The 236,518-nt window shown below is 43.1% G+C and overlaps 2 protein-coding genes across 11 annotated transcripts; both read right to left on the reverse strand.

The window, feature by feature from the left end:
- Positions 1-64,520: 64,520 nt before the first annotated feature.
- Positions 64,521-75,758, reverse strand: YWHAH (tyrosine 3-monooxygenase/tryptophan 5-monooxygenase activation protein eta). Of its 2 annotated transcripts, XM_047828198.1 has the most exons (3): positions 75,433-75,758; positions 72,724-72,745; positions 64,521-65,982 (listed from the first exon to the last, which is right to left on the reverse strand). In XM_047828198.1, the coding sequence occupies exons 2-3, from the start codon at positions 72,730-72,732 to the stop codon at positions 65,329-65,331; spliced, it is 663 nt and encodes a 220-aa protein (XP_047684154.1). In that variant the 5' UTR covers positions 72,733-72,745; positions 75,433-75,758; the 3' UTR covers positions 64,521-65,328. The 2 variants fall into 2 exon arrangements, with proteins under 2 accessions (XP_047684154.1, XP_047684153.1); XM_047828197.1 differs by lacking the exon at positions 72,724-72,745 and having other exon boundaries at positions 75,433-75,753.
- A 30,144-nt stretch (positions 75,759-105,902) lies between these two features.
- On the reverse strand, positions 105,903-232,960 carry DEPDC5 (DEP domain containing 5, GATOR1 subcomplex subunit). 9 transcript variants are annotated; one of them, XM_047827806.1, is made up of 43 exons: positions 232,924-232,960; positions 231,913-232,036; positions 229,290-229,377; positions 228,854-228,900; positions 227,092-227,177; positions 226,112-226,195; positions 225,061-225,110; positions 218,373-218,442; positions 213,385-213,463; positions 212,171-212,232; positions 207,421-207,490; positions 206,784-206,856; positions 197,097-197,200; positions 196,735-196,809; positions 193,935-194,069; positions 193,043-193,104; positions 192,826-192,899; positions 186,609-186,678; positions 184,575-184,611; positions 183,931-184,051; positions 181,360-181,580; positions 176,165-176,368; positions 174,123-174,258; positions 173,030-173,127; positions 163,030-163,095; positions 158,971-159,154; positions 157,965-158,125; positions 153,892-154,009; positions 153,260-153,427; positions 152,362-152,581; positions 150,648-150,781; positions 144,195-144,303; positions 141,260-141,325; positions 130,722-130,876; positions 126,707-126,784; positions 126,064-126,196; positions 123,852-123,960; positions 122,315-122,539; positions 117,414-117,583; positions 112,649-112,820; positions 109,818-109,878; positions 106,822-106,904; positions 105,903-106,660 (listed from the first exon to the last, which is right to left on the reverse strand). In XM_047827806.1, the coding sequence occupies exons 2-43, from the start codon at positions 231,968-231,970 to the stop codon at positions 106,368-106,370; spliced, it is 4,809 nt and encodes a 1,602-aa protein (XP_047683762.1). In that variant the 5' UTR covers positions 231,971-232,036; positions 232,924-232,960; the 3' UTR covers positions 105,903-106,367. The 9 variants fall into 9 exon arrangements, with proteins under 9 accessions (XP_047683762.1, XP_047683763.1, XP_047683761.1 ...); XM_047827807.1 differs by lacking the exon at positions 232,924-232,960 and adding an exon at positions 232,755-232,889 and having other exon boundaries at positions 158,971-159,127; XM_047827805.1 differs by lacking the exon at positions 232,924-232,960 and adding an exon at positions 232,755-232,889.
- Positions 232,961-236,518: the final 3,558 nt, after the last annotated feature.

Raw genomic sequence — 236,518 nt, forward strand, 5'->3', positions numbered from 1 at the left:
GGTAGTTGCAAGAGGCAGGAGTGAGGGGGGTGGTCAAAAGATATAAAATTCCAGTTATAAAATTAATAAGTCCTGGGGATGTAATAAACAACATTGGGACTATAGTTAATAATACTGTATTATATAGTTGAAAGTTGCTAAGAGAGTATTTCTTAAAAGTTCTCATCACAAGGAAAAAAATTCTAAGTATATATGGTGATATATGTTAACTAGACTTATTGTGATGATCATTTTGTAATATATACATATATAAAATTATTACATTATACACCTGAAACTAGCATAATGTTATATGCCACTTATACCTCAGTAAAAAAGGAAGAAAGAAAGAAACTTATCTAATGTAAAAATACCTATTTAATGTATAAATCTTGTCCAGCATTACAGGGAACTGCATGGGCAAAAGCTAGGGAACAGGAATAGTCAGTTTGGAGGGAAACTTTCTGTATCTGTTCATATAAATTAATAAATTTGTTATTGAATACTTTCTATGTGCCACACACACTGCTCTGGGCATTGGAGGTACGACTATCCTTATTCACATTCTAGTTGTGGAAGATAAATTTAAAAAAAACAAGCAAATAGTGCATATATCAGGCACTGATAAGTGCTGCAAAGGAAAATAAAGCAGAATATGGAGATAAAGATGGTCAGAAAAAGGCAGGGTGATCAAGTAGGACCCCTTGCGAACCATATAGAAGGAATGAGGGACTAAGCCACGTGATGCCTGGGAGAAGACCCTCCCAGGTAAAGAGAAAATGCAAGGCCCCTGAAAGGTGAGCATGAAGAGAATAAGAATGAAAGTTTGAGAGACAGACTCAGGACTATGTTATTAAAGGCCTTGGATGCCACTTAATCCAGTAGCAGGAATTCTTCCAGAAATTTAACATAAGGCAAGAGCACTGGACTAAGAATCAAGATTCCTAGATTCAAGTACTGAGTCTGCTTCTAATTTGCTTTTTGACCTTGAGCTAGTGACTTCAACTCTCTGGGATTCAGTTTCCACAGGCATTACATCCCATCTTCAGGGGAGGCTCAAAGGAAGGCAGAAGTAGGACCCCTTAAATTTAATTAATTTAATACCTTTTTAAAAGGTATTAAATGAGGAAGTCCATTGCCCTAAAAGTTGGAAGGAAAAGGTAACATGGATATCCCCAAAATCACTTTGGAGGCCCTCCTCAAGGCCAGAGTTTAGGACTCAGAGAGTATGAGAGAGACCATCTTTGGAAACTACCTACAAAAAATGCTTACATGACCTGAGGTGGCCTGAAGCCCTCAAGATTTCTGACATCATATGTGTGCGTGTTAGGGGATCATCACAGCCAGGACAAGTCCTAATCTGTAGGAGAAAGGAGATAAAGTGTTCAGGCCAGGGAACATGACCGGAAAAAAGGGTGAAGTTCAAAGCCTTGCACCAAACCGCCACTCTTGTAGACCCAGGTAATGATTCTCTGGAGACCATTGTTAGAATAATAACAAAAGAAGTGTCATTTAGCAATGGCTTGCTATCATTTATTGACTACTATAACAAGTGCTTTACAAACATTATCTTCCTCTTTAATCCTTACAACACTCCTATATGATAGGTGCTATCATCCTCAATTTGTAGATAAGAACACCGAAAATTAGATTAAGTAACTCATGAAGGACAGAACTAGAATTTAAATCCATTACTCTTAACCACACATTAAAAATGTGCTCACAAAGTATACATATATCAAATCATTGCAATGTACCCTTTAATATATGCCATTGTAAAAAATAAATTAAAATATATATACATATAATTGTATTTGTCAATTATACCTATATAATATACCTATATAAAAGGAAAATTAAAAGGTGCCCAGAGAGGGTGTCCTGGGAAGAAGGAAAAAAAAAAAAAAAAACCTCAGCAGGAACTCAGAATGTCAGCTTCCAGTCCCTGCTCCACTCCTCATTCACCACGTCATCCCAACAAATCTCTTCTCCTCTCTGACCTACAGGTCCTCTGTGAAACCATGAGATTCTCAGCAACCCAGTTCCACCAGTATCTCCCTGCCTCCTGGGCCCTTTGGCCTCCTTCATCTTCTCAGAGATCCCAACATCATGCTAGCATGCCTTTTCCCACATTTCCAGCTGTGCCAGACTCAGGTTCTGACAGAGGCCCAAAGTCTTGATGGCCTATGGGTTGAGCATTGGAGAGGAGACTCCAGGGAGTTCTGCTCAGCTCAGGACCCTTGGCTCTTTCCCTGCAACCTTTAGCAAGGCTCATAACTTGAGCCTTATCGCATAATGAGGCTAGTACTTTCGGAGGCCAATAAACCACACACTCCCCCTCAGAAGGTACACAATTTACATGATAACCTAAGTCATGCCAACATACCTCTACTGCAAAAATGTTTAACAGGAGCAGAGTCTCAAATACTGTTATCACAGTATTTATATGTGTTATATCACATATAACAAAGCCATCATGGCTCCTCAGCTACCTCACTAAGGAGCCCAGAGCTAAAGACTTGGCGAAGCCAGCTCACTGCACCCAGAAAGCCAACTGGTCTGCATTTCTAAATCTGCTCTCCTCAGCTGCAACTTGCTAAGCTCCTTTGGAAGACCTGGAAATTAGATAGCTTGAATGTGGGCCCTGAAAAGTTCACTAGAGATGGCATAATCCATTCTCCACCATTCACAGATGGAACACTGAGGCCCAGTGAGGCCTCCTGGCTCAGCTGGAACCAGAACTCAAGCCTTCTGCCCCCATCCTGCCACCTTGATACTTGCCTTCATTTTATCCTTCAGCCAGTTTGATAAGTCATAAGTGCTATGACAAAAACACCCACATGGTGCTCTAGAGATTTCAGATAAGGCATTGAATGAAGGCTGTGTCCTCAGAGGCAGGGGGTCAGAGAAAACTCCCCAAGATGTGAGCAATGTCACAAAAGATCAGTGATAATGATCCAGGGGAAAGGAGCTAACTGGGCTAGACAGAAAGAAGACACAGAATGAGACTAGGAGCATAGAGGCAAGTTGGAGCACCACTGCATCCTGCACACAGCTGGTGCTCAATAAGTACCAAATAAGAGGCAGCCTGGGATCAAGGGCAGAGCCCTGGGATTCTCTGCCCTTGTCATGGCATATGAACTTGGGTAAGTCTCGCTTCTGCCCTGAGCTCACTGTTGTCACATGACCCATAAGGCAGCCCCAGTTCCAAGATGCTGAGATTTGGAAAGAAACACTATGTTTTGGGATGGTACTCCTTCATTCCTCCAGCTGAGTCAGGCAGGGGCATGTTTTCATCCTGCTCAATTCAGGAAGAGTTTGACCTAAGAGGCTGGCACCACCCTCTTCAGGTCACACCTGTCTCTGAAACAACAAACACTAATCACCTTATGAGCACTGTCACACCCTCTTTCTGGGAAATTTTCCTTTTCACAGCTGGGGGTGGGGGGAAGCCCAGATATTTTAGGGAGCTACTTGGCCTCAGAGTCTATCCACAGAACACCAGAAGTGGAACAGGGTCAATCATTGAATTCAAGGCAAAAAATAAGCAACTTCAGTGAGTGTAAATTTGAATAAGTTAGTGAGAAGTAAATAAATTATATTTTAATACAATAATTTTGAAGGAAAAGTATTAATTTATATAAAACTAGTCAACTTTATCAATTCAGTATTTTTTCCAGTTTTATTGAGATATAATTGACATATAACATTGCATAAGTTTAAGATATACAACATGATGGTTTGATACATGTATATATTGCAAAATGATAGCCATAATAAGGTTGGTTAACACCTCCATCACTCATAATTACCGTTTGTACTGTGCAGAGAACAAAAGTAGATTTAAGATCTACTCTCTTAGCAACTCTCAAGTATATAATACAGTATTGTTAACTATAGTTCTATTCAGTATTAAATTAGCTACTTAGAAAAAAAGACCTTTGTGTTTGGTGAAAAACTCCATCTGAATTATTTGCATCATATAACCCAAAAAATCTGGTTTATTCTTTCCATTTATTAACCGGCTCAGTATTACATGTAGTCCTAGAGAAGGAGTGATAGATCAGATCTCAACCACAGCTCACCTTATGCTTGACAAATGCAAGAGTAGCATCTTGATTATCCAACTGCCCCAAGAAGGAAGAGGGGTGAAAGTAGGGGTGGGCACCTGTATAGTTTCCTATAGTTGCTGTAACAAATTACCACAAACTTGGTAAACTAAAACAACACGCAAATTTGATTCAAGTGATAAAACCCAGGTTAAACCTAAACAAGGCAGGGGCACCTGGGTGGCTCAGTCAGTTAAATGTCCACCTCCAGATTTCAACTCAGGTCATGATCTCATGGCTCAAGCCCCACATCAAGCTCTGCACTGGCAGTACAGAGCCTGCTTGGGATTCTCTCTCTCCCTCTCTGTCTGCCCTCCCCTGCTCAGGCTCTGTCTCTCTGTCTCTCTCTCTCAAAATAAATAGATAAACATGAAAAAACTGTTTTAATAAATAAATAAATAATTTTTAAAATCCTACATAAGGCAAAACAAAACAAGCAGAAAACAACATGAGAGTAACATATTTGTATATTCAACATAATCACAGGAAGGGCCAAATGGGGAGCTAGATTTATATATGACTGGATACAGAAACCCAAATGATATCAAGATTCCTTTCTTCTTAAAAAAAAAAATTCCTTGTTCTAACTGTGTATCTTATCTCTTTTTGTTCTATGTTGACTATCAAACTGTAACTGAGCATTTCCATATGGTATGGAACATGATTGCTATTGAAAAGTATTTTTAAGTCATCCAGCATCCAGAGATAAACTCTCTAACCATTTTCCTTACAGGTTTTATTTATGTTATTGTATGCACATATAACACCCCTTGCAACATACATGCACACACACACACACACACAGGCATACATAATCATAATTATTTGGGGATCAAACTGTGTACATATAATTTCGTAGCCTGCTTTTGTTACTCAGAATTTTTTAATGAAATTTTTCTGGGGTACCTGTATGGCTGAGTAGGTTAAGTGGCCAACTTCAGCTCAGGTCATGAGCTCTCATAGTTCATGGGTTCGAGTTCCCCATTGGGCTCTGGGCTGACAGCTCAGAGCCGGGAGCCTACTTCAGATTCTGTGTCTCCCCTCTCTCTGCCCCTCCCCCACTCATGCTTTTTGTCTCTCTCTCTCTCAAAAATAAACATTAAAATTTTTTTAAAAGAAAAGTTTTCTTGTTATTAAATTATATCTGTAAATGAAGCACATACACACTCTCTTACAGTGAGTCTAAAATCATTTTCACTGGGGTGAAATCAAGCTATCAACAGGACTGCACTTCCTCTAGTGGCTCTAGAAGAGAATCTGTTTGCCTGCCTTTTCTGGCTTCTAGAACTGCATTCCTTGAAGCTCATGGCCCCTTTTCCCAACTTCAAAGCCAACAATTTTGAAGTATCTTGCTTCAGTGATCACATTGCCTTCTTCTGGGTCAAATATCCCTCTGTCTCTTTCTTACACTGGGCCCATTTGGATAATCCAGGATAATCTCCCCATCTCAAAATCCTTAATCACATCTTCAAAGTCCCATATAAGGTAATATTCACATATTTTGGGGATTCAAATGTTAATATATTTGGGGGCCATTGTTCAGCCTCCTATGGCAGAGAAGCTACCAGCAGATGATAGTAGGAGAACTGTCTCACACAGGCATAGCCAGAAGGAGGCAGCCAAGCCAGATGCTGGACCAGACTCCACAGTCTTGTGGAAAATCATGAGTTGAAAAGGAAACTCTTAGCCACCATATAATCTTGTGGCTTAGTATTTAAATAAACTTCCCCCCAGCAAAGCCTCCCAGTATGTATTTAAAACAGAAACACATCAAGGGGAGTCTCAGAGTCTGGTACATTTTGCTGTGTACTCAGCCTTAACAAAGGTTCCATTTTCCTCCTAGATCTCCTCATAGCACCAGCTGAACACTACCCATGAAGCCCACTCTTCATGATTTTCGATACTACTCATCTGGTAGAACACTCTTCCCTTGACTACCCCATTTCTGACTCTCACCAGCCTGTCCTGAACAAAAGTTGTTGGCACATAGCTCAGCACTGGGTAAGCCAAAGATGAGTCAGATATTGTCCTCAAACTCACTGGAGAAATGTCCCTTACATAACTTACTGTTCCTTCCTCAAAAGCTATACTCCTGCTCAGAATGCCCTGCCCTTTAATAATAATATGAGGATGGGAATACAAGCTGGTGCAGCCACTTTGGAAAACAGTATGGAGGTTCCTCAAAAAACTAAAAATAGAACTATCCTACAACCCAGCAATTGCACTACTAGGCATTTATCCACAGGATACAGGGGTGCTGTTTTGAAGGGATACATTCACCCCCATGTTTACAGCAGTACTATCAACAATAGCCAAAGTATGGAAAGAGCCCAAATGTCCATCAATGGATGAATGGATAAAGAAGATGTGGATATGTATACAATGGAGTATTACTCGGCAATCAAAAAGAATGAAATCTTGCCATTTGCAACTACGTGGATGGAACTGGAGGCTATTATGCTAAGTGAAATTACTGAGTCAGAAAAAGAGAAAAATCATATGACTTCACTCATATGAGGACTTTAAGAGACAAAACAGATGAACATAAGGGAAGGGAAACAAAAATAATATAAAAACAGGGAGGGGGACAAAACAGAAGAGACTCATAAATATGGAAAACAAACAGAGGGTTACTGGAGGGGTTGTGGGAGGGGGGATTGGATAAATGGGTAAGGGGCACTAAGGAATCTACTCCTGAAATCATTGTTGCACTATATGCTAATTTGGATGTAAATTTTTAAAAAATTAAAAATACAATTAAATAATAATAATAATAATATGAGGGGTATAAACATTTTTACAATTTTTTAATGTTTATTTATTTTTGAGAGAGAGAGAGAGAGAGAGAGAGAGAGAGAGAGCTCAAGAGGGGAAGAGCCAGAGAGAGAGGGAGACACAGAATCTGAAGCAGGCTCCAGGCTCTGAGCTGTCAGCACAGAGCCTGATGCAGGGTTCGAACTCTCAAGCCGTGAGATCATGACCTGAGCCAAAATCGGATGCTTAACTGACTAAGCCACCCAGATACCCCAACATTTTTACAATGTTTGTTCTTCCAACCCATGAGCATGGAATGTTTTCCACTTCTTTGTGTCCTCTTCAATAAAGCAAACATGAACTGTTGGGACTTCATCAAGATAAAAAAGCTTCTGCCCAGTGGTAAAAACAATCAACAAAACTAAAAGGCAACCAACAGAATGGGAGAAGATATTTGCAAACAATATATCTGATAAAGGGTTAGTATCCAAAATCTATAAAGAACTTAAAGAGAATCTGTCTGCTTGCCTTTCCTGGCTTCTAGAACTGCATTCTAGAAAACAAAAAACAAACAACCCAGTTAGGAAATGGGCAGAAGACATGAATAGACACTTTTCCAAAGAAGACATCCAGATGGCTAACAGACACATGAAAAGATGCTCAACATCACTTACCATCAGGGAAATACAAATCAAAACCACAATGAGATACCACCTCACACCTGTAAGAAAAGCTAAAATTAACAACACAAGAACCAACAGGTGTTGGCAAGGATGTAGAGAAAGGGTAACCCTCTTGCACTGCTGGTGGGAATGCAAACTGGTGCAGCCACTCTAGAGAACAGTATGGAGGTTCCTCAAAAAATTAAAAATAGAACTACCCTACAAGCCAGCAATTGCACTATTAGGTATTTACCCAAAGGATGCAAAAATACAAATTCAAAGGGGTACATGCACCCCCAAAGTTCATAGCAGTGTTATCAACAATATTATCAGTAATAGCCAAACTATGAAGAGAGCCCAAATGTCCATCTACTGATGAATGGATAGAGAAGATGTGGCATACACACACACACACACACACACACACACACACACACACAATGGAATAGTACTCAGAGACCAAAAAGAATGAAACCTTGCCATTTGCAACAACATGGATGCAACTAGAGTGTATTATGCTAAGTGAAATAAGGCAGAGAAAGACAAATGTCATATGATGTCACACATATGTGGAATTTAAGAAACACAACAGATGAATATAGGGGAAGGAAAGGAAAAATAAGATAAAAGCAGAGAGGAGGCAAACCATAAGAGACTCTTAAATACAGAGAACAAACCGTGGGTTGCTAGAGGGAAGGTGGGTGGGGGGATGGGCTAAATGGGTAATGGGCATTAAGGAGGGCACTTGTTGGGATGAGCACTGGATGTTATATGTAAGTGATGAATCACTGGGTTCTCCTCCTGAAACCAATACTACACTGTATGTTAACTAACTTGAGTTTAAATTTTTAAATAATTAATTAATTAATTAATTATAAAAATAATTTCCATAAAAGAAGAGTAGTATATACATACAATGGAATATCATTCAGCCATCAAAACATGAAATCATGCCATTTGCAATGATGTGGATACAGCTAGAATGTATTATATGCTAAGTGAAATAAGTCAGGCAGATAAAAACAACTATCTTATGATTTCACTCATATGTAGAGTTTAAGAAAGAAAACAGATAAACAGGGAGGGAGGAAGAGAAAAAAGGGAAACAAATCACACAAGACTCTTAACGATAGAGAACAAACTGAGGGTTGATGGAGGGAAGAGTGTGGAAGATGGGCTAGATGGGTAATGGGTATTAAGGAGGGCACTTGTGATGAGCAGTGGGTGTTGTATGTAAATGATGAGTCACTGAATTCTACTTCTAAAACCAATATTGCACTGTGTGTTAAATAAAATATAAAAATAAATTAAATAAATAAATAAAAATTTTAAAAATAATAATGATAATACTAACACTACCATGCTAATATTATGATGGCTACTATGTGCTAGACACTGAGCTAGGCATTTTGCAATATATTGGTTAGTTTAATTTTCACGAAAATCCTATAAGCTGAGATTTATTACCAGGTTTCACAGATGAAGAAACTGAGAAGTGAGGTAAATGGCCCAAAATCACAGGTAGTAAGAGGCATAGCTGGCATCTGAATTACATCTTAGTCTGTGCCTTTGGCCCAACTAGCCACCTTTCAAGGCCCAGCCAAAGTCCCACTTTACCTAACGGACCCCACCCAACAGGATCCTACCCTTATTCTAAAATCCCAAAGCCCAGGGTTTCTCAACCTTAGCTGCACATTATAACTACCTGGAGAATTTTTGTTGAGTGATAACATATCAGTGTGAATGTCCCACCTCTAACCAATTAAACAGAAAATTGTGGAGTGAGGCCCACAAGTAGTTTTTAAAACTCTCCCAGGTCAAAAAAAATTGGTGTTTACTCTTCAGAAATATCAATGTCATGCAATACTAAGAAAAGCTGAGCAACTGCTCGAAATGAAAACAAACTACAGAGACATGACAACTGAATGCAATACATGATCTGGGTTTTTCTTTACACTGGGATGCTTGGCAAAATATGAATAAGTCCTGTAAATTAGATAGTAGTATTACATCAGTATTAATCCCTGATTTTCTGTGGTTTTGTAAAGATAATGTCCTTGCTTTTAGAAAATCACACTGAAATATTTAGGAGTAAAAAGGTATCATGCCTGTGATTAATTCTCAAGTGGTTCAGAAAAAGAGTGTGTGTGTGTGTGTGTGTGTGTGTGTGTGTGTGTACATACATACATACATATATACGGAGAGAGAAAGAGATGAGAGAAAGAAAAGAGAGTGAGAAAATTAAAAGCTAATGTAGTAAAATGTTACGTTTAGGAGATCTGGGTAAAGGATACATGGGAATTCTTTGTACTATTCTTATAACTTTTTTTAAGTTTAAAATTACATCAAAATTAAAAGTTCAAAAAAAATGGACCTTGAAAGCATTGTGCTAAGTGAAATCCAGACATATAAATACAAATATTGGGGGCGCCTGGGTGGATCAGTCAGTTAAGCTTCCGACTCCTGATTTTGGCTCAGGTCACAATCTCATGGTTCGTGAGTTCTAGCCCTGCATTGGACTCTGCACTGACACTGCAGAGACTGCTTGGGATTCTCTCTCTCTCACTCTCTCTGCCCCTCCCCTGCTCTCTCTCTCTCTCTCTCTCTCTCTCTCAAATAAATAAATAAAACTTAAAAAAAAATGTTAAGTACAAATCTTGTATGATTCCACTTATATGAGGTACCTAAAATAGGCAAATTCCAAGACAGAAAGTAAAATACAGATTACCATGAGATAAAAGTAGGGAAGAGTGGAGTTACTGTTTAATAGGTACAGATTTTCTGTTTGGGATGATGGAAAAGTTCTTGAAATGGATAGTATAGTGGTGATGGCAGCACATTTTAAGTATAATTAACGTCACCAAATTGCACACTAAAATGATCAATTTTGTGTTACTTATATCTTACCATGATAAAAAAGTTTTTTAAATTTTTTTTAATGTTTATTTCTTGAGAGAGAGACAGAGTGTGAGTGGGGGAGGGGCAGAGAGAGAGGGAGACACAGAATCTGAAGCAGGCTCCAGGCTCTGAGCTGTCAGCACAGAGCCTGACGTGGGGCTTGAACTCACAAACTGTGAGATCATGACCTGAACCGAAGTAGGACACTTAACTGACTGAGCCACTCAGGCACCCTGATAAAAGAATGTTTTCAAAAATTATCCAACAATACATTTTAGTAGGCATCTGAGCCCATTTGTTGAAAATGTTAGAATACAAAGTTTGTAATAACAACTGATTAATGTCAAGCACAAACAAGACAAGATAAAGCAAAAATCAAGGACTTACTGCTTCAGTCAGTAAAGATACAATGCGTTTATGTTCAGAGAGTTTATAACTTACATGAACAGCAAAAAGAAGTATTGGCAAAGGTGCCAGCTCCCCATGGTGCTTGTCATACACACCCAAAGATGGCACCAAAATAAAAGGGGCCAGATGACTGCAATATAAGTTGTAGGATATCCCATTTCTGAGGAGCTAATTCTAGACTACAGCTAAGTGATTCTACATTCTGCAGCTCTATATTGAGGGATGGGGCAGAACAGCAAGCCCCATATCTCACTAGAATCTAGGAGGCAATGAAAAACTCTTTCATGACAGCCTCCTAGGGGAGATAAGAAGGTGAGTATGAAGTGGTCTCAGAGTAAGTGCCTCATAGGTCTCCCATCCTCTTGTGTTCCAGGAGGATCAATTCTGCAAAACTCAGATTACCTGTGCTTCAAGTCTTTACTGCATCTATTAATATTTTTAAAAATTCAAATAAAAGCCCCCAAGTCTTCTGGTTTTGATGAAGATAGAGTAAACCCAATGAAACGTTTCTCTTCCAATGATTAAAATTAAAAGCTCCAGACAAAATACAAAAAAACAACTACCTAAATAGACATCCACATTCGTGGATTGGAAGATTTACAAAGCAATCTATAGGTTCGATGCAATCCCTATCAAAATCCCAAAGACTTTTTTACAGAAATGGAAAAACAATCCTAAATTTCATATGCAACCACAAAAGACCCCAAAAAGTTAAGGCAATTTTGATCAAGAACAATAAAGCCAGAGGCATTAAATTTCATGGATTCAAAATATTACAAAACTACAGAAATAAAAATAGTATGGTATTGACAAAGAAATAGACATATAGGACAATGGAACAGAACAGAAAGTCCAGAAATAAACCCAAATGTATATACTCAATTGATCTTTGACAAGGTTGTCAAAAATATACAATGGAAAAAGGATAGTCTCTTCAATAAATGGCACTGGGAAGACTACATACCTACATAAAAAATAATAAAATTGAACACTTATCTTTCACCATACACAAAAACTAACCGAAAATAAATTAGATTTGAACATAAGATTTGAAACCAAAAAACTCCTATAAAAAATACAGGGGAAAATCCTCTTGACATCGGTCTCAGCAATGATTTCTTAGATATAATGCCAAAAGTACAGGCAACAAAAGTAAAAATAGATAAGTGGGACGACATCAAACGAAAAATCATCTGCACGCCAAAGAAAACAATCAGAATGAAAAAAGTAACCTGTGGAATGAGAGAAAATATTTGCAATCCATATATCTGATAAAGGGTTAATATCCAAAATATATAAGGAAGTCCTACAACTCAATAGCAAAAAGCAAAACAAACAAACAAATAAACTCTGACTTACAGGATCTTTTTTTATGTTTTATTTTACTTATTTGAGGGGGGGCACAGCAGAGAGAGAGAGAGACAGAGAATCTGAATGAGGCTCCATGCTATCAGCACAGAGCCCAATGTGGGCTCCAACACACAAACTGTGAGATCATGACCTGAGCCAAAGTTGGATGCTTAACTTACTAAGCCACCCAGGCACCCCAAAACCTGACTTTAAAACGTTCAAATGGAGGGGCGCTTGGGTGGCTCAGTCAGTTAAGTGTCTGACTTCAGCTCCAGTCATGATCTCGCAGTTTGTGGGTTCAAGCCCCATGTCGGGCTCTGTGCTGACTGCCCAGAGCCTGGAGCCTGCTTCAGATTCTGTGTCTCACTCTCTCTCTGCCCCTCCCCCACTCTCACTCTGTCTCTCTCTCTCTCAAATAAACATTAAAAAAAATTTTTTTTATGTTCAAATGGGGTGCCTGGGTGGCTCAGTCAGTTAGGCGTCTGACGTTTGGTTTGGGCTCAGGTCATGATCTCATGGTTTCATGAGTTCAAGCCCCATATCGGCCTCTGTGCTGGCAGCATGGAGCCTGCTTGGTATTCTCTCTCTCCTTCTCTCTCTGCCCCTCCCCCACTCACACTGTCTCTGTCTCTCTCAAAAATACACTTTAAAAAATATGTTCAAAGGATCTAACCATTTTTCCAAAGAAGCTAGGCAAATCACCAAAAGGTATACAAAAAGACACTCAACATCACTAATCATCAGGGAAATGCAAATCAAAACCATAATGAGACATCACTTCACACCTGTTAGGATGGCTATTATTTAAAAATAAATAAATAAGTAGTGTTAGGTCATGGAGATATCAAAACCCTTGTACACTTGGTAAGAATGTAAAATGTTATAGCCGCTATGGAAAACAGTATGGAGGTACTTCAAAAAATTGAAAATATGGGAATGCAAGCTGGTGTAGTCACTTTGGAAAACAGTATGGAGGTTCCTCAAAAAATTAAAAATAGAACTACCCTACGACCCAGCAATTGCACTACTAGGCATCCAAGGGATGCCTAGGGATCCAAGGGATACAGGTGTGTTGTTTTGAAGGGACACATGCACCCCCATGTTTACAGCAGCACTATCAACATTAGACAAAGTATGGAAAGAGCCCAAATGTCCATCAATGGATGAATGGATAAAGAAGATGTGGTATATATATACAATGGAGTATCACTCCGCAATCAAAAAGAATGAAATCTTGCCATTGGCAACTACATGGATGGAACTGGAGGGTATTATGCTAAGTGAAATTAGTCAGAGAAAGACAAAATTCACATGACTTCACTCATTTGAGGACTTTAAGAGACAAAACAGATGAACATAAGGGAAGGGAAACAAAAATAATATAAAAACAGGGAGGGGGACAAAACAGAAGAGACTCATAAATATGGAGAAAAAACTGAAGGTTACTGGAGGGGTTGTGGGAGGGGGGATGGGCTAAATGGGTAAGGGGCATTAAGGAATCTACTCCTGAAATCATTGTTGCACTATATGCTAACTAATTTGGATATAAATTTAAAAAAATAAAATTAAGTATTATGTTGGGAAAAAATTGTGATGAAAAGAGTGGAAGGAAATGTGTATCTTAGTAGCATAAACCATTATACTTAACTGGAATAAATATAATTAAATGTATATTTTTAATGTAAAAAAACTGAAAATAGAACTACAATATGATCCAGAAATCCTACTTTTGGGTATAAATCCAAAAGAAATCAGGGTCTCAAAAAGATATCTTTATTCCCATGTTCATTGTAGCATTATTCACAATAGCCAAAATATGGAAACAACCCTAGTGTGTCCATCAACAGATGAATAAAGACAATGTCGTGTACTCACACATATACACACACTGAAATATTATTCTGCCTTTAAAAAGAAGGAAAATCCAGCCACTTGGGGCAACATGGATGAACCTGAAGGACAATGTGCTAAGTGAAATAGTCATGGAAGGACAAATACTACATGATTCCTCTTATATTAAGCATCTAAAAGAGTCCAAGATATAGAAGTAGACAATAAAAATACTAGGCTACCAGGGAATAGGGGGAGGGAGATATGGGGAGTTGTTGTTCAATGAGCATAAAGTTACAGTTACACAAGTTGAGTAAGTTCCAGAGAACATCATGCCTATAGTTAACAAGGCATTGTATACTTTAAAATTTGACAAGGGCCAATCTCACATTCAGTGCTCTTACCCAAAAAAAAGAGGAGTAGGGGACACAATGAAACTTTTAGAGGTGATGAATATGTTTATTATGTAGATTGTGGTGATAGAAACACAGGTGTATATGTCCAAACTCACCAAACCGTATACATTAATTTTGTGCAGTTTTTCGTATACCAATTTTAACTCAATAAAGCTGGGGGCGCCAGGGTGGGGGGCAACTATCTGAGGACTCTGAAAAGTAAAGCAAAAAGAATGTAAAAGAAAGTCAAGATCCAAAGAATGACCAAAACAGTGGTGGTGAATTTCCTTGGATTTTTTTTCTTCCTTTACCTCCTTGCTTTGACACAAGGCAAATCAAGTTGGAAAACCGCAAAGTGCTCACAGAGAGAAAAAAAACTCCATGAAAAAGAATCATCTTTCTGACCAAAGGATTAGGGAAAAGGGACTTCACAAGCTGAAGACTGTGGGAAGAATCCTTGTTATTGGTGGTTTCTTTTACTGTCTCCTGGCTCTGCTTACAGCATAGCCCTAGTTAGTAGCTGTACGCTGCCTCAGTAGCACCCTGAGAACTTAAAAACTTCAAGAGAAAACCTGTCCCTCTTAATAGATGAACAAAAGAAAGGAGCCTCTATTGTATACAGAGTGTATATGAAAGCCCTGTTATGTTTATCCCTCACTTTTCTCCTACCACTTTGCCCTGAGGTTGGACCCAGAAGCACAGAATTGCATGGCAATAATGATGGCTACAATTCCAAAAGAAATACCTGTATTTTTTGCAAGAGGACGGGCATAGGGGTTCCTGGGATCTGGAGAGTGTGGGGGAAATCTCACAGAAGAGAGAGCAGGAAGAGGAGATACCCTAATTCCATATAAATCAGTGCAGGTTCTTGGCTTACCCTTCAGCTATGCATGCACAACCAAAGAAGTATAACAAAAGCTTCGAGAGCTGAACTACAATACCAGTGACCACTCAAGTTCCAAACCACTCCTGCTAGTGCATGCAGGGAACAGACCAAAACAACAGAGCAAAGACTTCAAAAACTTAACTGATATTAGAATCACCTCCCACAGAAAGTGAAATGGAATTTGTGTTCTGAACCTAAATAGGGTTAATTGTCAGCTAAAATAAAATTAACATTATCCAAAAGATTTTAACAAGACTCATAGTCTTACAACATAATATACAAAATGATTAGACTACAATACAAATATACTTAACATATTAAGAACCAATAAAATCTGACCAATTTCCAAAGGAAAAGACAATCAACAGATCCAACCCTGAGATCACTCAAATGTTGAAATTATAAGACAAAGACTTTAAAGCAATTATTATAACCATACTCTATTAGGTAAAGAACAAACACCCTTGAAATGAATGGAAAGACAGAAATTCTCCATAGAAAATATTGGAAAAATAAGCCAAATGGAAAATTTAGAACTGAAAAATAAAATATTTGTAATAAAAAAAATCACTGGGTGGCCTCAATAACAAAATTAAGATGTAGAGAAAATGGTCAGAAAATTTGAAGATTTCAATAAAAATGACCCAATCTGAAGAACAAAAAGAAAAAAAATTGAAAAAATTAACAAAGCCTCGGGACTTGTGGAATAATATCAAAAATTCTGGCATTCATGTCATTAGAGTCCCTGAGGGAAAAAAAAAGAGATTGGTTCAGGAAAAATAATAATAATGGAGAAATAATGACTGAAATTTTCCCTAATTGGGGGAAGATATAAGTTTACAGGTTAAAGAACCTCAGAAATCTCCAAACAGGATAAACTCAAAGAAAACCATGTCCAAATACATAATAATCAAACTAAAAGCCCCAAAAAAGCTTTCAAAAATCTTGAAAACAGGCAGAGAAAAACAACACATTGCATATAGGGGAAACACAGTTTGAGTGACAAGTTTCTCATCAGAAATCACAAAGGAGTGGTGCCTGGGTGGCTGAGTTGGTTGAGCGTCCGACTTCAGCTCAGGTCATGATCTCGTGGTTGACCAGTTTGAGCCCCAAGTTGGGCTCTGTACTGATAGCTCAAAGCCTGGAGCCTGCTTCGGATCCTTTGTCTCCCTCTCTGCCCCTCCCCCACTCATGCTCTGTCTCTCTCTGTCTCAAAAATAAATATAAAACATTTAAAAAGAAGTTTTTTTTAAAAGAAAAGAAATCACAGAGGCTAGGTGCACCTGGGTGGCTCAGTCAGTTAAGTGCCTGATTTTGTCTCAGATCATGATCTCACAGTCCATGGCATTGAGCCCCACTGTCAGCAGAACCTGCTTGGGATTCTCTCTCCCTCTCTGACCCTCCCCTGCTGGTGCTCGTTCTCTCTGTGTGTGTGTCTCTCTCTCTTAAAATTAGTAAATAAACATTTTTTCACAGAGGCTAGAAAACGGTAAAACCACATTTTAAATTGTTGAAAGAAAAGAACCATCAACCCAGAATTGATATCCAGTGAAACTATCCTATTAGAAGAAGGTAAAACAGGGGTTTTACTCTTGATTTTGGCTCAGGTCAGGATCTCACAGTTCATGAGTTTGAGCCCTACTCCTCTGTTCTCTCTCTCTCTCTCTCTCTCTCTCTCTGTCTCTCAGAAAACAAATAAACTAATAAAAAAAAATTTAAGTATTAAAAAAAAGAAGGTAAAACAAAAACATCCTCAAATTAAACTAAGAGAAATTTGACAGCAGACAGACCTGCTCTAAAAGAAATACTAAAGGAAACTCTTTAAGTTGAAGAGAAGCAATCCCAGAGGAAAACTTGAAATTTCAGGAATAAAGAAAAAGTAACAGATATGGTAAATATTGGGGTAAATGTAATAAAACCCTGTTCCTCTCTTAAGTTATTTAAATATGTATGACTTTTTTGGAGACAGGGAGAGAGAGAGAGAGAGTGAGGTGGGGAGAGGGAGAGAGAGAGAGAGAGAGAGAGAGAGAGAATCTTAAGCCCAACACAGGGCTTGATCCCATGACCCTGGGATCACGACCTGAGTCAAAATCAAGAGTCAGATGCTCAACCAACTGAGCCACCCAGGTGCCCCAGTATGTATGACTTTTGAAAACAAAAATTATAATAACGTCTGGGGGAGTTTCAATGTATATATATTTAATACAGATGACATCTATAATATAAAGGGGAGAAAGTAACAGAATCTATATAGTGGTCAGGGTTCTATATTTTTCTAAAATAAAACAGACTGTGCAGAGTTGGTATGTATGTTATAATCCCTAGAACAACCAATTAAAAAATACAAGGAGATAAAGTCAAAAAGTCAATAGATAAATTAAAATCTATGTTTATAAGTTAGAAGATTCAACATAGTAAAGATGTCAGTTCTCCCAAAAATTTATTTCATTTTATTCTATTTTTAAGAAAAAGAGAGTATATGCATGTGTTATTGGGGGAGGGGCAGAAAGGGAGAGAATCCCAAGCAGGCTCTGCACTGAGCGGGGAGCCCCAACATGGGGCTTGATCTCACAACCGACTGTGAGATCATGACCTAAGCCAAAATCATGAGTCAGACACTTAACTGACTGAGCCACACAGGTGCTCCCAAAATTTATCTATATGTTTAATATACTTCCTGCCAAAATCCCTACAAGGTTTTTTGTAGACATAAACAAGTTCATTCCAAAATTTATATGGAAGGGCATAGACCCCAGAATAGGGTCTTGAAAGAGAAAAGTGAGAGAAATCACTCTACCAGATATTGAGGCCTACTATATAGCTATAATAAATCAAGAGAGTGTGGTACTGGCAGAGGGATAGTACACACTGGTCAATGGAATAGAATAGTGAACTAGATATGGATCCATATAAATATACCCAACTGATTTTTCACAAAAGTGTAAAAGAAGGAAAGATAGCCTTTTGCACCTTTCAACAAATGGTGCTGAAGGAACTAATAAGCAATTAGATCAAAGTTTCAGGATACATGGTTAATATACAAAAATCAATGAATTTCCTATATACCAGCAATGGAAAAGTGGAATTTGACATTAAAAACTCAACATTTACATTAGCACCCCAAAAAATGAAATACTTAGGTACAAACTTACCAAAATATATACAAGATTTACATTAGGAAAACTACAAAACTGTGATGAGGAAAATGAAAGAAGAACTAAATAAATAGAGAAATATTACATGTTCACAGGTAGGAAGACTCAATATTGTCAAGTTGTTCATTCTTCTGAGCTTGATCTATAGATTCAATGCAATACTGATCAAAATCCCAGTAAGTTATTTTGTGGATATTGACAAACTGAGTCTAAGGTTTATATGGAGGCAAAAGACCAAGAATAGCCAACACAATATTGAAGTTGAAGAACAAAGTTGAAGAACTGATACTACCTGACTTCAGAATTTACTCAAAGCTACAGTAAGAAAGACAGTGTGATATTTGTGAAAGTAAAGACAAGTAGATAAATGGAACAGAATAGAGAGCCCAGAAATAGAACCATGTAAACATAATCAACTGATCTTTGACAAAGAAACACAGGCAATACAATAGAGAAAGATAGCCTTTTCAACAAATGGTGCTAGAGCAATTAGACATTCAAACACAAGAAAAATAAACTTCAACCTAAACCTCACGCCTTATATAAAAACTCAGAATAGACCATAGTTGTAAATGTAAAACTTTAAAACTTGGAGACACTCTTCAGTATCCAGGGTGAGGCAAAGAGCTCTTGACACCAAAAGCATTCATAAAAATAAAAATTGATAAGTTAGTCCTCATCAAAGTTAAAAACTTTGCTCTGCAGACTCTGTTAAGATGAAAAGATAAGCCACAGACTGAGAGAAAATATTTGCAAACCACATACCTGACAAAAGACCAGTATCTAGAACTCATAAATCAATAATAAAAACAAACAACTTATTGGAAAATGGGCAAAAGACATGAAGACGCATTTCACCAGGATATGCAAATTGCAAATAAGCACATGCAAAGATGTTCAACTTCATTAGTCATTAGAGAAATGCAGTTTGAAACCACAGTGATCTATCACTGCACACCTATCGGAATGGCTAAAATTAAAAATGGCAAAAACACTGAATGATGGCAAGGATGCAGAGAAACTGAATCAAAATACATTGCTGGGGTGGGGGAGAGGGCACCTGGGTGGCTCAATCAGTCAGTTAAGTATCTGACTCTTGATTTCAGCTCAGGTCATGATCTCACAGTTGTGAGGTCATGGAGCCTGCTTAAGATTCTCTCTCTCCCTCTCCCTCTGCTCCTCCCCCTCTCACCCTCTCTCTCTCTCAAAAAAAATTTTTTTTTCTAAAAAAAAATACATTTCTGGTGGAAACTTAAATGGCACATGCATTGTAGAAAACAGTTTATTTCGTTTTAAAGAAAAATACTAAAATTAACATGCAACTACCATAGTACCCAGCAATTCACTCTTGGAAATTTATCCCAAAGAAATGGAAATTTATATTTATAGAAAAATCTGTACATAAATGCTCGTAGAAGCTTTATTTGTAAAAGCCAAAAAGTGGAGATAACCCAGATGTCTTTCAATGAGTGAATGCTTAAACAAACTATGGTATATCCATTCTACAGAATACTATTCAGCAAGAAAAAGGAACACATTATTGATAAACACAACAACTTGGATGAAGCTCAAAAGAATCATGATGCATGAAAAAAGCCAATCCCCAAAATTAAATACTGTATAGTTGCATTTATATAACATTCTTGAGATGACAAAATTACAAAAATAAAAGAACAGATTCATAATTGCCAAAGGATAGGACCAAGAAAGGGAAGGAGGGGGGTTATAAAAAGGCAACATAAAGGATCCTTGTGGTGATGAAACTGTTCTGTAGTTTAACTTGTGTCAAGGTCAATACCCTGACTTTGTGATATCATACTATAGTTTTGCAAGATATTACCATTGGGAGAATCTGGGTAAAGGGTCCATGGACTGTCTGTATTATTTCTTACAACCACATTGTGAACCTACAATTTTATTTAAAGCTTACTTTTAAAATTTGTGGAATGCAGGTAAAACAGTGCTTAGTTGGAAATTCCTAGGTAAGTGCTTATATTAGAAAAGAAAAAAAGGTCTAAAATCAATAATCAACACCTCCCTCCTAAGAAATTAGAAAGAGAAGAGCAAATTATACACCAAAATAAGAAATAACATAATAAATACAGGAGAAAAAAGAAACTAAATATAGAAAAATAGAAAAAGATCAATGAAAGCAAACCTGGATTTTTAAAAGATAAATAAAATTAAGCCTTTAGCCAAGTCAACCAAAAAAAGAAGAAAAGACACAAATTGCCAATACTGGAAATAAAAGAGAGGATATCACTAAAGATATTAGTGGTGTAATTAATGGTGTAAGACATTTAAGGTGTAATAAGAGACAACTATTAATTATACACACACAAATTTAACAACTGTGACAAAACAGAACATTTCCTTGAAAGAGAAAAACTACCAAAACTAAAATAAGAAAGAGATAACCCAGGGGCACCTGGGTGGCTCAGTTGGTTAAGCATCCAACTTTCGGCTCATGTCATGATCTCACAGCTTATGAGGTCATGATCTTCCAGTTCATGAGTTCAAGCCCCACATCAGATTCTGTGCTGACAGCTCAGAACTTGGAGCCTGCTTCAGATTCTGTGTCTCCCTCTCTCTCTGCCCCTACCCTGCTCACACTCTGTCTCTCTCTCTCTCAAAAATAAATAAGCATTGGGGCGCCTGGGTGGCTCAGTCGGTTAAGTGTCCGACTTCAGCTCAGGTCATGATCACGCGGTCCGTGAGTTCAAGCCCTGCGTCGGGCTCTGGGTTGATGGCTCAGAGCCTGGAGCCTGCTTCCGATTCTGTGTCTCCCTCTCTCTCTGCCCCTCCCCCGTTCATGCTCTGTCTCTCTCTGTCTCAAAAATAAATAAACGTTAAAAAAAATTTTTTTTAATAAATAAGCATTAAAAAAGAAAAGAAAGGGGCGCCTGGATGGCGCAGTCGGTTGAGCGTCCGACTTCAGCCAGGTCACGATCTCGCGGTCCGGGAGTTCGAGCCCCGCGTCAGGCTCTGGGCTGATGGCTCAGAGCCTGGAGCCTGTTTCCGATTCTGTGTCTCCCTCTCTCTCTGCCCCTCCCCCATTCATGCTCTGTCTCTCTCTGTCCCAAAAATAAATAAACGTTAAAAAAAAAAAGATAACCTGAATAGTCATTTATCTGTTGAAAACAATTAAATTTGTAGTTTTAAAACCTTCCAACAAAGAAAACTCCAGGCCCATACGGTTTCATATGGTTTCATAATTCTACCAAACTAATTCAAGGGAGAAATAATATCAATTCTACAAAACTGTTCCAGAAAACTGAAGAGACAGGAACACTTCCCAATTCATTTTATGAAGCCAACAGTATTTTAACACCAAAACCAGACAAAGACATTACAACAAAAGAAAACTCCAGACCAATATCCCTCATGAACATAAATATAAAAATCCTCCATAAAATACTAGCAGATCAAATCCAACAACATATAAAAAAAAGGGGTTATTACATCACACAGAGTAGGATTTATACTGGGAAGACTGATTTCACATTTGAAAAAATCAATCAGTGTAATTCTCCATATTAGTAGACTAAAGAAGAAAAACCATATGATGACCTCAGCAGGTGGAGAAAAAGAATTAGACAAAACTCAACTTTCATTAATAATTTTTTTAAAAGTCTAAGCAAACTAAGATAGAAGGGAATTTCCTTAACCTGATAAAAGGCATCTACCAAAATCCTACAGCTAACAATTTACTTAATGGTAAAAGGCCAAACGCTTTCCCCCTAAGATCAGAAAAAAGGCAAGGATGTCCATTTTCACTAATCCTATTCACCACTGTCCTGGCAAGCACAATGAGGGGTGGGATGGAGGGAGGGGTAGAAGAGAAGAAAAGGAAGGAAAAGAAGGAGGGAGAAAAGTTATAAAGATTAATTGGAAAAGAAATAAAACTCTCTATTCTTAATTGAAAAAGTTGAAATATTATTTTTAACATATAAAATCTCATGAAGTCGGGAAGCCTGGGTGGCTCAGTCAGTTAAGCATCTGACTTCAGCTCAGGTCATGATCTCACAGTTCGTGGGTTCGAGCCCCACATTGGGCACTGTGCTGACAGCCAGAGCCTGGAGCCTGCCTCGGAATCTGTGTCTCCCTCCCTCTCTGCCCCTCCCCCACTCGTCCTCTGTCTCTGGCTCTCTCTCTCTCTTTCTCAAAAATAAACAAACATCAAAAAAACTTTTTTAATGAAATGCTAAGGTATGAATCTGACAAAATATGTGCAGGATCTGTATGCTGAAAACTACTAAACACTGATGAAATAAATGATAAATGGTGAAATAGATCAGGTTTGCTAAAAACACTAAATTTAACTGAGTGAATTTAAGGATCTAACTGGCTTTATTCCACAATTCATGAAGCTCTCACCTAGCAGAAGCTCCAAGGAGCTGAACAAAATGAAAATGGAATTCTTCCACTTTTATACGCAGAAAGGGGTGGAACAAGAAAGTTACTTGCAAAGAGTGGATTTCTTCAGGCAAGGTCATCTTCCTTTAGAAGAAGACAGGGGGTCTATCAGTCAGATTACCTCACTAGTGCTAACCAAGGAGTTACAGACTGATTGGTTAAGGTTGCATTCCTGGAAGAAACTGAAACTGTAATTAGGTATTGAGTCTCAGTATGGCAATGTGGGCTTAACACAAGTGACTCCAATTTGTGTATGTTTTCTCTTTTTTTTTTTTATTTTTTTATGTTTATTTATTTTTGAGAGAGAGAGACAGAGTGTGAGCAGGGAAGGGGCAGAGAGAGAGGGAGACACAGAATCCAAAGCAAGCTCCAGGCTCTGAGCTGTCCGCACAGATCCCGACGCAGGGCTCGAACCCACAAACCGCGAGATCATGACCTGAGCCAAAGTCAGACGCTTAACCGACTGAGCCACCCAGGCACCCCTGTTTTGTCTTTTTTAACAGGTTCATGGATTAAAAACCTCAATATTGTTAAAAAGTCAATTCTTCCCAAATTAATCTATGGATTCACTACAATCAGAGTCAAAAATCCCAGAGAGATTTTTTTCTAGGTATTGACAAGATCATTCTATAATTTAGAAAGGCAAAGGAATATGAATAGCCAAAGCAATTTTGAGGTAGAATAACAAAGTTGGAGAATTTACATTGTTTCAAGACTTACCTTATAGGGGCACCTGGCTGGCTCAGTCAGAAGAGCATGAAACTCTTGATCTCAGGGTTGTGAATTTGAGCCTCAGATTGGGTGTAGAGATTACTTAAAAATAAAATATTAAAAAAAAAGACTTACCTTATAAAAAGCTACAGTAATCAAGACAGTATTGGTGAAAGAAGATAGATGATAGATAGATTAGATAGATAGATAGATAGATAGATAGATAGATAGAGATAGAAGAAAAAAAAGAAGTCTAGAAATAGACCCATGCAAATATGGTGAATTCATTATATTTTTAATTAACAGATTTATTTCTTATAGAAGTTTTAGGTTTGCAGAAAAATTGAGCAGAAAGTACAAAGAGTTACCATATACTCCCTCTCCCCTCATCCCAATTTCCCCCATTATTAGTATCTTGCATTAGTGTGGTATTTGTTACAACTGATACATTATCATTAACTAAAGTCCATAGTTTACATTACGGTTCACTCTTTGTGTTGTATAATTCTATGAGTTTTGCAAAAGGCATAATATCATGTATCCACCATTACAGTATCATGCAAAATAGTTTCACTGCCCTAAAAATCCCATGTTCTACTAGTCATAACCTCTCCCATCTCCCCAACCCGTGACAACTATTAACCTTTTTACTGTCACTATAGTTTTGCCTTATCTAGAATGTCAAATAGCTGGAATCATATAGTATGTAGCCTTTACAGGTGGGTTTTTTCACTTGGCAATATGTATTTAAGTTTCTTCCATGTCTTTTCATGGCTTCATTGCTCATTTTTTTAATTACTGTATAACATTCCATTGTATGGATGTACCAGTTTCTTTATCCACCTATTGAAGGATGACATCTTGGCTGATTCCAATTTTTGGCAATATGAATAAATCTGCTATAGACATTTGTGTGCAGATTTTTGTGTAGACATAAGTTTTTTACCCATTTGTGTAAATATCTAAGGAGAACGATTGCTGGATCCTATGGTAAAACTATGGCTAGCTTTGTAAGAAACTTCTAAACTGTCTCCCAAAGTATCTGTACCATTTTACATTCCTACAAGCAGTGAATGAGTGTGCCTTTTGCTCCACATCCTCATTAGTTTTTAGTGCTATTCATGTCCGCTTGAATTTTTTTTAATGTTTATTTCTGAAACAGAGAGACAGAGCATGAGTGGGGGAGGGGCAGAGAGAGAGGGAGACACAGAATCAAAAGTAGGCTCCAGGCTCTGAGCTGTCAGCACAGAGCCCAACGCGGGGCTCAAACTCACAAACCGTGAGATCATGACCTGAGGCAAAGTCGGTTGCTCAACCGACTGAGCCACCCAGGCGCCCCGCGCTTGAATTTTTTTTAAGATTTTATTTGTAGGTAATCTCTACACCCAAGATGGGGCTCAAACCTACAGCCCTGAGACCAAGAGTCTCATGCTCTACTGACTGTGCCAGGCAGGCACCCTCCATTTGATTTTTTAATTAAGCAACAAAGGCAATTCAATAGAGAAACAATAGTACTTTCAACACGTGGTACTGGAAAAATTGACCATCCATATTCAAAAGAAAGAACTTCAACTTATATCTCAAATCTTATACAAAAAAAAAAAAAAAAAGCTCTAAATGGATCATAGACCTAAATGTAAAAGTAATAAACCTTCGAAAGAAATCAAAAGAGAAAATCTTTGTGATCTTTCTTTAGGCTAAGAGTTCTTAGCTATGACCCAAAAGCACAGTCTAAAAGAAAAATTGATAAAATAGGATTTTTCAAAATTTTAAATTTTGTTTTCTAAAGACACCCATAATTTAGGAGAAAATATTAGCAAATCACATCATCTGACAAGGGATTTAGTTGTATCTAGAATATATTTCTAAACTCAAGAATAAGAGAACAAACTCAATTTTTTTAATGACAAAAGATTTCAACAGACTCTTCATCAAAGAAGATATAGAAGCAAATAAGCACGTGAAAAGATGCTCAACATCACTAGTCATTAGTGATGCAAAATAAAACCACAGTGAGATACTACTACAAACCTATTAGAATGATTTTTTCAAAAAATTGACAATACCATGTGTTGGAGAGGATTTGGAGCAACTGGAAATCTCATACATTGCTGGTGGGAATGTAAAATGGTACAGCCACTCTGGAAAATAGCTTAGTGGTTTCTCATAAAATTAAACCTATAATTAGCATGTGACTCAGAAATCCCCTTCATACCTATTTACTCAAGAGAAATGAAAACCTATGTTCACACAAAAACCTATACATGCCAAAATTGGACACAGTGTCCCTCAACTATGGAAAAAATAAACAAACAATAGTATATTCATAAAATGGATTGTTATTTCATCAATAAAAATTAACAAACTACTATTGATATATGCAAAAACATTAAAGATCTCAAATGCATTATGCTAAGTGAACGACATCAGAGCCCAAAGGCTATATACTGCATTATTTCAGTTATATGACATTCTAGAAAACACGTAACTATAGTAATGAAGAACAAGTCAGCAGTTGCCAGTGGTTGGGGGTGGGGGTTTACTACAAATGGACAGAAGTGGGGACGAGGGCGATGGAAGTTTTCTGTATCTTGATTGTGGTGGTAGTTACATGACTCCATGTTTTTATTAAAACTCATAGAACTAAACAACCAAAAAGTGAATTTTAGTGCATGTATATTAAGAATAATTTTTAGGGGTGCCTGGCTGGCTCAGTCAGTAGAGCATGTGACTCTTGATCTTAGGGTTATAAGTTTGAGCCCCATGTTGGGTGCAAAGATTACTTAAAAATAAAATCTTAAAAAATAATAATAATAACTTTTGAAATACAGTGAAAGATCTGTGATTTATAGCAAAAGTGAATTAACAAACTACCATTTCTTTACAGTTTAATAAGAGAAAAACTCCCCCAGGTGGTTTTAGTATGCAATAAAGTTTAAAAACCATAGCCCAAGGCAGTTATTTTCCCACAAGTGTATATAGATCCCTTAGGGCTACTTTTTCTTCCCAGGTTCCCCAAGAAAATAAGTCTCCCCTCCCACTTCAGGAGTCAGTAACAAAGACTCATTGACTTGGAAAAGGTGATCCGTGAATGCCTTAAAATGAAAGTGGAGGTTGACTGCACTAGAAATGTTTCATTTGGGGAAAAGGAGTCTTAAAACACACAAAGTTATTGTCTTTAGGTATTTGAAAGGTGATCAGGTGGAAAGAACAAATATATTTTGTGCTTTTAGTGGGCAGACAGGAAACAATGGGTGGAAAGGGCACAGAGCCCAATATAAGAAAGAGATTTCTAACAACAGTTAGTCTGCAAATAGAATGGGATGCCTCATGAAGGAATGAGCTTCAAAGACTAAATGGGTTAACCACTTATTTAAGATTTTATACAGGGGATTTGAGCACTGGGTGAAAGATTAGATCCAATGGCCCCTTAGGTCTGCATCTACTCTAAAATTCATGAAATTCCAAGCACTGCACAGAGAAAGCTGAATTCCCCTAGACTCTTCAGCTGAATAAACTTTTTAGAGATTCAGATCCCACAGGGCCTACCTGCCCAAAACCTCTCCTCTGCCTGAAATTCCGTTTCACTTCCACAAACGCTAAATAATGCTCAAAAAGTAGAAAGTACTGGGCAGAAAAATTGTTATTTGGGAGATAAAAAGAAGATATGGCTCAGTTCCCCAACTGGCTACCTCATCCTCCTGGATCTCAGATTACATGTCACTTCTGGGAATCCTCCCACTTCCCCTGAAATCTGGTTTAAGTGCCATCCCCATACACCTTTAGCCCTGTGTACTTCTCATAGCACCCTTTAAACTCCATTGCCTATTCTCTTCATTTGACTGTGAAGTCTGTGAGGACGGAGAATAAACATGTACAAAAACAAACATCCAGAATATATAAAGAGTTTTTATAATTCAATAAGAAAAAAATGACCCAATGAGGAGAAAGGTGGTAAAGGTATGAAGGAGCAATTCAAAATGAGGAGGGATTCCTTGGTGGCTCAGTCAGTTGGGCAGCCAACACTTGATTTCCACTAGGGTCATGATCTCATGGTTCATCGGTTTGAGCCCCACGTCAGGGTCCATGGGGACAATGCAGAGCCTGCTTGGGATTCTCTCTTTCTCCCTCTCTCTGGCCCTCCCCTGGTCTCTCTAAATAAATAAATAAATAAATAAATAAATAAATAAACTTAAAAAAAATGAGGAAACCTAGAGGGACAAAAATCATATAAAAGATGCTCCACCTCAGTAATAAGAGAAATACTTTTTTTTAACTTTATTTATTTATTTTGAGAGAGAGACAGAGAGCACGAGCAGGGGAGGGGCAAAGAGAGAGGAAAAGAGAGAGAATACCAAGCAGTCTCCATGCTGTCAGCACAGAGCCTGATGCAAGGCTGGAATTTATAACTTACCTCGAGATCATGACTTGAGCCAAAATTAAAAGTCAGATGCTTAACCCAGGCACCCAGGCACCCCAAAACTTCATTCTATACCTATCTGATCGGCCAATAAGAAAAAAAGGCTGGCAACAAGAGCAGGTATTAGAAAGTATGTGAAGTGTGAGTTTTAGTGCATTACAGATGGGAGCATAAATTAGTAAAAATATTTTGGATAAAATCTGATCATACCTAGTGAAGGTAAAGATATGCATACAGCTTTAAGCACTTCCACCTCTAGGTACCTACCCTAAAGAAACTCTTATACCTAACACATATGCACAAAGGGATAGACATAAGAATGCTCATTGCAGGTCTGTTTGTAGTAACAAAAAAATAAAAGCAAAACATAACTGTAAATCAGTTATCCTTAGAAGGGAATATCAAATAACCATAATATATGTTGGCATGGATAAATTTCAAAAACTGAATATTGAGTGAGAAAGACAAGGTTGCAAAGAATCTTACAGTATGCTTCCATTTATATGTATTTTCTTCAGAATTTGGGGTGTTTTTTTTTGTAATCTCTACACCCAACATGGGCTTGAACTCATGACCCCAAGATCAAGAGTCACATGCTCTTCTAACTGAGCCAACCAGACACCCCCATATGTATTTTAAAGCACCCAAAACTATACGTGTGTGTATGCGGAGACAAACAGACACTGAGAGACAAAAAGAAAAAGTTTATAAGTACATACACATGTAGAAACAAAGTATAAAAATAAACATAGGAATAATAAATGACAACTTTGAGATAGTGATTACTTCTGGAAAAGCAGGAAGAAAGGTTGAAGAGCAGAGTTTTAGTTGAAGCTATACAATTATTATTTTAATTGTTAATGTTTATTTATTTTTGAGAGATAGAGTGTAAGTGGGGGAGGGGCAGCGAGAGAGGGAGACACAGAATCTGAAGCAGGCTCCAGGCTGAGCTGTCAGCACAGACCCCAATGCGGGGTCAAACTCATGAACGGCGAAATCATGACGTGAACCGAAGTCTGATGCTTAACCGACTGAGCCACCCAGGTGCCCCTTAATGGTTTTTTAAAAAGACAAAGAGATGTGAACCAAAGAAACACAAAGAGAGAGTTTGATAATATCAAAACATGCAAAGAGCTACAACAAAAGAAAGATTTGTGAGCCTGGGAAGCTCCAGGAAGACTTCATGGAGGGGACTGCTTAGAGCCTGGCCTTGAAGGATGGGTAGGATTCCACAGCCTGAGAGGATGAGGGAAAGCATGAGCAAAGGCATAGAGATGTGAACAGTAAAGGAGACTGGGGAAAGCCAGGTCACCCCAAGCAGCTGAGGTGAAGAAATGGGAGAGAATGATAGGATTCTTCCAGTAGGTGAGGGTAATGTTTATTTATGTATTTATTTATTTTGCTGGAAAACTCTCTAGGCTGTATGAGCAACTTGAGTGCCAAACTCTGCTTTTTCATAGCCTCACTACATATATAATAGTATCTTGCATATACCAAACACATATTCAACCAATAAAAGGATAGAATGAAAGCAGTGTCATCTAAGAGGCCTAAGGCTCCTAGAGTTTTGCAAGAGGAAGGAAGGACTAGATTATTGCCTCCATTTTGCCTCTTTTTCAAAGAACTTATAGAAAGAAACCTAGGGTATAGCAGAAAGTTCTGGAAAGTCCATATGTGCAACGTTAGAATTAGGATTTAGAGCCCCCACCCTTTGTAGTGTAACACACTGCCATTATCTTAAAAGCACAGCAAAGAAACAAAAATATTTTTAACCATCTGAAACCTGATAGAACTTGAAATAGAATAGTCAATTAAATAATCTATTTAATTCGTGAAGCTGATCATTAGTTCTATTCGTTGAGTAGTGTGCAAATTTAAACATTTTCCTTCAAGGTAGAAACTGAAAGCAAAGGAAGCTACAGCGCCACCTTGTGGTGATACCCAGAATTTCCCTGAGATGGTTCCCCCAAGGCTCTTCAGTGGAGCTGTGCATTATTTGAGTCCAGAGTCATTAGATGTGGGTGGGACTCAGCAGAAGCTAAGAACTAGAATAAACAATAGACATGACCAGGAGTCAGGAGGCTCTGTTCTGGGGCTCCCTTGAAGTACTGGAAGCCTTCCTTCTTCCTAACATACTTCTGGCATGATCAGAACAGCCAATATCAGAAAGCCTGAAAGGCTATTGAAATGGGGCAGACAGAAGGAATAGTGTAATACCATCGACATTCCTTTGTGGTAAAATGAGCTTGTATTGATTATCTATGAGCCTCAGACCCTCTTGAAAAATAAATTAAACTTTTTTTCTATAAATAACTGCCTGATATCAGAAGCAGAGATTACCAGCTACAGATGGCCAACAGCCTTCATCTCAAGTGTCAACTTCAACTACATGATGGCTGCATTAAGTAGGATTCTGAGACAGAGTTTAAGCTCAGTGGAAAGAAGACCACTAATGATTAACATCTGTCTTATGTATGGGAGGGAGGAATAACAATCTAGGTAAGGTTCTGTTGCTGTAAATCTCTACATAGCTCTACCTTCTCCAAGTCTCAGTTTTTCTCATTATAAAATGAGGATAATTTATGCCTTCCAGGCCTACTTCACACAAAAAAAGACCATGGATTTGAAGGGTCTTAAAAATCTAAGACTATATATAAGTATGAGATAATACAAGTATTTCTGTTGACCTCTCTAGCTGAACAAGAAAGCTGATGACTCCAGAGTTGCTAGTTGCCTTCTCCTACCTAAACACCACTGAAGGAACCGAAGGACATTGTTTGAAAAATGTTAGGGGCCTGACCAGATCATAACACTAAGTCAAACAAATTGGGTAAGCTGGGGTCTAAAGAGTTTAAATCACTAGCTGGGAGGCTTTATTCAGGGCCAGAGAATGGGAAAAAAATGAAATCAAACAGCATCATTGAAGAACCCTTATTCACCCAACAATTACTTATTAAGTAGCCACTCATTTGCTGATTTTACAGATATTTATTGAACACCTATTATGTGCCATTCCTGTGCTAAGGCTAGGGATAGAGTTGAAGATAAAACAGTTAGGTACCTGCTCAAATGGAGTTTACAGACTAGTGGTAAAGGCTGTAATAAATAATTACCATAAAATGGTAATTGTTATGAAAGGAGAATATGGGATGCCAGGAGAGCCTTAGGAAGGGGCTTTACCTATCTGTAGGCCAAAGATTGCAAATTCATGGTGCCTGGGACAAATTCAACCACAGACACTTGTTTTGGCCAGCACCATGTTTTTAATAGCTTCAGTAGGACATGTACTCTCTGCTTTACCACAGTGGTAAGAACCACTTTATATTGAGTTCTGCTCATTACTCTTGCACATCAGGGAAGCCTGGACCATGAAAAACATTCCATGAGGAGAGAATCAGGTAAATCAAGCAGGAAATGGGGTGAGGGAGTGTTCCAGGTGGGCAAATGCCCACAGAGAGAGACTGTGGTGCATCTGGGATATTGGAAGGTCCATGTGGCCAAAGCATGGAAGAAACCAGAGGTTTCACCTCCCTTGTGTTATATATGAGGAAACTGATACCCAGGGAGAAGGGACTTTGCTCAACTCACAAACTACCAATGCAAGCAACAGACTCAGATCTAAACTCAATACTCCTGCTCTCCAATGACCAATTGTTTCCATGCAATGCTTTCTTTCTTACCCATTAGGCCTACTAATCCCTAGTGAATCCCAGGGAATGTCCAGGAATCCAGGCCTATTCATACCATCTGTCACAGATATTCAGACCAATCAAGTGCAGAGGTCTCAGAGATTGCTCCACGATGTCCTCCACCACTTCCTTGAGTGTGAGTCAGGGCTAAACTCAAGTGCTAGCAAGTTTCAGGGGCTGGGTTCAGACCCACCTTATCTGTACTTTCCTAGGTGGCATGATGACAGGGAAATACCTCTCCAACCACATAAGGAAGCCTAGCATTCCACTGTCAGCCCTTCCTTCCCCAGGACTAAGGTTCTATTCTATTTTTAAATGCAAATACTCTTGGAAGAGTAACACTGTCACCTTAGTGTGAGTATAGCATCCAATCTGGAACACCAAAACTGGAACAAAACCGAAATATTAGCCAAACCAAACTTCTTACAATACAAGAACATAAGCCCAGATTGAAGAGACTGACCCATGATCATCCAGTGTCAAAGTTAGGATGAAACCCTTGTCTCCTGGTTCCTAGTCCAGGGCTCTTTCCACACTGTTTCTCATTAGGTCCTGCTCTAAGAATGTTTTCTTGGAGGAACAGAGGAGGGAAAGAAAAGGAGCATAATAAAAGTAAAGAAAGGTACAAGTAAAAAAAAAAAAATAGAAGGAAACTTGGCTTGACTTTATAATCTTTCAACTCTAGCTCATTCTTTGATTCAACAAATATTTCTTGAGGGTCTTCGATGTTCCAGGCACTGTACTAGAAGCTGAGGGTAAGACAGTGTAGTCCCTGTCCTTGAGAACTTCCAGGTTAGGCTTCCAAATGACCTTCTTGCTCAGGTTCTACACACACACAACCTCCAGCCCCTTTGTTAAGCCAATCAGAAAGCTCATAAAAATCACTTAACTTGATACTTTTTTTTCTCTTTCAGGGCACTTTATATTCATTGCCTCATTAATTTTCACACACACAACATGACAAAAACATTATCACCCATTTTACAGATGAGGACACTAAAGCTTAGCCTTTCCTTGGTTCAAGTTTCCTTGCCTCTCTCTCATTTGAACCATCTTCCCCAAACTCCTAGTTGGTTTTAAAAAGGAGAGGGGAGGGGCACCTGGGTGGCTCAGTCAGTTAGGTGTCTGACTTCAGCTCAGGTCATGATCTCATGGTTCATGGGTTCGAGCCCCACGATGGGCTCTGTGCTGACAGCTCAGAGCCTGGAGCCCTGCTGTGGGTCCTGTGTCTCCCTCTCTCTCTGCTCCTCTCCCACTCATGCTCTGTCTCTCAAAAATAAATTAAAAAGTTGAATGAAAGAAAGAAAGAGGAGAGGAGAAAATACCTCACCACCTTCTCCCCTAAACCTCTTCCCTCCTCCAGCTCACAAGTCTGAAGCAAGAAGGACAATCTATCTTCCCATACCTTTTCTAGGAAAATTTGAATGCTGGGGCCTGAGAATGGGTACCTTCAGTGAATAAAACTGGAGAGGTCCAGGGGCACGTTAGTGGCTCAGTCGGTTAAGTGTCTGACTTCAGCTCAGGTCATGATCTCACAGTTTGTGGTTTTGAACCCGGCATCAGGCTCTGTGCTGACAGCTTAGAGCCTGGAGCCTGCTTCAGATTCTGTCTTTCTCTGCCCCTCCCCCGCTTATGCAGTGTCTCTCTCTCCCAAATATAAATAAACATTAAAAAAAAAAAAATGAGAGGTCTTGATCCTCAAAACAACATTCCCTGTAGTAGTATCCTCTGTAGATGGAAATCAGGGCTCAATGACGAGAAATGTCATAAATCACATAGTGAAGAATGAGGGAGACAGACTGAAGACCTCCTTTTCTGATGCTATTTTCACTACATCACAGTGACTTCTTTGTACCCTCAGGCAACCTCAGGCAAGAGTCAAGTTCTTGACCAGACCCTCCCAATTCCTAAGAAAAACCTACCAGGGTTGCAGCAAGAAATAGTGCAGAGGCTGTTTGGAGCGAAGACCTCAGCCAGACATCCAGGGAGAAGCCTGGGTGTCCATCTTGGGACCATCCTTATTCACGAAGGCATTCCCCAAACCTCCTGAATTCCTCTTTCTAACCAGTTCAGGAATGTTCATCCAGGCTGTGTCCAAACCCACAGTGAACCTGCTTGAGTTTCCAACTACAGCATCACTTTGGGATAATGTTCACCACGTGAACTCTTTGCCCAGTAAAAGAAGACATCTTTCCGGCATTTTATTTATCTTCAAGATGTTCCTTCTATAATTCTGATACATGCTACTACATAGGTGAATCTTGAAAACATTCAACATTATGTGAGGTACCTAGAATTAGCAACTTTGTAGAAACAAAGTAGAATAGTGGTTATCAAGAGGCTAGGGAGGAAGAGTTACGGGAAATTTAATTATTTAGTGGGTACAGAGTTTCTGTCTGGGATAGTAAAAAAGTTCTGGAAATAGATAGTGGTCAGGCATCTGGGTGGCTCAGTTGGTTAAGCGTCTGACTCTTGATTTTGGCTCAAGTCATTATCTCACTGTTTGTGAGATCAAGCCCACTCAAGCCTGCTTAGGATTCTCTCCCTCCCTCTCTCTCTCTGCCCCTCCCCGACTCGTGGGCTCACTCTCTCTCTCTCAAAATAAATAAATTTTTAAAAAAATACATAGTGGTGATGGTTGCACAACTTCATGACTGTCCATAATGCCATTGAATTACACACTTAAAAAATGGTTTAATAGGCTAATTGTACATTCTGTATATTTTATCACAATGTTGTTTTTTTTTTTAAATAGCCACTTTTTGGGACACCTGGGTAGTTCAGTCACCCAAGTGTCTGACTCTTGATTTCAGCTCAGGTCACAATCCCAGGGTCGTGGGATCGACCCTGAGTCAAGCTCTGCACTGAACATGGAGCCTGCTTAAGATTCTCTCTCTCTCCCTCTGTCCTTCTCCCTAGCTCATGCTCTCTCTCAAATAAAAATCAAAATAAAATAAATAAAAATAAGATAAAATAGCAGCTCCTTCTAAGCTGAAGATGATGACTATGGAAGATGTCTCATGCTGCTATGCAGTAAAAATTAATGACATGTTTCTTCTCTCTGTCCCTGTCATGGAAATACAGACTGATAAGATCTTACTGGTTAAGAACAAAGGTTTTGTAGTCAGAACAGAGCTGCATTCAATGTTTGCTTCTATGATTTACTAGTTGTGTGACCTTGAGCAACTTATACCACAAGGTTTCCAAATTTTGTTGTGCATACAATCCCTTGGGGCATCCAAACTTTTCCAGAGCTTCAGTCTCCTTGTGGAAAACAAGGGGATGCTGACAGCTATGGTCAGCTCCATTGGCCATGCCCTTGTTGTGAAAATTAGGTGAGATAGTATATGTAAAGTGCTTAACTTCATCCCCAGCTCTCAGTGAGCACTCAAAATGAATGGAAACTAATATTCTTGTTATTTTTCTACTTAGCCTTGTCCTTCCAAACTTAAGAGTCATCTAAGGGTTTGTGTGTGTGTGTCTGCCTATATGTGTAGTTATTTTGGGTTTTGCTATGTGTGCACAATTGGATAGATGAGAGCCCTTGCACACGCAGCAAGTTCCTTACAAGGTTGTGTTCCCGGGAGTATATGGACACATGTCTTGAAAGACATGTGTTTGCAGCTGAGCCATATATACATGTATATCTGTGTATATATAAAACAGTTTCCTTATAAGACTTCGCTGTCAATGAGGTAATTCAAAAGCCATTTCCCCTTACTTATCATGATACCAACCAAGGCTAGTGAGTGGAAAGATAATTAGATTGATTGGTCAAAGGGAAAGATTGTATTTTAACTGAAATCTCTTATCCAAACCAAAGGTTTAGATATTGGAGAGAAATGTGATGACTAGTTATAAACATTCCAGTCTATAGGTTGGTAAGTGTCACAGGCTATAACTGCCATGAGGTCTCCCAAATTCCCTGCACAGACTTCCCAGTTAAAGGTAAGAAGACTGATCTTGGGGTATTCCTTGTGTTAAGATGGGCTTTCTGTTGCTCTTCCACAGAGGCCCTCTGCAAACACAAGATAGCTAACATCTAGAAGACAGAATCCCAGAGTTCTGATCAGCCACTGCAGCCTGCTCCCTTGACCACACCAGAATTCCAGGATCACCCTGTAGAGAGGTACAGTGTGGTACAATGGTTAATGCACCTGCATTAAAGTCAAAGAAACCTGGGCTTGCCTCCCAGTGCCTCTACCACCTAGCTGGTAAATGTATGACAAGTGAATTCCTCTTCCTGAGCCTCCATTTCCTCCACTATGGAAACTATTTTTAAAAAGTACAATTCCTATTTCACCAGGTTATTGGAGAAATTCATTAAGAATTTGCATTGATGGGACACCTGGGTGGCTTGGGCAGTTAAGCGTCCAACTCTTGATTTTGGCTCAGGTCATGATCTCACCATCATGAGATTGAGCCCACATTGGGCTCCACACCCAGCATGGAGCCTGCTTAAGATTCTCTCTCTCCCTCTCCTTTTCCCTGGCTTGTACTAAAAAAGAAGGAAGGAAGGAAGGAAGGAAGGAAGGAAGGAAGGAAGGAAGAGAGAGAGAGAGAGAAAGGAAGGAAGAGAGAGAGAGAGAAAGAAGGAAGGAAGGAAGGAAGGAAGGAAGAGAGAGAGAGAGAGAGAAAGAAAGAAAGAAAGAAAGAGAGGAAGGAATGAAGGAAGAGAGGAAAGAGGAGAAAGAAAGAAAGAAAGAAAGAAAGAAAGAAAGAAAGAAAGAAAGAAAATACACAGACTGTATTAAAAGAACTTGCATTGAAAGTCTTGAGGATAGTTCCTAATATAAGGTAATGTTCACTTGATAATAACAGCTACTATTTATTGAACACTTACTCTGTGCCTGTCTACACAGGCATCATCTCATTTAATCCACACAACAATCCAGATGGTAGGTACCATTATTATGCCCAATTTACAGATGAGAAAACTGAGGCACCACCCCAAGGCCATAAAGCTAGTAAGAGGTGAATTTGAACACAAGCTCTTCCTGACACTATTATTTTTAATATTTTTGTTATCAAAACAAATAATAACAGAAAGGATTCCATTATCTCCCCTCCAACTGTAGAAAGAATTGCTTTGCCCAAAGATTCCTCTAAGATTCCTTTAATATTAATGTGCATCATTTCCCCCTGTTTCATTCCTTGACTTTAGCTATGGTTCACTTATTCATTCAACAAACATTAACTGAGCAGCTACAAACATTTATTGAGCAGATCTGTGCTTGGCCCTGAGGATACAGCACTGAAAAGAACAGTCAAGATGCCTGTCTTCATGGAGCTGAGGAGCCAGCTGAGGATGAGAAGCTGAAGAATGAGAGAAGCCAGCCACGGAGAAAAGCAGAGGAAGAGTGAAATAAAAGTGGGAAGGTGGGAATGACTTTGGCTGGCATGATCTAAGAAGTGACAGAAGGGCAGTGTGGCTGGAGCAATGAACAGAAGGAGATGACATGAGACGATCCGTGCCCCTCTCTGGAGCTCCAGATCTGTATAGTTCACAAGCTGACTGCACAGACTTGCCTGGGTGGTACCCAGACCCCCTAATGCAGTATGTCTAAAAGAAGTCATTACCCTTTCCAGCCAAACTCCCCTCCTCTTCACTGACCAGCCACTGCACAACCAAACACCCAGTGGCCCACACTAAAAACTTGTTAAGTATCTCCAGAATTTGTCCTCTCTCTATTGCCATGACTCCTGCCTTGGTTCAGACCTCATCACCACTGGCCTGAGCTGTTGGACTGGATCCTAACTGTTCACCCTGTCTCCAGTCCCTTCACGTCCAACACCAGCACCTCTGACAGGTTGCTGTCAGAGAGATCCCCAAAACAAACATGCAAACACATAACTCCCCCAGTGCAAAACCCCTCACGGTTCCTCCTTTGTCTCAGGATGAAGTTTAAACTACTTGGCCTGCCAGGGTGCCTGGGTGGCTCAGTCAATAAGCATCTGACTTCGGTTCAGGTTATGCTCTCACAGTTCACGAGTTCGAGTCCCACATCAGGTGAGCACGAGCCCTACATCAGGTGAGCCCGAGCCCCACTTGCGGTAAACACAAGCCCTGCTTCCAGTGAGCCCTGCTTTTCTCTCTTCCTTCCTCTCTTTCTCTCTCTCTCTGTCTCTCTCTCTCTCTCTGTCTCTCTCTCTCTCCCCCTCTCTCTCTCACTACCCCTTGCTCACTTGTGCCCTCTCTCTCTAAATAATAATAATAATAATAATAATAATAATAATAATAATTTCCTTAAAAGTAAATAAATGAACTACTTGGCCTGGCAAATAACATTCTTCATGGTGAGGTCTGAAGTCGTATTTCCAGCTTTGTCTCCCACTACCCGTCCACATGTCTCAGAGCACCAGCCATATCAAATTACTCTTCCCTACTACCAGGAACAGCACTAGCTGTTCCCTCTACTTAGAATTCCTCTTCTGGCCCTCTCTCCCTATAGAACTACTATTCAATCTTTAAGATATAGTTCATTTCCTTACTAAAGCCTTCCCTGCCACCAGACAGAATCGTCCACCTCACTCTCCTAAGGATCCACAGACAATTACAACACAGCTACAGTCCTCAACAAATGTGTTTCTGATTATATGGTTATATATCTATATCCCTGCCAGACTGAACTCAGAAAGGCTGGGACCCTGTCCCTTTGAATACAATGCCTGGTACACAACAGATGCCCAATAAATGTTTGATAGATTAATTATTGAAAAATTGATAAAGCACAGGAAAAAAAAATCAATGAGTCCCTCACAAATCAAATTCCCCAACCTTGATCTCATTAGCACAGATCAAAGTTCAAAAAGACAGCATAGAAGCTGAGACTTAACCAAAAATTAAACTTGTCTTGCCACCTGGGAATCATAGACTGCCAGAAATAACCAAACACTTGGAGATACTAAGGTCTCAAGATAGTGATTTATCCAAAATCCCCAGTCTGATGTCAACAGAGCAGAACTGGAAGACAAAACTTCTGCCTCCTCAGTTCCCATCTAGGACAGCTTCTGTCAAAAGTTCAAGGGCAAGAGAAGCAAGGTCTTCTTGTACACAGGGCCTCCAAGAAGATACCCTTTGGCTCTTGCCAAATGCACAGTCAAGCTCTGCTATGTGTTGAATTGTGTCCCCTCCAAAATTCATATGTTGAATTCCTAACCTCCAGTAGCTCAGAATGTTATCTTATTTGGAGATAGGGTCTTTGCAGAAGTAATCAAGTTAAAATGAAGCCATTAGGGTGGGCCCTGACTCAATATGAGTAGTGTCCTTATAAAAAGGAGAAGTTTGGACATGGAGATATATATACAAGAATTCCATGAGAACATGAAGACCGCCATCTATAAGCCAAGGAGAGAGGCCTGGAGCAGAAACTTTCCACGCAGCTCTCAGAAGGAACCAACACTGCTGACACCTTGGTTTCAGACTTTTAGCCTCCAGAACTGTGAGACAATAAATTTCTGTGTTTTAAGACTCCCAGTTTGTGGTACTTTGTATGGTAACCATAGAAAACTAACAGAAGCCTTCTACAGCAGTGGTTTTCAAAGTGTGGTCCCTGGAAAAGCAGGTCAGCATCACCTGGGATTTGTTAGACAGGCAAGACTTATGAATCAGAAACTCTGGGGATGGGGCCCAGTAATATTTGTCTCAGTAAAGCCCTCCAGGTGATTCTGATGCATACTATACTTGAGAACCACTCTTTAGAGCTATTCTATCTATGCTGGGCTGATTAGTGTTCCCCCAAAATTCATGACCACCCAGAACCTCAGAATGTGACCTTATTTGGAAACAGTTTTTTTGCAGATGTAATCAGTTTAGGTCATACTGGATTAGGGTGGACCCTAAATCCAGTGACTAGTAGCAGCATTATAAACAGAGAAAAGGAAACAGAGACATAAACACATAGGGAGAACACTATGTGACAACAGAGGGGGAGATACATCTACAAGTCAAGGGATGCCAAGGATTACCAGGAGTCACTGGAAGCTAGCAGATAAGCAAGAAAGAATTTTTCTCTAGAACCTTCAGAAGCAGTATCACCCTTGATTAACACCTTGACTTTAGACTTCTAATCTCCAGAACCGTGAGACAATAAATTTCTGTTGGTTTTTTTTGTTTTGTTTTGTTTTTAATTTTTTTTAACGTTTATTTATTTTTGAGACAGAGAGAGACAGAGCATGAACGGGGGAGGGTCAGAGAGAGGGAGACACAGAATCTGAAACAGGCTCCAGGCTCTGAGCTGTCAGCACAGAGCCTGACGCGGGGCTCGAACTCACAAACCGCGAGATCATGACCTGAGCCGAAGTCGGCCGCTTAACCGACTGAGCCACCCAGGCACCCCTAAATTTCTGTTGTTTTAAGCAACCCAGTTTGTGGCAATTTGTTAGAGCAGCCCTCAGAAAATAATACCCTGTCCAACAAAAGTCATAAGCCAAATGTAGCTATTTAAATTTAATTTAGTTAAGGGGTACCTGGGTGGGTCAGTTGGTTGAGCATCCAACTCTTGATTGCAGCTCAGGTCATGATCTCATGGTTGGTAAGTTTGAGCCCTGAATTGGGTTCTGTGCTGACTGACAGCTCAGAGCCTAGAGTCTCCTTTGGATTCTGTGTCTTCCTCTCTCTCTACCCTTCCCCTGCTCATGATCTGTCTCTCTATCTCTCTCAAAAATAAATAAACATTAAAAAAGTTGTTTAAGATTCTCTCTTTCCCTCTGCCCCTCTCCCCTGCTTGCGCTCTCTCTTTCTCTAAAAAGAAAAAAAGAAAAAGAAAATTCAGTACCTGAGTTGCACTGGTCATGTTTCAAGTGCTCAGTAGCACATGTGGTTCATTGTTACAGTATTTGACAGCACTAACATAGAACAATCACATCAGAGTGAAAACTTCTATTGGATACAACTATTCTAGAGGCCCATGAGCTAAATCCAGCCCACCACCTGTTTTGATATGGCCCAGAAGCTAAGAATGGTTTCTAAATTTTTAAATTTTTTTTAACGTTTATTTATTTTTGAGACAGAGAGAGACAGAGCATGAACGGGGGAGGGTCAAAGAGAGGGAGACACAGAATCCAAAACAGGCTCCAGGCTCTGAGCTGTCAGCACAGAGCCCGGTGTGGGGCTCGAACCCACGGACTGCGAGATCATGACCTGAGCCGGAGTCGGCCGCTCAACCAACTGAGCCACCCAGGCGCCCCTGGTTTCTAAATTTTTAAATGGTTGAAAAATTAAAAGAGTATTTTGTGACATGTAAAAATTATATGAAAGGCAAATTTCAGTGTCTCTAAATAAAGTATTTTTGGAACAGCCACACCATTCATTTACATACTGTCCATGACTGTTTTAAATGCTACCACAGCAGAGTCAAGTACTTGTCTAACAGAGACTATATGGCCCATAAAACAAGATATTTGCTCTCTGACCTTCTACAGAAAAAGTTTGCCAAACCCCTACTCTGGGTAATGAAGAATGACAAAGAGGAGATATTAGAACAAACTGGCATCACGGTTAAGCAGAAAGGGATCTGATTTGAGATGTCCATAGGCATGTACTTCCCAGAACATAATGAAATCAAGGTGAATATGTATTATCTCTTATCTATATGCATATAGTGTACATATACAGCTGATCCTTGAACAACACAGGTTTGAATTGTGAGGATCCACTTACACATAGATTTTTTTTCAACAAATACAGTGCAGTATTATAAATGTATTTTCTCTTCCTTATGATTTTCTTAATAGCATTTACTTTTCTCTAGCTGACTTTATTGTAAGAATACAGTATATAATACATATAACACATAAAATATGTGCTAGCTGACTGTTATACTGGATTTTCAACTGTGCAGGTTTGGAATTAGGTTTGGCCTAACCCCAGCACTGTTCAAGAATCAACGGTAAATAATACCCACATATATACACTTCCACATGCACACAAAATAGGCATAGAGAAGGCACTGGAGGAACATATACCTAGATATTAATGATGGTCACCTAAGGGGGAAGGGGTGAATGAGACTGGAGTTTATGCCTTCTGTTGTCATCACCCTCCATGTTTCTGATTCTTCTGTAAGGGGATACTGCTTTTTTAATGGGGGGCAGGGAGGGCAGGGAGAAACCTGCTTGATTCTAAAACAGAGCTCCTAACCTCTAGACTAGATTATGAGGGCTGGGCCTCCCAGGCTGCCTTTATCTTTATGTAGTTCTGAATACCCTCATGCTTTCTTTCCCCATTGATATTAGCTCTCAGGAAAGGATCTGTTCGGCCCATTTACACTGAGTTATTGTCAATTGATTCACAGATTACTGTGTACGTTCTTCCTCCCAGAGCAAAACAGCCTTTCAAAAAAGATCAAAGCCTAGAGCTGTGGACATAAAGGTCTACTAGTGGAATGTTAGCTATCAGTTAACCAGGTAGGAACACAGAGGGCTTTCTGGCTACCCTTGAAATCCCCAAGCAGAGGAAACAGCCTACATCAGTTACTTGCAGGAGCCTAGCCAGTGTGAAATCTTGGGCTCTGCAACCAGAAACAATTAACAAATACATAGAGCTACACTTACAAAGCAGGATCCAAACTTGCAGGCTTAACCAACACTAGGCAAAAGCCTCCCAAACCCAGCCCACTTTTAAGACCCAGGTGATGACGACTTAGACTCAGGAGATCTGAGTTCAAATCCCTGCTCTGCCAGTGACTCCTTAGGAAACCTCAGTCCCTCTCTTTGTCCTCTCTTGGCCTCAGTTTTCCCCCTGGAAAAGAGCCAGGCTTGGACAAGCTGACTTCGAAATTCCACCTCAGCTCTGCTCTGGGCCACTCTGGATCCTCCAACTGTGTGTATGTATGCCTGGGACAGGGTCCAAGTAATTCCTAAAGGGTCAAACGATAAACCATTGAGCTGGGTTAGTTCCAGAAAGTACTCAAAAATTAACTTGGTTATTCCTGTTTTCTCTTTTAATCTTTACCATTAGTAACTCTGGTGAGCATTGGCCCTCTCCAGCCTCCATGGTCCATGTGCTATTACCTGATCCTCGACCCAGAGTGCTCAGTTTCCCCCTCCCAACTTCCTTTTCCCCCTGACTAAATCCTGTCAATCCTCACTTCCTCCATGAAACCTTTTCTGATTCCCCAAGGCCCCATGATCACAACCTCCTCTGACCACCTCACTATACAATACTATATCCCAGTATAATGCACTTAGCACCGACTATCAGGGGGGTTAGTGACATCTCTTATAGATACTTCTTCCTAGTTGGCTACTCCCCTTGGGAGTAGACACTATACTTAGCTAAGATTTTATACAGGGGATTCCAGCACTGAATGAAAGATTAGATCCAATGGCCTCTTAGGTCTAGATCAATTATAAAATTCATGAATGCACAGGTTCATTGCTTGAGGGTGCTGGAACACTTGAAATGCTTTTCACCAAGCTGAAAAGCCCTGACCACTAAGAAATGTTCTTAGTGCTCTTCAAAGCACTGGTAAGCTCTCCTAGCTCCTTAGATCCTCACAAGAACCCTGTGAGGCAGGTGACCACTAAACTGGAGTGTGAAGCAATCTCCTTAAGGCTAGCTGGCAAGTTGGTGGTAGAGCCCGAACCACACACCAGAGTTCTTGACCACCATTCTTGAGCTTTAGCATATGTAGCACACAGTGAAACCATGGCCTCAGTCTCTTTTTGGGAAACTGCAGGCTTTTGCCACCTCATATCAACATATGAACACATATGCACTTTATAAGCACCTTCATGCTGGCTCCAGCCTGTTGGGTCTTCACCTCTTTAAACCTAGGGCTGTTTTTCTGCCCTCATTTATCATCATTCTCTAAGGGAAAAACAGCCCAGTGCAGTTCCCAGCCAGATCAATATATTTTTTCAAAGAGATTACAAGAGGCCAGAAGACACTGAACTTGAACCTACTTACTCTAGTATGTTCCCCTCATCCCCTACCCTCCTCCCACTGTATTCCAGGGAAGAAGAGGTGAGTGAAAGCTTTTAGTGTGGACAATCATCCCAATACACAACTTGGAGATGAGCTTCCCATCCAAAATATCATCTTTGCCCTGTTCAGCACCGGTGGAACCATATTCTCTCATAATAGCCACCTGTGCTGTTTAGCAGGGTCATTCAGAAATCTGTAAATACATGCACAAATTCATATACATATGGCTATTAGGTGTAGGTGTGTATGGAAAGGTGCATTTATGCTACTGTGTTACGTTTTAGTGTGTATGTTGTGTTGATATAATGTGAACATCCACGTGTGTCTAGATACCTTCCTGAAAATGTGTATATGTGCAGACGAGTATGTGAGTGGGCATAAATATTTGCTCATTCACCCATCAGTTCAACAAAGATGTATTGATGTTGCAGGCACTGTGCAAGGTTCTGGTCATGAATAAGACACAGAATGGAGGGTAATACACAACAATGCATGAGTGGTAGACGTGTTTTTCAGTACTATGTAGCTGTCTATGAAATCACTACACATATGTATGTGTACATCAGGGCCCACATCAAGCTAGGGAGTTCCTGATCTATAAGTGAGGGCACATCAACTTTTAGTGCTGAAAAATGCTGTTGTGTTCTCTCCCCAAGTCCCAAGGATCAGATTTAAACAGACCTCACCTGAGTCTTGGGCAATAGAGGCATCTTCTAAACTCTGCTATGCCAGGGTGGAAGGCTGAAGTACTTGGCTGCATCATTCCAGCCAGACACTCCACCCTCCCCACCCATAGCGAGGTGAGGCAGCACCTAATAACAGGGCACTGAGTCCACCCTGCTGAAAGCCACATGAGCTCCACGTGTATTTATGGCTTCACAGTTAATGTTTGGCCCTGGGTTATTTCTAGTTTAGAAGGTAAGCCAGAAAAGGCAGGGGAGAGATGAGGGCAGGGAAGATAAGATGCCAGGTCACCTGTTGGAGTCATCTGCTCTGACAGCCTCCATTGGCACTGCAGGGTTCCAGGTCCTACCAAAGGAGGAAGGCACCGAAACAGGAGAGGACAAGGGCTTTTGGGAACAGGGGTAAAAAAAGAGAGCCCTTGCAAAATATTCCTTAGGAGCCCAGCATCCCCACTGCAGCCTTCTAAGAGATCCAAAAAGCCTCTCTAACAACAAATCAGCCAGCCTCGCAGGGCATGAGGAGCTCACTTACCTCCAAGATGCTCTCTTAAAAATTTATCTTTTATATTAGGACAAAACTCTACCTCCTGGCAACCTCCACTCATTAGTCCTACTTTCCCTTTCAAAAAAATTAATCTTCCTCGGCATAACTGTCTTTCATTAATGCCTCCAGAAGTTCCCTGTTTCAAATGCTAATACAGAAGCTGGAAAAAATATACCATTATTCTATTTTTTTAATGTTTATTTTTGTTTTTGAAAGAGAGAGCGTGAGCAGAGGAGGATCAAAGAAAGAGAGGGACAGAGAATCCAAAACGAGCTCTTCACTGACAGCACCAAGCCCAACACAGGGCTCAATCTTATGAACTGTGAGATCACGACCTGAGCTGAAGTTGGACACTCAACCAACTAAGCCCCCCAGGTGCTCCATATGTATTATTTTATAGTTTAGTTGAGTAATTTTCCCTCCTATTTGAAGTGTTTAAACTCCTTAAGAGTAGGGAGGTTTTACATATATATGCTGTGTACATATTTTATATGTATATACTGTGGGTGTACATATAATACATTTTATATGTATATACTGTATGTACCACCATTTAATTCATGTTTACCATATTAGACACCATGCTTAGCATGCATACTATCTTATTTAATCTCCACAACACTATAGAGCTCTATTATTCCTATTTTACCAAAGAGAAAACTGAGAGGTTAAATACCTTAAGTGAGGTCTCCCAGCTGTGGATGGAATTCAAATTCAAACCCAAACCATTCTGATTTTAGTCCTGACTATTAAGCACCACACTATAATCTTGCATATGCCTTGTATATAGTAAACCAAATTAAATACTAGATGAGTGGATTAGTTATTTAATTGACTAACCCATCCATTCCCAGTAACAGAATGAGTGAGTTTCTCACATCAGTTGGCTACCTCTAGAGCAGGTGGGATATAGGACAAATGAACTCATGTGGGAGGCCAAGAGACAGTCTGGGGCCTGGGCCACTTCTCTGGAAGACGGGGTCTCTTGACTTCAAGGTTTCCCCAGTACAGCTGAAGAGAGAAACACAGAAAGGAAATGCATTGGGCTTCTGAGCTTCTCCCAGAATCATACTTGATGTGAATCTATGCAAAGAATCCTTGAGTTCTTTACCTAGAATGCCTTTCTCCCCTATACTAGCCTCTCCCCCTTCAGGACCCAGCTCAAATGTCACCTTTTCCCTGAAGCTCAAGCTACCCAACCTTTCTCTCAAGGCAAAAGTATTCCTCCTTCAGTTGTTCCCACTGTACGTCACACACACACACCTCAACTATAACCCACATCACATCATATTGCATGTATATGTTTGTCTATCTCCCTAAATTATGAGGTCCTCAAATGCTGAGCTTTATAGTCTCTGGGCCTAGCACAGTGCCTTGCAGAGATGGCACTCAGAAAACATATGTTGAATGTGAGTGAGTGAGTGAGAGATCAGAGAATGTGAAAGCCATCTTACAGAAAAAAAGGAACCCCTGAGCCCCAACTGAACCACCCCACAAATGACATACATATTGTCTCATAGTTATGCTCCTACCATGAGGGTTGGGATGGTGACCTCCTCCTACTCCACAGCTAGGGCACTCCAGAGACCTCCTTACCATTTCTGGTGAGAAATGAAGTATGAATCATCTGCCACCCTGACACCCAGCCAGTCTCCCACTTTTTTTCTAGCTGTGCCAAAGCAGGAGGGCCCCCCACATTGGAAAGTTGGTCATCCCAGTCTACCCAGGACTAAGCGAGAGTCTAGGAAACCTTGGAGGCCAAGGTTATCTAAGTTATCTAAGATAACTGGGAATGAGTAGGCAGTGAAGAAAATAATTCAATGAGACCAAAGTGGACATCGGCTACAGTGGATAAGCTTCAGATAAACAAGCAATAAAGAATCTGTCAGAGCAAAGGAGAAGAGCTCCCAAAGACACAACTATTACCCCTTGAGAATGGTGTAGCCAGAAGAAAAGGCCCAAAGCCTGAGGCAAGGACTGGGATGAGGCCAGGTAGAGAAGGGGTCACCAGGATACAGGAAAGGCACTTAAACTGCACATTTAATGTCTAAGTCTCGCTCTTCCCCAGAGCCCTATTAGGGAACTCAGACAGAGCAAGGTTCTCCTATAGCACCTGGCAGAGACTTCACCAAACTAATATCAAAAGAATTCTAACCTATACTACAGGCACATCTAAGAAACAACTCTGGATGATATAGTTCTATCCATCAGGTCTTGACGCAGCTCAAGACTAGTGTGGAACAGGTGATGAAAAGATGAAAAGGTGTTCAACAAAGGTGCCTGGGTGGCTCAGTCAGTTAAGCGTCTGATTTCAGTTCAGGTCATGATCTCAGGTTCATCAATTTGAGCCCCGCATCAGGTTCTCTGCTGTTAGCACAGAGCCTGCTTTGGATCCTCTGTCCGTCCCCAATCTCTGCCCCTCCACCCGCTCAAAAATAAACATTAAAAATAAAAAAATAAATTAAAAAATAGAAAAAAGAAAAGATGTTCAACATCACTAGTCATTAGGGAACCACAAATCAAAACTACAGTTAGATACCATTTCACACCCACTAGGATGGCTATAATCATAAATAAATAAGTGTTGGTGAGGATATGGAGAAATCAAACTCTTGTATGTTACTGGTAGATCGCTTCTCAGCCTTTTGGCTAAGATCAAGTGTTACTGGTAGGAACGTAAAATGATATAGCCAGTGTGAAAAACAATTTGGTGGCTCCTCAAAAAGTTAAACATAGAATTACCATGTGATCCACAATTGTACTCCTAGGTATATACCCCAAAGAGTTGAAAACATTCATATACACAAAAACTTGCACACAAATATTCATAGCAGCACTATTCATAACACTCAAAAGATGAAAATAACCCAAATGTCCATTAATTGATGAAAGAATAAGCTAAATGTGGTATATCCATATGATAGAATGTTATTTAGCCACAAAAAGCAGTGAAGTATTGATACATGCTATAATATTGATGCACCTTGAAAATATTGTCCTGAGTGAAACCAGACACAAAAGACCACGTATTTGTGATCCCACATACATGAAATGTCCAGAACAGACAAATCCATAAAGACAGAAAGTAAATTCTTGGTTGGCAGGGATTGAGGGAAGGGAGAATGAAAGTGACTGCTAACAGATACAGAGTTTCTTTTAGGAATAGTAAAACTTTTCGAATATACTAAAAACCAATGAGATGTATATTTCAAAGGGTCAATTTTACACTGTATAAATTATATCTCAATTTTTAAAAAGTAAAATTAATTGTGGTTATGGTTGTATGAGTCTACAAATATACCAAACACCATCAAATTGTATATTTTAAATGAGTGAATTGTGGGGTGCCTGGGTGGCTCAGTCGGTTGAGTGTCTGACTTTGGCTCAGGTCATGATCTCACAGTCTGTGAGTTCAAGCCCTGCATTGGGTTCTGTGCTGACAGGTCAGAGCATGGAGCCTGCTTCAGATTCTGTGTCTCCCTCTCTCTCTGCCCCTCCCCTGCTCATGCTCTGTCTCTCTCTGTCTCAAAAATAAATTAAAATTTTTTTTAAATTTTAAATGAGTGAATTGTATGGTATATGAATTATATCTCAATAAAGCTACTACAAAAAAAAATTGCAAGACTACAGTTCAAATCCAGGTCTTTCCATGTCCAAAACTAATGCTTTTAACTATTACACCACACTGTCTTATTTGCAAGGTAATCCCAGAAGGGCTCTTTGCGTCTCTCCTTTCCTCAAACTCTCCTTGCCTTGTCCTGCTCTCTGAGCCTCAAAAGCTCCAGGCAAGTGTTTTCTTCTCCCTCAGCACAGCATTGTCCAGCTCATTCCCACTGCAATAACCACCAAGTGTCTACAATCTAAAGCCAAATCTCCTTAACCTGGAAGTCAAGGCCTCTCAAGATCTACCTCCAACTTTCTTTTCCTAGGACTCTGCTCCACATGCCAACATCCTAGCCAAATATTTCTCCCTGCCCTTTCCTGAATCATGCCCTTTCCTGCTGTCCAATGTGCCTGAAAATCCTTTCTCCACCCTTCCACTGCATAGCCAAATCCTGTCCCTCTGCTCTGATACCACCTGGCACTTTCTCTGAGTTCAAAGTCACACACACACACACACACACACACACACAGACACACACACACAGAGGCCTTAATTTTGCTTCCTCTGAGCTCTTGTGCATCTCTATTTCTCCATGCATTTGTCCCTATATGAAGGTATTTGGACATACATTCTTTAAGGACAGCACATAAAACAACCCAAAGCACCCAGCACAGCATCTGGTACACAGTGGAACTCACAAAAGTCACATCAAACTAACTGAAGTGAATTCAATCTCTTGTCATCTCACTGCTCTTTTCCACTAATGGCAGTTATCCTGCCAACTAGAAACACTATGGGCAGTTTGAACAAGGTATTTAGAATGTTAATAGATGAAAATGGGTTGCAGCCACATTCGTTTCATATAAATTATAAATGAGTTTTATGGCCTTGGTTGCCTTGACTACCCAGCTATTGGTTGGCATACCCTGCTCAGCCCAGGGGGTAGAAATGTTCCCGTAGCAGGGTGATATGAGGCCGGGGTGACATGAAGGGGAAAAGAATTCAGTACTTGAGGTACCAGCACCTTCTGAATCCTTCATACTGTCACCATATTGGGAACCCTTCTGCCCCTTCTTCAACTCTGAGACAGGCAAGGGGGTGGGAAGTCCAGAGGGGTGTGCGGCAGTTCTGCTCTCACAAGATCACAGGAAGAACCAGACCAATAGGCCCCACACTGGGTTTTATGTAGGATTGTTCTCTTTGAAGGTGCCCTTCAATTTCCTAACCACTGCTGCCCCCTGGTGTCCTGACCAGCCACAGCCTACAATGTCCCACCAGCCCTACCCTCTAGAGCAGCACAGCCCAATAGATATATTTTGTGAGCCACAAGTGTAATTTTAAATTTCTGGTAGCCATATTAAAAAAGGTAAGAGGGGCACCTGGGTGCCTCAGTCAGTTGAGTGTATGACTTTGGATCAGGTCATGATCTCACAGTTCGTGAGTTTGGGCCCTATGTCAGGCTCTGAACGGACAGCACAGAGCCTGCTTGGGATTCTCTTTCTCCCTCTCTCTTCCTGTCCCTCCCCCACTAATCCCCCTCTTCCAAAATAAATAAATAAACTTTTTTTAAAAGGTAAAAATAAACAGGTGAAATTAATTTTAATAATATATTTTGTTTAATCCAATAGGTCCAAAAAATTAAATATTCAACATGTAATCAAAAAAAATTCTTAATGAGATATTCTATATTTCTTTTCTATATTAAATCCTCTAAAACTGGTGTGTATTTTACACTTGCAGGTCACCTCAATTCAGACAAGCCATATGTCAAGTGCCAACAGCCACATGTGGCCAGTGGCTACTATACTGGACAACTTAGCTCTAATGCCTTGAACAGCACTGCCCCTGCTGGCCTGACCAGTGCTGTCCTGGGCCCCAGGCCAAATACTACCTTTAGACTAATCCTCTCTCCTGAGCTCCAGGCTCTTCCCAGCTGCTTGCTTGTCATCTTCATTTGCCTAACAGAAATCTTTGCAAGGTCTACAAAACTGCATTCTCATTTTCTATCCCAAAATCTATCCTTACAACCCACTCCAACTCAGTCAGTGACATCACCACCCATCTAGTTGCTGGAATTAACATCCAAAGAGCCATCCTTTTCCTTCACCTCTGCCCTGCATCCAGTCAGCAAATCCTTTCAATACAGCCCAGAGATATATCTGTTCGCTTACCTCCATCTCCACAGCTACTACCCTAGGCCGACAATATCTTGCCTGGACGATTAGAGTAACTTCTTAACTGCTTCCACTCTTCCCTTTGTACCACCTCACTCCACAACCACACAGAGCAGCCAGAGGATCAGATTTCTCCCCTGCCCACATCCCTCCACCAGTTTCCCAGTGCCTTCTAATAAATCCACCTCCTCACTTAGCTTTGCCATGTCCTTCATTACCTGCTCCCTCCACCTCACTTTCCCAGCAGCCATTTGTTTCAAACCTGTTTAACTCATTCCCACTTCCTGCTCCATCTGGAATGTTCTTCCTGCAGACCTTTGCATGGCTGGCTCTTTCTCACCATTGAGGTCTCTGCGTGGCCTTCCCTTACCACCCTATCTGTCATAGTCCCTTCATCCTTAGTTATTTTCTATCCCATAACCTTGTTTTCATTTTCTTCATAGCATTCATCACTCCCTGAAATTGTTCTTTTCTTTTCTGTCTCCTTCCACTATAACATAAGTTCTATGAGAGAAAGGATTTCCTTCTATTGTTCATCTCTCTTCCTCTAGCAACTAGAACAATACCTGAGAGAGGGTAACATACGAATAAATGAATGAGTGTTATTCCCTCAGTCTGGAACACTCTCTCCACTCCATGGCTGGCTCCTTCTCCCTCAGGTCTTACATTAAGTGCCATTTTCCCAGAGAACCTCCCAGACTGCATACTTATTTTCTATCTCAGCGTCCTCATTGCTACACTCATAACACATTTTTAACTATAGCCAAATTGAATTTTTTTTTCCTTCTTTTTTGTCTTCCTTGGACTGCTTTTTTTTTTTTTTTTTTTTTTTTTTTGAGAAAGAGAGAGAGAGAGCAGGGGAGAGGGGCAAAGGGAGAGGGAGAGGGAAAGAGAGAATCTAAGCAGGCTCCACACCCAGCACAGAGCCTGACATGAGGCTCAATCTCATGACTGTGAGATAATGACCTGAGCAGAAATCAAGAGGCAGATGCTCAACTGACAGAGCCACCCAGGAACCCCTTCTTGAGACTGCTCTTAATACTACTCTGTACTCTGTACTTCAGAAACAGAGACAACATCTGTGCAGTTCACTCTTGTCACCCACCACCTAGCACAAGCCTGACATGTGATGGATGCCCAATATACCTGTTGAATGAATAACCAACACTTCCTGGTGGCTCCCAGCCCTGCCCAGGTAAGTGACCTAGTAGGGGTATCCTACCAGATCCCTTATAAGAAGCCTGCCTTACCTAGTCTTCTCCGGCTTCCAGGAACTGCATCTCCTACCTCACTGGACCACTGAGGAAGCCTGGGCATGATATGATCTGGGTACCCAACTTTGAAGTAAGGGGAGAGACTGGAGCCAAAAGAATGAAGCTGTCCCTAGAGTATGGCTAAGGCTTGTCCATTTCCTTCCCTCCCTCTCCCAGGGTCAGCAGAGCCTTCCTCCCAACGAGGGTCCCAAGAGCTCACCATGTTGGGCAGAGGGAAGGTTTCTGACTCCTGAAACCCAGCTACCACCCTCCCAAGTACCTACTCCCACCCCCAGAAGTCTGAACATATGGCCAGGCACTTTTAACCCTTCCATTTACCAGAACAAAAAGCAACAGGGTCTGTTCCCAATCCCCACACTATGGCTGGTCAGAATTCCACAGTGTCCTTGCAGGAGCTCCCCACTCAGGAATTTTACTTCCACTCAAGTGTCAGGCCTTGGAGGTCATGGAATCCAAGCTCCTCATCTTACAAGAGCCCAGAGAGGAGCAGGGACTTGCCCAGAGTCACAAGCCCAAGGCCAGAACCCTGGGCTCCTCTGTAACCCAACGGTTCAGGCCACCTCTGGCTCTTCTTTCTTCCACACCCCCTCCCTCACCTCAAAAAAACAACATGACCTCTTCACACCTGGGCTTTCACCTCCTCGGTCTCGTCTCCAACCCACAGTATGGAGTAGAGTTGGGAGTCGGTGGTGGGGTACAGAGATTGTTTCCCCCACTCGAGAGAGGTGCACAGTAACACTGAGCGCAGAATGGTTACGTGGCTCCCACAAGGACACACAGCGAGGCAGAAGCAACACCACGACAGGAAGCCAGGAATCCTCTCCCCACTCAGGGCCGGGCCCCACTGCCGCTGAGCCTTCTGGAAGGCAGACTCGGGGCCACCCTAGGCGCGCTGCGAAGTCCGAGGAGGCGAGCGGGTTAGGCCGCAAGCGCCGCCTCTCCCGGGTCAGATGCCGTCTGCACGGAAAGGGCCGAACTCGGAGTCGTCTCCAGCTCAGCCACCTGAGCCGGGCCTGGCCCTTCCACTGGAGCTCCGCGAGGGCCCCGCGAGCGCCACGGCACCCAGGACCCTCGCCCCGCCACGGGCCACTCCTCCCAGAGGGGCTGGAAGAGCCGAGGCCCAGGGTCCGCACGCTTCCTCCCTCACCACCCTCACCGTGCACGGGGCCAGCACGCCAGGACACGGGAGACAAGGACACTGTGAGGGCCCTCTCGCCGCCCAGCAGGACACTCAACAACTGATGGAGGGACCGACGGAGACACTGGCTGTGACTCGACCACCTGCTGATGGACTCACCGGACTGGCTGACAGGATAGCAGATGGGATTGACAGACTGACAGGATTGACTGACCGGCTGACTGAGCCGATTGGCTGGCAGGCTGACCGACAGGACTGACTGGCTGACTGACAGCCTGACTGGCAGCCTGACTGACTGGCTGACTGACTGGCTGACTGACTGGCAGGATTGACTGACTGGCTGACTGGCTGACTGACTGGCAGGATTGACTGGCTGACAGGCTGACTGGCGGGCTGCTTGTACTGGCTGACAGGATGGTCGACGGGAATGACAGCCTGACTGACTGGCGGGCTGACTGGCTGACTGACTGGCAGGATTGACTGGCTGACAGGCTGACTGGCGGGCTGCTTGTACTGGCTGACAGGATGGTCGACGGGAATGACAGCCGGGCTGACTGGCTGGCTGACTGGCAGGATTGACTGGCTGACAGGCTGACTGGCGGGCTGCTTGTACTGGCTGACAGGATGGTCGACGGGAATGACAGCCTGACTGACTGGCGGGCTGACTGGCTGGCTGACTGGCAGGATTGACTGGCTGACAGGCTGACTGGTGGGCTGCTTGTACTGGCTGACAGGATGGTCGACGGGAATGACAGCCTGACTGGATTGCCGGGCCGGCCGGCTGGCTGGCTGACAGGCTGGCTGTAGTGACGGGCCGGCCATCTAGACTGACTGGCGGGTTGGCGGCTGCGAGCGTCGTGGGTTGTCTCAGTCTCGCCCTCCACCTCTCGTTCACTTCACGCCAGCTCACGGCGCCGCTCCTACCGCCACCGACCTGTTCCTAAACCAAAGAGCTTGGAGCTTGACGGACGCTACTCTCTCCTCCGCCGGAGCCACGCGCGGCTTGGAGACCCGCAATGGTGGAAGGGGCGGGGCCGGGGCGGGACTTGGGTGGGAGGGGCCGAGCGGCGGGAAGGGGTGTGACCCGGCGCTCCAGAACCCGCTTTTCCGGATCTCAAACCCCGTTGGTTCTCCCGCTGGGTCTCCTTCTCCTCCTTCCCAGTCGGGGTAGCCGGGCCCCCTCTGGACCCTGCGTCGCACTGCGGACCTGTCCGGTGACCTGATGGGGTGAGAGAAGTTCACGGCTGCCCCTTAGATCCCCTAGAAGCCTGGGCATCCCCACCGCTGCAGAGCCCCGCTGGGGCGGGGGACCGCGGGACCCTTCCGGGGCCAGACGGGCAGCAGAGCACGTCAAGAGTAGAAACCCCCTACTACCCCCGGGCCCCCAGAAATCTTTGAGGTCTCTACATGGCCCTGGGGGGAACTGAGCAAGCGGGGGGGAGAACCAGTGAAATTTGCAATGTCTCTGTTACTAGGCCCAAAATTGCCCCTCTTCCCCACTTGCCCCCTCCTGCCATCCGCCTAGACCTCAGCGGCTCGTGTGCAAACCCACCTACCTTCCAGAGGGCCATTTCTGGAGCATGGTGAACACTATCGAGCCCCTAGGTGGCAGCAAAGGCCCAGGAAAGTTGTCCCAAAAAGGTCCCTTCGTTCCGCTCTAATCCCAGAAAGGCTGGAAAGGATGGAGTCACTTCTAAGAGGAGAAAATTGAAGTCCAGTGCGTCAGGAACATGCTCACGTCACGCAGCGATTTGAACTCTAACTTCCTGCCCCAGAAGAAGAGGAGACAAGGCAGAAACAGGAGATACTAACAGGGAGAGTCCATAGAAAGTGATGGCTCAGAGCACAAAAGCACTGAGATCTGCCGTCCCAACGGTGTGACACTGGAAGCCTCCTCACGTCTCTGAGACTCTATTTCCTTACCTGTAGAATTAGGGACAAGAAGGACCACTGCTTCATCGTTTGTTTTGAGGATTAATGAGATGCTGCATGGAAATCACTTTGCACAGTGCCTGGCAACTATTAAGTGCTCAGTAAATAGTCAATGATTTAATAAAGTAAAGCAGCGTTCCACAGGCCACCAAGACAACACATAGCCAGGATCTGAGTGTGATGTTGTTTTTTAATGTATCAACTCGGCCAAGTTACACTCCTGTTATTCAATCAAGCACTAATCTAGATATTGTGATGAAGGTATTTTGTAGATATAATTAAATAAATTGACTTTAAGGGAGATTATTCTAGATAATCTTGGTAGGGCTGATTCAATCAGTTAAAAGACCATAAGATCAGAGCTGAGGGTTCCCTGAGGAAGAAATTCTGCCTGTGGACAGCAGCTTTTGCCACTGGCAAGAGTTCCAGCCTGTACCTAATGATTTCAGACTTGCCTAGCCAGCCCCACAGTCATGAGCCAACTCCTTGCAATAAATGTCTTCATATGCATCTCCTACTAGTACCATTGTTTTTGTTGAATGCTGACTAATATCCAGAGGAAGTGAGGGGTGTGTGTGTGTGTGTGTGTGTGTGTGTGTGTGTGTTTGCGTGCACAGGCACATGCTGGGATCACAGAGCCTAGTCTTCATGTTTATTCTCTCCTTTTTAAGCTCAGGGTGGTTTGTGCCTTTTGGAGTCTTGGAGTTGGAGGCTGTAGCAAAACCAACTTGGTTGTTTAATGATAGGGCTAGAGTGTGGATGGGGATGGAGGGCCCAGGTGTAGGCCCCTTACTCCTTTCCACCAGCCCTGCCCCAGGCTTCTGCCTTATGGATGTGACCTGCTTGCTTCTGGGCTTTCTCTACAGTCCCCTTTCCCCAGGGAAGACCAGACAACAACAACAACAACAACAACTACTCCTCCTCCTCCTCCTCCTCCTCCTCCACCTCACCCTGAGCAGGTGTAGGATCAGGAATAAGGGGTACAACCATGCTGTCTCACTGGGAGCCAGCTGGTGAGGAGGAGGCTTCTCCCTCAGCAACCAACTGGCCCACATGTCGCTGTACCCTGTCTCTCCCGCCTCCATCCACAGGCCATGTGTCATGTACACACCCACACTCCTGCCCTCCCGCCCTGATTCTAACAGCCACTAACATTCATCAATTACAATCTATGCTGGAGCATCAGGCCAGGCGCTTTCCTCATCTCTTTTAACCTTAGCACCAACCTATGGTGTGGGAATTAACACTGTCATTATCCCCATTTTACAGAGAAGAAGGCTGAGGCACAGAGTCATGTTCTCAGCCTCACATCTGTTCCTCCTCCTCGGGAGACATGCCCAGGGCAGATCCTTAAAGGTCAGCTGAGAACAGCTGTGGCGGAGAGAAAGTGACTCTGATGGCGAAGCTCCGCTGAGCTGCAGGGTCTCATCACTTCTCAGACCCTCTGCTCCCCAGCACAAAAGGGGTGGTGAAGATCAAGGAGCTGGCTGGCCTGAAAGCACTTGGTTTTCCTCCCTCTGTTCCTTCCTTCCTCCTTCTCTTCCTCCCTCCCTTCCTTCCTTCTCTCCTCTCTTCCTTCCTTCCTTTCCTCCATCCTTCCTTCCTTCCTTCCTTCCACCAGGAAACTGGAGAGGCTGGTAAACATGGTCTGGGAGAAAGAGAATAGGCTTAGGAGTCAGCAACCCTGAGTCTGAGGTTTGGTGCAGCCACTTGTAAACTGCAAGACCTTCAGCAGGTCCTAGAGTCAATATGAGCCTTGGTTTCCTCATCTGTGAGGAGCTCCCTCACCAGATTCCTGTGGGGACAGTCAAGCAGCTGGCATGCATTGGCACTCAGGCCTCAGGCCCACAGCCTTCTGTCTCCACATTTATTAGGGGGTTGGTGAAAATGAAGGCTCCGTGCTATAAACACAAGAGATTGTTTTTATTACTGCTCCACAGACGTGGTCCCCCACCCCCTAAAAAAAACAAAACAAAATAAACCCTGCTATTTCCAGGGCTCAGCATTTAAGGAGGCATTTCTTTTTTTTTCTATTTTATTTATTTTTTAAGTTTACATCCCAGTTAGTTGGCATATAGTGCAATAGTGATTTCAGTAGTAAAATCCAGTGATTCATCCCCTACATTATAACACCCAGTGTTCATCCCAACAAGTGTCCTCCTTAATGCCCCTTACCCATTTAGGCCATCCTGCCACCCACAACCCCTCCAGCAAACTTCAGTTTGTTCTCTGCATTTAAGAGTCTCTTATGTTTTGTCCCCCTCCCTGTTTTTATGTTATTTTTGCTTCCCTTCCCTATGTTCATCTGTTTTATGTCTTAGATTCCACATATGAGCAAAGTCATATATTTGTCTTTCTCTAATTTTGCTTAGCATAATACACTCTCTAGTTCCATCCACATTGTTGCAAATGACAAGATTTCATTCTTTTTGATTGCTGAGTAATATTCTACTGTGTATATATACCACGTATTCTTTATCCATTCATCTGTCAATGGACATTTGGGCTCTTTCCATACTTTGGCTATTGTTGATAGTGCTGCTATAAATACTGCCCCTTTGAAACAGCACCCTTGGATCCCTTGGGTAAATACCTAGTAGTTCAATTGCTGGGTCATAGAGTAGTTCTATTTTTAATTTTTTGAGGAACGTCTATGTTGTTTTCCAGAGTGGCTGCACTAGCTTGCATTCCCACCAGCAGTGCAAAAGGGTTCCTCTCTCTCTGCATCCTCACCAACATCTGTTGTTGCCTGAGTTGTTAATGTTAGCCATTCTGACAGGTGTGAGATGGTGTCTCATTGTGGTTTTGATTTGTATTTCCCTGATGATGAGTGATGTTGAGCATTTTTTCATGTGTCTGTTAGCCATCCGGATGTCTTCTTTGGGAAAGTGTCTATTCATGTCTTTTGCCCATTTCTTCACTGGATTATTTGTTTTTTGGGTGTTGAGTTTGATAAATTCTTACAGATTTTGGTTACTAATGCTTTATCTGATATGTCATTTGTAAAAATCTCCCTTTCCACGGTTGCCTGTTAGTTTTATTGACTGTTTCCTTCACTGTGCAGAAGCTTTTTATCTTGATGAGGTCCCAACAGTTCATTTTTGCTTTTGTTTCCCTTGCCTCCGGAGACATGTTGAGTAAGAAATTGTTGTGGCCGAGGTCAAAGAAGTTTTTGAAGGAGGAATTCCTTTTAAAGGCTGTCCTTGACACGGCATGCCTCCTTATATGTTGCACCCTGAGCTCCTCTCTTGCCTACTCTGCTTCCTTCTTTGAGAGAAAACAGAGCTACACCCGCAACCCAAGTCACTCGTGCCATCCCAACTGTCGTCCCAAGTACTTCCTCACCCTCACATATTATCTAGTCCTTCAGCAAATCCTGTCAGCTCTACCTCCCAAATATACCCACCATGTCTCTCCATCACATTGCCACCACCCCGGTCCCCACCACCCAGTATTCCTCCTGGGCAACCTGTTCTCCCACTCTGTCCCACACAAAAGCAAGGGCAAGATTTTTCAAATGCAAACAGGATCATGTTTCCCACTCCTCAAAACACTTCCATAGGGCTTCCCAGTGCTCCAAGGGCCTATGAAGCCTGGTCCTCGACACCCTCTCTATCATCACTGCCCACCCAAGCTCCCTCCAATTCTACATTGGCTATTTGGCCTCCTTGCAGTTCCCAGTGCTCTGCACACTCTCTTTGCACATGCTGTTCCCCACACTTCTCCCCACCCCATCCCAATCCCTCTTAGTGAACTCCCCTCCTGTCCTGGCTGCTTTGTGTACTTTTGTTAAACATGTCCCTGGTGTTCTGTGCCTTTCCTTCCCAGTACTGCACTGTCTGCACCCCAGCATTCATTGGGTGACTGAAGGCTTATTGCCAGCTCCAGAATACACACCACTGTGAGCTCCATTAGGCCAGGGATCCAGGCTGGTTTTGCTCACTTTGCCTTCCCCGGTGCCCACACTGAGTTGAATCAATGCTTGTTGGATGAACAACAAGGGGGAGGGAGTAAGGTTAGGCACCTGTCAGATTATGGGTGGGGGCCACATTCCCTGGTTTTCTTAGGGAGACCCAGTGTTCGTCTGTTATTTGGGCATACTAAAATAATGGTGCCCATGTTCCAATGGTGCCCAAGTGCCCCAGTTTGGTCAGTCTAATTATTGAAAACAAGAGGTTCACCCCAGAATTTCTGCTTTTTCCCAGCCCCACACTGGTTTCCCACTTTTCCCCTACAAGCCCAAAGCTTTTCCTTGTTGCTCCTGAAATGTTTTTCTTCTTTTAATAATCTCCCTGCATTGCTCTAACCCCCAGAAATACATAAGAATTCTGTTTGCCCATTTCACTGCAGAACTGTCCTCCTGGAGGGTTGCCATGGCAGTTGAATGATGTCACTGCCCTGGAAACAGTTGCCTAGGAGATGAGTGATGTCACTTCCAGGAGGTGATTGCCATGGCAACCATCTCAGTGAAACTAGGGGTGGCCAGGAAAGTGAAGGGGGGTGGAGGGCGGATACAGAAGGGACAAATGTGAAGGGCGGAAGGAAGGGGGGGCGGGGAGTACAGGAAAAACGGCCAGGAAGAGGATGGGGACCATCCCAGAGCAGTTGAAAATAACAGAAAATCAGAAATGGAAAAGCAAGCAAAGACCACCAAAAGCACCCACCTCATTTTTAGAGGCTGCTGACAGGCCAGAACTTGCTCAAGGTCACACCGCCAATTTACAAGTGATGTTAGAACAAAGCCCAAGGCATAATTCCCATTTCTTATGTGGCTCATCAGTAGACTTGGGTGGTGAAATAAAGGATTCTTTTGGTCATTTCTTATTAAAAATTCTGGTCTCAAATCAATTGTTCATGAATTCAACAAATTCTTGTGAACTGTGTGCTAGGCCCAGAGAAAAACCTGAATGACATTTTCAGGGTTATTTATGTTTATCATATCTCCTCCCCACTAGAGTGTTAGCCCGATGACAACGGGCAATGCACCCTGCCCAGTCTACCTGTGTTTGTTGGGTGACTGAAGGTGAAGTGCCATTGTGTGGTACAGACCCATAGTACTAGAGTCCAGAGAGAAGGTCATGGTTAGCTGTCAGGGAGAAGATGGAATTTCATAGATAAGATTTGAATAGGCCAAGAGAAGAAAGCCATTCCAAAAAGGAAGAGGAATGGCTTAAGCCAAAATGAGAGCTGGCTGAACAGTTTGGGTCCAGCTGCACAGAGATTTCACCTAGTGGTGCTTTGGTTCACCTCTTAGGGTCATTCTGTTGCTGTAGCACTGATAGGCATCTCCTCTTCTGGAAGAATGAGCTCCAAGGATTAGGAGGAAGATAGGCATTAAACTCCATGTTGCTGAATATTGCTGGAGGTGGGGGTGGGGCAGAGACTGATCTGAAGAGGTAAGTGTAAAGAAAGTAAACTGAGAGAAATCCGGCTGATAAGGAAGGAAAGGATCCCATCAAGAAAGACTGAAATATCAGGCTTCCAGCCTCTACCTGAAGGCAACATACTCATGAAAAGAACAAAGACTTTGGAACCCTGCACAAGGTCATGTGCTGTCACTTCTTAGCTGTGTGACTATATGGAAGTCTGTTTTCTCTCTGAGCCTCTCGATTATAGCTACAAACTCATTCATGGGATTGTTGGCTTTTATTTTTTAAGTGTATGTAAAGCCCCATTTAGGGGCTCCTGGGTGGCTCAGTCGGTTAAGTGTCCAACTCTCGATTTTGGCTCAGGTCATGATCTCGAAGTTTGTGGTTGTTGTTGTTGTTTTTTAATTTACATCCAAATTAGTTAGCATATAGTGCAACAATGATTTCAGTAGATTCCTTAGTGCCCCTTACCCATTTAGCCCATCCCCCTCCCACAACCCCTCCAGTAACCCTCAGTTTGTTCTCCATATTTATGAGTCTCTTCTGTTTTGTCCCCCTCCCTGTTTTTATATTATTTTTGTTTCCCTTCCCTTATGTTCATCTGTTTTGTCTCTTAAAGTCCTCATATGAATGAAGTCATATGATTTTTGTCTTTCTCTAATTTCACTTAGCATAATACCCTCCAGTTCCATCCACATAGTTACAAATGGCAAGATTTCATTCTTTTTGATTGCTGAGTAATACTCCATTGTATACATATGCCACATCTTCTTTATGCATTCATCCATCGGTGGACATTTGGTCTCTTTCCATACTTTGGCTATCATTGATAGTGCTGCTATAAACATGGGGTGCATGTGTCCCTTCAAAACAGCACACCTGTATCCTGTGGATAAGTGCCTAGTAGTGCAATTGCTGGGTCATAGGGTAGTTCTATTTTCAGTTTTTTGAGGAACCTCCATACATTTTCCAGAGTGGCTGCACCAGCTTGCATTCCCAATAAATAAAAATGTTTTTAAAAATTTAGAATAATAATGCAAAGTCTGACCCAAAGTCACCAGGCAGGAGGCTTCCCAGACAGATCAGAGGTTTCAGATGAGACAGTGTTTCATTAGGCCTTGATTTGGGTGGGACGTTGGATAGATTGAATAAGGAAGAAGAGAGACCAGAGAGGCAGGGAGGCAAACTATTGTAACTTTTCTGGGACTCCTTTTCTCCAGATAGGGATCAAAAAACCCATGGTGTACTGGAAAGAGCCTTGGAGGACTGCCCCAGTTTTGATCTGTGTTATTACTCTTACTAGCTATATACCTCATACCACTTGATAACCTGGTTTTCTCATCTGTCAAAAAGACTATCATTCCTATCTTCCAGGGATGCTGTAAAGATCCAGAGACCACACATCTGAAGTGCGAACAAAGTAGATATTTGAAATGGTTGTTTTCATCAGTCTAATTACTGGGCTTTATAATAGAAGATGATAAGTCCCAGCCAGCTGTGAATCCATTTTTATGCTTCCCTGATGGAGGGTCTCCCGAGAACTGAGTACACTCTTGGTCTCTTGAATGGCAAGAAGTCTGTAAGGACGTATAGGGGGTGTGGAGGGCCCAACATTCGGAATGCAGCCTAGTTCATTTTATAAGCCAAGAGGCATCCCGAACTCCCCAGTCTGAAGAGATTTAGGACAGCCAAGTATTTACCCGACAATAGCTCCATTACCAAGAGCCCGGAAGCAGCCTAAGTGTCCAATTGATGAATGGATAAAGAAAATGTGGTTTATATATATAGTGGAATATTATTCATCCATAAAAAATGAAATCTTAGCATCTGCAATGGCATGGATGGAGCTAGAGATTATAATGCTAAGTGTAGTCAGTCAGAGAAAGACCAATACTGTATGATTTCACTCATATGTGACATCTAAGAAACAAAACAAACAAGCAAAGGGAGAAAGACAAACCAAGAAACAGACTGTTAACTATAGAGAACAAACTGATGATTACCAGTTGGGGAGGTGGGTGGTGGGGATGGGTGAAATCGATGATGGGGATTAAGGAGGGCACTTGTCACAATAAGCACTAGATGATTAAAATAAAAACTTGAAAACAAGAATCCTATACCCTTTCCACCAACTGAAACAAATGATTTTTGAGCAGTTTGAGGAGTTACTGAAAATCTGCAGCAAGCACCAATAAATTTAAACATCCAAGTATAATCCCTTCAACTCTAAGTGAAAATATTAAAAGCACTGAAGGTGTCCCCAGAATGGGATGTGTGCCATATCCATTTTTTTCTTCTCAATCCCAAGAGCATAGTAGTGTAAAGAACCATGAACAAAAATTTAAAGAATCTGAATGCTAGTCTAGGTTCTGTTACCAATTTTCCAGTAACTCTGGAAAAGCCATCTCATTTCCCTGAAGTTTAGTTTCCCCTGCTGTAACATTGAGATGACCCTGTCATTTCATAAGCTTATCTTGACAAATTTTAAAACATGAGTGTACAAAACTGGAAAGTAAGCTTTAAGATTATGCAGTAGAGAAGCCTTCCAGGTCTATGGCACATGTAATTTGTAGCTCCCTGAGGTGCTCTCAAAGAATCCCACTAACCACTTATGGGGCTAAAACTTAATTATGTGTGTCTTTGCATTCCCATTCTCCATTCCCAGACCAAAGATGCCTTACACAGAGTGCTTTGAGTTGAATGAAAACAATACAAATCCTACACTTAATAAAAACTGAGAGACGCTAAGTCTCAAAAAGTTACGTGGCTTGGCAAGGCTGCCTGGAGCATGGCACTGCCAGACCCCAAGAGAGGGCAGTTAGAACTCTGCATGGATTAGAAGCTGTAGACAGGCTGTCCTCTGGGACTTAACAGCTGTGTGAACCCCAGAGGTCCACAACCTCATTGGTTTCCTCATTTGCAAGATGGGGACAAAACCCTTCATAAGCCAGCTATGCAATGAAAATGACTTTTCCTAAAGCTCTTCCTGTAAAGGGCATTTCAAATTTATAAAGTTCTAATGTCTACATGTTTACCAAGCCAAGTGTCTTGGCCACATAAAGCTGGTTACTTTAAGATACCTGACTTACTAACTGAAGTGAAAGTCAATAACCACTTTAGCTAGCAATTAGGTCAACCTGCAACAGTATTTTAGGAGCACAAGGGTCATACCTCTACTTCAGAATGAGAAAACAGGTTAAACTTCCAAGCTAAAAAGGTCTGTACCTCCACCAAAACGGAAGTTCAAGGACAGAGACTGGGTGATGGCATTTCTCACCAGTCTAGTGTCAAGCTTAGTCAGGATTAAGGTATCCTAAGACCTATGTGTTACTGAACCAATCCACTTAACAAGCACTTTGAGTCCTGGACACCAAGCTGCAGGTGGTAAAACCTGTGAGGGGCTCAAGTCCACATCACCAGAGAATGAGTGTAGCTGGGGATGCTAAGCCTCAAGAGAAGCCTTGGGGTGAAGGCAGATGAAATAGCTTAAGGGGTCTGGCCTTTTCCTTCTTTAAACTCAGAGGGTTTTTTGTTGTTTTTTTTTTCTATTTTAAAGAATACTCAAAGCTTTCTTAGTAATAATCACTAGATTATTTCAGGGATCCAGGTTGTGCCCTGAATTAACATTTTATTATATCTAACACAGTAAGGGTATTCAGAAAATTTGAGGACAGGTATAAGCTCAATATCTACTCTGGTTAAATATCAACCAACACTCCAGTCGGGTAGGTCAAGCTACACCCTCCCAGGTTAAACACAGGCCTGACCTTTCAGTGGTCAGGTGCTATATTGAGGAAGACAGCATTTTGGTCTGCTCAACTCCCATACAACCACTCGGTGTCAGGAAGAGTGGGTCAGAGAGACTATGCTGACTAGGTTCACAGTAAACAATTTAAAATTCATGAGTCTTATGTGTATACTGCAAAATGTTATAATGGAATCAGAGAGCGAGAAACTTACTGTGCTAGGGGCACCTGGGTGGGGTCCAACTCTTCATCTGAATTCCAGCCCTGAACTGATAGCACAGAGCCTGCTTTGGATTCTGTCTCTCCCTCTCTCAAAATAAATAAACTTAAAAAAACAAACAAAAAAAACCTGTTTTTAAAAATGCTTCAGTGGTTGAGAGACTAAAACCAGAATTCAAAATGGTAACCTATTAAATAGCTCCTTCAGAAGGGGAAAAATGAAAAACACATATGTAGACAAGAATATCCCCAAAGCAGCATTTATTTACCCACTGAATTCCAAAACATTTAATTTAGAAGTCTGGCATTTCATAATCACCCATCTTGATTGACATGGGCTGACACATGGCGCTGTCAGGATACACAGGACAATAGCCAAAGAGTTACAAAAAATAAATCCATGATTCTTAAAACAATCGCAACCAAAAAAAAAAAAAAAAAGTTACAGGTATCAAAACTTTAGATGCATTGCATTGAAAAAGAAGGTTTGTGCACATCATAATTTAAAGAGGCAAAACAAGGCGCTACTGAAACCTCACGTTAAACAGTTCATTAAGAAGCTGATGGAAAGGAGAGAGGTCTCTGTAATCAGCTTCCCTTAACAGTTTTCCATTAGCTGAAGAAAGAGGTGGGAGGGGTGAATTCATTTTTTGCATGCACAAGATGTACTGCTTAACAAAACACTATCAGCTTGTTTTAAATGGATCATTTAAATATCAACTGTAGCCTGTGTTGGCTAATTCTCCTTTCTAAACTTCCCCAATACTTTTGCTTGGATTTCACATACATTAATAGGCACAGAATGCCTCATTCAGAACCCACTTGTCTGCACAATTCGGAAAGGGAGCCCCTATGGGCTTAAAGCAACCATCAATCCAGCAATGCCCATGAAGATTTATCTGAAACTGCTTCCCAAGGGGCAGGAGAGCAGATCTTAGTAGCTGTGCTGCCAATACAGATAGGTTTAGCACTAGATATTTAGTGATTGTGGCAAGGAAGAATCAGTGATGATGGGGGTGGTGGGTGAAGGAAGGGCCAGGGACCCAAAGACTCTTCAGTTGCCTTCTCCTGCTTCTTCATCCTGCTGGTCGCTCGTCCAGAGGGTGAGGTTGTCTCGCAGCAACTGCATGATGAGCGTGGAGTCCTTATAGGAATCCTCGTTTAGTGTGTCCAGCTCAGCTATGGCATCATCAAAGGCTTGTTTGGCTAAGAGGCAGGCCTGCTCAGGTGCATTCTGGATCTCATAGTAGAACACAGAGAAGTTGAGGGCCAGACCCAGCCGGATGGGGTGCGTTGGCTGCATGTGCTCTTTGCTGATTTCAAAGGCTTCCTTGTAGGCAGCCTCAGAAGCTTCGACCACACTGTTTTTCTTCTCTCCGGAAGCTACCTCTGCCAAGTAGCGGTAGTAATCACCTTTCATTTTCAGGTAAAATACCTTGCTTTCATACTGGAAATCATTGCAGTTCTTGATGAGGAACTTGTCAAGCAGAGCCAGGACATCATTGCACACTGTTTCCAGCTCCTTCTCAATCTTCTCCCGGTAAGCTTTAACTTTCTCCAATTTCTTTTCATTTCCATCAGCCATGGTTTTCTGCTCAATGCTGCTGATGACCCTCCAGGAAGATCGCCTGGCACCAACCACATTCTTGTAGGCCACAGAGAGGAGGTTTCGATCTTCATTGGAGAGAGGTTCATTGAGCTCTGTCACCTGCAAAAAAATCCCAAAAAGATAAACACTGAGATCTGAATCCAAAAATATTAGAAATCTTCCTTTGAATCTAATCAACACTTTCTCAAAAACAGGATCATGGACAAGCCACACTAGTATAAACAGAATACTTGAAATAAAATATTCAGTGATAAGGGATATGAGAAATTCATATTTAAGATGTTGCCTTAGTCTTGGTAGAGATATAGGGATAAAGGTAATCATGGAAAGACTGTGGTGGTACACAGTGGTGGATGAAAAAGTCCTGAGGTTCAGCTATTCTGCAAAAAGTATTGTCAACAATGAGATCAAACAACTCCTTTGCCAAATGTTCAAGGATTATAGACTGGAAGTACATTCCAGATTCTGCTTCCAATTGTATATTCTAAAAAGAACCAATCACACCTCCCTCAAACACATATTAATAGGTAAGAGCTTCACCTATGAGATCAAACACAGATCAAGTGGCCAGAGTTTTGCCCTGAGTGGTTACACAGATAATCCCACTGGTACACCCAGACCTCCCCCAATCCAAATGGATGCATGAGTGACAGTAATGTGCCCCAGCCTCTGCTAAAAGGAAACACAGTTACTCAGCAGTAAGCTCTACTTTGACTTACCTGACAGGAAACCCTGACTGGCCATCGAGGATGGAAACACCAATTATTTTAAGTGGAAATGTTAAACTTCACAAGCTGTAGCTTTCTTTAGGTAGTTCTCCATGATGCCAACTCCAAGCAACCCAGCTTATGTAGTTAGTAGAAAGAGCACCAGACTTTTGTGTTGAATTGTGTCCCCTTAAGTTATGTTGAAGTCCTAAACTCTGGTACCTATGAATGTGACCTTATTGGGAAACAGAACCTCTACAGATGTAATCAAGTCAAGATGAGATCATACTGTATTAGGGTGGATCCCAAATCCAATGACTGGTGCCCTTAAAAGGAGTGAGAGATTTGGAGAGACCTATGGAGAACAGCATGTGATGATGGAGGCAGAGACTGGAGTGATGTGTCTACAAGCCAAGGAAGGCCAAGGATTGCCAAGACACACCAAAAGTTAAAAAAGAGGCTAGGAAGGATTTTTCCCCAGAGCCTTCAGGAGCACGGCCCTGCTGACACCTTAATCTTGGACTTCTAACCTTCCCAACTGCAACAAAATAATTTGTTTTAAGCTACCCAGTTTGTGGTACTTTGTTTGGCAGCCCAAGGAAACTAATACAGATGTGGAATCAGAAAACTTTGGTCTGGGTCCCCCAAAGCTGCTAATTTGCTAAATCAGCCTCTTTTAAAAAGTAGGGGGATTCCTTAATGTATATGACTTACTGGTAAAAGTCTTTAATTTTCAGAAAAAAAGGAAAACACTTAGGAAACCATAAAACACTAAGCAAAGAAAAATATTACTTAAACCATAAGGAGAGAACTCCTGTAAGTGAGGGGAAAGGGGGAAAGGCCAGGTGCAAAGGAGAAAGTTATTAACAGCATATTAAAACAGACAGGCTTTAACACGGATTGAACAGACTCAGCAGTGGAGAACCAGAAATTCTAAAAAAGAACCAAAACATTAACTCAAGAACATAAGCACAAATATAATCATTATGTGTAAAATTAGAAAACTTGTGCCAAGTTCTTCATTGTCTACCAGCAACTCCTCCCCACCAACATACCCTGGACAAGATAAAAATACCAACTCTGTCTTCTAATTTCCCCATTCCCGTCCCTATTACCCATACTCTTTTGCTACAGACCCCCAGCCGGAGATTGTCTCTCCTCCTCTGACTACTTAATCAACCCAACTCCACTTTTTTCTTCACTGTGGTCTTTGGTTACAGGCTGCCTCTGCCCTTCAGTAGGATGGCTGCCTGCAAACCAGGCTCCTCATTCCTCCTCACAGACATGAGTGGTCTCCACAGTTTTCTCAATGATCCACCTCAGTCCAGGGCAATCTTCTCTCTACTAATCCAAAATCCATACTCCCTTCAAATCCATTTGAAGACCTGTAACCCCACCAGTTTTCTCCTCCAGTGAGTTCCTTTAAACACATACATTAGTTCATTAGAAATATAAAGAGACTTTATATTTGTTAATTTAGTCTTTAAAGGAAGCAACCCTTATAAATCAAAATTCCATCTTGAATCCTCTGAAAAATCTCAGAATGTCTGAATCTTCTTGAATGACTCACTTTTTCAGGGCAATATTCAGTGAAACAAATATGAGGTAAGCACAGAATTTGAGCTCCTTAGATCCTGAAGTAAATCTAAGGCACTTGACATTAAAATGCAAACGATATCCAAAAAAATTTTTAAATAAAATAAGATGCAACAATATCCAAAGAGTCACTATATACTTCACCCTGTGGCTAATAAAGATGCTTATTAAGACTGCCACAAAGACCCAAGTTAACTCTCCAGAATGTATCGTTAAAACTGAGTGCATGTGAAATATGTTTATATATCACACACGGTGTTTGTACAATGGACAGTATCATTACTAAAAAACAAAACCACCATAAGACATCTGGAGTTTAGCCTGAGCTAGCTGTGTGACCTTGTCTGGGAATCAAAAGTAAAACAAGGGGTATCAGCCTAAACGATTTCCAAGGACCTCTTCAGCTCTAATATTCTAGGGTTCCATTTTTCCTGAGCAACTATAAGAGGTGTGGAAAGGCACAAGGTTGATAATATTAGTTTAAAAGAAATTTGGGTGTATCCACAGGTTTCTGGAATGCATGCAGCTCTTCTCCATCAGGAATAAACTGCCCAAAAAGGCTACTGGGCAATATTTATCACACCTTCACAAGCAAAATCATTTACTAGGATTATTAGTGTTTATATAACAATCATCTGGTTTCCTGCCAGTCTGAATGAATCACTATCAGCATCAGCTGAGTGTGACTAACAGCTAAGCAAGCATTGTTCTTAGAACCCCAGCCAGGGCCTAACTAGGAAATAACTGGATATGTTTAAATATAGTATTTTTTTATGCTCCTGGGTTACAACTCAGTTACGAAAGGGAAACTTATGGAAGGAAGATCATTTTATTACTTGATTGGATAACTAAAGGAAACTGAGCTTTCCCCACATTGGAAAATGATAGAGCAAAATGCAATCAAATGGCCTATTAAAATACACAGGACTTACAGCCAGTCTTGTTTGGTGACACACACTGCAAATAACCTTCATAAATGTTAGCACCAGTTCCCAACATTTTAAATTCTAGACTACTGGAGGCAGGAGAGCTAAGGCAAGTCTGGTGATATGCTAAGAGAAGCAGACACTGGGAGGCAATGTAGTATAATGGAAAGGGAAACAGCTACTAGTCCCAACCACAGCCAGATGGTCATCTGCATGCATATTCTATGCAGATGATTTAGTGCAGCTCTACAATTATAAGTTTCCAAATGGCTTCTAACTGGGAACATGAAGCAAAGACACAGAATTTTCAAGATAGAGAGACCTGCACAATGGTTCTCAACCTGCTTTCTACTCCAGCCAGTTTCAACACACCCTCATTTCTGCCACACATCAGCTGCCTTCAGGGTAGCCATTCCAGACACTAAGTCTTCATGTGGCTGCACCACATCTAAGGGGCTCCTCAACTCTGCACACAGCCTCTCTGCCTTCCTGTTCTGTCCACCTCCCACTCCACTTAATCCTACTTACACTCTTTCTGAAAACCTTAAATTGGTGGACCATTCCCATTTATTATAAAGGCCCATGTCTCCATCTCCCTTAAGGATTGGACTCCAGGCCAGCCATTTGACTGATGGCCTTACCATACTGCCATGGCTGTGCCAACCCCAGCCCAGAGCACTCACTTCCACCCCATTTTCTCCGCTCTGGGACTACACAGCAGTACTAGAAGTTACAAATAAGCCGGCAGGCTACTAACTCATTTATCTTCCTATGACACCATTCGCTTACTCAAAAATTCCTAAGGGCCTCCTCCCACTAACTCACCAGGCAATAAACTATGTGTTTGTGAATAAAAATAGATCCACTGCCAAAAATAGCACAGGGACTATTTGGGAAAACTTAAAGTTCTTAATCTGGGAAACATCCAACCTCAAAAGTAATACTGAGCAAACAAAAAATGCCACCCCATGGACTGCCAGGCCACATTGCCGAAGTCAGGGTAAACGTTATTTCTCCTGAAGGGCACTCCCATCCTTCAGAGCTACATGCACACACTACTATCCCATCTTTTATAGTTACCCACACTCACTTGCTACCAACAAGCTTGCTTTTGATATAAGAGTTTACAACAGGAAAAAACGACTCTCATGTATAATTAAGTAAAAATAACCACATCATAAAATCTTTAAGCTTCTGTGGCAGAACAGAGTTGTATGTATTTTAAAAAAAGAAAAGAAAAAGAAAAAAAAGATGAGCCAGAGGAATGAAAGTTTTTTTGGCTGACTCTTCCCCAAGTTACTGTTCTCAAAGTGAGGATCTGGCTGGTCCCAAGCTGATAAAGCACCCACCTGTCACCACTTGCCCAGGCCTGGAAAGACCACTCCCTGTCCTCACCAGGGCAAGGCTGCAGTCCTAGAAAGCCAAAGAGAAGCTAAACTTCAAGCTCAGAGCAGATGAGTTCAGGTAGTTAATATCCACTTGAAGCTTAAATTAGTCAAAATAGCTACCTTTATATCATGGAGAGACTGCCTTTTTCTTGCTCTTGACATAACTAAACATTTTTGTAAGGATTGGCAAGGATTAAACACAACCCATCTGAATGGTTACTGCATGCTACTATCCCTGGAGGCACCAGTGCTGAAAGCTTCAGAAGCTGTGCCAAGTTCCGATCGCAGGGAAGTGCCAACACCCACCACCACAGGGGAAAGCCGCTGCAGCCAGGAGTGGGAAGAGCACCCAAACCATGGGGCAGAAGATGGGTGGCCTCAACCAGGACACTAAGAGGAATTTTACCAATAACCTAGACAATGAAACTTTAGGGCCTATAGGCTTATAAAATATACTAAAAGCCATGTGGAGAAACAACTGGTACCAAGGATATGAAGCAATTTCTTAAAATACCACAAGTATAATTTAACATAGAGTCCTGCACTTCTTAATTCATAGCAGGAATTCAAATTCAATTAAAACTTTGTTTCTTACACTAAAAACCCCTCCTGGTCTTCAGAACAAGCAAAATCCAGATGTGTGAGTTTGCCTTTTACGTTCCCCTGCTATAGCTAAGACCCATAGGCAGTAGATTGTTTTTAATCAAACTTGGCAAAAATGGCTTACATCTGATAGGTGAAATTATTTGTTCACTAAACCCACTTGTGTAAAGGGCCTAGAAGTCAGTCACCAATGATGACTAGTATACCAGAATGTATACTAGAAATATTATCCCTGGGCCATTATTATACAGTGGTTAAAGTTACAGTTCTACTTTCCAGAGTTCAATTCTTGGCTTTACAACTTGACCTCAAAAAAATTAACCTCTTTAAATCCCTTTGTAAAATGGAGTTAACAACTATCCAGAGTTAATCCATCTGGAGTTGTTATGAAAATTAAATGAAAATGTACACATGGGAGTAACAGCTAACCATTTACTGAATGCCTAATTAGTAAAATGGTTAAGTTCCATAAACTTGGTGAATTGCAACACAGAAAACACATTTGTGGTACCTCCTCCTAAACCATATTTCTGGAAGCGTGACACTGCATTCTAATACTAATATGAAATTCCAGACAAAGCTCTGTGAACTGTTCACCATCTGAAATCCTTTTAATTCAGGCTACTGCAAGAATCCAGAACCTTCTCTTCTTCCTCAACCAAAATATGGCAAAGCAATAACTACATTACAAATGAGCACTTAGTGGGAAAGAGGACTCTCTAGTTTATTTCATATTTCAAACTACAGCACTCCTGTGGCTTTAAGATTTCACACTAATCACAATTTTGGTATACCTCAAAATCATCTTTAGTTTTAATACCTGCAACACAGCATTATGTCTCACCCTGAGCCACTCAGCCGAGCTCTCCTTTTATATACCACCTGCTCATTCCTCCACTTCCCATAATCTCACAGCTGTTGGAATAAGAGCCTTTTGCCCCTGGTTGGGCCAAGTGCCTCTTCCTCTCAGACTGTTTCTTTAAGCTGCAGCTTTGTTTCCTACACTTAAGATTTTTATAGATATTCTTCAAGTCCTTCAGACTTTCTCTGTCCTTTGTCAACCTTGTAATCAACTATGTAAAAATGTTAAAACACACCATGCTATCCCAAATATTTTGATGTTTTTTAAATTCACAATTACTACTTCTATGTTTTAATATAAAATAGATGACTTACAGCAATAAGAGACATGAATGAATCACGTCTATCCATGAGTACTCACCGGAAATCTGGTTATTTACCCTCTTTCCTTAAATCATTCAGTCTAATGCACTGACATTTTTTATCCTCCTTTATAGGTTTATTTTACTTTCTCTTAAGATTTTAAAATACCTATTTTTCAGAGGTTACGATTTCTGTAAGGTCATTCCAACCCCCGCCTGGAAAGGACCTGGGTTCTACAATGTTTCACAATGCTTCTTCCCACTGTTGCATTCTTTGCAAGCTGCTAGGTATGCATGAGATGAGGAGATCTTGAAGATGCTCCTTTACTTCAGAAGCATTTCTTGCCTCTTCACATTATGGGGTGAGGCAGGGAACTGCCTTGATTTGAGGCAACACCACTGTTTCCAATATTTTTCTTAAAGCTTTACTTAAAGCATGATTTCTCTTAAAGCTTACCGACACCATCCTCCAGGTGACGCTGGTAGCACAAGGAACATCAATGATTACAGACAGGCATTATTAGGTGACCATTTAAATTATAAAGAAAACAGAAAACAAGTTAGAATGAAGACTGAAAACTGACTTGATATTAATACCAACATTACTAGTTTTACATTTCAAAGGACTTGAAGCAAAGTGATGTTAGGTTTCAAAATTACAAGAGTGGTGGCATCAGAACATCTCCTCACTCAGGGTCTACTTACCTGCCCTTCCACCACCCGAAGAAATCCCACATAAATCCAGAGGGTTACTAGAATTCTCTTTTTCCAGAAGCTCTACTTTAGGTCTACAATATTAATAAAATGGGACTGAATCTTTTCCCAATAACATTAAGTATTTAACGCACAAATATCAAAAGATAAAACATAAGAAATGGTCTTCCACTGACCCCTGCCAAGTCCTTTCCAAAGAATATATTCCATTAATTTAGATGACAAAAAAAAACTTGGATTTTTTAAAAGGAGTTACCTTGAGGGAATGGTTTATCACAATTCTCAGATGACATAATGAAAGCTTGGATTGATTTTTAAATGCTGGATGGCTTATCCAACCCATCAATCATTTAAGATACAGCTATTACAGATTCCCAACACATGGAAGGGTCCATGAGTTTGCAAAATGCTACCTTAAAAGTCTCAGAGAAAAGCTGTAAACACAAGTTTCTAGCTAGCTGCAGTAAAGCATTATTCGAGACTGCTTATGAAAAGCAGAAAACCAATCTTTTTCTCTCCCCAAATAGTTTATTTCATTCTGGTTACATCTCTCAATCCTTTCCTTACTTTCCATTTCACGTTGCCTCAGATTTCCCAGAGCTCCAGAATGTCCTTTGTAGTCATTTTTCCTTAACCTCAATTCACCTTTATTCAAGACCAACTCCTTTATTCCCACCCAAAGGGCTCCTAACACTGAGGTCTTCAAGCCCCACTCACAAGGTGAACGAGGACCTCACTAAAATGTCCAGAGAGGCCTCAGCCTGCACAATCCCAGTACTACTCTGTTACTGGGGAGAAGAGGCTCACTCAAGTGTGACTTGTGTGGACAGAAGTGACTCTCTTATCCCAAAGAAAATTAAGCTCAGAACTCCTTCAGAGGAAATGGATTCCGTTGTTTCTGTAAAACCTGCAAAATTAATAGATTTTACATTTGTGTCCTTAAAGAGGTCCCCCTAAATTACAAAGACTTCAGATCCCAGACCTAGATTGTCCCTGGTTTAAGACTATCTAGCCTGTGACAGCATGCCAGTGCTCAAATCGGGATCACCAATGAATCAACAAATGAGTGGTAGTGGTGCTTTTCAAACACACTTAGGGCAAGGTGTAACAAGAATAGTACAGGAAAGATACCTCTTCAACTGTCTTTCTTAGCTGGATACTTCTAAATATTGACCTCAACAATGCATTTCATATGATATTAATATCAAAAGCCTGAAAAGGTTTTCAAACGATTCTGAAATTTTGGGGAGTCTCTCCATTTGTTGATTTCTAAGAAATCTCACAAGTCCAGCAAAAGGACAAATGAGCCATAATTCAGGCCAGTAATTGTCAAGCTTCAGCCCGCTAAAAATTGCCATGAGCACTGGTTAAGGTGCATTTCTGAGTCCCAATCCTAGAGTTGCAGAATCTTTATGTCTAAGGCAGATCCTCCCAGGTCTCCGGAGGATGTACACTGGATGAACATAGCAGGCTGGGGGCCGCCAGCTGTAGCTGTACCACTATGTGACCTTGACGCAGAGAAGTATCGTTCATTTAGAAGAAAACGTAAAATAATGTTAAGAGGCAGGGACAGTGCGAGGATAACCAGAACTCTTAGTCTCAGAAATGCAGGTGGTGTCTAATCCACGGTATTTGCTAGGGTGTGGCTGGGCACGACTCTTTCACCGGAAATCAAGCTGCAGAATCAATCTATAAGGATCTATGAGGATCTCGGGAAGGCAAAGGCATACAGTTCTGTCTCGCCAACAAGTCACGTCTCATTTTAATCTCCAGGCAGATGCTCCCCACGTCAAACCTGGTAATCGGGCCCCACACACCCCGCCCCCCCCCCCCCGCCCTCCCGCCTGCGTCCACGTCTAGACTGCAGGGTGGGGGGTCTTCGCACACAAAGCCAGACCCCGGGTATGGGAAGATGGAACGAGAACGATTCCGGCGAGCAGGGCAAAACAGATCGGAATCAGACACACTTCAGGTAGTGGCAGAGAAAACCAGGAGAGACAGGGCGCCACTCACTAGGTGATTCTTTATTACAAGTTGGGGTATGGAGGAAGGCGAGAGGAAGGTGTGCCCCTAAATTGAGCAGAACAGTCTAGAACGAGGAATGCGGCTCTCACGTTTCCTCGGGCACCCCCTCCCCCAACCCAAGGCTCCAAGCTGGGATGCCGCGACCCCTGCCCGCCCGAAAGGGGGCACTATCCCCCGCCCGCAGGAGGGTATTGTCACCCACCCGTCCCCGTGGGGCACCATTCCTCCCCGGAGACCCCACCCGGGCCCGGCCGCAGGAAATGGCGGGGCGGGCGCGGGAAGCGCGGGCTGCCGGCGGGCGGCCGCGCCCAGCGAGGTCGAGGGGTCGCCCAGGGCCCGGAGGGAGACGCCGCCCGGCCGCCCATCCCTCCCCTACGCCGGGCCCCCCAGACGGCCGCCCGGCCGCCCGGCCTCCCGGCGCGCTCACCGCCTTCATGGCGGAGGCCATGTCGTCGTAGCGCTCCGCCTGTTCGGCCAGCCGCGCCCGCTGCAGCAGCTGCTCTCGGTCCCCCATGTCGCTCGTGGCTTGGCCTCGCCTCACTCCCGCACCACTCGCCCGCTCGCCCGCCCGTGCGTCCGCTCCCTGGTTGCCGCGGAGGCCGCCGCCGCGCACGCGCACTGGCTCGCCGGCCGGCCGGAGGCTGCAGGCTGCAGGCAGCGCAGCCGCTCGCGCCCTCTCGCTGGCTCGCCCCGCACGCTGTGGCTCGCGCCACCGACGCTGCCAAGGGAGGAGAGGCGGCCGCGCGGGGCGGGGGGATGGGAGGACGGAGGACGCCTGCGCAGTGGGAGCAACCGGGCCTGGCGGCGGAGAGCGGCGGGAGTGGGAGGGGGGGAAGGGCGGGCCGGCCCTAACGGTCTATTTCAAGGTGACGTCACCTACTATAAATAGCTGCCGCCGCCACGGCCCCGCCCGAGAGCTGCGCAGGCGCCCTGTGAGTGCTGCATTTTACCGCCGCATAGGTGGAGGTGGGAGAAGGGAGAATGGGGTGGGGACTGCGGAGCCCTAGGAGAGGGCGCGGTGATGCGGTTGCGTAGGTAGCTCAGTGTCACAGCTCCTCCTTGAAGCGCGCCTCTGAGGCCAGGTTGGAGATCTGGCTTGAGAAGTTCCCAAAAAGCAAATAACCCTACTGTCCGGAAAAGCCCGGAGGCCGTGTGCCCCGAGGGGGGGCCGAGACCGCCCTCCTCGAGCCCCCAGGCTGGTGGACCGGGCCTTGGGACAAACGTTGCGCTTGGGTCTGCACTGGCCTTGGCCGGATCAGATCCGTCTTTGGGGACAGCACCCCTCCCGCCACCCCCAAATACACATTCACATACAGCGAGCTTCAGAGCTGCGCTCCTACCTTGAGAAGTGACTTTGGGTATACTGTGCCTTCCATGAGAAGAGGGACAGAGTAGTCTGGCTGTGATTAGTAACATTCAGCACATACCTACTAGGAGCCAGCCCACTGCTAGGCCTGTACGGACATAAACATTTAATCCTCACAACCCACCTCACAGGTGGGCACAGTTGGTCTCCCCATTTTTCAGAGTCAGATTAGTGACTCAAGGTTACACATCCTGTAAGCGGTGGGGCAGATCTGAGTTCAAACCCAGACTGAACATCCTTCTGTGGCAAAGGGGGGGTGGGGTGGGGTGGATGGGCTGGCTGCTCACTAAGTTCATCCCAGTTGTGGCATTCCGTGCCGAGGGTCCCTCATCCCAGGCCTGTGGCTGGGCGTTGGACAAACTAGGAAAATTCCAATGGCTAAAACACAGCCCCACTTAAGTACAAATGCCAAGGGCAGCACGGTAGAAAGGACCTTAGGTTCTCTGAGAATTTTATTGCATGCTCAGCATAGGGGGAAGGGGTAACTATAGAATAAGTAAGATACATTCTCTTGTCTCATAAGGTAGATCTAAATACGTGTAAGTACAGTTTAGCTGGACCCTGAGGAAGATGAGAGTCAGGGAAAAGGTATTAGGAGTGGGGTCCAGCAGACAAAGGCTTGGCAGCAAGGATAGAAACAAAATCAAAGATGGTGAGAAGACAGGCCTGGCAGTGGGCAATGAGGCTGGGCAAAACAAGATCATGGAGTGTTTTAAATGCCAGCCTGATTATTTGAGTCATTATCCTTAGGTAACTGGGAACCAGGAGAGATGTGGAAGCCATATTTCAAGCCAAGATTCTTACTCTGGGGAGTAAGATGCATTTGAAGGGAGAAGGGAGGGACTGATTGGACCTTAGTTTTACCATCTGGAAATTGGACTCGAAGGACTGTCAAATGCATTGTAGAATAGAAATCCTGAAATGCTCGAGATGGCAGGACACTTAGAGTCACTGTTATCCAACCCTTTATCCCACATAAGGAGAAACAGAGCTCTGAGGAGGAGAGGCTAGCCCCAGTTTGCACAGTGAATGAGCAGAGATGGGTCCTCCATACCAGTTCTCCTGCCTCTGGGCCTTTTTCTCCCTGCTGTGATTCTAAAATGAGGACCTCGGTATCCATGATACAGGATTTGAATGTGAATTTGGGAGAAGGCCTCCCACCCCAGGTTCCACCATGCTTTGAAGAGTCACCTTTGCTGACTACAAATGGAATTGAGGTTAACAAACCAGGCTGATCTTTCCCCTGGTGGATATCTTTACAGAGCATGGTAGATAATAATTAATTGTCCACCCCGCTCTCCATGAAAATGGGGTTCCAGTGAGAGGTGGGAGGAGGGCCAGCGCTGGGGGGATTTCTATGATTCCTTCCATCTCTTAGAGAAATTAGAGCCTTTCTAGCTTTTCTGATCATGTTGGATTCAGATTGATTTCAAAACAGTGAAAATTAGGTAGACTAGAGCATTCTACTTCTAATTTATAAATGTCAAATGGGAGACACTTTGGTTCTCCCATGAAGCTTTTCTCTCCTTCTCACCAAAAAGTTCAGTGTCTCCACTTCCTCACCTCCCACCCACCTCTGAGCCCAGTGCACTCTGGCTCTGCCCCTATTCCTTCACCTAGGCAGCTCTCATTGTGGCCACTAGTGGCCCACTGTTGTCAAATTCAAGGTCATTTTATAGTCCTCACCTTCCTGGCCCATGTGACTGCTCTGCGCACAACTGCTCATCCCTCCTAGACAGGCTCTCCTCTAAGGTTCCATGATCCTGCATCCTCCTGGCTTCGCTCTGCTGCTCTGCTGCTCCTCTTCTCTGGTCTGCTGTATGAGCTTGTCTTCTTGGCCTACCCTGAAATATTGGGGTACTACAGGACTCTGCCCCAGGCCCTCTGCTCTTCTTACTCTGTCCTCTCCTGGGCAACCTCATCCATGCCAGCTCTTGAGGGAACATATGCCACATTCCCAGCTCTGGCTAAGGAGCTTTGCAGGAATGGGTATATTTTTTCCTCCTCAAGATTCCCCTGTAAAGTAGGTACAGTTTCCATCCCCATCCTACAGATGAGGAAACTGGCTCAAAAATGTCCCAGGATTAAAAAAAAAAAAAAAAAAGTTCCAGGATTTGAATAGTCCACAGCTGGTAATCAATGGAGTCAGGATTTGAACTCAGGTCTGTCAGACTCCCAAACCTGATGGCCCAACACTTCCCTGTGGTGTCAGCTGAAAAGGGCTCAAGGTGTGACTCCCTTTCAGGGTCATTCTGCTTGTAAAAAGTACACATAAACCTTGCTACCTGTAGGCTACACTCTGACCAGCACCCATCTTCACCCTTTGGAAAGGGCTGCCAACTCCCATAGCCTCGTAAATAAAGCCCAGGGTAACCGCCTTGGACAGGACATCTACTCCCAGAGCTCTAAGTCCCATCAATAAATGTCACCTTTGAACAACTCCAAAGAGAGTCCCTGAACCAGGTAAAGGGGACTAATGATTAAGGCCAAACACACTGGTTGCCCAGAGCTCAGAGCAAATCCTCAGTGCAAGGGCCAGGTCTGCTGCATCCACATCTGGTACAGGGTCTCACTCAGACCAGACTGTCCCTGGCTACCTGAGGACATGTGAGTGCTGTGATGAGGAAGAAGGATCTGGACTTAGTTTCAAATTCTACTCTATCAGTTACTAGCTGAGTACCACTGGGCAATGGCTAATCAATCATTGGGCCCAGGACTAATCACACCTATTTCTTAGGGTTGCGGATCAGCAAGAGTTCGTATGTTTCTCACCTTCACAAGGCCAACACACGGGAGGCACCAGCCATCACAACCATACAATAAATAATTCCTTGCTGCATCCCAGCCTGAGCCAGGGGTAAGGACTGCTCCTCCTTAAAGGACTGGATTTCCAAAGCAATGCCAGAACCCTCCTCCAGAGCCCAGTGAATAGGTGACCCAGAAAAGGCACGTCCTGGTTTTTTTTTCCTTGGGTACTCTGGGACACTCTGAGCTCCCTGAGAAGTCTGGACACCAAGGGACATACTACAAAGGAGACCTGGGTATTGTTCTGGAGAGATGGCTTTCACACTCTTGGCATGGTTACCATCTTGAGCAGGAGGGGCTGCCTGCCTACAGATTAGTGTCAGCCAGATAGAATTTTAGGTTTTTTTCCTCCAAATTCAGGCCTTCTGCTGCCCAGGTAACCTTGCTGATTCTGAGCCAATGATAACACCAGCAGCAGCAGCAGCAGCTGCTGCTCTTGGCCAAAGGTCAACACTTTACCCCCATATGTTATCTCACCAAATCCTTACAACTCTTGGAAAGAGGTTGTTATCCCCATTATATGGATGAAGAAAATGAGACTTAGAAAGGTCACCCACATCACTCATGCCTACATTCTGCCACTTGCTGTGGCCCCAGTGTCCTTTTGCTGATACCAAATTCCACCCCAACCCTTCCCCCCCACCCCACCCTGTTACAAGATCAGCCTGAGCCCACAGGTTTCAGGATCATCCAGAGTCCTCCATCACTTTGTCAAAGCCCACTTTGGGAGCAGATCAGCTCCCAAAGGCAGCTTTTGGCATTACAAAGGATGAAAGTGTCTTGGTAGCTGCAGTCTGTGAGCCGGTGGAGCTCAGAGCCCATTCTTAGCACCCGTCCCCCTCAAGCTTGTGCAGAGGAGCTCAGCTCTGAAGGAAGAAGGCAAAGCTGTCACCCATGGAACCGCAGTTAGAATAAGGGCAAAAAGGCTTCAGTCATGCAGATGGTCAAGGAGCTTGTGTTTCTTAGCCAGAATTTTCTAGATCCTTTTGCTGGAACCATCTAGGTAATCGCTTCAAGCTTCTGTGTGATTCCCACTTAGGTGGAACCAGGTGGGTTGGGCTGTGTGGCCTGGGAAAGCTGGAGGGCAAAGCATTAGAGTGCTGTGACTTCCCCTCTCTGAGCCCTGGATTTCTTATCTGTGAAACAAGAGGCTGCATTAATGGCTGGCAGCATTCCTTCTTTCTTTTAGCTCTGAAGGTCCAGGATATTTCACCATGGGAGGTTCGGCAAACAACGGCATGGCAACTCAAGAGGATAAAACAGGGATGCTTCAGAGGATCAGTGTTTGGATCCCATGTCAAAACGTGGAGTGGAAGAGGGTAACAAGGAGCTACTCCATAGCAGGCCACAGGGCAGTGTTTGCCAGCACACTTCTACTTGGTTAAGGTAAGGTCAGTATTGTTCCAATTTTACAGATGAGGAAACTGAGGCCCAGAGAGATTAAGTGTCTTACTCAACTGCAGCACAGACAACAGGGGGTGGGAGCCAGGATCAAGACCTACTCCACCTTCACCATTCTTTTCACTGCTGTCCCTAACCTTCTGAGAGTCTTTTGGTTGTTAGGCTCTGAGCATAACTGTCCTCAGTTGTGGCTGAAGCCATACCCTGGGAAGTAAGGGAGAGGGTGGCTGAGTTTCTATCCAGGTTTCCTGCCAGTCAGTTGTATTAAAAAACATCTTTTCCTGGGGCACCTGGGTGGCTCAGTAGGTTGAGCGTCTGACTTCAGCTCATGTGATGATCTTACAGTTCATGAGTTTGAGCCCTGCATCAGGCTTGCTGCTGTCAGCTTGGAGCCCATGTCGGATCCTCTCTCCCCCTTCCCCTCTAGTTCTCTCTCTCTCTCAAAATAAATAAATAAACTTGAAATAAAAATCAATAAATGGATGGGGGAACTAAAGCTCACGTACACAAGAGTATGTAGCTAATAGAGGCAGAGTCGGGATGTGAACGTAGGTCTTTCTATCAAGTTCACACTCTTTGTCACTTATATCACCTGCTTCCCACTTTCTTAGGAAGTTGCCATTTCCTTTTCAGAATGTAAACAGTGGGGAATCATTCCTCATCTGAGCCCCCACCGCCAGGCATGCCACTCCTGGAGTGCTGAATTGAATCTTATCACACCTTGTGCATACTGCAGAAATTCTGTTGCTAGAGCCCTCTTTGTGAGTGGCAAGGTCATTCAGGAGGTGGAACACTTTTAATTGGCTGACAGCTAACTGACTAATTGACAGCTAAGTGGAAGATAAGATAAGGGAGGGAGCAAGGGGGAGTTTGCAAGGAGGCCAGAGGAGGCTGAAAGGCAAGGGAGGGCTCCTGGGTTGAATTTGAGAGTCACTCAGACTCTCCTCAAATCCTGGCTCTTCCACAGTAGCTGGAGAAGCCTGGGAAAGTTGGCTGCACCTCTCTGAGCTTCAGTTTCCTTGTTCATAAGATGGGCCTCTTGCAACAGCTAGACCTCCTGGTGAATAAGGTTGTGCTGAGGGAGAGAGTAGGTGCTGCCTACTGTGACAGTTGGAGGATCAGCCACCCTAAAATGCCCTCCCCATGAAATGACTGGGCCCTGAAGGCCTGGGGGCAGCAGGGAACTCACAGGATCAGAGACCCACAAACCCACAATGAAAGTCTTGGAGACAACTCAGGTTGGCTCTCTCACTCTGAGAGGCAGCACAGGGTAGTGGAATGGTAGCCAGCTCTGCCAGCAGTTGGGCCTGACTCCAAATCCAGCCCCCACTTGCTGTGTAGCCTCATATGTGTCACTTTGCCCCTCCCAGACTGGTTCCTCATCTTTAATATGGAATTAAACATAATGCCTTTGCCATAGCTCTGCTGAGAGGATCAAAGATCCAGGCAATGACAGCCAGTATTAACTGTGGGACACTGAGACTCAGAGAGGGAAAGTAATTCACTCATGGTCACACAGCAAGTTAGCAGCAGAACCAGGTCTATGTCCAGACCTCCCAAAGCCAAGACCTGAGCTTATCCTTGGACAGCTGCAGCCTTACCTCAAAAGGCCAAACTGGGCTTTGGAAATGCAGCTGAGGACCTTACTGGGATCACTAGTGAGATTCTATGTCTCACTGAGCTGAGACAACTGCTTGCATTGCCAATGGCTGGCAAATGGCAAAAAGCCTGGGGTCATGTGTCTCACCTGGGGTCTAGTCCACAATATAACCCTGAGGATGTCAGGTTGCCCCTCTGAGCCTCAGTTTCCATATTCACCAAATGGAGGTAAGGATTCCTGGCAGAGCAAAGGGATTACATAAAGGCACGGGGCTCTTTCCTAACGGCTACCCCTGAGCTCACCCGATGCCCCGAGCCCTGTGCTATGATCAGCCATGATTTCACTTAGTCTTCACAGTGACCCTGTGAGGTGGGAACTCCATTTGCAGATAAATGGCTGGAGAGGGTTGGAGCCAGGGTCTGAGCTCTGATCCTGATCCCTCTGCCTGAGACACTTACCCCCTCTTTCCATACCTAACTGGGGATCCTTCCTCAGGTTTCAGTATAACCTTCTCTGGAAGGATCCCTCAGCCTCAGGCTGGGGAGGGCCCCTGCATTGAGACTATTTCTCCCTCTCCTCCTCCAGCTGGGAAGTCTCATGATGCAAGGACCTTGTCAGGATTACAGCTGTATCCCCGGAGCCTAGTGCTGTGCTTGGCATACAACAGGTGCTCAATCAATACTTGCCAAATGACTGAATGCATCCTGTCCGTATCAGGATGCCACCCAGGCCCTGAGGGAGCCAGGGCATGGGAGGAAAACGTTTGGACTCCTGCCATGCCTTACATTAGCAGCATCTTCTCTGAGCCCTGACAGCCAGCCCCCTGGGACGCCATTGGAGCCAGCTGAATTCCGGTCACTGTTTCACCTTGGAAAGGCAACCGCAGCCCTCACCAAGCAGCCCAGTAACTGACGTCACAGCAGTGCCAGGAGCTGCCCCGTTAATATTTAATGTAGACTCCACTGCGGCAGAGCTGCAGGCTAGAAGAGCTGGAGGGGGCTGTGCACCGTCTCCATGGGGTCGTGAGGAGGGCACAGATGGAAAACGGCTTCATAAACCGGAAAGCCCCCAGCAGATGAGCATTACACTGGCCCGTTTTAGTCCCTGGCTTAACTCAGAAAGAGCCAGAACAGCATGTGCCTGCAGTAGGACAAGGAGACTGCTGACTGAGCCCAAGTGATAAATATATGCGGGATTAGGGGCTCCGAGGGAGATTTCCTGGAGACTGTGGGAGGGTGAGCACTGGCGCCAGCCAGACCTGGACTCTATTCCAGGTTTGCACAGTGCAGCTGTGTGACCGGGTAGCAACTGTACCACTGAGCCTCAGTTCTCTGATCTGTGAGATGGGCATAATACCTTCCTTGAGGGGCTGTTGTGAGGATTAAATAAAACAAGTGATGGAGAGGACCCAGCTCAGTACTTACTAGGACCTCGGTAAATGCTTCTCCAAACCTCAGGGGCCTGAGGTTAGAGAGAGGAGATGTGAAAGTGCTTCATGCATTCACTGGCCAGGATGACAGGAAGAGAGGGGTCCTTGTGGACCATCTCTTCTGATCATCTGACCCCTTCATTAGACAGACAAGGATGCTGAGGGCCCAGGAGGGGACAGAGGCTCACACAGCAGAGCTGAGGTCTGACCTGGTCTGCAGTTGCCTGCCAGCCTTCCCCACCAGTGATGATGATGAGATGCCCCCATTGATGATGGATGTCTCTGCCTCTCTGACCTGGACAAAGCAGGACCCTCATCCTCCACCCCTTCCTTGTCTCCCTCTGGTATGTTTCCCCATAAATCCTGGCAGCTTCCCAAAATGTAAATCCGAACCAAGGCAGCCCCTGCTTAAAACCCTTCTGTGGTCTCACATTTAGCACTGGCCAGAGAAAATACAGGAGGCCCAGTTAAAACTGAATTTCGTATAAAGAACAAATGATTCTTCAGTATAAGAATGTTCCAGGGACGCCTGGGTAGCTCCGTCGGTTGAGCGTCTGACTTCAGCTCAGATCGTTATCTCACGGTTTGTGAGTTCGAGCCCCATGTTGGGCTCTGTGCTGACAGCTCAGAGCCTGGAGCCTGTTTCAAGTTTTGTGTCTCCCTCTCTCTCTGTCCCTCCCTAGCTCGTGCTCTCTCTCTCTCTCTCAAAAATAAATAAACATTAAAAAAATTTTTTAAAAGAATGTTCCAAATAATGCATGCATTATTACCCTAAAAAATTATTCATTGTTTATCTGAAATTCCAAGTTAACCAGACAACCTGTATTTTTATTTGCTAAATCTGGCAATCCTACACAAACAGCCTTTAGGAAAAAGGTCAGAGGTCCATTTTAGCCCAGACCTCCTCCTTTGCCTCTCTTCCACAGAACTCTCTGCTTCAGACACAACTTGTTGCCTTTTCTGGAGAATCCCAAGCTCTCCCTCCCGCTGGCCTTTGCAGATGCTATAGTTCCACTGGGAACTTCTTGGTAAGGTACCTCTTCCTCCTGTACTGCCCCACTTGTGCTTGGCCTGACCCATCCTAAAGCTTCTGAAACATTGCTTTTCTCTGGAAGTCTCCCTGGCTCTCCAAGCTTGGATGATGCCTCCTCTAGGTTCTCACTGGACCTTGGGCAGGTCCTCTGCCTGTCTTGTTCACTTGGTACAGAACAGAAGTTCAGCAAACATTTATTGCATTGAATTGCTAAATTCTACAGCCCCTTGCATCTCCACTATCAATAGTTTCCCTCCTTCAGCTGAATCCGACATGCCTTCCAAGGCCCTGCTGGAATCCTACCTCCTCTGGGCCTTCCCCAGGGCCCAATCCTGCCAGTTCAGTCATCCATCGCAACAAGCAATCTTTTCAACCCATAAGCTCAGCAAGATCAGCACCCCTCAGGCTCTCCTATGACCTGCAGTGCCCAGCACTGTGCCTTCCTGCCAGATAGTGATCAAAAAATGCCAGTGAATTTGGAGGATGCTAAACCAAGCTCCTGTGTTTAATTCTACTCCAAGTCAGAGATTAACCAAAATCCTAACCTTGCCCTGAAATATCTTTCAGGGCATCTTTAGTTCCCACCTGACAGAACAGCAAACAGAGGAAATGGAGGAACCCAATTGTTTCTGGGTCAGTTGTCTTGATTCCATTCTACCTCAGGGCCTTTGTACCTGCTCTTCCCTCTGTCCAAAGCACTCTTCCCAAAGATCTTCACTTGGATGATGTAGCAAATTAAAGATGGCCACAAATCCTTTGTGTCTTGCCCCTTCAAGAGGTGGCAAGTCTCTCCCCGCCCCTTGAATCTAGGCTGGCCTTGTGACTTGCTTGGACAGCAGAATGTGGCAGAAGTGACCCTTTAGGAGTTCGGAGCCTAGACCTAAATAGGCCATGCAGCTTTTGTCACCACCCTCTTAGAATGCTGCCCCTAGATCACCATGTAAGGCAGCTGGTCTTGCGAACTGCAGGATGAGAGGCTGGGTGGTGGGTAGCTGAGTTCCCCAACCAATAGCCAGCACCAACTACTAGATGACTGAGAAGCCTTCTTGGACCTTCCAGCCCAGTTGTGTCTCCAGCTACATGCTAGAGAAATGGGCAGAGGAACCACCCAGGCCAACCACAGACTCATGAGAAATAATAAACGGCTGTTATAAATCACAAAGTTTTGGGGTTTGTTATCCAGTTTGGGTTTATTACATGGACATCAATAACTGATATAGCTGCTTCCTCTTCAGTTATCTGCTCAGATGTCACCTCCTCAGAGAGTCCTTTCCTGGCCATTCCGGCTAAAACAGCATACTCCCCACCAATTGCTCTCTATCTCATTATCCTGTTTCATCCTGTCCTAGGCATGTATTACTAACTGAAATCATGATGTACTCCTCCATGGGTTTATTGTCCATCTCCTCCACTAGGCAGCAGGTCCCATGAGGCCAGGGGCCATAATGGTCTGTTCCCTGCCATCTCCCTAGCACCCGCGTGAGGTCTGGCACAGGGAAGATGCCACACGTTGTTGTTGGTGGTGAAATCGTGTGCTTGCCCCTTGCTGGTATGGCACTTAGTGGGGCAGAATGGCAGGCATGAGCTCCCACCTTGCCGTATCCTCCAAAATCCATGCTCTTGGGAGGGCAGGAAGGCTGGCCAGGTGGCTGGACTGTGTCTCAGGGGCAAGAGCTTCAGGGAGCCCGAGTTGAGCAGAAAGGAGAGAAAACTGCCAAAACATTCATTTCCAGCAGGGGATGAGATTCAGACCAAGGAGATCACCGTTTTCTCCTCCTTTGCCGATTCCCAGCAGCCCAGCCATGTTCTCCTGAAAGATCACAAAGTGAGAATCCAGGCAATGGGACCCAGTGTTGAGGACACCAAGTCACTCCTCAGGGGCCAAGCATTTCTGAGTCCCTAACACAAAGCAGATCCTCTGAGCCTGCTTTCTCCAGTGCCAAGAATTAGGGAAAGCCACAGACTCAACTGAGGAAAAAATGCACACCCAACAGCTAAGGAATCTGCTCTCAGATGCCTCTTCAAGCTACCATTCTGCATCACCACTGTCCAAACCAGGCTGCTTTCAAGCTAGGTGGTCTCGGGTTGAAATTCTGGCTGCTCTGCCGAGTAGCCGTGTGACTTTGGCATGCTCCCTAACCTTACTGGGCACAAGCTTCTGCATCTATAAATGGTGGACAATGAAGACCTAACATCTAACGTTGTGATGATGAGTCACACTCAACACAGCTTCAAGCACACAGAAATGTTAAATGGATTATAGTTCAGCTTATTCAGAGTGTTTTTTTACCTGTCTGTGTGCTGGCAGGGGTAGGGTTGGAGAGACCATGGTGTGCAGAGCAAGGTTTGAGTGAAACACAGACCCTTCCTGGGGACTGGAGCCACATTTAGGGGTTGCCTGGCAGGGAGTAGGGGATACAGTGTGAAACGCTTGGTCCAGGTTGGAAACATTAGAATGCCTGGTTCTACTCATCATCATTATCTAGCCTTAGGAGAGGACCCCTCAGAGCAGCCCTCCACTCCTCCTGGAGGTCTTCTGGTATAGATTAGGCAATGGTTTGGAGCCCTGATAAGGATTCAGGAGGTCTGGGTTGGAGGCCCAGCTCTGGCACTAATAAGCTGTGTGACATGGAATAAATCACTTGACTTCTCTGGGCTCTAGTGTCCTCATCTATGAAATGGGTCATTCATCCCTGAAGTACCAACTCATAGGGTGGTTGGGAGGATCAGATAATGATTCAGAGGCAAGAGTGCTTTGGAAAACATTAGCTGTTTGATGAATAAAACTATTAAAACTGGAAGGAATATGGGAAATGTCTGTACCTTCTGTTCAATTTTGCTGTGAACCTAAAACTGCTCTAAAATATAAAGTATTTAAAAAAAACTGGATTCTCTAGCAAAAACCCTCTAAAGCTTTTAAATTAAATAATATAATATGGGTTCAAACTCTAGCTTGCAATTTGCATGATTCAGGGCAAACAAGTTAACTTCTGGCACTGCTAGGGGCTTGTTTGTTGTTGTTGTTGTTGTTGTTGTTGTTGTTGTTGTTGTTTTCCTGCAGGTGACAGGAGCACTGGGGCAAGAGAAGGGTTGGGAAGATGCTGTAAGATGTAAGATAGATGTGATAAAGAGATGAAGCCCACCAGCCTCCCAAACCCCTGGACAACCCATGGAGAAGGGTTCCCCACCTGACTGTGAGCTGAGGTGGGGGCTACCTGTTCCCTTTGCATCCCCTGCAAGCGCCCCTCTGGATCTCAGCTCCACCCCAAGTAGATGGTGACTCAAGTCGTTCTGCAGAAACTGGTCCCTCTGTCCCTGTTGCCATGGCGCTGCAGCACAACCTGGCCAATCAGGAAGGAGATGGGTATCTGAGCCTCTGTTGCTAAAGCTGGAGCAGGACGCCTGGCCAATGGGAAATGCAGCAGAGTGGGGCCACCATGGAAACCTCAGCCCCGAGGTTCCAACTGTGTTTTGTCTCCATGCCTTGTTTGCAGGGGGTAGGCTGGGTTTTCTGCATTCCTTTTTGGCAAAGAGCGTCTTGCAGCCCCAGGAGGACATTCAGGGGTCATAATAGGGGTTCACGACAAGAGGCATCTTCAAAGAGTCAGAAAGGACCCCAGCTTAGCACATCATGGCTTTAGCTGTTCCCTTCGTTATGCTTTCCCCAGATGCTCAGCATCACTTGTCTTTGATCTTAGCCCATCCCCACGGATCTACCTAGCCCCATCTGTCCTAAGAAATGGCTGTAGCCTGCAGAAAAAAAAAAAAAAACCCACACCCAAGGTAGAGAAAAGGAACATGGGGATGACCTACAAAGGATGCTATTCTGCCCTGTAGCTTTGTGGCTTTGCACAAACTGCCCCTCTTCTTCCCCCAGGTACAGGGTGTGGAGGAGGACAGAGATAAAGGTCAAGCACAGGTGCTGCCTGTCTCTGTGAACTTTGAAGATTGGGCAAATGGGCTCTATGATTCCTTTCAGATCTCACATTCTAGACTTTATTCTATTTCAATCTTCAGGCTCTGGAAAAGTGTATCTACAAGGAATAACTTTCCAAGGGGGAGCCCTGTAAATAGTGCCAGTGGACACAAATAAGATTCAGGCTGCTTTGTGCCCTTAAAATGCCAGACCAGCAAGGCCATCGGTTTTAGAGCTGAGGCCCAGAGGGGTGAAGCTGCCCCCTCAAGGTCACACAGCTAGCTGGATGCAGAGCCAAAGCTAGAAGCCCTAACTCACAGGCCCAGCTCTTCAGCTTGCAACGTGTGACCTTCTTAAACCAGCATTTTTCACCCCTGTGCGAGCAACCAGGGAGCTCTGTATGCCCATGCTCCCATACCCCTTATTTGGCAAACACAGGCATAACAACTTCAAGGAAAAGTGTGTCCAACCCTTTCCCCCCTCTCTCCGGTCTGTCACTCTGTTGCCTAGCAACAGTTATATCTAGAAACTTAGGTGTCATCCTAGACTCCTCTATCACCCTCATCCGTTCCCACTAAACCCACTGTATAATCATTTTATCTCCAAAATGGCCTTTGAATCGTCCACTACACCCTTCCTCTCCTCCTCCCTCCACTGCTTTCTCCATCCGAGGTTCCATCATGAATTTCCTGGATGACTATTGGCTTCTCACAGGCTTCCTGCTTTTGCACTTGCTCATCCCATCCCCTGCTTCCATTTTCTTTAGCCACAGCCAGATAATATTTTAAAAATACAAATCTGATCATGTTACCTGAGGCTTTCTCAGAGTCTTAAGTATAATAATCAACATCCTAATAAGCCCCAGAGGCCTGCATCATCAGGCCGACACCCCCAACTTCATCTTGCCCTTCCGTGTGTTCTGCTCTCTCTGGAACATTCTGACTGCCACCACACACCCAATTCTTCTAGTTACTCCTACTCACCCTTTGGCTCTTGGTTCAATGGCCACTTTCTTGAACTTGAGGAGCTCTCTTAACCTCCTTGAATCGGTCAAATTCCCATTTCTGGCTCTCCTGGCACGATGTATGCCTTTCATCTGTAGCACATATCAGTTACAGTTTTACACTTATCCACATAATTATTTGATTCATATCTGTAAGCCTTAGGGGCCCCACTTGATATAAACTTCATAAAGGCAGTGACTTTATCTTGTTCTATGCCTTAAGTATACGGATGGGTGGATGGATGAATGGATGAACAGGTGTATATATCGGTGGGTGGGTGGATGGATGGATGGATGGATGGATGGAAGGAGTATAGGTGGATGGGAGTATGGATGAATGTGCAATGGATGAATGGGTGCAGGGAAAGATGGCTGAATGGATGGGTGAGTGGGTCGGCATATATATGTATGTGGGTATTATTGGATGATAGATCGGTGAGCGAGTAGATAAATGGGTGAAAGGATACTCTCATTTTCCCCAGCTTACTAAGACCTAATCATTTCTCCCTCTACTAGTCAATCTTCCCCCTATTTATTCAACATACACCAAGCATGTCTGATGTGCCAGGAATGTGCCCACAGTGCTGTCAGAGCCCAAGGAAAGAGGGATCACCAGGTCCTTGAAATTTAGATAATAGCTACTTCCAGTTGACACTACTGTGTGCCAGAGACCATCGTATGCTCTCCTCCTAGGAAGCATACTTCTTCCTCTCTACTTATCCAGAGCCTAGCAGTGTCTCAAGGGTTAGTGTAGGTATTACTTCCTTCAAGAATTCTTCCTTGATCATCCAGCCTGGGCCTGATTTCCTATCCTCAGAACTGCCCAGCACATAAGCTTTGCTGGTCCTTGTTCATAAACTGCTTCATGTTATCCTTTTTCTGTGAGTCTCTTCCACTCCATCAGACTCTAAGTAAGCTTCCTGGGCATAGGCTTCACATCACAGGGAAGACCAATCTGTGGGCTGGGCATTGTACACACACCCCCTTACATAATCCTTACAGGAGCCTGAGGGAGTTGTGATTACCTTATTTTATTTTCTCTCTCTCTATATATATATATTTTTAATGTTTATTTAAAAAATTGTTTAACGTTTATTTATTTTTGAGAGACAGAGCATGAGTGGGGAAGGGGCAGAGAGAGAAGAAGACACAGAGCCCCACGTGGGGCTCGAACCCACAAACCACGAGATCATGACCTGAGCCGAAGTCAGAATGACTGAGCCACCCAGGCACCCCTACCCTATTTTCAATTGAAGGAAACTCTCTTGCCTGAGTTCACACAGATAGTAAGTGGTAAAGCCACTGCTGGTAGGTGGGTTTGAATCAAAGGCCAAGGTCCTTAATTAGAACTTACCCCCAGCCTGAATATTTTCTCCAACAGCAGATGTAGCAGCTCCACCTGTGCCTGAATACTACTGGAGTGGGGAAGCCCCGGCCAACTGTTGAATACTCACCTCTCAGAAACTGTATTCTAAGCCAGAGTGAAGTTTGGGGTCACTGGGTAGCAGTTTCAGACGGGCACATTTTGACTTTGAAACTGCTACCCAGTGACCCCAATACTGCCCCCTGTGCAGCCAGAACAAGCATGTCCCCTCTTCCACATGGCTGCTTGTCAATAATTTACAACCAGCTCTCATGTCTCCCCTACATCTTATTGTCTCCAGGGAGGAGCTTCAGAGAGAGAGTGCTGGAACTAGTCTCTGGAACTAGAGAGAGCCTGTGTTCTTAACCTGGCTCAGCCACTGTCCACAGACCAGTACATTTCAAAACAAAATTAAGTAGGTGATTTGACAAGCAAGGGCATTAAAAAAAACCCAAAAAACCTTATCACCACCTCCCATCACCCTTGTTTCATAAAAGAAAGGGCATCCTGACACATGAAAAGTAGGGCAATTGAGAACTAATTTAGCTTTATGAAAACTCCCTACATTGTCCCTATTTCCCTCATTTCACCGTGTCCTGGTACAGACCCTGTAGGGGACTGGCCCAGGTCTGCAGGCTGCAAGGACCTCTGCTCCAACCAATTAAAGAAAACACCATCAGCCAGAAAAACCAGAACAGAGCACTCTGCCATCAGGACACCATATTACCCTATTTCAAGAAGGAAGGAAAAGCTGAGTGTGTCTGGCATGGTGAGGTGGCTGAGCTCAGGAAACAAGACAGACTTCTCCATTGTGTCACAGCGTCACGTCCAGTTTCTATCTTGGATTAGACGAGCAAAGCCTTTTCCTACTCTTGTAACTCTATAGGCACCCTGAAAGCAGCTCAGCAGGCAGGAGCTGCCCAGGACCACATCACTCCCAAGTGGAATGTACTGGAAGTCAGAAGGACTGTTCTGGCTCAGTGGCAGAAGGCCAGTTTAAAAGCCTGGTCAGTTAGGCAAAGACAGCAGATTTTCTTTTGGGGGCAGTTTTGTGCTTGATCTGATCAAAGCCTCCAACCCAAAGGCTTCCCGAATTCATTTAATGTTCATGGAAGGCCTACTGCACGCAAACACTGGGCTCGCATTTGGAGTGCAAAGGTGGGCAAAGAATGACTTGGTCTCTGTCTTCGTGGAGCTCAGAGTCTATTGCGAAAGGCAGATAGTAACCCAAGTGTAAGGGATAGGTGCAAACTTACAACTGACAGGTGCTAGGGCAGAGGCACGTGTTGCCCCGAGAGCATGAAATAAGGGAATTCCCCTAGTCAGTGGTCACGGAGGCTAGGACAGTAGTGACGAAGCTGAGATGGGAATGAAGAGCCGGCATTGACTAGGTGAAGAAGGAGGGAAAGCAACTTGCAGGCCAAGTGCCTGATGTAGGATGAGCATCCACCACATGAAGAACTGAAATAAGGCCAGTGTGAACACAGAGGGGAAAGCAATGGAAAAGAAAGCCATGCAAGAAGATGAGGCTAGAGAGGTAGGTGGGGGGCTCATAGACTCCTTAAAGGCACTTGGTCTTCTTCTTTTTTTAATTTAATTAATTAATCTATTTATTTTTTTTTAACTGCACTTCGTCTTTTTCTTAAGTGAAATAGGAAACCAATAGAGGGTACTGAGCAGGCAAAGTGGCACAAGGTAAGTATTATTACTCAACAGCAGAGAGGCAAACTGGGGATGTCTGTTAACCAGACTTTGTGCTGATCACTTCACATCATATACATATATTGAACCATCACATTGTATGCCTGAAACTAATATGATGTTATATATCAAGTATATCTCTTTATATTTTTAATAAATATTTATTTTGAGAGAGAGAGAATGCATGCAGGAGAGGGGCAGAGAGAGAGAGAGAGAGTGATAAAGAGAGAGAATCTCAAGCAGGCTCCAAGCCATCAGCATGGAGTCGGATGTGGGGTTCAATCCCACGAACGATGAGATCATGACCTGAGCCAAAATCAAGAGTCGGACGCTTAACCGACTTAGCCACCCAGGTACCCATCAAGTATATCTCAATTTGAGAAATGGATGATGATGGTGGTGGTGGTGATAATAATACTGATAAAAATAATAATAGAGCTAATGTTCCTGAATGCTACATCCCATGCACTGCTTTAAGTATGCTTCAGTCTTCATGTTTGCCCTGTGAGACAGCCACTGTTAAGATCCCCATTTAACAGCTGACAAAACTGAGGCACAGAAAGAATAAGTAACTTGTTAGCTTTAGGTGGTAGAGTTGGCAAATAAGGGAGTGAACTCTGAGCACCTAAAGAAATTACTCTCTTAAAGAAGCCAAAGGAGGGGCGCCTGGGTGGCTCAGTCGATTGAGCATCCGACTTCAGCTCGGGTCATGGTCTCAGGGTCTGTGGGTTCATGCCCCGCGTTGGGCTCTGTGCTGACGGCTCAGAGCGTGGAGCCTGCTTCGGATTCTGTGTCTCCCTCTCTCTCTGCCCCTCTCCTGCTCGTACTCCGTCTTTCTCTCTCTCTGTCAAAAATAAATAAACATTAAAAAAAAAAAAGAAGTCAAAGGACAGGGAAATGCTGTCCTATGCAAGAGAGCTCTGGGGACAGCAACCTGGAATAAACTTGATTTGTAACTTGGGCCTCCAGTCCATGTGGCTGGTTCTGTGAACAAGCACTCATCACGCACCTACCATGTGCTATGCACGTTGTGGTAAGGACTGAGGACTTGGCAGGGACAAAAACAGTCCCAGAACTTACTACATCCCAGTGTGGACAAATGACAATGCATAAGTGGGCAAACAACGCAGATGATGTCAGGTGACAAAAAGGGCTATAAAGGAGAGACAACAAGGTAATGTGATGGGCAGTGAGACAGGCAGAGGGGTGGTACCTCTCTAGACAAGGTGGTCAGGGAAGGCCTTGCTGAGAAGGCAGCAAGTGACACCAACAATGAGAAAGCAATTGAGCCATGATCTTAGGAAGGGGGTTCCAAGCAGAGGGAAGAGTCGTGCAAAGGCCCTGAGGTAGGAGCAACCTTGGGGTGTTCATGGAGCAGAAAGAGGAGATGCTGCATCCTTCTGAGTGAGAAGGAAGAGATGAGAATGGAGACAGATGCTTCCAGAAACCCAGGCCCCTAGAGCCTTGTATTGGGATTTCATCCCGAGTTGATGGGAAGTCACTGGAGGGTTTCAAGCAGGAGAATGACACAGCTTGTTCTATGTTTAAAAGGGAGTGCACTGGCTGCTGTGAGAATATGTTCTTCAAGGCAAAAGAGGATGCAGCAGGACCAGTCAGGTTGTGGCTGCATCAGATGAAGGTGGAGGTGGTGAGAAGGGTCAGATTACAATATATTTTTGCTAATGGATTAGGTGTGGGTGGGTTGAGGGAAGGGTTGAGGGGAGGAAATACAGGATAACTCCAAGGCTTCCAGCCTGAAAAACAGGGTAGATGATGGTGCAGTGACTAAAATGGGGAAGACTGTGGGAGGAGAAGGTTTGGGTGGGAGCTGGGAGGACACAGCTAAATCAGGAGTTGTGTTGTACATATATCCAGTTTGTTACTCTCTGAGATCACTAAGAAGAGGCCAACAAGGCAGCTGGACAGACAGGTTGGATCTCAGAGCTGGGGTCAGGGCCAGAGAGCTCAGGTTGAGACACACAGGCGTGGTAATTAGATGGTGATTAGAATTACGGGACTGGGTCGCCGGAGGAAGGAAATGCAAAAAAAAAAAGGTCCAGGGCCCACAGACTGGGATCCTCCAGTGTGTGGAGACTGGGCAGAGGCATGGAGGCCAGCAAGGGAGGGTGAGGAAGGTGGCTAGAGAAGCAGTCTGCAAGGAGAATCTGGCCTGGCCCAGCTCTCTGCTGACAAACATGACATGTCATCTCAGGCAGCTTTTTCCCCATCTCTAGGACTCAGTTTCCTTTTTGTAAACAGGGATGGGGGGTGGCCCTACCCATCACTGAGGTAGCTCCCCCTAGATCATTCTGTAATACTCCTGTAGCCACTTGCCAGATGAAGAAATCAAAGCTCAGGGGCGCCTGGGTGGCTCAGTCGGTTGAGCCTCTGACTTTGGCTCAGGTCATGATCTCTCACAGCTCGTGGGTTCAAGCTCCACGTCAGGCTCTGTGCTGACAGCTAGGAGCCTGGGGCCCTGTGGGTCTGGCCACTTTGTTTCCAGGCCTCTTACAACAGGCTCATGCTGGATGAAATACAAAATACAACAAAACATAGCCCAATGGCCCACCACCAAGGGGCACAGGGCAGGGCAAGGGTATGGGACCTGGCACAGAATCCAGATCTTGCCACTTGCCAGTTCGATGACCTCGGGTGACTTCGGGCAATCCTGATCCTTAACAGTCACTTATATGTAAAAGGCAGCCAATACCCACTGTGAGGGGCTGTTGCTAGAAAAAGGTCAGGCAGCAAGCAAAGCACCCCACACAGCTCCAGGCATCTGGTCAATGCCACTTCCTTTCTCCTTCAGGAAGATTTCTTCCATGAATCAGAAGAAAAGGATTCCAGGGTGGCTCGACCCTTGCAAAACAACGCAGTTCTGCTGCCGCTCAGCCCTGGGGCTGCCAGCTCTGTGCCACCCCTGCCCTGCACCTGCACGGCAGGTGGAGTCTGCAAAGACTGACTAGTCAACCAGCAGGAGCCTGGGGCCCTGTGGGTCTGGGAGGCAGGACAGGGGCATCTGCCTCTACCGCTGGCCATAGCTGTAGACTGGAGCCTCTTCCGAGGCTGCATTAACTTGGCTGGCAAAGGGCCATGATAGGACAGTAGGGAGATACTGCAACAGAAAGCAAGTTGGAGCTTGGCCCCGGTGACCTGGCTCCATGTCTCCTAGAAGCTGCCCTGGGGATAAGGCAGCCACTGGAGTCGGGGAGCTGGGCCTGGAGACTGGATTGCTAGCCCGGCTCTGCAACAATTAGACTAACGGCAATACTCATCGGGCACCTCCACTGTGCCAGACACCGAACTAGTGCTTTACCTAAGGGCTCTTCAGGCATCCTGCATGGATGGTGAATCTGTTCCTGTTGAAAAGATGAGGGAACTGAGGTCCAGAGAAGAGAAAGCCTTGCCTAAAGTCACCAGGCCTTCCGGATACTTCTCCTGAAGACATGTCAAACAGGGGGGACCCCTTATGTAGCCTGTATCCTGTGTGATCTGGTCTCTGCTTCCTTCTCCAGCCACATGGGCCCCCGGCCTCTCCCCAGTCTCAGGGTCTTCAGCCAGGAACTCTACCGCAGCTTTCCATGGAAATGCCCAGAAAGCCTTCCCTGAGTCCTAGACTAGGTTGGGGTCTCCCCTTTAACCCCCTACAGTGAACTCTCTGTGGCCTTTGCTGCACTTTTCATGACTAATTACTTCACAACCATAACAATAGTGATCTGTGTAATATTTTGTTTGCCATCCTTCTCCTTCCTGTATCTGCACGATGCTTGGCACGGAGATGGTTCTTAATATGTTCGTTGATGGGAGAACAACCGAATGTGTGAACAATGAATGAGAGTATGAGCCACAAATGAATCTCCCTCTTGCAGAGAGGAGCTGGCTGTGATCCGGCCAGGAGACAGAACATTTGTATAAAGGGCCATCTCACTCGGAATCTAAATCACAGAACCTGATAGAAACAGTATCTTCCAATCATGTGGACACTGCCCAAGGAGGCCTGTGTGAAGAGACCCCAAGCTGTGTGCTGAGAGGTAGATACCCAGCTCCCAGCATGAATTAGGTCCCCAGACCAAGCTGGCTTCTCTGTGCCCCCAACCCCCAATCTCAGACCCCAGCAGCAGCAGTCAGTCTCTGGGTTCCTGCAGGAGACGGTGGCAAGGGGGCAGTGGTCAGACTTGCCTCTTGTGTTGCAAGGGGAAGTGCGCCCTGTTTCACTTCTGCTTTGAGGCGAGACACATCCTGTGTGTCAGACCACCCAGAGTGCTCCTGTCCTCCTGGAGCCAACCACCAACAGCAGCCAGTGTGGAGATCAGGCACTGGAGAGCCTGGGAACGTGGCCCTCATTGCCACGCAGGGAGCCCAGGCCCCAAGCCCTGTCCTTCCTCCTTCCAGGACGTGGGTGACCCACCATGGAAACCACGTTTAGTGGGCTTCTTTCTCCCATGCCCCACCTCTTTCTAAGGGAAGAGTCCTGGGGGTGGAGAATCCCTGAATTCAATCCTTCCCCTGCCATGTGTGTGCTCAGTAACCTTGGGTAAGTCGCTCCACTTCCCTAAGACTCAGTTTCTTCTCTGAGGAGTGGGGTACCACCACCTATCCACCTCCCTCGGGGCTATTCTCAGACTTCTAGAACTAGGACAATGGGTGCACACTTGCTTGGGGTTCAGAGTAAGAGCTCTTGTTATTCTGCTTTCTTTCTCTCCCTTCCCAGGCTTCAGACTAGCTGGTGCTGGACTAGGTTCCTGGTGAGCCTGCCAGACACATTCAAAACAGAAGGTTTGGGGGCACCTGGGTGGCTCAGTCAGTTAAGCATCTGACTTCAGCTCAGGTCACGATCTCATGGTTCATGAGTTCAAGCCCTGCATCAGGATCACTGCTGTCAGCACAGAGCCTGCTTCAGATCCTCTGTCCCTGACTTTCTCTGCCCCTCCCCTGCTTGCACGTGCATGTGTGCACGCTCTCTCTCTCTCTTTCAAAAATAAATAAAACATTAAAAAATAAAACAGAATATTTGGTCTCCATTAGGGGAGTGTTTACATGGCTGCCTTAAAGTTATGGAATTTTTTTGCATCACTCAAACCACTTTGCAAAGCTGATGGCATTGGATCCTCAACTGTGACCCCTTGAAGGAGGCAGAAGAAACACTGTCATTGTCCCACCCCCAAACCTGAGGTCCAGTGGGGTGAACAGACTTGCTCAGGATCAGGATCGCACAGGTAGTCAGCATTAAAGTCAAACAAGAACTGTAGTGACTTCACCTGATTGTGCAAGGTCTCAAAATATTCCATAGCACTTATCCCCTGGGGTCTCACACCAATCCCCCAGACTCAGTGTGCTTTCGGAAGCTTGGGCAGGGTCACACAAGGGAAGAAATGGCAGGCTGAACCTGGAAGCAGGGTTTTGGATCACTGAAGAGAAAGAGGACAATGAAAAAGGATCATTCCCTGTCTGCCCCATCTGAGAGGCCTGCCACCACCTTGAAGCCTGGTACATTTAAAGCCTGTTCTACCCAGGGGCACCTGGGTGGCTCAGTCAGTTAAGCATCCGACTTCAGCTCAGGTCATGATCTCATGGTTCATGAGTTCAAGCCCCACGTCGGACTCTGTGTTGACAGCTCAGAGCCTGGAGCCTGCTTCAGATTCTGTGTCTCCTGTTCTCTCTGCCCCTCCCCTGCTTGTGCTCACTTGCTCTTTCTCTCAAAAATAAATTTTAAAAAAGCATTAAAAACAAAACCAAAAAAAAGCCTGTTCTACCCAGATCCAGGACCAGGAAGAACAAAGCCAGACAGGTGAGCAAGGTGTTGAGGCTCTGTCCCTCCACCAACCCCTCCTGCCCCCCGCCCGGGGTGCAGCCCCAGAGTCCAGGCTGGCACAGGGCTTCCAGACAATGGACCATTTGTCACTCTGGTTTGTACTCTGGAACTTGACAACACCAACATACCTCCCTCTGGAAACCAGTTGTTGAAAATTCGGGCTTAGTAGGGCAGGTTTGGAGAAATTGCTCTCCAGTTTTCTCCCCCATCAGGTTTTAGGCGGTCATGTTCTCTTGTTTGGTCTGGTGACAAAGCCCTCCAGACCTCCAGAATCCCTTCTCTAACCCATCCTCCCCACCTACCCAGAACTCTTACACAATCTTCAAATCCCAGCCCAAATGCCCCTTTCTCCAGTCTTCCAGTTCCCCTACATAGAATTAGCTCCCCACCTCTATTTCTGTAGTGCTTTATCTGTTTCCCTCCACCAAGAAGAAAGACCGACATTGATTTGGCTTTCCATAAAGCCAAAGCTTTGCATTCAGCTTTGGTCAGCTGAATGAATGAATTCAACCAATTCTAAATAAGCACCTACGTGTGATGGGCACTTGCAGTGGAGGACGCAAGGATGAGCAAGATGTGCTCTCTGCCCTCAAGGAGATCATATGTTTTTGGAGAGCCTAGCTATATGTACAAGGAAAGAGAAACACAAGAGCAGTGCCACAGCATGTAAACACTAAATATGACCAGGATTCTAATCCTGGTTCTGTCCACAACTTGTAGTGTGGCCCTAAGCAGTTCTCTTAGCCACTCTGGCCTTGGTTGGCACCTAGAAAGAGTAATGGCTATAGAAGATTGGGAATGGGGCTGCCATCAAGAAAGGATTTAGAATCCATAACCAGAGGCAAGTGGCATCTATCTTCTCTTCCAAAGTCACAGGAAAGAGGGGCTCACCATCCAGACCTTTTACCCGATCAGCATCTGGTTCAAGTTGTCTCAACCTCGACACTAATGACATGTGGGGCTGAATAATCCTTTTTGTAGGGGCTGTCCTATGCATTATAGGGTGTTTAAAAGCACCAAGGAGATGCTTCCCACAGTTGTGACAACCAAAAGTGTCTCCCAACATTGCCAAATGTCCTTCAGATGGGGGCTAGTTGGGTACCACTAGCTAGCTCCTGGTTCTCCTCCAGTGCTATATCCAAGGACCTGGAAAAGGGGTGGGGGTTTTGGAACAGCATCTGGATGAAAGTCTCACAGGCTTGCCTCTGGAAGACCCCTGCCAACCCTCTCAAGCTTGTGTCTGTTCAGCTTCTGAGGACGCTCAGGATGAGGACAGGCAGGACATTTCACCTTGTAAAGGGGCGTCTTTCCTAGGACAGTACATGGTCACAACCTATCTGATGCTCCCAGAGTGTGGAGAGGAGAAGAACCCAAAATGTGAGCTACTAGGGTTGGATGAACAACAAAGACATTAGGGAAATGTTTCTCTTCCAGGATGCTCTGGGCTTAAAAATAAAATTCTCTGGGGTTGCCTTGTTGGCTCAGTTGATTGTCTGACTTCGGCTCTGGTCATGATCTCACGGTTCATAGGTTCGAGCCCCATATCAGGCTCTCTGCTGTCAGTGTGGAGTCTGCTTTGGATCCTCTGTCTCCCTCTCTCTCTGCCCCTCCCCTGCTTGCTCTCTCTCTCTCTCAAAAATAGATGAACTTTAAATTAAAAAACAATTTTTTAAAAACTCTCTGTCTCTTTAAGAGACACCTGAAGATTAACAGGGAGAAAGTGAGCATGGATAAGCAGTCTGATATAATCCACAGTGCACAGAAAGGAGGTAAGAGACTCAGCTCCTATCACAGCTGTCACCAGCTGCCTGAAAGACTAACAGGGACCTTCATTCCCTCTTGGCACTCAGCATTCCTGTTGGTCAAGGAGGAGAAAGATCTGAAATTTTGTGATTCCTAAGGTTTCTCCCAGATTCATTGCCAGAGGAATTCAGATGAAAATGCCAGGGCTCAGAGAGAGGGGTATGCTTGCTGATGGTCACACAGCAACTCCCCATACCCCCTCCCCCTTATCACCAGGGTGGGAAGAGATTTTCTTCCTGGAAGGACTATGTGCTGATTCACTGAGGAAACAGATGAATCTTGCTGCAGCCAGAGAAGCAGATGGAGAACAAATCTGAAGACTGGTAGGAATGAGTTCTTGGCACCTGCTTTGCCCCCCACCACCCATGCATTCCAGGCCAGGCTTCAGGCAAGTGTGCGGCATGGCCTGAGGTCCAGGAGCTGCCGGACACACTTGCAGGCTGAAGTCAGAGGCTGCAGGCCGGAAGGGAAGGAGCAGACAGTGCCTTCCAGATAGGAGCCTGGGGGAGAGGAAAAGCCACTGGCACCCGCTCAAAGTCACTGCATTCTCCCACCAGAGAGCCTGTATGTGAGGCTGTTCACATGCTACATGCATCTGCACACCAGTAGGGCTGTACCACACACACACATTACAGTCAACTGAATGGAATAAGGGGCCCCTGGCTAGAGGTCCAGGTTAGAGCAGTGGTGATGCCTCACTGACCCAGCACCACCAGGAGGTGATGGGGACAGCACAGTGAATGGGGGCTGGGCTCTGGGGTCCCCCAGACCTGATTCCCAGCCTCGCTGTTAGCTGTGTGGCCCTGGACTCCACTGCCTCGGCTTTCCACTCTCATCTGGTATGACAGTGGTTGATAAGATTACATGATGCAGTGGCATATAATGTACGCTACATTGCCCAGAACACAGGAAACGCTCAAGAAATGAAGTGACTGTTATTATATGTACCTGAAATGTTCAGGATAACTATAAATTGGCTTCTATTCAGCTTTCTGTCCCACTATTTTCTATTGTGTGCACATGCATACTATTTTCTATTTTCTGCACATGCACACTATTTTCTATTTTCCACCCATGTTAGCAAAGCCACACAGACTTCCTTAGGGTCTTAGGTGTAAGTCATGTACTTCTTCCTTGTAATACCCGAAGTTTCCATTTTAATTATTTTTGACAGATCTCTTCCTACAAAAGGGGATATAGGTTTCCATACCTATTCAATGTAGTACTTGGCAGTTGCTGGCCCAGCTGCATAGCCTTGGGCGGCCTGTGTAGCTCTCAGTCTGCTCCCACTGCCATCTTGCTGTCAATTGTCATTTTACTCAGCTGTCAAGTTCTCTGCCTCTACTGTGTTGCTTTTTGGTGAGAATCATATTTCCAGGGTGGTTACACTGGATATAAAGTACTCAGTAAGAAGCCCAGAGAAGAAATCTGGAACAGGGTTTCTCAAATGGACCACGGATAGCAGAGTGTCTATTTATAGTGCAGAGTCCCAGACCTCATGAATCAGAATCTCTGGGAGAAGCTCTGGAATCTGCAAATTATGTGAGCTCTTTTGCATAGGAGCATTGGAGAACCACAGGTGGGGGCCTAAGACAGCTACTACTTCTGCTTTGAAGCCTCCTTGCCTAATTTCCATTCCTTTGGTAGAGGGTAAGGGCGTTACTCTATCTCATTTCTTTTCCCACTGGGTTTTTCTGCATCTCACACTCTGTGTGGTTCTCCACCCCAAATTTGTTTCTCATTCAGGAGGCCAACTGGTGCTGCCCCAAGTGTACTAGGGCCTGGGCACACTCCAGCACAACCACAAAACCGAGAAATGTCTCCAGAGCTGCTCAGCTTCAGGCAACAACCCTGTTCATGATGAGGAGTCAGGACAGCATGGTCAGAAGGCCCTCTTCCTGCTCTTGGCAATGTGGCACCTCTGCCAATAGCAAAAACTTCCCAGCAGAGGTTCTTTGGGACCTAGATAAGGCAGCATGACCACAGCAGCTAGTGGTGTACAAGCCCTCTGGCCCAAGTAGGACACTGGGCTCAGCCTCTTGAACACTCTGACTCCTATACATCCCACAAGGCCCAAGCCTACTTCCTCTTTAAAGACTAGCCTGTCCACTCCAGCCCTCTGATTATTCCCTTCTCCTGGGGTTCACAGAGTCTGGGGTAATCATCATAACAGCTGATGTTTAAGGAGGGGCACAATGTTCCAGGCACTGTCCACACTCTTTATCCACATTTTCTCCTGTGGTTTCAAGACCCTGTGAGGTGGTACTAGTGTCTCATTTTACAGATGAGGAAACCGAGGTTCTGAGAGGTACAGTAACTTACTCAGATGCACATGCCAGCAAGTGGCTGTGCCTGAATCTGAATCCAGACACTGGCTTCCTGTGTCTGCCCCCTTAACTGCCACACTACTGACTGTAACCAAATGCCTAGAAAAACACTGGGCCTGGGAACCAGAGGACCTGGTCCCCATCCCAGTTAGACCCTGGAGCAGGTCACTCCATGTTTCCTTAACTATGAGAGTATGAAAGGGTTGGACTAGATCACCAAGAACCCCTCTGCTCTAAGGATCTTGTCTTACGGGACCACCCTCATCCTCTCCTACACTGGGGTGACCCAAGTATGTCATGCACATGTCTGGGTTTTGGTGGCCTATTTCTCAACATGAATAAGTGCCCTCCATGACTTAATTTAGGGAACGAGATTGACGATCCCATGAAGATCTTCCTTACAGTCCATGTGTTCCTCCTTTGGGCTGGGCCCTGTGAGGGGCCCTGCCATGTGCATCTGCTCCCTTGGTCTCACCAGCTCATTCACTCAATTCTCATTGACTGGAGAGTGTGCCAAAGAAATTCTCAACCTAGGATTCTAAAAGGGGTCAGCAAATAATTGCATTGTCACAAGCACAGAAGAAGAGCAACACTCAAGAGAAGTATATGTGTGTGTGTGTGTGTGTGTGTGTGTGTGTGTGTGTGTGTGTGTGTGTATGGGGTTGGGAAGAAAGGTGAGGCTATGTCATCTGTACTTAACAGGTGAGGAACCACACTTGGGAGGCAGAACATTCCTAGCTCTCACAGTGAAGAAATGGCAGGACTGGAATTTAAACCTGGGTCCTCTTAGCCCCAAGTTTCCTGCCCTTCTCTCTCCACTGAGGAATGGTTATTCACATTTATACACCTGGTGTGAGGCTTCCAATATGCATGCACACATCCCTCATGTCTAACCAAACCACACACTTCCTCAGGCCAGGCTTTCTCTGCACATGGGCAGCAGGCATGGAGGGAGATGGACAGGCCTGAGGGGCAGATGGGGAGGACTAGGATGGAGCTGGAGGGGGACTGAGTTCTACTCCCAGATTCTGGCTTGGATGAGTGGGTGGAAGGAGGTGCTGATCAGAGAAAGGAAGAATTTGGGGGAACTGGGGTTCAAGGGCATGAATATTTCAGGCTCAGTTCTGAAGGGTGAGTGGCTAGCATTCTAGCTTCTTCTAGCCGTCTCTTCTTCCACCAAATCACTCTCTGGGCCTTCTTTTCCCAGGTCATCTTTGTGGGTTTTTTGGATTTTTTATTTATTTATTGAGAGAGAGAGAATCCCAAGCAGGCTCCATACTGTAAGCACAGAGCCTGACACAGGGCTTGAACTCACAAACCATGAGATCATGACCTGAGCTTCAGTCAAGAGTCAATGCTTAACCAACTGAGCCACTCAGGCACCTCTCTCAGGTCATCTTTGGAAGAGAGGAGGAAAGTAGGATACTGAGGACCACACATGACTATGCCACATGATCCAATCTGAACAGACCAGTGGCTGCCGTGTCCAGCAACATCATGCAGGAAGCTGGTTCAGAAACATGGCAGAGGATTTTGCATCTGGGAATGTCAGAACAGCTGACATTTGTTTACAGCCTGCTAGGTAATAAGTGCTTTCATATACATCTATCTTCTGGTCCTCCCACCATCCTAGCAGACAGCCTCCCATAAATGAAGGACACTGACGCTTGAAAAACAGTAAAGGTTTGTCAGAGGGAAGGAAAGGTGAGAAAGGGAAAGAAAATGGATTTTTATCAAGGACCTGTTCCTCACCAGGAATCAACCTCTGTGTTTTCACATGTATTAACAGATCTATTCTCTCAAAATCTCTACATGTACTATTAATAGCTCCAATTTACAGATGAGGAAATGGCTCCATTAAGTAATTTAAGAACCCAGTGCAGAGAGATTCAGATGCAACGCCCAGTGCCAGGCTCTTGAGTCCAGAGTTCATTCATTCACTCCACATATTCAGCTGATACCATTTCTCCAGCATCTATTATTATGCCGCACATTTAGGAACAAAGAGGTAAACAAAACAGGCAAGCTTCTGTCATGCTAGATTGTAAATGTACCAAGCGTTGCCAGAGAAGTACAAGGTGCTGAGGGAAGACCTGACAGGTAGCCAACTGTGCTTCCCTGGAGAAGCATTTGAGCAAAGAGCAGATGAACAATGACCAGGAGTTAGCAGGGCAGAGTGAGCCTGGAGAGGAGGAGTGTTCTAAGCAGATGGAACAGCATGTGCAAAGGATCTGAGCTGCTAAAGAGTTTATGATGCTCCGGGTGGTTGGAGAATAGCCTGGGACCAGGTAAGTGGTGGGCATGATCAGAGTTTCTTTTTTTTCTTTTCTTTTCTTTTCTTTTCTTTTCTTTTCTTTTCTTTTCTTTTCTTTTCTTTTCCTTTTCTTTTTCTTCCTTCCTTCCCTTTCTCTTTCTTTCTAGTTTATTTTGAGACAGAGAGAGAGAGAGTGTGTGTGTGTGTGTGTGTGTGTGTGTGCACGCATGCCCATGCGAGCAGGAGAGGGGCAGAGAGAGTGGGAGAGAGTAAGAGATCCCAAGTAGGCTCTGTGCTGCAAGCTGACACAGGGCTCTATCCCACGAACCATGAGATCACGACCTGAGTCGACCAAGAGTGGGACACTTAACCGACTAAGCCACCCAGGCACCCCCAGAGTGGTTTTTAAATAAGACTCTAACTGCTAAGTGGAAGATGGCCTGGAGGGAAAGCAGAGGTGGGTTAGGGGGCTCTCCTAGCCATGTGAGAGGAAAAGGAAGATGAAGAAGGGCTGGGCCGGGAGTGGTAGCAGAGGACTTGGGAAGAAGTGAGTAGATTTGCAAGCTACTGAGGAGGTAAATCCACAGGGTTTGTGTGGAGAGACGGAGGGGGAGGCAGTGGCAGTACCTGTCAGGTACCCCCAGGCCTGCAGCCCCTCACCCCTACTATCAGGGCAAGGTGCTGCGGTTGAGGCACCATGCTAGATCTTATCCCTGTAAGAAGTGGGTTCTAAACCTTGGAGTCAATAGAGACTTTCCTTTGTTTTTTTTTGGAATGCCATGACATCCATGTGCCACACCTGGGCTCACCCACTTAGCAACATTCACTCCAACAGCACAAGCCTGCAATTGCGTATGGTATTATTTGCTCATTAAGTCTGAAAGAAACTATTTTACTCCTGCCCAAAGGCCTGTAAAAAGACATCTTTCAGTAAATCCACCACCAGACTCTCCAAGACAGTGAATTCTAGAGTCCTCCTCACCTTCTGTGGCTGCCTCATTTGCCACTACGTCCCTGGCGACGGGGCCCGACTGCCCAGCCAAGGATGGGGTCACTGCTGCCAGGAACCAGGCTGGGCCAGAGATGCCGCACATGGCACTTTATTCCTGCTTCTGATATATACAGGTATGTACAGTTGGTGTGAGCCTATGGTACACTATTTCACAAAATTATCTTACATCCTGTGCACACTTCTGGGCGGGAAGTGGCAGACTGCTCCGAAAAGCCCATGGCTAGTGGAGGGAAAGGATGCTCACAGGAGCCACCCCCTCTCCAAAGACATTCACGGGGGCTGCCCGCCCCCTTCCCCAGTACTGAGGCCCTCCCACGGACCATCTGGACCTCCCACCTGCTCTCAGCGCTAGTTTCTTCCTGAGTCTTTCTCCTCGAGTGGAAGAACATTTTGTGGGGGAGGAGGAAGCAGCAGCAATGGCTCCCACTCACCGACGGTGGCCCTGCTGCCCGCCACCCAGAGCCTGACTGCCCCTTTTGGACGTGGACAGCAGGAGCGGAATCCTCCCCATGCTGTGGGCCCTGGTGCACCCTGGCCTCATGGGGCGCTAGCATGCATCTTCTCCAGGCAGCTCGTCCAGAACGTGACCAGCCGGTTGTCGCGGTTGATGCAGAAGTCCGTGAAATCCCTGAGCAGCCGATCAGCAAACTTCTCATCCCCTGTGGCACTAGATCGCCACGTCTTGGTCAGCATGGTGTTGTAGGCCCAGTTGTAGCCAACCCGCTCCTCACAGAACATGTTCTGGTTAGTGGAGCTGGTGGAGTTTCGCCGACGTCGCTGCTGCCCCGAGAACTTTCGCCTGGAGTAGGGCAGCTGCAGGAACACTGTTCCTGAGAAGCAAGATGCCCTGTGTCACCACCACCACCGGGAGGGTTCCCAGGGCAGATGTGGTGGCTCTGCAACCACAGGCTCAATCAAGAGAAGCCGCCCCCGAGCATAGGCTCCTGCCACAGGGACCCACCTGCCCCACGTTTTGCTTGCAGGGTCTCACCTGTAACATGGATGTACTGAGGCTTGTTCTCGGCAGGGAAGTTAAAAGCAGAAGCAGAATATTTATCTTGTACAAACCCAAACCTAAGGGAAGGACGGGAAGACACACAGATTAGGGCCTCCTCAGCTAAAGGGACAAGGGGAACAAATGTGACTAAGAGGACTGACAGCCTGAGCTAGAGGGGCCGGGAAAGATCTCTTTCAAGATGGAACATTCAAGGGGAGCCTGCGTGGCTCAGTCAAAGTGTCCGACTTTGGCTCAGGTCATGATCTCGCAGTTTGCGGGTTTGAGCCCCGTGTTGGGCTCTGTGCTGGCGGCTCAGAGGCTGGAGCCTGCGTCAGATTCTGTGTCTCCCTCTCTCTCTGCCTCTCCCCCACTCATGCTCTGTCTTTCTCTCTCTCTCTCTCTCTCTCTCAAATATAAACATTAAAAAAAAAAAAAAAAAAGATGGCTGCTTCTTTTCTCCCATCCCGTACCTCTTCTCTGCCTCTCACTGGAATCCACATCACGCCCTATGTGGGGCAAGGTGCCCATCCACATGCTTGAGAGGGGAAGGTCCTTATCTTAATTCACCTAGCCACACCTCTTTCCCTTAGTTCTCCCAGACAAACACATAGTAGGCCCTCGAACAAGGCTCTGAATTGAAATAGAATAAATTATCTGAACTGAAATCCTCTTCTTAAAAATGAGGCACACGATTCTAGGGCTCTCTGCTTTGCTGTGTTCTAGAAATGGGCAAGAGGAGCCACTTTTCATCTATGACTTATTAGATTCTGCTTCTCATCTATGGCTTGTTTTATTCCGGGTTTTTCTATTTCCATCACACACATTTATTACAGCTCTACCTGCTAAGTGCTGTAAAGGACACATTAACAGATGTGGCTCTTGCCCTGAGTCTGAGAGGTTTATGTAATGAAGGCAGCGATGTAGGTAGAACTAAAGGAGGTAAAACACCTGTCTCCTTTTCACTGCATCCTCTATATAAGCTGTGAGCTTTACACTGACATTCACTAATTATTTATCAAAGAACACATGAAATCAAATATGCAAGTTAAATGGACAAGCTAATGTGCACTCAAAGCTCTGTCATGTATAGGCTGACCCTATCATGTGTAGGAATGGCTCTGGATTTTGCCTTTCTTCCTCTCCATTTTCCAATTAAGGCTATTTATTTACTCAGCATAGATCAGCCTGACCAGACTCTTGCCTCATTTCTTCGTTAGATCATGAGGAAGATCTTTAAGTTTAAAAAGGCAATTTAAGCACATGGTGCTTGGCCCCCTCACTGTCCACTTGGGGAGCACATGAGCCAGGACTATGGTGAGGGCGGGGCGGGGGGGGGTGGTGCTCAGTCCCACCCAGACAAAAATAAAGGAGGAGCTGGGGAGCCACAGCAGGGGTAGGATGGATGGATCAGCTTCTCTGGACCCATCTCTAACTCCATCCGAGATGAATCTTATGGATGGGCTAATGTTTCCTTTTGGAGCTACATTCTAACCTAGAGTTCCATTCTGTACAAAAGCTATTCTGGGCAAGGCACATTGCCTTGGTGCTTAAACGGAAACAAAAATGAGAAAAATGCATACCCTTGTCCCCCAGGGACCCCTAAACTAGTGTAATAGATGGATAGAGTGTACTGGAAAAAAAGGAGGGATTTAGAGAGGAGAGACCTGGGAATCTGTGGTGGGACAAGACTGACAGGTGTAGAATGGGGGTGGGGGCTTAGGGGAGAAGGTTTAGTGGGTAAGGTGGGTCTGGGTGGAGAAGGGGGAGCAGGGTGAGGTGGGGAAGGGGGAGCATGTTTAGGTATAGGGACACACAGTAGAGTCCATGCAGTGATACACAGAATAGAAGACGTGAAGAGTCTGAAGGCTGAAAAAGCACTCTGAAGAGGACAGGGCAAAGTTTAGATATGACTAGGATCTAGATGAGTTTGGATCAGGAGGGGAATGCTGTGAAGAAAAAAGCACATCTGACAAATAAAGGCCATGTCCCAAGTGACATCTAGTCAGCAAAATCCAACGACCACCCAATGATATCCATGGGAAGCATCAGACCTGCTTATAAACTTGTCAGTTGGCTGGGGTCTTCCTAATAATACCTACTGCCTACCAAGGGCTTCATAGGTGCTGGGAACTCCAGAGAACCCTCCCGACAACCCAGTGAAGGGTGAGAAAATGAAGGTGAAGCAGTTCCAAAACTTGTTCACGGTTCCTCAGCCAGATGCTGGTGGAGGCAGAGGTGAACCAGGCTTGTCTGCTTCTTGCATCGGGGCCCTTTGCCACCGACCCACTGTACTCCCCACCTTTTGCCCCCAATGAGCACCCACTCCTGCTGAAAGAAGCAGCCAGTCTATGGTGGGCAGGGGGCAGGAGGGAGGTTCGTGGTGGGGTGGTAACAGCTTAAGATGTTTGAATAAGATGACAGGACACTGAAGAAGGTGCAGAGAGAGGATTATGGAAGCAGGAACAGAGGACTTACTTCTGCCATGATTAACATGAAGTGGACATTGCCTAGTGCATTCTGGAGACAAAGCTGGACTGGTTTGAGGGGTAGACAGCTAAGCCCAGGAAAGCCCTTTCCTGGCACACGTATTAGGCGCCAGTAAAAACCTATGGACTTATCTATTGCTTTTTAACCCTTCATTATCTTTTCAACGTGTGTCTAGAGGCTTGAGACATGTTTTACAGTTTTTCATCTATGTAATCTCCTGGACAGCTTGGACCAGGGTCTTGTTGGAGGCTAAGGAGGGAGCTCGACGCTCTCCCTTCAACTGGAAGAAAGTAATGAGGTCTGAAAAACAATTGCTACAGGAACTGACAGGTAATGCTTATCTTTGAAACCAAGGCAAAGGGTCCTGTTGGAGGTCAGCAGCAAGGCTGTCATTGGTGGGCCAGATCTGTTTCCCCAGAAATGAAACAAACTGGGTTTGGGTTTGGTAATTGCTGGATAGTCACTGATGCCCTCCCACTATACCTTCTTGCTCAGGGACCAACCTGTGTGCAATGGCTTCCTGGAAAAGGTGCATTCGATCCCAGTATGTTTCCGGTTCAAAGCCTAAAAGGAGAAAAGAATAAAAGCAGGGGTGTGATTCCAAGGTTTGTAATTCTTCCTGGCTTTGGCCTTCTGTACCCTTCACTTCTCTTGGCCATTTCTCCCCCGTCAGCTTAAGCACGCTTTTCCACACTACCTGCTTTTGAAAGACCAGCCTCTGTCCCAAGGACCAATTGTGTTTTCTCACCATCCCTTCCCCAAAGCTCTATCAGGTTCTGAAAGGCACTCGTTGCTCACACTCAGCAACGAGTGTGAGCTCCGGAACTTGATGTAAGCCTCGTTCTAATGACTCCCTATACCAAAAGTGGAAAGGAACATGATGTTAAAGTACAAACAAAAGATAAGCTTTACATGCGTGTTATCTGCTTCTAAGGAGAAAAAAAAAATTTTTTATTACCAATGTTCCATTTCCCTACAAGGAAAGACAATATTATAAGCTCCATTTTAGGAATGGGGAAATCGAAGCAAATAAATACGAAAATTATTTTTGGAAAAGTGATAGGCTGGGGAGGGCAGGAGGGCACAGAAGTGCCTTTCTCCATTGCCCGAATCATTGCTCCAGCCTCGCTTCTTCTGCACAGCTGGTGTGAAGACTGAGAGCTGATGAGGGGGTGGAGGCTGAGGCCAGGTGTGACACAGCAACAGGCAACGGGCCAACACTGCTCTTGGGACCAAGATGCTGACGGCTGGAGGTGCAACTTCACGAGACATGAAAACAGGGGCTCTGTACATTTTGGAATTTTCTTTTTTTTTTTTTTTTTTTTTTTTCAACGTTTTTTTATTTATTTTTGGGACAGAGAGAGACAGAGCATGAACGGGGGAGGGGCAGAGAGAGAGGGAGACACAGAATCGGAAACAGGCTCCAGGCTCTGAGCCATCAGCCCAGAGCCCGACGCGGGGCTCGAACTCCCGGACCGCGAGATCGTGACCTGGCTGAAGTCGGACGCTTAACCGACTGCGCCACCCAGGCGCCCCTGGAATTTTCTATCTAGGATACATTTGAAGGTTCTAGGCAACTAAAGAGCAAAAAAGAAAGAAAAAAGGCTTTGGCTTTAATAGGAAAAACACGTACAGCAGCTTCCTTGTCAGATGTTTAAGATTTTGTATCCACTGTTATTGGAAGGGGAGATAATAGGAAGAGAGTAGCACAGAAGCAAGAAAATCGACTTTTAGATTTAAGCCCTTATTCCTTTAAACTAGGCCTCCTTTCTTCAGTAACCATGCCTGTAACCATGGCGACCAACAGAGGATGCTGGTCTTAAAGCCTGGGTTACAACTGGCAGGGAAAACCATCAGCTCACACAAAAAATGTCCTCCAATGCCAGCCTTGCCAGCAATCCTGTGCTGTTATAGTGAAGGTGGAAAACCCCAGAAGAATCTCTGGCTGGTGTGGGGGAAGTGTCTCCTGAGCATATTAAAAACAGTAGCATAAGGCAGTTGCCTGGCTTGAAATCATCAGATACGAATATAATCATGTGGCATTTCAGGACTGTAATGGTCCTCTCATAGCCTTAGCTGTTGTGAGGTTAGAGAATGTGTGTGTGTGTGTGTGTGTGTGTGTGTGTGTGTGTGCGCTCGCGCTCGCGTGTGTGTATGTGTGTGTGAAGAGCACTCTGTCGACTCTAAGGATCACAGATCTATGCCCTCTAGTGGCTCTGTGGGGCCCACCTGGAACCCCAGCCATCACTGGAAACACTGTGTCTACATAAAAATGTCTTCTGAGATGTAAACAAAGAATATACAGACAGGCCTTTGGAACACAAGCTGTTTGTACCACCCGGGCAGCCCGTCACAGGAAAGGTGCGGGGACACTTAGTGTGGTCTCCCTGACCTGGAGGGACCTCTCACCCCTGGGCTGTTCTCTTCCACCAACCATGATGCAGACTTACATGGACAAAAGAAGAAACCACTTCCCTTACACCAAAAGTTTTTCCATTCACACTTACAATTTCTACATCTGAGAAACCAAAGGGCTACTGTTTTTTTTTTTAACTTTTCATTTTAAAAAAGGTCATCTGTGAGTTCACCAAGAGCTCTGGAGGAGCTCTTTATATGTTCATCACAATGGGCAACTAATTGGTGATAAAAAGTTCTGTGCTGTGTGAAGTAAGTCTTGTTCCTTCTGTCTGTCCTACACCTGCCCTCAGAGATCGGCTGGGCTCAGGTGGAGCAGCAGGGTGGCTCAGCCCACTGTCTCCCCACGTTTAGATTGACAGCCCTCTCAGGGGAAGGGCTCAGAGCCCTGCTGTCCTCCTATGAGCCCCCTCCTGCTCTGTCTTCCTTACGACGCAGGACTCGAGCCACATGTAGTGTTCCAGGTGCTGACACAGCACAGCTTTGCAAAATAGGACGCTGTATCTTGTTCTGCTTTCAATGCCTCCCTTAAGGTTCAAATTCCCACAGCCCAAGCCAGTAAGGCTGGAGCACAGAAAGGAGAGTGTGGGGAGAATACCAGTGCCACTCGTGATTTACAGTGTATCATACCTTCTCCCACTCACCATCTGCTCCAGGTCTCACAAGGGTCTTCCTGAGTTGGCAAGGCAGCTTTAAACTTTATGTGCTCTCATTTGAGGGATAAGGAATTTGAAGCTCAGAGACATTAAGTGACTTACCCAGGATTACCCAGCCACTAAGTGAAAAACCAGCATTAAACCTAGATCATTTTGATCCCTTGTCCAAAGGCTCCCTCTGTGCACTAGGCTGTGTCAATTAGATACCTAGAGAGGTGGCCTTACTCATGGAGATAGAACCTCCGGAGGGGAGTATCCCTTACTATCGAACAGATGCTCACTGCCCTCCTTGAGCAGGCAGCTGATGTTGAGTGGGATGAAGAGCTGAGCTCGAAGTGGATCACCATACAGGTAACTGGGCAGCGCAAAGGGACCCTCCAAAACGGGGACCAACAGAAAGCCGCAGGAAGTAGCTTTTCGATGCCAGCCTTGGACCTGGTGGGAAGCACAGAAACAGTGTCATCTCCAAGTTAATTCAGACAAGAGAAAATACTTCCCAAGGAGCGAAGCCGCCACAGTGGCGGCATACATATTGATTGGCATGTTCATTTATTAATGTTCACTGGATCCAAACCAATCCTGGTCAGGAAAATGCACAGTTTAACCTCCTGACAAATACCTGAAAAACTGTGAGTTAAGCACACAGCTCGTCCTCACAGCTTTATGCAACTTCAAGTGTTTCTTCTGGAAGGAAGAGACTGGAGAGAGCTATTTCTTGCCTCCTAAATCGCCTTCTCATTCTACAGGATGTTGTAGGAAGGTCACAGGATATAAGTTAAGTCCTTCTAATTATGTCCTTTATCAAAAATTTACTAAGTCCAAAGTATCAAATAGGAAAACAATCCACTCAGGCTGGCTGAAAGGGACATGACGCAGGGTGCGAGATGACTGTGGTGGTCTCTGGCCAAAAGCGATAAGCCCTGACCTGGCGGAATGAGAGCCACTCTCCCACAAACTCCCAAAAGCTGTCTGTCCAAAGATTGACTGAGAACAAAAGTTAACTGCAGCAGCAAGACAAACCTCCCCATCAATAACATTTTCTCAGAGAAAAGTGGCAATTTTCTACATTTTAAGATATTTTTTTAACCATAAAACTGTGTATATTTAAAAAAAAAAAAGTTGGTGCACATGGCTCTGGCATACAGAAGAGATTTGTGTTAAATGTTATTTCAAAAAAATCTAGTTTGAACCATAACTTGATTTAAACAAATATGAGTATGTCAAAAATTGAAGGGGACCACTCTTAGCTGTTTTCCCAGAAACACCTGTAACAACAACAATATATCAACAACAAAAACCAAGATCTCTGTTCAACCAAAATAACTTTTTTTAAGATTTTATTAAAAAAAAATTTTTTTTAAGTTTATTTTGAGAGAGAACACAAGTGGAGAGGGGGCAGAGAGAGAGAGGGAGACAGAGGATCCAAAGTGAGCTCTGTGCTGACAATAGAGAGCCTGATGTGGGGCTCAAACTCACAAACCGTGAGATCATGACCTGAACTAAAGTCAGACACTTAACACTAAGGCTCTTTTTATTTTATGTAATATTTTTAAATGTCATATTTATATTATAAATATGCATTATAATATTATAAATATTATATAATATAAATATGTGCATAATATTTACCCTAATAAAATGTGATTTATAACAAATTTGGACACTTCCTTAAAATAATAATTAATCTACAGTGCGCCTGGGTGGCTAAGTCAGTTAAGCATTCGACTTCAGCTCAGGTCATGATTTCACAGTTCATGGGTTTGAGCCCCGCGTCCGGTTCTGTGCTGACAGCTCAGAGCTTGGAGCCTGCTTCAGATTCTGTGTCTCCCTCTCTCTCTGCCCCTCCCCTACTCATGTTCTCTGTGTCAAAAATAAATTAAAAAACATTAAAAAAAATTTTTTTGGGGGCGCCTGGGTGGCGCAGTCGGTTAAGCATCCGACTTCAGCCAGGTCACGATCTCGCGGTCCGTGAGTTCGAGCCCCGCGTCAGGCTCTGGGCTGATGGCTCAGAGCCTGGAGCCTGTTTCCAATTCTGTGTCTCCCTCTCTCTCTGCCCCTCCCCCATTCATGCTCTGTCTCTCTCTGTCCCAAAAATAAATAAACGTTAAAAAAAAAATTAAAAAAAAAAAATTTTTTTTAATAATAATTAATCTACACTAGAGATTTCTAAAAACCTAACAACCTAACAAAATATAGTTGACTCTTGAACAACATGGGGTTAGGGATGCCACCACCCCATGCAGTAAAAAAATCTGAATATAACTTTTGGCTCCTGAAAAACTTATGCTTACAATAAAGTTAGAAAAAAGAAAACATTACTAAGAAAATCATAAGAGAAAATACATTTATAGTCCTGTCCTGTACTTCTAAAAAAAAAAAAAAATCCACATATAAGTGGATCCATGCAGTTCAAACCTGTGTTGTTCAAGGTTCAAAACTGTAATGATAAAGGGATTAGCAGCTTTCTGTGGGTTTTACATGAATTGGTGTGAAAAGTGTATTTTGAAAAGACTGTTGCCATATTCCCCTGAGGAGATAAATACTCTTCTTTCTGCCAAACTGTGACTATATGTGCATGTCCATGAATGTTATGGTCATGTTCTGAGATAGGACTATTAGTGGGGCTTCCAAGGAGGATGCTTAGCCTATTGGGTCAGAGGGTTAGTTCTGCCTGGAGGGAGTGGTCATCTCAGTTTTGACTGGCTGGGGAAGTGCCAGTGACTTCTATAAGCTGAACCAGACAGGTGGCTTGGTGTCTTTTTTGATTTGGACCTTAAGTATGTTCCAGTGTTCCAGGGGAGGGGTCCTCAGGGGCACTAAGGCCATGTGCAGGCAGACTGGGGCTGGACAGACAGAGACCCAGACAAATCTCTTCCCCAGGATATCATGTCTTGTGGGACAAAACTAGGCCTCTGAGCCCTGGACAGAAAAACTATATGCTGGCAGCTGATGTTGTGCTCACTCTCTTTGGTCATCTCCTAGCTTTCCATAAAGTCTTTCTGAACTTTCTGGCTGCTCTCAGCTCCGTGATGAGATGTTTGAGCCAGTGTGGGAGTAGAGCAGGACCCTGTTAAAGCTTGAGAAAAACATTCCTTTGGATTGAAGGGGAGAGTGTATAAAATGAGTGGCAGACTGCAAAGACGGTTAAAGAGAGCACCTGGAAGATACTGACAGCTTGGCTACGGAGTATCTGTTCCACAGGTGCTGGGACTGAGGGTGGGGAGTGGCCTGAGTGTGGGCAATGAGTGACCTGATTAGACAGGCCAGGGAAGACTGGAGGAGGAAAGACAGGCAGAAGGCCAATTAAAAGAGGGCTTCTGAGCTCTGGCACTCATGACATCTGGGCTGGTTAATTCTTTGCCCTAGAGACTGTCCTGTGAGATGCATTGTAGGATGATGCACAACATCCTTGGCCTGTACCCACTAGATGCCAGTGGGTGCACTCTTCTACCATTTCTGCCAAGTAAAACTGTTTCCAGATATTACCAAATGCTCCCACAGGGGCAAAACTGCACATTCCCCCAACCGCTGTTGAGAGGTAGGGTTAAAAGCAGTCATGTTCATTGATAGGGACTGGTTAAGTAAACGATGATACAAACAATGAGGCAAAACAAAAACAAAAACAAAAACACAACGATGACGCAGACTTATTTTTGCTGATACTGAGGATATATAATAGGACAAAACAAAATGCAACACTAGTTGCACTTGAACCTTGAACAACACTAGTTTGAAATGCTTGGGTCCACTTATATATGAGTTTTTGTTTTTGTTTTGTTTTTTTTTTTAAATAAATATGGAAGAGTACTATAAAGGTATTATCTCTTCCTTGTGACTTCCTTAAAAAAAGGAAATCTCACTTTATTGTAAGAACACAGTATGTAATACATATATATAGCATACAAAATATGTGTGACTTGACTGTTTAAGTTATCATTAAGGCTTCAGTTTAACAATAGGGTATTAGTAGTTAAGTTTTTGGGAAGTCAAAAGCTAGACTTGAATTTTTTACTGCATGGAAGGTCGGCATCCCCAGACCCTCCATTGTTCAAGTGTCAACTAAGTATGTAGTCCAAGCTACCATATGTTAAAAAGAAAAAAAAAAGGGGGGGCAACAAAGCTTTGTATATGCATATAATCTCTCTAGAAGTACACTCAATAAAGTGGTAGGGTATTGCTTTTATTTTTATTATTTTTTTTAATATTTTATTTAATCTTTAAACCCAGTGTGGGGCTTGAACCCACGACCTCAAGATCAAGAGTTGCATGCTCTACTGACTGAGCCAGCCAGGTGCCCCAGGTGGTTGCTTTTAGATGGGAGTCCCAGGGAACAGGATAGGACAAGGCTGGGAGAGGGACTTTTCACTCTAGACCAGTGATTCTCAACTGGGGGCAATACTCCTCTTCCCTGGGGACATGTAGCAATACCTGCAGACGTTTTGTTTGTCACAAGGAGGGTGTGTTACTGGCATTTAGGGTAGAGGCCACAGATGCTGCCCAAAATCATACAATGCACAGGACAGCCCCCCAACAAGAGAAAATTATCTGGCCCTAGATATCAAGAGTGCCAAGGCTGAGGGGCACCTGGGTGGCTCAGTCAGTTGAGTTGCCGACTTCAGCTCAGGTCATGATCTCATGGTTCGTGAGGTCGAGCCCCACATCAGGTTCTGGGCTAATAGCTCAGAGCCTGGAGCCTGCTTTGGAATCTGTGTCTCTCCCCCTCTCCCGCTCACACTCTATTTCTCTCTCTCTCAAAAGTAAATAAACATTAAAAAAAAATTTTTTTAATAAACAAATAAAGTAAAAAAAAAGAGTGCCAAGGCTGAGAAATCCCAACCTATTCCCTTTAAGCTGTTTGAATTTTTTACTGTTTAAATTTTGTATGAGGCTATTCCAGCAGTGTAGGTGAAAGGTAACTGGAGCCTGAACTAAAGAAAACAAAAAGTGACATGAATCTCTACCAAGCATCCACTGTCCCCCTCTGCAAGGTGAGCCAAGGCCCTGATCACAGCATGAGGAGGTTCTCACCATCTCGAAGAGGACGGCAGCGGTCACTGCCATCCAGTGGAGCTTGATCTCGAAGGCCGCATTCAGGGAGAAGTTGCCATGATAGTAACAGCTGCACCACTCTAGCCGGTCTGTGCGGTTGTTCACATCCACGTCCAGGGTCACAGTCCTCTGCTCCGGGACAGTGGCAGCTATGTCAGAGCATTGGAGGGGTCCCAAGAGAGAGAGGGAAAAGAAGGAGCGGGATGAAAAGGAAGAACAAAATGCAGAATTACCTAACAGAAAATCACAGATTCTAGAAGCTTCCTGAAAATCATCTAGTCTGGGGGTTGTCCAGCTTTTTCCATAAAGGGACAGATAATATTTTAGGCTTCACAGGCTATGTGGTCCCTGTTTCAGCTACTCAACTCTGTCATCATAGTGCACAGCAGCCAGAGATGTTATGTAAATGAATAGGTTGGGCTGTGTTCCAGTAAAACTTTATTTACAAAAAACAGAAGGATTTTTTTTTTAGGGCAGTGAAACTATTCTGTATGATACTACAATGGTGGATATCTGTCATTACATATCTGTCTGAACCCAGATGTACACACCAAGAGTGAACTCTAATGGAAACCTTGGGTGGTGGCATGTTAACGTAGGTTCAATTGTAACAAATGCCCTGTTCTGGAGCAGGGCATTGATAGCGCGTGTGTTGGGGCAGGAAGTATATGAAAACTCTGTACTTTCTACTCAATTTTGCTGTAAGCCAAAAAGTGCTCTAAAAATAAAAATTATTATACAACAAACAAACAGATGGTAGTCCAGATTTGGCTGGTTAATAATGCCACAGTTTGCCTTCCCCAGTCTGATCCAACTCCTTCACTTACAGATGAGGAAGTAGTAGTAGCCCATGGAAGGGAAATGCCTTGCCCAAGACCAGAGTCAGAGCTTCAGCTTCAGGCTGAACTCCAGATCTTCTCATTCCAGTGACCCACAGAAGGACACAATGGGACAGACAGCACAGATCACAGTGAGGAGGAAGTCTTGATTTTCTGGTTTCAACCCAGGAAGGCAATAGTTCTACAATATGTTCTCAAGAAATGAAACCTCATAATGAAGCTCAACACCCTGTTCCATGGACTGTGTTGCTTTCAGATCCCAGGTCGGTTTCAGACTAGCTCATCCTGTCTGGAACTCCTGCTCAGAAATCATACTCAAACCCAAGATAGGGATGTTTTAGAGATGGATCAATCAAGCTCCTGACCAGACTAATAGCACTAAACAGGCTCAGAAGTAATGAAAAGATCAGGGCTCTGCTCTGCCTGACTGGGCAGTGCTAGACCTAGGGTTTCTACAAACCGTTATCAGCTCCTTTCGCCCCCGCCCCCGTGAATCCAATGGTATCTCTTTATCTGAAGCTGTCAGCTTAGTTCTGCATTTGGCAGGTAGAAGCCCTGAGTGGCTTTTATCACTGACAAGGACAAAACGGCTCTTGAGTCAGCAATTTTAATGAACTTCTGTTGGGAGACAGTGGAGCCATGGCTTAGGATGGTGAATGGGTATACAGCTTATCATTCTCTCAAAACCAGAACATGTAAAATGGGAAATGTTCTTGATGTCGAGTTGGAAAATCTGAGCTCTGCCATTTAGCCGTGTGCCCGAGAACATTCTTCAATTCCCCTGGTTTAGTTCCTCGTTTGCAAACTGAGATGGTGCCCGCCCAGCTGCTTCACAGAGTAGGGGTGAGGATCAAGTAAAACATGGCTGCCAAGGGGTCACAGATTACCTCCTGCTTTCTCCTTTAGCCACCTCACTTGCAGCTCTCCTGTTCTTCCCTCCTCCCCATTTAGGCTACAAGCTCACCAGTGCTCAATCTGAGGCCTGTCAATGACTCCCATGGATACTGCTTAGCTATCTATGACACTTCAGGCTAAAGAACATGGCAACTCCAATGCTAAAAGTCTCATCAAAACTAATTTTTATCTCTGCCTTGTGTTCCTGATTCATAGCCCAACCACAGTAGCCTTTCACTTAATAGCCTCAATCAAGGGAGGAAAGCTTTGTTCTCTGGTCTTGGACAGTATATTCCTCCCCCGTGTGAAAAGCCCAGGTCACAAAAGGGCACTCGACAAACACCAGCAGTGATCTCGCACATCTCTTTTCTCCCATCTGGCATATTCAGTTCAGAACAGGCTGGTGTGAGGAAGCCCAAGGAAGTATACTGTTCAGCCAAGTAAACAGTTATAGGCTCAAGATACCACTGGCTTCATACTTCAGGAGTGAGATCTGACAGTATGGATGCGGCCAGCAGGCTGATGTTGGCAAGGGTGTAAGCCCCAGCCAAGTTGCAGCTTTCAGCGCCTTTTCTGAATCACTCCTTACTTCCATAAGAACAGACTTATTCACCTTGGGACAGTGAGATATAGTGAGTCCCAGTAAATAAGTACAAACCCAGAGAAGGAGCAGACTGAGCATCCTTTACCAGGGTCACAGCGAGGGGGCTAGCAATGACCTGGGCAGGGGATCAGTGCCACTGGAGGAGAGAGTGCAGTCTCAGGTAGGACACTGGAGATCAACGTTAAAAACCGGAGCTGCCCAATAACAGAAAAAGTAGTCACAAGAGTGAGTGTCCTGTTGAGAGTTTTCAGGGAGCAGCTGGCTCCCCACTTATTAGGAGTGGGATGGAAAATATTCACACGTCAGGGTTTGGACCAAGATGCTCAGCAGCCTCTTCTGACCCTGAGACCTAGTGGGGTTATCAAGAAAAAGCTGAGAAGTAAAAGGTATCTGCGTGGGCTTAAGGGACTTGGTGCTGCTTCTTCCAGAGTCTCAGATGCCCCTATGGCTTCATAGCTCAGTGACACAGGGTGACATGAGTGGGGGAGTGGGAGTCACCACAGGCCAGGGCAGATAGGACTGTGCAGCATCATCAGGCATATTAAAACAGCTTTCTTCTGAGAAAAACAGCTTTCCAGTTAAGAATCAGAAATGTTTAAAGAGGAACATGCCAAAACAAACAAAAAAGGGAGCAGGTCATAAATGATACATAGGCCCTTTTCCCCCTATAAATCATGTTAATTTTTTTCCTGAGGAAAAACCCCAACACTGAAGACAGTCCAATTCAAAACAACTCATCTTTCTCACTTAGGTAAATGACACAGCAGAAGTCTATATTCTAACCTGAAAAAAAAGATGGGGAAAAGTATCTCATATTTTCACACAAAGATCTGAGGGGTGTTACCAGATAGAATTAGCAGTAATAATGCTGTGTCAGGTTTAAAAGGACAAGAAACTCACTTCCTGTTGGAGGGGTGATGGGAAAAGAAGCAGATGAGTGAAATTCCCCTGTAACAATCATGGGAGCCACTGGAAAGCTAATAAAGGGATATCTTCAAGAAAATATGCATGCATGTGAGACTGTCTAGTTTCAGAATCAATGCTGACCCCCTAATGCCCATGTGCAGACACCAGTGAAGAATGCCTGCTTAATAAACTACCTGCCAAAGACATAAATCCTCTCTTCTCCCTTACTCTCCCTATGTTTTGGACAGATGACCTATTTTTCCATATGCTGCTCCTCTTTATGTGCAATTTTCTGAAGTAAACTGGTTAAAAGTATCTTTTAACCAAAGCTAAACTGAAATGATTTGAATCTCATCTTGAGCCTGGGACTATGGTGGGCAAGAGAGAGTTCTACCAGCCTGCTGGAGGAGACTCTGGAAATGAGGATGTTCATACAGAAACTGTCAAGATAGCCTCCAGAACCAGGGTGATGACGCAAAGGGAAAAGTTTCTAAGCATTTTCCAGGAGCAGTAACTCAAACCAAGGAGTAAGCAGGGACGTTGGGCAATGTCAGGAGATATTCTGTCACACTTGAGGGTGGGGTGCTACTGGTAACTAGCAGGTAGGGAGTATGTGGCCTCTTTGTTTCCAAAAGATTTCAAGAAGGTGGAGAATTAGAAATGCAAAACAAGGCAGAGGGGAAGGCGTGACTACCTGGGGGACAGAGGAGCCACTCTCTTCAGTTTTGTCTTCTCCATGCCCCAGTTCTTACAGTGCTGGGGTGAGGCTATAAGGTGAGGTCAAAGCTGTCTGGATCCAAGTGAATCTGAGGATCTGGAAACTGTAATACCTATTAACATTTCCATTCTAGCAGCTGGGCATCGCCAGGCAAACTAAGTAGAAGGTGCTATTTCACTGCAGTCTAGTCTACATTACATTTCCTTCCTTTCTTCCTTCTAGAGGCCTTTTAGGATCTCTCTCTCTAACCTGCTATTGAGACAAACCTCATGACACCCTGCCTAGAGCACACATTATGCCAACCCATCAGTCCAGTCCTTGAGAACAGGGGTCCCATTTCCTACCAGAGGCCACCACCATTCAATAAGTGGGTGTTTTGTCCCTATCTTGGAGCTGCAGGGACCAAAGAAAGGCAGGAAGACTCCTAGTTTACATTCCTCAATGTGGTAAGTACATTTGGGGAGGAAGGGCAGAGGGCAGATTTGCACTCAGCCTGAGTCTTTAGAATGGATAAACTTCAAGGTTCCTTCTTCTTCAGAGATCCTAGGACACTAAGATCCTAGGAAGACCTGTGGCGGGTACTAAACCAGAAGCGAGCACCAGCTCATACCTCCTGTATTCTGGATGCTTCTTGGGAAAAATGGCCACATTGTCTATTCTCTCCTATTTGTGCAGGGTTAGCACTGTGCCCTGATTTAAGAACTGTCTAACACTGTTTATTGGTTGAGACAATGAGCTTGACCCATGCAGCCAGTGGGAGCTAGTGCAGGAGCCCACCATGCGGATGAACAGAGTACCAGTATGATAGCTGCAGTGGCTCTAATCCTGGTCCACATGGCATTGTTCCCTTGGCTGGCTGCCACTCTCCCTCAGCCACCCACCAGCGCATCCCCAGGTCCCATCTGGGTCGAGCATCTACCTAAAAGTGCAGCTGCCTGGCTCCGCCCCCCAAAGCTTCGGCTGAAAGAGCTGTGTCTGCTTGCATAGGAGGCTGGCCGGCTGGGCAGCCAGGGCAAGAGGAAAGCAGGAATCTCGGAGTGTAAGAGTTCTTCAGCTACAAAGGCCACCTCAAACCACTTGCGCTGGAAGCTGGCGAAGTCATCCACTGCTGTCGTGTGCCAGGTAGTGGGCTGCTGCATGGCCACTGGGAAAAGCAAAGGGGAGAGAAAGTGCTTATTTTCTTGATGCAAGGCTGAACCTTGAAAACACTATGCCAAGTAAAAGTAGCCATACAGAAGAGATCACATATTACACGATACCACTTAAATGAAATGTCCAGAATAGGCCAATCCTTAGAGACTGAAGGCAGATTGGTGGTGGCCAGGGGCAGCAGGGAAGAGAAGTTTGGCAGTGACTGTTAACATGCACAAGGTTTCCTTTCAGGGTGATGGAAACGATCTGGACCTAGACAGAGGTGGTGGTGGTTGCACAACACTGGGAATGTACTAAATGCCAGTGTTCACTTGAAAATGGTTAATTTTATGTTACATGAATTTTACTTCAGTTAAAAAAATATGTTTTACCCTCAGTTTCAGACCTCTACTTTCAGAGCAGGTAATAGTAACCAGGTTTTTTTCTATTTGAAGGTAAAAGAGGTATCTATGGGCCAAACTGGGAACATGAGAAGAGGTGGCAGCAGACATATCAGTAGCTACCAGAAAAACACCTGCACAGATCCACTTCTGACACGTTCTTGGATAAGAGAGCATAGAGAGAGGGCACTAGCTGCTTCATCTGATGCATGTATGATTCCTGAAATCCAGAGGCTGAGAAGCCATTTGTCTGCAGGAGGGGGTCACTTCCAGCCAAGGTCCTGGTGGGCAATGGCTAGACTGGACAAGTGAGTGTCTCCAGCTCTGACCTTGCTGGAATTGGTCCCCCTTTTGGGAATTGTTTTCTCATTAAAAGGAAAAAAAAAAAAAAGACTTAAATTGTATCTTAGATGGGGCGCCTGGGTGGCGCAGTCGGTTAAGCGTCCGACTTCAGCCAGGTCACGATCTCGCGGTCCGGGAGTTCGAGCCCTGCATCGGGCTCTGGGCTGATGGCTCAGAGCCTGGGGCCTGTTTCCCATTCTGTGTCTCCCTCTCTCTCTGCCCCTCCCCCGTTCATGCTCTGTCTCTCTCTGTCCCAAAAATAAATAAACGTTGAAAAAAAAAAATTTTAAAAAGGGTAACCAAAAAATGGCCCGTGGGGATTTCCTCACACCAGATCCCTTGGCCTCTTTTAGGTTTATCTTCCATCCACACCGCTGTGATGAAGAACATACTATAGCTTTAAGAAATACTTGTCACTCCGATTATGCTTAAATTAAGTACAAATGCTCAGGAAGCTGACAGATCTGTCTTCTTAGAATACAAAGTCACACAAGGAACTCTAGAAGCACCATCACTTTAAAGAGCAAGCCAACAGGAAAAACACTTGCCCCTTTGGGCAACACCATTCGCCTCATCTCTGACCTCGGTCAGGTTCTTTGTCCATGACTATCTTGTAGAAATAGAAGCCGTAGATGAAGGTCCGCCAGACTTCACCAGATGCGTGTGTGATGAGCTGCTCTTCCAGCATTTTCTAGAAGGAGAGACATTGAAACTCTAAAATTCCTGTGGAGGGACATCTTAGAGGTATAGCCCTCGTTTATACGCTGGAGTCAAGGGAGTGACAAAACATCGAGGAGACCCTACCCATCACCCCTCATCAGCCATGATGATTGCTCTATGATAAATGTTGTTCCTGATGTGAATTATATTACACAATGCAAATACATATTATAACACCATCAATTATTTCAAACATACGAAAAATATAAAGAAGATCCAGGTACACCACCACACAACTCGAACAAAGTGAACATTTTGCTTATACTGACTTCAGATCTTTTCTTTTTTTTTGTTGTTCATTTTATTTATTTTAGAATGAAAGAGACAGAGAGTGGGGAAGTGGGGAAGAGGGAGAGAGAGAATCATAAGCAAGCTCTACAATCAGCATGGAGTCTGACCTCAGGCATGATCCCACAAATCTGGGATCATGACCTGAGCTGAAATCAAGAGTCAAACACTCAACTGATTGAGCCACCCAGGTGCCCTGACTTCAGATCTTTTTATAAAAAAAGAAAGGGGGAGCGGGCGGGAATGCCTGGGTGGCTCAGTCAGTTGAGCACCAGACTCTTTGTTTTGGCTCAGGTCATGATCTCACAGTTCATAAGTTTGAGCCCTGCGTGGAACCTGTGTTGACAGCATGGATCCTGTTTGGGATTCTCTCTCTTCCTCTCTCTCTGCTCCCCCTCCCCCCACTCTTCCTCTCTCTCTCTCAAAAATAAACTTAAATATGGACTCTAATATGTCCCATTCCTCCTCCTCTCTCACCAAACCACCAAATAAGTGGTTAGTGTAATGTTGCATTAGTGTAATGTAGTATAATGTTATTCTCATGCAGGTTTTAATAATTTTATTATATAGACATGTATTGATAAAGAATATGAGGTATTTTCATGAGATTTTAAATTTTAAATAAAGGACATAATACTATTGTTATTTTGTATATTGGATTTTCACTCAACATCATGCTTCAGACATTTATCCATGTTGACATGTGTCCCTCCAGCTCATTCATTCTAACTGCTGTAGAAACATTCCAATGTGCAAATAAGAAAATTCAATTCTTAGAGAGACAGGAGTATATGTAATAAGGCACAGGCCATGCAAAACTGCCTATTACGACCCCCAAAGAGACAACTGAGGATTGCATGCTTATTTTTTTTAATTTTTTTTTAATGTTTATTTTTTTATTTTTGAGGGAGACAGAGAGAGAGAGAGAGAGAGAGGGAGAGAGAGAGAGAGAGAGAGCGCGCGCGCGCAAGTGTGAGCAGGGCAGGGGCAGAGAGAGGGAGACACAGAATCCAAAGTAGGCTCCAGGCTCTGAGCTGTCAGCACAGAGCCAGAGACTGCATACATATTTAAGTCAGTTACTGATTTTACATTTCAGTGATGACAAGCCAGTTGGTCAGCATGGTAATTATTTCTAGTGGGGTCCTCTGTGTGGACAGAATGGTGTGAACCACATCAGCCAACTTGACCTTTCCTATTTTTTTCCTCTCGAGCTTAAACAGTGTCATTAAATTCAGCAAGTGTTTGCTACATGCCTACACCATGTGCCAAACAGCATGATGATATGCAAAGGACAAGAAGAGGTAGCTCTGCCCTCAAGAAGTCTGGTCAAGGTGGGAGACAAATGAAATGAGATAGAATTTTCCTTCTGTTGTGCTAAGTGCTATGACAGAGTAAAATACAGGGCACCAGAAGGTCCATGAGGCAGAGCCTTGGATCCTGAATGAGCAGGAGTTGACCAGGGGGGATATAGGGGCTCAAGGTCAGAGGGAAGGCATTTCCTGGGAATCTTTTACAGAGATTCCTCCAAGGTTCAAAAGTGCAGACTCCATCCAGAACATTTCAGCTCATGATAAATTCTGACAGATCTTTAAGTCAAGGTATAGTGTCTTTCAAATCAAAACCTGTGGGTTCATTGATTCCAGACAGGCCTCACACTTACTAAAAACAGAGCTTCACCCCAACCTACAGATCACATTACTGAAAAGGGCAGCTGCTTCAGAGACCAGCTCTGATTTCATGGGGGTCTGAGCAGACAGTTCTGTGGGTCCTGCCCACACTCTCTCACCTGCATGATGTCGATGGCCATTGCCTGCGTCTGGACACCCTCCACATTGTTCACCAGCCAGTGCACCACCTCCGCACTGATGAAGCAGCATGGCGAGAGGCCTTTCTGTTCCGAGAGCAGCTGGACTCCTGTCCTGAATTCCAATGTGGTGGGCAGGAAGCAGGGTATGTATGCACAAGGGCAACAAGCAGAAAGAGAACATGAAAAAGAAGGGACTCCCACTAAAGCATTGAATATCTGAAGGAAGGACCTGTGCAGCACAATTTCTCTACACTGTTCCTAAACCCACAGAAATCCGCAAGACAGAACAAAAGGTGTTATAGGGGGAAAAGGAAAAGAGGAAGGAAGAAGGATCTGACATTTAGAGCATTACCTACATTTGTCAGGCATTATACTAGGTAACTTACATAATTATTTCATTTAGTTCTTATATCAAACCTGTGACTTAGCCACTAGTATCCCATTTTACAAAAACAGAGATAACAGAGGCTGAGAGAGGTCAAGTAACCTGTGCAAGGTCTCGCAGCTGGTGAGCAATACAACCAGGTATGAATCCACCAAATCACACTGCCTGTGCATCACCATGGCTCAGGCCTGTGGGATCCTCCCGCCCTTGCACTCAAACACATGATGAGCCACTTACGAGGGGTGCTTCATGGCTTCTAGGATCTCTGTCAGGGTGGAGGATGAGGTTAAGGAGCTTGCTGCCAACTGCTGAGAGCTGTAAACAGAGTGTCCAGTCAGCAAAGCAAAAAAGCACATTCACGGTCATAAGCATGAACCTTAGGAACTACTCCCTCTACTTCTTACAGAGCTAGAGGCCAAAGATGACATTGATACTGATGGTGTTCAAGCAAATGTTAGACAGCTACATCCTTAGGGATATCTCAGAGGGGTTCCTGCTTTCAAAGCGTACACATTAAGATAAAAAAAAAAAATCAAAGTGGCTTTATGTTCAGACTTGCTTCCCTTAATAAGCACCTCCCCTTTTAATAATGCCTCAGGTACTTCCAAGAGATCTCCGTGGACTGTTCTGATTTTGCCCCCAAGGCCCTCCCCATCATTTAACCTCACCAGAGAGTGCCAGGTAATGAGGTAAGAGCATGGGGACAGAAGCCCAGTATCTTCACTTACCAGCTGGAGGGGCTCTAACTTTTCTTGGCCTAAGTTTCCTCATCTGAAGAGGGGGATAATACTATTCCTAGATTTCAGTGTTGTTGTGAGGCTAATGCATGTAAAATAGCACATGTAGGGCTGATACCCACAAAACCCTAAAAGGTAAACATTACTGAATATAATAACATCAACCTTTTGAAACTCAGATTAAAGGAGCAGATGAAGGTCAAAGAGCTGAGAGGTATCAGGGTCCAGGTTTGAATCCAGGTCTCACTGCTTCCAGAGCCCGTATCTTTCTACCACCTATTGCCTGAGTTCTTCCTCAATGGGCTGATGGTACCTTTACTTTTATTTATTTTTTTATTATTTAAAAAAAAATTTTTTTTAATGTTTATTTTTGAGACAGAGAGAGACAGAGCATGAACGGGGGAGGGTCAGAGAGAGAGAGGGAGACACAGAATCCGAAGCAGACTCCAGGCTCTGAGCTGTCAGCACAGAGCCTGACGCGGGGCTCGAACTCACGGACCATGAGATCATGACCTGAGCCAAAGTCGGACGCTCAACCAACTGAGCCACCCAGGCGCCCCTATTTATTATTTTTTAAAATGTCTATTTATTTATTTTTGAGCGAGAGTGAGGGAGGGGCAGAGAGAGAGAGGGAGACAGAGAATCCCAAGCAGGCTTCGCATTGTCAGCACAGAGCCTGACGTGGGGCTCAAACTCACGAACCATGAGATCATGACCTGAGCTGAAATCAAGACTCGGATGCTTAACCAACTGAGCCACCCAGACTCCCCTGGGCTGATGGTACCTTTAAACATGCTTAATGCTCAGCAGCTGAGCCCAGTTCACTGGGTGTGGGACATTCATGGCCATGTACTATACTAAATCTGGGGCTTGTTCCAGAAGCTCAAGTCCATAAAACTTCTCTCTTTCCTCAGCCTCAGCCTTCTCCTATTTGGAGGGTCCAGGACTCAGTGGAACATTTCAGGATCTCAAGTTAAAAAAAGCCTGTGAAGGGACACCTGGGTGGCTCAGTCAGTTAAGCATCTGACTTCGGCCCAGGTCAAGATCGCACAGTTCATGAGTTCAAGCCCTGCATCAGGTTCTGTGATGCCAGCACAGAGTCCACTTCAGATCCTCTGTCCTCCTCTCTCTCTGCCCCTGGCCCACTTGCTCTCTCTCTCTCAAAAAAGAAATAAAAACTTGGGACCTCATCAAAATAAAAAGCTTCTGCACAGCAAAGAAAACAATCAGCAAAACTAAAAGGCAACTGACAGAATGGGAGAAGATATTTGCAAATGACATATCAGATAAAGGGTTAGTATCCAAAATCTATAAAGAACTTATCAAACTCAAAACCCAAAAAACAAATAACCCAGTGAAGAAATGGGCAAAAGACATGAATAGACACTTCTCCAAAGAAGACATCCGGATGGCCAACCGACACATGAAAAAATGCTCAACATCACTCATCATCAGGGAAATACAAATCAAAACCACAATGAGATACCACTTTACACCTGTCAAAATGGCTAACATTAACAACTCAGGCAACAACAGATGTTGGCGAGGATGCGGAGAAAGAGGATCTCTTTTGCATTGTTGGTGGGAATGCAAGCTGGTGCAGCCACTCTGGAAAACAGTATGGAGGTTCCTCAAAAGATTAAAAATAGAACTACCCTATGACCCAGCAATTGCACTACTAGGCATTTATCCACAGGATACAAGGGTGCTGTTTCGAAGGGACACATGCACCCCCATGTTTATAGCAGCACTATCAACAATAGCCAAAGTATGGAAAGAGACCACATGTCCATCGATGGATGAATGGATAAAGAAGATGTGGTATATATATACAATGGAGTGTTAGTTGGCAATCAAAAAGAATGAAATCTTGCCATGTGCAACTACGTGGATGGAACTGGAGGCTATTATGCTAAGTGAAATTAGAGAAAAAGAAAAATCATATGATTTCACTCATATGAGAACTTTAAGAGACAAAACAGATGAACATAAGGGAAGGGAAACAAAAATAATATAAAAACAGGGAGGGGGACAAAACAGAAGAGACTCATAAATATGGAGAACAAACTGAGGGTTACTGGAGGGGTTGTGGGAGGGGGATGGGCTAAATGGGTAAGGGGCACTAAGGAATCTACTGAAATCATTGTTGCACTATATGCTAACTAATTTGGATGTAAATTTTAAAAAATAAAAAATAAAAATAAATAAATAAATAAATAAATAAATAAAAACTTAAACAACAAAACAAAAACTGTGAAGACCACTCCCCTCTCCTCTCCCTGCCCGGAAGTGAACTTCCTTCTAATGCCTGCCTGAGTTCCCACTACAAGAGCCTGGACAAGAGGCTATCCTGTCTGTGTGAATGTCTTCGACAGCAGAGAACGTAGCTCCTCTATGCAGTCCATTTCCCTGAAGCAGTATCAACCACTAGTCAGTTCTTTATCATGAAATGGGACCTGTTCTTTGTAATTTTCGTCACTGGTCCTGATTCGTGTCATTTTTGGCCTTCTCACCTCCAGCCTAAGCATCCCCAGTTCCCCTTCTCTTCCAAAAGCAGAACAAAACCTGCTGCTCAATGAGGAAGCAGAGAAATGCACTCCCTCCCTGTGCACCAGGCAGCCCCTCCAATCTCCTCCACATCCAGAGCTGAAAAATCAGCTGGACTTGATGGGAATGCAGGCCTGGAGGGACAAAAGAGACTACAGAAGTCCAGGCTGCCTGCTGCCTCTGAAGTGATCATCATCCCCAGAGTAAGCGAGGTGCAGTGCACTAGATGCAGGTAAAACTGACACAGACTGAGTGACAGAAAGGAAACTGAGTGACTGCTGGCAAGGGCCAGGCAGGCAAGGTGCCACAGGGGGCCTTGTGCTCTCAAATGAAGACAAGCCAAAGTCAAATCTGAGAACATTCAGCTAAGGACAGCTCAGTCAGTAGGACAGTGAGGCAACAAGACCAGATTGGGCAGAATATTATAAGCTAACACAGCTGGGAAGGAATTAAAAAAGAAGTTTTTCAGATTTGACAAATGGCATTAAAAGCTGGAGCTCTTTCTCAAGTAAACGAGGTCCAAGTAGCTTCTTTTTCCTCTGGACACTCAGGAGTAGGAAAGAACAGCCATGTTTGGGCACAACCAGCAACTCATTTGCTGTTCGTTCATTTCCTTAAGTGGCAGATACTGACTGCCTGCAATCATGTGCCAGGCAGTATGCCAGATGCCACAGAGAACAGGATAGACTCTGTCCGGGCCCCCTTCCCAAAGCCTCCTCCTGCACATGCCTGATACGTTTCTGTGTCTCTGTGGGCACCTTTTAGCTATTCTGGAAGGAAGGCAGGACACAGATCATTAGCCCCATCCAACAGGTGCTGGCAAGGCCTGAGTGGCCCAGGCTCCCAGGCAGAAGTCACGGCCACGTAAGAATTTGGGCCTGGGACTCTGGCCTCCCAAGCTCCGTAGCCTTTGAGGCCAGACCATCCCCACTCCCCAGAAGCATGAGTTCGGCCATTCTGAATCTCACCTGCTGTCACTGGAGTTTGCAGAGAGGAAGCTCTGTTCCCCTGAATTCTGGGAGTTCCCAAAGGCTTGGCTGCTGCCTCTGTCCACAGACTGGCCTGTGCTTACCCCCAGACTGGTGCTGTCCAACACCGGGGTGGCTGTCTGGTCCACAGATACCTGTAGGAGATTTGAAAATGAACAGAAACAAAATTCTTTAAGGTTATTTACATACATGTAAACGACTCCATTCTTCTCTCCTTCCCAGGCCTCAGTGAGCCCTGGTGGACCAGAGCAATAAGAATTTGTGCACCCCACACGAAGGCTGACAGGAAACCGCCATTCACAGTGAAATCCCCAGAGCCAAAGAAATGGCACCAGCACCTAACTCAAACCACAGATTTAAACTAAAGAAAACTCTCTACAGAAAGAGTAAGGGAGTCAGAATCATTCCTGTGAGACTGAGAAATAGGAAAGAAGGAACACAACTAGAGACAAATGGGTGAAGATCCCAACAAATGCCTTCGTTTACCATGGGGCATCCTTTTCCACTCTGACTCTCCTTTCCCATAGCTGTCAAACAGTCTTCTAAGCACCCAGGTCCAAACCTCAGGGGCACCTGATAGCTCCTTTCCTTCTCCAGTTTCACCTCTAAAGAGAGGCCTAGTCCTGTGGCCTCCCCTCAGCTGACTCACATGTATCTCCAAGTGACACTCTTCCCACCAGGGGAAGGCTGTAACAGCCTCCTAACCGACTCCCTTGACTGCAGCCTCTCCCCTGAAGACCCTACCTGCCAGCCACCTCCCTTTTTCATCCTCCTAAAAAGACAGTTCTAATCTCACCGCTCCATGACTCTGAAATCTTTCAGGTCTCCCCATAAGGCTCACAGGCTCACAGGGTCTTGCAAGTCCAGCAAAAACAGGCCTGACCTGTGATCACTCCACACTGCCAGCCACTCACCCACATACACATTCCCAGCCAAATCAAACCCTGTGTGTTTAATCCTGTCTGTATGTTCCCCCAACCTGAGGTGCCCTTCCCTACAACTACAGGCTAAAAATCCATCAGTCTTGAGGACCATTTCAAATGCTGCTGTCTTCGTAAAATGTTTTCTGACTCACTTCACCCCAGCCCCCAAATGAAAATCACCTCTCTCTGTCTGTCTACTTTGGACCTCTATAACCCCTCTCCTGGAAGCTGCCAGGTTTTGCTTCATGTAATGGTATTATATTGGTCTCATTCCCTTTAAACATCTAAGAGCACAAGACCATGACCTGCTCACCTAGAAAAGTTGCAATGCACAGCAAATATCTGTGGAGAGAATAGCAAGACTTCCAGAGCACTTCAAGAAAAATGACTTAGTCCCTCTTACATGGGGCTCTTGAGTACTTCAGAATAGAGTCTTATATTATCAAATATTTTGTTGGGTATCATAAAAATCACTCCTTCTAAAACAGAGTGTCTCAACCTTGGCACTATTGCCATTAGGAGCCAGATAAGTCTTTCTTGGCAGGGGGGTGGGGGGGGGGCTGTCCTGTGATTTATAAGATGTTGAGCAGGGATGCCTGGGTGGCTCAGTCAGTTGAGCATCCGACTTCAGCTCAGGTCATGATCTCACAGCTCATGGGTTCAAGCCCTGTGTCGGGCTCTGTGCTGACAGCTCGAAGCCTGGAGCCTGCTTTAGATTCTGTGTTTCTCTTTTCTGCTCCTCTCCCATTCATGCTCTGTTTTTGTCTCTGTCTCTCTCTCTCTCAAAGTAAATAAACATTTAAAAAAATTTTTTTAAATAGATGTTGAGAAGCATCCTTCACCTACTAGATGCCAGTAACACCATCCCCTCATCACTGCCCCCCATTTCCAGCTTTGACAATTAAAAAAATATCTCCAGATACAACCAAATGTGCCCCAGGAGAGACAAAGTTGTCCCCAGTTCTTAAAGAACCATCTCCTACATCAGACTCAATGATTTGCAAAAAGACGCCAGACAGACTTTGCTAGCACCATAAATACATGGAGAAATGCAGCAAGCAGCAGCTTGCAATTACCAATCACCATCTGCCCCTAACTAGCAAGACTTAGGAACAGGTACTATGCCACAATATTAAATGAGAAGTTAATTGAGGGAAGCTAGACCCAATTCTTAGGTGCTGCCTTCCAGACCACTGTAGTGGGGTCATCTCTCATCTGTGGCACCTGAGAATTGTCCCATCAGCCTAAACTGCCAGAAATCTACATGATTCCTACAGCTTTCTTTTAAGCAGGGATGTGGTTAAGGAGTCCCTTCTAAATCAGAAATTGGCAAATCTTTTTTGTAAAGGAGCAGAGAGTAATTACTTTAGGCTATGTGGGCTAGATGGCCTGTTAAAACTACTCAAATCTGGGGCACCTGGGTGGCTCAGTCAGTTAAGTGTCCAACTGTGGCTCAGGTCATGATTTCATGGTTTGTGGGTTCGAGCCCTGTGTTGGGCTCTGTGTTGACAGCTCGGAGCCTAGAGCCTGCTTCGGATTCTGTGTCTCATTCTCTCTTTGCCCCTCCCCCACTTATGCTCTGTCTCTCTCAAAAATAAATAAATGCAAAAATTAAAAATTAAAAAACAAAAAAGCAACTACTCAAAACTGCTTGAAGGATGGAAGCAGCCAGACAATGTAAATGAATGGGCATGGCTCTGTTCCAATAAGAATTCTTTCTTTTCTTTTCTTTTCTTTTGAGAGAGAGAGAGAGAGAAAGAGAGAAAGAGGGAGAGGGGCAGAGAGAGAGGGAGAAAGAAAGAGAATCTTAAGCAGGCTCCATGCTGTCAGTGCAGAGCCCAACACGGGGCCCGAACTCACAAACCATGAGATCATGACCTGAGCTGAAATCAAGAGTCGGACACTTAACCGACTGAGCCATCTAGGCACCCCATCTTCCAATAAGAATTATGTATAAAAGCAGATGGTGAGTCAGATTTGCCCGTTTCCTGACCTCACTTTTATATCATACAATGTTCATCTTTTAAGAGGCTGCTTAGATCTTAATACCAGGAAAGGTTATGCTTCTTCCAAGCAAATGGTTTGTCTTTTTATCTTATTACCACTCTGAATCCTGGAACAGATGTTTCCCACTTTTCTTTGGCTCCCAGATAGTACAGGACTGAATTTAGCACAAAACTCTAGATACTTTATAAGTCCTCAGATAATGTAGTATCTTGTATTTTTCTTTTATTTCCCCATCTAGTCACATTTTATTTTGGAGGTTCCATTTACTTCCATAATCCACCTGAATTAACTTTTCAGAATACACAAAAAGACAAGAAAAGCTGGATGGACTGAATTGCAGTCTTTGTGCAGAGACCTGGAAAGAGGCAAGTGGAGGGAGATGCTTGGTGTTGGATGCAATTCCATTCATTTTTTTAAGATCTTATTTTTTGGGGTACCTGGGTGGCTCAGTCGGTTGAGCGTCCGACTTCGACTCAGGTCATGAACTCGTGGATTGTGAGTTTGAGCCCCACGTCGGGCTCTGTGCTGACAGCTCAGAGCCTGGAGCCTGCTTTGGATTCTGTCTCCCTCTCTCTCTGCCCCTAACCCACTCACATTCTGTCTCTGTCTCTCTCAAAAATAAATAAACATTAAAAAAATTAAAAAAAAAAGATCTTATTTTTAAGTCATCTCTATAGCCAAAGTGGGGCTCGAACTCAACCTCGAGGTCAAGAGTCACATGCTCTACTGACTGAGCTAGCCTGGCACCCCAGATGCAACTCCATTTTAAGAGCTTTGTCCAAAATCCTCCTTCCAGAAGGATTCCATGTAACCTGCATAGATACCCTGCTTCCAGCTTCCAGGTATCTGCTTCCAGCAGATACCCTGCTTCCAGCAGCTGCAATTGAATCTCTCCCTCTTTTCAGTAGGTTACAGTTAGGGACTTGCTTCCAAAGAACAGAGTATAGCAAGGGTAAAACAGTAACTTCATAATGGAGACAGCTGGCAAATACCGCATCACGTGCTGTTCACGTGACCGGCGATGTTGTATGGGTCCCATATACCAGCTATTATGTAGTGATAAGGAATATGCTTTACCGCTGAGGTATTCTTGTCAAAAACCCACAACTCTACCATGAGAAAAACATCAAACTTACCCAGATTCAGAGGCATTCTTCAGGATATCTAGCCTGGGAGCCTCAAGACTCTCAAAGTGATAAAAATAAATAAAAACAAAAATAAAAGCAAACAACAAGTAAAGACTGAGAAAACTGTCACAGACCAGAGGGCACTGGGGAGACATAAAAACTAAATGCAACATGGTGCCCTGAATTGGATCCTGGAACAGAAAAAGGGCATTCATAGAGAACTGGTGAAACCCAAATAAAGTCTGGTATTTAGTCAATTAAACAAAGAAACCCTCTTCAGCAACAGCAATCCCCAGTCTCCTTCTCTTTTCCTACACACCCAAAGCCATGGGAGAAGATGAGGGGGGAAGCTCTGCCAGGGATGCCTTACAGGTTAATACTGTCCTCAACAGGCACCTCCTAGGACCCTCCAACTCATGTGCCTATCAGAGCCCTACTACTTTCTTAGGCTGGAGGACAATCAGCCACAAGGAAGCTGCCAGCCCAGCTCTCCAACTATACCTTGAGGGTGGTAGACAGAACACATTGCTTTGTCTTACCTGGAGACAAAATGGGCTAAGTGGTGTTCCTGGTTTCCCCTCACCTGACTCCTTTAGGGCATTTAGAGGCAACATAAAGGGACCCATGACAGAATCTCATATTCAGACAGCTTGGGAATAACTCCCAGCTCCATAGCCAGGAGATTTCCCAAGGTTTATAATATCAGGGAAGGACAGAATATCTTCCCAAATCAAATCTCTTCCACCTGCCCTCATGGAGTTTACCATCTGGGAGTGGGAAGGAAAAACAGACATTAGACAAGGAATGCCCATATTAGGACAGCTCTATGCCCAGGAGGAGCTTGGCATTTGCCATCTCAATTAAACTGGATTATCTCCACAGGTACAGCCTCCCTCCTCCACATGTCCATCCCAACCCCTGATTCTCAATGCTTATTTATATTTTTATATCTTAACATCACTCTAAAAAAGAAAAGACATTATCAATAACTAGACATATAATAAGATAAATACACAAGAAAACCCAGTGAAAAGGATAGAAAAAGTGAGAGAAAGAGAAAACAAGGGTAGGAAAAGTGAAATTTTAGAATCTAAGTACTTCGATGATAACGTTTTAAACGTCTAGACCTGCGGCATGCAGTACAGTAGCTACTGGCTATATGTGGCTATTTAAATATAAATTAATTAAAATAAAATGTAAAATTCAGTTCCTCAGTTGCCACTTGTCAAATGCTCACTAGCCATGTGTGACTAACCATCTGTGTTGGACAGCACAGATACAGAACATTTCCATCATAGCAGGAAGTTTGATTGGACAACACTGTTCTAGAGCAAAGGCGGCAAACAAAAATATGTACAAGGACCAGTAGGTATATATTAGCACACCTGACTAAAGGCCATGGGCTGCTCCAAGGCCATGTGACCACTGCTGGGAAGGAAGCCAGGCCCAGTGTCTAGCTTATTTCATAATACAAGACAGAAACCTGGATTTCTGTATGAAATCTCCTGATTTTTTAAAATATTTCCAACCACTTCAAAAATTAAAAATGCACAGCAAGGCTGAACATGTTTTTGGGAGATGGGAATGAAATGAATGTCCTGCAGGGAAAACTGTGCTCTTGGCAGAAGTCTGACGCATAGATTTCTGATAAGAACCTGCCTTGATGGTGGAGGGTTTAGGTTAGGACAATGGTTGATTAAAGTGACCCTAGAGTCCTCCGGGCATGGGGGGGGGGGGGGGGGCGGGGACTGAGCTCCCGGGGGATGTGAGCCTTTTGTTCATTCAAGTTTCCAAAGAGGAAAAAAAAAAAAAAAAAACAAAAACAGATCAAAGGGGGAAAAGTCTACTTTTAGTCACACTGACTCTGACTTCCCAGGGTTCCCACCAGCATGCTGTGCACTACTGTCCTAACAGCTTCAAAGTGCATCCTGCAAAAGCCTGGGGGCCTGTGGTAGCATCTCTGTTGCCATCACAGGTTGCAACTGCTGGGGGCTGGGAGACTTCTCCAATCCCCCACATACTTAAGCCAGAATGGTTCCATGTTTGTTGGGTTACAGTTCAGAGTTTGGTGTAAATTATCCATTGGGAAAGAAAGGGTTCCATTGTTCAAATAAATATTTTTGTGTCTATCTCCACCATCAGTATGTCTGAGGTGGTATTTACAGAGCCCCTCCCAAGTGCCAGGCTAGGTGCTAAGAATCAATGGTGAGCAACACAGACATGGCCGCTGCCCTGTGGGAGCTTAGTCTCATGAAGTTGGGCACTAATCAAACCCAGTCATACAAATATAAAGGTAGAACCAGGAGAAGAACTGAAAGGAGGGGCACTATGTAAATCTAAGATGTAGGATTTGACTAGACGACTAGGAGTTAACCAGGCACAGAGGGAACAGTATGTGCCAAGGCACTGTGGCAGGAAACCTGGTGCCTACGGCAGTCTAGAGAAAGGCTCATGTCATTGGAGTCCAAAAGTGAGAAAGAGGATGACAGAAGATGAGGTTAGAAAGGGAGGGAGGGCCTTGGTCATGTGGGACCTTCCAGGCCTTTGTAAGGATTTTGGCTTTTACCCTAAACGAAAGAAAGCCACATGTTATGAACTGAATGTATGTGCCCAAAATTCATATGTTGAAGCCCTCACCCCCAAAGTGATTGTATTTAGAAGTGGAGCCTTTGGGAACTGATTAGGTTTAGATGAGGCCATGAGGGTAAAGCCATAATGGGATTAATGTCTGTTATCCTAAGAGAGACCACAGCTCTCGCTCTGTCTGCCACCTGAGGACAAACGAGAAGGTGGCCAGCTGGAAGCCAGAAGAGGGCCCTTACCAGGAACCGAATGTGCCAGCACCTTGATCTTAGAGTTTTCAGCCTCCAGAACTGTGAGAAGTCAATGCGCTGCTTAAGCCCTCCAGTCTATGGTGTTTTGTCACAGCAGCCCCAGCTAACACACTGTGGAAAGGTAAACCCTGGATGCAGGCTGGGGAACAGACTGGAGAGGGCTGGGATGGAAGCAAGAAGACCATGCTGGAGGCTGCCTCAGGACCAAGATGGGAAATGGCCACAGGGACAGAGGCTGGGGGGTGGTGATAGAAGTGACAAGTGACTTCACACGGGGCTGATCTGCTGAGAGCCATACATTCCTGTGAGAATAACTGGCTGGGGGTCAGGGGGTAGGGGAGGGAAGAGACCCTAGCACCGGCTCAGGCCTCAGGTGGCAGGGGCCTGTCCCCCTCGACCATGATATTCCTTCAGGCTCCAAACTGCAGACTAATGATATCATGAGGCTGACTTCTGAGGAAAATTTCATTACCAAGGGTTTCTCATGCTCTCCAAATTCTTCTGTAAATTTGTGATGATAAAAATTGATTTCCAGAGAGCAGGGCACGGAGAGGAGAACTGTGTAGCTCTGTTCCACTTATCAGGCAGAGTGACACCTTCATTATCATTAGAATGATGAATTGGTGGCACAAAGAACCATTTTCCAAGACTGGTGCATGGCCCTGTTCCCTGCAACCCTCTGTGCACTGCTATCTGTTTTAATTTTACAGGCACTTCCTTCCCAGAGCAGAGTTAGAGTCCAGGGTGATGCTGCTCTCCTGCTTGGCCAAGAGGAACCCCTTCTCAGCAGAGAGCTGTCATCAGCGGCCAAAAATTACAGGCATTACCTTTGCGACTCAGCCAGAGGTATAGGACTTACTTTGCAAGGTCCAACAGGGTCACCCCAGAATTTCAGAGATCAAAGGCATAGGAGAGGTCACCCAGGCCCAGTGCATTTTCACACACACACACACACACACACACACACACACACACACGGAAAACAGCTGACTGGACCAATCAAGCTGGTTCACTACCTGTACCAACTGGCCCCTGTCCTCCCTCCCCTCTCCCACACAGAGGTACATGTTTGGGGGACTGACTATATGCCAGGGTATAGCTAACCACAAACATGCTTCATCTCAGGTCCCTCTCACAGCAATCCTACAAGGAGAACACAGTTACTAGTCCCATTCTACAGATGAGAAACCTGAGGTTCAGGGAGGTTAGTGCAGCTGCCCAAAGGCTCACAACTAGTCTGATGCCAGAGCCTACACCCTGACAGTCTTCTAACATGCAGCCCCATTCTCTGAAAGAGCACACAACCCACTCTTTGTGCTTCCTGGTCCTGGAATTAGGGTGGAAAGCAGAGGCTGCAGGAATAGGGAGTAGGCACTAATAAACAGATGTTTGCAATGGACACTGAAACCTGGCACGGTAGGAATCCTATCCTAATCCTAGCTAGTATCCAGCCACCACATCCCATGCAACATGCAATATTATTGCTGCCTCATGCATTCATTACTGGAAGTGTTACTTAGTTTCCAAATATGTGGGGCTTTTCTAGTTACCCAGTTGTCCTTTACCTGTAACTTAATTGCACGGTGCTCAGAAATGTGCTCTATAGGACTTCACTCCCTTGAAGTCTGTTGAGAAATAGATACTCTTTCTAACCCTCAAAACTATCCTACAAGGAAGGTATTTTTATTTCCTTCAAATCAGGAAACTGAGGTTCAGGTGGTTAATTAACATCCTTAAAGCAGCTCCCTGGTACAGTGCTGAAGATGAAATCTTAAAGGAGTCATCTGACTCCACTGGCCTTTCTCCATTCCCCACACAGCACGTTAGAAAACAAACACCACAAATTTCATGTTATGTATATTTTAACACAATAATAATAAACAAAACAAACAAAGTTAAAAAAGCACAATTTCATTTTGTGTAAGTATAGAGGCTCCCTTACTACATATGAGTAGAGACAATTTATTGATTTATGTGTAAGCATAACAACACACCTGGTGGGTAATATAAACTTTATTCGTGTGCCTCTCCTAACAGCTCAATGTGGGAACTTGTTCACTCTTGTTCCACCTGGAATTTCACCATGTGAAGCTATGTGGACTGCTATATTATTATAGGACTTATAAGACAATTCTCTTCTGGCTCTGCTGATTTTTCTTATGCTAACTTCTAATCTAAGCCTAAAATTTTTCACAAGAGGGTCTCTCATTAGAAAGTAAAAGGTTAAAAAGTCCACCCCAAGTTTGTTCTGAACCAAAAATGTAGCATGCTTTCCACACTTAAAGATCAGAGATTCTTGGATTAGAACTCAGAGATCCTGACAGGGATTTGCCCAGGGTCATGCAGCTCACTGGGAAATGGCATGTGCAGATCTCTGAAAACCTGCACAGACAGGCATAGCACCATGTGACCTCTTAAGCAAGGGAAGACTCCCAACGCTAATTACCCCCTTTCCCTCCAGGCACACTGTGCTACATGGTGCAGGGGCTCAGCCACTCATGACTTGTGTGCCTTTGACTAGGTAATATATTTAAGCCTCAGTTTCTTCATCTGGAAAGTGGGGTGATAATACCTGCACCTCACAGACTGTTGTGAAGACTATGTATGCAAAGCCCTTTGCATAGCAGCTGGCAGAGTGAGTATTCAATGTTGCTTTTCTGACTTCCACCAAACAGGGATCCCTTAACCTTTGCCCTTGAACTTCTCAAGTCTTGTTCTCCTTAGTCTGCCTGACTCTACATAAACCCTTTCAACTCTTTCAAATCTCTGTAACTAAGTCAATTTCATATACTTATGGGCATCGATAAAGGGCAAGGAGCCCAGTTTCTCTTCCACTAGGACCTGTCAGAACAGTAATTACTAAAGCCAGTTACAGAGCAGAGGTCACAAGTCAAGCCTGTTGGTCTTGGATTTAAATCTCAGCTCTACCCTGTACTAGGTAAAGCGCAATTTCTTTGTGCTCCAATTTCTCTTTGTGTCAACTTGGGATAAATTAGCTCACAGGCCATGTAGTAAGGATGACATGAGAGAATACTATGTGTTTGGCACAGAGCAACTGAAGAATGTTTATGCTTGGAAGGCCTGTGGAGGTCTGGTCCCAACCCTTTATTTGACAAATGAGTTAAGGGAAGTCCAGAGGCGAGGTGAACTGCCCAGGGTTGCTCACAATTAGCCTATGACAAAGCATACGCCTATTAATAAATGCTTGCTGTGTTTTTCACCACTTCCTGCCACACTGTTAATGAATTTATCAGGTTGTACTGGCAGGAAAAAAGTAAGTGCTCAGTCCTTAAGAAAACATATTTCATGTTATATGGACAAAACACCTAAACGGGAAGATGTTGCTGTTGTGGCAGAGAATCAATGGCAACCTTGTGAAACAGGCAGAGCGGGAAACCAATGCATCAACGCTGATGCGATCATCTGTTCTCTCACATTAATCATTTCCATACCCCTCTGCGGCCACCAACCCCACGGAAGGGAATGACACTTCTGAGATTGAATTCAATTTCAGCTGCCCTTCCAACTCAGCTTCAGCCCAATTTCATCTGTTCAGAGCCGAGCAGAAGCCTTCTGCTGATGGGACAGGCATGCAGGGGCTTCAGAGCCCTTGGAGTTTGACTGACCTGCGGGTAGAAGGTGGACGACGCTGTGCGCGGGCTGCGGACAAACTCCATAAAGAAGGCCCCGTCCTGAAGTCAGAGGAGGAGGAAGCAGCAGCGGCAGCAGCAAATGCAAGGGAGCAAAGGAACAAATGTGGACCCGTGGTGAACCATCAGGGGAAGGAGAGGGTATGAAAGAAAAAAATAAAAATAAAAACAAGGAGGGAAGGAGAGAAACAAGGGCATGTGAGGGGGATGGAGGGAAAGAGAGAGAGAGAGAGAGAGAGAGAGAAAGATCCACCCAGAAAGACCATATCCAAATGCAAAGCATTAGCAGGAATCCACACCTTCTTGGGCAGAATACCCCACCTGTGTGGGAGCAAGCACAGGGATCGAGGTGTGTCCAAGCTCCCTCAGGTCTCATCAGAGCCTGGCTTGGATGCCAGCACCCTCCCACATAGCTCTGAACTTCCTTCAGACCTATGTCAAGGGAGAGGAAAAAGCCACTTGGTGGGGATGGTGGGGGAAAGGTTTCAGGGGTCGCTTCCTGGCCTCCCGCCTGGCTGGATGACCAGCAGCCCTCTTGGAGAGACAGAGGCTTGAGACTTTCAATTCTGCCTGTTAATAAACATGGCAGCCAGATGGGAGAAGAGGATTCAATGCAAGAAAAGTTCATGCTTAATTTTTTAAGCAAATAGGGGATCCAGAAGCAGCAATACCTTCTCCTCCACTGGTTGGATAACAAAATATCAAGAAGCTGAGACATATAGAGTGTCAGAAACATATGCATCATGGGATGGGGGTGAGGGTGGGGAGGTGGAGAGTTCTGAAGCTGTCTTCCTCTCTGAACCTATTCTTGTGGGGTGCAAGCTGCCATGTATTTGAAACAAAAACAACATAGAGGACTTTCCCGAAGACCCCTCCTTTCATCTTACTTAAATTCTTGTCCCTTCAAAATACTCTTTATTTTTTATGCATTACCACTGAAATTCAGAAATGGCACTTGATAAATCTGAAGGTCTACTTTCTTACAACTTTTCTTCAATTCTCAAAATGGAATCACTGAAGTATATGGGTTGGGTGCCCATTTTATCAATACTGTTGCCATTTCCCATCAACCACTGCGAACTCAAATAACAAACCATGGAAATATGTGGCTGTGGAGATACAATCTCAGGACCTCTCTGCATCCTAACACAAGATGCGCTGACTGGGGAAACTGTTGGCATTTCTAAGCATGTCACACAGAGGTCTTCCCTTTGGCCATCTCATAACATCTACATTTCTCTTTGACTACTTGGGGATCTACATCTGTGACAAATGATAACCGTCCATGTGGATTTTAGTGCTCAGGGGGAAAATCAGAAGAGTGTGCTAATCGGCAATCTAATATTTGGCCATTGGTGTATTTTAACCTTAATGCTTGTGGTTCTATAATTTCTCTGCTTCTCAGTCCGGCCCTGGGCACTGGTTCTAATCCTCAAAGATGGCAATAAGTAGGGGTAACAGCTAGAGGGCAGCGCACAAGATGCTTATGAATTCTCACTGTTCCATTTGTGTCCCTTCTCTGCTAGAACATATAGAAGTAGAGCTGCTAATGCTGCTGAGGTTTACATACATGTGAAAAGATTCTTCCTGGACGGATAGATCGTTCCTTATGCAGAGACTATCCTTGGGACTGTACCTAAAGTCACTTCCTAGAGCTGGGTGAGGGAACTACAGACTGCAGGCCAAATCCAGCTACTGGTTTATTATAGTCTGTGGGCTAAGGGTGGTTTTTAAAAATTCATATGGAGATAGAAGTACCTACATAATAGCCTTGATCTTGCCTGTTGGCTCACAAAGCCTGAAATATTTATTTAGGTTTGCCAACTGCTAGTCTATAGAATATATGAGCTGCCTATAGCCTCAATTTATACTTTCTTAGATTTTAACCCCTGCATCCTGGTAGTCTAATTCTACTCATTTATCCCAAAGAAATAATAAGAGATGCAGTCAAATAATTATGTGCAAGGATGTTGTTTGCAGTATTACTTATAATTGTGATACAGCGCAGAATAACTATAAAAACTTATAGAATAATTGCCAAAAATCCTTTTTAAAAATCAGAAACCATCTACAATTTTAATAAAAAAGTAAATTACCAATGAGGGTCTATCCATATGGTGATATATTACGTATTATTGAAAAATCATACTTTTACAAAATATTTAATGACTAGAAAATTTTCATATAGGGAAGTAAAATAAACAAATACATAGATAGATGTACAAGTTGGCCACAATTTTGAAAAATGAAATACATGTATTGAAGCTCCTTCATCTCCTAGTGATAGAGAGCAGGTAAGAGAACGCAGTCAGCTTACCTTCCCATACTAGAATGATCTCACATTCTGAACTTCCCAGAATGAGTAGACAGAGCCAAGTTTATTCATCTTAAAAGATACAAAAAGCCTGATCTATGGAGTTTCTGGCCCCTCTGCTGGACTTGTTATTTGGTACAGAGGCCCAAAGCCTCAGGTTTTAATTCCCCCATCCGCCCAGGATGCAATCCATTTGACTGTACTTCTCAGGAATCTAACTGATGGGAATTTCTTTATCAAAGAGTTAGCTCTCATGGAAGCTGCCCCAAGAGCTTTCTCCCTCCCATCTGGGAGAGCCAAGGATGTGGCTGAAGGAAAACCAGATGGCCAATTTCACAGCTCCAACCAGATTTTGGGACTTGACCAATATAGTTTAGCTTGACTATGTTGTATCTGCATTTATCTAGCAGTTAACTTCCTTACAATTGTGAGCAGAAACTGCTTCTTTAGAAATAGTAATGCTTAAAAGGGTTCAGGGTAGAATTCATCCAAATCCTCAGCATATTCAACCCTGGATTTGAATGGCTATTCATTTGGCCCGCCATGTCGGGCCCCTGAGAGCATGAGGCAGCTCCCTGCTGGAGTGGCCCCCTTTACCTTTCGTGGGCTGTCCACGTAGGTGGGAGTCATGGCAACGCTGCTGCTCTCCGCTGGCTGGGAGGAGCTCTTGCCACTGTGCACAGCTGCCTGCTGTTCTCCCATGCACCTGAAAGATGGAAAAACACGTATCTGTGGCTTGTTGGGAGCCCCCTGGTGAAGGGCCCACAATAGCCAAGATGAAATGAAGATACTACTGCTGTCACCTCAGAAACACCCTTCTTTATTTCTCCTTCAGGCCCAACACGATACCCTTCATTGCATTCATTGTCCTGAACAATCAACAGTCCTCCCAGATAAACAAGAAAAGAGCTCCATTTAAAAAGCACTGTCGTAGTGCTTATAGTATTTACATGGCTTTTACTTTGAAAAGCCATGTGACATGGTTTGAATGACTCCATCCACAAACAACCCTTTTTTTAATCTCCTGGGAAGACTTGTTCTTGGTTTTCATTAAATATACCAGCAGAAGCACATTCTGAAAATTAGGGCTGCATTAACATGTGGCATAAACTATATGGGGAAATGTGTCGACTCCCCATACATTTTGAAGGTTTATATGTTAATTTTTCAAATACATGCACTTACATCCCTGCTCCTCTCCCCAACCCCCAATCACACATATCTAACAGACACTATCTCATAACACAAGACAACTATGGTTTTCTTATGACATCTTATCCCATCTCCGTTCTGATGTACATAAAAGTACATAAAAGCATATTTCCACATTTATTTTCCTTTTACCTATACTAAAAATAATTATGAGCTGTCATAACTTAAATGCTCCCCCAAATTTCTTCAACATATCACTGAATTTTTATTTGGTAGAGTTCAGGAGACTCTCATTATAGTTTTAAATCTTCATCACTATTGTAACATACACTTCTTGTGGTGTACGCTGTGAGGCACTGCCCAGATCCCTCTGCTATGGCCTTGCTGGCACAGTAGTGGGCCATGTTGTCCAGACTACTCACCTGTCAGCCCCTTTGGGGACAGCCCCAGCTGCAGAGCAGCCTTGTTCAAGCTCCTCCCCCCACTGGCCCCCAGCTGCCCACAATGAGTGATCAACAAGGGGGTGTACAGATCTGGCCATGTTGGTCCAACTGGGCTCATCTCTGAAGGCTGTTCTAGCTCTAGAGCTTAAGTGAGGGGACCCAAGGCTGTCACTGGGCCTGCACTGCACCTGGCTGCTCCCTCTATCCACTCCTGCTTCTTCCTCCCTCCCACACACGCTGAGCCTAAGGCCTCTCCTTAATAAACAACCTGCATGTTAAACTCCATCTCAGCCTGCTTCCCAGAGATCTCAGTCTGTGACACTTCTAAAATTCTGACATGTTTATTACAGATTGTCAAGTAATCTCATACCAGAGATTAAAAATCAGTTTCCATGGTAACCTGTTATACTCTTTTTTTTTCTAGTTTATTATGGAAAAATTTCAAACATATACAAAAGTAAAAAGGATAAGATAATAAATCCCTACATACCCAGCCCCAAAATTATAGAGCCAATCATGTTTCATCTATACTCCTTACCTATATACTCCAATTATTTTGAAGCAAAACATATTTCACCTGTAAGAACTTCAATATTCACTCTATCATTAAAAGAAAATAACTTAAGAAAAAAAAACATAACCATAATTCAAACACACTTAAAATTTTAAAAAATTTCCAATATCAAATATTTCCCCAACTGTCTCCCATAAATTATTGGTAGTTTGTTCAAAACAGGGTTCAATTAAGGTCCCCCTGTTGCAATGAGTTGTATCTCTTAACTCTTTTTTAAGCTATAAGTTCCTCTTCATTGTACTTCTATCTTTACAATTTATTTGTTGAAGAAAGTAGCTCATTTGTCCTATAAATGCACATAGTCTGGATGTGCTGATTTTTATCCCTTTATTGTTTATCATATTCCTCTGTGCCTTGTACTTCCTGAGAACTGGGAGTTATACCTAATGGCTTGAGCAGATTCAGGTTCAATTTTGGACAAGAACTCTTCTTAAGTGGCATTATATATATCTATCTGGAGGCCTGTAATATCTGGCAGTCTCTCTCTGGTGATATTAGTGGCCACTGGTGATTTCTGTTAGATCCAGAAGTTCATTAAAGATCACACATGGTAATAGTCTATCATTCCTTCTGTACCTATTAGCTGCAATATTGAAAAAAGACAAACTTCCCTACACCAATTACTTGGTTACTCTGAGGTGTAATTCATATAGGAAAAGCAGAACAATTGCTCAATTCTTTCCCATGTCCCTGCACCACACTGTCTCTCTCTACCACATCAAAATGTGTTTTCCTTTGAGCCTCATCCACAAAGGCACACTGTGACATTCTCTCCCCCAAAGCTGCAGGGAGACCTGGTTACCCCCCATTGGCCCCTCAGATACACATGACAATCCCCATTTAGTGAGCTGCCTTTCATGTGCTGACCTGTGGACTAGGAATCAGGGTTTCGAATGTGAGTCCAAAACCCTTGTCCTTGGAGGCTCCTTATCTAACGGCTCATGAGGGGACCTGCCAGCAAAAGACTAGTTACCCTATATACATGCATATGTGAAAATAAACATGGAGGCCTACTGTCTTCTGCCAGGATGGGGTTGTCAGCCAAGCCTCCATAGAAGCAGTGACAATTGCCTTTTGGTGATCTCTGCTCTGACTTGGTTGTCACTGAGTTATCTTCAGCACCAGCTGCCCAGACTGGTCTCAGCCATGCTGACAATCAGCAGAAGGCTGAGACTGCTGGGGCCTCTATCTTCTACAAGAGCTTGACTAAACACACATGACTTTAGATAAAGACCAGAAGAAAACTAGAAAAACTAGACAGTTTATAGTAAGATGGAAGGAGTATAGGTGAAGTCTTTAAAAATTCTTTTCCATATTGCTATAGCATTGTTTTTCATAATAAACAAAATCGGATCAGCTTAGTGCAGCAAAAACAAAAGCAAAGCACACAAATAAAAAACGCTGTGTGTGCTAACATTATATAAAGGTCTGGCTCCCTCTGCTTTACCTCCTATATTGAGAAAACAAGAGCAGTCATCTGGAGAGAGAATAAGTCTCGGGTCTCTCTGTCCTGACTCCTGCTTGTGGGATTAGCTGAGAGTTTCTCCCTTCACACTGGGGGACACTACCACCTCAAGTATCCTTCCTCTTCCAGTCTGAGCAGAAAGAGGCTACTTGGACAAGTGTATTAAAGGATGACTCACTGACAAATTAAAATAAGATTCCCCCACCTCCAGCTTCACACCCCTCCCAGCAACATATGTTCCTTGTTCTTTTTTCCAGTGGGAAAGATCTGTGATTAGTTACAGGAAGAACCTGGTGGGCTGAGTTCCGGGGTCTTCCCTTGGTCAGGTGAAGGTATTTTCTGAAGAGGACCCAGTGCCCTCAGTGATGAGCTCAACCTACCCCTGCTCTCCTCCTCTCATCTGCCCCCAGGTCCTCTCCAGGTTCCCTTGTCATCCTGTGTCCCTTCTTTTCCATTTATTATCACCCTCTCTCCAGCCTCTGTGACCTCTTGCCTGACTAGTGAGAGGCTGCCAAAGAGTCTCTGCCTCTTGGGGCCCACCTGCCAGGCCTTTCTATACATGGGGCTCATTTCTGAAAACACTTCTGCCAAAGACACCAACGGCATATTTCATGATACTAAGGAATGACTGTAACCTTTTAGGTAAATTATAGTATTAGGACTTTTAATTTTTTTTTTTTTTATTTTTAAGTTTATGTATTTGAGAGAGAAAGAAAACACAAGTAGGGGAAGGGCAGGGAGAAAGAATCCCAAGCAGGCTCTGTGCTATAGGCACAGAGTCCCACGTGGGACTCAAACTGATGAACCAGTTGAAGTTAGATGCTTAACCGACTGAGCCATTCAGGCTCCCGAGGACTTTTTTTTTTTTTTAAAGGAGTACTTCTCAGGGCACCTGGGGGTTCAGTTGGTTGCATCTGACTCTTGATTTTGACTCAGGTCACGATCTCACAGTTTGTGGGATCAAGCCCTGCATCGAGCTCTGTGCTGACAGCACAGAGCCTGCTTGGGAGTCTCTCTCTCTCTCTCTCTCTCTCTCTCTCTCTGTCCCTCCCTTGCTCACATGCGTGCACTCTCTCTCTCTCTCTTTCTCTCTCTCAGAATAAGTAAATAAACTTAAAAAAGTATAAAGGAGTACTTCACTTTCAGTGATACATAGTGAAATACTATAGATGAAGAGATATGATGCCTGAAGCTTAATAAAGAGTAAAAAGGAAGGTGAGAACATGTGGGATATAAATGAAATAAGACAGGCCATGAGTTGGGGTCCCTGGGTGGCTCAGTGGGTTAAGCATCCAACTTCAGCTGAGGTCATGATCTCATGGGTTCATGAATTTGAGCCCCACATCAGGCTCTGTGTTGATAGCTTGGCGCCTGGAGCCTGCTTCAGATTCTGTGTCTCCCTCTCTCTGCCCCTTCCTCACTCAAGCTGTCTCTCTCTCTCTCTCTGAAAAATAAATAAAACAGGGGCGCCTGGGTGGCTCAGTCAGTTAAGCATCTGACTTCAGCTCAGGTCATGATCTTGCAGTCTGAGTTCGAGCCCCGCATCGGGCTCTGTGCTGACAGCTCAGGGCCTGGAGCCTGCTTCAGATTATGTGTCTCCTCCTCTCTCTCTGCCTCTCCCCTGCTCATGCTCTGTTTCTCTCTGTCTCTCAATAACAAAATAAACGTTAAAAAATTTTAAAAAATAATAAAAAATAAATAAATAAATAAAACATTAAAAATTTAATAAAAAAAAAAAAGATTGGCAATGAGTTGATAATCATTGAAGCTGCAATGATAAGGAAACAGGGATTTATTATACTAGTCTACTTTACCTATTTGAAATTTTCCATTAAAATAAAAAACTTGCAAAGGATCCCTTTTGTGATAAGAACATGTAAGGACAGCATGGCATCCAACTTCCCACCTGTCTTTCCAATTGCACCTAGACTATGCCTTAAGCTCACTCCATGTTACTTTCGGAAAGCCTAATGTACACAGGTTCCTGCTTGGCCCAACATGGTCCCTCATGCCAGACAGATAAGGTCTAGTCTCCCCTAACATCTGTATAAGGAACTTCAACATCCCTTCCTCTGTCATTCTATGACTATCTATTGTGCACATACTATGTGCCAAGCACAACACACAGCCTCTGCCCTCAGAGCACAAGCAAGTCAGGGGGAATGTGAGTAAACCTGGGTAGAGTTCCACTAAGGGTTCTGATGGATATTGGTCTGGGGTGACAGGAAGCACAGAATCTGAGTTGGCTGGGAGGGTGAGGGGGCCAGGAAGGTTCCCAGAGTGGGGGCCACCTGCACACAGAGGTGTTTTCTCCTCTTGCCCAAGTTCCCCCTCACCTCTCTGTATAGATGCTTTCTTCCCTTCAAGGCCAACTCAAATCCCACCTCCTGGGACACTGTCACTGCCCTCCCAGGCAAGATGTAGCCCCACCAATATCCTGGGAAATGGAGCACATACTGTTTATGAAGGGACCACACAAATGCTTAGAGAAGCTGGCCAGGTCACATGCCTGAGGGTGCAAGACAAGTCCAAGACTAGAGGGTGTGGCTGTTCTCTGGTAAAACAGAGGGCATGTGCTCATTCCAAAGTGCCAGCCTTCCCATGGCTGGCTGTGCATGTGGACCCAGTACTATAACTGAGGCTCTTCTATTTCTAGAAAGGCTAGATTTTATTATCTATAGTACAGTGTTGTGTCAAAGTATCTGCAATACACTGTTTTATGAATAATATAATCATGCATCATGTTGTATATACTATACAACTTCTCATATACAAATTCAAATAAAATCCAAATTTGTATATGAAATCTTCAAACTAAAAAAATGCAGCTCAGATATTTTAAAAATATTTTGTATCTTGAGGGCAGTGAAACTATTCTGTAATGGTGGCTACATGTCATTACAAATTTGTCTAAACCCATAGAATGTATAACACCAAGAGTGATCTGTAATGTAAACTACAAATACTGGGTGATAATGTGACAATGCAGGTTTACCAATTACAATAAATGTCCCACTCTGGTAGGGGATGTTGACAATGGAGGAGATTGTGCAGGTATGGAGACAGGGGGTATACAAGAAATCTCTCTTCCTTCCACTCAAGTTTGCTTTGAACCTACAACTGCTCTAAATTACAAAATGTATTATTAAAAAAAAAAAAACCCAAACAAACCAAGAAACCCCACTTTATGGGCCAAACCAAATGTATCTGTAGTTCAAATTAAGTCCCAGATTGCAAGTTTATAATTTCTGGCATATTTCATGTTATTTGACACTTACTGGGTATTAACACAGCTTTCTCATGTATGTGTGTTTTTCTTAATTTCAGGCTCCTTGCAGAAACAATATTTCACCTCCACTCACAAAACCTTTGGAGCCTGCTGGTGGGGACGAGTCACTCCCCGAGCAGGCACTTACTTCTGACTGGCTTCCATCTCCAACAGGGCGGACAGAGCTGATGTTCCCTTCTTGCCAACTGGGGGGCCGGTAGACTCAAGGGAGTGTGTGGCAATGGGCCCGGTCATCTGTAAGCCTTTCATGGCGGTCCCTTTCTAAAGCAGAGAAGAGGAGACAAGACCATCAGCCTCAGTGGGCTCCCTTAGCAGATGCCACTCACAGCCCAGAGTGTGCCTGCCGTATCTGTTGTGCTTGAGGCTCTGGGAATCCAATTAACAGAGGCAAGTGACATGGGTTCCTGCTATTCAGTAAATGCTTAGAACAGCTTTTCACTTCAACTGAAGGTTCAAATGCCTGTCAACTCAAAACAAACTGCCTCCTTGAGGTGGGTTCCACAAATCACTTCACCCTTGTCGTACCACCAGGAAGTAAATAATGTTCTACCTAAATCACAGAAGAAGAAACTGAGTCCCAGAGAAGTTAAGTAACCTATCCCAAATCCCACTGAAGCTAGAGTTCAAGCTCTAGTCATTTGGTTTCAAAACCAAAGTTCTTTCTACCATGCAAGGTCTTTCAGAAATGTTTCTAATTATAAGCAATGCTGTGTACAAAGTGTAGCCAGTGTGGGGAAAAGAACATGGAACTTGGGGTTAAAAACACAGCTAATGAGGGGCGCCTGGGTGGCGCAGTCGGTTAAGCGTCCGACTTCAGCCAGGTCACGATCTCGCGGTCCGGGAGTTCGAGCCCCGCGTCGGGCTCTGGGCTGATGGCTCAGAGCCTGGAGCCAGTTTCCAATTCTGTGTCTCCCTCTCTCTCTGCCCCTCCCCCGTTCATGCTCTGTCTCTCTCTGTCCCAAAAATAAATAAACGTTGAAAAAAAAAATTAAAAAAAAAACAAAAACAAAAACAAAAAAAAACACAGCTAATGAAACATCACTACTCACAGTGGAAAGGAATGAATTACTGATACAAGCCACAAATTGTATGAACTTGGGTGAATCCCAGAGGCATTATCCTGAGTGAAAGAAAGCAGCTTCTCAAAAGGTTACACATTATATGATTCTGTGTATATGACTTTTGGAAAAGGCAACAGTACAGTGATGGAGAACAGGCCAGTGGCTGCCAGGGGTTATAGATGGAGGCAAAGTGTGACTATAAAGGGTGGCACGAGGGAGTTTTTTGGGAGTGATAGAACTACTCTGTATCCTGATTGTAGTTGTAGTGTTACATGAATCTATGCCTCTGTTAAAATTCACAGACCTGTACACACACACACACACACACACACAGAATCCCAGATCTGCCCTGTACTGGCTGGGCATATCCCATAACCCCATGAGCCTCAGTATCCTCACTGGGTGGTGTGGGGCTGAACACACCCAAGGTGCTGGAAATTCCAAAAGTAATGAGAGTTAAACAAGTATCACTGCCACTACCCTCGAGTGACTTTTACTCAGTAATCCAGAGGAAGCAGCTGGGCTTGACATAGGGTCTCACCTGGGGAATGCACGAAGGAGCTGTGTGTCCTCAGGTAGGCAAGGGTGGTCCCGTGCCACAGAACACTACCCACTGGCTGCCTGTACCCTATCCCTCCCTCCTTCACCCTGCACTAGAGGAGAACTCACTGTTTCAGAGTTAAGATAAATGCAACTGTAGAGTAAATAAACCGGTCAGAGAGAGGCCCCTGAGATAGGAGGAGACCAAGCACAGCCCCCACGGGGCCCACAGAGCCCTACCCGCATCATGCGATCTGAGCGATGCCGCCTGCGGATCCGGTTCAAACCCTCCACGAAGCGGATAAAACCATCCAGGAGCTGCCACTCTTCTTCATCCGCCCGGGGCCTGTCTCCATAGATGTCGCAGTGGGCTTCCCCCTCTGTGATGCGCTTGGTGGCAGTGACACAGGCTGGCAGCAGCAGGAAGCGGGTCCTCCAGAACTTCAGAGACTCAATTAAGCTGTGGAGGGCCAAAGGGAGAAAAGGGGGTGTGGTGAGCAAAAGCAGACAATAAAAGCACGCCTAATGAACACCCCATCTTGACCCTGTCCTCAGAGTCGGTATGTGACGAGCAAGCTCCCCTTGAATAAGTGTTCGTCTGATGCTACATCTCATGGCTTCATTTAAAACACAAGCTTTGGAGGTAGGCCATGAAACGTGCTTTTAGTTTATATCCCAGAGATGTCAGAATGCTTCGTGCTGCCAGACTCAGTGGGGTTGTGGCTTTTTATCATCACAATCATAAATCACACATAAAAATTAAAAATCAAAAATGAGACACCACAGGCAGTCAGGAAAAGGTTAAGAACATGATCTACTCTGACATTTCATCAAAGAGCACTTCATCACTGAAGTTTCTGTTGTTGTACTGTGGTAAAACATACATAGCAAAATGTGCCACGTTAACAATCCTGAAGTGTACACTTACTTCTATGCCATCAAGTACGTTCACACTGCTGTGCAACCATCACCACCACCCACCTTCTCACTGAGTTTTGTAACCCAGTGCAGATGTGCTTTTTGTTCTTCCATGTTTTCTAAAACAAACATCATCTTGTAATCAGAAAAAAGGACAGACGTGTTAAAATTCAGGTACACCCAAGGCAGCCAGACGGAAAGCCAAGGCACACTCTCTGACCTGAAGTCCTCAGACCCAGCAGAACAGATATACTGATCTAAGTAATTCCACTTGTACTCCTCCAGCCGCTCATGGGAGAATTCCACCCAACAGGAGACGAACTCTGAGTCTGAGTGGGAGGGACAGAGGCTGTAGGTATAGTGGATCTGGGCGGATTCATAAGGGTACCTGAAAAACAAAGGGCATGCCCAGAAGTCCAAAAGAGAATTCCCTCTCCTCCAATTCTTCTGGACCTTTCCATCTGCATATACTTAGCACCATCCTTGGCATTTCAACCCTCAAGTGCAGTAACCAACTCATCCCAAGGGACTGGAAACGGAAATTTCTTAGTTCTTAAACTTTGTCATTCTTTTACCCTCCCATTCTTTATTTTTAATTGGCTTTCTAGGAATCAGGCTAAACATCATAGGCTGAATCATAATCCCTTTTAGAGGAAGGTGAGCTATAACCATAAAATAATCCTAGAGAACAAAACAGTAATTCCAAGAAAAGGAAAACCAACCACTCAACCTATCTTGAATTATGTCATGCACATAAGTCATTATGTGCACAGCATGCATTACAAACACAAGTTAGTAATGTGGACACAATTCAGGACAGTAGGTGAAAACCTTAAATTTCCAAGGACTCACTTGGGAAGGTAACGTGTCACTGTGATCATCTTATCCTTCAGCGTCACTTTGTGGAACGTTCTGCCCATACTCAGCCAGTACTGGTCCTCCTCCTCAGGGCGGTTTCGGGACACAAGGCCTAACAGAGGGGGGGTTAAAATCATTTCCTCCATCTAGTCGAGGATCATTCCTTTAACAGGCAATTGCTTCTCTTCCATATACAGTCAGAAAAAGGAGAAACAAAAGAGGCAACTCTTTTGAGGGCCAGTTTCATGGAAAAGACTTATTTTTGTTAAAAAAAAAAAAAAAAAAAAGTCCTGAAGTTGGCAGAAATTTTGTTACTAAACCAGCCAGCAGCAGATTAGAGCCCGGGGTGCTGACAGCATCCAGAAGATACACTCAAAGCTGAACAGCCTGATTCCTCAGCCTTGGAGAAGGAAAGCTCTGGATTAGATGTTAATGGGCTAAGACTCAACTCTGGGACTGAAATGAAACTCCACTCCACTCAAGCACAAGCTGCCACTCTGGCAGTTAAAGGTCCTCGCCCCCAGTGTGGCAGCCAACCTACCTTTAGTTTCCGTGACTCCCACACTATAACCATGCTTTGGTCTTTTTTTTTAAAGTTTATTTATTTATTTAGAAAGAAAGAGATAGGGAGCACGCACAAGCCAGGGAGGGGCAGAGAGAGAGGGAGAGAATCCCAAGCAGGCTCCATGCTGTCAGCACAGAGCCGCAAGTGGGGCTCCATCTCACAAACCATGAGATCATGACCTGAGCTGAAAGCAAGAGCCAGAGGCTTAACCAACTGAACCACCCAGGCACCCAAAACCATGCTTCAGTTATAATTTTCTTCTCTAAACATTTGCTCCTGTTGCTTTTTCAGCCTTCTCTTTCTGGGCCATCAAGATCCCACAGATCACTTAAGGTCACCATCAAAATTGCCACTGCTCCAGTAAGCTAGCAGATCCCATCAGCAGTTTGAATTTTACCCTGGATGTGGCTCCACATGTGCGTGTCTCACACCCTTTCAAAGTGGAGGTTCCATGAGGCCGGGGCCCAAATCTTGTTTGTCTTTAAATTTTCTGTAGCACCTGACAAAATGCCATGCCCACAGCAGGTATTGAAAACATACTAGGTGAATTGAATTGTGCATAGAAAGAGGGAAATTCTGAGGAATCAAGAAAACTGTAAGCTTTTAAGAGAGTAAAAATAGTGCCTTGATGGACAACTGAGCAAAGACAAGATTCTTGTGATCTAGAAATGAAACCGGCTGCCCTCATGCAGTTCTGAGAGACAGTCACACAGGGCAGGCAGCATGGGAGTTGTCAGGATGAGAGGATGGCAGAGGTTGAAAGGACCTTCACTAGGAATGCAAAATTTCCCAGGTGATAGTGAGGGGCAGCAGTCAGGCTGCATATAAGAGGACAGGCTTTGACTCAGAGGACCCTAGGTTAAACCCCATCACTTCCATTTGTTAGCAGTGTGCCCTTGGGTACCAAACCTCTCTGAGTCTCACTTTCTGCAACTAGAGTGTGTCTGAGGGCCCCCATTCCTGCATTCCTTCTTTCTTGCAACAACCCCCTGCTGGCTGTAAGGAAGACAAAGTCATGGGATAATGTTCATGAGCACCTAGCACAGTACTGAGACCCCACTCTAAATTAGTTCCTGTTTTGGGGCATCTGGGTGGCTCAGTTGGTTAAGTGTCCAACTTTAGCTCAGGTCATGATCTCGCAGTTCATGTGCTGGAGCCCCACGTTGGGCTGTCTGCTGTCAGCACAGAGCCCGCTTCAGATTCTCTGCACCACCACCCCATCCCGCCCCCACTTGTTCTCTAAATAAATTAATTAAATAAATAAATAAACTAAAAAAAGGAAAGAAAAAAATTAATTGGTTCCTGTTTTCATCCTGCACAGCACTCTTGACAATCTGTGATCAAATAAATACTTGTGGTTTATTTAGTCTAATGCTTGTTTTGCCCAGTAGACAATAAACTTTGAAGACAGGGCTGAGGCTATTCTGTTCACTACTAGAACAGGGTCCCCCTCATAACTGGTAGTCAACAAATCTTCAATCAGAAGCAATCTCACTTATGATAGTCACTTTTCCAATAACTAATAAACAACAATGATACCATTTCTGTTACAACAGAAATAAAAGGATTAAATTTATCATAGGAAAAAATAGCCAGAAAGAGTATGGTCAGGTGAGTAGACTGGCCAACTAGCCATGACATGAGACTCATGAATCGACCAGAGCAGAAGTGGATGCCAGAGGAATTATGAACCTCTAAGGGCTATTCTAGAGAAAAGCAGGTAGGAAGGCTAGATGGGGCCACTGACACTAAAGATTAATTCATTCCACTATTCCTGGGATAAAGAACAAAATCCTTCACATGGCCCTGTGAAGCCTGGGTCTCCTGACATGTCTGGCCACATCTCCAGCTTACTCCCTGTGCTCCATCCCACCAGTCTTCTTTTTGTTGCCCAGAAAGTGTCACAGTGCCTCCTGCCACAGAGCCTTTGCACATACTAATCCCTCTGCCTGGCATGTTCTTCCCATATACTTCTACCCACTCCCAACCTGGTTTTCTTCCTAGTAACTCTTGCACATAGTTTAGGTCTCACCTCAAACATCACCTCCTCACGGAAGCCATCCCTGACCCTCCAGACCAGATCAAGACCAATATTAAATATCCTTATAGCCCTTTGATTTTTCCTTCACAGTCTTTATCACAACAAGGAATTATATTATTTCATAGTATGATTAATGTTATTTTTCCCCACTGGGCTATAAATGCCCCACAGAGCAAGGGCTTCAAAAATACTGTTGAATGAATGAATGAATGAATGAATGAATGAATATATTTATCAACCCATATTGTTGTATGCCAGGCACGGTGGTCTCCAATGTAAAGGATAAAAACATGAGGTTGACATAGTCCTGGAACTCAAGAAGATTACTATTCAGTACAGTCTAGAAAATAAAAAGAAGACAACAAGTGATAAATAACATAATGGGCTCCCAAGAAAATCCAGAGGGAGCCCAAAGCTTCATCATAAGCAACAAGGCCTGGACTGGATAGACCACCAAGCTCTCTATCACAGATCCATACTTCTTTGATTTTCTGGCCAGAGGCACTCTAATGGAGTCAAAGATGATCTGAGGTTTTGAGCTGGGAGGTTAGGAAAGTGGGGAATCTCATTAGCTGCAAGGAGGAAGCAGGAGCCTAACAGGTACTTACTGATTGTTCTGGGAAATGATCCCTGCTTTCTGGTTCTAGGCACCCATACTTAATTCTCTCTACCTGACTTATTTCAGAAGAGCTCTCCGGAGCCTGGCTGTAACTCAATTGGCATCACTGAGTCTCCGTCACTTAGTGTCTGCCACTCACAGACGATCCATTCTTGTTTCAATGTGCTAAGCTTCAGCAACAAGTAAGAGAAGATGAATCCAGAATGGGAGGGTGGGGTGGGAAGTATAAACTTCAGGTTTACAAAACATCTGAGAACCTGCTGTGTGCCAGGTACTGTGCTAGAAATAAATATTGGGTCTAAAGGGACGCCTAGGTGGCTTAGTCGGTTGCATGTCCAACTTCGGCTCAGGTCACAATCTCACAGTTTGTGAGTTCGAGCCCCGTGTCGGGCTCTGTGCTGACAGCTCAGAGCCTGGAGCCTGCTTCGGATTCTGTGTCTCCCTCTCTCTCTGCCCCTAACCCACTCACATTGTCGCTGTCTCTCCCAAAAATAAAAATAAACATTAAAAAAAGTATATTGGGTCTAAAATATGCACTATGTACTTTGACAGTTCAGTCCTGGCTCAGCTGCCTGCTACTCCAGGGTATTGCCAAAGCCAGGCTATAACATTCCTAAACTGGGTCATATCCTCTTCCTTAAAAGGAGAGTGGTAGACTAAAGAAAATTTTAAGATAAATCTGGGCCTAGTGGAGACTATATTCCTCATGTAAAGTAAAATTTTGTGAATTTTGTGTTGAAAAATAATTACTCCTAAATTTGTCTATTCCCTACCATCTTGAGAACATACTCATACAAATTAAGTTGAAAAGAAAAAATACAAGTCCCCAGAGAAAAACTTACCTCGGCTATAGAGTGGGCTGCTGCTCAGCGGGGGTGGGACAGCAGGGTTGGGTTTCTGTGCCTTGGGCTGCACTATGATTTGGTAGCCCTGCATGAGACGCTGGCAGATGAACTCTTCAAACACCTGCTGGGCCGTCATCTGCACACCTTCCTCATCCCTCCTGAGAAAACAGACGGTTGTTCACATGGGTGTGCTTGGCCCAGGTCAGAGTGACACTCAGAGTCTATACTCCCATCCTCTGTTTTTGCTTTGACCCCACAAGCCAGCCCTGATAACCATTGTATGGTGGTTCATAAAACTATCAATCTATAAACCAGTTTTGGGAGAAATGATCAGTTGAAAAGAGGCAGAAGAAGAAGGCAAATAAAAGCTAATAGCCAATCTTAGAAAAGAAGATCAGGGATGCCCGGGTGGCTCAGTCAGTAGAGCGTTCAACTTTTGATTTTGGTTCTGGTCATGATCTCAGGGCTGTAGGTGATCTCAGGCGCCTGGATGGTTTAGTCAGTTAAGCCTCCGACTCTTGATTTTGGCTCAGGTCATGATCCCACAGTCGTGAGATCGAGCCCCATGTCGGGCTCTGTGCTGACAGCATGGAGCCTGCTTGGGATTCTCTCTCTCTCTCCCCGCCTCTCTCTCTGCCCCTCCCCTGCTTGTGCACATACTCTCTCTCAAAATAAATAAACATTTTTTTTAATTAAAAAAAATTTATCTTTCTCTCCCTCTGCCCCTCTCTCCAGCTAGTGCACTCTCTAAAACTTAAAAAAAAAAAATGTTTTTAGTTAAAAAAAAATTTTAAAAAGAAATTTAGTGTGTCCAGAACAAATGCAATAGAAAAATATGAGAAAGGATCAATGAGGACAAATGGCTAAAGGAGGCATGTCAATGGAACTCTAAAAAAAAATTGACAATTCTTGCTTCAATAAAATTCTCTAAACAGAAAAGGAAGACACAGGCTTGAAAATGCAGTGTTTTGATGCATACCCCAAACCCTCCTCTGACACCGACCTGTCGATGTCTGCTTCTGGGAGGAGATCATAACAGCCCTCCGTGTAGTCGTTCTGCAGGCCCTGGCGGTCAGGGAAGTAGTCGGTGGTGAGGGGGAGACACGCCGGAGTAGTGAGAGACTTCCAGTCCACTCCAACTGTGCAACAGAAGCCTGGCACTACAGGGGGAGCAGACAGTGTCAGAACTGCCTCGTGTAACAGGGGAGAAAGGTACGTGTGGTCACCAGGGCAGGTGTGGGACATGGGTGGGGTGGGGGAGAGGAGTGAAAGGTAACAAAATTGCCAGGAAAGGGATGGAAAAGAAGAAAAGGGGTGGGGGAGGGAGGAAGAGAGAAACAGAGTTTGTTAGATAATGCAGTGCAAGTGCTTATCCAATCCCATCATGCAAATGGGATTCACAGCTGATATTTTTCATTTTTTGCCGATCTTCAGCTAACAGCCACAATGCCAGTGAGGTTACTGCAGGGTAGCACAGGCAGTGTTATGCATCGAAGCAAATCAACATTCCAAGAGCAGAAAACAGGCTCAAGCCAGAGCCTCTCTGGAGGACTGCAGAGTGGCCAGTGGGGAAAGAAGAGCTCAGCCAGGTTTTGGAGCAATCAGCACATGGTAGCAGAATTCAGGAATACTTTCAGAATTGCAAAAATAGGTCACAGATCCAAAAGGGTAGGAGGAGAAATCAAAGAAGGGTGTCTGGGAAAGTTACAAGGCCATAACTTCAAGAGACAGACTTTAACAATCTAGAAATGAAAGCTGCAATCAGCAGAGTGGGCCCAATCACATGGATCTGTCCTGAATTGCCTGCTCTTTGGTTAAAGCAGGGTTTCTCCACCTTGGCACTACTGACATTTTGGACTGGAAAATTCTTTGTCTTGGGGGGCTGTCCTTTGTATTTTAGGATTTGAACAGCATCCCTGGACTCTACTTACTAGATGCCAGTGGCATCTCCTGGTTGTAAAAACCAAAAACGTCTGCAGATGTTGCCACATGTCCCCCCAGGGAGCAAAATCATCCGCAGTTGAGAATCACTGACTTAAGGTAATAGGGAAGTTATCTCTTTAAGTAATTTAAGCAAATATTATTTTTCAAATCTTTATACAAGGGAGCAATCTGAAGCAAAAACACTCCATGACTTTGCCTCTGAGTATCAAGCAAGGGACACCTTAAACACCTTATCTTTGGGGTGCCAGGATGGCTCAGTTGGTTACGCATCCGACTCTGGATTTCGGCTCAAGTCATGATCTCACGGTTGTGAGACTGAGCCCCACGTTGGGCTCCGCGCTGAGTGTGTAACCTGCTTGGGATTCTCTGTCTCCATCTCTCTCTGACCCTCCGCAGCTCACACTCGCACGAACACGTGCGCGCTCCCTCTCTAACAGTAAGTAAATAAATAAATAAATAGCACCTTATCTTTTGCACAGTGCTAATGCAGCTTACATTGTGATTCACCTCTGTCTCATTCACCCTATCTCATCAGCTGACACATGACCTCCTCAGAGCAGGTACTGCGACATCACTGACCCCTTTAAACACCTGGCCAAGCCGAACCTCCTAGAAGTTACTCAATCAGAAGCCTCTCTGCTTAGGGATCTTTCCACCACATAGTGACACACACACACTACCCAATACGACAGAGTCCCACTGAACCTAGAGTTAAAGGACAAGAAGAGGACCCGACGCATGTGATAAGTCATAGTGGGAAACACGCCCCATGTAGCACCACTGCCTTAGGAAATTGCAACAAAACTAACTCCCTGATCTACACAGGTCTAGGGTATTTTATTTGTTTATTTGTTTGTTTGAATTCTATTTTAGTGTGTAAGCACACTTAACATGAGAGCTACTCTTGGCAAAATTTTAAGAGTACAACACAGGAATGCTAACTTGGGCACAGTGTTGTGCAGCAGATCTCTAGAATTTATTCATCATGCATAACTGGAATGTTATATCCACTGATTAGCAACTCCTCACTTCCACCTCCCCTCAAGCCCCTGGCAACCACCATTCTACTCTCTGATTCCGTGAGTTTGACTATACACAGGCCTTGATAACTCATTAACACTTCGAGAATTAAAAAATCACAATCCAAAAGAACCTAATTGATCACCCCAATTTCCCAATATGGCAGATGAAGGAGTAAGCTTGTTCCTAGTTCCCAGTTAGAACCAGGAGCAGAAGGAAGACACCCAATCAAAACTACAGTAGGAAGCCAGAAGCAGAAGACAGTTGAATATGCTGTCTTAGATCATTCTGGCTCTCATTAGCTTCCTGACCCTCTGGACCATAAACATCCTTCAGAAATGTTTTCTGCTGGGCACACACCAAGATACAAATATTCAAATATCTGGTCCAAAATCCCATGGTGAGAAAAGTTCCTGATTCTTAGTTTAATGATGTTTTTTCCTTGGGCAAACAGTGTGGCCTCTTTTCTAACTCCAATATCTTTACGCTCTATAGAGAAGGACTCTGAAGAGGGCCCACAACAGAACCGTTGAATTAACAACGATAAACATGGATTCCAAAATCCAGTGCTAGGGTTGTACAGAAAAAATAGGCTCATCTTTTCACTGTTGGCAGCATTCTGGAAAATAATCATCCTGCCAACCATACTTTGGGGGAAATATATTCCAGGATGTGAACTGAAAGAAAAGATATACCCACTGCACCATGTACTATACCTGTATTCAATAGTATTGCTAAAAAACTAGAAACCACCCAAAATGACCCCCAATAATAAATGATTTTTCAAACTGGGATGTAATGTGTTTGATACATGTGCTAAGTCACTAAAAATGACTAGCGGGGGGACACGTGGTTGCTCAGTGAGTTAAGCATCCAACTCTTGGTTTCAGCTCAGGTCATGATCTCGAGGTTCCTGGGTTTGACCCCCCACATTGGGCTCTGTGCTGGCAGTGTGGAGCCTGCTTGGGATTCTCTCTCCCTCTCTTTCTGCCCTTCCCCGACGTGTGCACACATGTGCGCATTCATGCTCACTCTCTCTCAAAATAAAACATTAAAAAAAATGACTAAGGGCTCTTGGGTGACTCAGTTGGTTAAGCATCTGACTCCTGATTTCAGCTCAGGTCATGATCTCATAGTTGTGAGATCGAGCCCCGCATCAGGCTCCACACTGGATGTGGAGCCTGCTTAAGATTCTCTTTCTCCCTCTCTCTCCCCTTCCAATGCATGAGTGCGTTCTCTCTCTCTCTCTCTCTCTCTCTCAAAAAAAAAAAAAAAAAAAAAAAAAAAAAGAGGGGTGCCTAGGTGGCTCAGTCAGTTAAGTATCCAACTTGGGCTCAGACCTTGATCTTGTGGTTCATGAGTTCAAGCCCTTGCGTCGGGCTCTGTGCTGACAGCTCAGAGCCTGGAGCCTGCTTCAGATTCTGTGTCTCCTCTCTCTCTGCCCCTCCCCCACTCATGCTTGGTCTGTGTCTCTCAAAAATAAACATTAAAAATGTTTTTAAATAATAGAAAAAGAAAAAAATGACTAATATGAGGAGTCAGAAGAAGTAGTAAAAGGATTATTTAGTTAATTATAAGTGGGAAGAAATATTCAGTGATGTATATCTACTGGTCACAGCTAAGTAAAATAAAGTCTACCAGGTGGTAGGATTTTTTTTTTTTTTTTGTATTCTGCTATTATAGATATTTAGATGTGCTCTTCCTGCAGATATTTCAACAGATAAAGATGATTTAAAAAAAAAATGCAACCCAGTCAAACAATTTCAACTACAAGTATGTAAACAGTTCTAGTCCCTCTTATTCCTTTGTTCCCTAGAGCCATCACAAGGCCTTTAAGGGCTAAGGCCAGTTCTGAATTGGCGTAAGGACCTCATGGGAATTCCATTACCCTTCCCACGTGCTGCTGAATCACATTCCAGAAGAGGTTATTTGGCCACTCCCCTCTTCACTTTCCACTGGAGAGGCTGAAAATTTTTCCTTTACCACATTGCTTTCTGGTACCCAGAGATGTGTGGACTTCCCACAGAGCTCCCCCTTGCTTCCTCATGCTCTGACCAACCCCGCCCTGACCCCACCCCAGTCAGCTGCTCCCTCTTACTTGGATCTGGAGAGGTAGAAACACTGTCCTCTAGAGAATCCTTGTTTTGGGTCCTAGGATTCATACCTATGGAAAGATGAAAACAGCTTAATGAGGCTCATTCTATAAAATAAAGAAATAAATGAAAGTACTGGCCAGTTATGGTTGAAAAAGCCCAAAATCATAGCTAAAAATAAAAATGTGAACCAAGTACAAATTCTGTGAATATTTCAAACAGCACAAAAGAATCAATCAAAGAAAAATGAGCAATCTAAAACTTGGGAATGATCCAGAACATTACTCTGAGGTTATCAATACCATTCTTTGCCCAATGAGACCATTAGCATTGGCTTACATGCACACGCGCGCACACACACACACACACACACACACTAGCAAAAAGCAATCCACCATTTATTTTAAGAAAATGGCTATATTTCAAAGTCACTTCAACTAATTGGATAAATCTTTAGCAAAAACAAAATGACCTATTTAAAGTTTATTTCACTTATCAGTCATCATTATCTGGAATTTCCTTCTCCAAATCATAGCTTTCTGGAATATGACCTAAGACATATTAAAACTCACCACTTTAAGAGAAAAACAATGATTTTCCCTATAAGTGTCTGAAAGAAAAAACAGAAAGATCTTTGAAATACAACTTATTGCCTGAAAAATAACAGAACTAATTTTAAAGTACATATCAATATTTATTTTTTTATGTTTATTTATTTTTGAGAAAGAGAGAGAGAGCGAGAGACAGACAGAGTGTGAGCGGGGGAGGGACAGAGCAAGAGGGGAATAAAGAATCCGAAGCAGGCTCCAGGCTCTGAGCTGTCAGCACAGAGCTTGACACAGGGCTCAAACTCACGAGCCTCGAGATCATGACCTGAGCCAAAGTGGGACGCTTAACCGACTGAGCCACCCACGTGCCCCAAAGTACATATCAATGTTTAAAGGTCCCTTTCTAGACACATATACTTACTAGAAAATTATGGTACTATGAAAAAGATTGGGAAAATCCTCACCAAACTGTCAACAGTGGCTACCTCCAAGGAGAAAGCTGGGGGAGGTGACAGGAGGTAAACCAGAACTTACAGTTTTTATTCTAGATACTTTTGTGTCATCTGAATCTTTTATAACAAAAATAAATACGTATAAGTCCCTCATGGAGTCTTTGAAAGGACAAGCCACAACATGAGAGAAAACATCTGCAAATCACCTATCTAGCAAAGGACTTGTAGCCAGATTACATAAACAGCCCTCAAAACTCAAGAACAAGAGCACAACTTAATGAGAAATAGGGCAAAAGATTTGAACATTTCACTGAACACATACAGAAACCAAATAAGCACATGAAAAGATGCTCAACTTCCTCAGCCATTAGGGAAATGGCAAGTTAAAAGTACAGATACCTCTACAGACCTCTTGGAATGGCTAAAATGACAAGTCATGCCAAGTGTGAACAAGATGTGGAACAATGGAAACCCCTATTCATTGATGGTAGGAATGCAGAATGGTGCACGGCTTTGGAAAACAGTTTAAAAAAAATAGTAACTTTTTTTTTAACAGTTTATTATTTTTGAGAGACAGAGAGCATGAGCAGGGGAGGGGCAGAAAGAGAGGGAGACACAGAATCTGAAGCAGGTTCCAGGCTCTGAGCTGTCAGCACGGCAGCTTCTTTAAATAGGGGCACCTGGGTTAAATAGTTAAATAGGGGTGCCTGGGTGGCTCAGTCGGCTAAGCGGCCGACTTCGGCTCAGGTCATGATCTCGCCATCAGTGAGTTCAAGCCCCACATCGGGCTCTGTGCTGACAGCTCGGAGCCTGGAGCCTGTTTCAGATTCTGTGTCTCCCTCTCTCTGACTCTCCCCCATTCATGCTCTGTCTCAAAAATAAACAAACGTTAAAAAAAAAAAGTTAAAAAAAAAAAGTTAAACAGATAGGGGTGCCTGGTTGGCTCAGTCAGAAGAGCATGTGATTCTTGATCAGGTTAAGGTTGGTTAAGCAGCCAACTTCAGCTCGGGTCATGATCTCATGGTTCCTGAAGTCAAGTCCTGCGTTGGGCTCTGTGCTGACAGCTCAGCGCCTGAAGCCTGCTTTGGATTCTGTGTCTCCTCTCTCTCTGTCCCTCCCCTGCTCACACACTCTCTCTCTCAAAATAATTAACCATTAAAAAAAACTTTTTTAATAAATACGTAAAAATAAAAGTTAAACAGATATTTTACCATTTGACCCAGCAATTCCATGCCTACGAACTTACTCAAGAGAAATAAAAAAAACTGTTATGTAAATGTTTATGGTAGCTTTATTCATAGTTCCCCAAACCTGGAAACTGTCCAAATATTTTGCAAATGAAGGGATAAACAAACTAATATATTCATATGATGGAATGCAACTCAACAATAAAAAGTAATGAACATTCAACAACTTGGATGAATCTCAAATGAATTATATGCTGAATAAAAGAAGCCAGACTCAAAAAGCTACATACTGTATGATTCCATGTGCGTGACATACTGGGACAAGACAAAACTAAAGGGAGAGAGAACAGATCATCGGTTGCCAGGGGACAGGGGTGCGGCTGAGTACAAAGGGGCCACCCAAAAGAATGTGGGGTGAAATGGAAATGTTCTGTATCTTGATGTGTTGGTGGTTATGACTGCATGCATTTGTCAAAACTCACAGAACTGTACACTAAAAACAGTGAATTTTACTGTATGTAAATTTTAAAATTAATAAATTTTTAAGAATTTAAAAAGAGATATCACATGGCCAAACAATTTTAGAACTTCTTTTTTGGAACTGCCTTCAGTAGATTTTTTTTTTATTACCATTCATCATAATAAGATACAACTGGTTTATTAAGTCAAATAAGCATAGTCTTTCATTTTATTCAAACCCCTACTATGAGGCAGATATGAAGAAGGTACTATTCCCCTTCTACAGATGAACTAAAGCTCAGAGAAGTGAAGTAACTTACTGAAGATCACACAGTAAGTAGGTGAAACCAGCATTTAGACTCTGCTCAACTCTACAGACGTCTTACTTCCTGACTCTCCATCTGGGGCACCAGTTTTCAGCTATTGAAAATGTTATCTCTTCTTTGTCAACAGTCAAAAGCCATTTGGAGCTAAATTTTCTGAAAAAGCTATCCTGGCTGACAACATCCATTTTCATGCAAACACAAAGCGAACTATTAAGAAGCAACGAAGTGGATTTTCTTGTTTAGCCTGAGAACTGGTATGAAGGCAATTACAAAATCAGAATTCTCAAAGCATTCTGAGCAATAGGAAATTATTAAATACATTACCTCACAAGTTGAGATGCTAAATTTGGTCATTAGAGAATCTTTTCTTTTTCTTTCTTTCTTTCTTTCTTTCTTTCTTTCTTTCTTTCTTTCTTTCTTTCTTTCTTTCTAGAAAACTAAATCCAGACTTGGTCTGTAAGAATTCTTAGACTAATAAAAAAACAGTTCAACTTATAATTTTGTGGGCAATTCCTTGAGCTCAAAGAGGCAACCAATAGGATCCTAGATAAGAACTGCACCATCTCTAACAGACAAAAGCACATATAAGGCCGCCAGTCTTTTATGCTACACACACACACACACACACACACACACACACACACACACTTTACTTTTTAAAAACAATGAAAAATATTTAAAGAAATATTTTAGGCTCTTTCATGAGGCTCTTTATACACAGTTTCCTTGCAGTTCAATCTAACATACTGCCTCTTCCACCAGCTCGGCCTATGAGACTTATTTTCAGTCAAACGTGCTGGCTGTGGGCATATGACAAGTCCCACAACTTGAGATGACCAACATGAGACCTCACGGTCAGTCAGTTCTGCTCTAACCTAATATTTGTGAATGAGACCTCACTCTCAACATTCAAAGCCAGACATTCACCTTGGGGAGCCAATGCTGAAAGTCACCATCTTAGCTTGGCCTTTTGACATCTGTTCAGAGTCAAGAAGTCTGAACGTGTCCTTCGCTTGCTAACCTCAGGCCAAAATGGGTAATCCATGTGGGACCTTTGGGACTGACCCTGGGTGACATCTAGAAGCCTGTGTGTGGGACTAGTCATTTCTCCTCTCTGGACTACAGAGATGGCACTTTCCCACAAAAATCCCAAGCCTGTGCGGCGCTTGGGTGGCTCAGTCAGTTGGGCGTCCGACTTCAGCTCAGGTCATGATCTCACGGTCCGTGAGTTCGAGCCCCGTGTCGGGCTCTGTGCTGACAGCTCAGGGCCTAGAGCCTGCTTCAGATTCTGTGTCTCCCTCTCTCTGATGCTTCCCCGTTCATGCTTTGTCTCTCTCTGTCTCAAAAATAAATAAATGTTAAAAAAAAAAAAAAAATCCCAAGCCTGAGTGAATGACTCTGAGGCCCTTTCCTCCAGTCTCAGCGTGCTGTTTTACTTTTACTTCAGCTCTCAGGCTGCTACATGTACCTAATACTCAACACAAATACCAAGCTGCAGATTCTGAGTCCTAATATCACAGGGAAAGAAAGCATGGCATCTAGTTATTTTCTTTTCCAAAACTATCTAGAGCACTTATTCCCCAATGAAGGGAATGACAGTGGCTGAGAAGTCTTATAAATGGGTGCCCACTTAACGAAACAGAGGGATAAAAACTATCTCCCCAGGAGGGAGGGGGGTGGGAGACAGGTGATAGATACTAGGGAGGGCACTTGTGATGAGCACTGGGTGTTGTATGTAAGTGATGAGTCACTGAATCCTACTCCTGAAACCAATATTGCACTCTATATTAACTAAAATTACACACACACACACACACACACACACACACACACACACCCCACACATGCTATCTCCCCAGTTCCATTGACCACCTGGTCCCTGCTGGGCAACATGGTGAAAAACAAGAGTACAGGTACAAGGCTCTAGCCAACAATGCTCGAAATGAAAGTCTACGGGCCAAGAGGGAAACCCACAGAGACACCACTCCTGTGAATCGTGACTCACATATGAATCATGTCCAAATGCAAGAGAAAATCTGAGTCACGCTTGAGTGCCTGCAGATGGTACAAACTGTCAGGCCCAGGAGGTGAAGGTGGGGTCACAGATGAGGTTCTCTCATTTCTTTTCAATTTTTTAACAAATGAAAAGGTAACTAATTATTTATTTAGACCTCACTTTGTTCCCAAACAAGAACCTAGTGTGACAATTTTGCGTTAAGGAGCCCAATCTACTTTTGCTCCTTATAACAACCCTGTGAAGCAGGTAGGCAGGTGAAGATCTTTATGCCCATTATACAGATGATGAACCTGAGCAGCAGCAAAGGCTGAAGGCTAAACTCCAAAGACCATGATGGGCGGGGTTGGGACACTCCCTCATGTATCATAAGGCAGCAGAGGTCACATGTTCAAACTGCATGGTATCACTGGAACCACTAAGTCCAGCTCCCCGTGAGAGGGCTTCCCTTTCATCATTGTTACCCTGCACAAAACTACTTCAAATAGAATCCCAAGTGAATGGAGAGCCAGAGCTCCCCAAGGTGAGGAGAACTGGTGTCTTAATCATTTTGTTTCTCCTCAGACCTTAGCACAGTGCCTACAGTTCAATAAACATTCCTGGAATGAGTGAGAGTATAGTGAGTTTGAAGAAAGCAAACCATATTCCATGAAGACTGAGGATGGATTGAAAGGAAAATCACTTCAAAAACTAGCAAGGCAGAAAAAAGACTGTCCAAGCCTTTGAGAAAAGGAATCCAGTTAATTGTTCAACAAGGTTATAAGACAGGGAAGAAAAGCACTCTTCAGTGGAGGGAAAGCTAACCTCAGAAAACTTTTAGTATTCATTCAACTACCTGATATGTGCCAGGAACTGTTCTAAGTTCTGAAGATATAGTCATGAGCGAAACACAAATCCTTGCCTTGTTGGAGCTTACAATAAAAACCACAAAATTAAAAGACCTAGTATGACAGGTGGCATTATGTAGAAGTAGCAGGCAGGGAAGATGGACGGGAGTGCCAAGGTAGAGAGTGGCAATTTGGGTAAGACCTAAAGGAAGGAACAGAACAAGCTGTGCGTAGGATGGCCATATCATTTATCATTCAATCCAGGACACCTTTGAGAGTGAAAGGGGACACTATTAATAATTACACAGGACAATGAATTCAAACCAGGCTGTCCTGGGCAAACTCAGGCATGTGGACCTTAGCCATAAAGCTCTCCAGTGTAAGGGCAGAGCAGAGGGGAGAGCAGGAAAAAGCACCTCAGATTCAGAGCGTGCCTGATACATTTAGGAAACCCCTACAATAATAAAGTGAGAGGGGAAAGCAGGAGACGAGGTCTGAGAGTAACAAAGGGTTGCAAGAGGGAGGGGGCTCTGTCGGCTATTGTAACGCCTTTGGCTTTTGATCCGAGTGCACTGGGAAGCCCTTGGAGGGTTTTGTGCACAGAAGTTTCATGATCTGACTTCTATTTTCAGAGGGTCACTCTGAATTGCTGTGCTGGAAATAAACTATATGAAAGGGCAAAAAGAGGAAGCTGAGAGACCAGTTAGTGGGATATCACAACAATCCAGGCAAAAGATGAAGGTACCTTCAATAGGGCTGGGACTGGTAGAGGTGATGACATATGGAAAGATTTGGGATATATCCTCATAGATCTGACATTAATTGGTTATAAATGGTAATATGGTAATAAAAATTATAATGATTTTTATCTAATCCTTTTTGTGGCTGGCTAACATAATCGATCGGGAAGCACAAGATCAAAGATGGGAGTTCAATTCCCATGTGACCCCTGGCCCCTTTGAAATCACATGCTACTGGTCATAAAGGGAACAGGCAAAGGCAAGGATGATCCTACTTAACTCTATTGGCCTGACTAGAAAAAGTCTGAGGAGCCCACACCTTCTCCAAGAAGCTACACATTCTAGAATATATTTATGTAATTGCACACTTGCATACCAATTAAAGAGAATAATTTTGTGGGCTGTTCAGATGCTTCTCACATATGGCAGCTTGGTCGTGGAAGCACAAATTCATTTGTCAATAAATGTGCTAAACACTGTGGGGAGAAGATGAATAAAGATAAATTCTTTCAGTCTAGTGCAGAGACAGACATAGAAACAAACAGCGGGATCATGATATGCCAAGTAGTACAATTAGGTTATGCATATGGAACGATGTGGAAACATGCCTAACATCTCCTAGGAAGGCATGGGGAGAACCGCCAGGGAGGGCTTCAAAGAGAAGGTATTTTGGGGGTTGAATCATAAAGACTGAGTTGATGAGGTGCCTAGGTAGTTCAGTAGGTTAAACGCCCAACTCTTGGTTTCAGCTCAGGCCATGATCTCATGGTTTGTGAGTTCGAGCCCCATGTTGAGCTCTGTGCTGATAGTCCAGAGTCTGCTTGGGAATCTCTCTCCCTCTCTCTCTCTGCCTCTCCCCGGCTCATGCTCAGAGCTCTCTCTCTCTCAAAATGAATAAAAAAAAAAAAAAAAAAAAAAAGACTGAGCTGATGTTTGCCAGGCAGAATCAGGGTTGAAGATAGGGTGAAAGCATATTCTGCAGGGGTGCTAGTCCATGCAAAGAAATATGAGGACAAAGATCTTTGGAGGAGCCACAAGCAATGGCTGGAATATAACACATGCACATCTCATAATACACATGACAAAGGCAGCTCTTACTTGCTGACTGTGCCAGGAACCATTCCAAGCACTTTACATGGATTATCACATTTAATATTCACACAAATCCTCTTCACAGATGATGAAAGTAAGACACATAGAGGTAACTTGGCCTGAGGGCCTCACTGCTCATTAGAAGTGGAGTTAGGACTCACATCTGAAGAGTCTAGAGCCTGAGTTCTTTCTGTATACAGTGATGTGTGGAAGTGGTGGTGGCCAATAAGGATGCAAAGGCAGGCAGCAGATGGGTCATGACTAGTGTTACAGGCCATGAACCACGGGAGGGTTTTATATGTGGGAAGGAGGGGCTGATCAGATTTGTATTTAGAAATATCTCCTTGGTGACAGTATGGAAGATGAATCAGAGGGAGCAGGGACAAAGCAGGAAGACCACTTGGAAAATTGCTGTCATAATCCTGGCCAGATATGGCATGGGTCTGAACCAAAGCAGAAGCAGTGAGAATGGAGGGGACAGGCCAGAGTCAGAAGAAAGAGGAAACAGAAGAGGGAGAGTGGGTAGGGGAGCCACAAGAGATGATTTTCCTTGTCAGTATACTGAGGATGAGGTACTTGGGAGTTATCCAAGCAGAGAGGTCCATCAGGTGCATGGACCTATGGCACAAGAGTCCAAGATGGAGAAGGGTGAATGAGAGATCCAGGTTGCACCAAATGCTTTTCCCATGCATGTGTACCAGGGAATCTTTAGCTCAGAGGACTCCATGATGGTGTCATTAGAAGATCTTCCACAACCATCCCCACATAAGGATTCTTTGAAACTTCCCTCTCCTCCTCAAAGTAAATTTCAAAATTACAAAAGACTCATCTTCTGAGGAATCATCTGGTCTACCTAAGCTATCCCAGGCCCAGAACCACTCCAGGACTAGTCGGGGTAAATCCTGGTGCTTTTACCATCTGCACCTGTAATCCCTCTGCAGTAAAACTAGCTCAAACTGTAGTGCTGTGAGCCCAAGAACAGCCCCTCCTCAGTACAACTCCATCCCACACAGCCTAGGAAGCTCAAACTCTGGGTTCCTATAAAATGGCTCTTTGGTTTAGCAAAATGGAAAGATTGCCTTTGATACAAGAGTCTGGTGGCCAAGTAACATTTTAAGCACCCCAAGTGCAGGCATAAAATGCATCTTATCACCAAACTATTAACCAATTTGTCTTCTCATTTAAAGAGAAATAATAAAAGAACAAAAGAAACAGAGAAAGAGGAAGAGAAAAAAGAAAGAAAGGATGGAAGGAGGGAAGAAGTTAATTAATGACAATCCTTTAGGGATTCTCTTATTGCCAACCAGTTTTCAAGACTTAGCTACTGACCTCTAGAAATATTGTTGGATGAAGCAACCAATGAATGAAGGAACAATTCATTAACCAATTTCATACAACTTCACTTTCACTATACCTTCTTTAAGCTAAGTTTCAGAAACGCAAGTTAGTTATAGAAAACTAAGACATAGAGCAGCAGCCCCATATCCACCCCCAACTAAGTTTTAATGTTTTTTATACTCATGTTGAACAATATCTGTCTTTTGAGGCTTCCCAAAATCTGCCCTTATTCATCCCAACTCCTGTTCCCCTACATCATAAAGATACTCTGAATGGTGTGGTCTAAATGAAGAACAGCAGTCAGGACACCTGGCCACAGGCTTGAGAGATTCAATTAATATCTCTATACCTCAGGACATTAAGTTGCCCCATGTGCAAAACATACTTAATAGTATATGCCCTCCTAGGATGATTGCATGACATGGTAGATATACATGGTCTTCCAGAAAGCATGTAACCTGTGTTAGTGGAAGTCCATTCTGTCCCTGTCTCCCTGCCTCCACCCAGAACCTTCACCTGCTACCTCTCTAGGTAACCAAATCCTACGGCTTCAAGTCTGAGGCGCATGCCCACTTCTCGAAGCTACAATGCCACCGTTCTCCTTCCTGATCTCACAACTGGAACCACATTGTTCCCCTCTGGGTCTCTCCTGATTGTTTATATACCTGCTGCTGGGTAAGCCCCCCACTAGCAGAACCAGAAGCTCCTCCAGAGCAGAGGCTACTCCTGCTGTCCCCAGTGTTACCCTCGACACCAAGTTCATTAGGGGCCCACAGTCACGACTCACTGACAGGGCTATGATGAATGTGGCTTGACCAATGTGTTCTCAGCTAAAAACGTAACGTGCAGCCCATTTATAATTCCATGCATTATACAGCACTGCTTCTAAATAGGTCACCCAAAATTGTGGCTGAAATGATCCCAAAATAGACATGGCCCTGCTTTTCTGGTCCCTGTGTCGTTTCTAGATGTAAGCCTGCAACTCTGAGCATCCCAACTCTGTTACCTCTTGGATTGGTTACCTGCACCACTGTTGCTAAGCAGGCTGACAGAAAGCTCTTCTGTTCCACTGAAGTTCAAGAAGGACATGCTGTCACCAGGCTGGCGGGAAGTGCTGTGCCTGCAGAGAACAGAGCCCAGCCACCTGGCTTAATGCAGAGCATTACCTCTTTTATCCTGTCCACCCCATATCCCAGGAGTCTCGATCAAAAACAGCTCTGAATATCTAGCTACACAGGCTGGCAACAACTGGGAGCCATACCACAGGCTACTGGACTTCAGTGCTTGGTGTCTGTGCCAGATCTGGTCTCCTGTGGCCTGCTTGTCCTGGCCTGGCACCCCAAAAACTGCTTTCCCACTGCCATACTGGACTGCCTGCCCTTCCTCATCCTCAGCTCCCCACTGCTAAAACAGACAGGAGGCCTAAAGTGACTGAAAAGAGGTACCAAGTGAGCTACAAAGAGGGTCATGTCCTGCCCATATCTCTCATCCATTCCACGGGATGTCGAGATGATTGAAAAAGGGACCAAAGAGACTGCCCTTTGCAAAGTGTTTCCTAAAGCATCACAGGAACAGTGAGGCCAGTTGTATCCCCAGCTCATGTCTGTCAAGTAAGTGACTTTATTCCTGCACTGACTCTCTTGGATGCTTTCTAATGCATTCAGAACTCTGGTTCAACAAGAGTTTTTTCTATAAACACGGGCCTTGATTTCCATTGCTTTTAGCAGAAACAACTTCTAAACTCAACAGTGGGATTTCTCGGTGGCCAAAATGACAAAAGTCACAGACTTCCCAGAACACACAGCATGAACAACCTGTCTCAGCACTCATTTTCACTCTTGGCTGAGGTTTAGAAAAAACTCATATTTGAGGTTTACAAAGTGTGCTTTGAACTAAAGCTAAAGCAAGGCCTAGGTAACGTGTGGCACAGCGTCAGGCTGTTTGCTTTGCACTTGGCCCAGTGAAAGGAATGGAACTGACAAAGGAAGGGCTTGATCTCATACTGTCTCATCAAGTCTTGTAACCATGACATTTTGTCAGCAGACTGTTCTGCCATGGTTCTGGGTACCACGGAGTTTCTCAAGGTACTTTCTGGAGCCCTATGCACATCCTCACCTTCCAGCAGCTTCATGATACGCTAACTCCAGCAGCTCTGCAGAGGAGTGAGTTGGGTCCCTCTGCCCGCTGCCCTGCAGCTCCGCCATATTCTGTCGGGTCTGGTGATGGATCTGGATGGCCTCTCCGGATGGTCCTACCCAGACAAAGATCCACTGAGCATCATTCCCACCCAACAGCTAGTGCTTTGTACTTAGCTTTACTCTTCCTTCTTTCCAGCTGCTGAGACGTGGGCGCTGGGAGAGACCGGAAGGAAAGCACACCAAGGGTAATATTACACATGTGATCCTCCAGCTTCCCAAAAGAACATCTCCTCTTCTAAGCAGGACTCATCTTCCTGTGGGGCCTCACATTTGTCACCCTGTTCAGCCTAAAAACACTTCAGGAGTCTCTGTCTCATGCATGTCAAACTGAGATGCCATAGAGAAACACTGAAGTACAGGAGTAGAGGGCACCTCCCAGAAGGAATGACACAAACTAAACAACAAGGAACACATGAGTGAAACGTCAATGACTCTGTTAATACGTAAGACGTTGACAGCTGTGACTCCAAGAAGCAGAGGATGCGCAAGTGCATAAAAGACATCAGGTGGGTGGGAGAGAAATCACAATTAGTCAAGTCTATTCAAAAATGCTTCCTGGGGAAGAAATTTCAGAGGTGAGTGTTCGGCAAGGTTAGTAGGAATGGAAAAAGAGGGCACTTGGGCAGAAGAAATAATGTGTGTGAAATCTCAAATGTGGAGGAGGCAAAAGGCATGCAGGAGACCACCAGATGAGCATGGGAAAGAACAGAAGCTCTGAGGATGGGAGCGAGGAGATGCAAAGTTGGGGAGCCAGGCAAAGGAGGGCCTCAGCTATCAGCAGACTGGGCAGGCATGAGGACGAAACAGAGGAAGCAGGACCAGAGAGTCCTGTTTTAGTAAAGTGTGCCCAACAGTTGGGGGCAAGAAGAGCTGGAGGCCATGAAAGACACATCAATGGTTCTCCTAAGAGAACTCGAAGGGAGCCCGTGGGGATAACAATGTAAAGAAAGAGACAGTGGAAAGAAAAAAAATCCTGTAATTTTGACAGGGATAAGGGGGGCAAAAAGGAGTTTGGAGGTGACCCCCAATTATGGCCTACACAACCAGATTCATTTCTCATCAATTTAACTTTTAACATTAAAAGCAAGTGGAAAAGGAAGTAACTAGACATTTTCAGGCATTCAGCGGGCTGGCTTCCATGAAAAGACCCTGGAGTTTAATGCATCTGTTCCTTCCCAGCCCAGTCAGAGCCCATTAAGCTGAAGTTAATTTTAGCTACAGCTTTATAAAACCATACTGTCATCCTCTGTAGGAGAAAACACAGATCAAAAAGGACAGGCTAGGAAAAAAGGTGGATTGAAGAAAATATCTTTTTAAGTTTTGATTGCTTTCGAACTTTCAAAAAATGGAATCATACAGAATGCACTCTTATGTTGGGCTTCTTTCATTATGTCCATAAACTTAAACATAAATTTGGATGTGGTTGTAGTTCATTCTCATTTCTGTATAGCATCTCGTATTTAAAAAAACTACTTATTCTATCCTTTCTCTTTTTTTCAACTTATTTGAACTAAAACAAAAACAAAAAAACCAGCTCACCCATTTCTCAAAAATTGTGTTTTTTTTTAGTTGTCAGAGACTCCTGAGAAAAAACAAAATAATATAACTCTGTGTATTCAAGACATTAATATCACTATCCAGAGAGAGACAGGAGAGGAAGGAATGAACAAGGATAAGCAGCATTACTCTTAGGAAAGAAAGCAGATGACAAAGTACAGTCCATTTCAAACAGAAGAAAAGCCCTTAGGTTTACACAGTCACTTCCCAAGTGTGTCCTCAAGGATCCCCACAAGAACCCCTGGGGTAGGCAGAGTGGCAATGGATAGCTCCATCTTAGAGGTGGGGCACTGGAGTTGCAGAGAAGTTGAGATTCTTAACTGAGGCCACACAGCTGGTTAATGACAAGGACCAGGACTAGCAGCTCCCAGCACAAGGCTCTTTCCTGAGCAACCAACTTACCCACAGGAAAAGTGTGCATCCAGCGCCTTCTGTTGGATGTGAGCTTCATGGGCATTCGTGAGGGGGCAAAGGGGTTAATCAGTGCCCGCTGGGGTGTGTATCCCCCAGGTCGAACATGCAGCATGGATTCTGCGCTGCCTACATGGAACCTTCCCGGCGCACTAGAGTCTCGCTGTGGTGGCTCCATCATGTTCTCCAGGACATCTGTCAGTTATTGTGGAGTTGAGGCACAAAAGAGAAAGCACAGAGCCATGGTGAAACCAGGACTAGGCAATCAGCCAAGGCTGATTAGAATCTTGAACGTCATACATGTTAGGGAGTGAAAGAAATAAGTAAAATCACCCAACTATAATGAAATGAAACACTGGGTTTGTTTACTTTTTAAATACTTGGGAGAAGGAAGTTCTGGCTCCTAAATTACTGGCCCAATAAAGCCACACCAAAACCTGATGGAGGGAACCACCCATCACCTAGAGACCCTGCACTTTGAGCTAGATGCAATGACTTGAGTTGTCTCCCTGGGAGATAGGGTGGGTATATTCTATATGTGGGAGGAATGATAAAAATAGATATTTGGGGTCCAGAAGGGCAGACCCTGATAGAGATAGCCAGTGTGTTCATTAAACCCATTTGATTTTCCTCTTAGGCACATGAGACTATAGTTTCTAGCCCCTCTACGCTGGGGCCAAATAACTTTGTTCTCCCTCTTACACTGTTGGTAGGAATGCAAACGGGTACAGCCACTGTGGAAAACAAAATGGAGATTCCTCCAAAAGTTAAAAATAGAACTACCCTATGATCTAGTAATCGCCCTAAGTATTTACTCAAAGAATACAAAAACACTAATTCAAAGGGATACATGCACTCTTATGTTTATAGTAGCATTATTTACAACAGCCAAATTATGGAAGCAGTCCAAGTCTCTATCAATAGATGAATAGATAAAGAAGATGTGGTATATGTATACAATGGAATATTATTCAGCCATAAAAAAGAATGAAATCTTGGGGTGCCTGGGTGGCTCAGTTGGTTAAGCGTCCGACTTCGGCTCAGGTCATGATCTCATGGCTCATGAGTTTGAGTTGCATGTAGGGCTCTGTGCTGATAAGCACAGAGCCTGGAGTCTGCTTTGGATTCTGTGTCTCTCTCCTTCTCTGTGCCTTCCCCCCACCCCCCAAACTAAATAAACATTTTAAAAAATTAAAAAAAAAAAAAGAATGAAATCTTGGCATTTGCAACAACATGGATGGAGCTAAAGAGTATAATGCTAAGTGAAATAAGTCAGAGAAAGACAAATACCATGATTTCATACATATGGGGAATTTAAGAAACAAAACAAACAAGCAAAGGGAAAAAGAGAGACAGAGACAGAGACAGAGAGACAGAGACAAACCAAGAAACAGACTGTTAAGAGAACAAACTGATGATTACCAGAGGGGAGGGAGGTGGGCTGATGGGTAAAATAGGTGATAGGGATTAAGGAGTGTATATTTTGTGATGAGCACAGAGCAATTTATGGAATTGTTGAGTCACTATATTGTACACCTGAAATTTACATAACACTGTATGTTAACTACACTGGAAATGACATGGCATGGCATGGCATGACATGACATGGTATGACATGACATAAAATAAAAATAATAACTTCGTTCCAAGCAATAGAACACAGGTAGAAGTGGCATGCTCCAATGAAGGCCTGGACCACAAATATCTCTACTCATGATCTCCATTCTCTTTTCCCCTACTGTGCTAACTTTGGAGACCAGTGCTAATGATCATACCATCCCAGCCTGGGGCCCTGAATGACTGGGTGGATCAGAACCCCCTCCCACTGACTCAGTGACCTGGATATAAGTAAGCAAATATTACTATGTTTAAAAAAAAAAAATTCCTGGGAGAAAAGAATGAAGAAATGGATGCATCCAGCATTGACCAGGCAATGAGGTGGCATGACATACAGACTCAACCTGTCTTGTCCAACGGCAGACAGGCTCCCATTATAGAGACGGAGGTAACATGCTACATAACCTAAGTGGATCAAAGAGCTAAAACCCACAACCAGCTCCCCTGGTATGCATCCCATGTTCACTAAAGCAATCACCCACATCAGAAAATGGGTCCAGCAGATGCAAATTCCATGGCATCAAGGAATATGTCTTGTCCACCATTATTTAGCCAATGCCTACCAAAGAACCTGGTATATAGTAATAGCTAATTCCTTAAAGCTGATTTGCATGCAAGAAGGGAACATCTATGAAAGCTATATTTTTCACTGTTTTATTAAAATTTATTTATTTATTTACTTATTCTGAGGGAGACAGAGACAGCACAAGTGGGGAGAGGCAGAGAGAGGGGGAGGGAGAGAGAGAGGGGGAGGGAGAGAGAGAGAGAGAGGGGGAGAGAGAGAGAGAGAGAGAGAGAGAGAGAGAGAATCCCAAGCAGGCTCTATGCTATGTGCTATCAGCACAGAGCCCGATGCAGTGCTCCAACTTACCAACTCTGAGATCATGACCTGAGACAAAATCAAGAGTAGGACGCTTAACTGACTGAGCCAACCAGGCACCCCTATTTTTTCACTGTTAATTAATGAGTTGATGCTCAGGTTTACCAAATAAAAAAGAAAATGGTCTACTTAGTTATCATGAAAATAAAAGGAGAAAATCCAATTTAAAAAAAGATAAGTTAATGCTTTGAAAAGGATGAAAAATAGGACTAAGGGATAAGGGTGCCTGGCTGGCTCAGTTGGTAGAGCATGCGACTCTGTCTCAGCATCATGAGTTTGAGCCTCACATTGGGCATGGAGCCTACTTAAAAAAAAAAAAAAGAAAAAAAAAAGGACTAAGGGATAAAGTGGGTCAAAAATACATATAGATTGCAACTACCTGGATAGAACTAGAGGGTATTATTCTAAGCAAAATTAGAGAAAGACAAATATCACATGACTTCACTCACATGAGGAATTTAAGATACAATACAGATGAACATAAGGGAAGGGAAGCAAAAATATATAAAAACAGGAAGGGGGACAAAACATAAGAGACTCTTAAATATAGAGAACAAACAGAGTATTGCTGGAGGGGTTGTGGGAGGGGGGATGGGCTAAATGGGTAAGGGACATTAAGGAATCTACTCCTGAAATCACTGTTGCACTATATGCTAACTTGGATGTAAATTTAAAAAACAAATAAAAATTTTTTTAAATATATGTTATAGAAAAAAAATATGTATAGAGGAAAGGGGAAATGTTTTCTATGTTACATTGGGTGGGTAGATGGGTGAGACCCCCTAAACACACTAGAGAAACAGTAAACTAAGGGACTATAGATTGTACTGCCTTATAATATTCTAGTGAATTGCTTTTTGGCTTTTCCAAAAAACTCCCCAATATCACTAAAGGACACTGAAATCAATTCTACTATTCAGATAAGTTTTTAAGAAAACTATTTTCAAAGCTACTTTCAAAGCTACAACATTATCTCCTCAGAGATCTGGCTTTTAGAGCAACAAGGGTTTTGGAAGAATTAACGTTTAGTGTAATTTAGCTTTTGTTACAGATCCTACTAAGAATATTTGCAGAAAAATGGGGGTAACTGTCACACAAACTTAGAAATTTCCAGAAAGTGGGAAAGCGCTAACCTACAAATTTCAAATGTATTAAAATTCCTGAGTGCTGAAACTAATTAAGTGACATAGGTGATATACTATACTCATGTCATTAAATATCTGCTCATTTCTCCTTTTTTAGCATTTCCTATTTATACTTTGAACCAGTTACAAAACAAGCAAAATTTTTTCTATAGTCAAAAACTATGCCCTTGGCATAGTGTATATGGTGCTGGAGCTGATGGCTTCACCTTCAACACCCTGGGTCATAGAAAACATTCCTCACCCTTCGGGAATCCTTCCAGGAGGGCAACAGGGGGCAGCTTATGTGTATACAACATTCCTAAGTCAATGATCAAAAGTCAGGAGGGCTGTGCTTCCGTTTATATAACATCCTTGAAATTAACAAAAATATAGAGCAAGAGAATGATCAGTGAGAGTGTGTGGCTATAAGGGGGTAACACAAGACAGCCCTGTGGTGATGGAATAGTTCTGTAATTATGACGATAATTATAAATAAATAAATCTACACATGTGATAAAAATGCATAGAGGAGTGCCTGGCTGACTTAGTCATTAGAGCATATGATTCTTGATCTCAAGGTTATGAGTTCAAGACCCATGTTGGGCATAGAGCTTACTTAAAAAATAAACAAACAAACAAACAAACAAATATGGAATGCCTGGGTGGCTCAACAGGTTAAGTGTCTGGTTCTTGATTTCAGCTCAGGCCATGATCTCATGGTTCATGAGACTGAGCTCTCTGTTGGGCTCTGTGCTGAAAGTATGGAGCCTGCTTGGGAGTATCCTTTTCCCTGTCTCTCTGCCCCCACCTCAAAATAAATAAACAAACATTTAAAAAACAAAACAAAACAAACTGCACAGAAATACACACGCACAAATGAGTGCATGTAATACTAGTGAAATCTGAATGAGCTCTGTGGCTTGTACCAATGTCAGTTTCCTGGTCTGATGTTGTCTATAGTTATACAACATGTTGCCATGGTGAAAATGAGTGAAAGGTACCTAGGACCTCCGTGTGTGTGTGTGTGTGTGTGTGTGTGTGTGTGTGTATCTGTCATTTCCCATGAGTCAACAATTATTTCAAAATTAAAAGTTTTTTAAAAAGTCAGGAGGTACCTGTAGACTCTAGCTGCAGGTGCTGCTGGATGACAGAATAAGATACAGAAAAAGTAGCACCTGTGCTCCCTAGTGTGAGCCGGGTTAGCAAGTTAACTGTGAGGAGAAATCTTAAAGTACAACACGGGACTGAGGCTGTTTTAGGCATGACACAAATGGCAATGATAAGAAAATAAGCAAACACCTTTGACCCTAGGCCTAAGAAAAGCTCTGCATTAACATATGGAAAGGTATATAGTTATAGTGAAGGGGGAAAAAGTGTTAGAGACAAAAATAGTATAATATACACATACATACATTTCAGGTGGCTTATACACTCTGCACTGGCATGGAAATAATAAGATACGGGACTTATACCCCACATCTGGTCACATTCCCTCCCATCCCCTGCTGCAGGAAGGGAGCTGTCCCCAGCTCTGCCCTGCTGTGCCCGTTCTTCAGCCCTCTGACCTCGAGTGCTGGTGTAGCCCAAGGAACTGCTGACTTCATACTGGTGCAGGTGGGGGTGCGGGATCATCAGGATGTTGGCACTCCTGCCCAGGGAGCTGTCATCAGAAGCCTGGCTCCGCACTTCCTCAGTGGGCAGTGTGCGGCTGGGCAGGGAAGGGCTGGATGAGACATCACAGGAGCTGGCGCTCTTTCGATTATGACTCTCCCGCTCTCGCACAGATCTGACAAGTGAGAGACAATGAGTTACCAACAAGCAAGTGATGGTGCCCCACCTAGAATTAAAGCACCAAAACCTGTCACCAGCCCAAGCTAATTGGGAAACCAATAACAAAAATCCCCACTGTGTTCTATGAGTGAGAAATAATGTAGGGGGTATTCCCCCTCGACCAGCTTGAGATATTGCATAAGAACTGACAGTTCTCAATTGGCCCAAGTCCCGGGGTCATAGTGTAAAGGAGTGACTATTCCAGTCTAACCCTACTTGATCCCACCAATCAATCTCATATCACTGAAAATGGGGCAACTAGACAGGATATGATACAATGCAAGAGAAAGTACACAGCCACCTCAGGAGTCTTCTTGGACCAAAAATTGAGCCTAAATATAATCAGGCCTCTAGAGGTAAATGCTAGTTTACAGGAAATTCAGAGAAGAGAGGACAAGTTAAACATTATAACAAAACAATCAGCCAAATGAAAAAAGCAACATAATCTACAGTCACAGAAAAAAACACATTCCAACCAAATGCTTTGTCTGCATCTTCTTTAGGTCCCAATTCAAATCAACCAACTGTAAAAACACATTTTTGAGACAATTGGGAAATTTGAATATAGACTAGCTGTTAGAAGATATTAAAGAATTAGTGTTAATTTTGGTACTTGGGATAATTTATTTTTTAATTCTTATTTGTTAAAGACATACACTATAACATTTACAGGTTAAAAAAGGGATTTGTTTTAGAATACTCCAACAAAATGTAAAATGTAGGGAAAGCAATGAAATGAGGCAGACAAGACACTGATCACTCTTCATTATACTACTCTATTTGAGTATGTTTGAACATTTCCTTAATAAAGGTTTTAAAAAGTTTATCCTTATTAAAACATAAAACTCCCTAAGGAGAAAACTTCTGGAAGTAGTAGGAGCAAGGATCAAAAAGGGAGAAGCCCAATAGGGAGGCAAAAATTCAGAATGGAAGAGTTAGCAACTACAGATAGGGCTCCCCCTCTGGTATCAGAGCTGTTCTGTTTCCGCCTGGAAGGATTTTTGTCTTAAGTCAGAGCTTAAATGGAGCCTGAAAATAGATCCCCTGGGCTGACTGCATGTACATTATTGCAACAGTAAATATCTGGGCACCAGTGTATGCTTAGTCCTGTGCAGGGAGACAGAGTACCAATTAAGACACAGGCGGCTCCCTCAGGAAACATAAGACCTAAGTTTCTGAAATACCATGTCTTGCCATCTTTGTTTAGAAAAAACAAAACCAAAGATCTTCGACTGTGAAAGCATTTTTATTTATTTTTTTTTATTTTTGTGTGTGTGTGAAAGCATTTTTAAATACTCGGGAGGAAAGTGCTACCAAATCCCTAAGCAGATCTATGTATAAGAGAACTGTAGTTAATGGCACTAAAGGTTCTAAACATTTAGGAAGTGTTTTATGTCTGAGCTCTAAATGTTTTCATCTTTTTTAAAAAAAATTTTAATGTGTTTTTGTTTCTGAGAGAGAGAGAGACAGAGACAGAGCATGAGTGGGCAGGAGCAGAGAGCGAGACACAGAATCCAAAGCAGTTCCAGGCTCCAAGCTGTCAGCACAGAGAACTCACAGACCGTGAGAGAGATCATGACCTGAGCGGAAGTCAGCCATTTAACCAACTGAGTCACCCAGGTGCCCCTAAATGTTTTCATCTTAAGATGGGACAAGATGAAAGGAGAGAAGACAATCATGTGGCTACTATAAGCTCAACTGCCAATGTGAAGAGATGGAATATTCTTCCAATCACTGTGCTTAAATAAACGTGCATATTTAAGAAATTTGGAAAATGGACTCATGGTATTTAGTCCACTAGGGGTGTAAAAAAAAAAAAGCCCTGGGATGGGACGCCTTTTTACATAAGACTCAGAAATGAATATATTGGTAAATCCAACTACAGCACAATTAAAAACTATCATATGACAAAAATTACATGGAACACACTTAAAAAGCAAGAATTAAAGACAGAAAAGTCTCTTGCCCACTGGGAATAAAATACTCCAAAGAAACTATGGGCCCTAGGATCTATATATATATACATTAATGGCAGACCAGTAAGAAGATTCTAGAATTTGTGAATTGCTTCTCTTGATTAGAAGAACACTCTATTTGGGGACAACATTTCTTGCAAATATAGCTAACAAAATGGGTGGGCCAGAGAACCTAGAAACAGAACCCTTAATGATCTACACAGTATAGTTTCCATTTGGCTAATTTTAATTTAAAACATTTTCCAGGTTGCTCTCATGAAGGTCCCTGCAGGCCCTAAGGCTTTCCCAAGCAATTTTCATATACACCCCAAAGTGAATCTGGCAAAAAACCTGCAGGTAGCGAGGCGCTGAGCCCGGGATGGGCCTGGCAGCCTGAACACTTGGGCGTCATAGGCATCATAATCTACTTGGATGGGAAGGGCGTTCTCAGATTCTTTTGGAGTCCCAAGAGCTGAAATACACAAATCAAGTGAATGGTCATTAAAATACATTTCAACCAGATGCCTTCAGAGGGCTTTCATCAAAATCCACAAGACACAGGTGATCACCATCATGTCTCCCTGAAAAAAGTGGGATAATAACCCATTCATCAGGTTCTTGAAATTAAATGACTAACATGTCAAAGTGATATAGAAAAGAGTGTAGCACTAAATAAGGGGAAAGTTTGGGTAGTATTTCATTCTTCTGTGATCCCACTTTAAAAAAAGATCCTCTTAATATGTGGTACGGTTAGTACTTTAAAACTTTCTGCCTGATCCCTACAATTGACTGATGGAAAAGAAAAACAAGGTTTGTCAGCATCTGTTTCACAGCTGACAGGACGAAAATATACAAGGCAGTTAAAGGACTTTCCGAGGGAAACTCAGGTCTCCCAACTTAGCTGTGAACTGCTTATGCGACCTCACATAATCTTGTTGCCATGGGTTAGCGGACTCTTTTTAAACGGGACAAAAGGAGGTCCCCAAAATACTCACATGTATCACGGCCATTTTTTGCTTTCTCAGAGGCAGGCTGTAAAATTAAATAGATAATTAATCACTTCCTCCTCTAAAATAGAACTTATCACAAGGCACAGTATGTAGGTGGCTGCTCCCCTGGGTAGAGACCATGCCTTACCCCTCCCTGTAGCTGACGGGAAGGCAGGAGCAAACACCTGAGGCCTACCTACCGCAGTGTCAGGCCCTACCAGGCCCACCTCACACCTTGGTTGCCCTCAAAACTCTATCCTCACCGTACAGGTGAGGGCATTCAATTCTAGAGAGAAAAAGGGACTTCCTCAAAGTCACACAACAGGTGGCAGAGCCAAAATCCAAGCCCAGTCCTTCATGTTCTCGGTCAGTCCAGTGGTATGTGTATCCTACCTGCCCCCAAACCCTTCATGCGCATGGCCCCCTTCACTACAGTACTCTCACCGGTTTGCCTACACCTATAAGAGATCACCCAGTTTGCTGAAATGCTTTACAGAGGTAGAAAGAAAACACAAAGAGCTTTTTTTTTCTCTTCCAAATAAGTCTTTTTCAGGACCCTTTAAACTTCTCTAACAATACTCACTCTTTCTTCTTTAAAATCATCATGTATAGAGAAGTTCCTCCATGTTCCACTTTGCCCAGAAGGGTTGTGATGAAGGCATAAAACCTCAGAGGGCAGGAGGTGGCCCTTTCGGGGAAGACTCCCTTCTCCTAGCACCTCACTACTTGACAAAGCCCATTTTAGAAGGAGTCTTCATAGTCCTCGCAATTAATATTTTCCTTATTAGAAGAGTAACATTAACCCGTTACCCCCCCGAAAAAAAGGGAAAAAATGGCCCTGATACTACTAACATGACCACAATAGAGCAGCTTTCACAGTTTAACTCTGCTAGAAACAGGCAGATGGATGGGTGAGAGTACCTGGTATGCCACCTACATACCCAACAGTCTGTGTGTCTCTTCACCTTATATCAAAAACACGTTTTAAGGTTCTTAAAACTGGCACTTTTATTGACTGGCAATATATTACATGGAGTGTAGTTCATGGTTTAGTCATTTCCCTATTATTTTCAACTTCTAACTATTATAAATAAAGATGCTATTTGCATTCAATATCCTCAATTGTTTCCTTAAACCATATAGCCAAAAATGGAATTGTCTGGTCAAATGGCATGAACGTTTGCACTGCCCTTGATACACATGGCTGAACTGCTTTTTGTAAGTATTGTACACCAACCAGGTACTCAAGCACCAATATCACCACTTTTCCCAGGACTTGGTATAATTGTTTTGTTTTAAACCTTTTGATAAGCAGGGCCACCTGGCAGGTTCAGTCAGTGGAGCGTATGACTCTCAGTCTCGGGGTTCTAAGTTTGAACCCCACGTTGGGCATAGAGATTACTTAAAAATAAAATCTTTAGGGACACCTGGGTGGTTCAGTCAGTTAAGCATCTGACTTTGGCTCAAGTCACAATCTCACGGTTCATGAGTTCGAGCCCCCACATCAGGCTCTGTGCTGACAGCGCAGAGCCTGGAGTCTGCTTCGGATTCTGTGTTTCTGTTTCTCTCTCTCTCTCTCAAATAAAGAAATATTAAAATAAAATAAAATCTTGATAAAATAAAATAAATCCATTTGGTAAACAAAAAGAATCTCCATTCTTGTTTGAATTTGCATTTCTTTAACTACTGCCAAGATGTGATCTTTACATCATATTTCCCCTTTGCTGCAGTGCGTGCCCATGTCTTCGTCCCCAAAGGTATCTGAGCAGTCCCAGTATCTGAATAAACCAATCACATCATGACAAAAATATTCATTATTAAAGAACTAAAAAGAGTTGTCATAGTTTCCCCAAAGATATTTCTTATAGTCGGGAGGTTTGCCTTGTTGTTGATGTATTTAATGTGGAAAATCATAAAGTTCTAAGACAAATGTCTTGAACTCTACTCATGACCATGGGGAAGAAGGGCATATCCTGGGATCAAAATAACCATGTTGGTGTGTGACACTCCCTGAAGGCTCTACAGGTTGGTGACACCTACCTTCTTTCCTGCCAGTTTTATTCGCGGGGTGAAACTGTTACAAAAGAGCTGGCTTTTAGACGTATAGAAACTGTGAAAGAAAAAAGGTCATTAATTTAAGCCCCTTCCATTTTATTTATTTTTTAATTTTTTTTAATATTTATTTATTTTTTGAGAGAGAGAGAGAGAGACAAAGCATGAACAGAGGGAGACACAGAATCCAAAGCAGGATCCAGGCTCTGATCTGTCAGCGTAGAGCCTGATGCGAGGCTCAAACTCATGAATGTGAGATCATGACCTGAGATGAAGTCAGACACTTAACAGACTGAGCCACACAGGCACCCCATAAGTCCCTTGCATTTTAAACTTTAAATTGAAACCCCAGCCATGGATTAGTCCTCTCTTGACTGCCTATGTCTCAGGCTTCACTGATTCCTCCAATTCTAACTTGTTCTGTAATTACTACAAAATATTAAATATGGTTTTAATTATTGTTCTATTCTTTTTTCCCTTGTTAACTGTTTCACACTAGTCCTGATTCCTAACTGGATGAGAATCTCCTCCTCCTGGCAGAGATTACATCTATTTACACCATGATACTTTTGCATCTTGATACTTGGCACGATGCTGGGCCCAAGTGTGGTCTTTATCACTCTTGGGTTGAACAGCACTTGGTAAGCAAGAATAAGTCAGGCAAGAAAAGAAAAAAAATGGTCTTAAGAAAATATGGCACAAATCATCAAATTTTTATCTCTTTGAAAATCATATCTTTTTTTTTTTTAAGTTTATTTATTTTTGACAGGGAGAGAGAGCATGAGCAGGGGAGGGCCAGAGAGAAGAGACAGAGAGAACCCGAAGTAGGCTCCACACAGTCAGTGCAGAGCCTGACACGGGGCTCAAACTCACAAACCCGAAGATCATAACCTGAACCAAAACCAAGAGTGGGACACTTAGCTGACTCAACCACGCAGGTGCCCCTGAAAATCATATCTTAATGCAGTCATGTCAGACACACAAGAAAATTGGGAAACCCAACCTTGCCCTGGGTCTAATGAGTAAACAGAGGCTAAACAGACTTTTCCATCTTAGGCATGTCTCTGTAGTCTCTTTTATCTGTAATTAACTTATGGGAAAGATGTTTTGAACACTAACCAATCCCCATCTTCCATTATAACTCTGATCATAAGCAAAAAAAAAAAAAAAGTAATCAATAGATAACCAGTGAACTGTAGGGCAATCCAGTAACACATTATGCACTATGTGCATAACATAAGAATACCAACTGCGGGGTGCCTGGGTGGCTCAGTCAGTTAAGCATTCAACTTTGGCTCAGGTCATGATCTCACAGTTCGTGGGTTCCAGCCCCACTCTGGGCTCCATGCTGTCGGTGGGGAACTTGCTCGGGATTCTATCTCTCTCCCTCTCTCTCTGCCTCTCCCCCACTTGTGCTCTCTCTCTCTCTCTCTCACTCAAAATAAATAAATAAACTTTAAAAAAAGAAAGGAGGAGCGTTTGGGTGGCTCAGTTGGTTAAGCATCCAATTCTTGGTTTCAGCTCAGGTCATGATCTTACGTTTCATGAGTTCAAACCCTGTGTTGGGCTCTGTGCTGGTGGTGCGGAGTCTGCTTGGGATTCTCTCTTTCCCTCTCTCTCTGTCCCTCCCCTGCTCACTCTGTGTCTCTCAAATTGAATAAATTAAAAAAAAAAAAAATACCAAGTGCAGTCAGACCTGGAGTCCAACTAGCCTCTGGGACTTGACTCCTCAGAGTGGTACCAAGGAAAGTACAAGTAGAGGATGCTGCTTGCTTTCCAGACATTAATTGCAAAAGATCTGAGTATTAAAGTGATATTAGCCAGAAGAATGGGTTTCTATTAGATGTACCCACGTGAAATTGCTGTGTTTTAAGGTCAAACCCAGTGTAAAAATCACAATTTCAAATGGTTTAAACCAACAGCTTCAGCTTTGCCATGAACTTGCCGCTCAACCTTTGGCAAGTCAAGTTACCCTCCTGGAACACCTATACAGTGTGACTAGAGGGTCTCTATGATCTCTAAAACAGACTCCAGATGCCTATGGCATCCTCAAATGCCCGTTTTATAACTCTTATGTATCTGCTATTAATTTACTTTTTGGATCAATTTTCATGACTAGCCAATAATACTTGGGAGAATAACTTTTCACTGAAGACAATTTGATTATGCTTCAAGTAAGGTCTCTGGCCTTGTGGAATGATTTTGAAGAGGCTAGTGGACAGGATATGAACAATGGCCCTTACGAGCAGCCATGCACCTCTGGCCACAAGCCCTCTTTGCTCCTGTCTATGAGTGGCTCAAGCAAACAAGGTTCACAGTGAGATGTGAAAAGCAGGCCTCAGGCCATCCCAGCTCTCAGATTCTGAAGTCATACATGTGTGAATCATCGTCCATCTTAAATGGTATCATAAAGCCAATTTAGGATGAAAAATACAGTGATAAATCAGGAAACCTTCAAGTTATTATTAATTAACATTTGAGGAAATTACAGTGTTTAAATTCATATACAATTTTGTGTGTGTGATAGCTACTCTCTCCCTTAATTATTTCCTAAACCAAACATAAAACAATGAAATATGGTGTATAATTAAACAGCAGCTGTTTTCTTATGGGCAAAAGAATCTTAATGTATAGTCAGGGGCACCTGGGTGTCTCAGTCGGGTAAGTGTCTAACTCTTGGGTTTCGGCTCAGGTAATCGTGGGGTGAGCCCTGCATCTGGCTCTGTGCTGGCAGTGTGGAGCCTGCTTGGGATTCTTTCTCTCCTTCTCTCTCTCCTTCTCACTCTGCCTCTCCCCCACTCACACACACTCTCTCTCCCAAAAATAAAGAAACATTACAAAAAACTTTTTGGGCGGGGCGCCTGGGTGGCCTAGTCGGTTAAGCATCTGACTTTGGCTCAGGTCATGATCCCAGTTTGTGTGTTTGAGCCCCGCATCAGACTCTGTGTTGACAGCTCAGAGCCTGAAGCCTGCTTCGGATTCTGTGTCTCCTTCTGTCTCTGCCCCTCCCCAACTTGTGCTCTATGTCTCTCAAAAAATAAATGTAAAAAAAAAAAAAAAAAAAAAAAATTAAAAAAAAAAACATATTTTTAAAAAATCTGAATAACTATTCAAAGATTACAAATCCAGGGGCACATGGGTGGTTCAGTTGGTTCAGCACTGACTCTTGATTTCAGCTCATGTCACAATCCCAGGGTCATGGGAATGCGCCCCATTTGAGGTGCTGTGCTGAGCATGGAGCCTGCTTAGGATTCTCTCTCTCCCTCTGCCCTTCTCCCCATCTCATACTCTCACTCTCTTTCTCCCTCCCTCTCTGTCTCTGTCTCTTTCTCTCTCTCTCTCTCTCTCTATATATATATATGCACAGTAAGATTACAAATCCAAATCTAATGAGAGGGCTGATAAAAAGATACATCAGGGCATCTGGGGGACTTAGTAGGTTGAACATCTGACTCTCGATTTTGGCTCAGGTCATGATCTCACGGTTCGTGGGATTGAGCCCCACATCAAGCTCTGTGCTGACAGTGTGGAGTCTGCTCGGGGTTATCTCTCTCCTTCTCTCTCTGCCCCTCCCCTGCTCACGCACACTTGCGCATATGCTCTCTCTCAGAACAAGTGGATAAACTTTAAAGAAAAAAAAAAAGAAAATGCTTTAAAAAAAAGAAGATCGGGCGCCTGGGTGGCGCAGTCGGTTAAGCGTCCGACTTCAGCCAGGTCACGATCTCGCAATCCGTGAGTTCGAGCCCCGCGTCAGGCTCTGGGCTGATGGCTCAGAGCCTGGAGCCTGTTTCCGATTCTGTGTCTCCCTCTCTCTCTGCCCCTCCCCCGTTCATGCTCTGTCTCTCTCTGTCCCAAAAATAAATAAATGTTGAAAAAAAAATTTTTTTAAATAAATAAATAAATAATAAAAATAAAAAATAAAAATAAGAAGATACATTGGTCTCTGAAATAAGTGAAAAAAAGTTCAAAATACTATTTTACTCAAACCAAATTTTTAAAATAACAGTAACATCAGGGGCACCTGGGTGGCTCAGTCAGTTAAGCATCTGACTCTTGGTTTTGGCTCGGGTCATGATCTCATAGTTATGGAACTAAGCCCTCCATTAGGCTCCGTGTTGAGCGTGGAGCCTGCTTGGGATTTCTCTCTCTCCTTCTCTCTCTGCCCCTCCCCTGTACATGCTTACTTGTTCTCGCTCTCTCTCAAAATAACTAATAAAATAAACATTAAAAAAATAACAATGGGGTGCCTGGATGGCTCAGTCAGTTAAGCATCCGACTTCAGCTCAAGTCATGATCATACAGCTTGTGAGTTCGAGCCTCACATCGAGTAGCCTGGAGCCTGCTTCGGATTCTGTGTCCCCCACTCCCTCTTCCCTGCTCGTGCTGTCTCTCTCTCTCAAAAATAAATTTTATAAAGTTAAAAAAAATTTTAATAAATAAATAAAAAACAGTAACATTGGGGTGCCTGGGTGCCTCAGTTGGTCAAGTGTCCATCCGACTTTGGCTCAGGTCATGATTTTGCAATTTGTGAGTTTGAGCCCCACATCAGGTGCTGCACTGACCGTACAGAGCCTGCTTGGGATTCTCTCTCTTCTCTCTCTGCCCTCCCCTGCTCTCTCACACTCTCTCTCAAAATAAATAAACTTTTAAAAAAAAAGAACTTTTCACTATTGTATATTTGGTTGCAAGTAAGATCTTTACTTTAAAAAAAAAGGGCCCTGTTGCTTAACGAAAAAAATTAGAAAGGAAAGAAGAAAACCACTGGTCTAAAGAAGTGACTGTCAATGGGGGCAGAGGGAATCTGCCACCCAGGAGGCATGTGGCAATGCAGCAGACATTTTAGTTTTTTGACTTTTTTGTTTTTAGTCTAAATTATTTCTCTCCTCAGTTTCCAACATTTTCAACTGAATTCTCCATAAACCTGCAAGCACTTAAAAAAATCATGAAACATTAAAAAATAGTCCAAGGCTTTTCATTTTTGGCAGACTTGAAGATATTCTAGTAAGTTACTCTCATAGTAAGTTTCTAGGAGGTATGAGCTCTACCTGCAGTATTTCAAAGAAATAATTTAACTTTCTCTAGGTTTTTGGTTTTGTTTTGTTTTGTTTTTTTTAAGTTTATTTATTTATTTTGAGAGTTGAGGGGAAGGGGCAGAGAGAGAGGGAGAGAGAAAATTCCAAGCAGGCTCCATACTGCCAGCACTGATTCTGACATGGGGCTCGAATTCACGAACTGTGAGATTATGACCTGAGCTGAAAGAGCTCCCAAGAGTCGGATGCTTCACCGATGGAGCCACCCAGGTGCCCCTCTCCAGGTTTGCTGATAGGAAAATTCACTTAGGCATGCTTCCTGCAGACATTCTGGTTGTCACACTGGGGGTGGGTGCTCTTGGCATCTAGAGGGTGGAGGCCAAGGATGCTGCTCAACAGGCTACAATTCACTGGGCAGCCCCAACAAAAGAATGATCTGGCCCAAAATGTCAGTAGAGTCCAGGTGGAGAAACCCTGTTCTAAAGGAAGGACTGAAGGAGAGAGATCAGAAATAGACACACTATTAAGATTATCATCCAAAAAAGATGAGGACTGGGGGTACCTGGGTGGCTCAGTCGGTTAAGCCTCTGACTCTTGGTTTCAGGTCAGGTCATGATCTCACAGTTTCGTGGATTTGAGCCCCATGTCAGGCTCTGCACTGGCAACATGGAGCTTGCTTGGGATTCTCTCTTTCCCCCTCTCTCTGCCCTTCCCCTACTCAGGCTGTCTCTGTCTGTCTCAAAATAAATAAACTTTAAAAAAAAAATGAGGACTGGGATAAAGCAGTGGCTCTGACAGAGGCATGAGAGACACCATCCTTGAGCCCCAATCAGCAGAAACACTGAGGCCTTGTCCCATGTGAAGAAGAGACACAGGGGTTTTTCTACAAACAGAGAATGCCAGGTACAATGCTGGTCTGCTATTGTCTGTGGGAGTTGGAAATAGTAGGAGCTGGGGATAATAAAAATAAGTCCTTCAAAATTTGCTTTTAGTTTCTTTCACTCTAGACTGTTCTTATGTTACTGCCACTGCTCTGCATGTACAGAGGCTCTAAGCAAATGTTAGAACTTTAGTTTCCACATTTTCTTGACAAAAGGTTTCATAGTAAGAACTTAACAGATGTGAAGAGAAAATGGCAAGGAAGTTATTCAACTGTGAATCAAGGTTACACCCACCTGTGGTTTATCCAGTGAGGAATATTATAGTCATCGCCCAGCCGAGAATCACGAGGTGCACTTCGATTATGTAGCTGGAAGGGAAAAAGCCAGTGCACAGATCAGCTAGAAAACAAGTAGGATGTGGAGCTGCTCCAACTGTTCTGTTTTTAAGTATTCTCAAGATCACTCTAGTACTAGAGACTGGCCTTTAGTAAGCAATCCAAAATTGTATTACCTTGAACAATGGGACAGCATGTAATGGTTGCTCCCCCATGCACACCAAGTCCACACCAATTCCTAAAAAAGAGAAGACAAAAAGAGTTTGGGGTGGGGGTGGGAGGAAGTAGAGATAAGTATCCCAATCTATTAACAATATTATTTAACTAAACAAAACCGACTTCCCATCCTAAGATTTATAACCTCACAGGGCTGCCTACACAGCAAAGAAGAAAAGAGATGCATTTTGTCTGTTTCTTCTTTATCAGGTCCCATCACACCTGCCATTATTCAGTGCTTGACAATTAGCCTTGGACTGCTTTGTAGATCATGATTTGTCAAAAGGACAACCTAGGCCTCTATTACTAAAGTTTCATGACCAGAAAGGAAAAGGAATCTTGAAATTTCAGTAAGACAGCAAAACAATCCATACCATTTAACAGAGCTTCTTAATTGACAATCCAGGATTTACACTCCACACCCATCTTTTGGAAGCCCAAATTTAATGGAACCAGAATTACAAATTGGGAAAGCATGGCACACCACAGAGGGAGGACTAGATCAGACAATCTGATGGTAGTCCCCAAGATGGGCTGATGACACACTGGTCCCTTGAAACGATCCCTCCGAAGAGCTCTCCAGTGTCAGATATGTTTGGAAAACTCTGAGTACCTGTTATACCCATTAGAGATAAACAAGATACACTAACAAATTAAAACCTACAATTAGGGAATCTGCCTAAACTGTATATGACCCAACATTTCCTTAACCGATTTGACCATAGAACGCTTTTTGTCCCCTAACATTATTCACATCCCCAGGATCTCCGATGCACAGAGCCAGGGAAAGCTCAGAGCTCTAAGGTAAGTGAGGCTATACACTCGGAGACAGTGCAAACCAGGGAGCATTACCATTATCTATCATTCGCTGCTTGGTCAAGATCATGAGTAGACGGTCCACTTCAAACACACCCACCCCAGGTGTGATCACCACAGACATCTGCCCAGTTCGGTCAAAGTTGCGGTTGATGTAGTGCTTGTCAAACACTTGAAAGAAAGCAAAAGTTCTCCAATGCAGATGTTACAGCTTTTCAGAAACCAGCCACTTGCAAGCCTCTCTATGCCCTCAGACTATTCTGTCCATGTTTCTATTGCAGCAATTGCAGTTCTGACCTGAATTCTAGTTAGCCGTGTGCACATCTTCCTTTCCCCTTCTACATTAAGAACTGCTTGAACACAAGACTATGCCAATGTTGCGTTTGTTAACACCCCCTCATTAATGCCTACTACTTGCCTTGTGTTGTCTTAAATGCTCAAATTTCATGTCTTTAAACAATCCATAAATGAGTCTGTACTGAAACTTACAAAAATATTAATTAAAAAAAATTTTTTTTAATGTTTTTTTATTTATTTTTGAGACACAGAGAGACAGAGCATGAATGGGGGAGGGTCAGAGAGAGAGGGAGACACAGAATCCGAAGCAGGCTCCAGGCTCTGAGCTGTCAGCACAGAGCCCGACGCAGGGCTCGAACTCACGGACCGTGAGATCATGACCTGAGCCGAAGTCGGACGCTCAACCAACTGAGCCACCCAGGCGCCCCTTAAATGTTTGTTTTATTTTTGAGAGAGAGAGGGAGTCAGAATCTGAAGCAGGCTCCAGGTTCCGAGCTGTCAGCACAGAGCCCAATGCCAGCACAGAGCCCAACACGGGGCTCGAACTCACAAGCCACGAGATTGTGACCTGAGCTGAAGTCAGAGGCTTAACTGACTGAGCCACCCAGGCGCTTAAAATTTTTTTTAATGTTTTATTTATTTTTGGCAGCAAGAGAGAGACAGAATGTGAGTGGGGAGGGGCAGAGAGAGGGAGACACAGAATCTAAAGCAGGCTCCAGGCTCTGAGCTGTCAGCACAGAGCCCGATGTGGGGCTCGAACCCACGAACTGTGAGATCATGACCTGAGCCAAAGTCTGGCGCTTAACTGATGAGCAACCCAGGTGCCCCTACAAAAATATTAATTTAAGACAATATTCAAAAGAATGGACAAGAATCTTGGGATGACTTTGTAAATTTGGCAAGTTAATTTTTATTTCTGTCCTGTACAATCCTTACTTTGGAAAACCAAACATATTCCAATATGAAAAAAAGATTTATAAATAAAAGACTCCATGCTTGGGCTGACTGACATGTCATGATGACATCATGTCATGAGCTCACAGTTCATGAGTTCAAGCCCCTCCTTGGGCTCCATGCTGACAGTGAAAAGCCTGCTTGGCATTCTCTCTCTCCCTCTCTCTCTCTCAAAATAAATAAACTTAAAAGAAGGGGAAGGGCACCTGTGTGGCTCAGTCTGTTAAGCGTCTGACTTTGACTCAGGTCATGATCTCAGGGTTCGTGAATTCATGCTGACAGCTCAGAGCCTGAAGCCTGTTTCAGATTCTGTGTCTGTCTGTCTGTCTGTCTGTCTGTTTGTCTCTCTCTCTCTGCCCTTCCCTAGCTTGCACTGTCTCTCTCTCAAAAATAAATAAACATTAAAAAAAATTTTTTTAAATACAAAAATAAAAAGACCCATGCTTTAGAACTGCCAGCACGGGCAGGTTATACGTGTGAAGTGACCACACATCATTACTTCCACCACTGGCGAGTGTCCATGGATGCCTAACCAGAGCGAGCCAATCAGACTCTCTGCTGGGAACACGGAATTCTGAACAGAGAGCAGAGAGCTGACAGCAGAGCTGGGAGCTGAACACTGCTCCAGGAATACCTGCTGCTGCAGTTCCTAGAGCCACTTTGGTCCCCACCTTCTTCAGCATAACGTTCAAGCCTTTCCTGACGGCCCACCAGGTCTCTATATCCTAAGAGTAAATTTTTCTTTTTTGCGTAAACCAATTCAGTAGGTTTCTGTTGTTTGCAAACAAAGCATATCAGCTAACACATCCAGGGACAAGCATTCGGAAGAAGTCACACCACACTGTTAAGAAGTTCCCTCTTAGAAGGGAAATGACAGTAGAGGAAGGAGGGAGATCTTCATTTTTACTTGATATACCTCTGATTATTTGAATTCTTGAAACACGGGTTCCTTTTGTAATTAAAAAAAAAAAAAAAAAAGATTTGAGGTGCCTGAGTGGCTCAGTCAGTTAAGTATCCAACTTCGGCTCAGGGCATGATCTCATAGTTCATGAGTTCGAGCCCTCCATCAGGCTCGTACTGACAGTGTGGAATCTGCTTGGGGTTCTCTCTCTCTCTCTCTCTCTCTCTCTCTCTCTCTCTTTCTCTCTCTCTCTCTCTCTCTCTCTCTCTCCACCCCTCCCCCACTTGCAGGTATTCTCTCTCTCTCTCTCTCTCAAAATAAACAAATAAACATTAAAAAAAATTTTTTTTAAATTACTTAGAAGCAATTGAGGGATAGCATAGAAAACAGTAAGAATACAGTCTGTAGTAAAACAGCCCAAGGAAGATTCCCTCCAGCTCTTTACTCTCAAGTTACCATGAGAAGCAGGTGAGAATAGCAAGTTAATTCCCAGTGGAAGATCTAAGAGCTAAATGTTGGCCATTAAAACCATCCAATCAGAAGTTACTTCTTTCAGTTAATCTTTGGAATACATGGGTGGGGAGATCTTCAACTGGGTCTGGGTCTTTGGACATTAGTAAAAAGAAGTTCACGGCCATGTGGTAAATAAGATGCCAGATCACCACGGCTTGTGTTCTTACTCACCATTGAATGACAGATTGATGGCCTCTAGGTAGTTTCCTTGTGCTGAGGTAGAATTATCTCCTTGAGGAAAGCCCTCTGAAGCAAAAGACATAAGAGAAGGAAAAGTATCCCATGAAAGATGAACTCTTAAAGAACAAGTGGAAAGTGTCTGGCTCCATAGGTCCCTCTACCCTGTAGTAGGTATACTATTGAACTTACTGCATATGTAATGAACAATTAGACCCAACTGGAAATAGAAACCTGACCAGAAGCAGAAACTCTGTCCAGCACTGTGAAAGAAGCAAGCATGAACCTCTCCTCTCCCAGACTCCATCCTACACCTCGTTTCCCTGCCGCACTTTCTGTCATTATGAATGCAGTACCTGCCTGTTCCAGTCGCACCAACACTGGATACTGGATAAAGAGTTTTTTAATGGTCACAAGGAGTGATGTCCACTCTTCTCTCCTCTCATTCTGCACCACCACTCTGAAAGGAATATTGTCATAAAGTAGACATTGAGCAGCTATTACATACATCAGGTCTCTCACAGAATTTCAAAAGAAAGGAGAAGATGGGATTTCCAGGGTTAAGGTAATTTATCATATAATAATAAGTATTAAAACCAAGTGCATGTAACAAACATTAACAAAGACCTGTATTACCAATAGTCATATAGATTGAAAACAAAAAGTAAGAAAATATTTAAAAATTGCCTTGAAATCATATTAATACCTAGTATTCAGTAGGAACATGAAATCTTCATACAATGAATTATAATTAGGTGGTATATAAGAAGCATAAAATAAAACATCTATATGTAGGTTTTACATATATATCTAATAAACAAATCTATGACAGGGAACTACATTAGTAGAAAGGGATAGGTGAGAATCTGTTTACTGTAGAGCTTGTGAACCTTAAAAACCTTAAAAATACATGTGACTGTATTACAAAAAATAAAAATAAATGTGTGTGTATATGTGTGTGTGTGTGTGTGTGTGTGTGTGTGTGTGTGTGTGTGTGTATACATATACATACAGGTTTGCATGTGTGTGTATGCTAGGAATTTATCTTAAAGAAACACACAGGACCCAGAATAGCCAACCCAATATTGAAGGAAAAGAACAAAGGTGGAAAACTAACACTATCCAACTTCAAGACTTAACTATAAAGCTACAAATAAAGCTAAAGATAGTGTGGCATTGGTGAAAGAGTAGATAAATAGATCAATGGAACAGAATAAAGGGCCCAGAAACAGAACCCCCAAAATATAATCAGATTTTTTTTTAATGTTCATTTATTTTTGAGAGAGAGAGCTAGTAAGCACAAGCTGGGGACAGGTAGAGAGAGAGGGAGAAACAGAATCTGATGCAGGTTCCAGGTTCTGAGATGTCAGCACAGAGTCTGATGCGGGGCTCGAACCCACGAACCATGAGATCATGACCTTAGCCAAAGTCAGATGTTTAACTGACTAAGCCACCCAGGCACCCCAATAGATCTTTGACAAAGAAGCAAAGACAACACAATGGAACAAAGACATTCTTTTCAACAAATGGTGCTGGAGCAACTGGACATCCACACGCAAAAAATAAGAAAAGAAAAAGAATCTAGATACAGACTATACACCCTTCATAAAATTAACTCAAAACAGATCATAGACCTAAATATAAAATGTAAAACTATAAAACTCCTAAAAGATAACATACCAGAGAACCCAGATGACACTAGTTGGGGTGATGACTTTTTTTTTAAGTTTTATTTACTTGTTTTGAGAGAGAGAAAGTGAGAGAGAGTGTGCGGGTACTGGCAGGAAAGGGGCAAAGAGGGAGAGATAATCCCAAGCACACTCCACACTGTGACCGCAGAGCCTGACATGGGGCCCGACTCACCAACCATGAGATCATGAACCAAGTCAAAATCAAGTTGGACACTTAACTGACTGAGCCACCTAGACGCCCCTAGGGTGATGACTTTTTAGATTCAACACCAAAGCCACAATCCATGAAAGAGAAAAACTGATAAACTAGACCTTATTAAAATTAAATAACTTCTGCTCTGGGAAAGACAATGACAAGAGAATTAGAAGACAAGCCACAGACTAGAAGAAAATGTCAGCAAAAGACACATCTGATAAAGAACTATTATCCAAAAACACAAAGAACTCTTAAAACTCAACAATCAGAAATAAACAACCCAATTTAAAGATGGGCAGAATACCCGAACAGACACCTCACCAAAGAAGAAATACACATGGCAAATAAGCATAAGAAAAGATGCTTCACATCATGTCATATGGGGAAATGCAAATTAAAACAGCAATAAGTGACCATTAGAATGGCCAAAATCTAGAACACTGACAATACCAAATGCTGGTAAGGATATGGACCAATAGGAACTTTGAGTCACTGCTGGTGGGAATGTAAAATAATGGAGTTACTTTGGAAAACAGTTTGGTGGTTTCTTACAAAACTAAATATACTCCTATCATATGATCTAGCAATCATACTCCTTGGTATTTCCCCAAATGAGTTGAAAACTTAGGTGCACACAAAAACCTACACATGAGTATAGAAACTTTATTTATAATTGCCAAAACTTGAAAGCAACCAAGATGTCCTTCAGTAAAGGAATGGGACAAACTGTGATACATCCAGACAATGTAATACTACTGAGTGCTAAAAAGAAATGAGCTATTAAGCCATGAATATTACTTAAATATATTACTAAGTGAAAAAAGCCAACATGAAAAGGTTACATACTATATGATTCCAACTCTAGGACTTTCTGGAAAAGGCAAAACTGTACAGACTCTAGAAAGATCAGTGGTTGCCAGGGGATGGGGGTTGGGGGGAAAGGATAACTGGAACACTAAGGATTTTTAGGGCAGTGAAAATACTCCATAATGATGGAGACATGTCATTATATATTTGTCCAAACCAACAGAATATACAACACCAAGAGTGAACCATAAGGTAAACTATGGACTCTCAGTGGTTATGGTATATCTGTGTAGGTTCATTAATTGTAACAAATGCACCACTCTGGTGAGGAATGTTGATAATAAGGGGAAGGGCATTATGTATGTGTGGGCAGAAGAGGTGTATGGGATATCCCTGTAACTTCTCTCAATTTTGTTATGAACCTAAACAGCTCTAAAAAAATAGTCAAATTAAAAAAAAAAAAAGACAAGAAACATTCAAAATGCATAACTATATATGTATTTATATAGATACATAGATACACAGTGGTACATAGATCAATTTTAAAATTAGAAAAATATTAAATATCTAACAATAAGGAATTAAATTGTGATAAAATTTTAGACTATGACAAACTATTATATAACTACCAAAAATTATATGATTCTCTGATAATTGTTTAATATGAATAATGGGTATATGAAGGCTCATAATGCTATTCTCTCCACCACAATACATCTGATTTTATTAAAAATAAGACAAGCCAGGGGCACCTGGGTGGCTCAGTCGGTTAACTGTCCGACTTCAGCTCAGGTCATGATCTCACAGTTTGTGGGTTCAAGCCCATGTCAGGCTCTGTGTTGACAGCTCAGAGCCTGGAGTCTGCTTCGGATTCTGTGTCTCCTTCTCTCTCTGCCCCTCCCCAACTTATGCTCTGTTTCTCTATGTCTCTCAAAAAATAAATAAATGTTAAAAAATAAAATAAAATAAAAATAAGACAAGCCAGGGGCACCTGGGTGGCTCAGTCAGTTAAGCATCTGACTTCAGCTCAGGTCATGAGCTCACAGTTCGTGAGTTTGGGCCCTGCGCCAGGCTCTGGGCTGACAGCTTAGAGCCTGGAGCCTGCTTCGAATTCTGTGTCTCCCTCTCTCTACCCCTCCCCTGCTCATGCTCAGTCTCTCTCTCTCTCTCTCTCTAAAAAATAAAACAGGGGCGCCTGGGTGGCTCAGTCAGTTGAGCAACCAACTTCAGCTCAGGTCATGATTCCACGGTTTGTGAGTTAGAACCCCGTGTCAGGCTCTGTGCTGACAGCTCAGAGTCTGGAGCCTGCTTCTGATTATGTGTCTCCTTCTCTCTCTGCCCCTCCCCCACTCATGCTCTGTCTCTCTCTAAGAAAGAAATAAACATTAAAAAATTTTTTTAAATAAAATAAAAATAAAACATTAAAAAAATTAAAAATAAATAAGTAAAACAAGCCAAAGAAATCATCCAATTTTAAAATGGGCTAAACAGAAAAAGATCTGAAGAAATATATATCACAGTATTTATTTTTATTTTTATATTTTGAAGTTTATTTATTTATTTTGAGAGACAGAAAAAGTGAACTGGGGAGGGGCAAAGTAAGAAGAAGAGACAGAATCCCAAGCAGGCTCTGCACCGCCAGCACAGAGCCTGATGCAGGGCTCGAACTCACATACCATGAGATCATAACCTGAGCCGAAACCAAGAGTTGGACGCTAAACCAACTGAACCACCCAGGTGGTTCACACAGTATTAAAAGTACTTCCCTTTGGGGCGCCTGGGTGGCGCAGTCGGTTAAGCATCCGACTTCAGCCAGGTCACGATCTCGCAGTCCGTGAGTTCGAGCCCCGCGTCCGGCTCTGGGCTGATGGCTCGGAGCCTGGAGCCTGTTTCCGATTCTGTGTCTCCCTCTCTCTCTGCCCCTTCCCTGTTCATGCTCTGTCTCTCTCTGTCCCAAAAATAAATAAAAACGTTGAAAAAAAAAATTAAAAAAAAAAAAAAAGTACTTCCCTTTGGATTGCAAAATCAGACAGAGGGTAAGACAAAAAACAAAAAAAGATGAAAAAATTAGCTAAGAAGATGAATATATAACTCATAAAAGAAAAATACAAAGGCCAATAAGTATAGGAAAATGTTCACTCTTGGTAATAAAAGAAATGACTATTAAGACTCAGTGAGATAACTTTTTTCCCACTCCAATTGGGAACGAGTCAGAAAAAGGAAGAAAATAGTATTCAGTATTGATAAAAAAAAAAAAAAAAAAGAGAAATAACATGGTTACTGGGAAAATAGGATTTTTCACTTCAATGTTTTTGCAGGGCAATTTGGCTATAAAAATGAAAAGTCTGAACAAAAACAAAGTATCTTTGACCCCATACCTCCATTTCTGGGAACTTATCTTAAGTGTATGTTGAAGGTTATGCCAAGTTATAAGGGTATAACTAAGGTCATCAGGTTATGCTAAGATTATAACTAAGGTTATGCTTACAGACTGTAAGATCATTCATTGGTAGAACTTTGACAATAGTGAAAAATTGAAAATCACCTCAATGTTCAATAATAGTTGGCAATCAAATGAAATGTCTACACAGCAATAAAAATGATGCTGTGGAAGTAGAATATTTGACATCAAATGGCATTTGTGATACAGTAGGTGGAAAATGCCAGTGTTTTATTTTATTTTATTTTATTTTATTTTATTTTTTTTTTTTTTATTTTATTTTATTTTAATTTTGTGAGAGAGAGAGAGAAAATGTGTGCAATTTGGGAAGGGGCAGAGAGAGAGAAGAGAGAAAGAGAATCCCAAGCAGGCTCTTCACTGTCAGCACAGCGCCAGATGTGGGGCTCAAACTCACAAATCATGAGATCACAACCTGAGCCGAAATTGGATGCTTAACCAACTGAGCCACCCAGGAGCACCCCCATGCCCTGGAAAATGCCGTTTTAAAAAAAAGCATGGGAGTCTGTAATGACATCTCTGTGAAAACTGTTTTTTGTCTCTGTAAACAGAGAAGTGGGTTTGATGCTCTCAGGTGATGATGACTGCATCTGGGAGGTGGAATTGAAAGTGTTTTGAATTACTCTTAACTATACTTTGTGATTTTCCTAAAATAAACCTGTATCATTTTTATAGAAAGAAAAACACAACCAAAGCTTCTTTTGCTCTAAAAAAAATGTTGTGGATGACTTTTTAATGATGTGGGGAAATTTTTTTTAAGTTTATTTATTTTGAGAGGGAGAGAGAGGGAGAGAGAGGAGACAGACAAAATCCCAAGCAGGCTCTGCTCTGTCAGCACAGAGCCCAACACGGGGCCCAATTCCACACACCCTGAAATCATGACCTGAGCCAAAACCAAGAGTCTGACACTTAACCAACTGAGCCACCCAGGCACCCTGGGAAATTTATATTAATGATATGTTCATATGCATATATAAATCTACATTCATAACTCATACCTTCATGTTTTATATAATGTTTTAATATGTCCATAATTATATTCAAATGAATTCATACTCATTATGTACAAATGGCTTCATGTACTCTTAAGCCACAAGAGCTCTCAAGGGTCCAGGAATCAGGGGTGCATGGCTGGTTCAGTTGGTAGAGTATGCAACTCTTGATCCTGGGGTTGTGAGTTCAACCCCCATGCTGGATCTAGAGATTACTTAAAAAATAATAATAAAGAGGTTCCAGGAATCCACTGAAGTGGTTTGAAGAATTTATCAGTGTAAAGGGATAAATGGTAATAATGTTGGGGGAAGAAATGGCCCATCCTTTCATGAAATTCTCACAGGGATACAGGACCCAAAAGAAGATCAACAAATACTTTAAAGTAAGATCAGTATGGGGAAGAATACAGTGGTCAAAAGCACAGACTCTGAATTAGACTGAGTCAACTGCATCCTGTCACTTAATCCTCCATGGGCTTTGGATAAGTTAAACTCTGTATCCAAGTGTCTACATCTATAAAATGAGATGAGTAACTATCACAAGGAATGTTGTGATATTTAAATGAAACAAGATGCCTAAATTTGCTTAGAATCAGCCCCCGTACATAAGTCCTGAATACAAATGATAATTATTACCATCTTATTTTCACCTCAATAGTGAAGCCACTATTATTTTCTATCTTGTGCTCTTTTATAGATTTTTCAAAATTTCTACAACAAAGATGCATTATTTCTTCAGTGATATAAAAAGGTAATCCAACAAGTGATAAAGGAAATACAGTTGTCCCTTAAACAACATAGGGGTTAGAGGCAGTGATGTCCCTGCCCTGTGCAACAGAAAATCTGCGCGTATGTTTTGACTCCCTGAAAACTTGACTGGAAGCCTTACTGATAACTTAAACATTAATATATTGTCCATTAATATATTGTGTATGTTATAGGTATTATATATTATATTCTTACAATAAAACAAGCTAGACAAAAGAAAGTGGTATTAAGAAAATCACAAGTTGGGGAGGGGGGGGAGCCTGGGTGGCTCAGGTGATTAAGCATCTGACTCTGATTTTGGCTCACATCATGATTTTGTGGGTTGTGAGTTTGAGCCCCAAGCTGAGCTCTGCACTGGCAGCGTGAAGCTTGCTTGGGATATTCTCTCTCTCTCTCTCTCTCTCTCTCTCTCTCTCTCTCCCCCTCCCTCCCCTATTTGTACTCTCTCTCTCTCAAAATAAATAAAGAAAAAATAAAAAAGAAAATCATAAGGAAAATACCTTTATAGTACTGTCTTGTAGCTATCAAAAAAAATCCACATGTAACTGGATCTGTGCAGTTCGAACCCATGTTGTTCATATTGTAAAAACAAAAACAAAAGATTAAGCTAATAATGATGCATGATTCTAGGAAGAAATCTGGATCAGGAAAAACATTTCAATAAGGAATATTAGGACAATTGGCAAAATCTTACATTCTCTTACAAAGTCCTTGGTCCTTAAAAGATGATAATGAAGTAGAAGATAATCATGTGTCTACTAAATGTTAATAATTGGTAAATCTAGGTGAAAAGTATACAGATTCATCATATTCCTCTTTCAATGTTCTCATAATTGAAAAGATTTTGAGATAAAAAGTTAAAAAGTTTACTCCAAAAACAGCCTTAAAAAGTTTCATAATTTGTCACTCTTTGGTGCTTATCCACAATTTACGGTTTTTTTAAATATATATATAATTACTAAAGAATATTTATTCTTTAGAAATGCTATTACAAAGTTGAGAAGGGAGAGAAAAATACAATTGGCATTTGGTGTTGGCTTCAGACTTAGGAGGGAACTAGCTACAAAGAAATATGTTTAAGGCTCCAGTTGGGAGGGAGGGGAGAGGATTGGCCATCTGACACAAAAACTAAACCCACAAAGTAAACTGTTACTGTAGAACACAAAGACATTGTATTTCAGAGTTTAAGATAGGAAGGGAAACTAGCAAAGGGTTCCCCCTCTGGGTTACAGAGGGAAACAGTCTAAGGAAGCAAGACTGAACCAATGACAGAGTAGTGCATTTGAGAGAAGCAGTCTCTAAGGGCTTTAACAAGTATAGTTAGTTGATGAAATGTGCTCAAAGGACTTGGTTTTTACTTTAACATAAAATCTTGGTACTTCAGGCAAGAATAAAATAATCCATTTAAAATCTGTAAAGCAAAAGGGTTTCTTTTTATTTTTTTTAATGTTTATTCATTTTTGAGAGAAAGTATGAGCGGAGGAGAGGCAGAGAGAGAGGGAGAGAGAAAGAATCCTAAGCATTCTCTGTGCTGACAGCAGAGAGCCCAATGCGGCGCTTGAACTCACAAACCATGAGATCATGACCCAAGCTGAAGTTGGACACTCAATCAACTGAGCCACCGCCCAGGCACCCACAAAAGGGTTTTTAAAGTCTGTTTTGAGATCTACTCTAGCTTCCACCTGAAGCACCAAGAATCACGTGATAAACTTCTCCACAGATCTGAGAGTTTAAAAGATCAAGGGCCTTCAGCTCCAGGCCCAAGTGCAACCCATCCGACTGTATCTACTACGCTTCTATCATCTCACAAAGCATTCCCTTATTCAGGGGCACTGTCAGCACATCTGGACTGATGTGCATTCCTGATAAGTGTTACAAAAAAGGTCCAACCTAAATCCCATCAAGTCTTTAGAGAGGGCTTCTCAACCTCAGCACCATTGTTACCTTGAGCTAAATAACTTTGCAGCGGGGGCTGTCCTGTGTGCACTGCAGGATGCATAGCAGCATCCCTGGCCTCTACACAGTAGGTATCAGTTATACAACCTCCCCTTCCTACCTATCCTATACCATTTTGACCAAAAGGAAAAAGAAGTCTCTAGACACTGCCAAACGCCCGGGGTGAGTGGAGAGGGCAGCTAAATTGCCCCAGTTGTAACCTCTGATTTACAGAAAATAAGTACCACCACAAGGATGCAATGAGACAAATCCAGAAGGGGTCCTCCTTAGCCTCCCTACTCAAAATGGGGTACAGAAACCAACATATGCAAGCATAGAAACTAGTTAGACATGCAGAATCTCAGGCCCACCCCGGGACTCCTGAACTGATTGGACTCAGCACAATCCCCAGGGGAGGTTCATAGGCACATGGAAGTTTGGAAAACACAGTACTACAGAACTACCAACTCAGAGTCTTCAACATGTCACATGTTTGGGGACAAAAAGGAAAGGTGAAATTGCTTTAGATTAAGACTTAACAGGTAGATTAAACAGAAGTTATCAGAGAATTAATGAAACCTAAATATGTACTAGATATTAGATGATATTATAGAATTGACTTTGTCCAATGTGACCATGATATTGTGGTTATATGTGAAATCAACCTATCTTTTAGATATGTGTAAGAACAAAATGTCATATTTATAATTTACTTTAAAATAAAATGTAGCCAAAAAACAGATGAAGCAAATGCGGCATAATAACAGCTGTTAAATCTAAGTGTTGGGTGTGTGAATTTATTATATTATTTGTTCTTCTTTTCTATGAGTTTGAAATTTTTCACAGTACAAAGTTTGAAAAGTCTAAATGCAATGTGGTAACCTGGATTGGATGCTGGAATGAAAAAAGGTACATAAAGTGGGAAAACTGATGAAATATGAGAACTGTCTGAACTCAGTTAATAGTACTATACCAGTGCTAATCTCATAGTTTTGACAAATGTACCATAGTTAGGAAATATTAACAAGGAAAACTGGGTGAAGGGTATATGTGAACTCTCTGTGCTACCTTTGCAACTATTCTGTAAACCTATTATGCCAAAATTAAAGGGTTACTTTTTTTTTTAAGTTAGGAAAGAAACAGCCAAGAAAAAGGGGGGGGGTGGAGGGGTGGGCATAGCAAAGCCTCAAACATACTTATAAAAGTCTTCATAGTACCGTCCCTTGTGATCCTGTCGAATTGAGGCTCGGTTTATTTCAGGAAATTCATCTGAAAAAGAGAAAACAACACATGTAGATCAGGTTGAGAAGAGAAATTCACAGTTTATCTGCTCCTCCTTCTGGGTTGAAGATTTGCATTACCAAAATAAATGAACAAATGAATGAATGAAATTATATCAAGTTGGCTTTAAGATGAATCATGGCCCACAGACTTCTTGCATCCACTAATGGACTGTGTTGTTTTCCATTTTACCCTACGCTCATTAGAGAAAAAGTGGGAAAGATGAGTGGGAAAGATGAAAAAGGGAAAGATGATAAAGAATGGATGGAAAGCTTAATAAAAAGAACTATAGGGGGTGCCTGGGTGGCTCAGTCGGTTTAGCGTCCAACTTCAGCTCAGATCATGATCTCACAGTTTGTGAGTTCAAGCCCCATGTCAAGCTCTGTGCTGACAGCTCAGAGCCTGGAGTCTGCTTTGGATACTGTGTCTCCTCCTCTCTCTGCCCCACCCCCCATACTCATGCTCTTTCTCTGTCTCTCAATAATAAACATTAAAAAAAAAATTTTTTTTAACTGTTAGCATTAAAAAAGGAACTGTAGGAGAAAGACTTACCAAGAGATTTTGCATCATAGAAAGTTCTAGAAAATAGGACCACTGTCACTTCATGACTACAGTTCTTCTCCTAGGAATGAGTAGAGAAAAAGCAGCTCAAGTTTATTTCATTCACTTCATGATGAAGCAGCCTGCATTAACATAATATTCTCAATTCTAGGAGACTCAGTGGCAGCACACTGTATTGGATGATGCCACATCATTGTAGGTTGCATGATGCAGTGAACAGAGCACTGCTGGAGTGAGACGATGCAGGTTGAGTCCTGGCCCGGAAGTTTACCACTATGTAACCTTGGGCAATAGTCCCAGGGATGCAAAAAGTGCTTCGAAAACAGCAAATCATCAATATGTATGGGTCACTATCTCTGTTCTTGATTTGGCATGAACTAGATGAACCCAATATCAAAGGATCATGGTATTTGTACCTGCTTCATGGTGTTTTTAAAATTTCTTCAGAACCATAGTTTAGGAACAAGAACAGAACGCATAGTGCTGAATGTAAGAATCAAATACACCCCCCACATCCTACCACTGTCATAAAATCAGGGTTGGGAGCTGCTCAAGATGCAGCAGTTGAAGCCAAGGTGTCACAGTATCTTTGGATTGAGATGGGGACTAGTGAGAATAAACATTTCCATGGAGTCTGGAAATCAACGTTCTGGAAACAGGGTGTTTACAGATAGCATGAAATGTGGCTTGCACCAGTAAGCCAGCAAGCCCAGTTTCAGTTCCTCACGGATCTTCGAAGATGAGTGCTTCCACTGACCAACCCCATCTCTAACCCACCATGTTGACTGACTACACAATTCAGCATTTACCGTGTAAGGTATATATACAACATGATGCACATAACATGCCACCTTATATTCCCCCATGGATATATCTCAAGTGGACAGAAATTCCTAAATACAAGCAACAGCACCAAGAGCAGAGTGCTAGGAAAGAGCAAATCTTCATTAGTCACCTACTAATTTATTGGATGCCCAGTGCTCCAAACTCAACTCCAAATTTATCTGACTTTGGTGTAAGTGATAAATAAGAATAAATGCCTTACAATGATTGGACTGGTATGGGTATATGAGCCTCTCAACTCATGTGACAGTGGGGCTAACATACAACAGGTGGCATGGCCTGGGGTAATAATACAGACAGGATAGCACAGAGGCCACGATCTCAGGGTAGCTCTGGGAGAATGGAGGGCACCAGATGAGAATCCTCATTCTGCTTTCACATGCTGTTGATCATGGGCAAGTTACCCAACTTCACTGAGCTGTACTTTCCCTACCAGTATTAACAGGAGCAAGAGGATTGAGTGAGATAATGTAGGCAAAACACATACCATGATACTAGGTATGTCAAAATACTCAATGAATGTTAACTGGGACTACTACTATTATCCCCACCCCTACTATATTTTGGGCTCTGAAATGAATTCATGAACTCCCATGCTCAATCCTGCTGTCCACAGTGTTAGCTGTAAGTTATTCAATAGGAGGCATAAAGAACAACCGAGGTGCCTGGTGGCTCAGTTAGTTGAGTGACTAACTCTTGATTTTAGCTCAGGTCACGATCTCACCGTTTGTGGGATCAAGCCCCATGTTGGGCTCTGTGCAGCACAGCACAGAGCTTGCTTGGGATTCTCTCTCCCTTTCTCTCTGTGTCTTCCCTGCTTGCTCACTCTCTCTCTCTCACTCACTCAAAATAAATAAACTTAAAAAAACTGTAAAAAGGTATAAACAACGTTCACCTTCACCAAATATCATTAAATCAATACAGAGTGGCTACAGAAAGTTATTTTAATTCATTTTCAAGCTCCCGCTTTAAAACCAAGTTTTAAAAAAATTTTAAAACCAAGTTTTAAATTTTTAAATTTAATTTTTAAAACCAAGTTTTAAAAAAATTAACAAATCCTAAGAGTGAAGTCCTATAAACTAATGACTAGGCCTATGCCAAACCCTACCCCTATTATCTAATCAAAAGTCCATTCATAGACTGTAGGGTGAGGGGACATCTAAGGGACACTGAGTCAGACTTGAAATGGAGGTTTTCACACACCCAATACTGAAATGGCCACTATGTGGTCCAAGGTGACCATTAGTTAGCCCACCTCAAACTTTAGCCCCTGTACTCAGGCAGACACAAAGGCCTCATCACTGTTAAGCCACATGACTGCAGAAGCCTCCTGGCTGGTCTGCTTAATTCCATGTGTCACTTCACCACACTGCTCCTGGCCACTTGGACTACTCTTTCCCCAAATTCTCCCCAGCTTTGATCATATTGACCACTTGCTTGAGAATCTTTAATAGTTCCCACACTTCCTGTCAAGTCCAAACTGCCTGGCTTGATGTGACCCCATCCTTTGAATCTATCTTACTACTTAATTATTCCCTACACTAACCCTCTGTGAAGTTGCCTAAGACCATACCCTACTCTCATGCTCATCTACACCCTTTTGTTCAAACTGTTCATCTGACATATCCTCTCCATCTTCCTTTCCAACCATCCAAACCTTCCTCAGTCTTCAGGTCCAAATTCAAAAGTAAATAAAATTCTAACCCCTAAAACATATGGCTTTCTATTGTTTCAAATATGTAGATGCAAGCTCCCCAGCAGATCCGTAAGTTCTCTGAGGGCAAGCGTCATCTATTTCCATACCCTTCACAGCTGATGGATAGTGCCCCCATATTGCTGAGGTAGGAAGACGGTACTTAGATTCAACTGAGACCTTACTATGTACAGATGCTTTAAAACACCTTGTGAGGCAGGGACTATTATAATCTCTATTTTGCAGAAAAGAAAACAGAGGCTCAGAAAGACTGACTACTCCAAGATTTAAAAAAAAAAAAAAAAGCTAATCAGAGCAGAATCATAATTTTAAACCCAGTCCGTTTTTATCCAAACCCCACACTCTTTGCCACAACATAATGTGACCTCAAATAGCTCTCCTACATTAGGTCTTTGATCCCCCTTGAGTTAATTTTTGTATATGATGCAAAGTAAGACTCCAAGTTCATTCTTTTGCATATGGATATTCAGTTGCCTCAGAACCATTTGTTGAAGAGACTCTTCTTTCCCTCATTAAATGGACTTGACATCTTTGTCTAAAATCAACTGACCACAGATGTATCGATTGATTTCTTGTACTCTCAATTCTATTCCATTGATTTACAAATCTATCTGAATGCCAGTACCACATGGTTTTGACTATTTGGCTTTGTAGTAAGTTCTGAAATTACGAAGTAAGAGTCCTCCAACTTTATTGTTCTTTCTCAAGGTTGTTTTGGCTATGCAGGATCCCTTGCAATTCTTCATAAATTTTACAATCAACTTTTCCATTTCTGCAAAAAAAGGCCACTGGGATTCTGATAGGGACTGAACTATAGTTTGAGTAGTATTGCCACTTTAACGGTATTAAGTCTCCCAATCTATGATTATGGGTTGGTTCTTTCTCACTTATTTAGATCTTTATTAATCTCTTTCAGCAAGGTTTTATAGATTTTAGCAAACAAATACTGCACCTCCTTGGGTAAATTAATTGAAAGTATTTTATTCTCTCAGATGCTCTTGTATATGGAATTTTTTTAAGTTAATTCTCTTTTTAATTTTTGTTTTAAGTTTATTTATTTATTCTGAGAGAGAGAAAGAGAGTGAGTGGGGAAAGAGCAGAGAAAGAGGGAGATAGACAGAATCCCAAGCAGGCTCCTCACCAGCAGTGCAGAGCCTGACACAAGGCTCGAATTCACAAACCGTGAGATCATGACCTGGGCCAAAACCAGGAGTCAGACACCCAAGCAACTGAGCCACCCAGGTGCCCCAATTTAATTCTCTTTTTAAATTTAATTCCTTGGGGGAGCCTGGGCGACTCAGTTGGTTAAGTGTCTAACTCTTGATCTCAGTTCAGGTCATGATCTCAGGATTACGAGTTCAAACCCCCTGTTGGGCTCTGTGCTGGGTGTGAAGCCTACTTAAATAAGTACATACATACATACAATTTATTTCTTTGCTTTTAAATTTCTTGTTCAGAGTGTTCATTGCTGATGAAATACAACTGATTGCTTGTGTTGATTTTGTAATCTTGCAGCTTTGCTGAATCCATTTCTTAGCTCTAATAGTTTTTTGGTGAATTTTTTAGGATCTTCTACATATAGGAGATCATCTGTCAATAGAATAGTTTTATTTCTTCTTTTCCAATATGTATGCTTTCTATTTTTTTTCTAGTTGCTGAGGCTAGAACTTCAAGTACAATGCTGGACACCAGTGGTGACAGCAGGCATCCTTACCTTGTTCCTAATCTTTTTTTTTTTAATTTTTTTTTTAATGTTTATTTTTGAGAGAGACTGTGTGAGCAGGGGAGGGACAGAGAGAGGGAGACACAGAATCCGAAGCAGGCTCTAGACTCCAAGCTGTCAGCACAGAGCCCGACGCAGGGTCTGAACTCACGAGCTGTGAGATCATGACATGAGCCAAAGTCAGTCGCCCAATTGACTGAGCCACCCAGGCACTCCACCTTGTTCTTTATCTTTAGGAGGAAAGTTTTTAGTCTTTCACCATTGAGTCTGATGTCAGCTGTGGGTTTCTCATAATTGACCTTTATCATGTTGAGGCAGTTAAAGTAATTAAATCTATAGTTTTATCAATTTAGGCTTTAGCTTAGATACTTTAACTAAAAGCAGCTTAGTAGAAACAGTGTATTTTTAAAATCTGCAATGAATAAGTTTATGTAATGAGGTTTACTATATAAAAAACATACCTTCCACTTGGTAAAGAGATCAGCAAGGAAACCATTCACAGCTTTCTCAAAATATAGATCCCCTGAAAAGCAATGAGAAGAGGGTGAAGATTATCTTTATTTCTTGTTCACAATATCTTCTCTCAGTAAAATAACAGGGACGAGACCAAAGAGAAGGTGGGTTCTGCTGTATCTTAAAACAAGATCCTAAAAGCCAGATGTATAGAAGTGTTCAACTTAGACTTTCTACCAAGCCAAATTTAGTATCTGCCTAAGAGGCCATGGCTCCAAGGTAACATCCAAGATTGAAACACTTTGATGATTTAAAAATACAGAGTTGGGGTGCCTGGGTGGCTCAGTTAAGTGTCCAACTCTTGATTTCGGCTCGGGTCATGGTCTCACAGTTCATGGGTTAAAGCCCCAAACGGTTCAAGCTGACAGCATGGAGCCTGCTAGGGTGTCTGTCTGTCTCTCTCTCGCGCACGCGTGTGTGTGCGCTCTCTCTCTCTCTCTCTCTCTCTGTCTCTGTCTCTGTCTCTCAAAACAAACTTTTTTTAAAAAAGAAAAATACAGTGTTATCTTCAGAATGAGACGAAGAATATATACTAAATGTGAGTATTTCACAATGACGTTCAAAGTTGATTAGAAGAGGACCCTGGGCATTCACTGAATTATCATTTGCAGTTCTTGCTGTTCTTAAGTGACCTTGATGACCCATGGCACAAATTTGCTTACAATTTGCTAAACACAAATATGAAATACATGCACTATAGGGTTGGTGTGTTGGACACAGTATCCACACCTCATAGCAGCTTTTCTTCCCTCTACTCATTACATAGTAATTCTAATAAAATGAGACCAACATGGAGATTTCTCTGAGTGACAGGAAGAGAAATGAAAGATATCAAAGAAAGTGTTGGTTCCTACCCACAGAGTGACTTTATGACTTTTCAACCTATACTTACAGAACAATTAAAGATCTGAGAAGTCAGATTTTCCATTAATACTGTACAGCATTTCATGGAATTCACCAAATAAATAAATAAATGTCTGTCTGTGTGTGTGTGTGTAAAATATTTACTTTCAATATATTTATTTTCGCATTTGAGGATTTATAAAGATCTCAAGATACATTTTTAGAGAATGTCAACATCTTGCTATAAAATGATACCAACTTGAGGGAAACCAGAAATATCTACCCAATGGCAGCTACAACCATCAGTTAGGGACAGTACCATAAATATCGAAATCCCACATTTCACAGCTCATCTGAATAAATATGTAAACCATAGCCGACGTAGAACGGAACACCACCTGAAATAAACAAAAACATAGTTGCATTAAAAAGCAATAATGTAGTTTCAGTTGTGCAAGAAGAAAAAGTTCTGTAGAGTCATTTCACAACAATGTAAATGTACTTAACACTATTGAACTGTACACTTTAAAATGGTTAAGACATGGGGCGTCTGGCTGGCTCAGTCCATAGACCATGTGACTCTTGATCTCAGGGTTCTAAGTTCGAGCCCCAGATTGGGTGCAGAGCTACTTAAAAATAAAATCTTAAAAGGGGCGCCTGGGTGGAGTAGTTGGTTGGGCGTCCGACTTCAGCCAGGTCACGATCTCGCGGTCTGCGAGTTCGAGCCCCGGGTCAGGCTCTGGGCTGATGGCTCAGAGCCTGGAGCCTGTTTCCGATTCTGTGTCTCCCTCTCTCTCTGCCCCTCCCCCGTTCATGCTCTGTCTCTGTCTGTCCCAAAAATAAATAAACGTTGAAAAAAAAATTAAAAAAAAAATCTTAAAAAATAAATAAAAGAAATGAAATATAAGACAGTAAATCTTAAATGTCTTTAACCCCACCCCACCCCCCCAAAAAAAAAACCAATGATGGAAGATTTCCTCAATTGTGGCATGGGATTTCTAAAAGCAAGCTTCATCCCTCACATCATAAACTCTGAAGAGAAGATCCTGTCCCTGCCTTTTAGGAAATTATAGTAGAGGATTAAGATGTGCAAAAGACAGCAACATATACAAACATTCCATGAAGGTTCTCATAAGAAACATAGGAGAAAGGACAATAAATCTACCTGGGAAAGAAAAGAAAAGCTCATTACGAATGTAGAACCTGGGCTAAGATATGCCAGTTGATGAGCTGCCAGTCTAATAAATTATAATTCACATCGTACACGCCCTTCATACCCAGACTGCCTCAGGAACTAGGAAGGCTTTCCAGAAGCAAGGAAGCCTGAGAGGAGTGCGGAAGGATGGATGAGTAGCTTGTAAGGGGGGAAGGCAGGATCTAAGTGCTCTAGGCAGGAGAGAGTAGTATGTGCAAAGATACAGAGGCAAGAGAGATGTGGCATGTTTAAGGAATAGCAAATGGTTCCCAAGGGCAGGACAGGATAGGGTGGGAGGGTTTGGAGGGGAGGGGCACATATGGGAGAAGTGACAAAATGAGCTCCAGACTCAACTGCCTCCCCAGATTTCTCCTCTCAGAAGTCCAACAGGTATCTCACAAATATCTTTTCTCAAATGCTTCCAAATGGCTCCTCCTGTCTTCCCCACGTCATAAATGACACCACCAACTGTCTATTGAGCTGATCAATTCTTCTCTTTCCTTTGCTCCTTATATCCAATGCATCAGCAAGTTTTGTAGACTCTATCCCAAAATGCATCCCAAGTCTGCCCACATCTCTCCGTTGCTACAGCTCTAACCTCAGTCCATGCCACAGTCTTCTAACTTCTTAAGCCATTTCTCTGCTTCTACTCTTGCCCCTACAAACAATGCTCTACACAGAGCCAGAGTGGCTACAGCACATACTGTGGATGCCTATGGCACATCCTTTCTTCCTACATAATGGGAAGCCAACACTATTCCAGAAGGCAAGGGACTATCAAAAGACTAAACCTCCCGGCTTCCTAAGTAGCTCCTCTCTCTTCTACCTGGAATATGAAGTGGTTACAGCAGCTCCAACTGAACCATGGAAGCCCAATCCTGAGGAAGGCAGAACAGGAAGACAAAAAAACCTATCTAGATCACCAATAATTGTGACAATGCCATCCTAGCAGTGAATGGCCTACCCAGTGACTTATTTTACCAGAGAGAAAAAAGTTGACTTTGCTTGCCATTGCTACTTCAGGTTTTTTTGTTCAACAAAATCCAACTAGATGGCTCTCTGAGCTTGGCCCCAGTTTGTGGCAACATGGTTAAATGCACCACGAAAATTAGAATTGTCGGTAAATACAGGACCTGTTATGGGGCCTCCATCAGGAAAATCGTAAAGAAAATTGAAAAAAGCCAGCACAAGTACACATGCTCCTTCTGTGACAAAACTAAGATGAAGACGAGTTGTGGGGATCTGGCACTGTGGTTCCTGTAGCAAAGAATAGCCCATGCTGCCTGGACACACAACACTTCTGCCATCACAGCAAAGTCAGCCCTGAAAGAATTCAAAGACCAGTAGAAGTTCCACCATTTGAAACATCACTAGTCTATAACAAAGGTATTAACTTATGTAACAACAACAAAAAAATCCAACAGAATAAGTAATCTTTTGAAAGCCTAATTTGGAAATCACTCCCCCCTTAAAATCCTTCAGCAGATCGTCCTTAGAATACACTCTACACTGGTTACAAGGACCCGCATGAACTGGCTGGAACCAGACCACCTTCATATCGACATCATTCTCCCTACTCATATCCTAGGCTTCTGTCACACTGGCCTCTCACAATTGTTTCTTCTGCCTGGAACGCTCTTTGTCTCAACCTTCATACACTAAGTCTCACCTTTCTGGCACCTTCTCGGAGACACCTCCCTGCCCACCTTTGTAAAGAAGGTCTCTTGTTATTCTCTACCACAATGCCCATCTCTTTCCCTAGAAGTTTTCATTTATCTCACTTGTTTACTAAGGTGGCCACACTCAGTCTTTCTCATTACCCAATTAATTTCCTTTGGAGTATTCATCATAATCTGTAATTACCACATTTATGGACTGGGTATCTACTTACATCTATCTCCCCACTACAGTGTAAGCTCCTTACTGGGAGGGATCTTGTTTGTGCTGTTTACCCGTGCATCCCCATTGAATGGGAATTCCCCACTCTGAATTCCCCTCTAGAATGAAGGATATTCATGGATAATGTTCTGTACCAGTTTGTTTTTTAAGTAATCTTTACGCCCAGTGTGGGGCTCAAACTCATGCCCCAGAGGTCGAGAGGCATGCTCTACCAACTGAGCCAGCCAGGAGCCATTAAAAATTAAGTGTAGGGACACCTGGGTGACTCAGTAGGTTGAACGTCCGACTCTTTGATTTCGGCCCAGGTCATGATCTTATGCTTTGTGAGATCAAGCCCCACAATGGGATTCTCTCTTTCCCTCCCTAAAATAAAATTTAAAAAATATATTAAAAAACAAAGTATAAAAAAAAAGTACAGTAGCTGACACACAAGAGGTGTTTCCATATTATTTATTATAAGTGTATGAATAAGGTTGAAGAGGTAAACATACACCAAATTATCCTAGTCTTTGTAAATCATGCTTAAGAGTAATATCTTTTTTTTTAATGTTTATTTATTTTTGAGAGAGACAGAGAGGCAGAGAGTGAGCAGGAGAGGGGTAGAGAGAGAGGGAGACACAGAATCTGAAGCAGCCTCCAGGCTCTGAGCTGTCAGCACAGAGCCTAATGCAGAGCTTGAACCCACAGGCTATGAGATCATGACCTGACCCAAAGTCAGATGCTTAAGCGACCAAGCCACCAGGCGCCCCAAGAGTGAATTTCTAGAGGGGCACCTGGGTGGCTCAGTCAATTAAGTGGGCTACTTTGGCTCAGGTCATGATCTCACAGTTCATGAGTTCAAGCCCCACATCAGAATCTCAGCTGTCAGCACATAGCCCATTTCAGATCCTCTGTCCCCATCTCTCTGCCCCTCCCCGGCACGTACATGCACTCGCTCTTGCTTGCTCTCTCTCTCTCTCTCTCTCTCTCTCGCTCTCTCTCTCTGTCTCTCAAAAGTAAATAAACTTAAAAAAAAGAGTAAATTTCTAGAAAACTGGAGAGAAGCAAAACAAGATCACTATACCAATCTATGCCCACTAGAGCTGCAAGAAACTTTAAAAAATCTCACACCAAGTGTTGGAAAAAAAATGAAAAACAACAGATTTTTATATATTGCTACTAGGAATACTAAGTGGTCCAAAGAATTTGAAAAAGAGTTTGGCATGATTTTACCTATAACCCGTATACTCTTAATTATAGAGTTAAAATATAGTATCAAGTACAAAAAAAGCTAGCTAAAAAGGACTATTTTTTTAATTTCACTTTAATAAAGCTCAAAAATAAGCAAAACAAATATACAGTAAACTGTTTAGAGTAACATACGTATGTATTAACACTACGCAAACAAGGAAAAATACAAAAATAAAATTCAGATAGTAGTTACCTATGAAGGCATTGGTTCTCAACTAGGGCCATTTGGTGATGTCTGGAGACATGTCTGGTTGTCGTGACCTGCAGGGCACTACTGGTATCTAGCGTACAGAGGCTAGGGATGCTGCTAAGCATCCCACAGTACACCAGACAGCACCCCCACCACAACACTGCCATTTTGGACCAGATAATTCTTTGGTCTGGAGATCTGTCTTATACATTGTATCATGTTTAACAAGATTCTTCACATAATCCTAGCTGTGACATATAAAAATATCTCCAGACATTGCCAAAAGTCCCCTGGGGAGGCAATATCACCTTTAGTTCAAACCACTGCTCTCAAGGGAGGCAGAGGATGAGAACAAGGAAGAGCAGACAGGTGGTTTCACCAGCATGGGTAATGTTTACAGTTGTTCAGTTTGGCTTTTTCCAACTGGGATAAAGAACCAAAGAACAAGATTTCCTTTGCAAAGGTCTCTGTTCATGTTTACCGACTGCAATCTTCTACTGAGTTTAACCTTTGCGATGTATTCGTAGGCAAAGAAGCCTGCAGGTTAGACACTACACTTCCACATTTAGACCTCTTTCAGAAGAGAAAATGAAGATCGACCCCAAACTGGATAGATCCAACTATAAAACACTAGAATTTCAGACATCCTTGACAATATTAAAATAGTATCTACCTGAGAACAGTAGCCATCAGGAGACAAGTTTTTGCTTGTCTCTGTTTTGTCTTTTGAGTTCAGGACTCAGACATAACAGTATGAAGAAACAAAACCACAAACGCATTTTATCAATCTCACCCTGGTATCTTCGCTGATATAACCACACATGACCTTTTCATTCTTGACCCACAGCTCACCAGCCTGTGCCCTGAAAAGATATACATGCAAGAGTTATTACAAGTCTTACATAAACCAAGAAGAAACAGGGATGACTTCAGGGTGGCTCACTGCACTCTCATATTTATCCTCAAATGACCTGGCCAGTTACAGATTTCCAGAAAGCCATGAAAAGATTACACAACATAAAGAATTCTCAGAGTGTACTGAATTTGTATGACAGTTCTTAATCTGGGACTCTATAAACAACATGGCATTCTCAGGAGGGATTCAGGAAATCCATGATTTCTCTGAAATCATGCAAAGTTTTCTGGGCAGAGAATTATAGCTTTTGTCAAATCTCAAAAGGGTCCACATCACAAAAACAGTTAGGAAGAACTAATGAACAATTTTGCTAATCCCAGCCTTCAACAGTTGTGAAAGTTCTGTGAACTTTCTCATGAACATGGAGTTTCAACAGAAACAAAATCAATCCTAATATCAGAATTAGAAGATAAGCAGTCATGGGGACATCTGGGTGGCTCAGTCAGTTAAGCATCTGCCTTCGGCTCAGGTCATGACCTATCTCGAGGTTCATGAGTTCGAGCCCCACATCAGACTCTGTGCTGTGCATGCAGAGCCTGCTTCAGATCCTCTGTCCCCCTCTCTGTGCCCCTCCCAGGAGCTGCTTATGCATGTGCGCACACTTGCTCTCTTTCACTCGCTCTCACTCAAAAGTAAATAAATAAAAACTTAAAAAAAAATGCTTTAATAAAGAAGACAAGCAGTCAGGAGGCATATAGGGACAGGGTTCACATTCAATGGAAGCCATTCTGCTGAAAACTTTTCATGGCAATTTGGTATTGCATTTGGGGGGCTTAATGTCTTTTCCTCTGCAACTTTTTAAGGGCACAAAATGGACAGTTCAAAGAACATGGCCTTCTGAGGAGATCAGACTTGAGTGGAACAAGTCCCATCAGGAATCTAAGTTCTAAGAGTCACTGAACTAGCTGAATAGCCATGGGGAAACAACTCTGTGAGACCCAGTGTCCTTATCTTAAAAAAGGAGATAATGACATCTACTTTGTAGAGCTGTTCCGAGAATTAAACCAAATAATGTGGGGAAACTATTCTGGACAGTGCTGGGATAGGAGGTGCTCAAGTAAGTACTAGCAGGTATTTGCATTAGCAAGAACTATACCACTGGTAAATATTAACACAAAATGCTCTTCTGGAAAGGAAGTGGTAGCTGTTATCTGAGTACCTCATAATCATCCCTCAACCAGCCACTCAAGCCCTTCTCTTCTACCAACCCCAAAGCAATCTCCTGTCTGGCCCTAAGCAATCAGTCCTCATAAAAAAAGAAGAAAAGATAAAATCAAAGCAAGGAAAATGCTGTTTACCATGAGTCACAGCTCAGCCTACCTGAGAAACATTGGACAAATCAGTCAGCCTTACGGGCTTTCCCTCCCACCTGTAAAATGAAGAAAGCTGGACCAAGCCCATGGTTTTTAAAATATGCTTCCCAGGGGTGCCTGGGTGGCTCAGTTGGTTAAATGTCCAACTTAGGCTCAGATCATGACCTAACAGTTTGTGGGTTTGAGCCCCACATAGGCTTGGGATTCTCTTTCCCTCTCTCTCTGCCACTCCCTGACTCGTGTTTTCTCTCAAAATAAATAAATAAACTTTAAAAAAAAAAAAAACATTAAAATATGCTTCCCAGCTCTGCTTTCAGCAACAGGGGTGCTTTTTGGCATTCCTCTGCTCAGTGTGTCTGTGAGTGGACAAGTAGCAAGCCTCATCTGAGAAGGCACTTCTGTTTCTTTAACAGAAGGAAGGATGCAATGTTCCCAAGATCTCTGAGTTCTATTAGCAGGAAGTACTCTGCATACAGGCTACTGAATGCTAGATTAACCAGATCTCTAAATGGAGCTCATTGTTACTGCTCTAACTCACCAACTTCTGCTAGTATGTATAGACAAAGTAGTGTTACAAAATTTGGGCTTAGATTCCTGCACCTCCACTCTCTGTGGAGGTCAAGCCACAATCTTTCTGAGCCAGTTTTTGAAAAATCAGTATATGTGGTTAATAACCCTGCCCCATCCATCTTCTACAGCTCTTGGGAAGATCCAATGAGATACTATAAATGAGAGGACTTGGTGAACTATGAAACAGTTATCATTCCAATGGAAATGGTTCTTTATAACACACAGAGAAAATGCAATCGTGACCTTTGCTCCTAAACCTAAAATCTGCTCTTACCCAAACAGGAATTGAGGTTGGCCCTGAGGTAGCTTCTCTGGTCTTTTCCGCAGATTCAAGGGAAGAAACAGAGCCACTGACAGATGCAAATGTAAAATCCATATCCCCAGGGCAAAACCCAAGAGTGCACATGGCTTCCTACAAGAGAGGCAGAATGGCACATGGCCAACTCCCAGGAGGGTAAAGGTGACCTGGGGGGCACTAGTCCTTAATTATGTAGCAGCTTGGGCAGGCACTTCCCCTCCCTTTTCTATCAAGTGAGCTGCTGGGAGTCAGTGATCTCCACTATCTTTTACAGCTAAATTTCATCATTCTGTGAATATGAAGTTAAAATAAATGCAGAGTATGGTTGCTGTAGTGTCATCCACACAGCACAACTTTGAACAACCTAAATGTCCAGCAATGGCAGACCAGTTAAGTAAACAGAGTATCATGGAACCATTAAAACAATATTTACAAGGAGTTTTAACTTCCAGAAATGTTTATATGCTTTTAAGTGGGAAAAAAAGGATACAAAATAGTACACATAGTATCACCATCTAAGTAAAAATACAAGCATGTGTATGTATATATGAAAATAAAACACTAAGGGGAGCCTGGCTGGCTCAGTCCGTAGAGCATGTGACTCTTGATCTTGGAGTTTTGAGTTCAAGCCCCACGATAGGCACAGAGATCACTTAAAAATTTTTTGGGAGGGGTACCTGGGCAGTTTAGTCAGTTAGGTGTCCAACTTCAGCTCAGGTCATTATCTCACAGCTGGTAAGTACAAGTCCCGTGTTGGGCTCTGTGCTGACAGCTCAGAGCCTGCAGCCTGCTTCGGATTCTGTGTCTCCCTCCCTCTTTGCCCTCCCCAGCTCATGCTCTGCCTCTCAAAAATAAACACTAAAAATTTTTTTTTTAATTTAAAAAAAAATTTGTTTTGAGAGAGTGAATGAGCAAGCAGGGGAGGGACAGAGAGAGGGAGAGAGAGAATCCCAAGCAGGCTTTATGCCAAGAGTCAGATGCCCAACCGACTGAGTGACCAGATGCCCCTAAAAAATATTTTTTAAAAGAAAATACTAAAAGATCACACCAAAATTTAAACACGGTTATCTGTACCTAGTAGGATTATATACCACTGTAAATTTTCTTCTGTATACTCTCTGTATTACCCAAATTTTCTAGAATAAATGTTTTCTTTTTAATTATGAAAACTGTTTTGGGCTCTTTTTTTTTTTAATTGTATATAAAATCATATATACTATATGTTCTCAAGCCAAAAAGGGTACTACATTTTGACAGAACTGTGTCAAAATGTTAACAGTGGTTGATTCTGAGTGGTAAATTGTTTCTTTTTCCTGCTTCTTTAATCTGTTTTTCAAATGGTCTACAATGAGCAAGTATTATATATAAACATATTTAGCATATGCTTGGTATCTAGCATTTGATGAACAAGTGGTACTTAATAATATTAATTCTGTAACTAGGAAAGACATTCCAACCAAATGGCCACCAGAGAATCAAATTCAAATCAGAGAAGATCCCAGATGATCCTCTGCAGTACGGCAGATCCAACAGGAAACCATACACACACACACACACACACACACACACACACACACACACACACACTTTTTTTTTTTTTTTAAGTAAAAAAAGAAACCTTAGCTAGTCAACAGTCCCAAAAACTCTATCTGGAAAAATGAGATTTGTTCACAATGAGATCAAATAGACTTCTAAGTCTATCAAATAGGTTTCTAAGTTCCACATTTAAAAAAAAGCAAAATGCTGATTTTTAGGAGATCATACAATACTTTTCTTTTAAAACTTTACTTTTTTAAAAAAATACTGATTGCAGGGGCGCCTGGGTGGCGCAGTCGGTTAAGCGTCCGACTTCAGCCAGGTCACGATCTCGCGGTCCGGGAGTTCAAGCCCCGCGTCAGGCTCTGGGCTGATGGCTCAGCCTGGAGCCAGTTTCCGATTCTGTGTCTCCCTCTCTCTCTGCCCCTCCCCTGTTCATGCTCTGTCTCTCTCTGTCCCCAAAATAAATAAACGTTGAAAAAAAAAAATTTAAAACAGAAATTAAAAAATATATATATACTGATTGCAGTACTGATTAAAGAATACATGGAGAATTTAGTCAGAGAAAATCAAAATGTTTACCTTCGAAGGAAAAATGACATTTCAAAGGCAGGGTCTCAAGGTAATGGAACTGTCTCATATGTCCTTATGTATTAACTCAATTACCGGGTGAAAAGACTAAGTTACAGAAAAATTATTTAATAATTATGACTTTATATAAATAATGACTATCTTTTCTTATATAAGGTCCCAGAGCATCTTCCTTTTTTTTTTTTTTTTTTTAATTTGCATGCCTCCATGTAGAAAAAAAAGTAACTTTTGATTCAGCATAGGAAGACTATAAATAAGTCTTCTGGAGAAATGGTAGATTTTGTGGCTTACATTTAACCATGAATGAGCAAAATATTAGGACAGATCTTTAAAAGTCTAAACCTGATGTTATGTCATGAGTTTTCATTTCTATATCTGGTACCATATGGATAAGGGCACTTGTGCAGAAAAACAAGAAATGTAAGAATGAATGGCATCTGAGTGGGTTTCTAAACCAGGGCTCAGCTAACTATAGCCTGCAGGCCAAATTCAGCCCATCTCCTATTTCTGTATGGCCCACAGCTAAGAATGGATTTTATACTTTTAAATGTTGAACAAAACAAAAAACTAAGAATTTGGGACAGAGACCTGAGACCCATGTGGCCTGAAGTGCAAAATCTTTACTCTCTGGTCCTTCACAGAAAAAGATTCTAAACCAAACACTTCATTTTGCAGAGTAGACTCAAGAGTCTCCCTGACCTGCCCACATCACCCTGCTAATCACCAGCAGTGCAGGAGTAGATTACAGCTTTCCTGACTCCTGGCCCACCTCTTTGGAGACACTAGCTTGTACTGGAAAGCGTGAATCTAGGTTCCATTTCTTGTTTTGCTCGAGGCTTAGTCACTTCATGGGCTGTGCTTTAAAATCTTCTAAGATTTTTCAAGGAATCTTGACCTTTCAACATTTTTAAATTTTTTTTTTTTCACTTATTTTTGAGAGAGCAGAGCACAAGTGGGGAAGGGGCAAAGAGAGAGGGAGACACAGAACGCGAAGCAGGCTCCAGGCTCTGAGCTGTTACTATAGAGCCCAACATGGAGCTCGAACTCACAAATCACAAGAACATGACCTGAGCTGAAGTAGGACACTTAACCGACTGAGCCACCCAGGAGCCCCTTGATCCTCCAACTTTTAAAACATCCCCATTTGGGGGGAAAAAATAATCCTTTATCTTTTCTTTCCTTTAGGATCAGTAGTTCAGATTAATCAAACAGGTCTAGTTGAGGAAGAAAAGTTCTTTACAAAAAGGATTCTAGCTAACAAAGGTAGGAGAAATGACTGAAGTAGAAAAATCACCCGGGCACCTGGGTGGCTCAGTCAGTTAAGCATCTGACTTCGGCTCCAGTCATGATCTCTTTTGGTTCATGAGTTCAAGCCCCGCATCGGGCTCTCTGCTGTTAGTGCAGAGCCTGCTCGCGATCCTCTGTACTCCCCTCTGTCTGCCCCTCTCCTGCTTATGCACATGTGCTCTCTGCCTCTCTCTGTCTCAAAAATAAATAAACATTAATGAAAAGAAAAAAGAAAAGAAAAGAAAATCACCATCTTGCAACAATCATAAATGAGTGAAACCATTAGGAGAAAAGTTGATGGGGAACTTCATAATGGAGGACCAGACTACATCACCAGAACCCACTGGTCAATTCTAGTGCCATTAAAAGTGAGTCAACCAGATGTAAATATGCTTGTGTTATACATAATGAATTTCAGGAAAGAGACCATTTTTTCTAAGAAGAAGGATTTGTTTTTCATTATACACTTTTTGCACTGTTTGAAGGCCTTACTCTGTGGACAATGTGCTCTTTGAATTAAAAGGCCCTTTTTTGCTCTTCTCCATAAACTGAAATTTAGGGATAATTATAATAAATCAAGAGTCATGCAATATGGTTAAAAAGGTAGCAAACCAGGAACTACTGTGCTAGTCATTTTGTATCTCCAAATATGTTTTTTAATCTGTAAAATGAGAAAGCTTGATTAAATACATTCATCTAAGGCTTTTTCTAGTTCTAAAATTATGAGTCTATACCTCCTTTATTACAGAATACCACGTGGCTTCAGCAACTTCCACTCATCTTAAAACCACTATAGCGCATTTTGGGATTTTTTCAGTTTGCTTCAGCAACAACAATCTAACATTTTAAGCTATTGTGTATTTTATCATACAGACATCCACATGCCTCCAATGCTGTATGCAGCCCAGTTACTACACTAGATCCTACTTCCATTTACTAGCTGATAAGTCAAGAGTGATGTAATATCTACCTGATGCCAGCAAATTCCACCTTCTGAGTGATATAGGCACATGTGCTGACCTAAGGGAAGACAGAAAGAGAAAGACTATGAGATTCAACAACACATCAAGGCCATAAAAGGTCACAAAGAAAGTCTCCTGCCTTTCTAATTTCTTCTAACAACCCAAGGTTCAATTAATGTGGGAGTAATAGATTTACCCCATAGGGAAACCTGCTGGGGCAGGTATAACAGTAGGTTCTTACGAGTGTGGCAAGTATAGACAACAGTAAGAATAAACGCCTAGCCTCACTAATACACTTATCTTCACACATGTTTGCATATATATCTACATTTACATAGTCATTTAATTACAGAACATTGATTTCTTATTTCAGCTCTCAATTTATAGAATGGAACTCTCTCCCATCCAATAAAAAAATGAGCAAACATTTTTTTCTGAAAATATACACTGTATGAAAGAAAATTCTACCTACAATGCGTTGCTTCATAATACTCAAAATGCCTAATAAGAAGAATGTTCAGTACCAGCTCGCAATGAACTGATCGTTTTAGGTGGAAAATGTTAATTCAAAATAAAGAAACCAAGAAAACAGGAGCAGGATGCGGCAAAAAGCAGTCTAACCTAGAAGCAACAAAATCTGGGTTCTAGCTTGGTGTCAACCACTGACTGGTTTTTTTGGCTTAGGTAATCACTTACCTTTTCAATCTGTTTTCACATCTATAAGCTAATAAATTTATATGGGTAATAAATACCTGTCCACAGGGAGGTGATGTGAACATCTGAAAGCTAAAATTCCGTTCAAATGTAAAATGATATTATAATTTACCATCCAAACAAAAAAATGTGAAGTAAAAATCTATAAACAAGCAAATCAAAGCTCAAAAAAACTACAAAAAGAGAATGGAAGAAGATACACAAAGAATTTACAATAATTCTCTGTGATGCTGGAATTGGAAAGGATTTTATACTCTTCTCTCCACTAAATCTATCTCTATGAGGAACGTGGATTATTAATACAATGGAAAAAGTAAGAGACTTTTTTTTTTAATCATATCTTACCAAACTTTTCTTTAATCGCCACATATCCCCTCGGCCAATATATTGATCCTTAAAGGTTAATTCCACTAGGTCAAGGGTGACATCCTGAAAGGGATAATCAAATATATCTCTCTGCATTACTCTGCCACACTTCATAGTCTTAAGATAATGCACACTAAGCATGAAGAACCCTTTTAGCAAGAAAAAACTACTGGAAGACCATCCAATAACAGAAACCTGACAGAATTTCATCCTGCCAGGAAAGGCTTTTGAGCACAGATGATAAGTCTACAACAGATGTTACAGCAGCTGTATCATGATTAAGTGCAAAGAGTACCAAAGTAATAATTCTGTGTTTAGTCTTGACTCTGGCACATAAACAGGCCACTGAGCTCTGTGCTTTATTTCTTTAGAGAATGTCAATAGTATCTTATACACAATGATTTTTACCTATTATAACATCATTTCTCATTTCAGAAAAAAAAAAAAGAGAACACATACAAAAATTATAATATTTCAATAGAAAATTTTACTATTAGCTTCACAAGCAGACATATATATAGAATCTTTTTAGGACACTTAAAAAAAAAAAAGGTGAGGGCTTTTTTTTTTTAATTTTTTTAACCTTTGTTGATTTTTGAGACAGAGAGAGAGCGCATGAACAGGGGAGGTTCAGAGAGAGAGGGAGACACAGAATCTGAAATAGGCTCCAGGCTCTGAGCTGTCAGCACAGAGCCCAACGTGGGGCTCGAACTCACGGAGTGTGAGATCATGACCCGAGCCGGAGTCGGACGCTCAACCGACTGAGCCACCCAGGCGCCCCGGGTGAGGGCTTTAAATGAAACCTACATAATACCTATAATCTAAATGACCTATATACAACCACATATTTAATAGTCCAACACTACACTTAAGCAACTCGTTATTACCTTAGAGACCTAACCTTTAGGAATGGTATTAATCATTCCCAAAAGATATTCAAGTCCAGAACCAAAACGTACCTTAGGGTCTACAACATTCACATAAACATCTTGATAAGGTCTTAGACGGAACACTTGAGTCACGGTCTGGTCCACGCTAATAGTTTCTGAAACAGAAGAAATCTGGATCAGATAACATATTCAAAAGAACCAAGTTTCTAATCTATAAATACTCATTTGACATGCAACACAAATGATCCTTGGACATGGGCAAGAAATATTCTCTGCCTTCCAGCATCTTAAAGTTTTGAATTCTCTGTTTTTTAGGTGAAGCAAGCAGGTGAAATAAGACCTGAGCCTCTAGCAATTAAAATACAAGAAAGACAGAGGGGTGCCTGGGCCAGTTAAGTGTCTGACTTCAGCTCAGGTCATGATCTCATGGTTCGTGGGATCAAGCCTCACACCGGGTTCTGTGCAAAAAAAATAAAATAAAAAGTAAAATAAAATAAAATAAAATAGACAGAAATGGAGACAGCGGAAAATAACGAATTTAAGAAGCAACTTCAAAAAGTTCAAAGAACTGCTGAGGCGCCTGGGTGGCTCAGTTGGTTAAGTGTCCAACTTGGCTCAAGTCATGATCTCGCAGTTTGTGAGTTCAAGCCCCACATCAGGCTCTGTGCTGACAACTCGGAGCCTGGAGCCTGCTTCGGATTCTGTGTCTCCTTCTCTCTCTGCCCCTCCCCTGCTCACATTCTGTCTCTCTCTCTCTCTCTCAAAAATAAATAAAACATTAAAAAAAAAAGTTCAAAGAACTATGAAAGTTCAGAAGAGGAAGGAGATCATTTCTCACTTGGAATGAAAGTAGAGAAGGTAGATAAGAGAGAAACAAACTTCTCAATGAGCCCATACATCTGGTAAATAAAAAACATAACAGGTGGCAGGAAATGGGATGGTGAGGGTAAGGAAGAAACTATTAGGATTTGGATTTTATAAAATATTTCCCCATCATATTGTATTGTAAAAGTAGTGGACATCACAATCCTTTAGAATACATTATAATTTTTTTCTTTTAAGTACTATTTAAGGAATTACTTTATTTGCTATCAATTAACATTTTGGTTCTTTGATCCCCCATGGTAAGGGGATCAGATCCAGAATGAGAAAGTAGAATGGTGGCTCTGCCTCCTCCACTTACTGACTTCAGACAAGCTAATTCACCTCGCTGAGATTAAGTTTCCTCACTCAGTCAAGAGTTGTGTGGGAAGACAAAAAGAAAGAGACATTACAAAAAGCTCTCAGCACAGTGCCTTGCATTTGTGATAGGTAATGATCAATGTTTCTTTATCCTGTCTCACCCAGAGTAGGCACTTCACACACATCTTGTGAAAAAATATTTAGGAAAGCATGCTTTGCCAACAATTGTTTTGTTTTGTTTTGTTTTGTTTTGTTTTGAGTTAAGCATAAAGCTTCACCTATGCAGGTTAACTTTCCCCCTGACAAAAAAGATGGCTTCTTGGGGTGCCTGGCTGGCTCAGTCAGTAGAACATGCAACTCTTGATCTTGGGATTGTGAGTTTGAACCCCACATTGAGTACTGAGATCACTTAAATAAATAAACCCTTAAAAAAAAAAAGATGATGATTCCTTCAGTGCCCTCAAGATGCTGACAAATGAGATTCCTTGGCAGTTTCAATATCTGACAATTTTTTTAAGGGAACACAATTTGATAAGGAAAGAAGTACGCTGCCCACATTCCCTGAGATTATGAAGAGACATTTCTTACAGTTTCTGAAACAGTTTCTCTAAGTACAAAAATCTTAAGAGAAGAGAGATGGAATTCTTACCTTTCTGTAAATCTTCCTTAAGTGATTTGACCTGCAAAAGCAGAGGGCTGGAGAAAAAAGCAACAAAGAGATGGGATGCTGTAAGCGGTAATTAACCAGCTTTCTTCACCCCCCAACAAAAGGCAAACAGATCCCTCTGGACATAATGTAACCTGCAGCACAACAAGGGGAGAAAGTTCTCTTAGAAACAGAGAAACTATGCACTTGCACTCAAGGAAACAGATAAATGCTACACAATTTTCAGAGTTCTCATTTCAGCTTTAAAAACAAAAGAATAGACTACTTTTTAAAAGATCATCGGTTTATCAAATCCTAGAGAACAGGAACATTTTTATGTAAAAGCTAAGAGCTGTCTTGCCCATCAAGGCCCTTAAACAAAATATTCGGAAACATCAACCTGTCCAATTAGTTCCCTTGATCCTAATGAGAGGTTTACCTGTATTCATCATTGGGGTGAGCAATCTCCACAATGTCTCCAAGCTTGATGTGAGGAAACACTTTGGGGTTCATGACTAGCTCATCATCTGAAAGATAATTGGGCAATTTCAAATAGAAAAGAGACTCATGTGGGCAACCAGTTATGGTATACGTTCTCAGGTTGGGTCATCATAACCTCATACAGGGACACAAAGCTAGTGAGTAGATGAGTGGGTCAACTTTCAGGGACCTTTGTCCTCAGAGATCATGTTCTTTCTACTACCGCCCCAACAATCCCAGGGAAAAAGCAGTCCTTGCTCTCTGGAAATTAAACCTCTGGGACACCTTACTCCCTTGAATTATCACATACCTGGCATACACCGGGAACAAACTGTCTGGGTCCCACAGATACAGCACAATCCTTTACATTTATATAGTGTTCAAAGAATTTCCAAAAATACTGTCTTAATATGATCCTCATAATAAATCTTCGGATGTAACAGAAGTGAAGAAATGATGTAGGTGATACAGGCCTAAGGGTAAACAGCTGATAACAGCACAACCAAGACTGACTACTAGTCCAAGGTTCCTTCTGCCTAAAGCCTACCACATCTCATGTCATTAAAAAGAAAAAGAAAAAAACAAGCCAAATAAAATGCCTTAGATTTTAGGAGGCAGCACTTGATCAGGGAGAAACTTTGGATACCAGTTCACATTAGGGTCCAATGAGACTCTTAAAATAGAAGGAAGACATAATTTCATATGTTTATCTCCCCTACCCTCACTGGGAGTGGGGAGAACTCTTTCTTATATAACAAACTCAGAACCATAAAGACAGAGTGATTTTTTTTTCTGGTTTAATTTTGAGAGAAAGATGTGGTCTTTAATTATGCTAAAATCCATGACAAATAAGTATATCTAAATTTCAAATATAATCAAAACCAACAAAAATTCAACCTAGGATGGCAAAGCACTGGGTTAATACCAAATTTTATTTGGTACACTGCTTCCATTGAAAGTTTTATGCCAAATCCTCTGTGATGCCTTCCCCTAACTTCCATAGTCTGAATTAAACTCCCTGAGCACTGAGCATAAATTCCACTCTGTTTCATTTTATCTTTTTTTTTTTTTTTTTTTTTTTTTTTTTTTTTTTTTTTTCATATCTGTCACATCAAGCTGAAAGCTCCTTAAGGACAAGGGACCTTATCATATTCACAACCTTTATGTTTAGCATAGATATGCAGCTAAGTTTGTTGGATGTGTTTCTAATCATAGTCCTGAAGGAGACTGGGTATAGCACCTAGCTATAGTAAACTATACATTGTATAGTAGACTTGCATACATTGTATATACACTGTATATACTATAGCCTTGCATCCTTCCCTCTGACAAGTTATTTCTGTTGTCTATTCAATTCTATTCCACAAATGTTTAGGCAGCATCTATCATTAATAGACATTAATACAAAGTCTAATATTAACAAAGGTCTGCATTTTAGCAGAAATTGTAGTTTTTTTAAATATCTATTTTTGAGACAAAGAGAGTACAAGCTGGGGAAGCACAGAGACAGAGGGACAGACAAAATCCCAAGCAGGCTCCGTGCTGTCAGCACAGACCCGACAGAGGCTCGCTTTCACAGATCATGAGATCATGACCTGAGCTGAAATCAAGAGTCAGACACTAAACCGACTGAGCCACTCAGGTGCCCCAAAAATTGTATTTTAAATATAGCAACTGCCTGGTATATATTGTCCTGGTAATTATAATGGTTCCATTTACTGAGTGGCCCTGAGCATGGTACTCTGCTAAATACTTTACATACATCATCTTACTCAATCTCCACAAACTTTATGATATAGAAACTAGTGTTTTCCCTTTTGGGTAGTCCTTGCCCTTGGGAGACTTACACATATGTAAGAGCAAATACACAGTAAAACATAATTTTTAAATGACTCATTGTATTGTTAATTCCAATTTCTGAAGCAAATAAGGTTGTTAGGACAGAAAGGAAAATTATTTCTTCACAAAAAGAAAAAGATCGTATTACTAATTGCCATCCTATTCTGCATATTTATAGACTCAAGGTGTTAAAAGAAACAGAGAAACTGTTCTAATGTGCTTGAGGCTGTAAGTAAGATAAACTAGGGGCTTGCCTGAGGTCACAGGGAAAGTTAGAGGCAGAGCTGAAAAATCTCGTTTAGCACAGAACAATATGCTGTGTCCTGCTCCTTCTTACTATGCCTGGAAACCAGGCAAAGGTTCACGCTTTGATCATACCTTTCTAATGTATATTTACTACTGCTCTCAATGAATGTAAGTTTTTCTTATCTGCCAAACCAGTGCAGACTAGGATTTTACAGAACATATATAGTAAATACATAATATAAAATACAAATAAATGGAAGGTAGTAAACTGGCAACATTCACATTGTTCCTTAAAAATCAGAACACAAGTGCTTTTAGAAGGGGCCTGTGCTCTCGCATGCTACTGCCCTCCCTGCTACTGTATTACACTTGCTGGTTCGCTCAGTTAAGTCACCTCCAGCCTCTATTGTCATGAGTCAGTGTGTCATTTTTGAAGCACTGGACACACTAGAACCTCAGTCAACTTACGCAACCCCCCAAAACGGATCAATACTGACCACTGCCCCCAAAGCCCTTCTTGTGGATGACGAGTTTGTAGACCTTTGTTGTTCTCATCTTGTACTGTTGTTTCCTTCAGCTGTTCCAAGCTTGGGGGAGAGAAGTCATCTTGCCTCCCTGCCACTGAAACACAAAAAGGCTGGGATGTCAGATTTTTCCTTGCAACTGCTCTTTGGTTTTAGGCCAGTGAATATACCAGTACTGTTCAGATGAGTGGCAGCACCAACTCTTGGATGAAATCACTCCTCCAATTACGAGGAGGGTTGGAGGACCAAAAACAAAACAAAACAAAACAAAACAAAACAAAACAAAAAAAAACCAGAAAACACCACAAAATCTGGGAACTAAGGGGAATTCAGGCCAGGGTGGATTCTAACTTCCAAGAATATATTCTATCACACCCTGAAGGGAAACCTTGTAGTGAATTAGGCACTCACTACCTTGTCTCTATCTAAAACAATAACACCCAAATATCAAAGAGATCTTGAAAGAGGTTTAGCGCATTCATTTTGTAGATGAGGAAAGTGAGGGCCAGAGCAAGGGACTTGCCCAAGGTCACTCAGACACTGAGACACTCCCACCGTCCACGTTCCGCGGTCAATCTCCTGGGCAAGGAGAGTATAAACAGGAGGAAGGCAGGAGTTCGTTCTCCGAACGTCCATCTGTACACACTCTCGGCGGTTCCTCCTCCCCAACCCTCATTTCACAGCAGCGGTCACTGAAGCTCAGAGAGGGATGGAGACACACAGCGGGCTGGGGAGTGGGACCTGGACTCGAACCTGGGTCACGGCCCCCTCCCTCAGGCTCCACAAACCCGGGCCCGGCGAGTAGCCCCACTCACCCGCAGCTCCGGAGCCCCTTCCCCCTTCAGGCCGGGACTCCGAGGCCCCAACCCTCCCGAGGTCCCCTGCGTCTCCTCGGGACGCCCCGCCTACGGCCCCACAGCCCTTGCGGCTTCCGTGCCGGACCTCGAGGAGCCTGCCTGCCCGCCCCAGCCACAGAGCGCTCACCTGAGAACCCGCGCAGCTCCGGTGGCTCCGCCCCGGGGCCCCGCCCCCTTCCCGCCCACCTGCCCCGGGCCGCTCTGGCCGGGCCTCCTCCTCATCTCGGTGTCCGCGCCACTTCCCCATCCGGGGCTCTCGCCAGGGGCGGGGCGTCGTGTGCGGCCTCTAACTCCGGCGGCCTCCTGGGTTTCCCGCCCGGTGACCCGACCGCAGCCAGCCTTAGAAAGAAAATCCTTTTATTCCCAGACATTATCACATAGATCCATACCGGGAGCTTCGTTTCCGATTCAGTCCCTCAAAAGGGCAAACTCAGGCGAGTCTCCCCGGATCCATTAACGGTGTTAATGGACCTTCGCCAGGCCTCACCGGGCTAGTGAGAAGCACAAAATAGTTTCCTGGAGAACTTTTGTAAAATGCAAAAGCTGAGCACTCGCAATTTAATGCGATGGACAGTGCTGGGAAGTATTCATTTGGGTGCCCTTTTCAAGTCCCTCCAAACCCCAAACGATATTCTGTACCTCTCTGGTTGTTAATAGCTACAATAGCTTCCACAGACGCCCTTATGAAATGGTCACGTCCCTATTAGGTGGCTGATACTCTCACAGACGGGTGAACAGGGGACACTAAACTCCTCGGAAGGAAGCTCTTGACCCCATCAAGTCCAACTTGGCTCTGAAGGCTGAGCGTTTAACCAGCATCCTTGTTACACGCCAGAGCTCAGTCTAAGCCCCTATTTGTCAGGACATCTTTCTGTTGAGAAAATCAGAACTGCCTCGGCTGTGCCTGAAACTCTCCCAAGAGCTCCTGACAAGTTGCCATCTCCATCTAATTGACTTAACGGCTTTTGGAAATTTTCTGAATGTTTAAAGAAAAAAGCGTCACATACCACAAAGGAGTGGGGAGAAGAGGCTCTGGCAAGACAAGAGTTTCCTTAAACATCCATATTTTACTTTAGGGTTCAGAAGTTGAAGGACTATAAAATAATTGTAATTTTTTATATTAAAACATGAAATCAAGTGTACTGCAACAGTTGCAAAAAGACTTTCAGGGATAAAATGTTAAATATAAATAACATTTTAATGTTGCTAATTCAGGGGACCTGCTCAGATCTCCCCAGACTTTTTTTTTTTTTTCCAACGTTTATTTATTTTTGGGACAGAGAGAGACAGAGCATGAACAGGGGAGGGGCAGAGAGAGAGGGAGACACAGAATCAGAAACAGGCTCCAGGCTCTGAGCCATCAGCCCAGAGCCTGACGCGGGGCTCGAACTCACGGACACGGACCGTGAGATCGTGACCTGGCTGAAGTCCGACGCTCAACCGACTGCACCACCCAGGCGCCCCTCTCCCCAGACTTTTATCTGCAGTAGTGGCTGGTAGGAAATTCTTCCATCCCAGAGGGACTAATGGGATTCTCTCTCCTGGGCCTTCAAGGAAATTTGATTTCTGTCTTCTGAGAGATGTCCATGACTGGTGTTTTATCTTAGAAATGCAAATATTTCACTTTTTAACTTGGCAAAAATTAGTAAAAATCTTTGACAGGTTTTGAGCTTTTTAAAAATTGTCAAAGTCTGGTCAAGGTTAGGGGAGGCTGGAGCAGTTAGCTCCTGTACTGGGGATCTAGTCCAGGGGATCCTTGGTTCTAAGATCACTATGTTACAACCAGCTGCACAATAGCCTGTTTTTGGCAGTGTGACTGCACCAGATCCTTCTCTTTTCTCAATTTTCTCCCTTGTCAGATGGGAATAAAAAGTACATGTATATCCTTGTTCACAAGGTGTTTGAGGGTCAAATGAAATGAGGAACGTGTTACATTAGGTCATTGAAATTAAAAGAATTTAAAATGCTATGTATAAATGTAGAACATTATATATATATGTGTATTTTAATGTTTTTATTTATTTTTGAAGGAGAGAGAGACAGAGTGTGAGTTGGAGAGGGACAGAGAGAGAGGGAGACACAATCCGAAGCAGGCTCCAGGCTCTGAGCTGTCAGCACAGAGCCGGATGCAGGGTTCGAACTCACAAACTGTGAGATCATGACCTGAGTCGAAGTCAGACATGCAACTGACTGAGACACCCAGGTGCCCCTAGAGTATTATATTTTTTTATGTATTTTTTGTTTGTTTTTCTTGGGGAGGAGAGAGACCAAGCACTAATGGGGGGGGGGGGGGGAGGAGGGGACACATGGAATCCCAAGCAAGCTCCAGACTCTGAACTGTCAGCACAGAGCCCAACGCAGGGCTCAGAGAGATCACCACCTGAGTTAAAGTCAGATGCCTAACCAACTAAGCCATCCAGGCACCCCAAATGTAGAGTATTATTGACTAACCAAAAGCATGGAATTCATTACGAAATTGGCTCTCCTCGACTATTAGGGGGTTGCATAATATGTATGATGCTTCTTTTGAACCTCTCTGTGCCTAATACAGAGCTAGGAGCAGGGTTAGGAGTAGGATAAGGTGGGTAAGGCTAGTGAGACACTTCCCTTAGGGCACAAAATGTTAAGGAAGTGTCAAAAAAAAAAAAAACTCAAGGGAACAAAATAAATAATATTTATTATAATTTTTAAAATAAATAATACAAAAATCCACTATTAACAAAATATCACATTTTAAAATAAAGACAAGATCAAAAATGGTGCTGTGCAGTCATGTTAGAAGCTGAGGCAAAAAGACAAACTAGTAATACTGGGTTTCTCAGATCTGCTTCTATAGGCTGGTAGTTGCCTGAGAAAGTACTGGAGGATGTAGATACTGTAAATTTAGAAATGTTTTAGAGACAATGTCTAATTAACTCATCTGTAGTAGCCTGTGTTAATTATACATGTGTATGGGATGATATCTGGATTCACAGGCTATAAAACAATAGAGTTGGCATTTGGGTTTACATATCTCCAGCCTAACCAAAGGTGGGAAAACCACTATTTTGGGAAAAATGTTAACTAGCTCAAAAGATACCCTGATCAAAGAAGAGAGAATTAAAATCTCTCTCAAACATCCAAACCTCTAGCTCTCTAGTCTGCCCAGTTAATAAAGCCCCAAAAGCAACATATTTCTGTTTAACACAAGGCTGTGTGAAATGGAACAAGTTGACTCCATTCTCTGAAACTTCCTTTTTTTTTTTTTAAGTTTATTTATTTATTTTTGAGAAGGCATGTGCGTGTGCGTGTACGTTAGCAGTGGAGGTGAGAGAAAGGAAGAGAATCCCAGACAGGCTTCTTGCTCTCAGGGCAGAGAGAGGCCCGAAGGGGGTGCAAAACTTGACCTCACAAACCAGGAGATCCTGACCTGAGCTGAAATCAAGAGACGTTTAACTGACTGAGCCACCCAGGCACCCCAATTCTCTAAACCTCCTTAATTCCCTTTTTAATAAATCTTTTCCTTCCTTCAAATGTCTGTTGGATGTCTGCTTGTGCCAGACACGGTGCTAGGTGCTGACCACAGAATGACGAACAAGCCTGGGAAGGGACAGATGATGAATTAATCAATAAATGAATGCAACATGACCTAAAATACTTATTCAAGTTATAAAAGGATCTCCTGGGCTTCCAGAAATAGCCTCCTAGAATTGCAGCCATTCAGGCCAGGAAAATACTGGATT

The sequence above is a fragment of the Prionailurus viverrinus genome, chromosome D3 (genome assembly GCF_022837055.1).
Source record: "Prionailurus viverrinus isolate Anna chromosome D3, UM_Priviv_1.0, whole genome shotgun sequence".
Classification (NCBI taxonomy): domain Eukaryota; kingdom Metazoa; phylum Chordata; class Mammalia; order Carnivora; family Felidae; genus Prionailurus; species Prionailurus viverrinus.

What these genes read in the sequence shown, in the direction of transcription:
- YWHAH (XM_047828197.1), bottom strand. Translation starts at nt 75,519, where the DNA reads ATGGGGGACCGAGAGCAGCTGCTGCAGCGGGCGCGGCTGGCCGAACAG. An exon ending in TGGCCTCCGCCATGAAGGCG is followed by an intron (nt 65,983 to 75,432) that starts GTGAGCGCGCCG and finishes ATTTTTTTGCAG; the next exon opens with GTGACAGAGCTCAATGAACC.
- DEPDC5 (XM_047827806.1), bottom strand. Translation starts at nt 231,970, where the DNA reads ATGAGAACAACAAAGGTCTACAAACTCGTCATCCACAAGAAGGGCTTT. An exon ending in GAAGGGCTTTGGGGGCAGTG is followed by an intron (nt 229,378 to 231,912) that starts GTCAGTATTGAT and finishes ATTATCTTTCAG; the next exon opens with ATGATGAGCTAGTCATGAAC. An exon ending in ACGTGGACAGCCCACGAAAG is followed by an intron (nt 141,326 to 144,194) that starts GTAAAGGGGGCC and finishes CTCTGACTTCAG; the next exon opens with GACGGGGCCTTCTTTATGGA.